The following is a 240,087-nucleotide window of genomic DNA, read 5'->3' on the forward strand; positions in this document are numbered from 1 at the left end:
GCTTATTTTTATTTTTAAAATAGACTTAACTTTCAAAAAGAAAAATGGAGGTTTTAGTTTTTTAAAAACCAACTGTATAAATATACCATTTTTATCTCTATTTTTTTTCATAAGCCTATCTATGAATGATATCAAAATTGAATGAAAGTTTTAGTAAGTAATTATTATTATTTTAGAATTTTAGAAAGTAATTTGAGATAATAATAATGGGCCGAAAGGAATGGAAGCCCAAGAGAGCGGCCCAATGTATTGATTGAAAAATGAAAAGGGGTGAGTTTGGTTTGCATTCCCCCCGATGCGTCGGTTAATTTAATTCAGTTTTTATGCATTCAATTTTAACAATCTTTTGTTTGATGTTTTTTCTCGATTCGGAAAAATCAAAATTCTTTCTGCCACCCTCTACTTTCCATCCACTTCTCCCTCCCAAATTCCTTTCTTTCTTTTCAGAAATTTCAAATTTCTCACTAAACACAGGCGATCCTCTTTCCTTCAATCCTCTTATTTTCTTCAATTTTGATCTTCACTGTTCTTAGGGCTTCTTCCTTCTTGCCTTTGCGTTTCTGGTCCGGGTTTTGAGGAAATGTCGGCTTCGACCGTCTCCATAACGGCGAATCCGGCGACGCGGAGGAGGCCGGTTTTAGCCTCGGAGAAGAAAGGGGCCAGTTTTGAATTGTTGGCCACTGATGGGCTTAACCCTCTTTCTAATACTGCTACTCTTGGGACTGTTGGTGCCGCCGATGACAAACTTGCCGGTGCTAATGGTAGGGATATGAGTCATCATTCCATTAGGGGTGAGGTTGTTCTTGAGCGGTCTTCTAGGGATCCAATTCAGATCAAGAAAGCTGTTGCTAATTCTACCATTTCCCCGCGGCGGAGTAGAAAGGTAATTACGAAGCCGGAGAAGCCTCGATGGGTAACTATTGTTAGCGTTCTTACGAAGAATGGTGTTCTCTTGTTGGTTCTTTTGGGGTTGGCTCAAATGGTTAGAAAACTAGCCCTAAAATCTGGTGAAGGAGAGGTGGGAAATCAGATGGGGTTTTCGGAAGTCGAGGGACGGATTGCGGAAGTTGAAGCACTTTTGAAGACCACTAGTAAGATGCTTCAGGTGCAGGTGGAGGTCGTTGATCGGAAGATTGAGAATGAGGTTGGGGGATTGAGAAGAGAAGTTAACAAGAAGATTGACGAGAAAACTGCTGATCTTGATAGCGGTTTGAAGAAGCTGGAGAACAAGGGGGAAGAATTGGAAAGGTCTTTGAGCGAGTTGAAGACTGGGGATTGGTTGTCCAAGCAAGAATTTGATAAAATTTATGAGGAATTGAAGAAGACTAAAAATGGTGAATTTGATGAGCAGCGATTTGCGAATTTGGATGAAATTAGGGCATCTGCAAGGGAGATGATTGAGAGGGAGATTCAGAAGCATGCTGCTGATGGGCTTGGTAGGGTGGATTATGCTGTTGCTTCTGGTGGGGCAATGGTTGTAAAGCATTCGGATCCATATAGAGGAAGGACAAGTAATTGGTTTTTGAAAAATGTGAGGAATGGTGTTCACAGTGATGCAGATAAGCTGCTAAAACCTAGCTTTGGGGAGCCCGGGCAGTGCTTCGCCTTGAAAGGAAGTAGTGGGTTTGTTCAAATTAGGCTGCGGGCAGCAATTGTTCCAGAAGCTATTACTTTGGAGCATGTTGCTAAGGTGATATTTCTACATCTTAGAATTGTTTTCTGTTCAAAGTTTTTGTTTTAATGTCCAAATACGTGTTTTTATACAGTAAATATTTATATTTGACAATCGACGAAGTATGTATGAGCATCTGTTAGTGGGTGCTACTCGGCGTCTGATTAAAAAAAAAAACACTAATTGGATTGTGTATTTTGTATATTTTTTTCTAATAGATATATTAGCCTGCTCATTCCCTTCCATTTTTGTTCCCTTTTTCTTTACTAAAACAAGTTCTGTCAACAGACCGCATAGTTTAAATGAGGGTCGAATTTAGTCATCAGTTATGTTTTATTCAAGCGTGGGACTTATGAAACATATTTTCTAGGAGGGGGATGAGAGATATATTTTCTTAACGTAGGAGACGTATTTTGTTCAAGTTTGTGAAATTTGTATTCGGTATCTGCGCACTATTGCCTTATGCGACAAGTCAGGTTGCAGTGTTCGTATACTAATCTTTGTGAGATGTATATCGGAAAGGATTGACCTTGGGGGCAGTTGGTTGACTTTTATTGGTCATTTTGGAATTATAGGTAGAGAAGGTCTAAAATTATTTTGATTTGGAGAGGGCTATGCAATTTTAGAATGTCGTACAAAGGTATCTTCTCTTTTTATGTTCAGTACATATGAGTCTGGGACATGCTTTTAGACACCTACCTATTTTAGAAGGGGAGATGGGGGTGAGGATTGAAGATAGGCTATCTTCTTTCTTCTAATTTTATAATACTCTTCAATGGTGTGATGTGTCTAAGAAAAGGAAAACACTACAAATATCCTTGACTAAAACTCCAACGCTGCCGTAGACCTCTAGAGTTTTTCAAGGAGAATTTGAAAACATTATTTGTCTCCTCTGAATGTATAATCCCCAAGTCTTGGCATAATACATTTGTTTAAGAGACTTTCACCCATCCCTCAATTTGTGGCAAAAAAGCAATTGAAACAAATTACTCGGTCAAGTATGTTGATTGCACCAGTAATAGTTTAAAGGCTAAAGATACCTCCCTCCAAATTGCTTGGAGAAGTTACATACCAAGAGAGATTCTTGGCCCCAGTTACTTTTCATTCTTTAATCTTTATACATTTGCCTTATGATTGGTAGACAAGGGTGTGCTTAGGGTTTTCTTTTTTAATGTGATCGGGATTTAGGAGTATTGCTCTTTTCATGGTTTAATATTTTCCACTTGTTGAGCTGCTTTGATAGTGCTCAAGTGTGATTGTAGTTAATATCTGTTAGATTAGTTTTAATCAAGTTGTCTTTGTTTTATTTTTTGTATTTCGATTTTGAGAAGCAGAATAGACTTTCATTCAAAAATTAATTAGCTGAACAAAAGTCAAAACAACCAAGGGGCAAAGGGATAAGGCATCCCTTTTCCTCGAGGATAGTGGGAGTAATTACGAAAGGAAAACAAAAATTGTTGGGCACTCCAATTAGAGGCGGTAAATGATTACAAAAATAGGCTAGAGAAGTATTCATATCTAAGAATACTCTTGAATTTCTTTCCCGTTTTAGCCAAGGAGAACGGCCCTTGATAGATTAATCCGAAGCACTTTAGCTTTTTCTTTGAACCAACATTCAAATGAAGGTTCTGCCGTCCAATTCCCCAATTGCTTCAGTTTACAACCCCTAAAAGCAAACAGCTTGCCGTAATGGTTCAACAAGCTACAAACTCACAATGCAGTAGGCGGTACGAGAGATATTCTCACTTCTGCTGCACATTACACAAACCTGGGAGAAATGCCAGGATTAGGATTCCTTTTCTGAATTTTGCTCACAGAGTTGATACTTCCAAGGGATGCTGTCCGCATAAAGAAATTTATTCAAAATCCTTCTTTCTGTTGAAGGACTACCAAAACCAACTTTACTGAGAAAATACGCTACATATCCAACTTTCAAAGTAAAATTTCATCCACTTAAGCAGGTCTAACTGGTTCCAACAAGTTGGTTTTGTTTCTTTCAAATGATGTACTTTATGGAAACTAATTAAGGATAGAGAAATTCAGTTCATAAGATTCTAGTTCAGTGGAGTTTGCATGGGAGCAAAGATCTTCTAAACCTGGGTTCTTTATTTATCCACTACACATCTTGCATAACCACCCAATCAACGCCTGTGTGTAAACTTGTGGAAGCGGCTAACATTGCATCATCTATCATGGTAAAGCAGACATACCATGAAGATGAATAGAGCCCTTACTCATACCATTGGAGATGGTTGTTCTTACTTAAATACATATGATCATCCTCTTATCTAGCTAATATGGAACTTTGGTTGTATTCTCAACAAAGCTCCCCTTGAACAAAGTACAACCTCGAATCTCCTCTCAAACAGTCATCTCTTCAAATTACATTTGAATATATTACTTTTAACCAAGTTAATTCCTCACCAGAGGATACTGCCGGTTCAAGTGCTCCACCATGAATGCACTATGACTACATTGAATTTGAGGCTTGTTAATTTCTTTGTTTCTCACTGGAGGAATTTATTTTTTTCCATGAGGGTTTTCTATTGACACAGCTAAGTTAGGAGTATGACTTTGATACCACTTATTGGGGACAACAACCCGCCAAACATCTACACAATAGTATAATATTGTCCACTTTGCACATCATGGGTTACGGTACCATGTTAAATTGAGATTGACCCATAAGCTTAAATGATGGGTAAGGTAAATTTAATATCATATAATCGAACAAAATGTTTTACTCCCCTAGGGACTTGCAAGTCAGTATGTATGACTTAAAAATAATCTACTTTTGTTGAAACTTGAAATTAATTGAGTACCAGTCAATAATTTTTTGGTTGAGTTAGCAGGTGAATTGAGTCTAAGTCGCTTCATTGGGTTTGTATTGTGTCCTGTGAATGGAAATGGAATTTTGAAGACACATTACTTTGTTTGGAAATAGGTCACCTTTTGTCCAATGGACCAATACTATTGGTGGTTGATGAATAAGTTAATTGCCAATCTAAATGCCCTTCACCTACTTCCATTATCAAATATATAGATATACTTCATTTTCTTTTTTTTCTTTTTTTTCGTTCTCACTCTTTATTTATTTATTATTACTATTATTTTGGTTTTGTTTTCTTCTCTTTAAATATCAAAACTATAGGCAGAGACTTTATGAAAAGGGTGCTCCCTGGGCTTATTTTTTGTTTTTTTTTTTTCCTCAATGAAAGTTGTTTTCATTAAAATACATAAAGAAATAAAGAAAGCAGGCTAGATACATTTCTGATCCGCAAGAACATTTGAGCTTTTCAAAGCTGTTCCCATTAATTGAATCAAAGTTTAGTTGTTCATAGTAATGGTGGTGAACTCTCAATTTTTGCCCCTGTCCTGCCCCCGACTTATCTATACAAGGAGGTGCATATTGAGAGTATTGACAATAGAAAGAAGAAAATGGTGCAAAAGATTAGGTCAAATGGCTTATGAAGTTAAGTGGGCATTGGGAGGTGACCTGAAACGAAAATTTAAAACATCAATGGTGCAAATGTTGGGCCAGATAGCTGCTCAAGTGGTTAAATAGCGTTTTGTAGTTTGTTGATATTTGGATTGAAGTTTATTTTGCCAGCTTCTTCTTTGCCTGCTTAAATTCGTATTTTGTGTGATGGATGGGTCTGGGATTTTAGTTACATGTATTATTAGTTTCGTACATCATACCACCGTGCAATTTCTTGCTTTTTTCCATCTTGGATATGGTTTGCCTGACCAATTTTTTCACTAATATTCCTTCACAATTGACTTTTCTGGAACAGAGTGTAGCATTTGATAGAACATCCGCGCCGAAGGATTGCAGGGTATCTGGATGGTTTCAAGGGAAAAATCCAAATTCAGCCATCAATGGTGAGAAGATGTTCCCGTTGGCCAAGTTTACATACGACCTCGAGAAGAGCAATGCCCAGACATTCGACGTGGTGGATACAACAGGCTCTGGTCTCGTTGACATGATCCGATTAGATTTCTCATCCAACCATGGAAATCCATCCCACACTTGCATCTATCGCATGAGAGTTCACGGTCACGAACCGTATTCGGTTTCTATGATGGCGATACAGTCATGATGATGGATGGGCTGCAACCAGCTTGTATTGGGCGCCAAGTTTGTACTATCCTTGTAATTGTTACATTCCCTGTTCTTCTTATTCTTTATATAGAACACCCCCATAGCCCTCACACTTAGAGAATGTTTTTGGTTAGTGGGCACAGGTGTTGTTGTTTCCTTTACTTTTAACTTCATCTTCTTTTGTTTTTCCTCTCAAGGCATTTTGTAAACAGATTAAATTTGTGGGGTTATGGATTTTTTTGACTGTGCAGTGCAGGCTTGTTGGTTCTTTAAGTTTCTCAGTGTGTTCTAATTTTTTTCCTCTGTTGGTTCTTTGAATGAGTCTTTGTGAAACTCTCTCTCTCTCTCTCTCTCTCTCTCTCTCGACCATTAATAATTAGACAAAATTAAGTTGTGTTTGCTAACCGTTTTATTTTTTGTTTTGATTTTAAAGATTTGGCATAATTCGTCTCATGCTGTTACAATGATATGCATCACTACCTTTTTCAATTACAAGAGTATATTGTTAGAAGGTATCTTGTGTATTGTTGTTGGAAATGATTATGGTTAAGCTTTTGAAATAACTTTTCTTCTAAGGTATATTGTAGTTATAATTGCTATATCTATGCATATAATTGCTATATCTAGGAAAGACTCCCTGCAAGAGTATCCAATCATTTTTTTTACTTGGAAAATGGTTTAGTACACAAAGTTGATGAGTACATAAATGTTTTATGTTAAATTATACAAAATATCCTTAACTTTTCAAACTTTCAATCATAACTTGTGCCATTGAAACTCTAAAAGTTGTTCCAAAGTATCTTTTAATCTCAAAGTAAAGGATGAAAATCGACCTGAAAGTTAATGTGAAAAATTAGAACACGTTTATAATATTATTTATGAGTATAAGAAGTTCATATTTGTTGTACGGTTTTCTTTTAGTTAACTTATTTGTCCAATCAACTTTTACAATATGTTCTAAAAAATATCACATAGTGCTTGCAACATTAGTTCATGTGAGTGATGTCATAAACAATGTCGGGTATTGATTCTCGTGTCAATTTTCATTATATTCCAAATATGAATTTTTTAAAACTTTTGTTCCTTTAAAGTTTTACAATAATTTTATTTCAAAATGATTACTCATTCTTCCGTTCTTAAAATGAAGGTTAAACAACTTAGTTTGACAAGTAAATAATATTTCTTAAAACAATTTTTTTATTTGTTTGAATCTCTACTAAATCAAAGTAACTAAGAAGCTACCAAATTAGAATTAAAAATAGTGTTTTAAAGTCAAGTGAAGTAGTTAATTAAGAATCTGTTAGTATATACAAAGATTGAGTCAATCATAAAGCTAATATATTCTAGCTTTAGACAAACGCTATACATCAAACAGTTATGCAAACACATTTGTAATCAACTAATTCTTTTCTTTTTTTTTGTGTAAGTTGAAGGCATGCATCATCAACTTTAGGTTACACTTACTGCAAACTTGCCCTAAAAAAGGCATTCTCTTATATCAAAGAATCTCCTTCTTTGGTTTGTTTATGTTTATGTTTCCCATTATATATATATAATATTAAAAACCCATCAAAAGGAACACTTATTATACTGTTTTCAAACATTCTTATAAATAGTTGAGGGCCACATTCTCTCTTTGATGAATAGAATAATACATAAGAAAATGTGTGTGTGTGTGTGAGAGAGAGAGAGTGGTTTCTTCTAAGCAAAGAAGAACAAATAAAGCAAAAAACAACTCTTTTTTCTTTCTTAAGAAAATAATGGCTTCCCTTTATTTATGGATCTCTCAATGCTTTTCTCTTCTCTTTAGCTTGTGAATGAGGCAAACATTAACCCAACATTTTGTTCCCCTCATGGTTTTAGCTTCTTATTTATTATGTAATTTATCCTTCTGTCTTGACCCCATTTTATATATATATATATAGTAGTAATTGTGTTTAGATGACGGAATTGTTGAAAAATCTTTTTAAATATAGCAAAACGTCATCTTCTAGTGAAAAACATCTATAGGCAATGATAGTAAACAATAGTAGATATCTATTATTGTTATATTTATAAATAAGTTGTCTATATATTATTTATGATTTTTTAAAAAAAATAGAAAAAAATTAACTCTATTTACATTCCACAAAAATATTTTATCAAATGAATTTATTTTTTCATTCTTCTTCATATTTTTTTTTCTTTTAAATTAAGAATATTCTTTCCCATTTTTCACTTTAATTTGTTCTAGAATAATTTAAAGAGGAGGATGATGAAACAATGGGTAGATGGGATATATATTTTTTTCCACATCTTTTGAATAAGAATAAAGATTGTATAGGAAAAAAGGGTTTAGTTTTGTTTTATAATTTGGGAGTGAGAAAATAATGGGTTTCCCAACTTTCCACTAAATAAGACAAGAATAAGAACATTTTTTTTATCCCTAAACTTTAGAATTTCAAGGTTCTATGAGATAAATATGTTTTCTTTTCAATCCTTTGTTGGCTTCCATTTTCATTGTTGAGAATGTGTTTCCCAACTAATATATATATAGTTTGATTTGATTTATTTAGTTCTTATAGTACAAAAGTGGTAATGTATTTAATGATGATCGTTATTTATAGTATCATGTTCTTTTTATTTTTTACATTCTATATATTTAAGAAATGTCGTCGAATTGGTATAGTCGTGTATCATTTGACATTTGAATATTGTAGTTGTTTTTTCACTATTTTTTTCCCATTTTTATCTTTTAGATTTTTAAAACAAAGATAAATTTTAAAAATCTATTTATTTTAGAGTTTAGGGTTTATCTTACTATTTAATAAGATGTTTTTAAATACAGTTAAATAAGTTAAATAATTTATAAACCCAACAAGATTTCACATATTAAAAAAGTTCATAAAAATATTCATACCAATAAAATAGATGTGAAAGGATAAACATGAGAAACATGATAATTATTGAAAGTAATAAATAATAAAACAATTTTTTGTGTTGCAAATAGAGAAACTCTCACTCAACAAATCCCTCAATTTCTTCCTTCTTGTTAATATTAATATAAAAGGGTTAACTTGTTTTTTGTCCATATTATGAACTATAATAATAAAAATAAAAATAAGTATATGAAGGTTTATTATTAATAGAAATTAAAATTGTGTTATATTTTGTGATGAAAATATAGATGTCCAATTGGATGCAAAAGAGGAAAAGAATGATAGTGATCCAAAGAGAAAAATACAAAGAAAGTTTATTATGTGTTTGGTGTTTTGAAAAGAGTGATCAATTTCCTTATAAAACTATTCCAAAGATTTAACTTTCTTTCTTTAGTTTAATAGCTGCCATGCACACACACACACACTTTCTATAGTGCTGCTGTGCTGCTGCTGCTGCGGCTGCTACTGCTACATTCATTCATTCTCTTTCTAAATAAATCAAAATAACCAAAAGAAGAGTGTGTGTTTTTGTAAGTACAAATCTTTTAGGCTTTCATCTTTCATAGAACCATAAATCTATTTAAGGAGCATATAATCCTTTTTAAAGTGCAATAATAACGGTAATGTTGTGACGATTTGAACTTCCAACCTCCAAAAGAAAAGAAACAAATAATATCGTTGAGTCATTTAAAATTAATTTTTAAAGTTGATGTCATGTATTGGCATGCTTTTAATACTAAGGAATCATTCCTTTATAGAAATCATCTATTGTTCATCTTTAAATCTAAAAGTTCTCTATTTATATATATTATTTAATCCCAATTAAAAGATAAACTCACTTTATTTTATCATACTTATATTAAATATACTCTTCAAAGTTTATTGAATTAAAGTTAGAAAATGAGAATAAACATTTAAAGAAGTTAAAAAATAATTTTTAATATTCTTTTAATCTTCCACATGTGTTTTGTGTTTTAAATTTAAGTATAATTCAACTAATTAAATTTCTTGGGGTTAAAAATTATATATATAATCGTGGTGTTTTCAACAGTGAGTATGATGAATAGCAATTTTATGAATAATAATTTGAATATATAACAACATTTTTTTAAAAAAATACAAATATAGCAAAGTTTATAATCGAGTTTATGGTTTATTGATAGACCAATATTTACTATATATTTAATTACTTTTGTCTCGTTACTATATTTACAACTATTTCAATTTTAATAAACTTGAGGTCCTTTTCAATGGTTTGTGTTACTCTATTTTACTCATGTTATTTTAGAAAGAATTACGTGAAACTTTTTTTACGGAGAAGTTGATTGGTTTTAAACTTATTTTAAGTTAGCTCACTAAAAAATTGTTCGAGAACATATAGTGTGAAAAAAAATAGTGTGGGTTTGATTTTTCAAGTTTTAGAAAAAAATACAAACTCTTGAATTTGTAAAATACTTCTTCTAAATAACCCTTAAATTAATTTGATAATTAGTTAACTAAAAATGATAGGAAAGGTTGATTTGTAGTAATTTTATGTTAGTTCATTTATTTTATTAGTAATATTTTATTATTATTAATCTTTGTTTCTTATTTCTATTACCTTTCCAAAATCGGAGGAGATTTAAATTTGAAACCTACTAGTTTTCGACATCAATATATGTTAAGCTCCTGTTGATACTTCGAATCATAATTTAAACTAGTTTTGATTGTACTTCTAATCCTGATTTGATATTAATTTTTGTTGACATGTATATTATTTTTTTATTAATATTTGTCACATTTTCACAAGTTAAAAATCGATATGAAAACTGTATCGTAAAAATATTTAAAAAATAAACAACAAAATGTCGTAAATTGATACAATTATTATTAGTTTGAGGTAAATTGATATTAATTAAAGGTATAAGTTTGATATAAAAGATAAAAAAAGATTAAAAGTAGAAGCAATAGAAAAAAATAGACGAAGTGAAAGTACAAAGGGAAAAGAAAGGTGAAAACATGAACAAAATCCCAAAACAGACCACAACAAATAAAGAAAGAAAAAGTCCATGAAAGTATTGGCCAAATTAAAGAATCTGAATTCCTACTTCAACAAAATTATATATAAGGGCGAAAAAAGCAGTCCATTTAGTTGAGATTCACCAAAAACTTTGCAGTTTTCTCATTCATTCTTCTGTGTTAGTCTCATGAAACAGATCAGTTTCTTCTTTTGATGATGATTGTCTGAGCAAAATCATCATTTTGTTGATACCCATTTGAGTTTTCAATCAAAAGAGTTGTTCCTTTGCTATTTTACAATGAGCATTTGAAGAAATTTGATCAATAAAGCCTCTACCAACTACTGCTGGCAATGGAAGAAACTAACTCCCAAGTTCTCAACTTAGCGTTTCTTCAAAGGTGTTTTTGACCGTTTCTCGCTTTATTTTCCCGAGAAAATTCAACCATTTTCCTTCTTTGAACCGCAAATCGATTATCGATTTTAGTTTTAATTTTCCCCCTTTTTCTGTTCATCTATCTATGACTGTGCCCTCTTTTTGTCAATTTCAATGCGTTTTGGATTGGAACAGCAAGTTTCTCGGACTATTCCATTGAACATATAAGAAGACATTTTGTTCATTTCTTCTAGAGTCTCTAACATTCAATTTCAGGTTCTTTTCCAATTTTCTATGCTGGGAAAATGTTTCAAGTTCATTTTGTTTTCATTCTTCATATGTATGTATAATAGACATTGCTTCGACAGTTGACTTTCTCGTGAATATGAATAAGCCCCCACTTGTCAACATTGTCGTGGGTTTCCACTCTTTTCTTTTTAAATTTGATCAAATCTGTTTCTCTTATAACAAATCTTAATTCTGAGTTTTTGCTTCTTTTTGAGCTAATGTTCGTGTTTTCCTTGGATTTCTTGAGTTTTCTGTTTCATTGGATCATTGTTGTTCTGTTCTGTTCATTTTGGATGGCAACCGATTTGATTTTCTTGACATTCTTGACAGCGACATGAATTGTTTGTGATAATGTTACTTCCATTTATATTTACTTCGATTTTCTTTTTCTTTCTTTAGTTGTAGATCCTCGATTTGGGTCAGTGGCATTGATGAGAAATTGCAATATCAGCAATGACTCTCAGAAAACAAAACTCAAGAAAGAAGGTAAATGAATCTTCAATGCTCTTTCTTTCTCTCTCTTCCCAGTTGTTCTTTTTTCTTTTTTCTTTTTTCTTTTTTTTTTTTTCTGAATCCTAAAGTGTTATTTGGTGGTTTGTTCTCTTGAATTTGTTCCCATCTTTTTATCTTACAAAAAAGTGGGACTAACTTTTGCAACTTTTTGAAGTTAATATCATTAAATATCTTCCTTTTTCTCCTCTGCTTTCAGTCCTTCATTAGAAAAATGTTTGCCATGGGAGAAAGAAATGGAAAGAAAGAGTTCAAAGGTTCATTTGTTGAGTCCACTGGTGAGTTACAAAAGGGAAATGCTTTTTGATAAATTATCACCTTATCTTTATTTTTATGGTAAAGAAAGAAATCTCACCGTAGAAAGCAAAGTTCTATTATTCAGATAAGTAAAGAGTCATTGATGATAAGTTTGAAATACCTTTCTAAGCATATCGTGACTTAGCATCTTTGAATTAGAAGAGATTTGAGCATGTTTGTGCTTCCTTATGAAGATTAAAAAATCTAAAACGATAGCGATAGGAAGAGAACCATGTCAACTAGATCTAAATGGAGAATATATTCAATTCCATCTTTAAACTAGTGTGAGAAATGAAGCAAGCTTGGTATATTCTCTCTCTCCCTCTTGATATTGTCTCTTTCCCTCAGCTACTTCAGAATATTTTTCAGTCAGTTGGTTAAAACTATTGAATTTGTCAAGAAATGATTTGGTTTTGGTTTTATTATCAGAAAGAGGCGTTAGTCAACAATTCTGTCATAGGTAGAAACATGATCAATGGATATTTGCTTGGTGTCTAAGTCGCTTTCAATTTTTTTTCCTTTTCAATCTATATGTAGATCCAAATTCTGACCTACAGCTAGACAGTACATTCTTGGGTAGCACAGACTCTCTAATGGCTCCTGGTCAAGAAGTTCAATCCTTCCGGTACTTGGTGGCATGATCACCTTGATCTCTTCTTTTCGTTTTAACCTAATGATGAGCCTCTACTCTTTTATACATTAACATTTCTTTTGCCTAATGGGATTTGATTCAGTGTTTTTGTTGCGACGTGGAATGTTGGAGGAAAATCTCCCCAAACCAACCTCAATTTGAACGATTTTCTTAAGAACGACAACTGTGCTGATATTTACATATTCGGGTATGATTTCTGCCCCCCTCTCCATCTTCACTTCCATTTTTCTAAAACATTTGGTGGTTGTCAAAACATGGAATCCACCTTCTCTCTTTTTCCTTCCAGTTTCTTCTAAATTTGGTGGTTCGTGGTTGTTAGGAATAGAGTTTATTCATCTTGCCGTGCTTTGAGAGTTCTCTTTTCCAATCTAAGCTTCCCTTCAAAATGTATCAGTTCATTTATTGGCATTAGACAACAATGCTTACTTTGCTCACCCTATTTTCAATTTCATATTTTTGAAAAGAAGTTTCTGATGTTCTTTTACTTCCACCGGCACTGTGGATAGTAGTCACTGACCGCTATACCCTTTGAAATTTGTCATTTGGTTCATTGTATTTCCAAGCATACTAGCAGATTGATGTGTTATTTAAACTCCTATTATCAGTTTTCAGGAAATTGTGCCTCTAAATGCTGGAAATGTTCTAGTTATTGAAGACAATGAACCTGCAGCAAGATGGCTTTCCTTAATTAATCAATCATTGAACAACCCAACAAATGGCGGCTCGAGAGGACCGAAATCCAACACCGGTCTTGGAGGTTCGAAATTCTTTCCGAAGCCTTCTCTTAAAAGCATCAGTAAAACTTTCAGGACTGTAAGTAGAAGGAAGCTAAAAAGTTGCAATTGTACTCCCCTGGAACTTGAAAGGAAACGCAATAAGGATTTCTGGTTTCGGTGCCAACCATCGAACGTGAGTCAAAGTGGCATTTCTTCAGAAGAAGATGATGACGAGGAGGATCCGAGCATCTTTGATATTTCAGATATTTCCATTCCTGAAAGCAGTAACGAGACAAAGTACGGTTTGATTGCAAGTAAACAAATGGTTGGCATTTTTGTCACAATTTGGATGAGGCAGGAGCTTGTTCCACATGTTAGCCACTTAAGAATTTCGAGTACGGGCCGTGGGATCATGGGATGCCTTGGGAACAAGGTGATACTTTTATATTTTTAGTTCCCTTGTCTTCATATATGGGATAATTGTGCAAAATATCCATCATATTTCATTTTGAAATCGTGAGGGTCGGTTCTTGTCTTCCAGGGATGCATTTCAGTGAGCATGTTATTTCACCAGACAAGCTTTTGCTTCATCTGCAGCCACTTAGCTTCTGGAGAGAAAGAAGGAGATGAGCTTAGAAGAAATTTGGATGTTATTGAAATCCTTAAGAACACTCAATTTCCAAAAATATGCAGACCACCTTACAGTCGGATGCCGGAGAAAATCCTCGGACACGAGTGAGCATCTTAAATTGTTTGATTTGAAAGAAAAGCATATACATATAAAATAAGACCAACGCAGTTTGGTAATTCATTCAATATGACGTGTATATTCTGGTTACTGAGTTTCTCATTCGTGTTGATGAAATGGCTCAAGACGAATAATATGGTTAGGAGACTTGAATTACCGGATAGCTTTGAGCTTCTCGGAAACTCGAAGACTCATGGAAGAGAATCGCTGGGATGCACTTCTCAGCAAAGATCAGGTAACGGCAATACCTAATCACTGAAGCAGCATTCATTCACATTTTTGCTTTCACTTTTGAAAACTTGTAGTGATGAAATTACTTTTTGCCACAAAATTATTGCTTTGGATAAAAGCTGGTTGAAGTTTGGGATTGTGTTCTTGGATTGATTATATTTCATCCTGATTCTTATTTTTTGCTGGGTGTTGTAGTTGAAGATCGAAAGGGATGCAGGGCGAGTGTTTTCTGGATGGAAAGAGGGAATGATTTACTTTGCACCCACATATAAATACTACTACAATTCAGACACATACGCCGGAGACTTGAAAAAATCAAAAAAGAAGAGAAGAACTCCAGCTTGGTAAGAAGTTTGACATAGAACAGCATACAAACTCTTGTTCTAGTCAACCCACATAACACCTAAATATCACAGATTCAAATACGAGAATGAAAAACGATATGACACGACACAGGCATGGCTACAAGTAATCTTTTTAAAAAAATCAGGACATGGACCTTGCAAGGGTATGCTTATTATAATATATACCGTTTTCAAACAAGGAAATTAAAGACCAATGAGCTTGTGCATTTACATCATTAAAATTCATGATGTGTTTCGCTCTCATAATTGATTATTTTTGTCCCATATGTGTCCACTTAGTACGTAGTATACTTAACAAGTGGATGACGCATGTGAACATCCGATGTTGGTTCTGCTATGATTATGTACAACTAGTAACACATCTATTCCACTAACAAGTATGAGAGTGTCCAAATGTCCAACACGTGTTGCACAGACACGCTAGCCAAACTAGTGGATATGCTTCTTAACGTGACACGTGCTGAACTTCTTGGAACAATGCAGGTGTGACAGAATTTTATGGCATGGTGATGGCATACGACAACTTTTTTACATTCGTGGGGAGTCCCGGTTTTCCGATCACCGCCCCGTTTGTTCAACATTCCTAGTCGATGTCATGGTCATCGAGGGAGGGCTGAAGAAGAAAATGCCTATCTCTGATATGAAGGTTGGGGCTGAAGAATTACTACCAACAAACAGTAGATATTATCCCTAAAGTAGTGGTAAGAAGAGTAGTGTCAATTAGTTCAAAGTTACGGCATCTCCTTTTTCAGCACATGGCATTCTCTTCCTTACTCTGCCTTTCACCCATCAGGTCTTAATATGCTCAGTAGCTTAGTCCAACAATTCATTACCATTCATCACAAGAACGATGACTCGTCGAAGTTTTTCCCGACGCCAATACTAGTAGGATTGTGTAGATGTAACAAAACCTGCAAGTCGAGTTTTATTAGTAGATTTTCAAGTCAAGGAAGGGATGTGGTCATCATCATCAGCAGCCATGGATGCATATTGCTGCTTGCAGATGCATCACATCAGATTGCAGCCAATGGGGAACTTAAAAGAAAAAGTAGAAAAACAGAAAAGAAGTTTGATTTTTCTTTTTTTTTAGTGTAGCTCCTCAGTCAAACTAGAGAGAAGAAAGTGATAAAGTTTTTCAAGTTTTTTTAAGTTGGAAACTTTTGTCTTTTAAGCACTGAGCAGATTGCAGAAGTAACATTTGATTTGATTATTTGATGAAATATATAGTAACAGAAATTCTTTTTTTGTTGGAGAGTAGAATCCAAAGTTTGACAACCAAGAAAAGAAAAGGTTTGTGCCATTTTCATCACGTGCATGGTCACGTGCATGGCAGGTGAACAGATTATTTTTATAATTAACAAAAACTCTCAAGTTTTTTCTACTCTTTTTTTCTTATTGCTTTGGAAATGGGAAGTTCCACAAGTCAAAGTTTACATGTTTACATCACATGCCTCACACTCACTCACCCAATGGATCTGCATTGAAAACCGTGTTTGATCTTTAATGACTAATACAGGCCATTGATATTTTGAAATTTTCAAGATTAATTGCTAATCACTCCCTTCAGAGTTGTTTACTTTGCATATCCCACTCTGGTATTTTGAAAATAACTTAAAAACCCCTCAAGTTTGTTTGGTTGTGTACTAATAGATAGAAAGTGTTTGGAAGGCTGAGTTGAGTGATGAAATATGAAATTAATATGACAATTTGCTAGGTTCTAACCTCGATCAACAATTGACAACTAAACATGAGTGTTGCGTTCGTTGCGCAACTCAACTAAACACCTTAAGGCATGACATAAATGTACAAATGAATGGAATTGAGTTATTTAACACCAATTTACAAAGTTAGTGGGCCAAAGCGAAACACCCTGTCAATGATAATTTCTACACAATTGACACATATGGGTCTTTGTTTGGTGTTGTTTTTGTGAAAGGTAAGTGATAAAAGGGTATGAGTTGAAACTTTTCTTAACATAAGGGCAGGATTTGCAAAATATAGAGAATACAGGAGTGTAACCTGCAAATACCCTATCTTAGAAAAGACCCTACAGATTGTATCTAGGAGTATAGAATATAGGAGCAATCAGAGATTTGAGTAGAATATTGCTCAAAACAGAAACAAATGAGTCAGTTGAAGACAAAAGTTGAAAATTTGTTAAAAACTTATATAAAGAGGCAGTCCAAGTTGTTAGAGTTGAAAGACAAACAAGACATTGATTCTCTCAGAGCTTCACAAAAAAACATGAAACCTTTGATCTCCAAATCATTGTTGGTTCCAATTCTCTACACTTTTCTACTTCTGATCTTTTCTTTCCATCTTCACACTCCTACTCAAGCTGCAAGAATGCTCCTCCCCTTCCCGGGTTCTCATGTTGCTTCTACGTCATTACCGTTACCGTTATCGTTATCGTCGTCGTCGTCATATCAAGTTGATCTTCTTCATCATCTTCCTCCTGCTGCTAGGAAGCTCGGTGAAACCTCATCCTCTACTTCCACAAGCCTTCGCCGAATACCTCGTAGTGGCCCAAATCCCACACAGAACAGGTAATGATTTTGAATCCTAGTTGGTTTTTTGTTTTGTTAATGCTAAAGTTCTAACTCATGGAATTTTCTCCATCTGTCTCTTATTTTGGTTTTGAAAACAGAATGAAGCCTAAGTTGAGAAGCTAAATCTTAAAGGGATCAAAGAAACAGATGTTCAAAGGACTCTCAAAGCCAATCATTATTCTACTTTTGTTTTTTATACTAAGGAAAAAAAATCCATAGCAATAGAAATACATTAGAAAACTGACTGTTACATACATGGCTTGATTAGAACTTCTTGTGTATGTGTAGATTTCCCAATGTTAATAAAACTTCTACAATTTTGATCTGTTTCTTGAAATCAATTCGAACTTTCAAGTTTCATTCAAAACTTATTCCTAATTTGATTCTTTTTATCATTTGACCTCATCAACCCCAACTCAATCCATAAATTTTCAACTAATGAATCTGGTTCAATTACAAATCTAATCCTCACGATATGATATAGTCCCTACACTTTGATAAAATTCTCCTAGGTAGTATACATCATAAGGACTACTTTTTAGAATTTTATCAAACCGTATGAACTAAATTCTAATTTTTTTTTCAAACTAACGGATTTTAATTATCTTGTATTTGTAATGGAAAATGAGAGGTTGTTGAGGGTGAACAAGAAGGTTGATAAGTTATTATCCAGAAGGATGAGAGAAACAAATCAAGTAGGTCCGATTGAGTGACTATTCAACAACAAGAAAGAAAAAAGAATAGGGTTCTAATTGATCCAAAGAGCATTCAATATGAAGAGTATGAAAGGGAAAATGTTAAAAGGAATAGGGAAGAAAGAATGAAAGAAAAGAAAAAAGGAAACAAACATATGAGAGAGATAAATGGAATCCTAAATCTTATGGAGGAGGAATGGCTTAAAATCTAATCCAAATAGTGTGTGGAGGGCCCAAAGCTTAAAGGATTGGGCTAGAGTGTTTGGATCTTATAAAGTTGCCTAACCATTAATAATTCTTAAAGGCATGTCTTTGTCTACCAAGTCTTATATAATCTCATTCATTACGGTTTTGTTCGATAATCATTTCATTTTTAGAAGTTAAGTTTATTTTCTTTTGACTTATGATTACGGTCAAAAAGTGAAAGAATTGCTTAACGAAAGTCTAAAAGAGAAAAAGGAAAAAACATTTTTGAAAAGTTACTTAGGCCCATTTAGTAACATGTTTTAGTTTTCTTCTTATTTACATTTTACCGATGATTTAAAAATTAAAGTCAAATTTTAAAAAATAAAAGAAGTAGATTTTATATATTTGTTTTGGAATTTTGAATTTGGATCAAAATTCAACCATTTTGATAAGAAATGAAGAGGAAATATTCTTAATTTTCAAAAGGGAAAAATAAAAAACGGAATGACTCTGAGATAGGATTTTAGATTTTAAATTTTGGTTTGATTTTGAAAAATATTGTTAAAATGTAGCTAACGAAGAAAAAAATTACATTCATTTTTTTAATTTTATGTTTAGAAATGTTTTTTTTAAAAAAAATTAAGCCCAAGCTAATTTTTTAGGGAAATTTTCAAAAATATTTACATTTGGATAAACTATTTGTTTTTTTATTTTAAAAAAAACTCCAAAAGAAATTGTTTTTCTTATTAGGATTTGTCCAAAAGTTCACGTGTTTAAGGACGTTTACAAAAATAGCAAAAATTTTATTTTTATAATAATAGGGTCCATATCACTACTTTTCTAAATTGCAAAAGTAGCAAATTTAAATACATATAATCTTCTGATAGTCTTTTGATAACCTCTTGATAGTTATCTCATATATTTAATTATTTGTCATATTTACAATTTATGACAATCTGCAATAAAGAAGTGTTATGGGCCGCTTTCTTCTAATTTTTTTTTTTAAATCTAATACAATTTTTCTAATGTTTTTTTAGTTCATTTATGTATTTTACTTTATTTATTTATTTTGAGTTGTTAATAATAATAATAATGACAATAGACTAGGAACAAAAAGTGTAATCTAAGAAACAACAAATTAATTAAAGAATGAATATATATATATGTGGTATTATTCTCTAAATATTGTTTTACTATTTTGTAATGTTTTCTAAATTATTTATTTGTATCATATTAGCATTTCATTTTAGAAATATCACTTGATTTAGAATGTGTTATAAATGTATAAAATAAACATTTAATTTCCATTTAGGCATAAGCTTTCAATTTCATTTTTTTTTCTATTTTAGATCGTTTATTTGGAAAAAGAAAAAAAAAACATTCTTAATCTTTCCTCTTCATGCATAGTGGTGAGTAGGTTACATATCTTTAGTGGTAGGATAGGCATTGGATTTTGAAATCATTATTGGCCTTTATTAAATAACCAATAGAAAATTACCAAAAAAAAAAGCTTTATTTTAAATAAAAATCCTCTTAAAAAATATTTAACCAAAATCTCAAATTGGATCGTAGACATTAATAAAAATTTAAAATTTTGCTAGATTTTTTAAATAGTTTGATTTATTTTTCTATATTTAAAAAACATCTATAAATGTCCTAAAAAAAATGAATACTACTGTAGTTAAAAGCAATATCGATGTTGATGGTAAGCTCAATTCTTTCAAAAAAAAATAAATGATAATTGTACGTTGAGTAAAAACTAATTCTTGAAAAAACTTAAAACGGAAGAAAATGCATGGAGACTCTTAAATGTGGGAACTATTAGAATCATATAAAAATGTACCGTCAAATTAACCAAATTTAATTAGCTAGGTATAGCATAGAATAGCACCAAGTTGACATGAAAGGAAATCAATCAAAATCATACCAATCAATTAATTCTCTATTAAATTGAATCTCATGGAAGATATGTGTATGTATTGATGGCACTCAAATTCCACACATCTTTCGCATTCCCTTCTAGGCTTGGTCTCCAGTCTTACTTCTTTTGGTTTTCATCATTTTTTAAGTTGATGAAATTCTCGTACTAGTATAATGTTGACCACATCATACTCTAATGTCTAAATTAGTACAATAAATAAAGACAAAAAACTATTTATAATATCATTTATTTATAATTTTTATCGAGTTGAGGTGGTGCTAGAATCAAATGATGCCGAGTGGTACGTAGTGCTGGAAAAAATGATAGTTAAGTAGAAGAAAATGTATGGGAGGGGGAGTGATAAGTGCTCACAGATAATGGGGCCATGGGGTCGTCTTCAATGGATCACATCGGCCATGGACAAGTGCTTGACCATTGACCAACTTTTATGGACACTTTCCATCGCCTTCATTAGTGGGACCCTCGCTATAACACGTGGCGCGTTCAGACAATTAGTGCGAAACGATCCACACGTGGGCTGTGGGCCTCCTCCCCTTCTTTTGTCAATGCGGCGGCTGCGGACTCTTTCTCTCCCAATTAAATCCACTTTATTTTTTACTACCAATTACAGAAAAGAGAAAACAAAACCCAATACAAAAAATATTTTAAATTAATCTAATATTTGATTCTTTTACATTTTATTCAAAGTACATATTTGAGTTATATTCATATTAAAGAAAAGAAAAAAAAAGGTTATGTTAAAAGTTGAGTAAAAGTATGATATTATTGAGAGTTGAGAAGGTGAGTTGTAATTTTTTACTATTTATTTGTTAAATAAAAGGGGGTGGGGCCGGGGCAGATAACGTCGGTGGTAGTGGGACGCTTTTAAATTAATTAATTAGTTTAATTTAATTTGATGACATGGGTGTTGTTCTAAAACGGGACGGGGGGACGAAAACGGAAATTGTGAAAAGTAAAAAATCACGTGATGAAACTGTGAAATTGAGTTTTAGCTTTTGTTAAAGTAAGCAAACCACACCCTTCACATGAATTTATTTATTATATTAGTTTCATTCATTCATTCAACCTTCCTAACCCTCCTTTTCCTTACCTCCTCCAACTCTCCACGTGTTGCTTAATTCAATACTACATTTTTAAATTCAATAAAAACAATCCAAATACAACCAAACTTATTACTCAAACATATCAATAGACAATGATGAAAAAAATATCAATATATATTAGTTATAAATATTAAATTTTATTATAATGGAAATATTTTTAATAGTTTTGTTGTTGTTTGATCATATTTCGTTGTCCAAATTCGAACCAAGCAATTGAACTGAATCACTTACCAAAAACTAATCTTCTGTGTAAGTTAGAGTTGATTGCAACAGTAAATTCAATATTAAAAACGTCTAGTATGGATTAAAAATATTTCAAAAGTTGCTTTCATCTAACTATATCAATTAGCTAGAAAAGCCAATGGATTTGTTCTAAGTAACTAATTGGCACCCTTTTGTAGTTGAGAAGAATACAAATTCAAACTCATATCAATTACATTAAGATATAGGGTTGGTATTTAGATCGAATATTTAGTTTTCAAGCGACTAACTAAATATAATCTTGGGTTAGTTTGATTAATGCTCGTTTAATTAATTAGCAAGCAATCCTAATATATTGCTTCAACAAAAGCCGTCAAGTGATCTCCAGATGTTTGATAATATGATATATATTCATTTAAAACAGATTTGAATTAACTACCAAGAAATAATCTAGTTCGAAAATCACATATACATCAAAATAGAGAAATTTTTTAAGATAAGTACTTTGGCATCTCATCCACGTATTGACTGGTGAGGAGAAGTTCGACCTCATAGAACAAGATTATGAACTGCCCTAGACAATAGACTTCTTATTTAAGAAATCGCAACGGCGCAGTGGTGTCGACAAACATATGCACATGTCTAGACTTCAGAGTGTCATGACTTTGTGCGATGTGTGCAACAAAAGCAACTACTACTATACCTACATCGTAGTGCGTATCATCTTGATGCATTGTCGTGTTACAAGACATAGACTTATTTGGCCTCTTTTGTACTCCTTGACTCTAGATTGATGCATCTTGACCTCATTTTCACACATTTTAGCACCAATTTAACATTAACCTACATTTTATCCATGATCCGCTTAAAATCTACAAAATAACAAAAACATAAATGTAAAATCATAAAATGATCCCGTGTTAAAATGAAATTGGATAACACATTTTCGACGTTACGAGTCATTTACAATAATTCCTCCCATTAAACCTCTAAAGATTTTTAAGCTCATAGATGAAGTAAGTTATTTGTTGAGTGAATTGATAGTAATTTAGTTTTGTTTATACAATGATAGATGATTAAAGAATAAATGTTTAGATAACTTTGTGATATAAAGATAAAGTTGTATACAAGTTTGTTATATGGTTTATATTTTCTTCATTTTAATTTTGAAGTTGAGGATACATATTTTTATCTCTTATATATATATTTTTAAATAAAAGAAAATTTTTGACGTTGTAGCATGTGGTTAAAAATTAAAATCCATTCAAGATATTATTTTAATTATATAGAAAATTAAGATTTTTGTTATCGTTTACTACAATTACTCGTTTGAATGTTGTTTCATTTGTCTTCGAAGTTCCAACTCTTACGTATGGTTTATTTCGTAAGTTTACGTACTAAGTGTATAATATATACATTCTCTCCAAATATATATAGTTGGTCTAGTAGTAAATTAGTCTTCAAAAGTCATATATTCTTTTCACTTTATTAAAAAAAATCATTAACAAATCTTTTGAATAAAAAAATTAAGGCTATGAAAGTTTGTATCCAAAATGAATAATATCATAATAACGTGAAGATATATAAAGAGTATGTTGTCCTTAACTCTCTTAAAGTCATAATTTAAAACTAGTTGTGTGTGAAAGAAATCCTAAAAAAAAAAAAAGCCTAAATCACTCTCTATCCAAAGTGTATTTACATATAAATCGACAAGAGTAAAGACAAACTCTCGTTGTCAATTAACGTGAAATGTGCTTGTGTTCTCTATAGTTATTGTTTAGCGAGGTAATAATTAAGAGCAACATATCATTGTAAAAAATGTATATGATACGAAAACTCCAACGATTTGAAATTTAGAAACTCTTTTGGAAAAAAACCTCTAATTCTCACTCACTAAAAACTCCTAAATAGATTTGAATCCAACCCTAAGAATTGGGTTAGATGAAGACCTTAAAGCTTAAGATCAAATAGGGTGATGAAGATCTCACTTGAAGGTTCTTGACATGCCACTCAACCATCAGCAAGCTCTCCACTAAGCTTAAGGGAAACAAAACTTGGAGACCAACTTGATATTATTGAAAAATATTAAAAGTAGATAAAAATTAGGGAAATAATTAGAGGGTTGTAGGGTTGATATGAAGAATGGTTACGAGGTGAAAGTAGAAATTGTGAAGAAAATATTAGTAGAGGGAGTAGGAGTAATTTTATGATAGAAGTCTATTATGATATGTTAGAGTGTAAATTTGTAAATATTTTACGTATATGATAGAACATGATAGACCAAGATGAACTACCATATGTGATAGTCTATCATGATCCATCAAAGATAGATAGATGGTGATATTTTGCTATATTTTGTAAATCTTTTTGTTTATTTTACTAAAGTTTTTTTAAATTACAAGTATACAACAACATTTTAAAAAAATTATAAGAACAAAAATTGTCAAAATTTATAAATGATAGAAGTCTTGTTGATGGACCATGTAGCAAATATTGGTCTATCATTAATAAATCGTAAAAGTTTATCAACGACTGACTTCCCTATTTGTAAATTTGTAATTAAATCAAAATATCTTTATGATAAAGAAAAGAAATTGCAGAATCACCTCTGTCAATGATACCTATGAACTTCAAAGTTAATCAAACTGTCCCTGCTATAAGATTAATCAATGGTACCTGTGAACTTCTAAATTAATCAATCTCTTTTTCTAGTTTTTTAATAGTTGCTTTTAAGTCGTTTAGAAAAAAAGAAGTTGTCGACGTGTGTTTAGTTTAACTCGCATTTGTATGTTTTCGAAGATAAGAAGTTCGGATTCAAATCTCTCACCCGCACATCATTAGTATAATTTAGTTTCTTAGAATAAAATTGGACATATTTGTTTGTATTTAAACGAAATAAAAAAAAAATAGGCACAAATCAATTTTTGATAATAAATAAATCCACGCAAGATTGTATAGCCAAAAACAAAGATTAAATCAAATGTATATTGATATATTCGTTGATATGTTGATATATTCGCCAATGTATATTTCAATCGAATAACTCGATGTCAATATTAAATATGTATAAATAATTCGTAAAATATAAAATGTCATTTATTTTAATATAATTGAATAGGAATACTATTCGAATTAATATCAACAAACAACTTATTTATTGATAAAGATAACTTTTTTTTTTATAAATTTTGTGACTTAGAAATACAATTCTCTCTATTGAGGATTGAAATCGAAATTTGATCGATATCAACATCGATAATTTAATAATTGCACGTGGATAAGTTAAGGATCTATTGAGCAACGGATAGGAAGGGCCAAAGGGATTTGAGCAATTTGATGAAGAATGATAGGGAAGGCTTACCCTACGAAGTACACAATTACCAAAAGTAAAACCAATAGGAAAAGATAAGAATAATTTGTGCAAAAGCAAACCCTAACGCTATTTGTCGAATTGCAAAATTCTCACCAATCTAAAAAATAAAAACGTTATATATTCCCGTCTTTGCCAAAACACATAGATCCATTAAAGAAAAATCATTTAAATATGTTAGTGTTCAAATCTTGTTCGTGATCTCTCGTTTTAGTTAGCTAGAGTACATACTTATTCTTCAAAACGCCTAATCTTTACACGTAAAAGTTTTCAACTTCCATCTCACAAAAATCCTTCTCCACAACCCCTGATCTACGTCAGAGCACAACATTCACATTTAAAATATAGCAAAATATCATAATTTATCTACAATGATCTGCAAAGAAAAACTATTATATATATGTGTGTTTATCTATATCATGATAGACACAACTATTTGACATGTGATGTATGACAAACAGATTGTACTTATATTTTGATGTACTTATATATAATTTTAGAAGTTTTATCATTTTAAATCAATATTTTCTATTATATTCCATCGTGTTTTTCTTGATTATAACATTATTATTAAAATTCACCATTGTTATGCTATGTTGAAAGAAAAAAGGTTACCATTGTTTTCTTAAAGAAGTTATTTGACCATTTAAAACTTTATCCTAATGTGACATTTTGCCTTTTGTATTGAAAATAAAAATTATCATCAACTTTTCCATACATATATTCTCTTATATCTTGAATTGTCACTCTTAATTATTTTCTTCATTCATATTCTTCATTTCTTCATTTCACATCTTTAGCATATTAATAATTCAAATCAATCCAATTACAGATCGATTTACAGTAGTTTTCTTTTCTCATTTTTAACGATTGTTTACTAAATACTTATTCGCTTACGTTGTGATAGCAAAATGTGGTCAGTAATTTATAGTTTGAGAAAAGATATTACCTATAAAATAGCCAAAATAATACACTAGTTGTAGTGCTTACCACATAAACTCTGATACTTAAGTTACTTTTTAGCGCAAGTGTTAGATCAATTAATTTAGTGAAGAATATGATATCATTATCTTGTAATGGAGCTAAACATGATGTCTCTCTCATCTTCAAGATTGAAATTGTAACTTTTTTTTCTTTCGAAGAAATATGATCCTCAAGGGATAGAATTAGACCGCAATTGATGTTTTAGATTAAGAGACCGAGCAAAACAAGCTCCATATGAGAAGCAAGTTGGCCTCAACCTTGCACCTTTTTTTAGGGCTTTCATGAGCCTTTTCTTAACAGGTGCGTTTGATATGATACAACTCTTGTAATTTTACATTTAATGTTTTACTCTATTTCTTTAAGTTTTTTCATACAAATATTCATTTTCGATATCAGTATTTATGGTGCACTTGAAATACTTTTTCAAGAGTTTAATTTTAAAAAAATAATCGTTGAAATAACTTAATTTATTTCCTTAAGCCAATAAAAAAAACGTATTCTTAATTTCTATCGATAAGGTTTATCTCCGAGAATTTTCATTTATTTATTTTTTTAACAAATTGTTTATCATTTAGCAATCTATTAATTTACACACAATCATATCCACACAAAGATTTATTGCCCCTAAAAAACTTTCCCAAAAAGCTAGAAACTTATATAGTAAATTTTTCATACAATACAAAATGTTTCTTTTTTCTTTTTTCCTTTTGTTATTGCTAAAATCTTTTATCCACTTGCCTTTTTTCTTTTTTTAAAAAATATTGCACCTACTTTTTTTCCATCACACATACCTTGATTTTTTTTCATATATTTTTACTTTTACTTTTGCTTTTTATTTTTAAATTTTAAAAAAACAACATAAAGAAATATTAGAAGAAATTTAATTAATTTCCAAATAAATCAATATTACTTATTTATTATATTAACAAGGAAATTAATGAAAACTTAAAAAAGATTAATGATTTATCTTAGTGTGTGGAAGTGGAAAGGAAACCAATGGATGGCTTTAATTAATAATAAATTGGGAAATATGAAGAGTCGTCACCCACGTTTATTAATTATAATATAAAAAGAAAAAAGAAAAACACGCGTCGGAATATGAAAGGAGAGAGCAGGGATTGTAAAAATGAAAAGGAAGCAGAGGAAAAGAACCGGACATGCAAAATTCCAAACGGCAGCCCTCCAAGAGGTTTGACCGCGGTTAGAAGAGTTAACCAAACCAGGGTTAAATACTGGGGATCGTGTTAAGTCTCCTCCTCCCTTGGGATTTTACTGTTTGTCTTTTGCATTTCAGGACCCACCACCCATTTTCTTCTTTCTCTCTCTAACATTCATAGAAAAGAGGATAACAACAAAACTCTCACCACCGTCACTTCCTTTCTCTCTCATTCTTTTTTCTTTTCTCTGTAATTGATGAGTTTCAGCGGAGAAGAACGAGAAGAGTTTGAAATGGATTACGGAAGGTAAAATTTCAATTTCTGGAAATGATATACCCTAATTTTTGTTATGTTTCTGTTGTTTTGATATGTGAATTTGATTAATGGAGCTTGAATTTGCGGAGTATATGCTTATGGTTGTAGTTCGCTCTGTTTTTTTTTTTTTTTTTTTTTTGATTTTTTTTAATTGATTTTGTTTGTGTTTATCATCTTGCTGTAGTTATTGAATCCGTAGTTTGCGGTTGGAGGTTTTTGGTTATCTTTTTCGCTTTTCTGAATTGTTTGTTATCGACTGAGGTATGCGTATTTTCGGCATGTTGTTTAAGAATTACAAGCGTTTCGTTTGGTTATGTATTTTTGCTGACTTTCTTTATAAGTTCCGCCACTTGTTTTCTTCTTTAACGTCTTTGATCTTTACGTTACTTGTTGATTATCGTCGTTTCTTTCCATTTTTTTCGGGGATGAGATTTTGATTGACTCCGAGTTTCTCGATCTAAAGGCTGCTGAGGTCGTCTTCTTTTTGTCACTAAAGCGAAGAGAGTTTCAGTCGGCGTGAATATAAATTCATGTTAGAGTGTTAAGTCTTTATCTCTGTTTTTGGTCATAAAACTTCGTTTAAGTTTTGCTTTAGAGACGGAGAATTTTGCTGGAAATTCTTTGGCGAAGATTATACGCAGATCGAACGTGGCGTTTCTTTCACGCAGAGTTTCAAATCTTAGTGTTAAGGGTATGGATTGGAACCGAATAATTAGGAACGCTTGAATTACTTGCAATATTATTTTCATATTGATTTCTCCTACTTTTTTTTTTGACGTTTAATTTACTTCTTGTAATAATTAAAATTTGAAACATTTTTTTTATATTATCTTTTGATTTTCTTTCTATTATATAATATATAATTTCTGTATCTTTTGCTCTTTATTAAGTGATTAAATGACGATTTCTCCTCTAGTATGGCTGTTTTTCTTTCTTTCCCTGGCTGAAATGTATATATTTTATATGTTTAATTCGCTGGGCTTATAACCGAGTGTTTCTTCTACGCTTTGTTTATTTTATCTGAGGAGTTTGACTTTTTTTTATCTATTTATTTATTATTTTTAAGGGTTGTGTTGGAGCCATAACCATTAATTCTAAGTAATCCTTCTGGTGGTAGCATTTAAGTTTTTAACTAACTATTGAGTTTGTTAATATTTCAACAGGATATCGTGAATGATCAATTTTCTTGGGATGTTTCACCGGAACTTGAAATTCAGTGGCTCCTAAAATAAAATCCTGGAAGTTGTCATTTTTGTTTGAACAGTGGTTGGATAAGAAAGCAATTCTTCAACAAGCAAGTGGTTTCAAGCCGTCGACACTGGGGTTTTAATTATTTGCTTTTGTAAACTAACTGTGGTGCAATTATTCAAATAATGAACACCATGGGAATCTTTGAGGATATTGGCTTTTGCCGAAATCTTGAATATTTTTCGGCTCCTCCTGGGGAACAAGAGACAGCTCAGGAGCATGAAGCTGAAGCTGTTTTGGAGGAAGATTATAGTGATGAAGAGCTGGATGTTGATGAGCTTGAGAGAAGGATGTGGCGTGACCGAATGCTTTTGAGGCGACTCAAAGAACAGAGCAAAGAGAAGGAAGGTGCTGATAGTTCAAAGCAGCGTCAATCCCAGGAGCAGGCCCGAAGGAAGAAGATGTCTCGGGCTCAAGACGGGATCCTGAAGTATATGTTGAAAATGATGGAGGTCTGCAAAGCTCAAGGGTTCGTTTATGGGATTATTCCTGAGAAAGGAAAACCAGTCAGTGGAGCTTCTGATAATCTTCGTGCATGGTGGAAAGAAAAGGTTAGATTCGATAGAAATGGCCCTGCAGCAATTGCCAAATATCAGGCAGACCACGCAATTCCTGGAAACAACAATGACTGCAATTCAGTGGCATCCACTCCTCACACCTTACAAGAGCTTCAAGACACAACCCTTGGATCACTTTTGTCAGCTCTGATGCAGCACTGTGATCCACCTCAGAGGCGTTTTCCATTGGAGAAGGGAGTTTCCCCGCCATGGTGGCCAACCGGAGATGAGGAATGGTGGCCTGAACTAGGACTACCTAAGGACCAGGGTCCACCTCCTTACAAGAAGCCCCATGATTTGAAGAAGGCTTGGAAAGTCAGTGTTCTCACTGCTGTGATTAAGCATATGTCACCTGATATTGCCAAGATTCGCAAGCTTGTTCGCCAGTCCAAGTGTTTGCAAGACAAGATGACTGCAAAGGAGAGTGCTACATGGTTGGCTATTGTAAACCAGGAAGAAGCTTTGGCTAGGAAATTGTATCCCGATAAATGCCCACCTGTGTCGATTTGCGGGAGCGGATCTCTTTTGATCAGCGACACTAGTGATTATGATGTCGAAGGAGTTGAAGATGAGCCAAATGTTGAAGGAGAGGAAAATAAACCCCATGATCTCAACTTCTTTAATATGGGAGCTCCTGGATCTAGGGAGAGACTTATGATGCCACCTGTGGGTCCTCAGATTAAGGAAGAATTCATGGAGAACAATTCTGACTTCAATCAAAAGAGGAAGCAGATGACAGAAGAATCAAATACGATAATGAACCCAAGGATATATACTTGTGAGTATTCTCAATGCCCTTATAACAGTGCTCGTCTTGGGTTTCTTGACAGGAATTCAAGAAACAACCACCAGTTGAATTGCCCATTTAGGAGTGATTCTTCCCATATATTTAGCATGCCAAGCTTTCAAACTAACGAAGACAAATCGTCATCTCCCATTCCTCCATCCTTCAACCATCCTAAGGCACCTGCTCGGCTGATGAACCCGACTCCACCCTTCAGGGTATCAGGACTTGGACTTCCTGAAGATGGCCAGAAAATGATTTCTGACCTCTTGAGTTTCTACGATTCTAACCTTCAACAGGACAAACCTTTGAATTCGGGTAATCTCGACATGCCAGATGATCACAACCAACAGCAACAACTGCCAAAATTCCAGCTCCAAGTCGACGATAATTTGTATTCGCAAGCCGCAATGGTGGGAAATACCATGCCAATTCAGCAGCACGCTGATTTTTCTTCCAACAAACATCCATTTGACGAATACAAGGCAGCATTCGATACTCCATTCGGCATGTATCCCAACGATAACATCTCCGACTTCAGATTCGGTTCTCCATTTAACTTGGCATCAATCGATTATGCAGCAGCAGACACACAATTGCCCAAACAAGATACACCCTTGTGGTACCTTTGACCCCAAAAATACAACTCCTTGGCATTGATCGCTCGCTCGCCCCATCTGATGATATAAAGTAAATATATTTTCAGAGGGAGTAGGAAGACCATCTTCATGGCCGTAAAGAAGGTGAAACTTCTTCCTAAGTATCAAAATGCCTAGTTGTATACTTATATATAAATACACATAAATATATACATATAAATTATAATGATAATGTGTGTGTTGTGTAATTAGGATGATTCTGCAGCTACATACATTAAGATGTTTTTACATAATGGTAGGATATATAATGGGCTACTGAGTGTAGTAGTAGTAGTAGTAGTAAAGTAAAAGTAAAAACAAGGTGAGTCACTAATTGAGGAATCTTAAAGCTCTCAATTATTAGTGTATTTCTGGAAACTTTAAAAAGTTAAAAAATATTAATTACTTGTTGCCTTTGCTTTTTTGGAATGTTTATATTATTGGGATCATTTCTTAAAACTGGTGGATGCCAATTTGCTTTCCTCTGGTCAGCTCTGCTGTATGTAGTCTTTATCATTACTATCTATATATATTACATGACATGTGAGTATGGATGGGGATTTGAGCTTTATGATGTTTTCAAGTTGGTTGGCATATTCATGCATCTCTGATAGGTGTGCTTGTTTATTGGGAAACAGCCAATCCAATCCCCTCTAGGGTGAACAAGGATTTAATTGGGGACATTAAACGTGGGGTTCTTCTTCTTTTGTTTTTTGTTTTTGTTTTTTTTTTAAAAAAAAATTAATTGACTATTGCATGGTGGGGTTTAAACATTTACTAACGAGTGATATAGTTGCTGCAAATGCAGACTTGCACTATCAAAGAGGTTCATTCTCTCACTTCTTGCTTTAATTTAATACAATGCTCTTATGATATGATTGGTATTTTATCTATTGATTTAGGTTGCAAATATTGAAAATGGTTGGTTGGTTTTTTCTACCTCTCATTTACTTTTATATTTATAAGAAAAAACATTTTCATAATAAGAACGTTTTTGTTTATTATCCATTGTATTTGTTTGACATTCATTTTGTAGCCTGAAAATTATGTAAAGATGAGATTTGATTGATCTGCTCTACCTTGCTTTTGAAAAAGAAAAAAATCGAATTATTTCGTTATGTGTCCCTAAATAATTGAAAAATAATATCATCGTAGTGACGGAATATAAAACTATTCTGAATTGTGGTTATAATAATTAATTTGTACGTTGATGTGATATGATGTGCATGCATTTCTGCTACCTATGTTAGGTAGGTCTGTTGAAGTGAGCATAAATATTAAATATTTCATTTAACATGATAGAACTATTTTAAATTACCAAATTTCAGCAAATATTTAGAAAATGTAGCGTATATATTTTTTAAGTATTAAATAATTTTTTTTTGTTTATTTTACTATATTTAAAATAATTATCAAATAGAATAATTATGGCATATGGATATTAAATGGATAAGAAACCAAGATATTTATTAGATTGAAGTATTATGAAAGTTATATAGATTGAATTCTATGGTATAGGTTAGATGTATGATGAACCTATTTTTTATGTATTTAATACCCTCTTAAAGCTGAATTAGGGTTATAGCTTTTACATTAAATTTAATAAATGCTACTACTTGCACTTTTAGAATTGTTTGTATAATTAAAATGTGACAAATTTTAGCCATAAATATTCCTTTTAAGATCTAATTGTGTTAAAATAAAGCTGGCAGATGACAATTGACCAGAAATCTTACACTCATTAAATTATTTTTTAAAAATTTTAATCATAATGTAGGTAAAGTAAGGTATTCCTCTTCTAAATGTTCAAATGATTAAGTTTCATCTTGTGGCCCAATTTCAACACTCTTCTATAACTAAAATTTGGCATTCCTATCCTCTTACTATTAATGTCTCAACCTTTAGTAAATTACTATTCATTTAAGGATGGAAGAAATAAGGAATCCAAAAACCCAAATTAAATATTCTATTGAGCATGAGGATTGAGGAAGAGCAAAAATGAAAGGAGATATATTTAGAAGTGAGGAATTAAAAAGCATTCAATCATTAATCATTATTGGCAATTTTAACCAATCTAGGCTAACAAAATTGCCATCATTATCATGTTTGGTAATCAATTTAGATTAATGTTTATGTTCTCTAATCCTATAGATTTGATGGACATTTTGGATTTAGTTTTAGAAAGTTGTTTTTGGATTCCTTTGTCCACACAGTATTTCTTTTATTTTTATATTACGTGGGCTAAATCGAATCTCATGCAAATTATTTTTTTAAAAAAATTAATGTACAAATCTTTCTTTTTTTTTTAAGGAAAAAATTATATAACCATGCCAATTGAGTTTGGAGTAAATGGAAAACAACATTTTTATATTTTTAGTGTATTTCATATTTTGAGTTTGTTAAATTAATAGATGTATTATATAATATATTAAAATGATAATTTGATCAAGTTGATAAATTAATTAATATCTATTACTTCATGAGCAACTATATAATTAACTTTACGGTAAAGCTGATTATTGGACCATATCAAAGGTGATAGCAGAAGTAGAAGACCTGCGATGAGCCTGATGAAAACGAAGAGCAGAAATTAAATATATATTGGAGAAAATAAAAAGATTTGGAAAACCACCTATTTCAACCTATATATTTAGTGAAATACACTTATTTAAACTATATATATATCTATATATAACCATTATATCCAATGTGGCCAACAAAATCTCAATGCAAATTTACTAATTGTTACCATGTTAGTCACAATCAAAACTCATTTAAAACAGTAAGCAATATAACATAGGTACAAAAGATGATTGAACTCAAAAGAGGATTCACTAGAAGAAAACTACCCTACAATGACAGTTATATATCTCAAAAAATGAATGGAAGAAAAAAAACTATCACGAAATATAAAATTTTGCTTTTTTATTAACTGTGATAGAATGTTAGGGTTAAATTTTTTTTCTTTTTTCCTTTTCTTTTCTTTTTCCTTTTTCTTTCTTTTCCCCATTTCCTTCTTCCTCCCCGTGCCTCCTTCCCCTTCTCCCCAGCCGCAACCGCCGCGCCTCTTCTCCTTCCTCCCGTACGCTGCGACGACTCTACCGTCTCCTTCTCCTTTCCTTCTCTTTTCTCTTTTCCTTCCGCCGTTCCCTTCCGTCTTTCTTTCCGCCGCAGCCCAGCCGCCCCATCCTTCCCCTTCTCTCCGTTCGCGAAGCAAAACCGCCACCGACCGACCTCCATTCCTCTTCTCCTTCCCGTTCGCAGCCCCGCCGCAAACCGTCGCCTCCCTTCCCTTCCATTTTCTTCTTCCGTCCGCAGCCCTGCCGCAAACCGCCGCGTCTCCCCTATTGAAGCCGAGCGCCGCGACCCTTCTCCTCTTCTCTTCAGTTCGCAAAGCAGCCGTACGCGTCCAGATCTGCCGCCGTCCAGATCTGCACCGCAAGACCGCGTCGTTGCCCTTCCGCCGCTGCCCGGTCCAGATTTGCGTCGCCGTGCACAGCCTCACCGCCGCTGAAACCGTTTCCGCGTCTTGTTCTGTTTCCGTCGAAGCCGAGCCACCGTGTGAAGCAGTAACCGCCACGTCCGCCGCTCACAACCGCCGTCCACCGATCCCTTCTCCTCCGTTGTCTGCACTGCCGCGCGACTCTCCGGCCGTCTGTATACGGTCTCTCCGTCGCACGTCGTCTCTTCGCAAAGCTACTACTGCTCGATTTCTTTCGCAAAACACTAAATGAAAAATGCAATTATATCAAAGTTGATGTCCTAAAGAAGAAAAGTAAAAGAGAAAAAGGGATTTGGGGGCGAAACTCCGGGACGGGGACAGAGGGCCTGAGAAAAATGGCGGCAAGGCAGAAAGCGGTGGCGACGCTGCCTAATCTAATTAGAACCCTTAAAAATGATCGCCGGAAGCCTGGTTTCAGCCAGCCTCTTCCGTCGTTGAGACGTGCCTTTTCACTTTACGATCAGATCAATCTCATCGACAATGTCCCTGAAGATCAGCTTCGTTTTCAACGGTACTGCCCTAACTTCTCCTTTTTGTCTTTTGCATCGATTTCTTTCCTCAATTTTATATCTTTGACTCTTTTATGCGGGGATTTAAGGTATACTGAGACGGGGTTCACTGTGAATGGAGTGGATTATGAGGGCAGCTTGCTTTGTGTTGGGAATTTGTTGATGTCTTGGACTCCTAAGAAATTTTCGGAAATTACGTCTGATAGGTTTGCTTTGCATTTCTTGTTCCTAACTTACAATACTCAATTTACTTCCTTTGTTCTTTTTGGTGATTGAAATGTTTTTTTTTTTTTTTTTTGCAGCTTATCTATCTTCCAGATTGTGCGCCCTATTCCAGGTAAAATCTGTTGTTGTGTTCGGAAAATGTGTTGAATTATTGGGCATTGTTGAAGTAGTTTTAATACGAGTGTCTAAAGATACCTAGATTTGACGTTTCTATTGAAATGTGTTTATTACTAAAGGACGTCTGTGATTTTCCTTGGCAATTGGTGCCCAAATGTTATATGGTAAGTTGTATTGTCCTGTCAGATTATTGAGGTGAAGTGCAAGCTGGCCCGCGACTGTGGACGAGTAAGGTTCTTGGACTAGTTTTTCTGTGCTTGAGCATGAGCAAGACTTTAACTTTATCATTCCTTTCCTTCTTTCAATACTGTAACATGTGGGGTAAGATTTTCACGTCTGCCTTAGACGAGGATATCTTGTGAGATAGTGCAGGTTGTGGCCTAATTGTTCCTTTGAAGTATCCCACAATACAACCATGCCTTAGTTTTGCTGTTTAAATAATTAGATTTTTGATAATTTGACTCGTGTACCTAGTTAAAAATGTAGACGGATCTGAAGCTTTTAAACAGGAAGATGATGAGGATTTTTTTTTTCTTCACTCTTTCTCGTTTTTTTCTTCCTTCTCTCTCTTTCGGCTGATAAGCAAGTCTACCCTCCATATACCTTTCTTTGGCACTCCGGACCGGTCTTAATACTCCATCCAGCTAGGTGATAGCTTCTAACCTCTGCCGATATTCACACCTTCCCGATCCCGATACTCTCTCTATTTTGATTATGCTAGAAGAGGGAAGAGGACCAAATGAGATATTTACATCAGCTAGCTAATGTTGTAAGGGACGTGTAATATGTTATAGAGGAGATGGGAGAATGAATCTAGAATTTGTAAATTTGTTATTGAGAAAGGGAGGAATAACATAATTAGAGTGGACTCGTAATATTTATCAATTAAAAGCTTCTTGAATATGTGAAAGATTTGCACTTTTCAGCCATTGAATGAATTACCCAAGACCTAAACTCTTGTTTCTTTATTCTTTCTCTGATTCTGAGATGAGGATGTCAAGTGTACGTTTCTGTTAACAAGGTTTATGGTTTTCTTTCTTAGGCATTCTTCTAGAATCTGACATGAGAGATTACTTCCATTTAAAGTTGAATGCATAAGCTAGCCTGTAAACCAAATATTCTGTTTATTTTCGAGCTCTGCCGTCATCATCTTAGTGCCGTGTATTGTTCATATTTGCTCTTTGCTAGCACATTTTTGTTGATTTCTACTGTCAACTGATTAATTTTCTTAATTTTAATTTTTTTTAAATCTTTCTTATTGTCAGAAATTCTAATACTTGGCTGTGGGAGATATACTGAACCAGTAAATCCTGAATTGAGGCAGTTCATTCGTTCCACTGGCATGAAGTTGGAAGCTGTAGACACGGTACTTTTGGTTTGAAATTATGTTGTTTGTCGAATTTGTCTTGATCCATAAGATAATTACTTTTCATGCATCTGAAAATCAAGATTTTGAGCTATCTTATGGGTCTGTGACTATTGGTGGGAAACAGTATATTCTTTGTTTAGGATAAGAAAATAGGTGGGAAAACATCCACCAACCATAATAGCCTCGTCAAAAGAGATTGTAGTGGGTTACTGTATTGTCTAGTTTGTGATAAGATAAATTAACGTGTCATCAATTCACCAGTAACATCCTCTTTTCCTTACAATCCCTTGATCAGATGGGTATTAAAGACTTTTTAGTGTAGGATATTAAAAACCACATGTTTCTTCATCAATAAAAAGAAAAGAAAAAAAAACCAACCCACATGATGTAGTGGAAATAGGATCTGAATTATAGGTGATATTTGAGAATGATGTTAAGTTCAACTGTTCAAGAACTATCTTTAGAGCCATATGTCAACTTTTGCTTAAGAAAGAAACAAGTGGGTTGTTGTTGAGTAAATTACCAATTACAATGATCAACCGGGGACTTGCTAGTTTAAACAGTGGGCTGTTTGGAATCTCGAATGGTCTCATTTTGTCTAAATTTAACTAGTTTTTGACACGATGGATAATTTGTTACTGTAGATCAAGTAGTTATCTGCACTCTCTCTTTCTCTCAAGGCAAATCATCCATGTCCAGCAATTCTCTTCATATCCTATGTATTTCCGTACACTACAAACCTAATCGATATTTGATATTTGAAAAATGAGGGTACTTCAGATATAGGGCAGAATTATGCACTCTACTTGGGAAGAGGGCTGTCTCTTCTTGTACAACTACTTTTCACTTAACCTTTAACCTCAGACCTTGGGGAGGTTGAGAGTACATGTATAGACCAGTTGACCTATGTTCGAGTTGGCATGTTTATCCTTAACAAAGCTTTGTTATTTGCAGAGAAATGCGGCATCAACTTATAATATCCTAAATGAGGAGGGTAGAATTGTAGCTGCAGCGCTTCTGCCTTATGGAGTTTCTTCATGACCCACCGCCCAGAGCCAGACTCACTCTAAAAATCTTCACTCTAAAAATCTTTCATTATATATGGATGGTGTGTTGGGGGCAAATGTTTGCCTTCCATGTAGTGCATGTGGGTGGTCTTATGCATAAGTCACATCCCTCTTTGAAATGTTGTTGTTACCAAGTTATTGTAGCTTATTTTAATTTGTTTGAAATCTTTGTGGGTTGCTTGGGTGATGAGGCATATAGTCTGCAAGATAGAAGTGTTCGGGCGGTTAAAGATTCTAAGTCTTCATCTTTGGTGTTAGAAGTCTATCATTTGTGTTTAGGGATAGTTTGAGGAGGTCATTTGTTCACGTTTTATTGATAATGGAAATCATTGTTTTGTTCGATGTAACTCGTGATTAGAGTGGAGCTATTCTCAACCGTTTATTATGTAGTTTTTTTTAATGCTAATAGTTCCCTACGTGTTAAGGTTAGTGCTTTTTTGTATCCTAATGAGAATTGAGATATGCCTTTGAAATTTAGAGAGCTGATTGATGTGTTTGCACAAGTTCATCTTACTAGGGTTGTGGTTGGTTGGGAGGATAATGCTAACTTGGCTCCATTTTTCTTTTTGGTATGTTCTTGATTGGTAGTGTTTGAGAGTCATTTACAACATAGGCATCCTATGATCCCTTAGGGTAGGCTCATTTGGTTTGGAGGTAATGATTTCTTAGTTGGTTCTTTGTAATCGTTTATTTATAGACTTGGGATCAAGTTCGATGATGTGTTATATGTAATGGTAGTTTTGAGTCTAGTGATCATTTTTTTTTCTTTTCACAAGACTGTTTGGGGTTGGCATACTGTCGTGGGATTGGTGTTCCCAAAAGCTTTTAGGTTGGGATACAAAGATTACTTGAAATTTGTCAATTTGGCTATATGGAAAGCATTAAGACATGATCTGAAGAGTTGCTTGGTGTGCAATTATTTATCATATTTAACATAAGGGTAATTTGAGAGTCCAGATGTCACTGTAAATCTACCCCAAGTTATTAATCTGTCTATTCGATTTGAGATCTTTCTATTTGTTGTTCTAAATAGACTACGATTTTCATGAGAGGATCCATCATAACTCTTCGCCTTGAGACATTTCTCCTTAAGTTGGGAGAGTTTTATTTGTGTTTTTTGCTTTGGCTTTTTAACTTCATTTGTTATATTTTGTTTGTGTTTTGACCTTATGATGGGATCCTTTTCTCTTTTTAGTATATTACTCTTTCAAAAATATGTATATGGTAAAATGCTTTGAAAGGACCCATTTGATAATCCCTGTTTTATGTTTCCAATTTCCTTATCTCTATGTTTAACAATTACTTTTTGTTTTCGATTTCTTGAAAATAAAAAAAAGAAATGAACTTGTTTCCGATTTATGGTAAAATTATTTTTGTTTTCGATTAAAAGTAGGAGCTTGTTTCATAACTAGGTCATTATCACTCAAGTTATTGTTTTAAATAATTTTGACTCACATCTAACTCAACTATACCCCTCTTCAAAATTAAAAATAAAAAGAAAATACAAAATATTGAAATTTACCTACGAAAAATTGAAAATTAAAATAATATATAAATCTAAATGCTATGAAATTTAACAACTAATAAATTCTTATAAAAACACAACAAAGGAAACCATTTAGGAAATATAGCAAAATATTTAAACGAATTTGGTTGTATTCTTTGTAAATAATTTCAATATTTTATTATTTTTGAAAATATCCATTTTATAACTCTATATTAAACTAATACATAAATAAAGGAAAGTTGACAAAAATATGATTCAGAAAATCATAAACCTAATATTAAAAAATTCCTCCTGAAAACTTCCAAATTGAAATTTAAAATAATAGATAATTCTATATTAAATAAAAAGAAACGAAAGTATATAATAAATAAAAACAAAAGAAATATAGTACAGAAAATGGATTCTTAGAAAAAAGGAAAGAAAGAACGGTTCGGGTGAGGTTGAAACCAATAAGCATAAGCTGAAGAAAAAGAATAATTGGTTGAATCTTAAAATAAAATTTGAAACACAACTGGAAAGTCACTTATCAAAAAGGTTCAATTTTAAAAAAGAAAATGAAAAACAGAAACAGAAAACGGATCCTCGAAGAGGGATGAACACAAGATTGAACCAATTGAAAATTCAAGTAGTTGGATTGTACAATCTCTTAATTTGAGAGTGAATGAATCATTACTCTAGTTATTTATTTAAAGAAAGGGAAAAAAAGGGGAGGATCCATGATGATCAAGTAGTTTGATTCCAAGCATCACCAACTATGAATATCAATTTTATTTTCAGTCATGATTTTATAACTTCATATGAAATAACCAAAAGGCTCTTCACAACCGATAATGCATAAACTATGAATTAAGTATTAACGAAGGAGAAGAAATGGAAAGTTTCTAATGAGAGAGAGAGAGAAAGAAAGAGAACAAAGAGCTTCTATACAATGTGTTAAAACATTGACTTTGTGTATGTCTTACTTGCTGAACTCTTATTCTCCATTGTTTATTCCCTCAAAGGACTCAATTTTTTTAATGAAAATTCGAGAAACAACTAACCCAACAACTGCTCAATTACAAGGTGACGTAAGTTTCTTCACATATTCCCTTCTTATATCATTCAACCTTCTCTTGTCTTCTTTCTAAACTGTTCTCTTCCATAAAATATTCTCTGATTCCTTTCCTTCTTCCCTTTCTGGGCAGTTTCCTCATCGATTTTCCGGTAACAATGATACAGCAAGCTCGAAAACTTTCTGAGGAGTACGAGATATCTGATGTTTTAGGGAGAGGAGGATTCTCAGTAGTCAGAAAAGGTATTAGTAAGTCAAGGAGGGAGAAAAAAGAAGTAGCCATTAAAACACTAAGAAGGATTGGGCCATCAGCTTTCTCAGGATTTCCACCAAATCGTAATGCCCTCAAGAGTGTGTCTTCCATGGTTCCTACAAGAAAGTCTATGATTTCTGATGCCTTGCTGACAAATGAGATTTTGGTGATGAGGAGGATAGTTGAGAATGTCTCACCTCATGAAAATGTGATTGATCTTTACGATGTGTATGAAGATTCGAATGGGGTTCACTTGGTGTTGGAGCTTTGTTCGGGAGGCGAGCTTTTCGATAGGATTGTGGCTCAGACAAGGCACACGGAAGCAAAAGCTGCTGAAGTTGTGAGACAGATTGCAAGTGGTTTGAAGGCTCTTCATGAGGCTAATATCATACATAGGGACTTGAAACCCGAAAACTGTTTATTTCTCAATCAAAGTCAGGATTCTTCCTTGAAAATCATGGACTTTGGATTAAGTTCTGTGGAGGAATTCACTGACCCAGTTGTTGGATTGTTTGGTTCCATTGATTATGTCTCACCAGAAGCTCTTTCCCAAGGAACGATTACCTCCAAAAGTGATATGTGGTCTCTGGGCGTGATCTTATATATCCTTCTCTCTGGGTATGTAATGAAGTTTCCTTTCTTTATTTTGTACAATAATTACCTGCAAGAAAAATACCAAAAAGAAAGATTAAGTTTCATTACTCTGCAGCCTAAAGTGAACTCAAACAAGTTTCTTTTACATATATAGGTACCCACCTTTTATTGCTCAATCCAATCGCCAAAAGCAGCAACTGATAATGGCTGTAAGTGATCTGCAATTATATTGTCAAATCGAATCTACAAACATATACAGGGTATTTGGGGAACTGAGTTGAGTTGTGAAGTCTAGAGTTAATATGTTGGAGTTAGGAAGTTTGTGTTTAGGGTGCAAAAGATAGAGTTCTTCGATAAATGTATAAAATAGAAAAAAAGAGGACGACGGAATTTCTAAATAAACATGTAAGCTTCAATAGTGTTTACTGTCGAAGTTGAGTTGGTTAACAGAAACTTACAAAGTTGGTGGCCAAACAACCCCGTAATGTAGTTCTCTCTCTATGTGACTTTTTGTGTGAATGCAGGGAGACTTTAGTTTCCATGAGAAAACTTGGAAGACCATTTCTTCTTCAGCTAGACAACTGATTTCAAGTCTGCTGACAGTTAACCCTCAGCAGAGACCCAGTGCCCAAGAGGTATGAAATCAAAGGTAACCCTCCCCCCAACACACACACACACACAGCCTTGAAACAATCTACTATCTCATTCAATCCAAACAAACAAAGCCAATGAATCTTCCATCTTTGGTCATTCACCCACTGAAAAATGAAGTCCTTAATGCTTCTCAAAAAGGGAAGTACAAAATCAAACCACTACAGGTTCAAGATAGAGGAAACTTCCCTTACACACATAACATCAATCTTGAGAAAGGGTGCTAAAAGAATTCCCCTAGTGTAGTTTGCTGAAATGCCTTTAAGTCTAACAAATGCTATGAAACAGCTTCTAGAGCATCCATGGGTCATGGGCAACTCAGCTAAACAAGATCAAATGGATGCTGAGATTGTATCACGACTAAAGAGTTTCAATGCCAGACGGAAACTTCGAGCTGCAGCAATCGCTAGTGTATGGAGCAGCACAATTTTATTGAGGACAAAAAAGCTGAAATCCTTATTAGGAACTTATGATCTCACACCCGAGGAAGTTGAAAATCTCAGACTCCATTTCAAGAAAATGTATGTCACCATAGTCAATTTAAATCTCAACCTTACTACAGTAAATGCAATGGCTTACAAATAAAGGATGCTGAAGAGATTATATTGTCACACTAACCTTATAACCTCTTTAGATAACAAATCACGAGAAATGGTTTGGTGAACAAGCTAACTTCCGATATTTGATGTTTAAGAATGTGATTAATTTGCGTACCTTGTAATATGCAGATGTGCAAAAGGCGACAATGCTACTCTTCCTGAATTTGAAGAGGTGCTGAAAGCAATGAATATGTCTTCACTTATCCCTCTTGCACCTCGCATTTTTGACCTCTTTGACAATAATCGGGATGGAACAATTGACATGCGTGAGATACTTTGTGGATTTTCCAGCCTTAGAAATTCACGAGGTGATGATGCTCTTCGCCTATGTTTTCAGGTGAGTATTCAATTACAAAAACACATGAGACCCACAAGGTAGACATACACAACATTCATAGAATAAGTCTGGTTTATTTACTGTTCTTTTGAATTATGTTTAAAAGAAAATCTAAATTCCAGCAAGTCACAGTCATTATTGATAAGGGCACATGTTTGATAGTATGAGACTCCATCTCAAAACCAATTGGTAATGAGAGGAGTAACTCATCTGTCTTATAAGGAGTGTGAGTCCCTCCTTGGTCTTTTCAATGTGGGATTCTCAACATATCAAGAGCATGTTTGGCTAAAAAAGTAGGAGCGGGAAAGAGTGGAAATTCCACTCCTTGTGTAGTCCAAGGAGTTCTTAAATCCACTATGGATCCCACATCAAAGAAATACCAACTTCATGACTTGTTAATTTTTTACAATACGAATTTCATGACTAAACAACTCCCTGGTCTATGCAACTCCACTCCTTTTCGCCTAAGAGTCCTTTCAGCATCACAATCAACTGCTCTAGTTACATTAATCACTGTTGTTCTCCACCCGGAAATAGTAAGAACTTGCATCTTAGGATTAGGAATAGTTACAGTATTGGAAGAATGAGGAGCATCTTATCCAAAGAACGACCAAATTGACGATATTCTCAAAAAAATTATGATAAGATAGTTCCTTATCTTGAAAAATGGTACGAAGCTACTTCATACCTTGCTGAATATATCACGTAGAGCTTGTGAGTCCCTACAGCACCACAGTCAACTGCTCTAGTCACATTAGAGATACGTCAAAACCTGAAAAGAACCTAAAATCGACACTCAATTTACTATGACGACGGAAAAATATTTAAAATAATAATAAATAAAATTAAATGAAAACCACCATCCATCCTTGCCTCCTACACAGTCCCAAGCTTTCAGCACTGAAAATGTTTATTCAAATAATACAATTTCTTAATTCTTACGTATCACATACCCCAGAAGCTTAATAAAGTGTGTTTCAATAAGTAGAAAAAGAAGCTGAGAAATCAATTACATAGTGGCTAGAAAAAAGGGTCCAATTCGAGGTTAAATATGACACAAGATCCATAAGAAGTTATATTATTTCTTTGAAGCTGAAAACCAAAAACTAATAATTAAATAGATAAATATGGCTCAATCACAGTTAAATTATAATACTCCAGTTTTCTTAAGAAATGGCCCCAAAAATTTGTCGAATGAAGTTAGAAAATCTTCTATGGGAACACATATTCTTCTAGAGTTATATTATACTCTATTTACAATTACTTCGCAGCCCCTTACTCAAGTATTCATTTTCAATGCAATTCAATATCTGAATGAGCAAGAACCTCATTCCCAAGAATGTTCTGCACATGGAAAATATTGTTACTGAATAAATTAATCTTCAGACACAAGGAAATTGAAAAGCTTTAACGTTTCTTATATTTGGTTGATAGATGTATGATACAGATCGATCCGGTTGCATCACAAAGGAAGAAGTGGCATCAATGCTTAGCGTAATAATATTGCTCCTTCCTTGATTTTAATTCCATTCTTGGTACCTGGTAGTAAGCCTTTTCAGTTGTTTCTCCTTAAGCATGATGACCTTCTTAATTTTGAGCAGGCTTTACCTGATGATTGCCTTCCAGTGGACATCACAGAACCCGGGAAATTAGATGAAATATTTGATCTGATGGATTCCAACAGTGATGGAAAGGTTACCTTTGATGAGTTCAAAGCTGCCATGCAAAGAGACAGCTCCCTCCAAGATGTTGTCCTGTCTTCACTTCGCCAATAAAGCTTTTTGCATGCACACCATCCACATTTCAGTAACAGATCTGGACTTAATTTCTATATTATGTTGTCCATTGGGGAAAGCATATTATCAGAGACGAGGGGCAGCAGAAGTATTATATGTTCAACTATTTGGATGAAATTCAATCATTTTGACTCTCTTTATGGATATTGGATATACAGAAAAACTCCAGAAACTTGTTTACCTCAATGTAAATTCAAAAACTTAGTTCAGCAAACATTAAAATACCCATATGAGCCAGTGCTTTGGCTCAAGATGACACATTTTACCACTATATTAGGAGGAGAACCCATTCAATCATTTATTTTTCACAGATCATCCAAAACAAATAACAAAAGCTTGCTTAGATTTCCTTTCACATGCTAACCTGCAATCTCACCTCAATTGAGCTGCAAAAGCCACTCATCTTTGTTTTTTTTTTTTGGTTCAGCAATATACAATGCAAGAAGATTTCTGGTTTTTGTTTGATAGTACTTTATGCTAATTGAACTAAGGTCATGTTGGCACAGACTCCTTATCTTTATTGAAGGATAATAAAAATGGTTGCCTCAGTCAGCAACAATGACCTAATCAAGGCAGCAATTTCATCATGGTTATGTTAATGCAAATGGTGGGTATGCCTAATTGATTTCATCTCACACATAGAAAGGTGAGATGATAGAAATGAATGTGCATAAGGTCTAATCTTCATAATTTTTAGACAAATATTAATTTGTTTCCATTTTTAGTCCCTCAATGAACCAAGGGCCTCCAATTCCGAAGTTTTGTTAAAGCTAAGAAACAATTCACTGATTAATTAAATATGAGAAATCCCAAAGGCCAATAGTCAATTACAAGAAAGATTTCCAATTGAGGAGTACACAAGATAAACTGAAATGATAAAAAAGGTGCTATCTTTGCACCAATAAAAAGCAGTAGACGAAACTGTATCCAGAAATGAGAAATCTATCAAAAAATGAGAAAGAATCCTTGAAATTACAACCATTGAGCTTGCACTAGAGAGTAAAATATTTACATGTGTACAGTCCAAGCAAATCAATCATTTAGCACCACCAAAAGGATGACCCACCATAAGAGATGGCAAAATATCAAAGATAAAACTAGATCCTGTCAAAAACCAACCAAACACTTCCAAAAAAGATAACTGGAGATTCCCCATCACACTGACAAATAATACACCAAAAAGGCGTAAGAGATATAATCTACAGTATCGACAACACCAAGACTAAGCTCCCGGAGGAAAAGATAAATCTTCTTAGGATAAAAATCTTTCCAGATAAAGGAGTAGAGGTGTTGGACATGTGGCTCAACCACCCCAACTAAATCCATCTGGAAAAAAGAGGTTTAATAGAGAAGGACAAAGAAGAATTCAAAGTCCAAGACCTAATCAGATATTAGACGCAAGCGGACCAATGATAAAATATAAGACAAAGAAGTACACTCAGTAGTCTCTAAATCATTAAGATTGCGGCAAAAGAGTAACCTTAGTTTCAGCAACCAAGCATTAGCCTCCAAAAAATCAGGTTGAAGCATTATTGCTTTCTTTTTTTAAGACTTATATTAAATGAGAGCTCTCTAACCATAGGCAATCTAAATATTCTGTTTGATTGCTCTCGATTTTTTTCCCTTTCCTTAATTTGTTGACAACTCCATGCAACAAGGGTATTTCTCGTTCATATTAGGACCAATCTCAATCAAGAGATTTTTCCTATAGACCTCTCTTCCCAATCTACCTTTACAACTTATTCTTTCATCTATCCTAATCTTATTGCCGTTGATTTAAAGGTGTGGTTTGTGCACTGTGAGTTGTGTCTTTTGGAAAGGTTTTAACTCCTCTATAGGTCTTCCCCTTCTCTTCTAATTTCATATCATTGATGAAATTGTTTCTTTCACAAAAACAAAAACAAAAGAAAGAAAGAACTATAAACTCAAATACAACTCAGACCAAACATCCTATAGCATCAGTTTCCTTCAACTTCAAAGCACTTGATTTATTCGAGTTTAAAGTTCTTTCTTTCTTTTGTTTCCTCTTAAAAAAAAACCAAACATCCTATTGCAATGAACTAAAATGTTGAAGGCAAGATTTGGAACCCAATTGCTACAGGGATGCCTCACTAATCAGCCTATATTGAAAGAGCAACTCCTTTTATTGTAAAGACTCAAGAAGCCAACTTCCCTTCCAACAATAATAACTACCTGTGTGCTCACTGTCTGTCAATGCATAATCTTAGGGAAAAGAGGTATGAAGAGCTAGCATCCACCCATTGAATCATAATCATCATTTTCTTCCATTGAACTTTTGAACTTCGAAGTAGAAAACCATGAACTCTTTAAGTCAACCTCCCCACATACACCCAAACCTAAATTGGGAATAAAAATTTGGCAATCTTTTTATCTTCTACAGTTGTAAGAAGAGCCATTTCAGTTGGAATCTTCCTTCTACAATAGTTTTTCTTATGGATCTTTTCGATTCCTGAGTACACAACTAAATAATAATAAATCCAAGACCAATTTCCTTCTACTTCTTATTGGATTTTCTTTGACGTCTAGATCATATTTATTATGGGTCAACGATAACAAAGCCTTAATTTCAGAATTATGGATTCAAAATCAAAGGATCTTTGGAGACCAGAACTTTTATTGCCTCGATTGGTTTGAATAGAAATGCTTTTATAGTTTCTTTATAATTATGAATTATTGCTTTATCTTTCTCACACCACTGTCCTTTATTAGCATCAGTTTCCTTTCATTTCTTCAACAAAAAGTTTTGTTTCTTGTTAGAGGAAGTTTTTTTTTTTTTTTTTGAGTGAGAAAAATAAACCAATAGTTCTTGTTAGGGGAGGGGTGAATTAAAATACCTACTAAAAGGCCCAAGATTTTGCATCAAGTTGTAAAATAATAAACTATTCATGAATTTTAAGAATGGATATGTTATCTTGTTCACTACTAACAATTTTCGTGTAAATAAGTCCGACTTTTGAGTTCCAGAGGAAAAATTAACAGAAGAAGGCATCTAAGACTTACACACTATATTGACAATGTTTGGTGAATAGAGGAGTGACAAGATTCTTTGTGGGACAAAATATGAGTTTGCCCATGTCATTCTGTTTGGAAGTCAAGAATATAGGATACTTGGAATATTTAAAAGTCAAGAGCATAGGTTATTTGTAATTTAATAAGTACACCACGCTCAAACATGAAGATATATAAGGTTATACATCTGTATGCTTTTAAACGCCAGGTATAAGCACAAAACCGATAAGATGCCTTTTTTATGGACCAAGTGTTAACACGCCAGTAAATCACCCAGACCCTTTATTACCACTCTACCAGCTAGTAAACTATCTGATCTTTACTAGCCAAGCATTGTGATAGAACACTGATAGAGTGTTTCTATTTTATTGATACCTTCAACAGAATTACAATATAAAAGAAGTAAAAGAACAAGTAAAAAAGAACCCTAACCCTCTGCCCTTCCTCTCTTTCAAGGAATGTTGCAGCCCTATTTCTTCACCAAATTCTTCATGCACTTCTTCCCTCCCAACTTCCTATTTATATCCAACTAACTACCAACAAATCTAATTACCTTTATACCCCTACCCTATATTAATCTAGGTATCTAACACATTGTCATCAGAGCGTGAAGTTTTCCAGAGAAATAGTGATGATTAAAAATTGGACAACTAAGAATGACCAAGAGAATATATATACATACTTATATAGCTTATCAAGTTCCTTCATGCAGTACAATGCATAATCGACTTTCCATAACTGAAGGAAATTGGAAACGCACTTTAGCAATTTATACAACAGAATTAGGGCACTAATAACTCATTATTATAGATGAAGTAATCAGCTGCATTTGAACAACAAAATAAAGACTACAAATCATTACCATCTGTATCTCTAGTCTCCTCAGTGCTTCTCTCATCTGTGCTGCCAATACAACTATCCCTATTAGACAATTTATGCTCCACCAAGGTCTCCTGATTAGTGACCTTCACATCCACCCACCTCTTGTGCTCATCCTTCACCCAATCTTCCATGTTTGCATCAATGGCTTCCGAAAAAACAGGATCTACTGCATCTATTGAGCACCTTGCTTTACAAGTCTCCAGTCTCCTGCTTGTGGCACAGGTGGAAGAATATAAAGATAATTCGTTCTTATATTTTTTTCAAAGCATACAAATCCTTAACCCAATTCTTCTGTAGAAATTGAAATCTGTAGGTTCCAATAAATTAGTTCTAGAGCAGGATGGCGATATATAGTTAGCAAATGTTATAATTTTTCAATACAATACAACCCAAAGAAAAATGATTCTACACCTAGTCCATAATGCTATACAGTATTGCCAATTTGTAAATGGAAGAGCAACAGTGCAGTAAGAGAAATTCAACAAAGATGAATGTAATGTCAGCTGGTCACAAAGTAATGGTGGTCACTTGGCTAGGATTTTAAATCCTAGGTGTTTTTTTGACAACTGAAGTACTAGGAAGATCATTCAGCTGCACCAAAAGATTAGTTGTGGCACATGTAAACTAGCATGAACACTAGAAATGAAGATGACCACGACTGAGATGACACAACAACACATCGAGAGTGGGAGAGGGAGGGAGAGAGAGAGAGCGACAAGATTTATTAGGTAGAAGGAATATCGTGAGCATCAAGGTAGCCTTAGTTCACCTCCTTTTTTTCTTGGGACATCAGAGAAATATTTGACCAGCTAAATTACACTTTACCTCACTTAAGTGACGAATTAGTTATGATAATGGACGACCAATCCTATAAACTTTTGATTGACTAGAAGACGACCATGTGATAAGTTCTCAGCTACAATTTACAATTTTGACGATTAGTCAGTAACATAAGGTCACTTGATGGTCCAAGCTTTTAACTATGGAGTATCATCAGAAATGGGTGCATTGGCTCAAACAAAGTTGGTTAGAATAATAGATTTCCATCTTAACTCCTCGTCTAAATAAAAGTGAAAAGTTTGTAAGTCCTTTAACCAAATGCTTTAGAAATTTAGAAATTGCTGAGTTTCATAAATTGTAGTTTGTTTTGAACTTCTGACGTAAGGAATTCACTACCCCAAATATCTCACAACTCACACCACCGTTTAGAAAGGAGAATCATCAAAATTAAATTGAAACGTAGTCCAAGATACCTCTCCTGGAGCTGCAAGTTATAATGAGCAAATGCAAGGTCATTCATCTTCTGCTTTTCCAGCCAGTTCTTCTTTAAATAGAGATAATTGAACGTGCTACATCTTTTACGACATTGTGTAATGCTGCAAGTCTGACTCAATATCCTAACAGCCAACCGTTGTAAATCTGGGTAATCACTTCCGTACAATGACCACCAAGTAGCTAAAATACAAAACAACAGACATTAATAGTTAGTAGCACGGTGAAATTCAGTACAGCATATTAGGTAGAAAGAAACCTGGGGCCAGTGAATCCCGACCATGTAATGCAACTGGCCGCCCAAAATCTCCAATGGCTTCCTCATAGAAATTTATATTGTTTGTAATCATGACCTGAGATGTTATATCCGGCTCTAAGGCTTCAATACAATCGAGTAAACCCTTTTGAATAACTTTGCTGGATAAGAATGTAGGACTATAGAATATCGACGGGTTTAGGTAGTATGCAGCCACATGAAGAGAGCTCTGAAATTCCTTCTGTAAAACATGGTCAATGGCTTTCAAATATGGCAAGTACACAGATCCCTTCTGGTTGAAAGCGAGCATGACACTGCTCTTTGTTTTTTCAAATGCATCATATATAAATCCAGCAGATGGCTTCTCCTCTGATTCAAGAAATTGCAACACAGAAAGTAATGGTTTTGTTCCCATTGTAATATGATCACACTTCGACCAGAATTGTGGATCTGCAGTGATCTTTGTCACCTCAAGTCCAGCCCCATACTGTGACAAATCTGACTGCATCCAAGCATCACTAGTGAATGTCTGATGAAGATGGTCCTTCAAGGACAAAATATTCTGCAGAGTCAAGAAGATGGAGAAATATCTTGTAGATGCAAGGTGAATAATTTCTCTTCCACCATTTCTCTTCTTTATTTGGTTTAGGACCCAGACATTGTTGTATATGAACTGAACCATCCTTTTCGCTTTCCCAACAACCTCTTTTACTTCTACCATTTTTTCAATTTCCTCAAGGATCAACTCCACACAATGTGCAGCACAAACACTTGAGAAAAAGGTCTTGTATTTTTCCACCAAGAGTATACCAGCAGCTTTAAACAAGGGAGAAGTATCTGTCACAAAATTGACTATATTCTTCGGTCCAACTTCTTGAACAATGGTGTCAAATAAATTTAGAAGGCCCTCAGCTGATTCTGAAATTTCAGATAAATCAACAGATTTAAGGAACATGGTACCCTTGGAACAATAGACAAAAAAGTTTATGACTACAGAACCAGTTCTATCCATCCACCTATCAACCAAGACTGAGCACCCAGTAACCTCCCACGATTTTCTCAACTCTTCAACATATTCTCCAACATCCTGGACACTTCTGTCAAGCAATTTGCCCATCAAAGAATGATAGGTGGGCATCTTATAACCAGGGCCTACAGCAGCAATTGCATCAGCCATTTGTTGGAAATATTGTGAGTTCACAACAGTGATTGGTATACCCGCTTGGTATACAAATTTGGCAACAACCATATCAGCTTGTTCTATGCTTTCTATCTGGGCAGTATTCTGGTTAACGGATTGAGTAACAAAAGATGTTGGAAGATGTTTCTTTTTCCTCTTTGCTTCCTTAGTAACTCCTTCCTGTACCTCCTTTGCCTTTCTCCGCAAAGAGTGTCGACGTGAATTCTGAACCCCGTGTGTCCCATCATTTATTTCTTCCCTACTTGGAAAGCACGATACTGCATTCTTGCTACCATTCTTCTGCCGTTTCAGCTTCTCCAAAACTTTAAAACCTAAAAGTTGTTGAATCTGCACTTTAACTTCTTCTGGAACTTCCTCACATGGAGCTACATTTCCCCTTTCCCCAGCTAGATGTTGCTTTAGTCTGGATATGCCACCCCCAAGCATAACTTTATTACAGTATTTGCATTTGATCTTCTGGCGACCTCCATTGACCATAATTCCATGAGCCCAACCAGGATCAGAAGCTCGTGGAGGTACCATTCCCTGTTTAAGATGTTCGGTTACTCATAACTGTAATGTGACTTACTTCTTATTTAGAGGAAACTCAATGAACTTTAAAACCTTCTTAGTGAAACAAGTTGTGCCTGCTAGTGCAAACAGGCTCCCACACTTGCTTTTCCTTGAATTTCATATCAGTGAGAAGCTCCTCAAACTCCACCTCTGGATGTTTATAACCTGACTTATCCTGATGAATCAAACGCAAGGAATAGTTCTAAATTGAATAACTAAAAGATAAATCTAATCATACTAATGAGCTAGTGTGGTATATTGAATTCTTGAAATCACGTGAATCAACTATGATTGATGTCAATTTTTTTAGATAGAAAACAAAGGAATAAATTCAATCATTAGAAGAAAAAAGGGTGCAAAATGCCAACAGCCTAAGGGCTGGGGGATGAAGAGCCCCCCCACCTGATGAACTACAGAGAGCAGCGCTGTCCAAAATAATCAAATAAAGAGGGATATTTTAAAAAATCAAAAATCAAAAGATTGGTGTAACCAGTGTGGATGATGACCAAGAATTCAGAGAAAGCATCCTACCAGTCTGAAATATCGAAAAAAGAAAAAGCTTTTAGGAGACCATTTTTTCCCAGTTTATTGTATTGAATCTTATCATGACCAGAGTCATATTTGCAGACGTTTACTTTCAAATTGAAGAAGAAAAACCTGAAAATATAGCTGTCATTCTACACCAAACAACAAATTATTTCCATTTAAAAAAATGATGGACAATTAATATATACAAAGTGGAACCGGGAATTGGCATATTCAATTGCAACACTTAGGAACTCAACATGTTTTCTTTGTGAGTTCTTATAACATCTGCCTCCATTACAGCGTAGCTCTGTTATATGACATGATCTGAATGTTTCCAGGGTCCATTGATATATTAGTACTCCTAAACCTACCCCCCCCCCCCCCAAAAAAAAAAACAAAAAAAGAAAAGAAAAAAAAAGGTACTGTCATAGTGTCAGGTCTTGTAGCATTGCAAATGACATAGCACACAAGTACAACTATGATAATATGCAATCAACATGTCTCAACTCTCAACAAAGTCTATTCAGCCCATATTTATAATGCGATAGGAGCAGATTGTTGCATGCTTCAATCAATTAATTTGTAGATTAAATTTATAACTGAAGGTGTCTGCAAACGTACGTTAGAAGCATGGCTCCAATGCGCAAGTTATTTTTAATAAAATGTAGCTTACTTGTCTGACCAGTCTACGTTCAAGATTTGTTGGCCCCTTTGGCCATTATTTCTTATACAAGTTTACGGGCTTGTGTTGGATTATGACTTCACTTCACCTTATGGAATTGCTTCATCCCATTAAGCAATTCGAGTAAGATTTAATCACACAAAGAAATTTAGCTTTTTTAAAGTAAAAATAATAAACCCAAATCGTTACCGAGTGAGCAACTGAGCAAATTTGTGAGTTCGATGCTTTCCCCAGGAGAAACCAAACTCAAAATAACATAAAACATAAGCTTAAAAGTTGAAATTTTACTAACTATATGATCAAGTTTCCCAAAAAAGAACAAATGAAACAAGTGTTCATTGCCTCGCCATACTTCTAAATTACAATTATATTAAGCAAAAGATGGGGAAAAAAAGTTCATAATCAGTAACCAAATGAATGACAAACAAAAATAGAGAAGGAACGTTCATGTGCAGAAGAAATTCAAATAAACTAATGGCTATACAACAAGCAGCACGGTAGCACGATTAAGTTCAAACCAAGTTAAGCAAAGATCAAAAGTACATTCGCAAAAGAAAATTTCCCGAGTGGAAAATCAGTGTTCTTCATTTTCCAGCTACGAAAAAACATCAACTTTCAACAATGTCGGAAAATAAGTAAATGGAAATTCAGCTCACCTACTCACTCCATAGCTAAGGAACTCCGGAATAAAAAGCTAAATCCGAGATATCGGACGAAATGGTGGGAGTGGGAGCGGAATCCGGCCAAGCATTTGAGAACAGAAACAGATCGATGGAGGTGAAGTGAAAGATGAAACAATGAATGTGAATGAGAATAACGTACTTTCCTGCCGAAATATCGAGGCTCGGATATCGCCAATAAATGGGTATGGTGAAAGAATCGTTTCGGATAGCTTTATGGTTTCCGAAATGATGAGACGAGAGATAAGTTTCTCGGGTTGAAGTTGAAGCCGAAGAACACGAGATAAGACTCCGTTTTAACTCTTCACAAACTCACACCTATACTATCCTTTCACCTACCTCTTTTCTTTCTTAGTCTTTTTAAGGTTAAATTACAACTATGCTCTTACCCTCTATTTCATCCATACAAAAATAATTAAACTTTTAACTTATTTACTAATATGGTCAAATCAAAAACAAAATTTATTTTACCCTTGTAAATATTGATAGGTTATTTAGTTTTATATTTTATAAGTAGTTCGCTGAAAAACAGAAGTAAGTGTGTCAATGATCACAACTCAAAGTTACCCCGAGAGATGCCCTTAAGCTAAAAAACATAAACATTGTGTAATATGATATCGGGTTAAGGTTGTCCCGAGATGTCCCTAAAAGCAAAAACTAAAAACTAACACCTAGACACTTTTTAATCATTTTTAAGAATACATCTTAGCCATAAATTGAAGAAGGTGACCAACATGGAAGCTTTTCCATCACTTTTTTGGGGGTTAAACTAATTTTTTAGGGTTAGTCATTTCTCAGTCGATGTATATAAGAAAATTATTGAATTTTTTTCTTTAGCAAGATGTGTTCAACCTCATGGCTTCTTCCTACAATAATAGACTTTGTCAGAGGATTGAAAGATTTTTTCTGTGTTGAACATTGGTCTATTAAATTACAGAGGTTGTTGGTTGACTTGTTTGATAGACGCATCATAGGACTTCATTAAAGCTAACACAAATATAATGTTAGATTAGTTTAAAGTTCCATTTTAAATCCTAGAAGGAAGAATATCGTGGAATTTTCTAAACAAGAGCTCCCTTTCATGGCTTCCTTCGATCGCAGGCAAAATGGCATCATCAAATGACCTTGTAAAGCGTACGACAATCTCCATTTCTTCAAGGTTGTTCTTGTTGATGCTCTCAAGGAACAAAAGTTTGTAAGCAAAAATTATTCTAATATTCAAAGTCTTTTTGCTACGTTGTTTAGCTTCTTTGCCTTTTTTTTAAAAAAGAATGCACTCTTAGAGTGATGGGACACTCAGTCGAGAAATTTCCTTCAAAGAGGTTTTTTAAATTTGGGAAGAATTTTGAGGTCGATCTTGTTTTAAAAAAAAAATTACGAGTTTTCTCGTAAAAAAATAAACGTTTAACTTTTTTTCTTAAAATTTACAATCATTTGTCATTGAACTTATTCAATTGTACCTAATTTTTTCATTTAAAAAAACCCACTCTTTTAAATTAAATTACAAACTTAGTATATAAAACTTGTGAGTTGATTAGATCCTACATCCCAAAATGTCTAACAACCCCTGAAATTTGAGTTTCAAGTCCAATAAATTTTTAGTTTTAGTAGGAATTCAAAAATTAGAACATTACTGTAAATTTTGAATAGATTTTTTTATGGCTAAGTTGGTTCTAAATTACCACATGAACAACGACAATTTTTTTATGTCAAGTTATAAATAACGGTGACATATTTACAACGTCAATACAAGTGCATTAATAACAATATACCGGTGTTATTACACATATTTAACAACACTTTTTTTCAAAGTTATCATTAAATAGCCTATCTTGACAGATGCTTCAAGGACACAAAGTTTGCGTTATTAAATACCATTTTTATAGTAGTGCAATTTGTTTTAACAACAAACTAATAAACGAAGAGAAGCTTTGATACTTATCTATACAAGCAATGTTTAAAGGAATCCGTAGGTTAAGAATCAATGGATAGTAATTGTTGCCTAAGAGGGAGATAGAGACATATAAGATGTTTAATTATGTTGTGTGTTTTACTCACCACGCTTAAGTGCATTTTACATTCTTTATGTGTGAATGTTTCACGTGTGCTTAAGTAACTGATTGCATATTACGATTGTGGATATAATCGTTCGTTATTTTATATGCTCTAGCTCTATTATATCTCGTCAAAAACTTTTATGTAAGACCTTCGAGTCTAAACTACTCATGAAGAATCACATAAAACTTTTCTATCTTAACAAAGTAACCATCTTTTAAAATCCAATGGGCGTTATCGATTATTCGATATTAATTTGAGAATTTGCAGCAGGACCATGAATCCTTACCAATTAAGTACTATTGTAAACTTTATTATGTCAAAACTTGGATGTAAAGTGATCAGCAAATGTCACCTCTCCTGTAGAATGAACTTAAAGAGTGATTGAAATTTCAAGTAGAAATGAATCAAGATTGAGCGGTTGTTATGTGACTGGGAGATAAGACAAGTAAGGCATTTACTTTGGTTATGCTATTTAGACTCACCAATGTCACCTCATTCTTCCATAATGAGCTATTTCATCTGTACTCAAAACTAGTTAGGATGAAAATTCTCCACTCATAACTAGCTCCATCCAATGGACGAGGACAACAATTCAGAATTGAGGGCCACTTCTTCCTATCACATCCATTCCTATCACATCCATTCTCGGTGTGATCCAACATTCACGAAATATGTCTTTTCTACTTTTAACATTATTTTTCTTTCTTCTTTTAGAATAAGTGAGGTAAGAAATCAAACCTCATATCTCAAAGTTGACGGTACAAATTTAAGCTAGTTAAGTTATACTCTTGTTGGCAACTCCAATCTAACTGAATAAAAACAACCCCTACGTTATATACAGGAGATAATAAGCACAAAAGGTTTTATTTTGAATATTTGAAAAACCTTTGAAGTCTAAAAAGTTCAAACCATGGGTAAAAAAAAGACTTGAAAGAACATATGGTGGTTCGACATCTTACCCAATTCCATGTTAATAAGGCCCAAAAGTAATGTAATGCATTGACGACTTACAAGACTTTCTTTTATTCAAATAATTGTAACAAAGGCAAGGTATACTAACACAAACAATTATTCCTGTGTTGATCGTTTCATCGAAATGAAGTAATGTATTGAAAAACTTTGTTTTATGCTTACACGTTATTTATATCAGTCCAGACCAATTTAACGTTTCTAATTAAATTAAAAACCAAAAGTTATCTAAACAAACACATACAAATGACGCTGCTAACTTTTATCATAAAAAATTCAAGGACTAACTTGGAAGACATGGAGCGCACACGTAGTAAAAGAAATTAACCTTTCATGATTTTCTTTTATTTTTTTATAATATTGCAAGTGTCCAAACCAACTTATTGACACTTCCCTAACTTGTAAATGCAACAGTTGACCATCTTAAATTTGGTTGTCAAGTAACCCAAATGTTCATATAAAAACTGAAAAAGTTCCAAAAATTGGCTGTGAATTTAACTCAAAGAACATAGGAAGATGACATATCATAATACCTCTTGTAACACAGTACAAGCACACAATTTTGAAATAACTTTCTAGGGGATGCGAGCAACAAACAAGAAATTAAGCCAGAAATTTAATTGAGAGTATAGTTCTAACCTTTTAAAGAAAGTATTGGTGTATTTGAAACTGACACATGCAGCAGAAGTTCATTCAATGCAAAGGGCTTCAGCTTAACGTGGAGGGCAGAGTGCTTCTTCAATTTCAATCGCCTTTCTGCTCCCTCCCTCCACGTGAATTCCTTGTGTCGTTTAGCAACTAAAAGCCCCTGCACGATATATTGTTTTCCCATTCACTTGGGGACTATAATCTATTCATACACTCCTTGGTTGAAATTGGACACACAAATCTAGCTGAAGAGATTCAGAGTTTTTACCTTTCTCCCCTTTTATGGATACTATTAGGTATGGAAGGGTGCATTTGGTTGGCTATCCAAAAACATAAATGCGAGTGTGAACAAAGGATTTAACAAACAGAGTTTTAGGAATCTGTTTAACAGCAAATTAAAATTTCTAAGAAACACTAGTAAGCATTTAATTTTATGATGCATTGACTTTTTGTAGCACGAGATCCAAAAATTTCCAATTTTTCGAACTTCATAGTTTGCCTTAGACATCCCTTTAGGAGGATGTTTAAAGTGCAAAATTGAGTTAAGAAGTTTAGAATTAGTATTTTGGAGTTAAAAAGTCTGTGTTTGGATGCAAAGATATGAATTTGGAGTTTTAAAATAAATATGCAAAAAGAGAGAGAAGTAAAAGATAAAGTTCATCAATAATATGCAAACTTCGTGAACAAAAATGAAGTTAGAGTCAGTTATTTAAAAAATTGATGAATCAAACGTCCTCATGAAACCTGAAGAGTAAAGCTATGATTTTGGGTAGCTTGTGAGCTATTGACCCGAAAGGAACATTAGATCTTTCCATGATAAGTTACTTCATTTCCCTTTTGATTCAGTTTCTTAGAGGAGGAGAAAGAGAGGTCCGGAGAACCTACCGAAACATGTCCTAATATATTTTATTTTTTAAAAAAAAAGGCCAATAAATGATCCTCTCAAAAACACAATTTCCCTCGTAGGCATAGCAAGAAAAAACTCGAACATCTTCAATTACTCAGAAGTAGTATCATTTATGGATACAAAATTTCCCCATCTTATGTTGTTGGCAATAGCCACCTAGAAAATGACCGCCTAATTAATAAACTGAGAATGATTTTCAACCTTCGTCCACCTGTATGGAAAGCTATATCTATTAACACCTGAAAGCACATTGACTATAAATGAATCTAGCTACTATTGCAATACATGAAGGGGAGAATGTAAAAGTAAAATCCACTAGTCATCTCATGGCAAGGGATAGTGCTCTACAAGCTTAAAATGTCTCGACTTCATATCTATCCAAGAAGCAGCAATTCAAATTTTGATCCATACGAGTAAAAACTATGTGCCTTCGTACATAAAAAATCAAGTGCCACAGTTCATTTAAAGTTTCTGAAGGTGTTGAGTTTACTTGCCAAAACATGTGAATCTTCAAAACATGGCCGTGGATCATGTGAAGTGCAACAGATGTACATCTTCCTACATTAAATCTAACCTTTTTTTGGTTTAGACTGTATAAAATGCCCACTACATACTAAATCATCTGTCACCAACATTTCCAACAAACTTTGCTTCTATTTCTTCCTCCTTGTTTGTACCACTTATTATATCCCTTTGGCTCTTGCTTTATCAAACAAAGATGAAAAGACTCCCACTTGTGGCTCACATTTCTCTACTTTTCGTGATTTTTTTCATCATACTAATGATTGGTAGCAGTCTTGATGCTACTCGCTGGGATCACAGTAAGAAAAAACATCATCTATGTGGTTTATATTGTCAACTTATCTTGCTTTTCTAGTGGCTGGGAATATGCATTCATGTTCCCATAACACATGCATCAACATTTTACTCTGATTTAGACACATCTAAGCCTTTTAAGTGTGTAATGTTTCAGTGAGCTTTAATGCAGAAGATACTCACAGAACAATCAACCATTCAAGGCACCAGCAGGTATTGTTTTTAAGCCCACGTTTCTCCACCTAGTTTTAAACATTATGCATGAAGATAACAAAAGTTCGCCTGTCGGGTAGAAGAATAGGAAAAATCTGAACAGATGCTCCTTGAACAAGACAAACAATACTAACATAATCAGTTTCTTCGTCATGTGTGCCTGTGCAGGAAAAAACTAAAGAAGTACTTGGTATGGAGTTATACCCTACAGGATCCAGCCTCCCAGACTGCTCCCATGCATGCGGACCATGTTTTCCGTGCAAAAGGGTGATGGTGAGCTTCAAATGCTCTGTTGCAGAGTCTTGTCCAACCGTCTACAGATGCATGTGTAAAGGAAAATATTATCGCGTACCCTCCAATTGAGCATAAACTTCAATCTGGAGGAATATGCAGCAAAAAACAAAGCAATTAATGATTTAGTTAGCACTTAGCACTGAGATGACTATGGATATAATGAAGACTGAGACTACAGTTTCCGTTGATTTCATTAGGGTTATTTCCTTGTACTGGGATCATTCTGTCTAAGAGAGTAACTGAGACAACAAATTTTCAAGCACATGAAGTGAGATGTTGGGGTAGTTTAATTGTATGCGATAACATTTCCATTGTTATATTCTACTTGTAATGAAATCTGGTTTATCCTGCTCCCCACCTTCAAGTTGAGAATATGCAATTGAATGTCTCAGAAAAACAAACCAGAATAAGAGAATGAGCCAGTAAAGTTTATGACAGGGGGATATAACAAACATCTATGTGTTCAATTTCACCCCAACAAGCATATCCATTTAGCCAAAAGGTAAAGTTTGAGATTACTTGGCTGGAAATTATCAGGCAGCCAAATAATAACCATGATAATAAATCCTTGAACAAAGAAACGAATGGCAGAGCATCCCATCATAGAGCAAACAACTATAGCAGGATTTCAGAAATTGATGATATTATATGAAGAAGAAGAGAAAATTAGCATAATAATATGAAAATAGCAATGGCAATTCAAACAGATATTACATAACTGCACGGGCCTAAGCCATTCTACACTACATACGTTTCAAAACTATTCAAGACACTTTCTGTGCCAAATTGATTTTACTTTTATACCTCAAGATCACTATTAGGCACGGGAAAACTGGCAATTGACAGTGGATATATTTTGCAAGAACCATATCTGTCATTAGAGCAGATAAGATCGAAATCCATTCGAAAATCCAAACTACACAAACCAAAATGATAATAGACAAACGGAACGATCTTCTAAGCCGATTTATCTAGCCAGATAAGTTGCAGAAAGAGGCAAATCATGTCGACAGATCAACAATTACGGACGTGAACGATTATCTAAACCGATCGAAATAAAAAACGGGTAACACAAACTTTCATTTGGTAAAACGGTGGCCAATATACATCCACCTATAACGATTCGAATTTTAGGGAAACCCCCTTCGATCAGTTAAATAACATATCGCGTCCAGCATCAAATGTCATCAATTAATTCGACAAAAAAATATATGTATAATCAGATAATCCGACACTCAACCCGATTCCAAAAAGTAAAAGAAAAACACACATACGCGCGCACGAATCCAGTAACCTTTCCAAACATCAGCTTTACATCTGAATCCGGACTATCAATTGACACTACTGGAACCATCCCCGCCGTTTCCCCCAGAAGAACAAGGGTTCCCATTCCCATGATGATGATGATGACGATGATTATTATCATCATCCTCCTGATCGCTGCCGTCCTCGTCGAAGGGTTTCTGCTTGTGAAATATACAGCACTTCTTGGAACTCTTTTTCTGCATGAACTCGTTGTCGACGGTACCTTCCTTCCAGGAGACCTTCTTCTTCTTCCGATTGAGACGGAGCACTAGGGTTTCAGGGGGTTGAGAGGAAGAGGAACCGTTGGGTAAGATGACGGTGGTGGTGGTAAGTGAAGGGGAGGAGGAGGTGAATGCTCCGGAAGCGGTCATGGGTGCCCTAGCCATGTTTGATGGAGAAATTTTGATGGAGAAATCTGTTATCGGAATGAGAATTGGAGATAAAAGGAAGAAACTGCGAAGGCCTCTCTTTCTCATTTCCAAGCAGACCGCGGAAATAGTCGGTCCGCTCGTACCTCCATCCTTGCCGCCAAATGCTTTTGTTATTATATTCGGATATTCCATTCCCCTCTCTCTCTCTCTCTTTTCTTTTTTCTTTTCTTAGTAAAATTAAAATTAAAGAATCAAAATCTTTTTTAATATGGAAAACAAATTAATCAAAATAATATTTATAAGCTTAATTTTTAAAAACAAAAATAACAAATAAAATTTTTTTGTTGTGACAATTCTATTTGTTATTTAGAAAATATGATGATTTAAATTTAAAATGTAGGTTTTAATTAATAAAATTTAGAAAATCAATGTATAGATTGATTGTTTTTACCCTCTTAAGTGTGATTAATAGACCATGTGCGGAATTCAAGCTAAGCATAATTAAGCACACGTCTTAAGTTTATAGATTGTGTCAATTGTCATAGGACTAAATGATTGACGGTCATTTAAGGTTAAATTGGGTTTTTGGTGTATTAGTTTTACTTTTCAGCCTATTGAGTTACCAATTTAGGGTTCGTTTGGATTAACTTAACAAAAAATATTTTTAAAGAATTTGTTTTTGTTTAAACTATTTTTCTAAAAAAAATTAAATACAATTAAAAATCTATTTTATGTAACTTTCAAATATTTTAGTTTTTTTTCAAAATAATTTATTTTAAATTAAACACTCGAAAATGTAATCCAAACACCACTACTTTGGTTTTAAATCTATCCTAAATCCTAAAATTCAAAATGTTAGTTATTCTAATGGATTTTAACCTTTCAAATTTACGTCGTAGAGATTTCCAGCATGATAAATGTTAAAACTTTATATTACATGAATATACTTATAGTGTTTTGGGTGAGGACCATCATAAGATTATAATAACCACCTCTTGCTGCACTAAAAATCATTTTTGTATTTGTTAGTTAAGTACATTTAGCACGGTTTCAGATATCCCTATTTGCTACAAATTTTACTATTGCACATTCGTCGTTTTTTATTATTGGCGGCAGTATTTACATTTTATGCTCAAACTAAAATAGTTCACAACTCGAATACATATTGTTATAACTCGAACTAAAATAATATACATTCCAAATACAAACTTTTCTAACCTAATAATTACAATCAAATGCCTCGTAAACTTATACTTTAGTTTGCTTTGTATACTTATAGACTTGTGAAACCTGCACCTAAAAATAGAAGATAAGAAATAAAAGTTTGACTAAGTGTTTGAATTTAGGTGTTTTGAGGTAGTTTTCGCGAGAAGAGGCAAGTTGCTACTTAAGAAAGGTTATGCGAGGAAAGGTTGGTTAGTTTGCGAAGAAGATTTCTTGGAGTAAAAGGTAACTATGCGATAAGGATGTTACGTGAGAAATGTTGAACGAGTAAGGTTCTTCTCGAAATGAAGTTTGACGAGAAGAAGTAAGGAAAGTTCGGAGAAATTTCTTAAGTGTGATTAATAGACCATGTGCGGAATTCAAGCTAAGCATAATTAAGCACACGTCTTAAGTTTACACGTGTACCATTATGAGTAAGAGTTGGCAAGCTAATATGAATTTAAGCATGACTGATATGATTTTGGAGTAGTAGAAATAAAGGACCACAGTCATTTGTTAGGATTATTGTTTTGCCAAGTCAAAGAAGAAAATTCAATAGCTAAAGTGCTGTAATTTTGGTTTTGCAAGAAGGCTACGTGAGGAAGAAGAATAAGAGTCGTTTGTAGTGAAGTTTGTGAGTGTTTTCTCTCAAATAAATTTATGTTAAATGCTCTTTTATAAAGTTTCTATTGCATTTTGAAATAATGATTTTTAGAATGAAAATTTCTAAAGAGATTTATGAGCAAAGATTATTTTATGTTCAAAGCATGTTTTAAATGCCTTAAAGTATTAATTGTAATTATAATTTCATTGATTATGAGTGGTTTTTCAAACCATTAGTTTCTTCCTATCAAGATGCTAACTTTTATGTGTACATAAAGAGTAAAAGTTACCATGAGTGAACGAGACTATGTGGTGATGGAAGCTGGTTTATGCGTTAAAGATAGTGTATAAAGCTTAGCAGCCTGAGCAGCAAGGACGAATATGTATACTCTCAAATGCTGATGATTTCAATAGTCTAAATGTGAATTTACGTGACCTAGCTTAGAGAGCAAGTCAAGATCCTTGGTGAAGGAAAATATGAGACTAATGTGTGTTATGTGAAAGACATGTTATGCGAAATGATATATAGTCTATGATTTCGATATATTATCTTGTTCCATTGAGCTGATTTGCGAAGTGATTTTTGAAAGGTATTACGAAAGGTTTCATAAAACCTCACTAAGTTTATAAACTTACGTTTTAAAAAAATTTATCTTTCAAAACTTAGGTGTTTAGGCCAAGAGGAGAGAAAGTTCGAGTTTACTAGGCGATAAGCTGCCAAGTGTTTTAGCTTAAATCGTAAATATTTTTTTGGTTAAGTGTTGTATTTGTATATTTATGTACTAAACTCGTTGTTAAGGAGTAAAACTTAAAATAGTTTATCTTATTTGTTTTAAGTTTCCCTTGTCGCTGAAGTTCAGATTGTTAAGTTAAGTTGTTTTGGAAATGATGTAAAGTTAAGTTAAGGTCTTGAGTTGAGTAGTTTTGGCGTTTCTCCGCGTCAAGAATGATCAAGTGGCATCGCGTCTTGCAAGACAAACAAGTGGATCTGTAGGGCACGATGTGACACTTATTGTATTTTGTCAAAATTTAGTTTGAAAATGTCTAAAGCAAATTTGGAATGCACTTTTAATTTTGTTTTGTGTTTTTAAATTTAAAGCGGACACAAAAATTTTCAACTAAAAATATTATGCACATATGTTTAACTTTAATATTGTTGGTTTTAATCTTTATTTGCTACCATGTTTATTATTTCTCATTTATTATCTATTTATTTATTTGTTACCGTATTTAGACTAAAAATAGTATGCATCCAAAAATATACTAATATAACGTGTAATTTATTACAACTCACAAACTATAATAACTATATACCACAAATAACTCAACATCTAAAAAAAAGAAACGATTTTAAGATTTTGATTGGTTTTGATTCTTAGTCAAATTATAGAAACAAAAAAAACGCCCTTAAAATCTATTTTTTTAGTTTTAAAAACTTGACTTATTGATTATGTTAAACGGCGGGTTCATCGGCCCAACTTTAGAATACTAAAAAAGAACATCATCAAATCATCATCCTTTTTGTTTTAATTAAACTCATTTCCTATTAAACTATTTCAAACTAAAGTATAAGAGTGACATTACACGTCAAATTTTAGAACAAAAAAAACCAAGTTTTAAAAAAATATATCATTTGAGTCTCCAAAGTTTTATTTAATTTTCTTAAATCAATAGTAAAACGCAAACAAAAAGCATCCTTTCTAGAGGTGAAAAAAGGGTGTTTATAATTTAATTTAAAAACAAAAGAAAAATATCATTTTGGCAACACATGAAGTATTTTTTGTTTTATATTTTCAAAACTTGATTTTTAAAAATAAGTAAAATAGTTTTGTTATTTGTTTCTCAAATTTATTGTAGAGTTGAACTAAGAAATTAAAAGAAAATAGATGTAAGATAAAATTTTCAAATATTTTAGAAAGAAATTGGAGTATTATTGAATAAGTCCATCAAATTTTAAAAACAAAAATCCATTTAGATACTAATTTAAGCATTAAAGTATTAAAGCATGAAGCGTTAGAAATAGAACTTAACGACAAATAAAAGTGTATTAATAAATGAACCGAAGAATTAAACTTGAAAGTTCCAAATCCAACTTTAGAAACCCAATCGTAAGCATTGAGCTTGTGGACGAAAACGAGTCAAGGGCTACTGCCTGTCGTCACCTTTCGCTAATACCCTCCAGATCCACTCGAAATTACTGCCGCCACCGCCGCTGCTGCTCTTAGTGCCGGACTCTACCGACGAACGGCGGTACAGGTAGCCAAACCATGGCGCTCCATTCCAGTTTCACAACGGTTGCATACGCGAATCCAGTTTCTTCATCTAGGCAACGGCAACCATTTCATTTCCCTTACGTTTCCAACAATTCAATCTCGTGGACTCGTCACTGTCGAGCCTTAAGTCTCCCGTATTCCAATGTTTCTCCGTCACTGAAGGCTACGTTGTCTCCCACTGTATGATTCGATCGATCGCATTGTTTTTTCTTTATCCTAATTTGAGTTGTTTGGCGATTGATTTCCCATGTAGTGAACGTCCTTGATGAATTGAAGGAAAACTGCAGTTGCCAATTTCTAGGGAATCGAAGTTCGTTCCGTCCGAACTTTGTTTATAATTGAACACGTTTTAGTTGCCGTATTTACAACGTGCTGGTTTGATCATCGGGAATTTGCTCCTTTTGATCCCGACTACTATTTGGAAAATTGTGTGGTTTGTTTCTTTTGAGGATTGAGCTTGGGTGTGTATGTTGGCAGGTAACGGCGCATGCAACACCAGAGCCTCTCAAAATCATGATATCTGGTGCTCCTGCTTCCGGTAAAGGCACACAATGTGAGCTTATCACTCAGAAAGTGAGCAATTTCATTCATAATCGACCCTACGCAAAGCATCTTTTTTCTCTTACCGATTTGACATTGTGTTAGTTACATAAATCTTATGAGAAGGGAAAAACCTAGATCTGGAGTCTATTGATTACATATATATTTTAAACGCCGTTTACTTGTATGATTTGATTTTCTTATGAGACCTTCACGATTTTCTCCCTACGGGACGTACTCTGGTGGTTTTTGTTTTTTGTTTTTTTGGGCGGGAAAATGATAAATCGTTGAATTTTATCATACAAACGTCTCTCCGTTGTGTGCTTCGAGGGGTACGTTATCTCTTTTTTTAATCACGAAAGATAATATTATCTTTTGAGATTTTTACTTGCTTTCATAGAAGAAGCCTAGTATATTCCAATTTCCAAGTGTAGTAAAAGAAAAGATTTTATGACATGTTAGGATGTAAGAAATTTCTTTCTAATCCAATAAATTATGCACCTTAAAGTACCAAGTTTACAGTTGTCTTCTCATAACACTCAGAGCTGTTTACTTTAAGATACACGTGAACATCATTCAATAACTACCAGCCTTTAAAGTGTATATGCCATTATCTAGGCTTAAAAGTTACTGATTCTAAAGACAGAGAGAAAACAGTTTGGGGTGCGCTACCTCAGACAGAGCTCTCTTGTGTTAGCCTTCCCCTCCGGAGATGGGAGCATTCTTCTATTTTGAAATCTTTCTAAGTATCTTGGTCAGGTTGACTATAATAAGCCTATACAATACCAAAGTCATAAATGAGCTTACAGTTAGCTACTATTGGAAGAACACTTGTGAATATGTCTCGGCGTTTGGAGAGGGAGGATATAAGTTAAGAAAGTATATTCTTGGGGTATTTTCCATTTAAATTTTTTACTATTAAAAAGGATAAAGATCATATGGTTCTTTAATAATTTTTTAGTATCATTGTGTCTGTTTCTTAGTTCTGAAATTAGTAGGCTGATATTATTTCCACTAAAGTCTTACATGTTTCGACTGAACCTATCCCCTTTATCTGCTCACACTCAATTATTGTTATTGCCATTTTCTTAATAACCTACAGTATTTGTTTATGCTTGCTATAAATTTCTCATTTTCTATTGCCCATGGAGAATAGCAGACTGAATCAAGTCATTCTCCTATGTGCAGTATGGTTTGGTGCACATCGCTGCTGGAGATTTACTTAGGGCAGAAGTCAATAGTGGCAGCAAAAATGGGAAGCTGGCGAAAGAGTACATGGAGAAAGGACAATTAGTCCCTAATGATATAGTCGTGCTGGTAGGAAACTCTATATTATTCCTTTGGTATGTGGTAATTTTCATCTGTAACATGTCTGTCGGAATCTTGTAGATGGTAAAGGAACGGCTGTTGCAACCTGATTCTCAAGAGAATGGTTGGCTCTTGGATGGTTATCCTAGGAGTTATTCTCAAGCAATTGCTCTTAAGGAACTTGGCTTTGAGCCTGATCTTTTCATTCTTCTTGAAGTAAGTGATTGAAATTTCATTTGAATTGCCAAGACAGAGAACTGATCAGTTCCAGTTGTTCTTTGTTTATAATTGGGTTTATACGTGGAAAGAAGGAAGAAGGAAAAACTAAATTTAATGTTTGCAGATGAATTTGGATAATTGGATTGCATATGAAGATATGATCTTGATTTGTGTGGGATGATTTTTTTTTTTTAATTTTTTAGAAATTAATTATGATGATGTCTAACCGATTACCAGAGCTTTAAAATAACATCACCTTCTTTGAATTATATGCCAAGGTGATTATAGCTTTTATTATTTTCCAGTCTTAACAAACAAACATCTGATCAGAGCTCAAAGACCAGAACTTTCAAATTACAATAACATCCACTTGTTATTGTAGGTCTCTGAAGAAATTCTTGTCGAGAGAGTTGTTGGAAGAAGATTAGATCCCGTTACTGGTAAGATATATCACTTGAAGTATTCTCCTCCTGACACTGAAGAGGTTGCTGCTAGACTCACACAGCGGTTTGATGACACTGAAGAAAAGGTATTTTCTATAATACTGCGTCTAATTTGGTATGTCATCTTGAATCATTCTCTATGGTAGTGTCTAAATTTCACAAGGTTTCATTTCGATCATTTACGGCAAGTTTATTAATCTTCATATTTCTGTTTGTGCCTGTTTCTGAGAAGTATTGACCGTGTTCCTTGCAATTGGGTTTATTCAGGTGAGGTTAAGGTTGCAAACTCATCACCAGAATGTGGAGGATGTTCTTTCAATGTATCAAGATGTGACAGTTAAGGTATGCAATGGGGGGGATACAGAGTTAAGAAAGAGAGAGAACGTAGCTTTGTATGTAGCCTGCTGTTCGTTCTTTTACTTTTGGGAAGAAGTCTGGTAAATTCATTGATTTTCCTTGAGAATCTGAATAACTGAAGGTCCCATGAATTTGATGAATTTTCACTCATCACAATCTCTTTAGACTATTTCATCAATCTAGACCATTCTCGAAAGCCAATCTATGTTATTGACTTTCGAATTTTAGCCCACACAAATTGATTCAAGTATCTAGTTGACTACTGCAAAGATGGGAGGATAAAGAAGACAAAGCATGCTTTGACCAATTGAGTAGTTCTCGCATAACTTTATTTTGTGACCACTCTCTTCTAAAACCATCACTATCATCAATCACGTTGCTTTTTGCAATGAAAATCCAACGCTAAGATAACTACTCTATAGGCTTCTCTTGTCAACTACCTATACTGATTTTACCGGTCGTGCTAGAGCTAATTTATGGCCCAAGGAGTTTGCATCTTCAGAAACTGTCACCTTGACTTCGCTAATAAGGAGATTTTTAAAAGATAATCTTGCCTTAAGAATACCTCTCAACTCCATGGGAAGGGACACATTTCCAGTAATCAAGTATCTCTTGAGTCTTCTTCAAAGAAATTGCAAATGATGAACACTATTGACTTGTATCTTTTGTTCTGCATCAGTTCATCATAATACTTGTGGCCTTTCTATTATTGGTCTCTGTATTTTGTTACGCCCGTGTATTCTTTCATTTTTTTTTTCTGAATAAAAACTTCTCATAAAAGAAATAATACTTGAGGACTATTTCCCTTCCTTTCAGGTAAATGGAAATGCTTCAAAGACCGATGTATTTGATCAAATAGATAGACTGCTAAGAGGACTTATAGAGCAACGGAAGGCTGCTATAGAATCTCTGGCTGCATAGATAACTCTGCAGCATGGATAGGTGAAGGTCCCTTTTAAGTATTGTGAGATTACATTCTCATAAAATGGAAATTTTGTTATTATTTATTCTTTCTATCGGTGGGTAGGGAAGATAGCCCCTATCTATTATTTTACATTTTTATTATGGCTCTGTACAGAAGCAATAAACGTATGAAAATATCATTATGTAGTTAAGGGGTGGCTTGAGACGAGAAAAGCTTGTCCTACATTTATTTTCTACTTACTCTATTCAGCAATATCAATTGAATGATTGAATGAATTGAAATTCCAAGGAAGAGTGATACATCTTATGGTTTTCTATTTCATTTTCTTATATTATGGTACGCGTAGTGTTTATTTATGTTGTTTGATGATTTTTATGGCGAGCTGCGTTGGATGGAAACTGGAATTATTGTATGATGGAAAAAATGATCACTGAAGCAAATATCATCAGCTGATTAGGTATTTTTTAAAAAAGAAAACCAAATTACAAGAGAATTATACAAATAGCTTGAATTTCTAAGGGACAATGAATCCAAACGGGGACCAAGAATTTAACAAACTCCAAACAATGTGTAAAAACAATCAAAACAGCAACTGAAAAAATAGTATAACCATGAAAGAAGTAATCTTTGAAGAACTTGAAGGAAGATGCATCTCAGGAGGACAAAAGTGTAAGAGCTGAGCTATCTTGAAACCACAAAAGAACATATGTTCTCTTAAAAAATCATTAGCTACACGAGCTGGAAAGCTGCTTCCATGACTTTTGAAACACAACTAAAAGACCAATCTTGAGGAGAATATATCTAAGCCTCATTTGAAAGGACATGCCATTTGACGTAACATCTTCTGATAACAAAACTTCCAGGAATAGTTTACCAAAGTCTCGCTCAAGGATGACTAGTAGAACGACTTCTTCTTGTTAAAAACCCCTGCCCTCTTCTAGCTCTTCATTGCTTACACTAATAGTAAGCACACCCAACGTGGTTTTTTTATAACTCTCTTTCCAAAGTTATCTTCCTTCCAGATAATAAAATTCTCCAAACACTTCCTATCTTTATTGTAAAAATTGCCATCACATCGGGACAACTTAAGATCATCTTTTTGGATTCTTCAATTAACATTAGGTCCATATTATGTGTCTGCAAGACTCTTCTGAGGGCCAATTTCTTGGAGATGGGTCTTTCGAAACACTTGTGCTCCACGACACGATTTTTCGTTTTCAAATAATCTTCACTCTAGCAAAGGATGCTGCTGGAAATTAGCCCAAAATTAGATTGCAATCGGCTACGAATGACTTCAGATGAACTGGAACTTCATAAAGCTAAACTTGAGACAAATGATCCAAAGCTGCTTGTTCAACTGTCGGTTCTTCTTCACACTGAAACAAAGCATTCAAATCAACTTCTATTGGTTCCTTTGATCTCTGCTTTCTTATTTCATTTGATTTCTCAAACTGGTCAAATTCCACACTACTTACACTGAATGGGGAGGCAAAATCAACTTTTCTTTTCTTTTCTTCTGAGATGGATCATTTGGAGTGTGAACTGGAATTCCTCTTTGAAGATTCACCTTGGTGTTGGGGAATGATAAAACAGAGCACTTAAATTTTGGAGGGAGAGATTTCTGGGCCTCTGATCTGTTGCTTTGCTGGGAGCTTGAACCTGTGAACAGATTTCTTCTAAATCATATGGATTAGAGTGAAAATATTTTTGTCCTAAAAGAAGTCTTCTTGGCTATCTCCAATATTTTCCTTCTTCTAACTGTTAATTTGCTTCCGTTGTATAAATTGAGATTATCAGTTCTTAATAATGTAATAGGTTTGATTGAATTAAATTGAAAAAATGATTTGAGAAACGTTCTTACCTTTAGATGTCTTGTCAATCTTAATACTAACTCATTATAGCGTCTCGATAGACTTTAGCATCTCTTTTGGATTAAATTCATGATATGAAGAACAAATCAAATGAGGGGAATAAAACCCCCTACTCTTCTCTATAACTCTCTTGTCCCTCTTGCTATCCGCGAGTTGAGACAAATTTTCTATTTATTATGATGACTAATGTTATGTGTTGAAAATTTTAGGGACTGAAATAAGGCATGCATAATACTTGAGGGACGAAAACATTAGTTTTGACACAATTGAAGGCTTCTAAAAAAAGTTATTTTTTACTTTTTAATGGTAGGTACTTAGTTAACAATTTATGGTTGTAAATTTTTTTTAGAATCCAATTGATGGTATTTCCTGTATCATTCTTAATATTGTCATCCAGTAACTGTTTTCTCATTCTTTTATCAATTCTCAATGAAAAGAAAAAGTTCTTTTTCATTTGGTTTTCGTCATCTGATAGTGAGACTTTGGTGGTTGTGGGCCTTCTTTCTATTATTTTACATAATCGGACTTTTTGGGTTGGGATCCTTCTGAGGGACTCCTGCTGTATGAACTCCCATTTGCTTTGTTCCACTCTTCTATTTAGGGTGCTTTAGTTTTCTCCTTCATATGGAAGATTTGAAATTCCTAAGAAAGTAAAGCTCTTCGCTTGACGAATCTTGCATTGGAGATTGAACACCCCCAGATCTTATCGTCTGATATATATATATATATTGTATTATAGTCCCAATGGTGTGCTTTTTTGCAGATGTCATGAGGTGATCATGAGGAGGATCTGGACCATCTCTTATAAGACTATCAGTTTGCTCACTCTTTTTGGAGTCGATGCTTTAATTTGTTTGGGTTGGCATTGGTGCACAACAAATAGGCTCTGTGTCGCTCTTTGAGTGAGGAGATTCTTAAATACTATCCCTTTTGAGGAGAAGGGTGTTATGACATGTATGTTATTTCGGATTTCATGGGGGTGTGGCTGGATGTGAATAGTAGGATGTTTAGTGGGATTTAGAGATCCTTGGAGTAGATTTGGTTGGCGAAAATTTTTCATTTTGTTTCTCTGATTCCTCCAATCAAGCCCATGTGCTTCTGTCTCTTCTTTTCTTTGCAGGTCTGCAAGAGCTCCTCGTGGAGAAGGAAATGGTTGTAGGGTCTTACACAAGTTTCTAGAATTCTATAACACAACAAAGCAGTCTGCTGTTTGTAAGGACTGAAACATATATCAAATTTGTTGTAAACATGCCTGTAGATATTCACATTGACACCATTGCTGGCAGGGAGGTGGTTGGTGGATAGAATGTTTAAAAGCAATATCTGATACTATTTCTGACACGCAGCATGATCTGTTTCATGTCTTGTCATTATAGTCGGAGTGGTCTCATCGAGGTTACCGTAAATTTCACTTACACTCTAGATTGGTAGAATTGAGGCTAAAAAAATTTCTGGTTTGACACTTCCAACTTCAAAGTTGGAGGATCATGTTCTTGACAGCAATACGTATTACATATATGACATAACAGAAAATTTTGTTTTTTTTTAAATGGGAAGGAAGATGGCTTTAGCAGTCTTCAGAAAAGAAAATTTTCTTATACACACTTCATTTGATGAGCTCTACAAATATATTATCCTTAGTTTTATGCTAAATTCCTTAGAGATCTCCATTCTTCAGAGCCTGCTAATTGGGTACATGCTATTGCTCTTATACTTGATGGGCAAAGCTTCTGATGGCAACCGTAAAAATCGTGAGTACCTTGATCATTACGGCGAAGACTTATATTACATTCTCAATGAAGAACTAAACAAAATCCTTAATGTTTTTATTTGAACTGTTGTTCAGGGACATTGAAGAAGAGTAGGGATCAGCGTCCGATAGCATCTTCACTACCTCTCTCATCGAAGGGCGAAGTGATGGAAGCTTTGTTGTGCAAAGTACAGCAATCTTCAGGACCTTAATCATGTCATTTTGAATGGCTTCAGATGCAACTCTGATGTCTAGAAGCTTGAGGGCATGATCACGGTCATCAAGGTGTGTTGAAATCCAGTAGACTATATCTTTTCCTTCTCCGTATTCATCTTCTATTGGTCTCCTTCCAGTAATCAATTCTAATAGCACCACACCATAACTGTACACATCGCTTTTTTCTGAAACTTTTGGAGTGTATGCTAGCTCTGTAGAAGAAAATTGTTACTGGAATTAGCTCATCTTGTTTTCATGTTCAACTTGAATTCAGATAGTGTTAAACAACAAATATGATAAATTTGTATTTATAGAGCTTTTGATTGCTCCTTAGAAAAAAAGAAAGATGCCAAGTTGATCAGAATGGAATTACTAATATATGACTGTTTGGTTAAAATCTTGCGTTGCAAGAGGAAGATCATTTTAATGTTTATCGGATACGTTTGCATCAAGTAAATCTCATGGTAATAAAAATAGGGAGGTTAACTGGAAAGATATAAAACTCACCAGGAGCAATATAACCATGGGTGCCAGCAAGAGAGCTGTGCTCAGAAGCACTTTGAAACTGATCTGCAACTTTTGCAACCCCAAAATCCGCAATTTTTGGTTCATAATCTCCATCAAGAAGTATATTTGTTGATTTTATATCTCTATGAATTATAGGTGGTGAGCAATCATGGTGCAAGTAAGCAATCCCCCTTGCTGCTCCCAGTGCAATCTTGTACCTCTGATACCAGTTCAACTCAGGCTGTCCACTTTTGATCTGTCTCTGAAGTGCTTCATACAGGTTGCCATTGGTCATGTATTCAAAAACTAGATAACTTGAGCCTTCTCTCATTAAGCAGGCATAGAGCTTCAAGATGTTTCTATGCCTTATCTTCCCCAGAATCTCCATTTCTGCAGCCAAAACCTTCATTGCATCTCCTTTCCAGAGTTGTTTAACAGCCACTGTATAGCCATTTTTCTTGAGATCCAACCGATAAACTTTTCCTGTTCCTCCACTTCCTATCAAATTTTCTTCTTCAAAGCTGCATATTTCATCTGCATCGATTTCCACTTGATGGAATGATGCAATTTTCCATTGTGGAGCTCCTTGTCGGTCCCCTTCCCAACTGGCCTCTGGGTCAGTCTGACTGATCTTCAAGCAATTACAACTTACCAATGCTAGTCCTGCTAATACACAAACCAAGATGGAAACTATGATGCTGAAAAATAGAATTTCATCATTAAGCACCCCTTTATGACTATTCTTTCCAGTACAAGTTACCAGGGTGGTATTTATCCTGTCTCTGTAGTTTTCATCAACACAAAGTTCTTTATTGTCCAGAAATGCTTTGTCTCCACTCATTGCCAGAAGACTGGATGGAACTCTTCCGAACAGCTGATTTCCCGACAAATCAATCGAACTTAGTTTCATCTTCTCCAAAGATTCTGGGATTATACCTGAAAGTTTGTTGCTTGATAGGTTCAGGGAGTTCAAAGAACTGATTAATGAAAATGAAGATGGAATGCTACCACTGAGAGAGTTTTGAGCAAAATTTACGTCCACAAGTCTTTCACAGTTACCGATCTCTAATGGGATTGATCCATTCAATGAATTTACTTCCAGGTGGAACGATGAAAGTTGCCTCAGGAAACCAATTTCAGAAGGTATTTCTCCATTGAACTCGTTATTACTCAAATAGAGCCTCTCTAAATTTGTCAACTTGCCAAGCTCTGATGGAAGGTTACCTGAAAACTTATTGTTTGGCAAAACCAACTGGCTCAAGCTGGTAGATAAACCAATGTTTGGGGATATAATTCCAATGAATTCATTATCACTAAAGTCAATCATTTTTGCATTAGGAAGAGCCCATACACCATCTGGAATGCTGCCAGACATTTGATTATTATTAATTCTGAATCTTTGCAGTGATTTGCACTCAGCTAAAGCAAATGGCAGCTCACCAGAAAATCTATTTTCCAGAGCAAGTAAGAACTCCAACTTCCTATTCTCACACAAGAACTGAGGAAAGCTCCCTGAAAATTGGTTCTCAGATATGTCAATACTGCTGAGCGGAGAAAATCTGCCAAAGTTCACTGGAAAGTCTCCAGAAAAATTGTTCCTATAGATTGAAAATGCAATAAGGTTTTGCATATTTCCAAATCCTTCAGGAAGTTTTCCAGAGAAGTTGTTTTCATACAACTGAAAAACTACCAAATTCCTTAAGTTCCCAACCTCTTCTGGCAACTGGCCATACAAACTATTAGCAGAAATATCAATTTCTTGTAGAAGGGTAAGGTTTGAAATCTCTGGTGGAATTTCTCCAGTCAACTTGTTAACAAACAGCTCAAGCTTATTCAGATTTTGCAACTTGGATATTGAGTTGGAGATTTTACCAGAAAGCTCGTTCCTTGAAAGATCCAATGTCTTTAATGCCTTCAATTCAAAGAGAGACTCTGGTATTTCCCCTCTCAATTGTGCATTTGCCAGATATAGCCAAGTTAAATTCTTCAAATTTCCAATAGATTCTGGTATCTCACCAGCCTCAAACTCATTTTGACCAAGTCCTAGAGAAACCAATCCAGTTAAATTTCCAACCCAAATTGGGAATTGGCCTGAAAAGAAGTTGATTGATAGATCTAGAACCTCCAATTTTCTTAGCTGAGAAAGATCAGGAATCCTCTTAACCATTTCATTATCAGTGAGATTCAATACTCTCAGATTGCTACAGTTGATTAGTTGGTTGGGAAGCTCCCCAGAAATATGATTTGAGGCCAATGAAAGTGTTGTGAGCCATTGCAGAACAGAAATGGATGGAGAAATCTCACCAGAAAGCGACTTGTTTTCCAAGGAAATTTCTACAACTTTTCCGGAAGCCCGATCACAAGTAATCCCAGAGAATCCACAAGGGGATTCAGAATCAATCCAAGAATTAAGAAAACCTGTCGGGTCTTTGAGATTCTCTTTGAAACGAAGCAACGCTTGAGTCTCCGTTGGAAGAGGCATACTTGGAACAAAAAGACTCAAAATGAATAGGAGCATCAACAGGGAACGAAGAGGATAAACAGGGCACTTCTCCATTAGAAATGAGACTAAAATGCCAACTCAAGGAGGTTAGGAATCCTCAGTATATGTATGATCTAATCATGGATAGCTCCATTCTTGGCAGAGGATTGCTTGTTCTACAATCCAAACATCTAAAATCAGAGGAAAGGAAAAACAAATACTCCTCCCAAATCAGTCTGTGTTCAAGAAATAAACCAAAGAATGAAAACCAAAAAACAGCTGTGTAAGAGAGAGGATTATGTTAGGATGTCATTTTTGCCTCACCCAAGTGGATTTTTCTTCATAATTAGTAAATGATATTCATGATTAGTGGAAAAGAAGAAAGAGATTTACTTCAAAGCCACTCATAGCAAAACTATTGCTCATTATGAAAGGAAAGTGGAAAGAACAAAGTTCGTATCATTCCATACATTGACATTATCATTTCAAAATTCAAAAAACAAAATCAAAAAACCTAAACTCAAATTTCAGATTCTTCCAATACTTTTTTATAGTGCCTTTTGATCTGTAAATCTTACCTGGAGAAAGTTGGTTCATCTCTCTATCATTTCCTCAGCCAGAAACTCATTATATGCTCCATGACATCCTCAACTGACCATAAATTCTCACAAGTCTTAGTACCTTTCTTATTTATTTCAACAAACCTTTAACCTGTAGTTCTTTCTAGGAAGAACAGAAAGCTTTTGAAGGGAAAGTGATGGGGGTTTAATTTCTTGAGAAAGGAAGGTGTTTGGTCGTTGAGAAAATTGTAAGAAATTTTTTGAAGATTGTAGAAGAAATGAAAGGAAGTTATAAGTAGAAGTGAAGTTCCTTGGATATGCTACTCACTTTGGTGAAAAGTTACCATTATGAAAAAGAAGAGAAGCACTTGAAAGCCTAGAAGTGAGAGAAAGAAGAGATATGCAAAAACCGGTAAGGAAAACTTAAGCAAACAGAGAGAAAAAGGGTGAGACTGAAAGAGACCAACTTTGGTGACTTGTGAAGTGCCTTTGTATTGGTGAGAGAGAGAAAAAGAAAGAGACTACAAAAAGTAGAGAGTGAGAGAGAGAGAAAATTTATTCAATCAAACTGCCACACCACAACCTGATTAGATGTAAATTCTAATCACCACCCGATACCAGTTGGATATAATCTTACGGTTTCTTTTTCATGTATTCAAACAATATAAATTATAGTGTTAGCTACATTGTGTCGACTTCACCGAATACTTTCTCGGAACGAAGCGGATGAGAGAGAGATTATTTGGTCACAGTTTTGGAGGCTGATGGCTGATGGAGAAAGAGAGAAAGTGAACAAACTTTCTTTGGCTTCACATTTTTGGATAAAAACTTACAAATTCACTCCTCTTTTTGGTTCTTTCACTACAGATGTAGAGTCTTTTGGATGTTATCAAGGGGGAGGGGGAGTGGAAGCATCAAGTTTTGGGATATAACAAAACAGTCAGCTTTTCTCATTTTTCGAAAACCCAAAGTTTCATTTTATTAATTAATTTTTTTACCCTCTCTTTCTTTCTTTCTTTCTTTCAGCCCAATCATTGAAGATACGATTTATTCTTATTCTACCCTTTTTTTTCTTCTTTATTTTATATTTTATTTTTCATAATTTAAATGTGTCAGGCTGGCTGGCAGGATTTCCAGAATTGGATAAAGAAATTTTGATAATTGGCAGGTAAGATTATTTATACTTCTTTGGAATTTTTTTTAAAAAAAAAATTGGAAAAGTTCTTAAAATATTAATTGTGACTTCAAATTTAGGCTTAGATTCTTTGTTTGGCAGTGAATGTTTATTATTCCTGATCATTCTCTATTTTGTTTTTTTATACGTTAATCCATGCATTTATTTTATTCATTTATTTAGAGCATATATTATTTGAATTTAAAGTGACATGTAATGGTAGGTAAGTTGTTGGGTTTCATAACTAATAATTTTAAAAAAAAATGTTAGAATATTATTTTGGTAAATATACTTTCAATTGTCCTTAATATATTTTTTGAATTTATATTAAAATGATGTAGGTAACAATTTTTTCAAAAAAATAACAATAAATTACTTAAAAGACTAAATTTAGGATTTATTTAAAGTATATGGATTAGATTTGAAAATTTTAAAGTATACATGAAAAGAGCTAAAACAAAATGTTTTAATTAAAAAAAAAACCGATAAAACAAAATAAAGTATTTATAAAATTTTGCTATAATCTTTTATTTTTATTTTCAAGAAAAGATACACTCACGAGCTCAAAAGAAAGTCCTTGATGGTTAAAAGAAAAAGGTTGAACGTAAGGCCTAAGATGCACAAATTTGTAATTTTTATCTCCCAAGAAAAGAGCCATACCCCATTGGATTTTAAGCAATCTTTCTTGTCCCAAAGAAAAAAAAAAAAGAAATAAACAGAAATGACAGTCCCACTGCCTCTTTTACCATTTTCTGGAACTCTTACCTTTTTCAATTTCATTAATAAATAAATACAAAACAAAACAATTGATGTTCATGTGATGGGTAGATCTTTTTTTCAAATAAAAAAGATAGATTATTGGGATCTTAATAATTAACCTTCCTTTTTTTTCTTTAGTTCAAAACAAGTTTTGATATGTTGGGATAAGATAGAAGGAAGTTAGGAATTCGTTTGCCTGCGTTTGAGTTATACCTTGGAAGTAAATTTGAAGAAAATAAAATTGCATTTTTAAAGTGTAGTGTTTAAAATTATAGAGAAAGTCTAGGAATTAGAAAAAGGGTGCTTAGAATTCTTGTTAGCGTAACAACATTTGTAAGAGTGAGGAATTAGCAAAGAATATCATATCGATTACCACCTAGTTAAAATTATTTTAAGCACTAAATATTTAGTATTTGGATATTTTTTCGGCCACTGTTTTAGTTGAAAAACAACATGACAATCAATGTTTACATAAGTCTTCATTAAAGGAGTTGACCAAAAGTAAGTGAAATAAAGTTCAAATATATATATATAGGTCAGTCTTAGTATAGAAAATAAATTCACTTTTAAATGTTGTTCATAGAAATCAATGTTTGTATTAAATAATAGATATTGCTTTCTATTCAAATAATTAAAATACATAATCTTAAAGGATATATCATATAATATAAAAGAATAATAAAAAAAAAACATACCTAAAAATGATATTTTAAAATATTGTGATATATCATAGATTAATGGTGATATTTTGCTGTAAATATTTTATCTAATATAATTTTTCATAATTATAAGCATACTTTTAAGTTTTAGTGTCTTATCACGTACACAATTTGATAGTTTATGATTATTTTTACTTCTTAATCTTTTTTCTTTAAAATAGAAAAATTATCAAACTATTTACATTTGAGAGAACAAAATCAATAAGAAATAAAACTCATTATACTTAATTTTTTTTTATTTTTTATGAACAAATATTCTATTTTTGACAATTTTTTCTATCTTTTTCTTTAAACGAAGATATTTAATTAAAATGAAAAAAATAGTAGAAATTAACTATTTTAATTTTTAAAAAGACAAATAAACGAAGAATAATTGGAAGTGGATCTTTGCTAATTTTCTTTGGAGAATCTCTCGACCATGTCCCCCACAAAATTTAATGAAAAATTGTGTGGAACCAAAGAATTAAATGGAGGGTAGGAGATGAGAAGTTGTCCCACCATTAACATCCCTACCTATATGTTTATTCAAATGGACTAAACATGGTTTCTCTTAGTATATATTTTTATATTTCTATCAAAGCTCAAATAAGAACAAATTGGATTACATAAACAAAATCTTAAGAACTTTAAAACCAAATTAAATATAATAAAGTTATTTAAACCTAGACTAACACAAGAAAGAAGAGAAAAAAAATGGTTTGTTTATGAGTAAGCATCCATTAATTAAAGCATCCTTAAAATCAAGGTTTGATCCTCAAATCTCATACTAATTTTTTTTTTTTTTTTTTGCATTATATTTTGTTTGTTCTTTTCTTTTACTTATTACAATTGGTAAAACTCCAACAAACTATTTCACTTTTTACTCCAAAGTAAATGTTAAATGAAAATGAAATTCACTTTTTGTTTGGTTGTACGAGCTCGAGGGTTTCATTCTTACCGAGCATTAGTTTTATAATTTTATCAAACTTCTTCTCTTGTAGACCCCAATAACTCATAATCTTATCGGCCATTTCATTCACTATTCTACTCATTGCCTCAAACACTCCAAGTGACAAAAGTTATGTTTAAAAGTGTAAAAAATGATACGTTAACTTAGTTTTAAGAGACTAAATTCATGTTCAATAGTAGTTTTGAATATGATAAAAGTGATTTTAACAATTTCAAAACCATTTTCAACATGCACTTAACATTTACGAGAGTAACAATTATCCAAATGGAAATTTTATTGGCCAACCTGCACATAGTTTAGACAGTTTATACATACATTTCCAATAACAAAAAGTGAAAAGCTTGAATCTCCCAATTACCTCACACGTTGAACTAATAAAAACTCGCGGATATTTTCTCTTTTGTGGGTTTGGGTTTTTTTTTTTTTTCTTTCGTGGAAGAGGACAACAATTAGAGGAGAGGACAAAATAAATGAGGGGCACATGGGTTCCACAAATGACCCATTACCTATTGTCATTAGGTGAAAGAAAGAGAATGGGCAGCCCATCAACATCCCTTCATTTGCTACAAATACACACTCTCTATTTCAAAATGCACCCATTCTTTTTGGCCAAATTGGACCCCAACTTTTCTTTTCTTTTCTTTTTTATCTTTAAATTTCAATTAACAACTCATACATTTCATCTCTTCTCTCATCATTTACCCCTTTGGCCGACACAAAACAACACACAATTTATGACACTTTATAATATATATATATACTATTGTGTATTTGTAAGCTTGTGATTGAAGTAATATATATAAGAAGGTGATGAAAAGAAACCCACTAAAGAAATAAAAAGGAAAAAAAAGATAAAGTGATTGCGACTCACAAGGAGGAAGAAGTAGAAGATCTACGTGTTCATGAACTTCTTTTTCTCTACAAGAGAAAAGTGATTATAGTTTTTGATGATTGAGACATTGGTTTAATTCTATACCAATAATCATGGTTTTCTTGAGGATTTACCAAAAATATTTCAATTGGTTGAGTTTAAAGTGTTTTTTTTAAAAATAAATATATGATTGAATCTTTAGCTCGAGTTTGAAAAAGAACATAGTGAAGAAAATGAATCAAAGGTGAAAATACTGTAAAGGAAATGGAATGTTTGAGTATGCTTTTGAATAAGAAATCCATCTAATTAGCACAAATTAAGTCCAACATTGGAAAGATAAATAACCTAATACCCTATGTGCATTCACCACAAAATGCTTATCACGTGGAAGAAAAAGTATTTTTTAATTAAACAAGTGGACCAAACAATTGAGGATAGACTAAATCATTCTTATCTTGATTGATAGACTAACTAGCTATCAAATAGTACACTACTTTGTCCATATACTTGAGCACTCTTGCTATATAGCAAGGCTATCTACCTTGTTATATATGAGAACACCCAATACCATGAAAAGAAACACCTCTCCATACAAAATATATTAGTCTTAACAGTCTTAACATCTTGTTTGTTTGAAATTATCTTTGTTGCAACAAAATTTATTTTGTCCCTTGGGAGGATTTAGATTGCTTGAAACAAAAATCAGATGAACTAATATTTTCTTTAGTTGTACACAATTTTAAGAGAAAATGGTTGTATGGTTCATATATGTGTCGGTAATCTGCCATAACAATGTCCTCTGCCTGCATGATCTCCATGACCTAAGGCCCCAGAATGCACATCCTCCACCTAACCAACATCACAGGTAAGGAAGAGTAAGAGATAGGAGGAGACTACCAGTAGTCTTGGATTTCAACAAAATATTAGAAGTGCAGTCATCCTATATCAGAAATGTTCAAGGAAGTCATGATGAGCTCTAAACACAATAAAAGAAGCTCATGTATTTTGTTTTAAAAGGACTCCAATAAAAAGCACTTTAAGCTTGAGTATGTTGAATTTTACTTCAATCACTTTTCTATTCTCTAGTTTGAGGGTGAGATTAAACGACGTGTAATACAAAGGCTTTGAAAGAGTGCTCGAGATGAAGAGAGAAATTTATTATGTGTTATCGTAACAATTTTTCACATTATATAATTTTTTTCGACTTGTGATTTTTCCTTTGGTTAGGAGTTTTTCCACATTAGTTTTCATGTTTTCAAATTATTGTTGTTTTTCTATTTATTCCCCACGATAAAAATGAGGAGTTTTTTTTTTAAAAAAAAAACAAATAGTATCAGGAAACTCAGTAGTTTCCTAAATTTTCTTCGCATTCTTTGTTGTCGCAGCATTGTCTTACCTTCCACATCAAAATAGATTTCTTGAAACAGATAAAAGATATTGTGAATTGTTAACATTTTGCAATTTTACTAGGAAGTAAAATATATATGTCAAGCTTTATAAGTGAAGTAAAATTTGATGTAGAGAAATTTGATGGGCGAATCAACTTCGGTTGTGACAAGTACAAGTCAATGATGTATTAATACACAATCTGGAACAAAGGCCTTGAAAGAAAGATCAGGAGTGGTACTCCTAAATAGTTAAGTGGTGATGGCGATTCAAGAGAATCTGTCGTGATTCCATTGGTTTAAGATGACGAACTTGAGCATTAAAGGTTGTGAGGAAATGGATATGGGAGTTACAAATGCAATCAAGCTAAATTTGTTTAAAAATGTTATTGTGAATGTGCATGAAATTCTAATAGCCAAAGTGCTTTGGAATAAGCTTTAAGTGATGCATCTCTCAAATCGATTTTGTACCTAAAAAAGCCGTTGATGACAGTGGAAGGTAAAATAATTTTATATCATATGAGTATTATGAATATCATCATTTCTGAGCTGGAAGTAATCAAAGTGAGATAGATGATGAAAATGACTAATATATGATCGAAAACCCTAACTTTGAAAACTAAGAACCACATTGACAAACCCCCCAATATCAAATTCTAAAATCTCCACATCAATTTGACAACAATCCAAAAAAAATGACTAAAATTGAACTATCTTTGAACAGAAGACCAAGAGATAAAATTCAAGGTATGAACACTCTACAAACAAGATAATCAAACTAATACTAGCCGTGATTTAAAATCCTTGTTTTCCACATCGAATCTTTCGTTCATAAAGTATGAAAATATTTGAAAACGACTCAAAATAAATAAGAAAGAAAAAAGTAGTGTAATTTTTAAAAAAAGAAAAAGTGATATTCTAGAAGAAATGGAAGAGAGAGGACGTACGGAAAAAAGAAAAAAGGAAAAGGGAGCGGCGCGTGAAGTAGAGTCGGAGAAAGAGGAGGCGCGTGCATGTCAGTTGGCACGTTGATGAATGAAAAAGGTAATAACTAATAATAGAGAGGTTGGCTAAGAACATTAATAATATTGAGGAAGTAGCAATCCAATATCACATGTAGCCTCGTCGCTTTCACAATCCCATTCCCACTCAAATCATCTCTAAAACCCTATCTCTTTTTATTTTCTCACACTCCTCATCACTATATCTTTCAAACAAATAAAATACAATCTAATTCAACCAAAATTAGGTCTTCATCTTTTCCTTTCTTTTCTTCCAAGTTTTATAGCTAAGTTTTATCTTCGTTTCTGGATGTGACCGTGAGATCAAAGTTTAAGATATTGTGGTGGAATTTGATTGTCTCTGCGTTGTTATTTTGTTTAATGATGATGATCTGGATCTTACTAAAATGTCCTTTTCTCATTTATGGGGCAAAATCTTTTACTTTAGATCTCCATGTCATTTATTTTTTCTATGTAAGGCGTTGTTACAATTTTTGGCTCCCTTGCTTGTGCATTGCCCATTGGGTATTGTAGAAGTTTTTGTATTTGCTACTTCTTTTTGCTTGGTTTGTGTCTATTGACGTTGTTTATTGTGCTAAAAAGTTTTAGTGTATAATTTAAACAAAGTTTTTTTAAAAAAAGAAATAAATAAAACAAACAAATTATTTGTCCTTCATTTAAAAAACCAAATTCATTATCTTTAATTTTTCTATCGATTGTAAATATTGTGACAATAAACAAACGAGTTTGTGTAAGAGATATAAATAATCAACTATCAACACAAAGGTAATTTGAGCACAAATTCGGTAAATTAGAAATTCATTGCCTTAATTTTTACTTGAAAGGATGTTGACTTATTATGTTGATATTTTGACGACCCGTTTGAATTGACTTAAAGAAAAAAAATTATTTTTATTTAAACCCTTTTGATAAAAACTATTTAAAATATAATTCAAAAGTTATTTTGAGTAATTGTCACACACTATAATCTTTTTCAAAATGACTTGTTTTTTAAATTACACGCTTGTAAACGTGTTATCCCAAAAACATCATAAATATTCTTTGATCGGCTAATTCTACACATTCAATTAAGATATAAGACAATACTTTGAATTTCGTAAAAACGATTAATCGTACATTTAATTTACATACTTTCGAATTTATGTATAAATTTATAGATTTTAAGAGGCATAGTTAAAGTAGTTTTTTTAATTTTCAATTTTATTCATGTATCATGTGTCCGTCTCCTTAAACTTTATAGAATATATAATATCATTCGTAAAGAAACGTCACAACCAAAGTTTCTCTCTATAGATTTTGAATTGAAAACGAGGGAAAAATACTCTCTGAAAATATCTTTTCAAATCAAACAACAATATTCACATGAAGTCAAAATTGGTAAAGCATGATCGAGTTAAAATTTTAATGAAAAATGGCTCTCTCAATGTTAATGAAATATGACCCAACAGAGGCCCCAGTTCCTTGTATCATTTTCTTTTATCAATCGTCAAAATAGATATCAAGTATGCTACATTGTATTAGCACTTTATTAGTTTGTTTAGACACCCATTTCAAATTATTCTCTTCAACTTTAGTGGTATATGTATCAACATTTTCAAATTATTGTTAGTGGAGACATTTCTTTCAACGTGATATAGATATAGATGTGGTAGGAATGATGCTATATGATACGACTACTCCAAGATAGACTCATACATTCAACTTCTAATCCATATTAGTTTACATCAATACTGTGTTCATCAATAATACACATCTCACCTTGTTGATTATATACAATGAACTATAGTGGATCCACCAAATAAATCAAATGTATACATTCAATTATCCATTTTAACCATAACAAAGTTGCTTATTTTATGTGTTGATCCAACTACTTATTGTTAAATTTAAATTGACAAATTTTCTTTTCTTTTCTGTTTTTTAAAAACAAAAAACATAAAACAAATAGATTACCAAACATGCATTTCAACCTTTATATCGTAACATGGTGAGAATACTTTGATATCCAACATTTTGTTAGTGAGATATTTTAGTAGGTCAAACGAGTCTAATCTTTTTTACTATTTATGTAAATATAAAAGTTAGATGTAATTGCATATAGACTAACAATTTTATATTAATTAATTACACACGTATAACAATGTTTATTGATGATAGACACTATCATCAATAGACTCTTGCTAATGATATTATCTATCACTGGTAGGCTCATAACAACGACATAGTATATATTGATAAACTTTAAAAGTTCAATCTAAACTTTGTCATATTTGAAAATTCTTTTGCATTTGTATTGCATTTCCAAACACACTTTAGACCATATAAATATTTGCAACTATCCCAAAATTTAATTACCCATTATTCAAACTCACTATTTAGATTTGGACATTCATCTAAATATCTTCAGTTTAGCAAAAACTACTCGAACAGTTTCAAGTATTAGTAGATATAGCACGTTGCAAAAAGTTATAGATATAACAAAATTTAGATTTAGTTTGTTGGTATAGGTTTAGAGATTAATTAAATTTTACTATATTCGTAACCTTTTAGAATAATTGTGAATTATTAACCTAAAAAGTGTTCATAATTCCAATTAGCATATTTACTCAAACCATTAAATCTACGGCCCAGCCTATGGGCCGGCTCTGGATTTGTTGCACTTTTTCGGGCTGCATTTAAATTGTAGCCCACTATAGGCCCATGGGTCGACTGTTTGTTGCAAAATACAATGGTAAATATTTAGGGTAAATTGCAAAGCTCAAGTGGTATTTAAATTGAGTCTAAATACAACCTTTAAACTTACATCACTATAAAAATAACAAAACTCAACACGTAAAAATTTAAACACGTAAAAATTTAACGATGTAATTGTGTATTTTAGTAATTTGTACAATCCAATTTTCTGTATTGTTTTTTTTTTTCTAAAAAAATTGAAGGTATATTTTGAACGGTAAAAATAATAAATATATGATAGTTAAGTTAATGTTCAAGATTTAAATATATTTAGCGTTAAATTTATCTATTTGAGATGTGTGAAACGAGTGATTATCCTTTTTAAAAAGTGATTTTTTTTTGTAATACTTCAAATTAGTTTTTTTATTAGTTTATCAAACAGTTTTGTTAGAATAAAACATACTTTAAATTATTAATATCAATTTTTTTTTGAAATAAATGTTATTAGTTCATATAATAGATTACTTATAATTTTTTTAAAATAATTATTTGTTTGTTGAGATTCAGAACATTTCATTAAAAAAATTAATAATTCAATTAAAAAACAAAAGGTAAACTAACTTCACACAATAGAAATCATAAAGTTTTTAGATAATTTTGTTTGAAATGAGTACTTTCTTTTGTTCTTTATTTCATATGCTAAAGGATCAGTTAGGAAGGATTTATCATGCATATCAAGTATTATGCATATGATTGATTTGGTTACAAATGATAATTAATTTCAACTATATAGTAAAGATCGATTAAAAGATAGAATGATGAACCCAAAAGCGGGAGATATGAGAGTGATTTGTACTTATTTACGAGTGATTTTTAGGATAGTGTTTATAAGCTTAATTCTAAAAGATTGAATGATTACTCAAGTTCAAACTTTAAAAGAAGAATAAAAAATTAAAATTACACCCTACAATTTTTTTTAAAATTTATTTGGTTATATTTAAAAAGATAGAAAATGAGTGAATAAAATTGAAATGAAACGATAGACATTTTGGTTTGTTTGTGATTATTGATCTTTCAAAATATAAAATCAAACAAAGAAAGAAAAGAAAAATCCATCTGTTCCTTCATATTTCAAAATTTACAAACGCCTAAGAGATCTCGAACACTCTAGAACAAAATGGCGCCATCCAAATCCAAATCCAAACCCATCTTCATTTTCCCTTTTCATACAAACTTCCTTTCTTGAGATTCCTAATTGCCACAATTCATCTCTTTGTTTCAACTACCAATTCAACTCCTTCAATTGCTTAATCTCTGAGATCTATCTAACCTTCATCAATTCCAACTTTCCCAGTCGTTTTAGTTGGTGAATTTTTGTTCCATGGCTCTGGGACTGGACGGGGAGGAGGAGTCCGACAGGAAAGCCGGAGTTGCGCTCTATTTTCCCGCCAATGACGACGACATTTCCTCCGCCTCCTCTTCTACACCTCCTAAGCTTCCTCCCAGGCTTCTCCGTCGCCTAATGGAATCTAAGGCCGCGCCCTCTACTGCTGAGGACATTGAAGCCAAGCTCCTCAAGGCTGATCTCCGTCGTCAGGTTTCTTTCTCCTGCAATATTGCTTTTATTTAAATTTATTGCTTTTGTTCCGATTGTTGTTCTCTATTCAGTGTGACGTATCGTACTGGATAAAGATGGTTCAATTTTATTTTCTTCAAAGAAAGGTATAGAATATCTTTTTGTCGGCTATCCCCATTTTATAAATTAAGAAAAGCTAAGCGACAATATAGTTCGATTTCTTCTGAAGACAATTTCTTTCGTTTGTTTTCCTCTTCATTTGGAGATTTTCTTTATATTAAAATGATCAATTTATTAACTATTTGGATAGGCCAAGAGGCAAAGACCTGGGTATTTGATGGAGAGAAGAAGAACATATGATATTGTTCGTGCTAGTTTGAAAGGGATGGCTAAGCAGGACCCATCGGCAATTATAGCAAGGTACACTACTGGCACCCTTATACTGCTTCATATTTCTGAAATCTAGTCTAGCCTGATCATTATGACTGATGACTGTAAGTTCAAATTTTCCTCTTTAGGCATTGAGGATGCTAGAACTATCTTAAGCTCGACTGCCTGTTTGTGATTGGGTATTTACCTGGGGTATTGAAAACTTCTACAAGGTCAATCAAGGATCCCAGTTTGATTCTTTATCTCATGCATCTTGCTTAAGATCAAGATAGGTCATAAGAGTGACAATGGAATTCTGTATCTTCTTTGGCTTACTTTAAGCTTCTGCGTTATATTTTAGTCTGTTAAGTTAAGGTAAAGCTAACGAAGAAACTGAGCAGCATTAATAGGTACGGCAAATTTGGGGTAATCATCTACGTCCCATGGGAAATGTTTTATATTTCTCTCGTAATAGAATGGAATATTAAGTGCACATGACCCAAGTAGTATGCTGACTTTCATCCCTTCCAAAGATGATAAAACCTCTCTGTGAACAAAATAATGATAAAATCGCAGTTATGAACAAAGCAATTATGTAGTGGGTGGTTTGGCTAAGGTCTTCTGGCATCAATTGGAAGTACATAGTTACTGAGAAATGGTGGCCATGTTATGAGAAAATCTGGCTCCAGTAAGTAGTTACCTGAGAATTGCAATTATGCTAGTTTTCTGTCTGTGAAGATAAGCAGGATAACATATGGATTAGGTTCATGAAAGAAAACTGAAGGACATCAAATATTGGCACGTTTCTCTTCAAATTGTATGGAGGCTAGGATGTAAAATGTTTGATGGACACCTCACATGTTTTTTCTTCTTTTCATATATCTACGAAATGTTTGAAGGAAGTACTACAAATTCACTTTCCCTTTGTTTTCTGTGGTCAGGTCGTAGGTAAGTTTTCTTAGGTGCAAAATTTAATCTCATTTCTTGGAATATCAATTTGAGGCTTCAAGGGTAACACATAACAGTAGACAAGAATGATTTGGCCTTGGGAGGACTTGGAATAGAAAGAAAAATCTAAAATTTAATCTCTAGTTCCTAACATACAGTTTAATTGTAGCTGTTTCTATGGTTTTTCTGGATACTGATTCAGTTTTAGCTTCACCCAGTATCTACTGTACTGGCTGTTATCTTTTATTTCTTTTGCCTGTGTGATAATATGAATTATGTTAGAATTAATGGGCTTGGCCCAAGAAAAGATTTACCCTAATTTTCTTTCCTTTTTTATCATAAGTTTGTTGCCTATTTATTTTCCCCTTGTATGTTTTGTTCACAAGAAATAATAATAAGAAAGTCAGATCGTGGTTTTTCTCCCGGTAGTCGGGTTTCCACATAACTTGGTGTCTATTTTCTTTTACAGCTTTTAATAAATTATAATGCAATCTGTCCTGTTTTCAGATTCTGGAGGAGTTTTGTACAAACGAGGAAAACTACTTTTGCTTTGGCAAAAGCATTTCAAAAATTAGATATTACAGCAGAATCTGTGAAGTCAATGGAATTTGAGCACCTTGCTTCTAAGATCAATGCAACTTCAACCATAGGAACTGTAAGAGCTTTACTTGTTCGCATAGAAAGTCGATTTACGATCTTGAAAACAACTTCTGGAAACAAATTAAGCATTGAGAAGGTAGATCACCTTCTCAAGCGTGTTGGACTGCATGGCAGAAGCAGCAATCAAGTAAGCAAGACAAGTAGGTCAGAGACTACTGGCTCGAGGAAAGCTGCAAAGGTTGCTTCTAAATTATCTAGATACCCTGCAAAAGTAGTGCTTTTTGCTTACATGATACTGGGACATCCAGAGACAGTTTTTATTGGGAAGAGTGAGGTTGAAAATGCGCTGCTGGATTCTGCATCAAATTTTGTTCAGGAATTCGAGTTGTTGATTAAGATTATATTAGAGGGTCCCTTACGAACCTTTCATGAGGAGCAATCTTCCACACCACCTTCGTTTAGATCCCAGTTGGAGATATTTGACAAAAAATGGTGCTCTTACCTTCATCACTTTGTGGTGTGGAAAGACAAAGATTCTATATTTTTTGAGGAGAATATGAAGGGTGTTGCACAACAGTTGGAGCTTTTTATGGCACAAACTTCTAAGCTGAGACTGGAAGGTGATAATGGTAATAAGGCACATGATGCACAGGTAATTCTCTTTGGCTGTAGTTTCTTAAGCATTATTAGCAGCATATTCCTAGTTGGTTAATGGTTTTTGGACACTCATTGGGTGATGGTAGGTCAACTTAAAGCGGAAGATACCGAGAGAAAAGTTGCAACAACTTGGGAGTTCAGAAAAATCTTCATCTGTTGCAGGGTCAAGCTCCTCGGGGTTGGATACTGAACGCTCTGCAGAGTTCCGACAAGCAGAAAGTTCTAAGTCAGGTCTGCATAGCTTATCAGATGCTTTGTTGGCTTCTTTCTGTCATGATGAATAATCTTTGGTTAAGATAGATGCTTTAGTTCTTCTTCCCTTAGTAAAATGACAATATTCCTTCTGCCAAATATATTGCAGCGCAACATACAAGCTCCAGTGAAATGCTAATCACCGAGAATGAGTTAGTTGCAAATGAGATTGTCCATGATTATCACCATTTCCATACAGTCACCTCCAATGCTCCAACTGAAGCTGAAACCAGTTTTAAGGTTGACACTTCTGAACGTTTTATTCTCCTTCTGATATGTAAATGACAAATAGCGAAGGAAACATGAATTTGTAATTTCTGGAGTTAACTATTTATGCATGCTGACCTACTTAGGCACAATTGAAAAAGACGATGGAAAAAGCATTTTGGGATGGCATCATGGAATCTATGGAAGAAGATGAGCCTGATTTCAGCTGGGTTATCAAGGTCCTGAAAGAGGTCAGAGATGAATTGTGTGAGATGTCTCCGCCATCATGGCGTTCAGAGATTGCTGAGAAAATTGATATAGAAATTCTAGTGCAGGTATATCTAATTTGATTCTTTTTGTCAACAATTGGTGGTCACATGAAATGGTAAATGCTAATGAAAATGAAGTATCGATCTCTTAAGTGATCTGTCCTCTTGTTTCTTTGTTGGTTGAAGATTCTAAGTTCAGGGACTCTAGACGTGGACTATTTCAAACAACTCCTGAACTTTAGTGTAGTCACTCTGCAAAAACTTTCCGCTCCAGCTAAAGAGAACGAGATGAAAGCAAGTTACCAGAAGCTGATGGAAGAGCTAGGAGAGGTCTCCTGTTCTGGAGAGAACTTGAAGCGTTCATTTGCTCTCTTGATGGTCAAAGGTTTACGCTTTGTTCTACATCAGATTCAGGTCCATTTCTGGTCACACACAAATATATATATTTGAAAAATGTATTTCCATATTTTGGTACCACATTCTTATTTTACTTAAAAAGTTAAAAGTCAATTCCAAATTCAAGAACACAAGGGATGATAGAGTAAACCCTTTCGAAGGTGTATGTTTTCCCATCCATTTTCAATATTTAACTTCCAATCGCTATCACCAGTTTGTTATTCATGAGAATCCTCCTGAACAGCTCGCCCAATGTAGCTTTTATTATTTTTACATTTTGTAAGTACCATGGTATCAGTGTCCAAGCTTCCTTAAATATTGATTTTGGGTCCTTCATAGGAGACCAAATAATTGTTATTATCCTCTTCCACGAATTCTCATGATAAAGCCTTCATCATTCTCGCAATTACCTTTGGCTGCTGCACATGGATGCTGATAAATGAAATGTATATTTTCTAATAGTGAACATCGCAATTAGTCCTCAGGTTCCACGTGCCCAGCTTCTTTCTAAGTTTTGAAGCAGGGATTTACTATTTGCACTGTTCTCAACTTCTCAGTCAAATTGAAAATTGTGATATTCTAGGGGCGTCGTCATTGTCAAAAGCAAATGAGCGAGACAACCTAAGGGCCTAAACTTCGCATCTCTAAGTGGACCTGAATCTCTAATGTAATGAAATAAGATATTTTAGTGGGTATGGGGAAGGTGCACCTAGGAGAGCGTTTCTCTTGTGTCTCCCTTTTAAAGCATATTTTATGCCTGCTTCTTAATGCAGTGAGATCACAGATGGTTTTACGTTAGTCGAAACATTTATTGGTTGGTCATGCCTGCATGTTGATTTTAATTGGACTTTTACTTTTTAATGGCAGGATCTAAAAGAAGAAATAGCAAATGCACATTTAAAGATGGTGGAACCGCTCATCAAGGGCCCTGCTGGTTTGGAGTATCTAAGAAGCTCATTTTCTAAGCGATGTGGATCTCCTACTGATGCATCTACCTCTTTACCCCTTACAAGGCAATGGCTTTCATCTGTTTGGCCGGATGTGGAGCTGGAATGGAAAGAATACACTGATTCTGTGGCTGCTGCTATGTCAAGAAATGCAGGAGTTCAGCCAGAGATCCTGCCTTCTACCATACGAACTGGTGGAAGCAATCTGATTCCATCAAAGAACAGCCCGACGTCTGGAACAAGTATCCAAGGTAATACCAGTTTTCACGTAGGTGTTCCATTTATCTTCTTCTTTCCCACTTCAGACATGGTTGAGAGTGATTTTAGAAATAGTGGTTTTAATAGTATTTTTTTTCCTTCTAATAAGTGATCTATCAAAAATAATTTCAATGTACGTATGCATGGGAGAGATTTTAAATGTGTCAGGAGTGACTGTTAATCAAAATCAATTCTAAACATATGCTTTAATTCCAACTTATTAGATTTAACTGAGCTTTTGAAGTATTCAGGCAAAGAACAGCCAGAGTGCAAGGGGGAGAGACTTGATTTATTAATTAGGCTCGGGCTGCTAAAGTTGGTAAATCAAATAACAGGACTCAGTGGTGATACTCTTCCAGAGACTCTTAAGCTTAATCTCGCTAGGCTCCGGATGGTTCAGTCTCGACTACAGAGGATTATCGTCATTTCTACCAGGTTGGTGAAATTTGCAGCTTCTACCTTTAAGTTCTGTTTTGATACTGAATTTTCAATTTTATTTTATTTTACATAGTCAACATCTAAAAAAGAATTTACCTGGTTCCTAATAAATCAAACTAGAACCTTTGATGTTACATGGTTGGGGTCTCTGCAACCTTATAAAAGAAAGTCTAGTTTAAACAAGTTTCAATCTAAATCAAAACTACATTGCATTCCTCTGTCTACAAATTGTAGTTTCAAATTATGATACCTAGCATGTCATAGAATCTAGTTTTTTAGTCCTAATATTGTAAATAATCTATTCAGCTTGTTGGTCATGCGCCAAATTCTTCTCAACGAGAGATTGGTATCCAATCTAAGTGAAGTCGACAATATATTATCCACATGCGCCAAACGTCTCTGCAACCTCCTAGACAATGTAGAAAACGCAGGAATACTGGAGATCGTTGAAGCCCTCGGTAGTGTATTAGTCGATCGCATTTCAGACCCTGAAAAACTCCAAGCAAGAAAGCAGATCATAGCAAACATGTTGATAAAAAGCTTACAAGAAGGCGATGTCATATACACACGGGTTTCACGGAACATTTATCTGGCCATGCGGGGCGTCGTGTTAGGAGGAAGTGGCCAGAAGGGAAGGCAACAGGTGGAGGTGGCTCTTGTGCCTATCGGAGCCGGAGCTCTTACGGAAAGGGTGGTTGAAGCAGCAGAACTTCTAGTTGTGATGGCTGTTGTGTCTGTAAATGTTCATGGAGATTGGTATAGAGAATTGATTAAAAAGTGGTGAGATTCCCTTTTTTTTTTTTTTTTTAATTTGTGAAATAGAAATAGTTTCGTGTCTAAAATATTTGTACATAAGTTTAATACAGATTCCCACAAACAAATGAAAGAGAGCATAGGAATGTTTGTTGTGTGATGGAGGTTTGAGTTTCCTAAGATTTGTATATTTGTTTAGTTTCATAGGCAAAGATTAAATATTTGAAAGTTGTATATTTTATATAATATATATTTTCCAGTTTGGTTTAAAAAATGTGGTTGAGAAATTTGGATGTCCAAATGAGTTACGTTTCGGTATTATACTGGGTCAAATACGTGTGTATGTATGTACCTACATATATATGTATTATAACAAACGAGTAAGTAGAATTAGTAGGAGAAAAAAAAAATCATGAGTGTCAATCAGTAAAAGTTGGGAGTGGGGATTTGAATTCACCCCAACCCCAAGTCCATATAGTTAAGATTTTGTTGCCAATCATTTTCTTTTCTCATATCCAAATTAATTTTTGATGATCTAGCTTAATGAAATGGAAAGAAGTAATATATATGCCTCCACACTCCTTTTTACTAGCAAATTACGATTGGATTAAATAGTTCTCTTTTCACACACAAAAAAGACCACACTTCATATATATTCATAGGCTTCTCAATGAAGGATTGGAGTCTTTCATAAATAGTTAAAGTCTCGAGTTCAATGTCATCACATAGGATATAACCAACATTTTAGACATTATTATTATTTACTTGGGGGTTTAACGAATAGATAGAGACTAAGTATGATAAAGCCAATCTTTCATAAAGCATTTGCCATAAAACAATGTACTAGAAGGTAGCTATTCCACGAAGATGAGGACTGAAGTGAGAGCCTTGATGGGGACGGAAAGTGGCATCCTGGCCCGTCTCGCTACTCTGATTGCAATGATTTTTCTACTTTTCTTTATAGGTAAAAATTTTAACGTGTGGAATGGGAGTTATGGAATTGGCAAAATTCATTCTCAATCTAAAACGTAAAGAATGTCTTCAATTTGATGGTCAATTATTCCACTCCCTCTACCAACGACTTCACAAATACATACTTCACCAATTTCTCCCCATTTTCTTTCTCTCCGGAGAGAGAAACCCCGCCGGAGACCGCCATTTCCGACCAATCATGCTCTTGAAGCCCTTCAACACCGTTGCCGTCGTATTCATGCTCGCTTTCGCATTCTTCATCATCTTTTTCACTGGCTTCCTCGAATTTCCGCTGGCATCCACTTCCATCGTACCGCCCACCGACGATCTGAGCCTCTCCCCACCTGAGTTTGCTTCTGACCCTTTCATTGATTTGATCGCAGCTTTCAAGAAATGGGACTCTCAGGTGGGTTGTGATCGGTTCCGGGAGAAAATTGGCGGCGGTTTGAGTAATGGGTCTTCATCGGTTTCGCTGCAGCAAGTCGGTGGCGACTCTAATTCGGAATGTGGCGGGCTGAAACTGAATCATGTTGCTGTTTTGGTGAAAGGGTGGACTTGGATTCCTGATAATTTAGATAATTTGTATTCGTGTTCTTGTGGATTGAGCTGTCTTTGGACTAAATCTTCTGTTCTTGCTGATAAACCCGACGCCTTGTTATTCGAAACCAGTACGCCTCCACGACAGGTAGATTTTGTTAGCAGCCTTAGTTTTCCATTGTTCTATTCGAATTTTACAATCTGTTTGGATTCCAAAATTTCTAATTATTTTTAGATCATAGTCTAGTTGTGTTTGAAGAGATCTGAATCTCTTTTTCTCACTGGTATATGCATTTGCTCGTTTTTGGATGATGGTTCGTTCTGCCTTGTTCAGTTCTTATGATCTATTTTGATGAAGCCATCGTTAGTTCTAATTGCTTGAACCATGGATAACAATGAGTGGTACTTGATGTTTGGGATTAAATCTCTATAAAGTGCTTGGAGTCATTAGCCTATGCTTTACTGCAGTGCTGATTTCTGCTGTTTTACATCAAATGGTTGGCTTCAAATGAATTTTAAACTGATCATTGTTGGTGTTTTTGTGCTTTGTACTGATAATATAATGAAGAGCTCATAGATAGTATACTCAGTAGAATTTGATCTGATGAATCCTGGCCTGCCTTAAAACTGGTATTTAGTACTAGTGGTCTGTCTTTATTCGGTTCTTCAACCAATGATGATTGCACCGAATTTTTAGTCAATAGTGATAAGAATGTGATCATGTTCATGTTTCAGATTCAATGTGCTGCCATACCATTGTATACTTAGGGAGACTTTTTTGTTTTAGTTATTACGAAATGGAGTTGTCTTCTAAGCATTAGTCCATGCCAAGGAATTTATTGACTTAATCAGTTTTTTGCCTTGTCTGCCACACGGCACAAGAAATACTGTGCAGGTAGAAACTAGAAAATTCTGATGGATTCTCGAGTCAAGTATATAGGTGATTACTAGGTAAAAGTTTCCATAATAATGCTGAAAATTAATTTCGTTTATACGTGGATGCACTCTTAAAGTAGAACTCATTTGTCCTGTTCAAAGTGCGATTTTTTATTCAAAGTTGTTTACTTAAAATTAAAGGGTGGCTACATGAATTCTGCACCTTATTTAGTGATTATTTCTTTCGATCTGTTGCAGTACCTGAATATATAATACAGATGTTACTCTTTGAGGAAAGAAATTGAAATAAGTTCATCAACAGTTGGATAGAACTTTTTTTTACCACGTCATATGACATCATTAACCATGGATCACTAGAACCATCAGGATTCCCAGGTTTTTTTTGAAGTAGTACTAGTTGTTGACAATGCTAATTTATGAGTAACCAAGAATGCACGAACTTGATTTTGAAATCTTAGTCTCTGCTTTGTTCATAATTTAATATGATATATCTTTTCAGCTTCCTCTATTTTGCACGTGATAATATGGTGGGAACTAAATCCTTTGTCATTGTTATGTTGGGGTTGGACCAATTTTATTTACTTTTCTCTTTAATGTTTATTAGAGGCGCAGAGGAGAACCTCTTCGCATATATATGGATCTTGAGGCTGGTCGGAAGCGCTCAGGTTTTGAGGATCTATTTGTTAGTTATCATGCAGAAGATGATGTTCAGGCAACTTATGCAGGAGCACTCTTTCACAACGGTCGAAACTATCACATATCTTCTTCTAAAAACAATGTGAGTTTTTCAGTATTCCATCTGATGTTTGTCTTTGAAACACTACCCGAATTTTCCCGTCTCTTCTGTGCTGTAATGCAGGATTTAATTTGTTGGGGAATGTGACACTAAGGACATTTAACTGTTTTTCTAGGATACACTCGTTTATTGGTCGTCGTCTCGTTGTCTTCCCCAAAGGAACCAGCTTGCTAAGAAGGTTCTAAGTTTGCTACCCCACCATTCATTTGGCAAGTGCTTAAACAACGTAGGTGGACTCGACATGGCTCTTTCAATTTACCCTGAATGTGCAAATGATGCTAGTGCTACCCCAAAATGGTGGGATCACTTGCATTGTGCAATGTCTCACTACAAATTCGTTCTTGCAATCGAAAACACAATGACTGAGAGTTACGTAACTGAGAAGCTATTTTACGCGCTAGACTCTGGTTCCGTTCCAATCTATTTTGGGGCCCCTAATGTCTGGGACTTTGTTCCTCCACATTCTATCATTGATGGGTCTAAATTCAGCTCCTTAGAAGAGTTAGCTTCTTATGTAAAGCGACTTGCAGATGATCCAGTAGCTTATGCTGAGTACCATGCTTGGAGACGATGCCGTGCACTAGGTAACTATAGAAGGACCCGAGCTGTGAGCCTCGACACACTGCCATGTCGGGTGTGTGATGCTGTGAGCAGAAGGGGTGGTAGAAATGGTTGAGCTCATCCAGTTTTGTTTGGTTGCCATTGTTATAGTGTTGTTTATCAATGTGAATTGGAATCTCCATATCTAATTGGCTTTGTTTTTGTTGTCATCAGTAGAAAAAAAGTGGAATGAGTTTGGTGTAGGAGGAAATTTATGTAGGTAGAAAGATCAGAAAATGATGAGAGAAAAATGTTTTTGATTTATGTTATATCTCTTTAGAAAATTTTTATAATTTGTCTGGTGTACTTTTTTCTTATAAATTTTTGTAATTATATATTTTTTTTTATTACTTTGATCCACTTCATTGTTACAACTTAGTCATACAGTCCTACTAGCATTTGGTTAAGGTGAATCCAGTTTTGCTTTATGGTTTAGGTAAAATATACTTTTGAATCCTAAGTCAGTACATTGAACATGTTTACGTGGATGCACTCTTGCTTATGTTATTATTTTATATAAGTTTTTGAATTAATTAATAATGTGTTTCTTGAAACATTTAGGGTGTGTTTTACGTGTTTAATTTATAATATAAGTTATTTTTAGAAAAATCTAAAGTATTTGGAAGCCAGTGTGTTTTAAACCTTTTTAGAAAAATGAGTTTAAATAAAAATAAGTTTCTTGAAAAATATTTTTTTCTTAATTTGATCAAAACTAAAATATTTGGAAGCCACAGAGAAATTTGATTCGTCAGCCATTGAGGTTCGAAATGGACGAAGCTTGAATTTATCATTGTTTGAAGGTAGGAAAGCTGGAATCTTTTAAGAATCTTCTCCATTTCAAGAATATTGTTCGGTGACCCTCTTTCTCTCCACGTTTGAAAGATATGAAGAGATTGATAACGTTTGAATGCTTGCACGATTTTGAAGAAATATGAAATGGTTGTAGAGATTATATGAAGCTTTGATGGTGATAGCGGATAATTTTTTGGGTTTTTGAAAAAAATAAAGATTTTGATAGAGGTTAATTGTGTTAGGAGTTTGATTTAATCATAAGATATTTGTAGTTTATTGAATAATTGTATTTAGGATTCAAGTTAGATAAAGACATTTTAAACATTTAGCAATATTTTTTTTATATTTTTTGATTTTGCTGTTTTATCAATTTAAAAATTTGTAATTTATTCAAAGTAAACTTTGTATTTTGGTGTTAGCCTTTTTATATTTTAGTTTGTTGTACGTAATTATATTTATCAATTTCTAAAATAAAATTAATTTTAACCACTAAAAAAATTTAATTTTATCTTCAAAATTAGTTAAGAGAAGAATTATTTTATTTTAAACTATTTTATCCATCTGTCAAAATTTAAACTTTACTATTATCTTGTTTTTAAATCTAAATTGTTCTTATTAATTAAGTTTATTTATGCATTGATTATTAGAAAAAAAAAAAGAAAAAACCGCCACCCACGTTGCAGGCAAGTTAAAAAAATTATAGTATGGAAATGGTAAAGATAAATTTATTTGGAAAAAAGAGAGAATAAATTTGGGGAAGAGAAACAGTGGATGTCAATGGAATTTAGGAGGAAAGATAAAAATATGATATATTTAAAAGAAAAATAAAATATAATAGTTTATAAACGGGGCTAAAATTTCGTGCAACTAAAAAAGAAAGAATGGTCTTCATCTTCACTCGAAAGCAACCCAGCCGTGAGACACACCCCTTTTGCCCGAGCCGTGAGCCGTATCCCATTTCGTACTGAGCCGCACCTTTCGCCGAGCCGTGATCGCACCCCTACTGTCGAGCCTAGCCGTGAGTCGTGCCCCTACTGATGAGCCGTGAGCCGAGCCTTCCACCCCCGAGTAGAGAGCCCCGCGCCCCTTCTTTCGAGCCGTGAGCCGTATCCCCTTCTTTCGAGCCGTGAGCCACGCCCCTTTCGCCCGTGCCGTTTTTCCTTGCCCTTGCCCAGCCAAGCTGATTTTAATGTTCTTTAAGCCATTTTCGATGTGGTTTTTTTTCATAATTTTTTTGGCTTGAAAATAATTTAATTTTTTGTTCTTGGAATTTAACGATTGGAGGATTTAGATTGTAGAAATTTTCAATCAAAGTTGAATTGCATCCTTACTTCTTCTTAAGTTAATTTGAGAGAATTTTGGATGATTTATTCGTAATTTTATTAAATAAAATTATTGAAATTTTATGTTGTTTATGAATTCTTCCGAAAATAACTTTTAGCTAAAATCTCAAGTAAGATTACAATAATCTACCCTCAAACTTAAATTTAAGAGTTTGCATATATTTTATTGATTATGCATTGACGATAGATAAAGTGCATAATGAGTTGTTGTGGTTGTTAGCTAATTTATGTAACTATTATCTATGTTTTATGGTCCATTATCACAATTTTTACATGTTTTTGAACTATGATGCCGGTTAACTCTGACTATTAAACTATGCATTCAGATGGATAATATCCCTCCTGTGAATCAGTAGGAAATATGTATCCATCACTAATTGAATATGAAAAAACAAATGTTATGCACGACTGAAAATTAATGCAAAAAGTTAATAAGTTTAAACCTACTGATTTTTAATCTTTACAAAGGGTTTGAATAATAATTTCAGAAGCGGGCGGGAGTGGCGTAATTTTGAGGTTTGTGAGGGGAAAAAATATGGAAGGCGACAACTTCTTCTTCTTCGTCTCTACGAAGCCATGAAATTGCTTTTCTCTTTGAATTTACCTCTGAAACTTCACTCTCTCATCATTCCCTCACTCTCTTTCCCCACTTCCTTCCTCAAGTTTCCACCTCCTCACTCTCCCTTCAAATTCCCTACAACCAGATTTCCGTCTCCAAAATCAATGACGACCGCTATCTCTTCCCCTAAACCACTTGTTCAAGTCAAGGACAACATCGAACTCACTGAAACCGAGGAGAAGATTTTCCACAGGCTTCTCGGGACTCTTCGTCACTTCAATCTCCAAACCCAACTTCGTGTTGCTGGCGGTTGGGTTCGCGATAAGGTCCTCTTCTGTCTCTCTTGCTCTGAAACTGTGTTAATTCTTGTTTTGCTTGGGCTGAATTTAGGAACTATTTCGTGGGGTTTTGGAAATTTATTTAATTTCATCTGGGTTTTGGGTTATGTTTTTTTTTTATGGGTTTTTGTTTTTACAGCTTCTCGGCAAAGATTGTTACGATATTGATATCGCTCTGGACAATATGTTGGGTAGCGAGTTTGTTGACAAGGTTAGAGAGTATTTGTTGACAGTTGGGGAAGAAGCGCAAGGAGTCGCTGTTATTCCATGGTATGAAAATCATTTGTATTTGCACAGTTATATGCTAATTAGGAGGTATATTGAGGAGAATGTAGGAGGCATTTTAGTTTAAGGACGATACAGTTTCATTTTAATTTTTCGTGTTTGTTATGCCGAGGCTTTATTTGCGAGTTTTTGGATTCTTTTGAACAGTTCGGAAGCAATTTCTAAATTCTAATTATGTTTTTCCAGTAACCCTGACCAATCAAAACATCTAGAAACAGCAAGGATGCGTATCTTTGATATGTGGATTGATTTCGTAAACTTGAGGTGTGAGGAATACAGTGAGAATAGCCGTATTCCTACTAAGGTATGCAGATGTTTGTTAATATCTGTTCTCATGGAGATAAAAAAATTTCCGCTTTAGGCTGTAAGATATGGTGTATTTTTGGCCATAAGATGACTGGTTGCAAGTGCAGAATCTTTATTGATAATTTATATTTTGGCCACATTCTTGTTAGATGTGCCAGTGCTTACTCAGGCACCTTTCCTTAAATCTTTAATCAATAGTGTAATCTGCAGCACTTGTATAACTAATGTTGGATATTGTCTGAATGTATGCTATATACATGATGGTTAATTTTTTCTTGATTTTACAGCAAAAGTTTGGGACAGCAGAGGAGGATGCATATAGAAGGGATTTAACAATCAATAGGTATATTTTTCTTTATCACATAGCTTGCTCATTTAAAATATTATATTCCTTCAATATTATATACACACACACACACACACAACATATATATATATATATATATATATATATTGTTAATATTAACGTTACTTTTTTTGCTTCCCGAAAGCTTGTTCTACAACATCAACTTGAGCATAGTCGAAGATTTTACGAAAAGAGGTCTGTTTTAATTTACGCTTGTTTGCAATTCAAATTGAGAACTGATTTATTTAACTTCTCTAGAAAAACCATCATTTTGTATCATAAAATAATTATAAGAGATGAAATAGGCTATAATGCATGAGAAGACGGATTGAATTTTACTAAATTCCTTGATAACTGAGGTTCGAAAAGAGTGCTAGTTGTTCATTTTCTGAATTTTTCCACTCCTTGTAAAACCTTGAATTACAGGCATTTCGGATTTGAAGTTTGGGAAAATTGTGACTCCTTTACCAGCTAAAGCTACATTTATGGATGATCCACTTCGAGTCCTTCGAGCCATACGTTTCTGTATGTTTGTATTTATTTCTCTGTCTTACTACTTATGTGAGCCTTGGACCCAATCTTATGTTGTTTTCTTCTTTTATGTTTATGGTTAAGTTAGCATTGGTCTCGAACTCTAATCTCTTTTAAGGGGCATGACCTACTTGTATTTTCCGTTTATTGATACTATTGCTTTTGGAGGCATGTCATAGAACCCAGATATATTGAAATATAAAACATAATGAAGATACAAGATAAACCAAGTGTTTGAGGTACTTGGATCGTTCCAATCTTGAGGACTCTCAAGTCTCTAATTCACCCTCCAAATATTGCTTATCCTTTCCATTCCCATCTCCTTCTATTTACAACCAACTTCCCTAACAGACTACTTAACTAATTACTAACATACCCCTAATATTCCTCTAATACCATTCCTACCAGCGTGGATTACTTAAATATTATCAACATATGGAACTAATATATCTCTTAAACCTTTCCTTTGATTGTTTTTTTTTTTAAATTTTTAATTTGAAACTGTATATATATTAAAACCTGATACTGTTGTAGTTGATAGTGATATTAGATATTAAGTTATTTATTTCAATTATGTAAATCTTTATCATTCATAACTCAAATTATTGGGTTCATTTGGTTTTGGGCTTCTTTTCTCATACAAACAAGCTTAGGATTTTATTTGTTAAATACTAGGTGTATTTTCACACCAACTTGAGCATAGTTCAAAAGAAAGAAAGCTTCATATAAGAAAAAAACATAGTTCAAAAGAAAGAAAGAGAATAGAAAAATACTCTTCTTTATCTTGTTGGTTCCTTTTCCTCCTCTTTCTAGTTTCTACTCTCTTTATACCTCTTCAATGTGGTACACTTTCCAAGCTTCCATTTTCTATTTACCTACACCATTCATCTCGTATTATTGTTCACTGAAAAAGGAGAGCATATGCTTTCTGAACCAATCTCTGTACTTACACTTCTTTATATTTGTTTGCTTTATTATTTCAGGTGCAAGATTTGAATTCACATTGGACGAAGAACTGAAAGAAGCTGCTGCATGTGAAGAAGTAAAGGCTGCTCTTGCTGCAAAGATTAGCAGGGAACGTATTGGAGTTGAGGTGCACTTAATATAGAATATATCATGTTCTAGTTTTCTCATAAACGATTTAATTACAACATATTTTTTTTAATCCAGTAAACCTACTCTGTTTTAGTGGTTTGATACTCTTTCTTGGTTTTTATCCTTTATGTAGATTGATCTCATGATTGCTGGGAACCAACCAGTTAAAGCAATGAGCTACATTTCTGATTTGACTTTATTTTGGACTGTCTTTACTCTTCCCTCTAACATTGAACCTGAGATATCTGAGGTGTGTAATAGGTATGATTAGTTCATCTTGCCTAAAGAGGTGTTTATGTAGTTTGCCAAGTACATGATATCGTGAGTTATGTATGCATAAGGTTCGAAGAAGCTGGAGAATGAACACACTGGGTTCTATCACCTCATAACTGTATACTTGACATTATAATTATTATTCAGAACAAGAAAATTAATACAAGTCAATGCTTCTTATTAAATGCATATATACAGTTCTACAATATATCTTATATCTCATCCATGGAAACTCGGTCTCTCTTTGTCTTTTTCTCTCATGTTTTTAGGTTGCTATTTTTGTTAGGCTTTGCGTTGCTTGTTTGGATGCCACGTGGAACCTCATTCAACATATCAATTGCTTTACCTTTAGTGTAAGTGAAAGAACTATTAAAGTCATGTCCTTGCAGTTTCTTCCTCGATGGATTTATTTTTTATATGCCTAAATTGACCATCGGTATTTATTTGTTTGTTTCTTTATGCTCTTGGTATTGTTTTTATTTTACTTATGGTGTTCTGTAACATTTGATTTTTAGGACGAACAGAAAAGGCTCTCTTTGTATGCTTCTCTCTTCCTTCCATTCAGAAAATTCACATTTAAAGATAAGAAATCCAAAAAGGTATTCATCTAAAGTTATTCTGGTATTTATCATTTCTCTCATGTTGTACTCTATGTTTAGGATATTCTTGGCTGCTTTAAATTTTGAATCTTGTGCCCCTGTAGATTCCTATTGTCAACTATATTTTCCGGGATTCTCTCAAGCGAAAAGCGAGCGATGCTGAAACAGTTAGTTATACTCTGACCTAGTTCGTTTTGTGCAATTATTTATATATTCAAATTTATAGGCTTCCATGGAGTTTTGAATATGCAGTGAATGTTTAACCGATTACATCTTTGCCATATAGGTTGTTAACGTACATCAGGCCTTGGAAAAGTTTTTGTCCTTGATTCCTCTTCTTGTATCTAAAGAGGAAATTCAACCCAATGGAGTTGATTGGGGTGTTGAATGTGCAGATGTTCCTGCTACGTCAAGGATTCGAGTATTGACTGGTACTGTATAAAACTTTATATAAAACAAATTATAGCAATGAACAATTAATGAGTCAACGCAGAAAATAATTGTGGTGTGGAGTTTTGTATCTAGTGGCTTTTCCCCTCCTATTTTGATGGAAGAAACATTTGTCGTAATATATCTTATATGCTCACCTGTTGAAGAACCTTTCACGACTATAACTGGAGAGATGTGAATTTACAAAATTACAACAATAAATTATAGGTAACTTTTTATCAGAGAAATGGAGGAATAGCTGCTTGTGGCTTAGATGAATGGTCAAGGAACCTTTAAGATGATGACCTCAACAAGCTACTAATCCTACCTAAATTATGTGTTGTATATTGGATATTCTATTGATCAAACTTTTGTCCTAATTACAAGTGGCAATCACTTATTCCATTCCTTTGTTTTTGTTGACACATTTTTCTTCTTCGCAGGGCTTCTTTTGCGGGAAATAAAAGACTTCTGGCCTGTAGCTTTATTGATGGCCACCTTGTTATATCCTGCTGATGTAGATTATGCACAAGATCTGTTAAACCGACACTTTGAACTGGAAAAGCGAAAAGAACTGTTTGATGACGTTTACAACGAGATTGTTAAACTAGGTATAAACCCAAAATCTGTGCAGCAAAGCATTATGAAGACATCGTGTTTCCTCATCCAGTCATTTTGACCTCTAACCTGTCTCCTCGGGCATGTCCATTTTCCTGTTGCTTTTCAGGTTTGGAAAATGTGTGGGAGATGAAACCTCTGGTGAATGGGAAGGAGATTATGAACATTTTGCAACTGAAAGCAGGAGGACCACTTGTTAGAGAATGGGTGAGTGAATTTCCAAGTAAAGACCAAGCATTACGATTCCAATATGAATTCAACCCTGATATTAAGGGATCAATCAATATTTCTAATATCTAAATATAGACAAACTGTTATAACAGTTGAGAAAATACTCCTGACATGAAACCAAAGAGACTTTCTCATACTGTTCTTTTACATATTGTGCAGCAACAGAAGATACTTGCATGGCAGCTCGCACACCCCTCAGGAACATCCGAAGAATGCCTCGACTGGATTCGGGAAACACATTCGAAGCGTGTTAAGTTGGATGAATGAGATTGGCTCTAATTCTTCAATCTCTCAACACTTTTTTCTGAGGTTTTGTTTCTAATATAACTTAGGGAGAAGAAGAGTTTAGGTGTTTTGTTAACAACAAAGTATAGGAATGATAACAATGCTGAATTTTGATGAAGTACTTAAAATTCCTTAGGATGAATATGAATGAGGCTGAAGATTGAGAGTAGTGTATATAGCCACATAGGTATTAACTAGAACCTAGAGAGAAATAAGGAATTTTAGCTGGGATTTCATAGCTCATATTTTTTTTGTTTTAATTTATTTTGATAATGAAAACTATATTTAAGTTCTTTTATTTATTTATTTATTTTTTTTGCTTAATGATATTTATAATTTATTCTTCTTAACCTTTGAATTTTGAGCCTGTCTTTGTTCTTTCTTTAATCCCTTCAGTCGTTATTTCATTGCTTTTTTTTCTATTGAAAAACATTTATGAAAGAAAATGCTATATTCTGTCATGTAAATGGTGGTAAAAAGCTCCCTTAAGCACATTACTATTGTTTTTTGTTCCAAAGGTACTGTAATTAACTCGAGGGGGCGAAACAAAACAAATATTAGGTCGATTGAGCTTATGCCCGTATTGGTTCTTTAGACATACTATATACTAAAAAAAAGTACTCCTAAACAGAAGGATCTGCCTTTAGGCTTATTAATTACTATTTTGAATATAAATTAACCTATTTATTTTTTAAATATGGGTCTTTGTTATTAATGGAAACAAACTCGATCAATTCTTTGAAGAAGTTTGCATTAGTCCATTTCATTTTAAACATTTTAAAACTTTAAAGATACTCTTACCTATATCTACACCCTATTATCCCTCTCTTCTATTTCCTCTCTATCTATAATATGACAATTCCCTATTTCATCCTTCTTTTCTTCACTCTTTCTCTTCTAATTAAAAAATGTCTCTTTCAACTCAGGCATATAGATATCATAACATGACTACCATCCCCTTGTTTATCTTATCTTATTACAAAACCTCCCTTTCAACTAAGGTTATTTATTATCTAATCTATCTACCTTAACTGAAGCAGACATTTTATTTAATGTGATAGATAAAAGTCCAACAATTAAGAAAAAGAATATTGTGTGAAGAAAAACTAGGAACAACTTTTTTCGGAGTCTAAATGAAATTTGACCAAAGATTTAAAGTTGCTTGAAAAATGGCCTCTTGCATGTGTCCCTTAGTGTAAATGTAGCATCTTGTCCTCAAATCACACACGAAGACAAGGAGTTGATGAAATCTCGCTTCTCCTTTCTAGCTTCTAACTCCTTTTTCTAGTTCCTTATATGACAATTTTTGTTTGATAATCTCTCGTTCTAGCTTCTAGCTCATTTCTCTAGTTTCTCATTGGTTACTACTATAGTTTTTTCTTTGATAAGCTTTTTCCTTTTGCTTCGAACTCTTGCTTCTCACTTAAAAGAAACAAAAGAATACATGAAAAATAAAATAAAAACAAAACGAAAGAAAAAAATGGTTGGAAAAGAAAAAAATGGTTAAAACGGAGTTTGACAAGAAAACATTTTACTTCTCCATACGCTTAGCTAACTGAATCCCATAAAAAAGAATAGGATATACCTTTGCGGAAAGGGTTGAGAAAGGCCTTAATGTAGAGTTTTGGAAAGTGGAAATCACAACTATTAAGATCTTTAACATGCATTAACAATAAGTATATCATTTTGAACTCAAAATGCATCCACGACAACAATCCAACTTCAAGTATCATTCGTAGGAGCTTTCTTGGCAACAAATAAACTAGATCTTAGCTTAAATTTACCTACATGAAATCTTTAATGTAATAGGAGACCCACAATGGTCGAACTTACGCATAACTAAATTATTCTTGCAATTCCATAATACCTGTGACCACACACATCACTTGGAACTCATAGCCCATTAATACCTTAACCATTTCCATCCAAATTTCTCGAATATGCATTCGGAAAGACATGTTGGAATTTATGTCCTAAAATTCGTAGTTTGTAGTTTAAAATTATATTCTATTCAATAAATTGGTTATCGAGGACTTATTAGTGAAATTAGAATACTATAATTTTGAATCCAATAAACTAAAGTTTCAAGGCTATCTAGTGTAGACTTGAACTTTATGTAAGAACATAAGCGTGGATCAAGTTCGAGTATATAGCCTAAACGATTTATAGTATATGAATAAGATTTGTCACCTTATTTTGGGGACACTATGGATGCGACCCGTTGTAGTTAGTACAAACGATGTAATTCTAAATTATTCATGTAGAGACATGAAAGTGGGGGTATCTTATGTAAAGAGTTTACCTAAGTTTGGAACCATGAAATAGTCACTTTTAAGTTACAACACTATAGACTATACAAAACTAACTATTTCGATTATTGATGACCTAGGTAACTTAATCTTAATCTTGATCTAACTATGAACTTCTGTTCAAAAGGAATTATCCTTAGATCTGCATAGGTGAGAGCATCTCAACAACGCTGGTTCAATAAACCTTCAATTTCAGAAGTAAGACCGGGTGGATAGCTAGGGACATGGGGTGCAAGACGAAATTCACTCTTACTCGCTTTAGGGTGAATAAATAGGCTGTTCTCTTAAAAACTGAATCCAAGTCTTGAACAAGGGACCTCATCCTCTTATTAACCCAAGAGAGATTCAGTTTATAAAGGTTACGTTGGACCTTAAAGCAATTGTCCAATAGTGTGGATCAGTGGGACTTAAGGAGCAAGATGTAATCTCGAGGGTACAACGTTATTTTGACCCAACCGAGGTTACGAACAATCTGTGAATGATTAATTTACTAATCATGGTTATATTAGATCATGGACACAAATATATCTATGGTGAGGAGAGTGCAACCACGATACTTTAGTGGAATGACCCGTTAGTTAACAGATGTTGATTATTTTGGTCTAAAAGAGTTTAGTAAGTTAATCTCGGATCATTGGAACCCATGATCTATATGTCCATTAGGTTTCCCTGCTAGCTCACGTGGAATTAACTTAGAACAATATGTTGGAATAATTCAAATTGTTCGAATTAGGTAAAGAGAGAGAAACTGACGAATATATGTGATATAATTGTCGATTATAAGTTTGAGATAGATACTTTATGTTTAAATGTGATTTAAATATTAAAATATGAATACTGATTCATATTCGAAAGCTCGAAATTGATGAAAATGGTCAAAGTTATAAAAAGTCAACATTGAAAAGTCAAACTTTGACTGATTTTATATTCAACTGTGATTTGAATTTCAGAAAAATGAATGTGGATTCATGCTCGGGAGGTAGAAATTAGTCAAGATGAACAAAATGATAAAAAGTCAAAATATTGACTTTTGACTTGAAAAGGTAAAAGTTTGATTTCGGCTTGAATGGTCAGAATAATCAAATGACCGTATTGCCCTTAGTGAAAAAATTCAACATTTTGTTGAATAATCATACTAACACTTTGTGGGATAAGTGTCTACGAAAGATGTGAACACATAGCTCATTAAAATTGGGAGAGAATGAGCTATTGATCATAGGTAAATGTATTTTTTTAATGCATTTTGCATGTAATTTTTCTATAAAATTGTTTTGAAGATTCATTTTGAGAAACTTATTTTTCGAAATTATTCAAAATTTCACCATTTTTTCCCAACTCTCTTTCTTAACCAAAAGTTGGTTCCCCTTTCAATTTCCATAATTTCTCTCTCAATTTTCTTCACTTATCGGGTCCACCATCAAGTTCTAACTTCAAAAATAGCAAATCAACACCAGTTCATGTTCACGAGGAGATATTGAGGAATTTGGAAGCAAGGAAAGTAAGTTTTCTTTAAACCTAATTTCATTTACTTAGAGTAGTTTTGACATGTTAATTTCTAAATATTTTAGATGTATTTTGATCTTTATTCTGCTGCATATGTCTCATGTTCCGAACAAATTTCTCTAAACTTAAAAAAAAGCAAGTAACAAATCTAACTCAGTTTCTTTTTTTAAATAAAGCATGAGTACAAAAAGGCCAAATATTAGTGATGATATATAACCATTGATAATAATTAAATTTGATTTTAACATAAGAAAAAATTGGTTTGAAAGTTATGTTGGACTGTTTCTATGCAACAAAAAGTTGACCTACTATATTGTTTTTATGTAATTTAGTAAAATACAACTTATTTAATTCCATAGGGTGATCTTTCTCATTCAACCCAATACTATTCTTTTTTTCTTATTGTATTTATACAATAACAATGATGTATTAAATGAAATAGTGTTGAATCAATTAAAAAAGCATCTATGATTGAGTGGACTTTTGTGACCAATCAACCTCTAGGCATCAAATTTGGTAACTAAAACTTTGATTATTATTATTTTTTCAAATTTACAATACAAATCTTGACTATCTTTGAAAGCACTTTAGTTTAAAAAAAGAAGTAAAAGCAATGTTGATTAAAATTAGAGTAAAAGTATAGAGATTGCATTAACTAAGTGTATGAAGTAATTTGAATATTTGAATGTAATAAGAAAAGAAGAAAAGGGGAAGATCACAGGTTTGAGTTGAGAATTAGGATTGAACAAAACAAATGGCTCCAAATCAAAACCCCACAAATTAGGGCAAAATTAAATATCTAAATTTTCATAAACAGTGTTTGGTAGAAAAGAAAATTGAAGTTTCTGACCCAAGAAAATTGACCACTGGTGAAGAAACAAAGATTCAACCACTCTACAATCAAACAACAATCCAATGAATCCATTTCCATTTTCCACTCTTCTCCTTCCACATGTTTCCCATTTTTCTTCCTCTCCATTTTCTTTAAATCTTTCGATTTCCCCTTTCGACAATCCATTATCTTCACGTTTTCATCGGAGTTTCTTACTTTTCCGACCGTTTCCCGTCCATTTCCTTGGTGTTTATGACCGGATTTCGCAAATTTGAAAATTGAAACCACCTTCTGTTCTCTTCATCACGATTGAAAAGAAAAATGAACTTCCATACCCATTTGTTTCCTTGCTTTATTGCTTTTGCTTTTGCAGTGTCTTTCTCGGAGGCTGCTATAACTCTAGGTTCTTCTTTGAGAGCTTCGGATCCCAATCAGGCCTGGAATTCCTCTAATGGAGATTTCTCTTTGAGTTTCACTCCATTGGGTTCTTCTTCTTTTAAAGCCGGCATAGTCTTCACTGGTGGCGTTCCTACTATATGGTCTGCTGGTGGCGGCGCTACAGTGGATGCTTCCAGTGCTCTTCACTTTCAATCTGACGGTAACCTCCGTCTCGTCAGTGGTTCTGGTGCCGTTGTTTGGGAATCTCACACTACTGGCCTTGGCGTTTCCTCCGCTGTGCTCGAGGATACCGGCAACCTCGTTCTTCTAAATAGTAGTTCCCAGCCGGTTTGGTCTTCGTTCGATCATCCGACGGATACGATTGTTCCATCGCAGAATTTTACTTTGGGAATGGTACTGCGATCTGGTCAGTATTCTTTTAAACTACTTGATGTTGGGAATATAACTCTGACTTGGAATGGAGATGAAGGTGATGTTATTTATTGGAATCATGGGTTAAATACATCGATCGGTGGAACTTTGAATTCTCCTAGTTTACGCTTACATTCTATTGGGATGTTGGCTGTTTTTGATACAAGAATACCAGCTGGTTCATTTGTAGCTTATAGCAATGATTATGCTGAAAATGCTGAGACTACTTTTAGGTTTCTAAAGTTAACAAGTGATGGAAATTTAGAGATTCATAGTGTTGTTAGAGGAAGTGGGTCTGAAACAACAGGATGGGAAGCTGTTTCTGATAGATGTCAGATATTTGGGTTTTGTGGGGAACTTAGTATTTGTAGTTATAATGATAGAAGTCCAATTTGTAATTGCCCATCTGCAAATTTTGAACCTTTTGATTCAAATGATTGGAAGAAAGGATGTAAGAGGAAGTTGGATCTCGGAAATTGTAGCAATGGCATTAACATGTTACCATTGGAGAATACAAAGCTTTTACAATATCCATGGAATTTTACAGGCATACAACAGTACTCCATGCAGATATCGGGGTGTCAATCGAATTGTCGACAAAGTGCTGCCTGTGATTCTTCTACTGCACCATCAGATGGGAGTGGGTTTTGTTATTACATACCTTCAGGTTTTATTAGGGGATATCAAAGTCCTGCTTTGCCAAGCACTTCATTCCTCAAGGTCTGTGGGGATGTGGACCTAAACCAACTGGAATCTTCTGATGTTTCGAGGCCAGGTGATAAGGTGAAGGTTTGGGTTTTGGCTGTTGTGGTTTTGGTTACCCTTTTTGCCATGATTGCTTTTGAGGCTGGTTTATGGTGGTGGTGTTGTAGACACACCTCCAATTTTGGAGGGATGTCCAGCCAATATACTCTTCTTGAGTATGCTTCTGGTGCTCCAGTGCAGTTCTCATATAAAGAACTCCATCGTGTGACGAACGGTTTCAAGGACAAGCTTGGAGCTGGTGGATTTGGTGCTGTTTATAAAGGGGTTCTTACTAATAGGACAGTTGTGGCAGTGAAACAACTCGAGGGAATTGAGCAGGGAGAGAAGCAATTTAGGATGGAGGTAGCAACTATAAGTAGCACACACCATTTGAATCTGGTGAGATTGGTTGGTTTTTGCTCAGAAGGACGGCGTAGGCTATTAGTATATGAGCTCATGAAGAATGGCTCTCTTGATGGATTGATATTCAAGGGAGAAGAAGGGCAATCTGGGAAGTTCCTTAGCTGGGAAGATCGTTTCAAAATCGCTGTTGGAACTGCCAAGGGGATCACATATCTTCATGAGGAGTGCCGTGATTGCATCATTCATTGTGATATAAAGCCAGAGAACATACTCTTAGATGAGCATTTAAATGCTAAAGTCTCAGATTTTGGTCTGGCAAAGCTCATTAATATGAAAGATCACAGATATCGAACCTTGACTAGCGTAAGAGGGACGAGGGGATATTTGGCACCTGAATGGCTAGCAAATCTGCCACTGACTTCGAAGTCTGATGTTTTCAGCTATGGTATGGTTCTTTTAGAGATCGTGAGTGGACGAAGGAATTTCGATGTTTCTGCAGAAACAAATCACAAGCGGTTCTCTTTGTGGGCTTACGAAGAGTTCGAAAAAGGAAATCTCATAGAAATTGTTGACAAAAGACTTGTGGATCAAGAGATTGATATGGACCAAGTTAGTAGGGTGGTTCAGGTGAGCTTTTGGTGCATCCAGGAGCAACCGTCTCAGAGGCCAACGATGGGAAAAGTCGTGCAGATGATCGATGGAGTCATCGACATCGAGAGGCCTCCTGCACCAAAAGTAACATCCATGGTTTCCACAAGTGGAACAACAAGCACTTATATCAGCAGCAATTTGAGCAATTTCTCCACCACACCCACAACCGAAACACCGGCCTCATTTTCGTCATCTCATGCTGCACTAGACATGACTCCTGGTGGCAGCAAGATTGAGAAAACAAGTTCATCCCTCCTCCAATCAAGGTACGACTAACTTCTAGTTCATTCCATATTCGAAGCTTCTTACACAGATTTAGGTGCAAATATTTTGCTCAAATCTTACTAGAAAGCTTTATAGTTCCTAGTCACGGTGTTGTAAAAATTAAGTCTTTTCTTCAAGTTATTTTTCCACTTTTAACTGTAAAAATATTTTGTAAATCATTGTTCAGTTTTGTTTTGTTGCTGAGGGTGCAAGCCCAACAAAGTTGTAATAAGTTAGTAACTTCATTATAATTGTATAATTGTTAAAATTTCCATTTTCTATATTATTTATATGATAGATGAAGGTATTTTTCAGGTCCATTTAGATACTATCTTTTCCCATTTGGGAGGTTAAGGTTTACATATTTCTGCCACAATTGTTGTACCAACTTGCATCGTTTGAATCTTCCTCGTCACCCATCTGCTTATTTGAATTGAACAAGTCGTCCAAGTACTCGTAAAACTAACAAGTTTGTTTTCTAAAACGTACATAAATGGACATGAATAAGTTTACATTGACCAGCATCTTTTCGAAACCTTTCCTTCATCACATTGTCGTATAGTTTCGTTTTAGCATTAATAGATTCGTTCCTATTATAATACAATGGATAGATGCATTTTGGAGTTTTGGAACACAACAAATAAATCAACGTCATATTGAATTTTCTTGAATTTGAAAGAAGCCCAATTTTAATCATATCAACTATCATGTGGTTGTAGTATTAATTAACTTTAACTAAACATTGAATTAGTTCAACTCAATCTTTCTCTTGATCAAAAGAAAATTTAAATTTTGATAGCCAACTTAAATTAGGTTTGGAAAGATTCAAACTTCCTCCTTCTACATAAATAGTCATGCTACTTAGATAACTAAGCTTAGTTTTGCAATCTAGTAAGAATTTAGAAGTAGTTTTAGATTGAAAGAAAAAAATGAAATGAAATGAAAGTCATTGTCGATGGTAAAAAGTATGTTACGAGAAAATGAAAGTCGTTGTCAATAGTAAAAAGAATGTTAGGAAGATTATTATTATTATTGGTGTTTTAATGCTTTTAATGGCATAGCTGTTATCGATAACATGTTTATGTAGAATATATGTTTTGATTTGATTTGTTTTTCCAATTTATTCTATATTGTTTAAAATTTTCAATTCATATTTTTTTCTTTTCGATGTTTCAATATTCTCGATTATATACTTTTCACTTAAATGAATGTCACTAATGGCTCATATTAGCTTTAATGACTTACCAAGAGGTTCGGGATTTTTTTTTAAAATTTCTTTATGTTGAGATTTAAATGGTAAAAATCACGTTTAAAGTATAGTGATAATTAAAATCCTATCTTAAACTTTCAATCCTACAAATTGAGTCTTTAAACTTATACAAGTGTAAAAATTGAACATGTAAACTTACATTAACAATTGTATAAGTATCGAGATCCAATTTAAGGCATCTTTGATAACCTTTTTTTTTCTTTATATTTTTTGTTGTTGAAAATTAAAATTTAAAAAAATGTGTTTTTATAACTCATTCAATTAATTAAGGAACTTGTTTACAAAATTAAGGAGGAAAATTGAAAACGAAGAAAATAAACATTTTAAAAAAATACATTTTGTTTTTAAAAAACAAAAAACAGTCACCAAATATATATGAATTTTGTTTTCAACAAACAAAAATTTTAGAAACAGAAAAAACAAAAATAAAAGTTGAAATTGAATCGTTACAAAACAGAACCTAAGAATTTAATTTCTATCACTATTGTAAATTTGAAAGTCCAATTTCTTTCGAGAGGTTTAATTTTTATAATCGAAAATTTAAAAGTGAAATTGCAATTATATGATTTTTTTCATTTTATCTCATTTGGTAAGCAATCAATAAAAGTTTGTTGTATCAAGGAGTGGAGTGTAGAAAAAATTGGTCTTGCTGTTCCCAATTGAAATAATATTCTATAGTTTATTGGAAGATTTTATTCCACCATTAAAATTGGAGAAGTGAAGGCAAAGATGAATTCAAGTCATTTTCTACAATTTATTGAAAGGTTTTATTCCACCGCTAATATAGGTGTAGTGGACACATTGTTTTGTTTCTTTTTCGTTTTGAAAAGTTGTGCTTCCTCTTATTCACCTTTTGCCATTTCTTGTTGACTTAGGCTTTATTTTCTAGTCAACTGAAAATACATTCTTCCAACAAAATATGTTTTAAATAAAATTGTTTCTATTAATTTTAAAGGTAATGGTAATGGATGACTATTTGAGAAATAATAATTAAGGATATAACAACATTTAAAAAAGTTGCAAATATAGCAAAGATAGACTTGTATGATCTATCGGTGATAGACCAATTTTTACAATGATCTATCGATGATAGACCAATTTTTACAACATGAGTGATAGACTATATCATTGATAGATTTGACAAATTTTACTATATTTACAATTTTTTTAAAATGTTGCTATATACTTAATTAGTTTGAATTTAATTACTAAATTTGCAACTATCCTTAATTTTAAATTACAACAAAATTAATAACCATTACCACCAACCTTCGATCATCGTGTTTTGATCTCCATTTCATGTGATTGTTTCATGCTACCACCTACCACCAATTTTCAATAACCATTTTTCAGTGACGCAGTTGGCCACCGATTATTGTCTTTGACAATCGTCGAACAACTCTGACCACCACCACCTCCTTTTTTTGTAATTTAATATTAATAAAATAATTTTAGTTTTACTTAAAAACACTTTTGAAAAAAGTTACCAAACACGTGTCTTTATTTTAAAAACTTTTTAGAAAATATATTTAAATGAAATGCATTTTTTAAAAACGTTTTTTTTCTAAAGTCATTCCAAACCGACCTTAAGACACTTTATATCTATTGGTTTGTTTCATTAATTCATTGAACTCATATCTAGACTCATATCTAAGAGAAGTGAAAACTTCAATTAATTGAAAAAGCAGGACACTCGAAAAAAAAGTCTAATTGTATTAGTGACTAACAAGATAGTGATTCAAATTTCCCTCTTTATTGTACTAAAAAAAAGGGTGAAGGGCACAAGCATTTAAAGTTATGCATCAAGCTCCAAGTTTCCAAACCTAGTGAGGTTTTCCCAAAACATAATTTTAGTTAAATTTAAATTTTGATTCCTATAGTTTAAAAAAAAATTAGAATTTAGTTCCTATAATTTTAAAAACCAAAATTTAGTTTATATGATTTGATAAAACTCCATCAACAATCCCAAACCACAGAGAATAAATTATAAGTTTTAGAACGATGGGTATTAAATTTAAACTTTCTCAAAACAATAGAAATCAAATTTGCAATTTAACCATAAATTTTTCTAAACAATAAATAAATATATATTTCAAATTAGAAATATACATCCCATCGAATCCCATATTGTAACCTATAATGGTGTGACATGTGTAGTAGTGCCTTTTAAGAGAGACCGTTTGTGTTCAATTACTTTTCTTTACTTTCTCTCCTCCCTACTTTTCACTATTGTTTTGTTTATTTGTACTTATTTCATAATGAATCACTTGAGCGTTTCTTACTTTTACTGTCTTAGAAAATTAACACAGAGACAAATATACACATTATTCTACACAGAAAATTTCAAAAAAGAAAAAAGGAGAGAAAAAGGAAGAACTAAAAGGTAGAGAGAACAAAGAGTTGAAAAATAATAATAAATGGTGATGTATGAAGAAAAATGAAGCAAGTTAAAAAAGAATTGGGAGATGATATATACTAAGTAAGCTTCCTCCAGATGTATCCTTTAGACTGTGCTAAGGATTTGACCCTTGGGAATACAAACCCTGCTCTTGGGGGATTTCCTCCAACAAGGGAATTCTCATATATTTCTTTGCATTCTTGTACTACCTGTTCAAAATGTAACACCACCCTTTCACTTTTCCCATATTAAAACTCATTTTTTTACTCCCATATTTTAAGAATTGTATCATTTCTTTTCCCTTTTCACATTATCTTGCATTCATGTTGAGTACGATAATTAACTTTGGATCGACATGTTAGTCGTGTTCATAACATATAAAATATGATCGTAAAAAGTAGTGAAGAATACCTCTTTAGCATCTTTTCTAGGTATGCCTTCCCTAAGTCCAACAAGCTTCTCGACCACCTCGGGCTGCAGCAAGTTGATATACGAGCAATTCAAACCCAAGATACTTTGCAGACGTAACAACCAAGATATATCGAAAACTAAGTAGAAGTTTTACCGGGCAATCTGGTTGGTGCTCAAGGATATTTGTGTATATGAGCGTGAAAGTATCTAAACTCTCGGCAGAAGCAAGTTCCCTTAGATCACTCAGTATCCTTACTCTGCTTTCAACTTTCTGTTACAGAAGGAAGAATCAAGAAAAAGAAGCTTAAGAAGAAAAAAGCATTTATCTTTTTATCTATGTGATAATAAAATGCACAAATGCAGTAGGAACATTTAAATAGAAATGTGCGGATTACTCACAGAGATGCTTATATACTCTCTAAAAAAGTCCATGAGGACCTCCTCATCCAGCCTCATCCGCTCAATAGTTTCTTCCTTTATGTAGTTTTTCTAGAATCAAAATCCACAAGATTGTATTTAGATAATCAAATCGTACAGGAATAAGAAGTCGAGATTAAGTGTTGAGAACTTAGAAGAGTGATTTATTATGCCAGAGTAAAACCTGTGTAAGCAAATGATCTACGTAGACAACGGCAGTTTCCTCCAAGCAAGCCTCAACGAATCTTCTGAATGATCGTTCTTCAATATACCTTCATAATTAAAAATGATATATGAAGATTGTCAAGCTTTGATACCTATAAACAGTGTAATGTGTATCGTAATCACAATTTATATGGTAGAAAGCAAACATTGAAAAACCAACTTGTACATAATTTTATGCTCTACAAATTGATAGTATTATCTGCATCTTTAGGGAAAAAACCAGCAGAACATAATGGTGAATTCATGTATAAAATATCTGTGATGCAATTCTAGAATTCATGCCTTCTTATATATATGATGGATTTCCTGTGGAAACATAATGAGCATTCTGGGGGTTTTTCTATATCGGTTAGCATGACGGAAAGTTTTCTCCAAGAAAGAAAAGGGAAGTTAGACTAAACTCAATCTAAGACTGGTGTATGATGCATGGTAGCTTATTTTCTATAAGAAGTCTCTTTTATAGTCTAAATTTCAACCTTTGGAGTTAAACACAAGTGAGTTTGTGATCATTAATGTACTGCAGAGTCTAAATTTCAATCCTAGATTCTTTTCACGACTCAATATCTTTTCTTTTTTTTTTTTTTGGGGGGGGGGGGGGGGGGGGGTTCGTAATGCTTAGTACAAGAAGACTAAAGTAGAAGAAAATGAGAACTTACATCTTCACATCTGTAAAATAGTCTCCAAACGTTGCGACTAGGTATTCAGTAACAAGCCCTTCGCACCATTCTAACATAGGAATGAGGTAACTTGTGTAAGGGAAGTCATTAATACACATTAAAAATTGCACGTGTCCATTCAAATTGGTTTTAAACATTTAATGGATTAAGAACTAACAGGGAAAAAAAACATTAGACAGAGTACAGAAAGAAACATATATTACTGAAACAAATAGATGAGAAGGGAGAACCATTTTCATTTACATCAGAAACAATATATGGTGTGGAAAGAGATAACCCGTAAGCAATCAAAAATATATTTGTCAATATTTCTGTGGTATATATTTCTTACAACAATTATATGTCAATGCACTACATAAGACACTAAAAATTTCTACAACTCCTAGTCTGTAGAAGGCGAAAATTTCCTTACCGCTTATGCATTCATATGATCTTAAACAATATATTCTTTGAACCGACTACAATGCAAATACTGCGTAACTTAGAGAAAATTATGATGCAGAGAGAAGGAATATTACCCTTCTGATAAAGCTTGACGAGTAACTCTTGCACTCCAGGATCCTCAAAAATTACACTGACGGTAAGATGCACAGCTTCCTAGCATCAATATGAGAAATATAACATACTTGTGCATAAGCAAACATAAATACAATAAACTTGTGGGAGAGGATTAAAATAAAGAGACCACAAAGAACTGTAGGAAAAGTAATTCTCATAGGATCAGGTACCTTGGCAACCTCTAGGAAACCTTTACAAGTATCTTCAAAATTTATCTGTAAAATATGAGAAACAAACCAAACTCAAATAAAATGCTGACGATTATTAGTAAACAAAAGATTTTATTACTAATAGTAGATGCACAAAAAAAGAAAGAGGAAAAAGATGAGATATCGCCAAGTGTCCAAGGAATTACAAGTCGCCTCCACAAGTTTTGCATCAAATCACAATCACAATCACAATAGTATTTAAGAGAGGAAACAGACACCCAGTACAATCGAAAACTTTAACTAGATTCTCACTTTTTCATAATCCAATTGTAAACCAAACTGGAAATAGGAAAACAAGCTAACGAACATTATCCAAATCATGATACTTTCTATTAAATAAAAGATTACAAATTAAGTCCAAAAATAGGTTAGTGGTTGTTAATTAATTAATAGGGAGGTTAAAAAAATCATTAGGAGACTGGATTTTCAACAGAATAAATAACAAATTTTATTTAACACGGAAAACATCTAAAAGAACCACTAACCTACAAGATAATATTGAAAAGTAAACCCAGAAAGAGATCACCATCGCATCACCTGTTCAGCGTAATTCTGAGGGAGAGCTTCAATTGTGCTAGTACTTAATTCCATGGCAAGATCATAGCAACGCAAGTTGTTGTTTATCTGAAGGCATTTTCAATATCAAGTAGTAAGAGCGTGGTCCAGCTTAAGTCTTGAAAATATAATAAATCCTACATAGGAGAAAAAAAACAAACCACTGCACACAAAGGTTCTAAACCAATTTCTGAAGCAGGTTCTTCAAGTCTCTTCCTCTCAGCTGCTTGAAAATCAATCATTACCTTGGGACAAAAAATATAGATATATCAAAAGCATCTCTTTACCATTTAAAAATGGTATAATAGCTTTCTAAAAAAGGGTTATACCAGTAACAGGGAAAAAAGTGCATGACATAATATGATAAAATTTAAACTGCAACAATCAAATAAACATTATACAAAAAGTGGGGAAAAAAAGAGTAATACTAAAGCCAAGAATCTTTCAAAGATATCTACATGTTCATTCATTTACTAGAGAACGTGTCTCCAAAGGTGTGAGAAGAATTCCTCATGTTATTGAAGCAACAATAGGAAAACAGTCTAATTCTGAAGTATCACCGAAGTAAAAGTAGTAGCTAGAGTTCAATCATGAGTGCAAAGTTATGTCTCTCACCTGAATAATTGCCAATGAAATTCTGTAAAGCATCACATCTGTGCTATTATCACGAACAATTTGCACTTGCTCACCTAGGATCCTAAACAAATCAACAGCAGCAGGTGTATACAGCTTGCCATCTTCCGTTTTCTTCGGTGGTTGAACCTTATCAGCCTCCAAGATATTCAAGTACCATTTCTAGGAACCATAAAAAGCAACAATGATAACAGCTGAAAATGATCAATGACTCCAACATCATTGCCGTTAAATTATTATAAATGAATTATTACCCTTGTAGTAGCTTGCATTCTTTCAACATAAGAATTCATCAGAGGATCCATAGCACCACTCTCAGAACATACTTGAGCCAGGGACTCATCAACACCTAGTCCAATTAGATTCTCTTGATACTCTACAACCCAACCTGTCACCTAACTCCAATAGTGAAGGAAGAAGAGTAGAATTTAGAAACTAAGATCTCTTGTAAATTTCTAAACAAGGAACTGGAAAATTTAGCAAATAACTGCACACTTTGATTTCTTTGCAAGGAATCTATAAGTGAAAAGTATGTATGATACAAATACTACCTAGAGTGCTCAATAATAAATATCCGAAAACAGTTTATTCACAATTCCAGAGTCAACCCATCTGGTGCAATATGTTATAAAATATTATAACAAAAGCTAGGGATAAATTCACTCTTTTTCTGTAGGGACAGTGTTTCTAAAGCTCAAAGCGCATTAGCACAATAGCCTTCTGGGCTTAAGCATGAGACCTTTTTCTTCCGTTTTCTTGTGCACTATATATTAAAAAATATATATAAAGTAACTGGGAGTGTCGAAAAAAACCATTGCTCACAAACTCTCTAAATGCAAGCACAAAACCCTAAACCCTTAACAAAAGAAACCCTAAAGCCTAGGGCTTAAGGTCATGAGGCTTCACAGGAAGACACACACTTATTGTGCACCTTCTTCCATGCTAGATTTGAGTCTGGTGCAGATGCGCACACCGCAAGGTGCCTTGTAAAACAATGGACAAGGATCCACATCACCACAAACTCTATGAATTAATCAAGCTATGCATTTCACAGAATCCTCGGCACAAGTTTTTGTTCCACTCAAAATGAAACATCAACGGGAAGTATCTAACTAAGAAGCAAATTACTGTGAGATCCCCTACCAATCCATATAACTGAAGTAAAATTCTACGTTATTGTAGTGTATCCAATCAAAACCAAAAAAGCCACCTTCTCTGCCATTGTCCACACATAGGGCCAGCCACTTTGCAAAGAATCTCAAAAGGCAACATTCATCGCCCCAAAAAAGAACCAAATATATAAAATAAATGACTGTTTAGACAAAACAAATACCTTTAGAATTTCTATATTGGTCAATTCATTTGCCCTGTCACTGAGTAATCTGAGCATCTGAATAAACCTTTCAGTGTATAGATTAACCATGAGTTGGAATATCTCATATCTACAAAAGCATACAATCAGAAATTGGTAACTTAATATTTATAAAAGATAAAATGATAGTTTTATCCAAAGAAACAAGGTGTCTTGTGAGCTTCTAAGAAACTTCAAAGATAATCTTCAAATTATATTTTCCATACAAGCCAAAATGAGGCACAAATACAGGTACTGGGATTCTTTTGTCACTTAATGAACCTATGGTTTCATAAAAATTGATCATGAATGAATGAATAAATCTTGAGGGGAGGAACAATATCAGCAAACCTTGGAGGGAAACAAGGAGCCACATAGTCATAAACATCTCCAAGCTCTTCTCCAATCTGAAACATGAAAAATTGGAATGGCCAGAGGAAGATTAAGAGAATGAATTATTATGAATATGATACTAGAAGAAGCTTACTTATTGCACTACAACAATAAACTCTCAGTTAAATCCTTGAAATGGAACCACTAAATATCAACAGAATGAGAATATATGGATTTAAAATTGGCAACTCTTATAAGGTTGTCAATGGTTAGGAAACCAATTTTCAACAGCTTTTCTGTTTGTTTGTTATTGTGTTATTGTGTTTTTGTGTGTGTGTGTGTGTGTGTGTGTTTTTGCAACAAGAAATAAATTTTGGGCATGCAAGTTACTACATGCTAAGTGGTACGAAAAGAGAACTTTTTATTTATAGTTAATGCTATGTCTATTTCATCTAATTAGTACTTTTCTACTCAATTGGTGAAGTATATTTTGACATAACATCTTGATTTTGTTAGTTAATTTTAACATTTTGAGACAATAAAAACTTGTTTGAGAAAAAGTCTGAGCATTAAATAGTGGCTGAAACTTTTAAGAGATTTCAGACTCTTAAATCACAATTGACTCAAAAGCTTAAGCTAGTGGGTGAAGGCAAATTTAATATTATATCACTCAACACTCCCTCACACTTGTGGATTTGATATATGAAGAAAGCCCAACAAGTGGAATTCAATTGGGGAAGAAATAACATTGTAGGGGCTTGAACATAGAACCTCTCTTGACCACCTATTCTGATACCATCTTAAATCACCAATTGACCCAAAAGTTTAAGCTAGTAGGTGAAGGCCAATTTAATATTGTATCACTCAACAAAGATAAACTAGAAAAATATTTCAATATTAGGGACTAATATATTTAGCCTAAACATTGATGATAGCTTCTAGAAAATCTTGTAACCTTTCCAATTAGTAGAGGCAAAATCTATGATCTTAATGTCCTCATGTATCCACTTATTAGATTCTTTTGCCGTTTCAATGATTCTACTGATTATCAACCTACAGCATCCAAAGCTTATTCAAAATCAAGCCAAAAGGCTATGCTGGTTCAATCTCAAGCTTTCTTGATACAAAGAAACTTGGTAACTAGGCCAACTTCAGGTGCAATGCAACCTGCTTCTCGGATTTGATGGTGCAACAATTATTTCTCATTTTTCTCCATTTAGGGTTTACTCAGACATCTTCTATCATTTTGGATCACAACCAACAGGTACAGAACAAAACATTCATGAAGTTACAACACCGCCAAGTTTAACCCATCAATATCTGGCTTTAATTTTACACCGAGAACATAATTGCTGATCCTCATTCCAAATCAGAGATGCATAATAGTAATAACAAAAAAAGGGGAAAAAACACTAGAAGGATTACAATATATGATGCATACCGTTCGAGCTTCCTCTAAAGCTGCCTTCAGGTCCTCAAAAACATGCTGAAGAATTAATTTTCATGAGATTCATTTACAAGAAGCCAGGAAAGTAAATATAGGGAAGTTGCAAAAAACACTTCTAAAGTATAGTGGTAGTTGCAAGTACACCCTTATATAAGTGTTAAAATTGAGCTCTCAAACTTATATAAGTGTTAAAATTTGACCCTCAAACTTATCATAATGGTAGATATTGGACCCCCAAATGATAAACATTGAACCCTTGAACTTGTACAATTGTTACAATTTCTATAACTAGATCCAATCTTAACACTTGTATAAGTTGGGCTCGATTTTTACAATTGAAAGTTTGATAGTATTATTGCAATTATCACCGGACTTCAGGAGTGGTTTTTGCAATTTTCCTTGCAAATTATATTTCATTTTTCTTTCCCATACAAAATTTGATAGAGAAATACCTCCGTCAAAAGTTTACTAAACCTTCCTTCAACAGTCTTCCTTATTTGCTCATAACATTTGTCTTTGTATGCTTTTCCCTGAGCCTTCAGTTTTTGTTGTGTAAGGTTTCTAGAAGAAGCTGTTGCTGTCGTGGTTTTTCTGGTTTGATCAATTGAAAATTGATTGATTAGCATAAACAACATTAAATCTCAAAAAATGAGTAAAATATGTTAAAATAATTACTTTGTAGTTCTGCGAGGGTTTGCTACTGTCGCCATTGCGCCACCTCCCTCGGCCTCAGCTGCTTCCTCAGCAAGTTGTTGATCGAGAATTTCTTGCATTTCAACGACTCTGAAAAGGTATGATTGACAAATTACACATTAAATCATTTCCATCAATAACATTAGCTATCATGAAAAAACCCATCAAGGGTTTTCCAAAAACTGGTATATGAAGTTCACTGGATTTAAAGAATTAAACAAAACAATTAATTGAGGATTTCTTTACATTTCATCATCTCCAAATCAAATGCCAGCATGAGATCCAAAACATATGTCTGAATGATCGTTCTAACTGAATTAATAAACAAAATTCAACCCAAGATTGGCAAAATGTCAATGTAGACATTACCTTATAGCACGAACCAATGTTTGTGGACTGCAGAATGGAAATTTTACACAGTTAGAAAAAGAGTGTTAAAAGGATCAAAATCATGGACAGCTACTAATGAAGCTTTAACTTTAATAATGAACAAATTCTGTAACTTACGGGTTTTTTAAGGTTATCTCTTGTATTTTGAGTTTATTATGAAATAACCTGATGAGTAGGTTACAGAATTTGTACTTTGAGATAACAAATTCTACTTTGACATAATAAACTCATTTGAGTTTATTTGACAACTCAATGGCCATGTGCATTCAGCTACTAATGATGGTTATCTCTTGTACTTTGAGTTTATTATGAAATAATAAAGAGACACTCTCCTTTTCAAAAACAAAAAAAATGTTTATTGGCAAAAAAGTGTCTCTGATATAGAAATGTAATCAAGCATTTGTTTTGGGTGAAAAACTAAAAGTTCAAGTAATAAGAGACAACAGTACAAAAGAGAACAAAAAGACAAGATTGTGTGCATAAAATTAAATTTAACAATGGCACTGAAATTGTACACACTGTACCTCTCCTTTGAAAGTTTATAAAAGTTGGATACATGTTCCCATAACGTCTTCTCAAATGTTTCCCAGGTTCGGTCTACATCTTCAAAATATTCTCTGTTGTTAATTCCAAAGATTAGAAGCATAGAACACCACGCTATGTAGCAAGAGAAGAAGATTTATAAAATGATATATATATATATATATTAAGAAACTTAAATTCACAAAAATATTAGAAAAAAATGATCTTAAAATATAAATTGAAGCGAAATGAAACATAAAATGTCAACATGGTATCATCCTAATAACTGTAATTGTTTGCCATGCTAATACCACCGGAAGTTTCAAAAGATTGAAGTATTATTCTCTCTGTTGTCTTACCATTGTCCCACCAACCAAAGCTAGTTCCTTTAAGAACTTCTAATGCTACCGGTCTACCAAACAAGTAAGCCACTTAAGTCTATCATTAAGTTCCATTATCATATAATTATTCTAGATATTGTTTCATTAAAACTATGTAATGTACAAAACGAGGAAGGGTCAGACCCTCAAACCAAGCAACAAAGTCACAGATATAAAATTTATAAAGATCAAAAGAAAACAAAAATCAGATATTCAACTTTTTTGGATAGGAACCAATTTCATTAATTAAATGATATGATAAAAAAGAGAAAACCATCCAAAAAGATTGCAAAAAGCTTCTCCTGTTGGATAGCAAAGAATTTAAGTCATAGCTGTTAAAAGGATTTACAACATGTAAGAGTCATAAAAAGAGAGGCTTCTAGGACTCCATGTGGGATTTTTCTTTGCCTTGAAAGATTCAAGAATTCCTTTCCTTCCAAACTAAGAGATATTTGCATGTGATTGCAACTACCTAGAAGTTTTTTTATTGCCTAATGGAAACATGATAGATCTATATACAGAGGAATACATAAACAAAAACAATACAGAACAGAACAGGACAGATACCTTAGTCTTCCAACCTCTTCTTTGTGAGATGCTGCAGCTGCTAAAGCAAACCTCCGTTTCCCATCAAGTGCAGTTAGCCTCTGTGACAAGTGTGCATAAAATAGGAAGAAACTATAAGGGCCAAAATATAAATGCATGATAAGCTACATGAAGATACTGCGTTGTTCAATCTTTTAAAAAGAATGCATAGATTTCCTAAATGACGAGATAACTTTTTCAAACTTAAAAATAACAATAGAGCTACTTCACCTCGTAGGTGTTTATAAGCTCTTTATCATCACTCAAAGAATCACGGGCCTCAGCTGCTTCAACAGATATGGACATCATACCCTCAACATCCTATTGAAGGCTCAAGTATTAGTTCTATAACACTGTATAAGTGCAGCTAACCACCATCAAGAAAACAAATAGATAAATATATACAGTTAAAAAGATCTTGAGCTTATAGAGAGGATTGATTTTAGATTTAGTATTTCATGCAGGATGTGTAAGATTTCGTTACAAAAAAAGTTGATAGTTAGCTTGTTAAATTAATGGTCTGAGTACTTAATGCAATTGCAACCCCAATGGTATAAGTTCAATTTACAAAAAAATTCTCAAGTTATACAACTAGACTTCAATAAACACCTAAAATAGTGAAAATAACAAGAACAAAGATGAAAAGAGAGCCACATAAATCATTCAAGCGTATATTCAATTTTAAATTTGTAGTTACGAAGAAGGCTACTGACCTTCAAGGTTGTCAGTAAGTTATTCCTTGCATTGCTAAGAAGTTTTATCTGATCATGGTTCTCTATTAATGTTTGGCATTCTTGACATAACCTGAATGCACATGGCAATTGAGTTGTCAAAATGCTTGAATAAAATTTGTATTTGAACTCTAATGCATCTATTTTCATACTTCTCGATCGAAATGAAGTTTTCTCGAAGCTGGTCTATTGTCTTCTCAGATAAAGAAAGTGACTCCAGTCCAGCTTGTGCTTGTTCAACCTACATTCATTTTGGGAAAGCAATACCATTTCAGAAACACAAGCTCCCCTATCTTCAACTGTGTCTCAAAATATTTGGTTCAATAGTAAATATGGTAATACACAATGGTGAGACAACATATCTCTTCAAAACTATGGGAAAAAGTTGTCAGTTGTACCTGCTCTGCAACCATTGTACTGAGCTGAGCATCATTCGCCTAACAAACAAAGTAGGATAACAAATGCATACAACGTCAGAATACCAGCAATTGAGCTTCAGTTGTGCAAAACATGTTTTTTTTATAGAATCAGTTGAGAAAAACTGAAAGAACAAAAGGGCATACAAAGAAAACCACCAAAACATACTTTCTATAGAAAGGGATTCAAACTAAGTAAGATCTTGCCTAGAGAACCAAAATCTCCCAAGAGTTCCTACACCTCATTTTCCCTCTCACCCAAATATACCATAACCCAGCCCCCCACCCAACCACAAAAGGCGGCCTCTCGAGGCAAATGGAAGAGGAAGTTCCAAGCATCGCACAATTATCCCTCTCGCCAGCTATTTGAACTAAACATCATAGAGTTTCTGACCAAATGATGGACTCTTGGAGGAGTAAACACAGAAACAAGAAATCTGGGAATTTTTATTAATATTCTGAATTAAAATAATAACAGCCTGTGCTTTATACTATGGACAATAGGTGACTTGGCACCTACACAACCAGTTGACACTAGAATTAAAGCCCAGGAAATACTAACTAAAATTAGAACACATAGTAAATAAAAGACAGCCACTGTAGCAGGAAACACAGCAACCAACTATCAGCTATTAAAATAATCAAATTCCCTCCTCCTAGGGAAAACTCGACCTCGAGTTTTAGGCTGAAATATGCAGTTGGTCGGGTATAAGTATTCAAAGATATCGGCTATGTTGAAGATAGGATCGATATGTCTGTGATCCGGTAAATCAATCTTGTATGCGTTGTCTCCTAATTTCTTTACTATTCGATAAGGTACTATCTTCTTTGGCTGTAATTTACTGTATTTTCCAGCTGGAAGTCTTGTTTTTCAAAGATATATCATGACTAGATCTCCTTCTTTGAATTTTTTGAATCTTCTATGTTTATCGGCTTGTGTCTTGTATTCCTCATTCATTTTTTCTAGTTGATTTGTTACTATCTTTATGCAATTCTGTTATCCTTTCCGTCATGTTTTCGGCTTCCATACTACGATCAACCTTAGAAGGAATGTTAGCAAGATCAACAATTAGTCTAGGTAATTTAGTGTAAACAATTTAAAATGGTGACTTCTCTGTTGATTGATTCTTCATATGATTGTAGGCGAACTCGGCTTGTGCTAAGATGGGATCTCATGCTCATTCACAATGATCCTACACCACAAGCATTCAGGCCCAAGGGAAAAAGCCCAAAGGCACTTACTCAACAAAGCATTGTTTCAAAGCCTTAACTAGCCAATCTCCAACCCTCCCTAGTTTACAGGGTGCCTAAGAACCTCCCAGCTAACCAGATGAGAACCCTTCCTTTCATCCACCCCCTTCTAAAGAAAATCTCTCATGAACTTCTCAAGGCTCTTGCAAACCGAACTAGGAGCCTAAACTAGGGTAAGATAATAAATGGGAATGTCAATAAGCACTGAATTGATCAAAGTTAGTTTACCAAATTTGGAGAAATAACCTTCCTTGCACGAAGCTAACCTCTGGTGGATTTTTTCAGATATGAGATTCCAAAAAAACAAGGACCTTGGGTTACAACTCGATAGGAGACCAAGGTAAGAGGAAGGAAAGGAACCAACCCTGAAACCACTCACATCTGCCCATCTCTTAAGCTTGTCTTGATCACAATTAATACCCAAGATTTGGCACTTGCTCATATTAATTATAAAGTTGGGCATGGCCCACAAAGAACCAAGAAGGAATCCTCATTGCCAGAACAAAACAACATTGTATCAGCTGCAAACTGAAAATGAGACAAGGCGACCTCATCAACCCAAGCCTAAAAGGCTCAATCATGTTTCCTTCCACATCCATTAAAATGAGTTGACTTAAGACATCCATGAAGATTAAGAACAAGAAGGGAAACAAAGCGTCTACTTGCCTTAACCCTCTAGAAACCTGAATCGACCTCTTTAGGGATCCTTTAATGATGATAGAGTATTTTACATTTCTAACACAACCTCATATGTTCATCCACCATTTATACCCAAATCTTTCTTTTGCATCACGCCATCGTCTTATCCAAAAAGTTCCAATTGACATGATCATAAGCCTTTTCACGATCAAGTTTGGATATAACTCCCTCTTTATTTGCTCCATAGTACTCAATGGCTTTGTTGGCAATAAGAGTTTGGTCGAAGTCTGTCTCCCCACTATAAAAAGTCCTTGCCCATCCAAAATTTTCGAGGGCAACACTTTCCTTGAGTGATTTGCAAGGACCTTAGCGAGAATCTTATAGATACTAGTTATGGGACTAATGGGCGTGAACTCCTTCACCCTACTAGCATTCTACTTTTTTGGGACAAGACACACAAATGCTTCCACCATAGAACGATTCAAAAAGCCTCTCTCAAAAAACTTTTTAAAAACTCCACCCAAATCAACCTTAGTTAGATCTCAATTATCTGGGAGAAATCCATGGAAAAACCATCCAAACCCAAGAACTTGTTTCTATTACTCCCAAAAACCACCGTCTTGATTTCATCCAAGTAAAAAGGACCACCAACTCCCCATCCTCCCTAGACGAAATTGGACACCTCAATCAATACCTTACACAAACGGCTGCGCTTGGACAAACAGGTTATAAAGAATATATTTCCTAATCAATAACTATAAGCATCATTATAACTTTGGAAAGTTGAATTAAACCTATTTAGACGATGTTTACAGCAACAAGAAACTGCAGAACTTCATCTATAAAACATAAGTTGCCTTTGCACCAAGAAATTTAATCAAATGCCCCAATTATACAGAAAAACTAGGTTGGACATGATGGATAGGGGGTGTCAACCTAGTTGATATGTCCCGATGTGCCTATTGATTCTTAAGTTTATTGCTCTTTGTATATCCCTCATGTACATCGAGCTTTGTCTCTTTATTATTATTACTTATATATTTAATAAAGAGATCAGTTTCCTTTTTAAAAAAATACAGAAAAACTAGGCAAAAAGGGAGAACATACTTTCTGAAGGTCACATGAACAGGAGTACCAGAATTGTGGTTTGGCGTGCTAACATTAGACTCAATTACTAGAAAAATTAAGTGAAAGCAAAAATTAGCTCAGCTTAAGGAAGCTTAAGTGTAAGAGCACCAACTCCTGAAACTTTTGTAGACTGTATATGTTCCTGGGAACAAATGGTCGAAGTAGGATTTTAAGTCCAAGTGCTATGAACTCTGAAATGCATCAAGTATAAATCTCTAGGTGAGGAATTGAGAATTTTTTAGACTGACTAGGATCACAAGGATGCAGCATTCTGGTATTTCTCGACTAAACCAAATCAAAGACATGTCGTCGTCAACAACTCTTACAACAGAACATAAAACAAAATTAGAATTCCTTGCTCTACGTCCTATCATTAGTACGAATACTACAAAGCTCCAGCACAAAAATTTGGAAAAAAAAAAAGCAAGATAAAATTCAAGGCACATCTCGCAGAGGAACACAGGAATTGAAGAATGTGATGGAAATTCATTAAAAAAAAAAAAAAAAGTACCTGCTGACGAGTAATATAATCAGCTTTGATCGAACTAATTGACTGCAGAAGCTCTGGAAGCGGCAGAAGTTTGGCAACCTCGCGTACGGCAGCTTCCTTTGCTTCGATACCGAGATCCTCGACCATCATCTTGCACTAAACAGAAATCGGAAACACAAAAGAGACTTGAAAATCGAGGAGATAATCAATGTAGTTAAACGAAAACTTGAACTCTGAAAATAGAAGCGATCTCTAGTGTTTGATAAACAGATTCTTCAACTTCGAAATAATCTTTGTTTATCCGAATGGAAATGGATCTGATTAACGAAGCCACTGCCGAAATTTCTTACCAGATTAACGACGAATAGAACCACAACATGAAATGGTAGGCCGAACAACGAACGAAATTCCTTTGAAATGAAATGATTTTCTATAATTTTATTTGTCAAACACCGTGTTAGATTTTTTTTTAAGTACTCCGTAAAAAAATAGATTACGAACTCTCACGAAATAATAAATTAGTAAAATTAATCAAAATATATAAAATTATAAGAAAATATTATCAATAGACTATGAAATCTTGTACTAAACCTAAATGACCTAAATGATATTGATACACAATCTTGTATCATAAGCGATTTTGGTGTACGTTGTTGTACCAAGGTTGTTTATATATTGATACACTATTATTTAGATTTTGGTAAATGACTGTTTACATCTTGGTAAATAATTAGATCTACCTCTTATTTATCTAAGATAGATTGTGATAGTGATCTATTTCTATTTATTTGGAATAAATGATTGATCGTTTAGATTTTGATACATGATCATGTAATGAAAAAAATACGAAAAAAAGAAGATAAGAGATGACGAAAAAGGAATAAATTATGGAAAATGAGATGAAGAAATCGCGAACCAGAAGAGATGGGAATATGAATGGGAAGTATTAATATGAAAAAGATGGGCATAAATTTAATATTCGTTTTGGAAAATTCAAAACAACATGGGCAAGTCTTGAATTTATGAAAAAATAATAGTGACTTCGTGAGATTTTTTTTATCCGAGTTGTAAATATTTTCACGTTTTGATCTATATGTAAATTAACCGTCTTATTTTGGTTGTTTTAAAATATAACAAAATATTAAATTTTTACTAATAAAAAAAACGTCAAATTATTTACGGAAAGTAAAAATATAAACATGTATAATAGTGTGAGACATTGATCACATTCTGGACTACATAAGAATAAAAAAAAACAAGAAATAGGTACTTAAGCGAGATGGGGAGCGAGAAGTTACTCATGAGCAGGAAAAAGGCATATGGTGGGAAATTTGAGTATTACATTGAGCACGAACGAATAACGAAAAAAGTCATCAAAAGACCATCCTTCGTCAAAATTTGAAACATGGGTCAATTTTTTAATTTGAGACTCCAAAAGGTGGCCATCCATACAAAAAACTCTTCTTCAACACCATCTTTTCCATGGCAACGATTCTCTCTATTTTAGATCGTATTGTCTTTTGTTAGTATTCTATTGTTCGATTGCTTCTAACTGTTGAGATGTTAAGAGTCTTACATTTAAAAAATTAAAAAGACTCACACTCATAGTAAGATAGATGGTTCATCTCATGGTCAATTAGTTTAAAGATGAAATTCCATATTATCAAACATAATATCACAACTCATTAAAACTAAACGAGCATTCTATCCAAGATAGATGAACTACTCTTCCATACTATTGCATAAATACAATTTTATGGATCTAATTTATGTAATTAAATTATTCTTGGTGGTGTAATTTTATGGATCTAATTTAGGGTTTAAGAATTCAATTGTGATTTTAACCCTTTGAAAGTTTAAGAACTCAATTGTGATTTTAACACTTTTAAAAGTTTAAGAACCCAATTGTTTAACCGTAAATAGGATGACTTGGTAACTTTTATTCTATTTCATTTTAATATTATTGTTATTTTGCACTCGAGCTAAAATTTAAAATCTAATTCAAGAGATCAATAAGTTAGGTTTTGTTAAAAGTACACATATCTAAATAGAAGAATCATTAAAATACATATAGACCAACATGATATTTTAACCCAAAAAAGAAAAAATTATTATTATCAAAAGTTGTCTTAGTCCTTTATTTATTTTTAGTACAATCGCTAGGTTGTGCCATATTAACTTTAAAGAATATGTTGTTAAGCATCGTAGTAAGAAAACTCGTAAAACAGAAGCACATTAATAAAGATATCACGTGTCTCGTCGTTTCCAAGATAAAACAACCTCTAATTTTGTCGATAGGAACTGTACTTCAGTATACCAACACTCACTAGATACTTAGTTGCTCGAAAAACTTAAAAGCTAAAAACACGAGAGAAAACGAGGTATAAAGTGAGAAGATAGGAATGTGTATTTCATTTTTTATATATATTTGAAATGAGAGGGCACTCCTTCCTCTCATTTCAATATATATATATATATATGGTGGAGAAACGTTTGTAACGGTCATAAAGGTAAAAAGATTAGTTAAAAAAACACCGAATTTAATTATTTCTAATTCTCATTAAGCTCATTTACCGATCCAACAATATGGTTCATGATAAATTTAAGCATTATGAACATAAAATTATCAAACTTCCATGTTTGAAATCCAAAATCTAAGCTTCCAAATTCATGACTCTAAATTTATTACAATAACATTTTAACAACATAAACTCAATCAATACAAATTAACCATGCAAGGAATGACTTCTCTCCATGCTTTTAGCTCTTCAAATACATCAGAGCAGGGCTTTCCAACCACACTAATAGACTAACACGTTGAAGTTCCAATACATTCATAAAGCAACAAGGAATGAGGAAATACCATTGGAGTCACTGTCCTAATTCAACAGGTTCTCCACGATCGAGCGATGCCTTCACAGCATCAAGCACCAGCTGAGTCTTTCGAGTGATAGTTGGCCATTTTTTCTCAGGTTTGGAGCCATTTAATTTGATCTCTTTAACCAAATGAGAAAATTCTCTCACCATGTGAGCCTCTTGAGGAAGATCAGTAGGAACGATATGTTTGCTTGGTAGCGGTTGCCAACCAGTCACGAGGTCATTGAATCCGGATTTCGAACAGGTGGAGAAATAGGCCTCCTTCTCCACGTAAGGTATGATGAAATCATTAAGATGTAATGTCCCATTTGTTCCTATAGCAGTAACATCCATGGTCAAATTTGACAAGAAAGAGCAATGGAAGGTTGCTACTTTTCCATCCTCCCAAAGAAGGGAGCATCCACATGATAAAATCACGCCCAATTCGTTCAAAACAGGATTAGGCAAGGCAATCACTCTTTTAGGCAGTTCGTAGTTGGCGGCAAAAAGGATTGAACGAATACAGTACCATCCGGCATCACCCAAAGCACCAAGACCATCGAGGTCGGGTTTCACGCGAATATCATTAGCTAAGAAGTCGGAATCCGCAGCAAAAGAGAAAACACTGTTTACCTGTGATATTCATAGAAGAAAAAAAAAAGCAGACAATCTTCCAATTAATTAACCATCCAAATCTCGAGGAAAATTTGAACTGATCGACTCAAATAAATACAGCAAAAACACCGAACGAAAAATAACATTTACACAAGAGTTTAATATTCTCCATAGCATTTGCTAAATTTAACATTTTGTTTTTGTATTTTTAACCAAAAACTAGTTCACTCATACCTTTTAACATCTATGCAACATCATCATCAAATTTAAAATAGTAAAGACCAATGCGATCATGACAAGAAATGATAAAGGTTGAAGGAGAACCCCGTTTCATTTCATCTCATTTGACACCATGACCAACAATTTTGATGAGCAACAGGCTTACAAGAGAGATTTCACACTCATGCACAAGCATTTTTGTTAGGTATCCTAAGTACGTAAGATATAATAAAACAACAAATACAACTATACCGCAATACCAATGAAGAAAATACAAAATCAATGGCCTTTCAGAGGCATCTCTCTCCTAAAGTACCACACTGGACAATACCAAAAGGCAAAAAGTATTCCTCCTCCAGGGTGCCCCTCCCTTTATTTAAAATCAAGATACCACTACTAATTACTATTATGCCATTACTAATATTTTCAATATATGCCTAACTAGTACTCTCAAAATTTAAGATGGAAAGACTGCTACATAAACGGTCAAAATATGTACAATCCTTCTTCAAAATAAATGAATGCGAAACAAGGGGAAGGTAGGTGATGTGCCAATTGCCAAACAATATGGAAGAAGTACAACTTCTTTAGATATTAAAGAGGTCTGAGGTTATCCCTCCACTGATTTTACTTCTTAACTCTCTCTACTATTACACGTCATCTATTTGGTACTTGCTCCAACTACCCAAACTCGAACGGTCCCACTTCTCCTTCAGTACAAAACATCAACGTTATCATACCAACTAAATAGTCATGCACATTTGCTCCCTCTTCCTCAGTTCCTCTTACTCTAAGTTTGCTATACTTGACAGCAACTCCTATTAGAAGGACGAAATGCACTGAACTTAAAGAGGATGAAATGGTATTTATGGGAATTTAATGAGCTCAATAATGGGCAAGGACAGCCCAACAAACAAGAATAAGAATCCTTCAACTATGCGATTGTCTTGTAATGACAATACTTTATTGAAACTGAAAAAGAAAGTTTAAATTACAAATTTAATCCCCTTAACTTTATGCTTCGTGTCTATTTGGTCTTTGAACTATTAAAATTACAAATTAAGTCCACAAACTATTAAAAAAACAGGAATCTACTAAATGTAAGATTGTAAGATTGAAAAATGATGGTTCCGCTAGACATGAAGGTCAAATTTATATTTAATATATCAAATAACTTTTGAAATTTTCAAGTCCTTTAAAACTTTAGGGACCATTTTACCAATTGAAAGTTTAAGAACCCATTTGGAAGTTTATCAAAAGAAACAAAAAAATTTACTATTGAAAGTTTTTTTTTATAAAAAATGAAGTATTTTACTTTTGAAAGCTATCATCAAAGAAAACAATTACAAGGTAGAACACAGAGAAGGAGCCCCAAGTTTTTTGCAAAAGAAAAACAATCGGCTAAACATCACATCAAAAGATTCAAGAATTTATAACTATAAATAAACGAATTCACAAATCAATTTCGTCATCAAGATAATCAAATACTCTGTTCTCTTTCCATCCAAAAGCTGCAAAGAATTGTACAGAATATCACAAATTAAACATATGTTCTTCCTCTTGTTTCTCTTCATTGTCTGAAATCATACCTTAACACGATTAAGTTAACAACCTATGTTTTGAATCCCAATTTTCTAAACAAATTATCATATCCATTTTCAAGAAACAGTCAAACAGCAGACCACAGTCAAGTATAACCACATAATAGACGCTCAACTGAATACTCTTCAACGAAGCAATCAAATTATTCAACTCACTTCTCGAATAATTCGAATTTCCATCACAATTGGATTGAGTCAGAGAGTCCGGTAGATAAATTACATCACTCTGAATGAAATTTGAATGACATACCGCTTTGAGCTGGCCAAATTTGTCGGCATCAGAAAGAAATTCCTTCATCTTGGCCGTACGAGGATTGTGCATCCACATGGTACCATCCATGAACTGAACTCCATTGGCCTCACAGGCTTCGAGAATCTTGTCAAACTCAGCTACGTTAAGAGCCACAGGCTTCTCGAGGAGCAAGTGCTTCTTCTTCTCGGCGGCGAGCACGGCCCAGCGCAAGTGAAGACTAGTGGGAAGAGGGACATAGACGGCGTCGATTTCGGGATCATCGAGTACAGCTTCGTAAGAACCATAGATTTTGACATGAGGACTAAAGCCATTATCGGACGCAAACTTTGAGGCCTTTTCCAGTGAACGACTGCCTATTGCGGAGAGAGTGGCGTTGGGAGCAAGAGCAATAGCTCGAGAAACTTTCCGAGCAATGTCGGCGGCGCCGATGATCCCGAAACGGATGATTGTGTCGGCCATGTCCAGAGCTTTGGAGGGTGGTGGAGAGAATGATGATAAAGGAGGGAGGTAATGGGATGATGTATATTTTGAAATTAACTTTATAGGAAAAAGGGTATATAGGAAAAAGTAATTTGGTATGTTCTTTGTTATACGGTTGAATCATAATTTTGTCACCTCCTAATTTATTTCATTTTCGTATTATTGGAAGAGATCCACTCCTTTCTTTTTTTCTTTTTTCCTTTTTCTTTATCTCTTCTCTCATCTCTCTTTCTGTCTCGAAAATTGAGGAAACTAACACATTTTTCGTTTTATATTTTAAAAATAGCATAATTTTAGAAAATTCATAATTTTGTTTTTTGAGGTCAATCTCAGTCGAGATAGACTCGAGATTCTTTCCAAATTTTAAAAATCACTTTGAAGGAAATGTCTGATGGAACACAAGACATGTGCAACGAAAAAAAAATCAATTTTATCCTCATTGCAACTAAACAATTTAGTAATTAACATGCATTGACTATTCTAATTATGTGAAGTTAGGGTTTAATAGAAAACGTACCTTTGAAGCCTTCCGATCCTCGTAGTCTCCTCATTATAGATATATTTTTGTCCATCTGATATAACTATGATCAATAAGTTAATCAGGTTGTTCGTAACCTCTATTGGGTCAAAATACCATTTTACCCTTGAGACTACTGATCCACTATTAAACAATTGGTTTAAGGTATAACTTCTAAACTGAATCTTTCTCGGGCCAATAAGAGGGTGGGGCCCCTTATTCAAGACTTGAATTCAGTCCTTAATGGAACAACCTATCTACTATCTCTAAAGCGAGTAGGAGCGAATTCCACATAGCACCCTATGTCCCTAGCCATCTACCCAATCTTACCCCTAAAATGTGAGGATTATTGGACCAACGTTGTTGAACTACTCTCACCTATGCAGATCTAAGGATAATTATGTTTGAACAGAAGCTCATAGTTAGTTCAGGATTAAGATTAAGTTACTTAGGTCATCAATAATTGAAATAATCAATTTTTTTCAGTCAACGGTGTTAATAATTTAAAAGTGACTATTTCATGGTTTCAGTCTTATGTAAACTCTTTACATAGGATGGCCCCACTTTCATGTTTCCACATGAACGATTCAGGTCGGATCACATCGTTTGTACTAACTACAAAGCGAGCCACATCCGTAGTGTTTTCAAAATAAGGCACCCAACCTTATTCATATATTATAGGCCGTTTATGTTATATACTCGAATTTGATATACGTTTATGTCTCTACATAAAGTTCAAGTCTACATTAGATACCCTCGAAACCTTAGTTTATTGGACTCAAGATTATAGTATTCGATTTTCACTGAAAAGTCCTCAATAGCCACTTTATTAAATATAATATAATTTCAAACTACGAGTTTTATGACATAAATTCTAATAATTTCTCAATCGAGTGCGTCACTGAGATAATGCATATTTTATTAAAAATTTGAAAACAAAGACAAAGAAGTCAAACAACGTAACAAGAGATTTTGGATATAAGAAGAAATTGTGTAATATGTTATTGGGCTAAGGTTGCCCCGAGATGCCCCCAAGCTAAAGAACATAAGCATTATATATGTAATACGATATCGGGCTAAGGTTGTCCTAAGAGGTCCTCGAGTTTTTCTTAATCTATTTTTAGTTTTCTCAGACAATATCGTGGAATTTCTTGAACAAGCTTCTCACTAATTATCACTTTTAGGTGGGTGTCTTGTTTTCCTTAATCCATTAATTACACCCAACCTTCTCATTAATTACATCGTTCCATTTTTCCCTCTATCAACGTTTAATAAATAAGATTTTGTCAATCTCTACACTTCAACTAACATTTTATAGTTTAAAGTTCAATTATATTTTTAGTCCAAGAAGAAAAATATTTGAATTTCTTAAACAAAAGCTCCCCTGCATGGCTTCCAGTCATTGAAAGAGCGACGTTGTTAAACGACTATGTAAAATGTCGGACAATCCTCATTTCTTTAAGGTTGCTCTTGCTGATGCTCTCAAAGAACAAAAGTTTGTAAGCAAAAATTATTCTAATATTCATAGTTACGTTGTTTGGCTTCTTTGTCTTTATTTTAAATTTTAAAAAACGCACTATATAAGTTTTCTAAAAGTGTGCTACTTTTGAAATATAAAACAAAAAATTGTGTTATTTCTCAAAATTTCTCTTTCTTTTATCTCTCTTTAATGTTCTTTTTATTCATGTCTTTTTTAACTAAATTTTTTTGGAGTTTTTTAAAAGTAATAAAATTTTGACAAACTATTTACACTCCATACAAAAAAAAACGACTCACAAAATTTATTATTTTTAATTATTAGTAGTAGAATATGCTTTTTTTTTTCTTTAATTATAAACTAGAATGTCAAGTCAATTTGAGGTTTGAATTTTGGTAATATTTGATTTGTTAAATTCATTTTTTTTTTACTAACTTTTGTTTTATTATTTTTAATTTTTAGTAGTAGAATATGTTTTTTTCAATTATAATATAGTAATAGGTAATGTCAAGTCAATTTGAGTTTTGAAATTTGGTAATATTTGATTTGTTAAATTCCATTATACTTTTACTAACTTTTGTTTTATTATTTTTAATTTTTAATCGTAGAATATGCTTTTTTTTAATTATAAATTGGTAATGTCAAATCAATTTGAGTTTTGAATTTTGGTAGTATTTGATTTGTTAAATTCAATTATTTTTTTTACTAACTTTGGTTTTATTATTTTATATATCAAAGGAAAACATGATCATACTCATAGACAAAGAATCACATCTGTCCTACTTCAACAACTTCGGATCCTCGATCTAGTGATGCCTTCACTGCATCGAGCACCAGTTGAGTTTTTTTACTCATGGTTGGCCATTTTTCCTCAGGTTTGGAGCCATTTTCTTTGATTTGTTTAACCAAATGAGAAAATTCCATCACCATATGGGCCTCCTGAGGAAGATCGGTAGGGATGATGTGAATGTTTGGTAGAGGTTTCGAACTGGCCACGTGTTCAATGAACCCATATTTTGAATTGGTGTAGAAACGTAACTCTTTCTCTGTGTAAGGTATACCAAAGTCAGTTAGATGTAATGTCCCATTTGTTCCTATAACAGTCATATTCTGGGTCATGTATTCTAAGAAAGAGCAGTAGAAAGTTGCTAGTTTTCCATCATCCCAAAAAAGAGAGCATCCACAAGATAAAATCACGCCCGATTCGTTCAGAACAGGATTAGGAAAGGCAATCACTTTTTTTGGTAATTTGAAGTCGGCAGCAAACAGGATTGCACGAATACAATACCATCCAATATCACCCAAAGCACCAAATCCATCAAGGTCAGGTTTTGTGCGAATATCATTCGCTAGGAAGCTAGAATCAACTTCAAAAGTGTAAATACTATGTACCTGCAGCAAAGATTGAACAAAAAACAAACAAATGCATTTATCAATTAATTGCCATATCTAAAAGACAAACCCAGCTTCTAACCACTTGTAGGTTTAAGTACATCAAGGGGGATTTAGAAACACTATTTGTGTCACCAACACTTGAAAAGATTTATTATTTTGCTACTTGTGTTAACCCCAAGTGACACTTACTTATTTGTGTTAGTTTATATTTCTCACCTCCTCAATTCCCCTAATTATTATCTTCTATAATAATTAGATAATAATTATCAACTCATCTCCAAGAGGAACTTCAATCAAGATTTAACATATACATGACGCACAAAATTCCGTTGGGATAAGAAACGTCGGAAAATAGCACAAACCCCGATGCCGTAAAGGGGGCGTCGACAAAGTGACTCTTTTCCGACGTTAGACTCCTGACGTCGAGCAAAGCCAGACCATCCTTGATGCCATATACATAAACGTCGGGGGAAAATGAAATAATTAAATAAGAATTTTATTTTCCCCAATGTCGTCCATATATACGTCGGGAATGGGTCTGCTATGCCCGACGTGGACCTTTATGTCGTTGGGGGAAAGTAAATTATAATTTTATTGTTTACTTTTCCCCAACGTCATGCATACATATGTCAAGAATAGGTCTGATACGCTCGATGTGGCCATTTACAGCGTCAAAGGAAAGTAAACAAATAAATAATAATTTCCTTTTCTCCCGACTTCAATTGCATGGCATCGAGAATATGGATATATATTCCCGGCGATTTACTAATGGCGTCAGGAATATAGGGGTTCTCTCGACGTTTTCGTTGTGCATCGAGAGTTCCCCTATAAAAAACACTCTTTCAGTCTGAAAAATAATACCGAACTGAAAGAGAAAGAGACGAGAGAATTGCGAGACAGAGAGACAACAACCGAGGAAGTCGCTGTCGTTCATCGTCGTCTGCTCTCGCTGCTCTTCATTACGGTAAGTGTTTTAGTTTTGGTTTAGTTAAAGAATTAGTTTTATATTTATATTTGAATTATGTTTTAATATTGAATGTGAATTTGAAGTGTTTTTAGGATTTAAGATTGAATTTGAATGGGGTATTGAATTCGAGTTCAGGCTATACTGTAGCTATGGTAGCCTTTAGTTTAAACTTAGTTTTTTGTTTGTTAGTAGTTTTGTTTGTTGAAAATGTTAGGTAGCTTGTAAAGTTTGAAGTAATTTGTGGTGGATTTATTCTGGTGGCAGTTATGGTAGCTTCTTTAGTTCAAACTTAATTTTTAATTTGTTAATAGTTTTAGGGTTTGAAGTGTTAGCTCCATTCCCAACGCCTTTTCGTTCGCACATCAACAATGCCTCCCCGACGCACTACTATTGACTTCCTTTCCAACGACACTTTGTACGTTTGGAGATCCTTTATCGGCACATTTTGATATATATACTGACACGTTTCTACTTCAGAAGAGCCTCAAAATCTTGTAAAGATATATGTTTTTGTAATTTAATCCAAATATTAGTTCACTTAAACTTTCTAACATGTATCCAATATTAAAGTTATATGATCACCAAAATCGGAATGATAAAAAAACAATGTCTTTTTTCTTGAAGGAAAATCCCAATAGATTAAACCAAAAGAAGATCAAAATTAAAGCTAATTAGTAAAAAGGAAGAGAATATCTATTTAGTTCTTTGACATTTGAAGAGGTATAAGATTCTCCATCTACTTCATTAATAGTGTGGTTGATAGTGATTTTGGCATAGACAAGATCACCTTTTCACTGGCCAAAATCACTTTTGCTAAAAACAAATATTGTATTTCACAATCTAAAAAAAGAGATTTTAGAAAAATAAGAAATAACCCAAAACTCATTTTTGAAGCAGGTGGTTGTGGAAAAGTGATTAATGGATTAACTTATTTTATATAGATTTTTACATACCTAAAATACCATTTTTTAAAATAATTTAATAGTTTTAAAATCAGTCTTCATATCAAATATTTGTTACCAAACATAAATTATAAGAGTTTGTTACCAGACATAAATATGATTGTTTAGAAATCAATTTTACAAAATTAATTACACCTAAATCTTTTTTTTTCTAAAATTCACCACTTCAACTATCAGTCTTATCAAACACATCCTTGCTACTTTCGTAACTCCCCATATTCTATACATCATTTATTCGATAATGGAACAATATTTAGATACATCAGAGATCATATCTACATTTTATAAAGTATATATGTAAAATGCACCATGATAGAAAAAGCTAAGAAATATTTTTAAATAAAAGAGAGAAAAATTATCAATATATGGATGTAGGGGTGAGCATGATAGACTGAAAAACCGAGTGGATTGACCAAACTAAAGTTGGTCAGTTGGAAAACAAGAGGAGTCGATCGGAGTCGGTTTGGAAAAGTTTCAAATTGAGAATTTTCAAAAAGTATTTTTAGTGTTAAATCGATCCAACAAAAATCGACCGACCGACTGACGCTTACTCATTGATGGTCGAGGTCGGTTTGAACATTTTCAAAACCGACTATGGTTAGTTTGATGGAGATTTTTTTTTAAAAAAAAAAACTAACGTCGATCGACAAATGCATAAAAAAAAACTAACATCGGTCATCCCTATGTAGTTGGACAAGTGCATAAACTTAAAAAAAAAATGTGCCGAAGTGCTTTTTTAAAGGGTTTTTTTTTCAAAAATAGAACAAAACGTCAAAATATCTACATTGTATAGAACGATTTTGAAAAAGGAAAAAGCCACAAGCTCATAACATAAAATAACAAAAATACCATGCAATTAATCGGTCACACACGCACGTGAAAAACTTCTAAATTAAATGATCGTGTAATATATTCTAAAAGATCTTTTAGATATTAGTGCATGATGGTTTAGATCTATCACTTATCTATTTGGGATACACGACTGATAATATAGATTTTGGTAAATTAATCGTGTAGTGAAAAAAGAAAAAGAAAAAAAGATGATGAGAGATGACGAAAAATGAAGAAAATCAAAGAAGAGAAAATAAAGAAATCGCGAACAAGAACAAGTGAGAATATAAAGAATGAGAAGTAATAATATGAAGAAGATGCATAGGAATTTAATACCCGTCCCACAAAACTCAAAACCAACAAGCTCAAACCTAGAATTTATGAAAAAATAATTGTGACTTCTTGATATTTTTATTATTATTATACAAAGCATAAATATTTTTAGGAAAATTGCACCATAAAAAATATTTTAAAAAAAACAGTTCATGACACATTTTTTTTCTATATTGCGAATATGACAAATATGATAAGTAATTAATGATATTAGACGACTATCAACTTTTAAATTTACTACTTTTGCAATTAAAAAAATATAGTAACATGAACTCTATTATTATAATTTTTTTATGTTATTTCTACGGATGTCCCATATTTTTTCGCGTTTTGTTCTATATATATATAAAAAAAAACTAACCCTTTTTTTACATAAATTTTATTTATTTTAATTTAAAATCAAGAAAAATGTTCAATCAAACAATTATTTATTAGAAACAAAAGTTACAAGCAATTTTTTTCTATATATTTTCGAATATGTGAGAGAGGCTATGGAGGTGAGACTTCAAATATCTACAGGGCATGATTGAGTATTAAGAAACCTATTATAAAGTTTAAGGGGAAATTTTTTTTTACTCTCTTTAGTTTTCATTTTGTTGTTAACTTTAGAAATGTTATGTTTTTAGTTCTTCTTTGTTTGGTTTTCAGTTTTTTGGATTTGAAAAAGTTACAATTTTAGTTTCTTAGTTCAATTGATTATTTTAAGATATACATTTTTAAGTTTTAACAACTTTTTTTTATATTAAACACTTACTTTTTTTTCTCTAAATATCTATTTATTGTTTTTAAATAATGATAATAAATTTTCACTATTAAATTTAATTTCATAATTGTTTTAGACTAATTAATATACATTAAATTCAAACTCTGAAAATAAATATTTAGAAAAAAAAAGGCGTTTAAAAGTGTATATTAATTTGAAAACTTGGAATTAAATTGAAATTGTGATTGTGAAATGAATTAAAATGACATACCGATTTGAGTTGACCAAACATTTTTGCATCACAAAGAAACTCCTTCATCTTAGCAGTACGAGGACTGTGCATCCACATGGTACCATCCATGAATTGAACTCCATTGACCTTACAAGCTTCAAGAATCATATCTAACTCAACTACACTAAGAGCTACGGGCTTCTCGATGAGCACATGCTTCTTCTTCTCAGCGGCGAGCACGGCCCAACGCAAGTGAAGACTAGTCGGAAGGGGAATATAGACAACGTCGACATCAGGATCATCAAGCACAACTTCATAAGAACCATAGATTTTGACCTCAGAACTCAACCCATTATCGAAAGCAAAATTTGAGGCTTTTTCGATTGAACGACTACCAATTGCGAAGAGAGTGGCGTTGGGAGCAAGAGCAATAGCTCGAGAAATTTTTTTAGCAATCTTTGCTACTCCAATGATTCCAAAACGGACCATTGAGTCGCCCATCTTTGAACCTTAAAGATTTTAGGAAGAAATGTGAAAAAGAACAAACAACTAGATTTTTTTAAATTCAATTTAGTTATTATAGACTCAACATTTGTATAGGATGAGCATCTAAATTATTTCTAGACATCTTAAAATAACAAGACTAGAGATGTCAAGTTTTTCCACGGGAATCACTCCAAAACAATACAGAGATTCCCCACTAGGTGGAGAATGGGGGAGGGAGCGAGAGAAAAAAAACTCTTCGTAAACTAAACAAGAACAAAACAAGGAATGCATTCCTCGTCCCTGCCTCGATACCTCCCCTCATCTAATTAGTATAATAATTTCAGATTATATTATATTTATTATATAAATATTACATTCAAGCTTTATTCTCTATTGACCAAAATAATGAATACGATTTAAATTGAATATTTAAAATTTAGACTATATATGAGATAACTCTTTATGTTTATTTCTTTTCACTAAAATGTTTATTAGGACAAAGTTTGACTAATTTATTTATTTTTAAATTAAAATTATCACATAAAACTGATCCTAATAAATAATTTAGTGATAAAGTTAATCAATTAGGTTATAATTTTACTACATTAGTGAGTTAAATTAATTGTTTTTTAAGAAAAAAATTAATAGAAAAATTCTTAATTGAGAATCTAGTTCCTATACAAAAAATTGAGAGGACTAAGAATGAAATAAGGAGCCAAGGATGGAGATGGGGAATATCATTCCAAACCCGATCCTCGTATAACCTAGGGACATCTTTAGATGCCCATTAGATTAGAATAAGATATCACACTCGTATGAAAAACAAGTGAGCATATTGTCTACTAAACGCATTATATCATCTTAAGACTAAGACACTTTTAAAAAAAAACTATGTAGCAAACGAAACATGTGTTGAATAAAAATATTCTTGAAATGCTTACAAATTATCTATACTATCTATAGTATATACAAAAGGATGGAAGTGGAGAAATTTTTTAGTCTCATTTTACCCTTTTATTATAACTCCTTTTTAGTTTTGCTTCAGTGGCAATTGTCATTCACGTAGATTTGTATTGATATTATAGTGGGCCAAGTTTAGTGCTATCGCTTTAGCTCAAGTAATTTTCATATCATCGACAAAATGGGTTCATAAAAGTGAGCATGAACTATGAAGCACACGAAGAGTTTGTGTCTACTTTTACACCCATGTTTTTCCAATCCAAAACTAAAAAGAAAAACTAACAAATTAAAGGAAACAATCAATAAAAAAATCTAAATCATCTAAAGGATTGAATTAAGAACCAAATGTTTTTTAAGAATATATTTTCTTTTAAACACTTTTTTGAAAATGAGTTTAAATTTAAACAGTTACATGTTTAGTTAGACTTTTTTATAAGTGTTTATATGTGAATTTTGTTTAGTTTGTCATTTATCAAAAATGTTTATACTTAACTCAAATTATATTAAACGACTACTAAATCCTATGACCTAATTTCATTAAAAAAAATGTAAGGTGTCCAATTTTATTCATTTATCTGCTTTAGATAAACACATGAGAGAGTTAACAAAAATTGGAGTAGGAGGGTAATAAAGAAGGGAGGAAAGAGAAAGATGGAATAAAGAGGTATGATGATATTAACGACTTTTTATTTTTAAGTTGAATGGTATTTATGAAAGTTCTTTTTGACCAAGTTAAATGGTATTTATGAAACTTTTTTAAAATTATTTCTTTTTACGTAAAGTTGAAAGGTATCTTAAGAATTTTTAAAATTTATTTTTACATCCGTTAAATGATAGAGATAGTTGCAAATTTAGTAATTAAATTCAAATTAGTTAAGTATATAACACAATTTTAAAAAAATTGCAAATATAGCAAAATTTATCAATATCAATGATATAAGTCTATCACTGATAGATCATTTGTCAATATCAATGATATAAGTCTATGATAGACCATGTTGCAAATATTGGTCTATCACTGATCACTGATATTTCATATGAAGTCTATCCGCGATACAAATCTATCAGTAATAATTTTGCTATATTTACAATTTTCTTAAAATATTATTATATCCTTAATTATTATTACTAAAATAGTCATCTATTGCAATTTCCCTTAATGATCTATAAAACTTTTTAAAAGTCCTTGGGTATTTGATAGGTTTGGTTATATTTGTAAAAGTTTCGATTTTATTGTAAAATTACCTTCACATGAACTAGTTGTTTAGTATTAAAATTGATGCACAATCTCGACCGAAAAAGAGGAAGAAGAAGCAGTTATTTTATCAAATTGTTCACAATTGCTTGCATGGATTCTAACTTCAACGTAAAATGGTGAATGATATTTTCATAAAATATGAGGAAGAGATAATATTTTAACCTAAAGGATCTTAACACACTCCCAAAATTCCAAATTTTGGAAACCTATTTGAATGGTGAGGCGGAAGGAGAGGGAGACTCTTGGGATTGGCTGTGGAGTCGCATTGTGCGCCGTAATTTCACCGGCGTGCGAGTTCGCTAGGGCTATACTCACAAAGTTACGCCGTCGCCCCTGCCCTAACATTTACAACGGTAGCACTGAGAATTGTGGGTCTCAAAAGGAGTGCTCCAGATAAGTGGTGAGCGGGTGAAAGAAGAGGGAAAATAGGCGCCAAGAGGAGCAGCGGAGCCCAGATGTAAGGTTATATCGTGAGGCTGTTAGGGTTCGTGGAGGCGGTTCATGCTCTGCGCGCCAAAGGGTACTATTGGAGGAAGAAAACGAAAGATAGCGTCGGATTTTTTTTTTTCTTTTTAGAAAATTCAAATTTTGATTTTGTACTTTGAGCATTTGTTTAGGGTTTAGTATTTTAAAATATATAAGAAAATGAATGAAAATATTTATAAAATAATAAATTGTGATATTTATTGTATTTTCTAAAATAATTTAAAAATTGTCCTTTTCCATAATTTTCAAATATAATCCATTTTCGTTATATTGTAAAATGAGGAGTTTTTTTTTTTTTTTTCTTTTTAAAGTTAAAATGGGGAGTAAAAATAAAAATGTAGAAATGCAAGCGATAGAAACTAGATAAAATTAGATGAATTATGATAATCATTTTATTATTTTTGAATTAAACTTATAAACCCAATTTCTAAAAAATGCAAAATTTACCAAAATAGTAATAAGAATAAAGAAGAAAAAAAATTAGTAAGCAATCATAAATTTGTAAATATTTAAGTGTGAGAAACAACAAATTTATACTATTCTTTAGAACGATGAAGGATTAAACCTCCCAATTAAAGGATAGAAAGTCATGCTAATTATTACCCAACTAGACTTTACTCGTAAGACAAATTTTTTAACACTAATAAAAAACTAAAAACTAAACCAACAATTATATCAATTCAAACCTCCATTTTCCACTAGTCAAACAAGATTCCCAAAGAGGGGTTAACATAATATCAAAGAAAATTATTAAAATCAAATGGATACTAAAACTTTTCATTAACATCAATTATTTTACTTTTCATCTTCCCTCATCTTTAGGTTAACAAAATTATATGAAAAGCTTTTCTTCTTACTCTATAACTTTGGGGTTAGAATAAAGCTCATTTAGCTGATATTTAGCTGATTTTGAGTTATTTCAAATGACGAAATAAATAAAGTGAAAATAGTTATAAATCATATTTAAGAAAGAAAAAAAAGAAAACCCTTATATCAAAGCTTCTTAACAGCTAAAGAATCCAAATTGTAGCATTTTTTTTCTTCTTTTACAAACAAAACCAAAAGCCTCAATGAAATGTTACATGCAAGGAATGAACAGCAGAAGCAAAGGAAAGAAGTCCAAAAATGGCAAATGTAACGGCCAAAAAAAGAGACCCTGAAAATAAATCAAAATTCTTCCACTGTTGGATCTTTTCCCCTATCTTGATTTGTTATTATTAAGGAATCACTATAATCACAAACTTGTAAGCCTTACATGAATGCTGTTTATGGAAAAACTCATACCTTGTGGGCAGGACCCGTCGCTTCGGACCCCTTCGACAAGCAATAATTTTACACGTATTTTTGACTGTCACTTGGCTGAATCTCTCTGGAGCAAAATATTTTACAATCTACTTGTTGGGTTGATCAGGGGTAATTTACTTGCTAGGATGGCCGCATTTGGTCTCTGCGAAGTGCATGCTGGAGCTCAATAACTTGCAACCTCTGTTCGAGCGGCAACGAGTTAAGCTGTTCGGGAGTTAGATTCAAAACTTGTTGCAGTAGTACAGATTCAACGTTCTGGGGAAGCTGGAGAAGAAACAAGGAACAGGAGTGGTAGTTTATTTCATGTGATTTAGAAGATATCGATCAACTTCATCAGAATGCGGAGATCTTGTCATAGTGATGAATGAAACTTCCAAGACATAAACATATTCAAGTAAAGTAAAAAATTCATGTCCTATAGGATCAAGAATTTGAAGCATCGTAATTTGGCTATGAATGCAATTAAACAGAAAATGTTGATGTTATTGGAATAAAACTAATGCAATTCAGAACTATGTTGCTTTGAACAATTAAAATTTTGGCTGATCTTATGAATGAAAATAGTCACAGTTCATCTCACTATGATAAGTTACGCTTTCAGGACTAAGCATTGAAATTAGAGAAAAAAGTCAGAATAAAGATAATACAGTCTGGAAGGAAATTGGAAATATAAATTTAAACCTTGGATTGATCAAGTTCAATCTGACTTTTAGCGAGACAGACTTCCAGAGTATTTTGTTCAAAAGTGATTTTGAAAATTCTAAAACGTTTAAGACTCCATTTGGTAACAATTACGTCTTTTGTTTCTTTTGTTTTTGTTTTTTGAAAATTAAGTTTATTTCCTCACATTTTCTTACTAACATCATGCATTTTTTGTAGAGTACAAGAGTTGAATATTCCAGAAACAGCTTTTTAGAAATTCTTTTAGTTTTAAAAAATTAGCTTCGTTTTTTAAAACATGGATAAAAAGTAGATAAAAATGCAAAAAAAAAAAATTAGGGGCGAGAGGGTTGTTTGTAGACTTAACTTTGAAAACTAAAAACCAAAAACCAAATTGTTACTAAACGTTACCAACCAAAATAAGTAGTATGTCACTTAAAAGCGCTACAATAAAAAGGCATCTCAAACTCAAGCTCATTCTACATGCCTCAAAAACACACTTGAAAATACTACTCTAACCTTTTATACTTCTTAGTGAGAGTCTAATTTCTCAAAAGATGTTAGTGAGACTCTAATTTCTCAAAAACACACTTGAAAATACTACTCTAACCTTTTATACACAACTCTTCTACATGACATGAGCACTGAAAACTATAAAAAAAATCAAATTCAGAATGAGATAGATAACTACAAAGACCAAAATCAGATAGAAAAATTGAAGTCGCAGCTAAGATTAAATCCTACCAATGCAACAAAATTACCATGAACAAGAAAGTGAGTAAAGATTTTCGGATAATAAATCACGTACCAATGAAGTTGGTTTCTCAGAGAGTTGGGTTCCCGTCACATTGGGATCTGAGGCAATTCCAAGTTGCCCGGATCCATTGGTACCTATTGATGTACTTAGACCTCCGGCTAAGAAAGAGCTGCCTTTTCCATCCTCTAATTTTATTTGCTTTACTGGGCGATTAGTTGTTCCTGAAAAGCCATGAAGCATAGTTCTTTTACCATCAACACCAAGAGGAACTGGAGAAGACTTATCAACATCACTGCCCACTATCTGAGGTGTACTATACGCTGTGGAGGGGCCAGGCTGTTATGAAGAGCAAGTCAGAAACAAGATGACAGAAAATGAAAAGAAAGGAAAAGAAAAAAAGACTTCCGAACCAAGGGGAGCAAGCTCCAAAGACTTTCAAGATATTACTAGATCTTATTAAATTTTTCAAGCTAGTAGCAGGCTCCTTGTTTGAGTATGGTTGTGTTTTCAATTACTCTCTCCAACTCCTTTGACCATCAGTCTATCTTATTTTCAATGAAAAGTTACATATCTTGATATTATTATAAATAAATAACACTCTTGATAGCAATTAGTAGATTTGAAGTAGAGAAACATCTTTATCATCTAGCTGGAGTTGTTTTGGATCTCTTTTCCAGAGTTCTGTCATTTGGGCAGCTGTACTTGTTTTGCCCGTCTGATGGTCGGGTTTTTTATCTTTAGTGGTTCCTTGTGGTTTGACTCTTGTAATTTTTGGCATTTTTACTTCAATGGTTTGGTGGTTTGTCCTTTTGTTTTTACATACACGAATGAAAATTTTGTTTATTCTCAAAAAGGAAAAAAGAACTGATAAAAGTACGCATATAGCCATATAAACAACGCCTCATTTATTGATCATAAAGTGTTCCTCATTAAGTCGACACATACACATGAGAAATAAATTAAGAACATTTCAATTTTCTCCAATAACAGTCAGCAAAACATTAACATAAAAGTTAGTTGCATTATAGTTTCCTCTCCACATTTGTATTGAATCAAGCTTTAGCTTGTCATTCTATCAAAGGTAAACTTCATGGTTGGAAAGCAACTTTTGCTATAGTGGCCTTACCTGCTCTCCAAGTAAAATACAGAGGAGGGGAGAAAGCCCTTCCTATTAAAGATTTGGGAAAAGAAAAAATAGGATTGACATCTATGTTCTAGTTCAAAGACATTTATATATTAAACTATAAAAAAAACATAAAGTAGAACCTGAAAGTCTGCATCTGATAAGGAAGGGTGAGGCAAAAGAGATGGTTTAGCTTCTGGATTAGTAATATGAGTGTTATGGCCAGGAATTAAAGCTCCACCATGCCCCAAATATTGCTGAGGAGGAGGACGCATGTGCTGCTTTAAAGAGGAGGAGGAGGGCGCCTGAACCTGTTGCCTAATAGATATATTTCCCTGCAAACTTATGGAAGGAAGTGACGAGCCTCCAGGTATTCCGGTCAAAGAGCCTTGTAAAGTGTGTGATGGCTGAATTTGAGATTGAAGTGAAGGTCGTTGGGATGCAGAAAACTGATGGGGAGCCAAAGGATTTTGGGGCATGAGAGACGATTGTGTTTCTTTTTTAGGTACAAAACCAGTTTGCATCCTGTTAGGTGCAAGAGGGGGCAGGCCTGGTTGAATTTGAAGAGATGATGGCTGACCCTGCTGACTCTCATGCAAAGGAAGCTGAGGATGAGTAGCAGATTGCTGTAAATTAGGCTTCTGTAACTGCAGCAATCAAAGAAGGAGAATTTGGCATGAGAAAATCTTAACAGCTATAAAACACACACAAATAATTATAATAGTAATGATGATAATAATAGTAACAGTATAAGCAGTGAAGAGAAATACCACTTGTGGAGTGACCATGCCAAGCATTATCTGTGACTGCAAACAAAATTACAGAAAAGAGGAGAAAAAAGAATGTTTAGCTGATATTGCATACAAGAAGAGATATAGTCCATAAAATTGTGAGAAGCAAGAAAGTTATCAAAGAAATAACTAATATGGTACAACTAAAAATATAAATATTGCATGTCTCTTCTTTCCCAAATATTTATTTGAAGCCTTCTCTCTCCCTTTTTCCGTCTAAACAAAGAACTATTTTGATTCTCACAACATAGGTTTCCAATCAAAATTTAACACAAAAATTGGTTCTGATATTAGGACCTAAAGATGCTTTGAGCCATAAAAGCTAGAAAATTAACGATAAAAGAGTAGCTTTGACTTAAACCTGATGAGAAGGTTCCAGGTGTGCATTTCGCATATTACTGTTCTAGTAGCTTTACATTAGAAAAGTTCATAAAATTATGTCTTTGCACAATTCTCATAATTTAAGGGGAAAGAGAGGGTCCTCTAGTTATGAGCATCTGCTAAAAGAAGAGTGTGTGACTGAAATGTTCTACAAATGTGTGTTTCTTATGCAATTAGACTTTTAATTTTTTTAACATATGAACCATGCTAGCAACGAGTGAAATACATCAACATAATTAAGGGACCATTGAAAGGTGACTGAAACATTATAACTGAAGACCACCCTAGCTAATGACAGAGGCAAGAACACTTTCATTAATTCCCATCAAAACCTTCTTTTCTTCCTAACTTAACAAGTGCTTCGGTTAGTCTGTCTCTATAAAAAGAATTAAGAGTTGACACTTCTAGAAATATCATTTTTGTTCATCGAAAATGCCAGAAGTAAAACAATGTTTCTTATCTCAACGATATAATTTGTGATCTACAGGACGTAAGTTGTTCTAATTTTTCTTAGTGAAGCTCGGTTTCTTAAAAAAGATGCAATTCGTAATGAAGTGCAATAAACCTATTGAACTTAAATGCGTGAAAAATAGGAGTGAGTACTTTATATATGTGCATATACACATTCTCAACATCATGCATGAGGAATCGAGGATGAATGGCAAGCTAGATGAAACAATAATTAACATGTATAGTAATGATCTACTTTGGTTCCCTTGACACCTACAAAACCAATTGGGTTCAACCAGCTACCTTCAATCTCATATTTTATTCATGTCATGACTTGCTCTAAATACTTTTTCTTGTTTTTCTCCAGTAACTACTAGACTAAGAGATAATGAAGAAATACATTGCATAACAATGTTTAGAAGGTTGACGCACATAGACAACAAGATCATAAGAGTAACATAAGGCAGAATTTCATCAATATAACTAGTAGTAATTATGAAAATAATATTATACAGAAAAGGAAAGGAAAAAAGAGAAGAAGTAAAACACGCTAGATATGGAGGATCTTCTCTATGCTTAAAGGAGGAAAGGTAAGTAGGTACCTGGAAAAGAGCTTTTGATAGTTGTGGTCTTGCCAGCAATAGCTGTCGAGCCAAATCCTTGTTTTGTGTAGCCATTGCCTAAGTCCAAACAATGTACCAATCAACAGGAGCCATTCAGGAAACTAAGGAGAGAGGAGGGAACAACTCAAAAGGTTACCTTTAGCCCTGACATAACTTCAGTAAGCTGACTCCTAGAAAGTTTAGCCAGATGTAAAGTTAACGGATCGTTGGGCATTGTTGCACTCTGTAAATTATTCTGATTAGAAGCTGCTTGTGCACCACCAAGGGCTCCCGCCATGACAGCAGCAGCAGTGATAGCTATGTGAAGACCAATTGGTTGATGTTGACTGGCTTCCCCATGGGGTGTTGGGCCACCTAATTGTTCATTTAGCAACTTTCATGTTAACACAAAAACCAGAAGGCAAGAAAACATTTAAGATAGAGAAAACTAACCAGCATTTGCAACCAATCCAGGTCCTCCACGACCCTGAAAGAGAGAAGAAGAATTGTTCAAATCAAATCGTAATTAACATGCTATATGTAGTCAAGGTGTATTGGTGGAAGAGCACATAAAAGGAAATTTTTTATTTATTTAAATACTCTGATTTCAAATGCATAGTTTCAGCAAGTTGACAAGTCATTTGATTGCAAATGAGTATGATGATGATTGAAGGAAAAAAAAAAAATGCAGCTGAAGACTGAGTTGAGTATTTTATTTTTGGAATATTTCCTTTGGATTTATGAATTCTAGATGGATTTTTTAATTTCAGTTTTTAACTCAGAGGTATACTTACCAAAAGAACCTTTCCGATAAAAAAATAGAAATAATAAAAGAAAATAGAAATAAGCAATGAAATCCTCTGTAGAACTTTCAGTTTCAGATAAAAAAATTGTATCCTTTTCTTCTCAAAGAACATTGCCAACATTTCAAAAGAATCCTATCATAAAAAAGTTCACAAGTACCAATATATTTGTAAGAAATTAAACTCTCATCGAGCAGAAAAATGAAAGGAATAGAAGGGCAAACAAAAGAGGCTAACAAATACCAATAGCAAGAGGGAGCCCAAAAAGTAACTACAAAAAGGGGTTCCAATCTAATAAAAACAAACCAAGATCATAACTACAGAAGAGTCTATTAATCTTCTCAAATATTTTTGTTCTTGTTAATACTATGTTAGTCAGAGCAATACCAGTCTTTTATATACATGTACATATAATAAAATTCAGATCTAACCTAGGCATTAAGAAGGTTAATATAAAGCAATCGAAAATATATATTTGAATCCATTTTAAACATGAAAAACAAAAATATCAGGGTAAAGACTACAAAACAACCTCCTGCGAACTTGTTTCTTGAACTACTGGTTGAAAATTACAATAAGCAGAGTAATAAAAGAAGCCTCCAAGGTCTGAAAAATTAAATCAATTTAATATTTACAGTACACGCTTTGAAATATGCCAGCATTATAATCTAAGTTTTTGTATGATAAAGTCAATAATATTTAAAAAGTATTTTATTGAAAATAATACCAAAATCCCAATGTAACTAGCTGAATGGACAAAAATAGTCAATGAGCCAGATTGCAAGAGGTTAAATATTTCACCTGTTCTCTATTTCTGTCTGCACCCTTGTCATTCTCAGCAAAATCAACTCGTAATTGTCGACCATTAATTTCATAACCTTGTAAATTACGACGAGCACTCAAAGCTGTTTCTTCATCCTTGTACTCACAAAACCCATAGCCTTTAGGTTTTCCAGTTTCTCTGTCAATAACTAATCTAAAAAACGAAGGAACTGTTAATTTTAACTTTGAAATGTATGGGAAAATGGTAGCTGAAATAATAAATTAATACAATATTTAAATTCCTAAGAGACTCAGATGTTAGGGAAAATGGGTTCTCATAATTGATGTCCTGCACTTAGTTTGTTTTCTTTTTCTTTCGTGTTTTTGGATTGGAAACTCAGAAGATGGTGATTTTCAAGAATAGCTTATTGCAGTTATTTAATTTTAATTTTAATTTTTTTGATAAAGCAACTAACTTCATTGAGAAAACACAAGGGCGTATAAAAATAAAAGTCCACCAAAACACCCCAACTAAAGAAAGGGGCTCCGATTAAGTAAAATATTTCCAAGAGAACATTTACAAAAGAGCTGCAACACTGAAGCCCAAAGGTACACATGAAATCTAGCTAAGCACCAAACCTCACAAGGGTCCCTTTTCCTACCTCTAAAAACCCTATCATTCCTCTCTCCCCAAATATCCCAAAGCACAGAACATGCCCCAGCTTACTGCAGTTAATTAAAAGTTACAGCTTCCAATACTGTGCTCAAATTCCAAAAGTAGTGTGTTAGTTGTAGTTCATTGTTTACAGATTAGATAAAGACCTCTTTTCATGCACACTATACCGTGACCGAACCAAAACGTCTTACATTTATTAAAAAGATGTAATAAGATATAACACTAACACCACGCTACAATTTTAATCAAAATATACACTGGCATTCCACTACAACCCCCAATCAATAAGACCAGAGATAGCCAATTTATGAGCCACGAAATAGAATTAACAAGACTATATGCGTATGACTGACCTATAGAAAACAATTGAGAACAGAATGCTCAGCCCTTGGCTTGGTAATGGGCTGGCAGTAGACAAAACCTAGCAAAAAGAAAGGATTCTATTCTAGCATTGCATAGCCACTCATCTTTCCCCATTAGAGAAAGACATAGTAAACCACCAAAGGTCCAAAACAGAACATAGAAGGAGGCTAAATATACGGCAAGGAAACTACAGAAAGTTCAAGGAGGCTTTAAAAATAATAATTAAGAAAAAGAAATCAATTTTACGGCTTCAAAGCTATCAATCTCATTCTAAATCGTAAATGTCAATCCAATATCAATTTTAGGGTTCATTTCCCAGAAAAAAGAAGAAAAAAAAGAGCCGAGAACACGGACCTGAACGACACTACGGGCCCAACTTCTTGGCAGATTTCTATAAGCTGCTCTTCAGTAGCATCATAAGGTATATTCCCAACTGAAAGCAAAATTGAACAACAGAATAAGGCACAAACACAAAAATTCAATCGTGACCCAGATTAATAAAAGCCAGGAGCAATTGAAAGCAAAATAAGAAGCGACAATACATAAAACAAAAATCCACCATTCTTCAACATAAAAAAACAGCTCCCCATCAAATCAAAACGCAAAATCAGAGAATCAACCGAAGAAGAAATACAGAACATACCGAAAACACAGCGGTGCTGAGTGGAGGCCATGAATCAACAGAAGAAGAAGAAGAAGCTGAAGCAGTGCTTCATCTTCTTCCTCCTCAGCATAGTTATTAAACTAATCCGGCTACCACTGATGCACTGCAGCTAAAAAAAAAAACTGCAGAGAAGCTGTCCGGAAAAGGACCGCAGATCAATAGAGTTGGTAAGTGAGTGATGGTTCGTATTGAAGAACAAAGATTATGGAAGAAAACGAATAAAGAAATTGAAGATTCCGATGAAAACAACGGCGACGGCGAAGAAGAAGAAGAAGAAGAAGAATGAATGAATGAAACGTTCGGAGAAGATCCTATTCCAACCAGATTTAATTTTAGAGGTCGCCCCTCTTTCTGCAACTCTTAATATTGTTTTCCTTTTTTCCTTTTTATTAAAACTCTAATAATAATAATCATTTTTGGGGATTTCTACAATTAGATTATTTAATTTTCCCGTACACTAATTAATAATATAATATATCGGAATTTAAATTTTTTTAAAAAAAAAACCCTTTTAGAGCCAAAAAAAATTAGCTCCTTTGATAAATTTGGTAAGAGTTATAAGTTTGACTATGCCTCATCGTGAGCAATATTTAAGTATGGATGAGTTGCATAAATGGCGTTTTAAGACTAAAGTAATAGAATATATATATAGGGAGAGAGAGAACAAGCATAATATAATTTTATATATAGATCAAAAATTAGTAAACTAATAACAAAAACTCACACCTAGTTCAAGAACCGATAATGACTACCGGTTGCTATACTAATAGTTATCAGTGACAGATAAAAAAATGTAAGGAATGCTACTTGAGCTTGAATTTAACAAGAACTATGTGAGTATTGCCATCAAACTGCATCCACTAATATTAGAGATATTGATTTTATTTTATTTTATTAATATATATATATATACTATATTATATGAAGAGCATAAAGTTAAAAGGACTTATATTAAATCTATTGGATGTAGTTACTATCAATAATAGATTTCAATTTGAGAAATATGCTATCGATTGTACTACTATTAGTGATTACTTTTAATTTGATATATGTGTTGTTAGTTGTTATCATGAATATCTAATAGGTGTTATGATCGATAACTTTCAATTTGAGAAATGTATTATCAATTTTTATTACGGATGACTGACTGTTATCAATAATGAAGATGAGTGCATTGAAAGGTAAGCTTGAAATTCTAAAAAACAGAACCTACAAATTGTTGACTAATCAATATTTACTATATTTGTTAATATTTTTAAGTTGTCCAAGTCTTAAAATGTTAACATTGTTTGATGGCAAATTGCTTCTTTTAGGGCATACTTGACTCATCAACATATGAAATGGATTGGGTTGGTATAACATATTAACTCATTGTTTGACTCACCAACTTTAAATGTTGTTGGTGAAATTAAATATAAATTTATTTAGATCCTAAATTGCCAAAGTTCGAATTTACATACCATACCGGTATTTTTATAAAATTGTTTCTTTATAATTTACTACTTCTTAAAAGGAAGAGGTTAATAACGAACCTAATTCAATGGTAATTGGCATGTATAAAAAAAGGTTTGCAACATTTTTTAGTCCAAATTGTGTAAATTTAGAAGTTAAAATACGAATGTCATTACTAACATCCATATATTTATAAAATATTATGATTCAACTCTAAGATATAAGTAGATAATAAAAAGAAAAGAGGATAAAATTGTATAAAATATATAATTAAGTTGTTTGAACCTCCCTACTACATTAAAGGTAATAATACATTTTTCGTCTCAAGGTTTTGAATATACATTCAATTTAGTATTTGGTTTTAAATGTTAAATTCCCAGACCTTTAATGTTGATACAATTTAATTACGATGATAATTGGATAAATCTTCAAAGTGTATAGATAGATAAATAAATAAACAACCAGCCAACAATTTGAACATCAGATTTGAACTATGAAGTAAATATAAAAGTTGATACATCAAGAACAACTCTGTTTAAATAGCATCAAATCTTTGCTTAGTTGCACCCTTGTTCTGCTATCTCTCCCTGTAATTACTGAAATACTGTTTTTCCACTTTCTCAAATTAATACATATTTTTATCAATAATTTCATTATTATAAAAAAAATTAACTCAAATTTATTTCTTTTCAATTTCTTACCATAAAGTTAAATTCTTAACCAATTAAAAAAAAAAATCAAAAACTAAAAATAAAAAATATCCACATTGTGTAGTTGAAATTAAGCAAATGATCATAATCACTCCAACATTAAGAGTTTGTTTGGATTATCTTTCTAAATATTTGCACTTATAAATACTTACTGAAACACTTAGAAAATCAATATAAACATATATCGACCTAATCTAGATTCACCAATTCTATTTACTTAAAAAACTACACGTTCTATTCACTAATAAACTTGAAATAGAGAGAGGTAAAACAAAATCAATGGAGATAGATAGACCTGTGAATCGAAATCAAACTAGATTTCATAGAACTCGCATCTATAATCAGCGGTAACTAAGATTTGCTTTACATCCAATATTCAGTTATCATGAATATTGGAACTTTAAGATATGCATATAACAAAGGTATAAAAGAAGATGGCACAGCTTTCATGAAATAGTTTCATGAAGAAATGAAATTACCAGATAATCTAACATTTCCTATCAACACCCACAGAATTGCACACAATACTCCAAGAATTGAAAATAAAAAGAATCCTTTATTCATACCCGTTCTCCTCCTTGCACCCGTCTCAGGATTTCGAACGGCAACATTGGTGTTAAGGGTGTTCAGAGTATTTAGTCTCAATCTGCTAAAGCTAGACATCCGCTCAAAAGCGCGGTTGACATTCTCTGAAGCTGATGCGGGAGTGGTCGGTATCGACTCAACGAAGGCCCACAAGTTGGAAGAGAACCAACTTGTAGAACCGCCTCCATCATTTGCACTTTGAATCTCCCTTGTTCCTGCTGCTGTAGAACTTACAGATTCATATCCCACACCTAAACAAGACCAGAAAGTTTCATAATTAGAAACTGCCCTACTGCTTCACATCGATAAAGTGGCACCCGGAATTGGCACCACAATGGCAATTTATGATGAAAGTCAAATATAATTGGATAACAGCTCCTCTTGAATCAGAGAATTCAATAATACACGAGAAGTACTCGTACTAGGTAGCTTGTTGAAGCTGGCTCAAAATTTCACAGAGCGGTTCTTGCCATATGGAGTATAGTATGGCTTATCAAACAAACCCAATTCATCTGGACAAGAGCTCTGTGTAGATGAGCTAATCGAGCCAGCAACTTTGTGAAGTTCAAACAGAAAGAAAGACCTCAGTAAAAATGGACTGATGAATGTCTGATAAAAGACGACAGAGATATTAAGTTTCAACTGAAGTATATACCTAAATTTGATTGAGTAACAAACTGTCCATGTGATTCAGGAATTTGATTGAATGAATGTCCATTTGATTGAATGCTAAAGGCATTTTCTGTCTCATTGTTCTTCCAGAATACATTGTCCGTCTGAATTTGTTGATAGGGATCATATTGCCAATTACCATTCGAATTGTCTGCAACATCAACATCAAGAGCATTCAAATATGGATCTAAAACTGTTTCAGGAGCAATGGGTCCCAAGTCGCGAAGAAACATATTTGCATCATGGAACAGGTCTAACTCGCTCAATCCATCCAACTCTGAAGGTGGTATATTTCCCAAAGGGTTGACATTTGCCACAGGAGTTGGTTCAGAACCAACGAGATCATTGATCTCCAAGAAATCTCCTTCTTCCTCACAATCTTTAGGAGCTGATGAAACCTCGGCTTCAAATGGTTGCAACTGAGAGATACCAGACTGGGTAAAGTCAAAGCTTGCATTCAAATCACTGGGTTGAACACTAAAGTGGCATACTTTATCCAGTTGAGGAAGTATGTGCTCATGAGTGTAATCATCGATCATAGTACTTGCAGTTTCTTCTTTATCATCAACCTATATAAAGAATGGAGATAAATAATAAGCTAACCGATTTGAGCAAATAAAGCACATATGAAAGGAACCATAGACCAAATAACCAATGAAATACAGCATGTATGTCAGCTTAAAGTAGATGTTCTTTCCTGAACCAACAACCGGAATAATACTTTTAAGAGTCCTAAACGTTATTGACAATCAAAATTAGTTTTCATTACAACTTAGAAGTTTAGAAATGCATTTCATGTACCAACGTTCCAAGTTCCTACTGCTATATTATCAATTGAAAAAGAAACGATTTGATCTCAAAGTGATAACCAGTCAATTCACCAAGGGAAATTAACATGGGAATGGGAACAGAATATTGGAGTGCAACATTCAGGGCAACCAACCTGCAAAGCAGAGCCAAGTTGATGATAACCATTGACTAATGGCAACTCTAGAACAGGATCATTTACCATTTGTTTCATAAACTCCTCGATGTCCTCTGATGAAATCTGAATTTGACCATTATCTCTTTCACAAACTACAGGATCAACCTCATCAACTATTTTCACTTGTGGCTCCAGACAACCAGCATCATCAACCCAATCTTCTTCTCTAAATGGTGCTCCATATTGCTCGCCATTTTTTGGCCCAGGTCCACTTTTCTTATAAAGTTTGTAGAGTGCATAGTAATCCTGAAATAGAAAGACTCATAGCTTAATCAAACAAGACCATACAAGAACTATTAAGTAAAAGAAGAGCTTAAACACACAATTACCTTTACATTCTTACACCTCTTAAGCTCATCCTCATCCAAGGTATACTCGTGCATAACCCAGTCAGTACGTTCACCATTAGGAGCACGACCTAGATAGAACACCAGTGTCTTCTTCACTCCAACATTACGTGAATTGCACTGTATTATTCGATCCTTTCCTGTGGCCTTCCAGTAGCCATATCTTGTAGCTCTACTCAATCTTGACGCATTTGGGTACCTATGTTCCCTAGGACTGAAAAAGAACCATTGTCTATCACCAGTTTTTAACTTAGATTGACCTGCATTTATTTTTTCATGATTAGAAAGATCATCAATACTCGTAGATATCCAAAGAATAAAAGAATCATAGAGCAAACAAACATTCACAGAAAGTGGTAAAAGGAACGACCAACTCTCTAACATTCGGGAAAAATATACTATCAAATATCAATTATGCCTTCGCCTAGTACATCGGTAATAGGAATTGAGTGGATAAAAACGACTCGCAAAGAAAATGAAACCGAAAAGGATAACAAGGAATAGCTTCAATTCACCTACGAATGCAAGAAGTTAAATGATAATATCGAACTGTATGATACGATTAAAATTTGACAACAAGCTTAAGCAAACGCAAAATCACAAAGATAGATTCAGAAAGACCCCCAAACCCATTATAAACAGTAAAATAAAATCAATCAACGACAAACTGAATCAAAATCAGACTAGGTCAAGGAAAAGCCGAAAGAAGATCAATCAATCAGATCAATCATGGGAAGGACAACATATTTACCAGGCAATTCGTCGGGTTCCCACTTATAAACATCGGTCTCACGGATGATATCAAGCTTCAATTTGCGTCCACAGATCTTGAACTTCAAGTAATAGAGAATCAACTCCTCATCCGTCGGGTGAAACCGAAACCCTGGTGGCCAATCCCCCTCGTCACACAAACCCCTCGAAGACGACACCGTTGACATCAAAGAACACCACAAATCACAAAATGAAGAAACCAAAGCCCGGAATCCTCGGACAAAACCGACAGCAACAGTGAAGAAATTCGCTCCGAAATCGATGAATCTACAAAACCCCAGTTGAAATTGGACGGAGCTGAGATCCCCGATCACCGGAGACGGTGGAAAGACCGCCCTAGAGAGAGAGAAGGGGAAGTGAAGATTGTTTGGTCAAAACAAGTAACGAGGACGAATGAGGAAGGGATAGTGGTGGCGGGCTACTTATTATTGCAGTAAAACGCCGAAATTTCCTGGAACCAGAGATTTAGGGATTAGTGATAATTTATTTTATTTCTTTTCATTTTTTCGTTTTAGTTAACTGCGTTTATTACCTATCCTTATTTTTGCCCTGAAAAAACGTATTTCCCATTTTTTAAATACAACTAAACAATATTTCGTCTAAACAAGTTTGAGCTATAAATACATTAGAACAAAAAAAACAAAAAATGCAATCATGAACACTTATATTTGTGACATTGATAGAATAATATTTCAAAATAAAAATATTAAATTCTGTAAATTAATAAGATTTAAACCTAATTTTTAAGAAATAATTTCCAAGTAAGAGAGAGTAGTCCTAATTGGCATGTATTTTATTAGTAATATATATATATATATATATATATATATATATATATTAAAGTGTAATTTCAGTTATTATTTTAAAAATGAAAATAAATGTAGAGAATTACTCACAAGCCCCTTAAGGATTCTAAATGTACAGCACTAGAAATGTAATTTCACAAAAAAATAATGAGAAATGGACCACAATAGAATTTTTGTATTTTTCGATATATAAAAAATTGAATAATATTTTATTATTATCATTATTTATTTGGAGCGGCCAAGACCAGTATGCGTGAGTCAACTCCCCACCCCACCTTGGGCTTATTTGGCACGGATCGGTCAGTTGTGAGTTGGAAGGATGTTATTGGCTTCATTTGTTGAATTTAATTGGGTTTCATGTGTTTCTTAGCTCAAACCGTTCAACATAAGAACTTTCAACGGCGGTATCAACAGCCACCAACATAGCAAATCCCCTTTTAAATTTAATAAATATTGCATAACATATATATATTTATATATAGATAATTTGGTTCAGGTTCATTCAATAAATTATAATTTAATTCTTCAGATCAGAATTAGGTAGACAACAACAATGATTATGATACAAAAAATTAATACTAAAAATGCTTAAATTTGGTTAAGTATAAGGATTAAAAGTAGATGTTTAAAAATATGACAGACTAAAATTCAATAAATTATAAACTACCAGATCCAAATTCAATACTCATGTATTAAAGTAAAAGAAAAGAAATTAACATGTTCTTTTTTTCTGTTAATATTTAAGTCTATTTATTGAGTTTAGTCACCTATACTTAATGAAAAAGTAATATGGAAAGAAGGTGACGCCTTTGACTTTCATGTTTATGTGTTAATGTTTTTTAAAAGGGTTGTTTTGAATACCACTTACTGTCTCATGAGCTAAGGAGTTCAAATATGAAAAAAAAAAAAAAAAAATATATATATATATATATATATATATATATATATATATATATAATATAATATAATATAATATAAGGAGGTATTTTTAAAAATAACAAAATAAATTAAAATATTTAAAAGCTATAACAAAACTTAGAATTCACAATTTCTATCAATTTACTGACTATCAAATTTATATGCCAAAAAAATCAATAGAAAATTAATTTTTTAATTTTTGATAGATAACCACTTATTGAGATAAATATCCTTTTTTACCAAATCAATTCAAAATGGTTTCCTTTTTATTTTTATATTATTTTTGTTTTAAAATTTCTCTTTTAAGAGAATGTGGAAAAGACGAAAATAACCCAAAAGCCATAATTCAGAGTATAATATATTAAAAAATCCGGACCCAAAGAAAAAAAGCAATAGAAAAAGAGAAATGGTTTTTTAAAAGCTAATCTATTGAATCTATTATCTTTTAAAATATCAAAAGGTTTTTTTTTCTTTTTTTTTTTTTGTGTGTGAAGAATTTAAATACTCTCTACAAATATTTTGATCTAATTTTACAATAACTCATGAGTAGAAATTTGGAAATTTGACTCTTACAGTTTACTTATATTTTTGTTGTTTAATCTTAAACAATTTTTTTAAATAAAAAATACTTATTTTAATTAATTTTTCTTCTCTTTTGTAACTATACCTACACTAAAATTCTGGAAAGGAAAAAGAAACATTATTTCAAAAAATCTATTTTGTAAAAAATTGACTCGTGTTCCAACAATGTAATGAATTCCTTTAAATAAAGAAACAAAGAAACTACATATATATAAAATAATAATAATGATAATGTTAAGAGGTAAGAATAAACGTTGGAGGCTGGAGGTGTCTTTCACTATTCCATTTCCAAACAAACCGCGTTAATTTGCCCAAAATATCAATATCAACCCGTTGACAAAAATGTTCCTCCATTTCAAGCATATCTTAACATCCCATCAAATACTTACATTGATTTTTCTTTTGAAAGAAGTCTAAACGTCGATGAATCAGGGACTCAAGAGAACTATTAAAAAAATTGACAATCCACTTTTTAGGAAAAAATTACCTCATCCAAAAGACAATCATATCTCAACTCATTTGGAAGTTTGATACTTTAACGCCACATATTTCACACAAAAGTAATAATAATACTAACACATTTCAAACCGATGGACTAAAATTTTAAACCTTCATTCCCTACCTAATTATGTGTGAAAGAATTTCTTATTTTCCCTTAAATTAGCCATGGATTTCCATCCATATGTTATAAAAACAACGCATTAAGTATTTGTTAGATTTTGTACGTTATACTTAATACCTTTTTCCCCTTCTATTCTAGTCTAACAGGCATTGTGTTAAATGATAAATAGATTTAAAGTTCTGTAAAAAAGAAAAAAAATGTTTTGTTGTCTGTTAGCTATATAAAAAAAAATCAGAAGTGAAAAGCTAATTATAAATAAAAGTGGATTCTACAAGCTACCTATTAAAAAGTTTTTAATAAAAACAGAATGGTTCTGAAGCCTAAATAATCAACTAACCCTCAATTTTATCTTTAGATCGATGGTTCCCAGTCAGGATTCAAGCTTAATGAACAAGGACTTACCAGATTCACTGCACATTGTAGTTGTCCATTTCCACTTTTCCGGATGAGATTCTAATGAAAGAGCTTGATCCAGTTTGAGATTCAATATTCTCAGCTGCTTTCTTCCTCTGTCTCAACTAGCCCCATACGCCAGATCTAGGGTCTAAATATTTAGAATAAGTAGGTTTCACAATGTCACATAGCTTGATCCATCCAATCCAATCAAGAAAGTAAACAGAGAATCCAACAGAAATATAAAATTGTGTTCTTTTCGGTAAGGAAGGAGTGATGAATCTTAAGTAATGTTACCATGATTATCCTTGGCATTGGTTAGATTTCTGGACTGCTGCCCGCCTCTTCAATTCTTTCACTTTGGCTATCATCATCAAAGTGATTAAGCAACAACAATAACAGTCCTGCAAGTGCAGGGTTAACATGCATACTTTTCGAACTAGATTTTGGAGCTTTGGAAGCATTAAAGATAGAATAAGACGGGCCTGATACCATTTTGAAGTGCATTCACTCCATGCCTAAAAGACCTTGCAGCCAGAAATGGTCGTATTACATTAAACTAGTCTAATGAACATATAACCAAGAGGCGAGATGCATCATAGAAGGCATTTGATTAAAGATCTCACTCCCTCCTCCCAAAAATGGTATTTCATTTTTTCAAAAAAGATAGCCGTTGTTCTACTCTCCAAGAGAATCTTGGTGTAAGAGTTGAAGATGTTTGGAGACACATCCAAGGTTTTGAGTTCAAACCTCTAAATTGAAACTTTTGCTGCCCCTTGGACTTTGACGCGATGAAAGAATATGTTCCTACGCCGGAGACATGGGACATTTTCCAAGAGACCTTCGTCTCGATTTTAGAATTATTGAGTGAATAAGTATCACCAATAATCTTTGCAAGAACACAAACCTTCTTTAAATCGATGGAATCGAGTTCTGTCTCTTACAATGATTTCTCGGATATAAATCTTCGATATTAGTTTAATAACAACATGACAATCCCCACAAATCCTTAAATTCTTAATCACTTGAATTGGGGTCCCTTCTTCAGTACAAGTCAATCCAAAAGCCACGGCGAGCTTCTCACTGTGATAACACAGTGCATTCTCCTTGTCCTCATCGCCAATATCATGCAACACATTGCTCGTATCAGCTGAATATCCATAGGCTTTGATCCTCAAATTGATCTCATCGAGCTTAGCATAAATCTCACGGCAACTTGAGTGGCTTTGATCACCATTTACAAATTTGTACATCTTACCTTTTATTTCTATGTAACTAAATCCTGGTGTCTTCTTCACATCCCTTCTTCTCATAGCGTCCCTAACTCTCCCGACATCATCCCATCTCTGACGAGCAGCATACACATTCGATAATAAAACAAAATCCCCACAACTAATAAATCCCATCTCTACTAGCTTCCTTGATGCCAGTTCTGCCATTTCTACATCCCCATATGTCCTGCAAGCACCAAGCAATGTTTGCCAGAGTACCATATTAGGGAAAGGCAGTGAACTTACAATGTCATAAGCTTCTTTGAGACGCCCCGCTCGACCTAATAAATCAACCATGGAACCATAATGCTTTATATTTGGTTCCAACCCCCTTTGTGTCATTGAATTGAACAGCTTAAGCCCATCCTCTACAAGCCCTGCATGGTTGCAGGCGCATAGCACAGCTAGATATGATACGGCATCAGGGGACATTCCAGATCGACCCAACTTTTCAAAAAGATCCAATGCTTTGTGGCCATCGCCATGCATTGCAAAGGCCATTATCATTGTATTCCATGTGATCAAACTTTTGTCACACCTCATGTTCTCAAACACCCAATAAGCTTTATCCATAGATCCACATTTAGCATACATGTCAATAACGACATTACAAACCTGCACATTACTATTTAACTTCTCCTCTACAATATATTTATGAACACTTTCCCCTTCTTTCAAAGCACCCAATTGTGAACAGGCCAACAGAGCACCTTGAACAGTCACTGCATTGGGTCTCAAATTTCCATCCACCTTCATTCTCTTGAACGTCATTATAGCATCAGCTGGCCGACTCCCCTGAGCAAACCCAGCAATCAACGCGTTCCACGAAGCAATATCTGGCTGCGGCATTTCATCGAACAGTTTCTGGGCAAGATCGAGATCCCCAATTTTCGCATACGCATCAAGCAATGTAGTCTGCAGGAGAACATCAGCGTTGAAACCAAATCGTAGAAGCTGCGAATGTAATTGGATCGCTTCAGAACGAGCCAAAGCGCGGGCACAAGCTTTGAGCGCGAAAGAGCATGTGAGAGCATCAATTCTGTGAAGCCCATTTGACGCAGCCATTGCCCTGTACCAGAAAACGGCATTCGCGGGATCGGAGCTCAGGGCAGTGCCGCGAATAACGGCGTTCCAATCGTTGGTGGAAGGGTAAGGGATGTAGCGAAAAATATGGAGGGCATAAGAAAGGTCGCCGAATGAGGAAATGGCGCAAAGCTCGAGAAGCTTAGTGCGAGAGGAAGAGAAGTGAAAATCGCCATTGATGATAAGGTTTGCTTGGAGTTGCTTGATTTGGGAGAAGGAAGAACATTTTTGTAACAGAAGATTGAAGTAGGCCATTGCTATTCCATGGAGACTCCCTCGCCTTCAACGAGTTTTCCCTCCAAATTTGTAAATTAATATTTAATACTATCTGGTGTTAGTATTAACCTTTTTCATTCTATTAAATTTGTCTAACCATAATTCCAGGTGTTTTTAATTGGGTAAAAGTAGAATATTCTATAAAACAAATTGGGTAAAAGAGATGGTTTTAAAATATATTCCATAAAAATGATTCTTTTTTTTGTTTAATTATTTTATATGTTTAATGTTGATTAAATTGAAGTGATGGCTAACAAAATGACAAAAGAAAATATTTCTTAATCATTTTATTTGTATTGATTTTTTTTATAATTTCAATCATTATATATTTAATGATTTTTTAAAAAAGAAATTTACAAATTCATATTTACTTAATATTTTACTACATTTTCCAATAAATTGATTCATTTTATTAGAATTGATCATTTAATTAATTTAGAAATAGTGGATTTAAGAGCAAAATACAATTAGTAATCATTGGAGAAACTTTCCAACACAATTTACCAACCCTTCTCTTCTTATTTCATTAAGTTTCGGACTAATTTTGATTATAATATTAACATAATATAGTCAATCACATACCATATTTACGTGGAATATTTAATAAATGCAAATCTTGGTCTACTTTTTTTATTTCATTTTTTTATTTTTTAAAATATATTATTAATAATAAATATGGGTAGTTTGGTCTTTTAGACTTTACATTTGTGTAAAATTGAAGTCCATTAGAACATTTATGAAAAATTTGGCAACATTAGATCAAACTTCTAATAAGGTACCCTATTTAAGCTATAGTAGTTTAAACCCCTTATTCTTACACTCATAATATTTGTAAGATCATTCTTACACTTAAAATCCTAAAAAAGTTAGAGTGTCAAGTCTATTAGGTAACGGTTTAATCTTTATAGTTTATAAATAAATAAATATTGATTCTCGATCAATTTATCCATCTACATAGATAAAAAAATTTCATTAAGTTTTTGTTCAAAAACACTTTGGTCCATAACCTTCCAAAAAGCAAAAATTAAGTCCTTCAAATTTACTCAGAGTGATTACAAATTTGTTATCATTTAATCCATTAACTTTAGTTTTGATGCTTTTAAATCAAGTGTCTAACTTGACGAGACATAAACTAAGAAACCATATCAGTGATTTTTAACTTTAAATTTAATAAAAAGATTATATCAAAGTCCAAATTATTACAAATGATAGAGTTGCTGCTCGTCATAGTTTAAGAACAAAACTATCATCAAAGCATGACTAAATAATTAGTTTCATGAAAGTAGATTTTAACCAAATCGTTCTAAACTCATATTTTTAAATAAAACAGTTGTAAATATAGTAATTAGAATAATATATATATGTATAATTTATTTGTAATCGTTATCTCTAAAAATTACACATCAATATTCTGATATTAGAAACTAAAAATTGAATAATAAAAAACTCAACGTTTATCCATTACTTATAGCGAACCGCCATTTCATTGTTTTCATCCATGGGGTTGTCTTCGTTTCCTATTTTTCCCTCTCCAACGATTCGATTAGCACCAAAATACAATTCCATTGCAATTCTGCTCATCGATTCCTAAACATGAGGTATCTCTCTCGCTTCTTCATTCATTCTTTTCGTTGCTTGTTCTATACAAAATTATGAGGAAGCGGCGGTGAGTTTCTGTATCTGTTTGATTGATTGAAAAGTTTATGGAAATTATTGTGAAGATTTCTCAAACTGGAGTTCGATTGTTGGAGTTTTTTGTTATTGTGATTGTTTCAAACATTTTGATACGTGATAGTACTTGGAAAGTGAGTCGTCTTTAGTTTTTTGCGTGCTGAAGTAGTCAACTAGAAGTAGGATGATCGGCTTCAATATTTCACTTTCTATATATAGTGCTAAACTCACACTTGAGGATTAAGGATTCCTGATCGCTAGTAGAATGTGAAAATGACGGCTGATCTTTTTCCCCTTGCAAACTCCAATGTTGTTAATGTTGTGTTCAAATCAGATTCCTGTACTAGGCGAAGTATCATTCTACCCTATGGATCTGTTGTTGGTCCATTTACTTGGAAACAATGTTTACGAATTGTTGATTCTCTTATTCTGTTGTAGTTTAAGATTGTAGCTCATTTGAATTTGAGAGGTTTTATTGAATATGGACTATGATGGTTATCCATAGCTATTCGATCATAAACGTGGGACAGAATCATCTTTTGTCTTAAAAAAATGATTCTTCTTCGAAGGTTAAATTGCAAAATTTGCTGCTTCTCTATAGTTTGAATGAATGTTTTATCAAATCATGAGGACTAAATTTTGACTCACTGTTGAACAAAAAGGAGAGCTCCTTACCCAATGTCGGGATCCTTGTTGAGGATATTACTTTTGTTGTGAATTCTGTTAACACCTCACTTTCTTGTCATATCTATATAGAGAAGAACAAATCTGCTCATGCTATTGCAACTTTAGAATTCTCTCACTATTGTCCTTTATTTTGAAAAGATGTCTTTTATGCTTGTATTCTCTCTCTCATCTGCAATGAGTGAGTGAGAGAGTGATTGGTTTTAGTTGTTCGTCAATTATCTTATCTAAAAAGAACTACAGGGAACAAATTTTAATTTTCTGATTTGTTTTTTTGTTTATCAAACTTACAGCAGGCACCCTACCTTAAGATGGGCACAAACATCAGATAGGCTATTCATAACAATTGACTTGCCAGATGCTCAGGATGTGAAGCTTAAGTTAGACCCTGAAGGGAAATTTTGCTTTTCTGCCGTTAGTGGAACAGAGAAGATTCCATATGAAGTTGATATTGATCTATATGATAAAGTTGACATAAATGTATATGATGAATTTCATTATCATTTTGCTTTGCACTCTTCATTTTTGTTGTTTTGTTGAATATTAGTGTCTAATTGTTGAAACACAACAATGGCAGGAGAGCAAGGCTAGTATTGGCATGAGAAACATCCTGTATTTGATAGAAAAAGCTGAAAAGAAGTGGTGGAGTAGATTGTTGAAGCAAGAGGGGAAACCTCCTGTGTTTGTGAAAATTGATTGGGACAAATGGATCGATGAAGATGAGGAAAAAGGAGATAATTGTGAGTTGTTTCTTTAAATGAACTTGTTTTGTTTAGATCTTGTTTGTTAACCATTTTGTTTTTTTGTTTTAAAAAATTAAGTATATTTTCAAAATTGGACTTGGTGGTATAAACGGTTGCTTTTATGGAAAAAATCTATATTTCATTCATTATTTAGTAGGGATACAAGCCTATATATAACCATAGAGAAATACACTTAAGAAAATAATATCAAATAATATCTCCAGAATAATATCTCCTAAGAATAATCTAATTATATTAATACTCTCCCTCAAACTCAAGGTTGAAATCACAAACTTGAGTTTACTAAGAACTAAGAAAAGAAACAATATATTTAGAATAGAATAAAAAACCCGAAGAACAGATACACAAAGAACTTCTAGGTTAGAACAAACCCATGAAAAACTTCTGGGATAGAAACATAGATCCTCGTATAGAGATCTATAACAGAACCTAGGAAGAACGAAACAAGAACTTCGAGGGGCAAAATGAAAGAGCAAAACTGAAGCAAAGTAGAATCAAAGCTGGACAAAAACAGGGTCGGAATTGGACAGAAGTGTTTTGTCAGATCATAATGGAACTGAACGAACTAAACTAGAGCAAGTCAGAATCAGATTAAACGAGAAATCTGGGGCGAACAGAACGGAAACTGAACTGAATGGAGCAGACCAGAATAATATCTTCTAAGAATAATCTAATTAATTAATATAAACATCATTTTTCAAAAGTTTTTAGAAGCAAAAGAATTGAAATTCTTAGCTAAATAGCTAGAAAAGAGAGTTACTTTTTTATTTTAAATTTTCAGATTTTGTTTTGATATTTGTATACATTTGTAAAAAGTATATTATAAAATAATCGCCGATTGAAAACTCTAAGGTAGAATGAGTATTTATAGACTTAATTTGCAAAAACTAAAAAAACATTATGAAATGGAGCTATTGTCTGTTGGCAAACTTTTGTTCAAGAGTCTTTCTTACCCTGCCATTCCAACACGCAGCTGGAAATGATATGGACTTTAGCAGCTTGGACTTTTCGGTAAGTTCAATTATTATTCGTTTTAAATTAGAGCTTAAACACTATAAGAAGACTTTCTAATCACCTTCGATCTTTAGAAACTTGGTCTTGATCCTGGTGGAGGCATGGGTGCTGATGCATTTGGAGAGGATGATGGTTAGTTTGAGCTTGAAAATGTTTCTAATATATATTCATGTGCATATTAAATCCGTTTGTGTCTATGCAGAAGATGACAATGACATCGACGATGAGGGTGAAAATAAAGAAGGGGAAAAAGTTGATCAAACACCTCTTGCAGGGCCTATTAATGAGTCTGGTTCTTCAAGCAAAGAACCTGATGCTAAAGCTTAAGCTCAAGCTCATAACGACTTAGTTCAAGGTAAAAGGATTGGATATGGCATAACATAGCTGAGACTTTGGATTGTTCATATTATCTTTGCATTTAGTTTTAATTTTTAAGAAATTTTTCATTCGGAAGAGTATGTTTTAGTTTTAGGATTGTTGCATACTGTACTTTATTACTTGATGATGATGTGTGATATTACTAAGTCTTGTTATTTAGCACTTCGTTTTTCCACCCTGCTTATTTTGTGAACTTGCAATTTCACGGGAAAAAACTTCAATCAAATAAACCCAATTTTAAATTTAGAACAAAATTTCTTAATACAAATTGGATATGCGTCACTATAGTTACTCACTCAGTACATCTATGATTAGATTATATATTCAATATAATCAGTTGGTCATTTTGTCATACCTTTTTATCCCACAACCATTCCTCTTGTGCAAGTTTATAGTCTATAATCAAAGAATTAAATAAATTAACTTCATTTTCTTTTACAATTGAGTCAATGCAGTTAGAAATAAAGCACAAAGCATGAGGCTTGAAATATGTTGGGAAAATGAATAACAAAAAAATGCCTGCTTGACGACCAAGTTAGTTTCTAGGTTGAAATTTCAATTTCAATTTCTATCCCTGCATTTATCCAAGTAATTAAAACACACAGAAGAATCAAATGCAATTTTCAATTCAAAACTCCGTCTCAAATTTGCAACTAATGAACTGTCAAATCCCTACAATCAGTACACTCACAACTAAACAGCTTCTTTTTTTTCTTTTTTTTTGACATGAATAAAGATTGAAAAACGTAATCAAATTCAAATCACAAACTGTTACAAAGTAGAAAAATGACTTACAACTGTCCACCGGTTCGCTGTGCCAATTCGGGTTCTGTATAATCAGTGGTCACTTGTCGGGCAATTTCATATGCACCACTTCTGAGGGTGGCCGCAAGGTGCAAACCATCTCTTTTGTTTTCCCAAAATATACCTATTAAGGGTACCACCATCGCATAATTTCAATCATTCGTATGGTCAAAACTTGTGCCTTGAAAAGGGCATAAGGTTCCAGAGATGTCAAACCGAGAGAGACAAAGTATCGGGAGACAAAATTTTACCTGATCGAGTGAATTCCTCAGCTTACTTTCCATTTCTTCGATCATTCGACCCATGTTACAAAGATGGCCTTCTGCAACTGAGAGCTTCATCTTCATCTACAGTGGTGGTGGAACCAGAATATTATAGCATTTTTTAAAATAAGAAACCATGCTTTCATTGGGATAGATGAAAGGATATAGAAAGAACATAATTGAAAAAAGAAAAGCAAATAAAATAAACCCACACTCGGTTACAGTATTATTATAGTATTATAGATGCGAGGTAGAATGCATAAGCATGGATGAAATAAAAACCCTCGAACTAACATGGTAGAGCAACAGTCGCAGGCATATATTTGTTATCGACTCAGTATAGAGGCAGATGATTAATCAATCTAAACATACAACAGGAAAAGAAAACATGTAATGGTTCAGTACAGGCTTTAATTTTAATTCCATTATGAAAAGAATCCAAGATACTAGATGGCCACTATTATCTTAATGTTCTTGTTCCGTAATTGCCTAAACTACTCATTCGAACAGTCAATCGCACGAATGGAACAAAAGAAGATGACAATGAAGCTTTTAGGCTTTGCAAAAATTTTCTGGAAGGAGTGGCTCCCACCCCGTCTTTTGGTAATTCTTCCTTCGAAATATATTTTCTTTTAAATAATGGAGCCGGAGCCTTTTGCACTATACTAGGAGGGACTCATGCCCATCCCAAGACCTAGGAGAGATCAAGAGTTTTTGGAATTAAGCAACTTGGGACCTCTAAGCCAGTAGGACCAAAAGACTCCAAGCTCTTACCATGGTCATTGAGGACCTCCAAAATCAACTATTTGAATTTTTAAATATAGAGAGAGAGAGACACCCACACACACATCCTTGAGTGTCTGGATTAGCTTGCATGGACCTCAACTAATCTCACGGGACAATCCACTTGCCTCTACAACATTATCAAGCCAACAAAACTCGTAAGAGATTAAATCCTAGGTAGGTAGCCTATCCACTAGGCGTTGAACCCCCCCTCCCTCTAAGTTCTTTATTATACCCATGACTTGTACCAATTGACCACTAGATCAACTCATGATGGTTACTAATACTAATTGAATCTAAATAGTCGAATTATAAAATTCATTCTAAAGTACCTGTCTTCTAATTGAACCAGACAAACTAAAAGTCCCTGCAGCATTGTTATCTGTCGTCAATGATAGCATGACTGTACTTGTTAGACAATAGCTAGCTGTACCCTCATCTTCTAGTCTCACCTGAATTTAGTCAAGAGATGGGCAGAGTACATAAACAATCCAAAATCTAGTAGATGATCTTTTATCAATGGAAAAAAAGATACCTCAATAACATGAATGGCATCCCATGCTCCCTCTTGTAGAAATCCCCTTCGACCATGACCAGTCTTTGAGCCATCTTTATCCTCAGAAAACATCACATGATCAAACGTTCACTTTGATTAATGCTCACAATTCATGCATTGGTTAGTCTTACCTTTCTTTATCAAAAAACAGCCGACAAAACTTTCCTCATCATCTTCCCACATATACACAGATGAAATGCCACCTTCATAATACCTGACCAATCATTTGTTAAAGCAGCTGTCTTAAGAAATACATAATCACACAAGGACATTGATTGTTAAATTGAACAGGGCAGGTTCTATTTTTGGGCTTGGACGGAACTGGGTAGATTCTATGTTTTTCATAGAAATAAATAATCGCCCTAGAAAATGCCTCTTGAATCTAGAAGTGTACACTGGCTGCAGATAGTATCTAAAATGTATGGGAGTATTCTATTGCACAAGGGTCAAAAAGGAAGCAAGCAAAGGACCTCACTGGTCACGATAGATTGTGAATACTTCATTTGCTTCAATTTCAAGTTTCCGCAACTCTATAGATGGCATAGCTCCATCTTCCAATGGTGGATGATATTTGTTCGACCACGGTGATCTATATGGCAAGAAAAGAATACAGCATAAATAAAACATTGACAAAAGATACCATTAGAAACAGAAAATATACTGGCCATTAAGCTACTTTTTAATCAACCAAACCTTACATCATGCCGTCATATTTTTTTATAGGAAAAAAAACCTCAATATTCCTAAACTTAATATGCCGTCCTATTCCTAAACTCAATATTCTTATATTCATTTCTGTTATATATTTGTCAACAGAATCGGTACTGAAAGGCTGTTAGTGTTATGTTTGTTAGCTTATAACCGGTGGTAAACTGTAAAACAGCCATCCTAGACTCGAAGATTTTTTCTTACACTGAAAGCCCTTCACAAATCATGTAATAATTGCTTGCATACAACGGACTCATATATAACGGAAAAAATCGGATTTACATAATGCATAACCACTGGCTATACCTATCTAGTAGATAAGTACGAACACACATGGAATTCTGAAACATGCAAAGAACTTGTAGGAATACATTTCACAGTGCTACTCATTACTGGAACAGTTAACATCTTAGCCTCAAACATTGAGGAAAATATCAAAATATCTATTAACTGAGGAAACCTTGGTAAAACTATTGATATGCATATAACTGAAGCTAGGTGCACAAATCCTGCAAAATGGATCTACGTACATACCTATATGAATCTGCATCTCTGTTGTATTCGCACAAAATGAATTCCTTCCCATTGTCCACATCACATATAACCTGTAAATGTTGTGATTTCTCATTCAGAAAACTAGGGAACTTAAGTTTATTTTAACAAGTTGAAGCACTGCCAATGCGGGGAAGAGGGTTGAAGAAATGTAAGTTTTCATACACCAAAGGCGATTAGGAAAAAAGGTGATCAGCAATCAGCAGAGTAGTAATAAAATAACCCAGGAAAGGGCCATGAGTAACAATAAGTGGGGAACTCCTATTACCTCATTATTTAAACAACCAAAACCTTGTAAATGAAGTCAAAGATAACTCCAAAGAAAATTAAAGAATCACTCTTGATTATTCAACCATGCCACCGCAAAAACATTCATCCTTCAAACCCAAGCTAATTAAAACCAGCAACCATAATTACAAATATAGTAGTTAGGGAAATTTGGGTTGAATCCAAACACGATAAAACCAATCGAACTATTTTTTTTAAAAAAAAAATCAAATTAGAACCCTAAAACCCGAATAAATAGCCAAAAATGTGAGAAAGAACAAAAACAGAAGGCTGATAAAAAGAAATTTGAAAATAACAAAAAAGGAAACAGAAGAAACAGCATCACCTGAAGAGGCTGGTCAACCTGGGAAAGCAGATCGGAAGAATGGTGAGGTAAGAGAGTAAGAAGAGCGGAAAGAGCGGTTTCGGAGTGCTTTGGAGGCATTCTCCTCATCAATCCCATGGCCGCTTCCATATTTTTGAATACAACAACACAAGGAAACACAAATGATGAAATGAGAACAGAAATGGAAGGGATAAATGGAATTGAAAGTGAAAATGAAATGTGGTTTTTCTGCGGAGAGAAGAGGAAGAGGGTCTCGTTTGATTTGATCAGAGCTTCCCTCGCGGGAACCGGAAGATCTTTCTCTCTACTTCGCCCGTTCGGATAAATATATATAATTATATTGTAAATTATTGAGAGATTGTAAGGCAATAAGTAGTTTAATAATTATTGATTGTGTAGTTGTTTTAATTAACAGCGCCGGAGTTGGTTACCCCACTAATTTACTATCACCCTAAATAAATCAAAATAAGTTTATTCTTCAAATTATTTACAAAAATATAGTCTAATTTTAGACCAAATTTAGATGTTATATAATAAACAATGTATATACCTTCGTCCATCCAAAAAATTATTAAAAGTGAGTTTCGAGTTGTGATTCAGACAAAAAAAATCTACCTATTAATTAGTTTTCTTTATACATATTGATATTATATATACGATAAAGTTGTGAAGGCTTGAATATTATCTAAATCTATATTAAATCCATCTCTGTATATACAGTTAGCAATAAGTTGTTGATTTATGTCATTTAGAAAGTTTCTATTGTGTTTGCTTATACATTATTGTGAATAGGTGCTACCTCAAATCATTTAAATACGTTATTTATATTTATTTAGATAAGAGCTTGTAATAAAATTAAACTTTAAAATAAAATATTCTAAAAGAATGGATGAATTCTTTCCATCTCTTTGAAATTCTCTTTTTAATTTTGAAAGTTATCGTAAGCGGAGATTTTCTGCGTAAAACTATTTTTTGATTATTTTTTTGAAAAAAATCAAAGGTTTTTTTAAACTAAAAATTTTAATTAAATAATTAATTTTCATGGTTAATTCTTTTCTTCAGATGGCTAATTCCTCTTGAAATTTTTTTAAACCTCTTTTCTTATGAAATGAAATTTCATGTGGGGTTTCTTAAGAATAATAGTAACAGAAAAAAGAAACAAAATATTTTATAAGAATTCATCACAACACAATTATGTCAATTTTATCATTTTTAACCATTTCCAAAATGTTTTTTTATTTATCAAGGTATTTAATTATTCATACATACAAATTTTTCAACAATCAAAATAATCACAATAATTTTATTAATCTCATAAATCAACACTTCTACTATTTGATAAAATGAGATTTTAGATGTGAAATATAGATAAGACTATATAAAAATCTTTCAAAATGGAAAATTATTCATTTGGATGGGGGATGAGATGTCAATTCGGCAGTAAAAGACAAAATTCAATTTGTTTGATTTTATTTGTGAAGTATAAATATTTTGTCAAATATTTTATTTTTGACAATTTCTCTTATTTTTTTTTATGTATAACACTCAGTAAATTCATAACCAACATGTAGCAAGCATTTCATATTTTTTTTTAAAAATTAAGTTTTTCGATTTTTACCATAATTATATATATTTCTTGAGTACCATAGTTGAATTCAATAAAATTATTAAAGCAAAAACTAATTTTTAAAAGAAAAACCGGCAAACAAAAGAAAATAGAATAATTGGCAAAATATTGTAATAAATTTTGTCTCAATTTTTTATAGTTTTCAAAATATAACTTGATTTTTTAAGCAATTGGTTAAAGAAAAAGTAAACAATGAAAGAAAGAAATTTAGAAATGAATAATGTTTTTAGGCTTAATTTTAGGGAATGAGACCTTGATTTTTAAAGGATCGTGGTGGAAGCACACAATTTTAGTGTATCCAATTTTTACTACTAATAATGATAGAAAATTGACTAAGGTCTTGTCCAATATGAGCTGTGTTTGCCTTCAATCTACTCTTTCCTTCTTCATAAAAAGAAGGGAAAAATATGAGTAAAAAAAACCTCTTCTAAGTTTAATTAAAGATGAAACTGCAACTTGCAAGTAACTTAGAAAGTACTTCTTTCTTGTATTTATTTTCTCAAAATGGACTGACATTATAGTTGTTGTTGTTATTTGAGCCCATTTCCTAATTACACAAAGAGAATTAAGTGAAAGAAAGGTTAGATAACAATAATCTATTGTTCAATCTGGTATCAATATCGACCAGAAGATTGAGGAAAGAATCATTACACTTTTCTTGAATAAGGTTAAAGTAAAATTATAATTAACTTTTGTTTTCTTTCTTGACCACAATTCCACTTTTTTGACCTTACTATGGGCTCTGGGCTCTCTTAATTGGTAAGGCTATTACGTGTTGATATCATGGTGGACGGAGAGTCTCACCACTCAGTGCAGATCCCGAATTTAAACTTTGAAACTAAAAATAAGTATGATAGATGAAAATCAAGCAAACTAACCAAACTGAAGTCAATCAATCCGTTTCGATTTGAAAAAAACTCAATTATTTTTCAAAAAAGACAAATCGACTCCACCAATAATCTCAACTTGAAAAGACAAATCGACTCCACCAATAATCTCAACTTGAAAAGACAAATCGACTCCACCACCAATGATCTCAACTTGAACATTCACTAAACCAACTATAGTTAGTTTAACAATTGTTTAGTTGAAAAATCAACTTTTAACTCCTATGATCATCCCTAATCGGTTATTTTCACCTTTTCTTTTCATTTCAGTTTTATCCCTTTTTGGGATTAATGTGGTTCTACTTATCTAATGAAGCAACTTCGAATTTCCTAAATTGCAGAACTTTTCATCTATAATAATTAGATAAATGAGGTGTTATAATTTTATGAGTAGCCATATTCATATATATATATATATATATATATATATTGACAGTTGCCAATCAATAATTAGTTAAATTATTCCAATATTCATCGTTTCTTCAATTATACTTGACTTTGAAAAGTCAAATTTGCCTTTAGAACTTTGAGATTTGTGAAAAGAATGTCCTTGAAGAGGCTTTTTTTGTTAATATATATGAAAACTGGTACAGTAAAAACAAAAGGTATATGTGACAATATCTATAACCATTCATGTAAATTGATGGACAACCGATGTGTATAGTTTTTTACATAAACAATTTTAAAGATATCAACATTAAACTTATTCTATAGAATTGTAAATCATATCATCTTCTAATTTTTTTTCATCCGGAGAAAGGAAAAAAAGAGAAAATGCTCTTCAAGGATAGTTTTTAAACAAATTTCGATTGGCACGAGTGAATATGGAACTTTTGTAAGTCTAGAAGTATAAAAGAAACCTATCCCAAAGTTCAGAGGTGTTTTTGTATAATTTAACCTAAATTTTAGTTTAGAAACATACCTTCAAGTGGAATAAAGTATCTCCAACTATTTTTCAAAAATAATAAATTATGCGATAGAAAAAGAAAAAGAAAACAAGTTAAACATTTACATAGTTGGGAACATAAAGATAGAACAAACAGCACAGAACCATGAGTAGTCATTGTCAACGTGGTTAATAAAAGTAAAACCATAAAGATGTGAAGAATAATAATTGGAAGGAAAAGGGGACAGAGCAAGTGAGAAAAATGATTTGGTCTAAGTTAATGCACCTGGATTCATGATGTTGGTACATGTTTGATGTTTGGGTCTGCTTGGCCTTTCACCTTTTTCTTTAAACATCTCTTCTTCCCTTCATCACCAGACGCTCATCATTGCTGCTTCTTCTCTTTTAATGTTTGAGTGTTCAAGCTCTTCCAAAACTACAGATACAGTCGTTATTGAAGTTACTCCAACTCATTTTATACTTAACCATCAAATTTGAAACTGTTTCAGAGTTTATGAAAATTAAACTTATAAACACTTCTTTCATCTTAAATTTTCTGTCTTGTTTTCTACTTTTTAACAATATTCATAAAAAACCAAGTTCTTCAAACTAAAAACAAAGAAAGTAAAAGATAGAAATAGTGTTTATAAGTTTCTTTTTATAACCAGGAGTGTCAAGGCCAACTTAACTCAACTAATCTCACGAAACAACCTGTCTAACCCAACAACATTTGATACTCAAAGAAACTCGTAGAAAATTAAATCCAACCTAGCAATTGTGTCATTCGAGAGGGTTGTGGACCATCCAAAGGAAAGAAAGATTTTCTTCCAAAACCTCACGGCAAAGTGACAGTGTAAAAAAAGATTTTAGATGAGTCGGCCAGCTTTGCAGATGACACAACAATGGGAGAGGTGGCCTTATAGGGAAGCCAGGCTTGAAGTTTGTCTGAAGTGTTTATAGCAGCGTGACTATGACTAATTTTTCAAAGGAAAAATTTGATCTTTCTTGGGTAAAAATCATTCCATATGGCACCATGGAAGGGATGTTCGGGGGAGTTCACATCAGAACCCAAATCATAGGCAAGGGATTTTGTGATGATGTAGCCTTTGTTGTCCAGCTTCCCAAATTCATTTATCTTTCAATGCCAAGAGGTGTATGCTATGAAGGATGTTCATGAGGTCAAGCCACTCGTTAATCTCTTCATCCTTCAAATTTCTTCTAAATTTGAGAGACCACCCATGTCTACGGTCTCGAATGCCATGGAAGCCCCCTTTTGTGTGGACAGATTGTAAAATCTGGAATAGAAAACCTTGAGGGTGGAGGGTTTAATCCTTCTCTCACTCCATAAGGAGGTGTTTTTGCCTGTGCCCACGTTAATTTTGACTCATCTTTGATGAGGGTCATGAATTTCAAGGGTTTAAAGTTTATTTTTAAAAACCAAAAACCAAAAATAGTTTTCAAATGAGACTCAAATTGGTCTGAATCCAATAATTGATCCACTAATTATACCTGAAAGAGCAATTAGAAGAAGAAAGGCAAAGAAGATTCAAGAGACTTTCACACTACGCCTTCAAAAGCTAGCAAATTCACAAAAAAGAGACAAATAGCTTTGAATCCAAATTTACAGTCCATGAGTCAGAAGAGAAGTGAAGAATTGAAGAATCATGCATCAACCATGGAATAAAGACTTCGATTAATTTTTAAGAGTCATTAATATTTTTTTGTCAAAAAAATGTTGATGAATTAGTAGAAGAATTTATGTCGTATTTTGGAATATTTCTTTTGAGTAGTGGGTCCTTTTAAAGGTGCTTTTGAGCAGTGGGAAGACAATATTTATTTTGAGATGTGGGAAAATGCATTATTTGCATTTTGTTTTCTTTCATTTTGTGTAGTCTATATAAAGACTCAATCCTTTCATTTGCAAACATCATGAATGATATTAAAAATCTTGTGTTTTATTCAACACCTTGACGTTATCTTATACAAGTCTTGTTTTAGATTTGATGTTAAATCAAGTCAAAGGACTAATCTTTGATCAAGCTAATTAAGGAGTAATTTATTTCATAATCTATGAGTGATCATCATAGATTCTAAGTTTGATCTAAGACTTATTCACCTTTGAAATCATTCGTTAAGTTTCCCTTAGAAGGACTTGTAGCTTTGCATTAATCAAGCCCTGTGGGAGCTTATAATTTGGTATCAAAGCATTTGGTCCTCATCGCCTTGGCCAGCTCTAAGCGTGAAATATCTTTACTTTATTTCATTTTTTTAAATTGTTCTTCTTCTCAATTATTTTCATGTATTACAAGACATACTACAACTTGTCTTCAACTTGTCTTGAAATATTCTTCAAATTTGCTTATTTTATCATTAAAAAAAATCGTTAGCAAAAAGATAAACACACACACAAAAAAAAAAGTTGTCAATCCAAGAAACATTTTGTTAGAATTCTTATCATTTGATATTTTTTAGTTGTGGATCATAAAGATGGAGTTAGAAGAGCTTCTTTGAATACTTGTCTTAGTTTGTGAGAGTTGTTAGTTTGAATTGATTTTCATTGAACTTTTAGTTAGATTGCACCAAAAACTTATATTAACCCTTACATCTTGACCTAGTACCAAAGCTACCCTTTAGCAATAAATATGAGTGTCCCAAGTGAAATAGGTAAGAAGTGTGGCGACGTCTGCTTGAAAATATCATAGGGTGAAAGAGTACCACAAGTACATGACCCATTATGGCTATTCTTCAAATCATCAAGGCATGATGGAAATGATGAATGATACTAAAAACCATATATTTTGTTCAACACATCGGTGTTATCTTATTCAAGTCTCATTTTAGATTTGATGGTTAAATCAATTCATTGGGAGTAGTCTTTGATCAAACTAATTCTTCTGGAGTGAGTTGTCCTAAGATCTACGAGTGACCATCATAGATTTTAGGTTCGATCCAAGAGTTATTTACTTTTTTAAGTGAGCTCTTGGTTGGAATCATTCGAGAAGCTAGCCTTAACAATGGGAGTTTTGCAAGGATCCTAAAAGAACCTCTAAGTTTGCATTAATCAAGCATTGTGGGTGCTTATCATAAATTATAACCAAATTGGTCATAATAATAGGCTTATTTTGTTTTTAGAATTTGACAAAGAATTCAAATCATTCTCTGGGAGATGCGTAACCTAATGGGATAAGAAACAACATAAATTCCAAAAACAAAAATTTAAAGATCAAATCGTTATCAAAAATAAAAGCTAATGCAATCTGTATACCAAGGGCAAGTTAAAGATCACCATTGACAACACTTCTTGCTACATAAATAGTTTGTAAAGTGCTTGAAACCTCTTATTTGAACAATTAGAATTTCCGATAAATTAGAGAAGTACCCTTAATTATTAGTATTCTCAATGTTCGGCAAATCTAATTTTAAAATACTTCACTATCTTATAGAAAGGAATTTAAGATACTCTTAGATTCATCTAATGTGAAAGAAGATACTATGTTATTAGAGCATAAAGATCTTTTTTATCGTGAAATGAATATAGCATGCAACGCAAAACTATGTTACCTTGCGATTGTGAAGATGTATTCAGTCAAATCGTTGATGTTGAGTCAAGTTTGGCACGCCGCTCTTCGTAAGAAGCTGGGATAAGTAAAACTACTTGTAAGATTTATAAGGTAACAACAGATACCAATACATACGTTAACGCATTGCAATAAGAACGGTGGGAAAGGTATGATTATGAAAATAGGAAAAATACAAGGATTTAACGGATGAAATAAAAAAAAATGGTCAACATCACTTTTTGAAAGAGAAACAAGCCTCTACATTGATCTAACGAGTGAGACTAATGCTCAAATTACAAGAGAATGAGTCGAAATTCAACAAGATAAAAGATAATAAAAAGGATCAAACTCAAAAACATCCAAACCAATAGAACAAAACAATAACAAAGAGAGAAAAGAGTAAACCAAAATCAACTCCCCAAAAGCTATACATAACATCTCAAATTAGCAAACTAAAGCCAAAGCAACCGAAAACTTTGTGTAACAATCCGAGAAACTTTAAGTCTTCCAAGAAGGGTATGACAAGGCAATGAATAAATGTCCAAAGGCAGCAGATATCTTGTAAAATCTTTATCAATTTCAATCGGAACAATTCGGCTTCAAATTCTTGGAACAAGAGCACTCGGATTAGAAATAGGAATAAAAACTGTGCAGTGCCTCTTTAGATGAAAAATCAATCGAAGTAGCCCCACCTTGGTAACCGTTTAGTTTTTCAACTTTAGTCTCAAATTTCTCTATAGTTATCTATTTTTTACCTATGATTTTAAGAATCAACCCAAGTTTAGAAAACTATTTTAAACTTGCTTTTGTCATTGAAATTTGGCTCCGAAATCAACTCTTTTACTTAACAAATATGCAAAATCATTGTACGAAACTAAGAGGAAATATACTTAATTTTCAAAACCCAAATGGTTAACTAATAGGACAGTAACTAACATTTGAAGTTTTCAATTAGTATCTTCCTTCAAGCTGGCTAGACTTGCAGTCCCATAAATCATTAGCAAAGACTACTATGGTGTCAATATTTCATCAATTTTCCGCTACAGATGCATAGTTCAATTGGAAAGATCAGCCACAAGATCAAAGGAATTCCAAACACAAGCTAATTTTCTAGAAGATTGCTATGTAAATCTATGAATAATATGTTCCAAAAATTCTAAATCTATCGAAGTAGCCAAGCCACCTTTAGAGTCCTCCTCATTTTCCAAAAACATTAAAGCAACCCTATATTAGGCCCCTGATTACTCTTCAATACAGAAGAAGAGATAAGTCACAAGGAAGATGTACCTTCAGTGAGTGATTTAGAGTCACGGGACCATTTGAAGTATGCCTTGAGTTGCGTTTCCAAGATCATGTGAGATTGTGACCAGAGTGTTTGGAAAAGGGGGCTATATATTTGTAAGGAACTAAGGAGAGGATTTTCATACATTTTGTATCTTTCAGTGAGCTGGAGAGCTTATTAACCCTCTTGAATAGCGGAGAAGTGTTTGTATTGCCTCAGAGCAATTCTTTCCATCTCATATCAATAGATTGTAAGGGAAATACCTTACACCCTGCTGTTGCATCCAGCTGTAACTGAATGGCGTAGGGAGATATTATTCACCTCTAACAGGCAAAGGGATGCAAGCAAAATAACAGGAGGTATAAACCACCCTGAGCCCATTTTTGCTCATCTCAAGACATCTACAATACTTGAGGAGTTCACAGAAACCCATATAAATTTGGCCGATTGATAAATTAACTGTTATTTTGGGAAACCAAAAGCTCCATATTAACTAAAAGCATTATGTAAATCATTGTTTATGGACCAACATGCTCATAATTATTTATTTTGAATGAAATTTGTGTTTTATAAATCGTGGTTTTCAGAATCAATGAAAATTGGACACAAATTCCAAAATTTCAGGGCAAAGAAAAGCATAGAGTTTGCTTTCCTATAAAATGTGGATATGCTAAACAAAATTGTTAACTGGTATGTAAACAAGAGTTATTGGATTTTGGTTTAACTCAAGTGTTTTTCTTTTTATCAACGATACATATAACATTACCCAATAAATAATCCCAATAGAAACAGTATTTTTGTGAAGAACTTACGCTCAGTTGGCCTTGACAACAAGGCAACATGGGAATTTTTCTTCTTTAACTTTCTGTTGTCTGAAGAGCTCCCATCTGGAGGGGAGATAGAAGTGGCCACATTAGTATCGAGAATTCATCGAAAAGGAAATACAAATGAGTAATGGGGAAAGATTAAAATTCAAACCATTTGGCAAACAGCTTAGAAGAGCTTCTTTGAATATTGCAGCTTGGAGCTTGTATGTTCGTATTTCATTCGACAAATGCAACTGAAGTGCTTCTCCAGCATCTAGAAGCAATGCAGGCAGGGAAATCATTTAAATATTGAAGAATAGTATAAAGATAACTGAGGTGAAAAAGACAATATACCCGGGATAGGTCACACAAACTATAATCAATTGCCATAAGTACCTGACGAACACCAAAATTTGACACCTTCAAATTCACAAGAATGAAGAACCAGAGAATTTTCTGAAGCCATAACATATTGAGGCTTCCTTGGCGTTCTTAATGGATCCAGTAGAATGTCTATAACCTACAAAATTGAACAATTCTCTTCATCTATTAGATTAAGATGCATCTATACTCCAGTAACATAACAAATTCAGACCATAGGCCAAGTAAAATTGGGAAACCGTAATATAGTGGCTTTCAATGTTGCCATCTTGAAATCAGTGCAAATTGTGTGATCAATGTATTGCGCAGAAACAATGGCTAGGTAGTTTCCTTGTCAATGGCAGATACATCTTTATAAAATTAAATATGGCTATCAATTCCAAAAACCACTAGCTCCTAATTAAAATCAAATTTACCATTACTCGTTTATCCTCTATGGCTGTTCCAGATAGATATAATAAACTGAAGTGAGAGTATTTAGGCCTATGAAGTATAAGATGGCATATTTTCATGAACAAAAGCATGCAGTTTAACATATTAAAAGCAACTTATTTAAGCAAATATAATAAAGCAAAAAGATGTAAAGACGTATGGCACACACATCAGGATCTTCAAGATCTTGCCCAACCATGAATACAACAGCAACCATGCAGCGAACCTGATGCCAGAGGAAAGCACTGCCTTCAATGTTGAAAGCCCATAATGGATTGCCTTCCGTCCTGGCAAAGTACCAAAAAGATTCAGTCAACAACAAACAAAAATATTTCACAGATGTGCATGAGAGAGAGAGAGAGAGAGAGAGAGAGATTAATTTTTTTTTTTAAAAGAGGATAAACCGAGTCTAGAAGACATCTTAGTTCGGGACAAGATGTTGTAGAATGAAGTTGCAAAAGATACATTTGAAAGAATTCTATCATAAAACACACTCTGTTCTCCTATAAGGGTAGAAAAGTATTTCATATTCTTTTAATTTGTCCGGTCATCTCGTACATTTTAGGAAATGTAACACAGCAAATCAATAACTGCAGGATGCTTAACATGATCATCCTTCTAAAGTTTGAAGCATCTTGCATAATATGAACTCAGTCCACCCCAGCAAATGATACAAACCACAGAGACGGTCCATTTCAACAGTACTATGGACAACTCAAAATGAATATGACCAAAGAAGCACTACTATTGTAGTCAGTAAACTAGTGTCAGCGTGGCAACACCTAGGAGAGAACATAGCTAGTAGACTTGAGAGACCAAAAATGGGGAGAATAAAGTAACATAAGCTTAACAATAGCTAGAGGAAAGCTACTTTGGATGGCCTGAAGCAAATATGCAAAGCAGATTTGCGAATAAAAATATGCAAATGCAAGGCAGGTATCAATTAAGCACGGTACAGAAAGTCCAACTGCAAAGAAGATGAGAAGATCTGATACAAACACCAACCTCACATCACAAGGAGAAATGTCAAACGACATGATGCGTCGCCTATAATTGTGAACATTTGCTGCATCCATTTTGCAGAAGTTTCTGAAGTCATGTTCTCCTACAAACTTCTTACCAGCCCTCTCCATAGCCTGGTGAAAATGCAGATCCAAATTATTTCTGAAACAGCATTACAAGCTTAATACAATATAATTTGCATACCGAGATATTCAAATTTGCTCCCCAGAAAAAATATTTATACTTTCTTCTCAAACAACTAAACCTGTGCTGCATATAGAGGCAACAAAAAATCCAGAATAAACATTAACATTGTTCCACATGAGCATAAATGTTGATTAGATTATCTGTGTGTATCAGGAGCACCATGAAGTACTGATGATTGACTTATCAAGTATAACACTCAAATTTCGGATTAGAACATTCTTGAGTTGTTTGAGCAAATTTACAGTGTGGCCTTTCCAAAACTAATTTTAAGATAATTATGAAACCATAATCCCCCAATGACTGAGTCCCTTGCAAAAATATTAGTCTTTAGCAAAAAGGCAATACCTATGTGTAAACTCAAATTTCAGAAAGTAACCAAAACAAGGTTCTTGGTTTCAAAACCAATGCCCCAAAGTAATATAAAATGGCATCCGCAGATCATGATGCAATACATTGTCAAAGTTAACCATGTATAAACAACTTGAGCAGCATGTAGCACCGGGTGAATCAAACAAAGAAAAAAAGAACACACGAGTAAAGCTGCTTATATGAGGAAGAGGGTGCGAGGAGATACTACTGGTTGCCGCAACTCTAAGAGAGGTGTACCAAAATTTAGATTGTCAAAGCATAGCACTCAGCTATGTTTAGAATTTCATGTAGGCACATCAACTCAGCAGTCAAAGCCAGTTAGATTGATTTTTTAATCTCCAGGATGCCGGTTACATAATCCTAACTTTACATTAAAAAGCTACACATCACATCTCTCACAGAAACAGGCCAAAGGGAAACCACAAGAGCAAGACAAACCTTGCACTGAAGCCAACAGGAACAGAACACCAGCCTAAAACCCGAATGTCATTAGGAAGGACTTTATTAATTACTCTCACGTAATCAATTTCTCCATCTGAGAGTAAATAATAAATGAAAATGAAATTAGGATAACTAAGATGGAAAAGGGATGCACTTTGTCGCTCCTGTTCAAAAAAAATAAAAGATGTAAAAAGTATGCAACATTCTAATCAAAACTTAAAAGATCCTACCCCTATAGAATATGAAATTCAGAAAAAGTAGGCACGAGAAATTATAGATGACATCTTTTTAAAAGGTCAAAATTTTCAATTATATTTTTTTGGAATCACCTATAGGTGCTTATATCATTGAAAATAAATGTTTCTTAACTAAGAAAAATAATGTTTGCAGTTCCATAGATAAAGTTTTACTACCATCTACTTTCCCGATGCAGGAAAGACTTCTGTTATATTTGATGTTTCAAACAAGAATGCCATCGTTACCAAAATTATTGTTCTTTAAGAACTCTTCCATTGATATTATATTTCTGACAAAAATCAGACAATGAAGTCACCGTCATCTAAAATACTAAGATGCAAACGTGTATAAAACAGAGAACAAAAATGAATTTTGCTCTTAATTGCTGCTTGCACATAAACTAATTTGTTACAATAAGATAACTTTAAAAGTTATTCTTGGCGACACAAAGATATATTAGGTGATGTGAACGTTAGCGCTTCTTAAAAAAGAGACAATAATCAAATGAAGCTAATTAGATAACAATAATTTAAATGACGGTTCTAATTTTTGGAAAAAAAAGGTAAACTAAAACGGTTCTTTCATTTGCAGTATTAAAGTACTCAAAATACATCAATGTAAACATAAAACAAAAAATCTGGCGCACTCATGTCATCATTCAGCTCAATAGAATAATTCAACATTCAAGGTATTGACAACAGAGAACAAATTTGGCAATATCAAGTTAGCTAACCATGCTGCTCTTCCCCATTATGACAACTATTTTCACCATTAGGGGGATCCTTAAGGTTTGACCGTAAATAGAGAGCAATTACCTGCAGGAATAATAGTGTGAATGCTAAAAATAGAGAAATTAAATAAAATAATGATTGAATTTTGAAAAGTCAACAAAGTTGCCCAATTAAAATTCTGGTTTTCTGACAACTAGGTGACTAATGACTTAAAGAACCAGAAAAGATTTTGTAATATAAATTTAACTTAATTACCAAACTTGGTCACTGAAATTGTACCCATGACAATTATAACATTGGAACCATAGTAGAAAAAACCCAAATAACTAAAAGAATTATGTTATCGATTGTCATCTCTTTGGTTGTCATATTGAAAAATATTAACTTTTGAACAAGATTTTCATGTGTCTTTCATAAGTTTGTACAAATGAATGATACATACGTATTATTAGATTTCAATTTCCAAACCTCAACCAAACCCCCCAAGGACATGTAAGAGGTGGCAAGAAATGTCACTTTAAATAGCTAATGGAAAATCAAATGCGAACTAATTCATGATGAGGAAATCAACGTATTCAGAAAATAAGCACATTGTTATCATCATACAATGTTATTCTAGCAGTACAATGTTATTCCCTTCAGATTTGAAATATCTTACTTGCCCAACCGATGACACACCCTTGTCCGTTCTCCCACATCTTGAATAACAAGACTCCTTCCTACCACCAACAAGAAGCCTAGCTTTCTCAAGAGCTCTGAAAATTTCAGACTGCAGGAAGATGAGATAACCAATTGACAATAATTTTTTTGGATAAACGATTAACAGTTAAATTTTTTCTCACCTAACATTCCTAACCGCCACCATATCTACCGTTACCCCTCCCTTAAAAAAATTGATGCTAGACGTTAACAGCTACCTAGACCTGGTCTTACGGATGAAGTCATGCTCTTCTATTTCCTAAGCTTTCAACTTCTTTTTAGTATCCAAATGTTCCAATCAGCTTCGCCAAAAGTCTTTTCTAGTGACGATTCTCCCCCTTTTTAGTTCCCCTTTGGCTCCATCTATCTCCTACGCCTCTTGTTTTCTTTTGGGATCACAAGAGAATCACAAAAGAGAGGAAAAGGTGAAGAAAGGGTGGGAGTAAGGAGGGTTTGCAAGGGTGAAGATTGGAGTGGCTAATTACCATTAGTGGTGTGAAACTCAGTTAGGAAAGATCCAAGCCTCTGAAATCTGAGGGGTTTCTGGTAACCACATAGTTCATGCTTAGAAGTTCATGAGATTTATGACTCAAACTCATGCTACTAATCAGAAAAACCAGAATCGTTGTTTATTATGTTTTCTAGCATTCTTTATTAAAATCCAAATCCACAATTAAACACAGCATCAAAATAATCTCAATGTCATTCCTTAACAAGTAGGAATGGAAAAGTATTTGTTGACAAAGAAAACCTTATATGTACTATTGAGAATTGCAAGACAAGTTCTAACAGATGGTGTGATCAAATATCAATTAGAAAGGATTGAAGGTGAAGAAAAAAAATTGATATCGTGATCCTTTAAGTGCATTATTAAATTTTATCACAAAAAAAAGTGTATTATTAAATGTTTAGACACTCCCAGTAAACATTGAGAACCAATATTGTGCGTTCTTGACACTTCCCACCAGTACCACTGTAATTGATATATCATAAATAATTTGTTAAGATGCTCAAGTTGAAATTGTACTTCAACTGTTGGTTCCATTTGTGCCTCTGAAGCAAAACCATAGAACCTGTTCAGCCGATGTAACCAGAACTTCAGGTACTATTTGATACAAAGTTAAGTTTTTGCAGTGTAACAAAAGCGACCAAGACAGAATAGTGTTAATGACAACTGATTGATTTTTCTTGCGTTTCTTTTTTTTCCTTTCTTTTTTTCTTACAAAGTTTCTCCTTACTTCAGAAGAAGGTAGTGGAGGACTGAGATGTACGGAAAATTAGCAGGATAAGGCATTGGCCTTTGTTCCCATTAGAGATTACATACCTCTGCCCGAAGTACATTACTTTTAGAGCAATATATCTCTTTGAACAGTGATCCAAGATCCTGGTGTTATAACCTTCACCCATAAAATAACTCGATTTGAGAGTAGAAACAAGCAAATCATTCCAGTAGATAAGCCACGCAAATGAAAGATGGAGTATGGCTCTTGTGATAATAAACAAGGTCGTTAATATGCATGAGAACTACGGTATATTTCATCTAAACTTTATAAACATTCCAAATGTCTGTTGCTCATAAAATAATTTTGTTAAAAAAATTGCCACTTTTAGACTGAATTGCATCCTATTTCACCATTCACTATGTAGCTGCCAGTTTTTCATCATTGGATTGAGCAACTCAAATTTATATCCATGGTTATTAGGGGCATGAATATTATTTGGTGAGGCAGCCACTTTGTATCGGTCTCTTTGAATATTTTGTCCACTGATAATGCATAATTTGACCATAGTTCAAATTCACAGATCATCTTTTCTTAATCTTTAATTTCATAGTAATCTCATTACTGTATATATATAGCTGTTACACATTACAAGATATAAATATGCATCCTCATTTGTTTATACATGTGAGCTATTACTACTCCCTCGTGCTACCATGGATATCCTCTTACTTCCAATATATTTCCGCAAATAAGGAGAAATAAAGAAATGGACTCTATTTGTTCATAAAGTAATGACTAGCCTGTTGTTTTTTCTACTGATTTCTTCTTAGTAGTGCCAGATTCCTTGCTTTTCTCAATCGAACGACTCCTGTCGCCAAAGTTCATCCTCCTCTGCACGAATTCATGTTTAGTTAGCCCTGACGAAAGCTTACCGTAACGGTGGTTAGCTAGGCTAGCATGAAAACCAAACAGCTCTGATTTCGTTCTAATATAGCAGACAAAACCTCAGAACAACAGCAACTTGCAAGTCGAGAGGATAGCTTCGAATTTTTCTCCTCCAATTCCTGTACGATTAGTGGATTGAGATCAAACAACTGTCGTGGCTCTCCGGATACTTCGCCACTTTGTCAATAATCAAATGGAAGTTGAAATGAGGGTAGACGGTCAAACCTTCACTCTGTCTTGGAGAAGACGAAGCTGGGATTGAAGACTGGCAATTTGGTTTCCATCGAAGGGTTGAAACTCGTTAGCTTCTACGGTCTTCCTTGTCGCTCCGGTAGTTTCTGTGAGATCAATGAAAAGTTCCGCTCCGTCCATCAACCTTTACACGTAAAGAAACACCTCCAATGTTCAGACGGCCACTACAGAGAAGTAATAAGGCCCAAATTTTCAGACGAAATTCGGAATTCAACACGAATAAAATTAGAACCGAAAACAAGAAGAGAAACGATGAGTGTACACAAATGAAAGCTTCTAAGAAGGGAGAAACACGTCGTTACTGCAGTGGGAAAATGTCGAAAATCGTATTCCACCAGATTAAACTGTGAAAGAAACCTTAGAAACCCTAGCAAAGACGGAGGTTTAGAGGTTGAGGACGAAAGGAAAGAGATGAACTGAAGTTCTTGAAGAGGAAGCCAAGACAGATGGCGGGAACTTATTTATAGAGTATGCACGTACGATCTACGCTATGCGTACCGGACCGTGTTTCGTTTCTGTTGTGGCCTTGTGGGCCTTTTCAAGACCCACGCTTTGAACCTATCCAGATTGGATTTTGGGCCTGAATATCCACGCCCATTTGGGCTATCTCTTTCTCTCTCCCTTTCTTTTTTCTAACGACAATCTTTCAAGGTGATTTTAAAATTATCAAAATCAATTTAAATTTTCACTCTATCTTGCTCAATTGAATGGTTTTGACAGGATTCCACTCGTTTTTGTATGTTTTCACATTTTTAAAATCACTCGAAAACACATTTTTAATCATTTTTTAGATTGTAGTTCCAAATTTACTTACTCTCGTGCAATTTCTTGTATTTTATACATTTTTGTGCACTTTTGTCTTTAATCTAGTATATTGTATAGGGTGTGCATGCAACATGCCCCCTCCCCTCACAGTCACCTGCATTTACACAAAATCTTGATCCCGGTGGAAAAATACCCCAAGTCTAACATGAATTTAAAACTCTCGTACATGTAACTTTTACTCCATCCTCAAATTTCATAACTCCTTTACTATTTTACCGGCTAATTAAAACATCAAAATACATTAAGACAATTGAATACCACAAAGTATTCAAATTTTTGTCAAAGTGAGCTTAACTCATTGATAATCGATATGACCTTACATCATAGTTATGAGAGATTTAAATTCTCCAACTCTAATTGTACCAAAAAATTGATCTCTTTTTTGCAATGTAAGTTATCCATTCTTCCTAATAAATTTATGAATGACATCACATCAATGCTAGATACTATTATCTGAGTGAGTTTAGACATCAACATATACATTAAAAAGACTATTTATTTATTTATTTATCTCAAATCCATTCTATTTTATTTTCGAATGCTTTTTTCATCGTTTCTCATACAAGAAACACCAACTATATCATGTGATAAATAATAAAAGATTAACTATAATGGTAGTTTTGGACATTTTGACGTATGACTTGAGAATTACCTTTTATTGTTTAAGTACTTTTTTATAAGGTCTATTACCCGAACAAATCCCCGAGTAGACGTATCGAACAAATAAAGTTCCCACAACTGACAACCGTACATCAAAACACAGGGCGCGAAATGGATCAAAGCGAGAGCGAAATTCGAGAAGTTGAAGAAACAAATTCCAAATCGGAGTTGCAACCTCTTCTTGAGACACACAATCCAAGTTCGAACTCCAAATCTGTGAAGACCAAGGTTCCGGAGATTGAGATCCATCTTTTTCGTCAGGGAAAAGGTCCGATCGATGTGTTTAAATCAAGCCTTGGTGGTTGGGATCAAGATCAGCTTGAGGTCCGAGATATTCTGGACAAATACGGATTCAAGTCCGTATTCGCCTTCAAACCTGACTCTGGTCGTGGCGTCCCCATTCGATTCAACCCTAGAAATGGCAGGTCTATACTGACTTACAGAGATGGAGCCGAAATTTTCATTGACGGAGAGCCTAAGGTAAAGGTTCACAACTCTATTCGGTTCGATTTGAAAATTTCATTTATCTGGGGTTTTGTTAAATGAGGATGGAAAAAAGTATATACAGAGATATGCGTGTTGCCTTACCGTCCGATTTTTTTATTTTTATTTTTGCTGCTGTCAGCTGTGGGTGTTATTCTGCTGTTTGTTTAATCATGTGTATTATAAATATACACTTGAATTTTCTTTGATTGGAATTGAGGTTTAGGAATTGAAGGTTTTATGTTTAAGAATCATAAGATACCATGTAACATGCTTTTATGAATTTTATAATTGATGGTATGTGGGTGTAAGTTTGGGCGATCGCTCTCTAAGCCTATCCTTCATCTGGCCTTTTACTCAAAGTTGGCTTGAAATGAACAATAAGAATGGATTGATTATTGGAAATTTATTTCTCAAAAATGGCAAATGAAACAATGCGAGGAGAGTTCCTAGATTCGTGGAGGTATAGCTTATTGGTTATTGCACAAGGTTGAGTATGGACTTCACTTTAATGTTTGGGATGCTAGTTAGGTTCCTAATAGCATGAACTCCTCGAAAGCTATTCTCCAATGTTTTTCACTTCAATATTTGGTATCTTCCACTTATTCAATCCTAGTATATTTTACCATTCACCTACTTAGGAGGAGATTTTTCACAATTCACTTTCTAGAACAGCCTTATTCAATTTGGAGAATCTCGACCTTCCTTGTATTAACTTCCTTGCATTCTCTTTTTCCACTAAGATTTGGTACCTTAATATCGTTAAGGAGGTGAAATCGTTTTCTTTTCTGGCCCAATTATCCTTGGGGAAGTTCCACACCGTTGATGGCTTTAAGGGGCTGGCCACTTTTGTGCCTGTGTTGTTGTGGTGCGTTATTTGCAGAAGGCAGTGGAGTATGTGAACTGTATTATTGTCAGGAGTATGTTAAATAGTAGCTCATTTGTGGAGAATTTCTTCCGAACACTCCGCTGTGGTGTTCGCTCCCGCGCTCTGTTGGAGTTGTCATGGTATGATGGAGAAAATTGTCTTACATTTGCTGTTTTAGGACAAATATCATCTTCTTGATTTTTTGCTATTCTCAGGAACATTTGGCTGTTAACCTAGAGGATATTTTAGCGTATCCAAGGACCTTAGAAATCTTTTTATGTTGTAGCTAACTTTTAATGATTCGTTGGACCCATGAGTAAGTTTAGAATGACTTTCTATCAGCAGTTTTGAAAAGGAAAATAAATTAGTTGGCTTCTTCTAGTAGTTAAAATAATGTCTAGAATTTTGGGAGTACTTTTGATCGTGTAGCCAAAACATTACATTCAATTATATATATAATCATTTGTACATTTGACTATGAGTTTTATTTTTAATTTATAACCGTGGGTGTTTGGGCACCTATGTTTGAAAGTTGATCCCCAATACTTTTCTGATTTCTCTTGCAATCGTCAAATACAAACAGCCTCGAAATGATCCACAATTCATCAAAATTTTCTTGGAATACCTCTGTGTTCTTGCACACCCAGTATCTCTGCCGGGTTGACCTAGTGGTCCATAAGAACTATATAAATAAAAAATGGCTTAGAGGAAATAGGTACAAGCTATGGTGGCCACCTACTTGAGATTCAATATCCTACATGTTACCTTGGTTACCACATATAGTGGGATTTGACAATTTTCTTGTTAGATTGGTCTAATTGCATGTTAGAAATCCTAACATTCAATAACTATCTCATATTTTTCATGTTAAGCTGACATGACAACTAGTTAGCAGTGCAACTTTTGGAATTGGTAGAGTACTTCAATTCTGTGTGTATCCTATGTTTTAAGTGTTTAACACATGGCCTCGTGGGCATCCGGCTATTTGTCTTGTGACTCTTGCCTCTAGGCTAACCTCGTGATAGCACAAGCTCAGCTTTATTTAATTTATTATGAGAATCTTATTCTTTTCTACATGATAAGACGTGTCTCTTTGGCAATGATCAAGAAGTCCAATTGCGAGGTTACATGTCAAGATCCCAGTTTTTAATGACTTCAATATTCTTGAATTGCCCCAATATTTTTTTCCATACATGTCCCCACCCTCAATCTTTTCTTGACTGCTATCTGTATGTATTACATGTCTATATTATTTATCGACAAAAAGATTGTATTTCATGGACGAGATGAAACTACAAGAAATAAGAGCACCCTACAACAAGAGTTGGATGAATACTTTCAAAATTAAGTGAGTCAAAGGAGACTCCAACGTATTTTATACTCTCATTTCCTTTTGCCATCATTTGATTTATTTGGGCAGAATCGAACACGCAGGTTTTTGCTGAAGATACAGTAGTTTTGGGGACATGACTCTGTTCGACTTTTTCCTCTTGGCTATATCTTAGTCCTGTTCCATGCTCCTTTGTTAATTATTAATTGACTTTTAACAGCTCAAGGCAACTGCATTAACACGGAGCAAAAATCTAGTTATTTTTGTTCTTTGCCTTTTGATGGCTCCTCTTCTTCATCAGTTTGCTAATTTCCATTCATTTCAATTCCAATTAACATGGTAAGTTTATTAGCAAACTGATGGAGATATGCACCAATTTTGTTTGAAGCTGTTTATATTCATTCTTTTACATCAGATTCAACTAAATGGCTAACTTCATATGTTCATCTCTTTACTTCAGGATTCCCTGATCAAACCAGTAACCAGGATCATTTTTGGCGTGGCAATTATAACCATTTTGATAACGTTTCTCTCTCGAGACTCACAAGGGTGGATGAAGAAACTTAATATCACTGGGAACTTCCCTCCTTGGATTCTAGCTTGTGTCGTTATCGTTTTTACTCGCTCAAGGAAGAGAACTAAGGACTTACTTAAAAAGTACGGTTGGTAATTGTCTAGTGCTTCATCAACTTTTGTTCCTTCAAAAAAGAAAAGAAAAAAAGTCAATCCTCCAATAGAAAGTGGAAATTGATTCTAGGTTCTCAATTTCGAACTTCCAAAAATAGGAGACAGAATACTGTACCGTATTGCTAGCAAAAGCGAACCATTCTCGGTCCATCGGTACCATAAATTCCCCATCTTAATTTGTTCTCCGATATGTGTAGATAAGCAGCCTCTGTTTGCTGGACTGAAATTTGTTTGAGTTTGAGCCATAGTTTTAACTTTTTAGGTTGGGTGAAAGCTTTCATCACTTTGAGTTGCATTCTTCGGATTTGCTCACGAAGTAAATTTAGATTCTGTTTTATGTTTGGTTTATAAATTCACTACTGTGTTGTATTAATTTGATCAAAACCCTATCAACATTATGCTCTTGTTTAGATTCTGTTTAAAAAGGCTGCTTAATATTTAATTGTAAATTAAGTGTGAGTTAAGTTTATAATGCCTTTGGTAATTTGACAGTGTGTGTTTGGTAAAGTTTAGAAGATACCTTATTTAAAATAAACTTAAATATAAAGTGAAGATTAAAAAAAATTTAAGTAATTACAAAAGATCATGATTTTAAAATTACACAAATGATATAATTTTTAATAAAATTTGTGAACAAGGTTTTTGAATACCATATGAGATGAAAGCTAAAATACATGGAACTTGAGAAAATGTTATTGGTATGTTAATATATGTAAAATAAAATAAATATTTGAAACATTTTTAATCACGATCTTGTCAATATTATTGAAAGCTATATGTTAACAGATCCATATCATTAAAAAAAACCATCAAAACAATTTGCTAAGAATCTAATCCAAATCTCCATTTTATTATTTTTTAAAGAAAAATAACTAAAATTTCAACTACTCACGAGGTTTCGAAATTATCTTTGTAAATTGACTGACATAGTAGATACAATCTCTAATATTTACTTCTTTGATATTACTCTCAAATACAAATTAAGACTTAGAACTTTGTGATATTCGATATTCATAAAGTTGTAGTTACAAGCCTATTTGAGACTCAATTCTTTAATCTTTCAGAAGATATAATCTCAAGATTAATAAAAACTTACACGTCTGGAAAGTTTTCAGAAGTTTGAATATTCATTTATTTGGAGCTTCAATTATTTATTCAACAAAATATCTCCAAACCAAATGTAAATAACAGAGAATTTCCATGAGCTTTAGGTGGACTTAAACCAATTTGCTTGATGGACTTAGGGTTAGGCTCGTTTGCTTGTTGGATTTGTTTGGGTTGATTATCTTTTTTGGCTCAATTTTTCATATACATAGTCTCACTTAGGTCGGGTATAATAGAACTTAATTATCCAAACTCAATTAATTTATAATTATCACAATGTTTAGTATAAGTACGTGACAGAATTTAATTGGTCGAAATTGCTTGGTCAACATTAGTATTTGTTCTTATTTAGAAAGATGCAACCATGGTAAAAAGAAAAAAGACAAGTACATGAAGTTAGTTTTTAAAAACCAAAAACGAAAAGGGAAATTATTGTCCAAGAAGGTCTTAACGAGAAAAACGAGATGCAATGTAAATTTAATATCACAACTCCAATAAAAATCAAATAACTTGATGAGATGTTAAATAACAGAGCAGCCAAATGCACATGCCCAAACCCAATATAGTTTTGTTTGTTTGTTTGTTTTTCCCATTAAGGTGCGTAAATCCAAAGAAACGAAAAGGAAAAGCGAGGAACAACCATACCAAGTGGGCATGTCCCTTCTTGTCCCTCCTCACTTCCATCGTCTTAAATAATCTGTGCTCTTTTTGTCCTTCTACAATTTCCACTCACCACTCACCACTCACCACTCACCACTCACCACTCACCACCCACCACTCTCTCAGTATCAATGGCGAGCTCAGCGGTAATTGGATGGAGGATTCTCTTCCTTCTATTGGGCTGCACATTGGTTACAGCTCTAGTTTACACAGTCGCCACTGATGGCTCTCCTTTCCGCCAACAAATTCTCTCACCGTACTCTGTCTTCTTCACTTTATTTCTTATCATTTCCACCAATAAGATTTTTAGGACTTACATGTTTAAACAAATTTGTAGGTTAAGTTTGTGTTAATAGTTAAATAATTTTTTTGGTTGTGACTATTTATTGTTTTGATATGTTTTAAGGAGATATTTTGATTTAAAAACTTTGTAAGAATTTTTAATTCAGAATCTATTTTTGGTATTTTTAAAATTTTGGGAAGTTTGAGATATTTTTGACACAAAAGACAAGTGTAGGGGTATTCTATATATAATTTAACATATATACACACATTAATAATAAGTTTGGGTTGGGTTCATCTTTTTTTCGAATCATCGGGTTCTTTGAATGCCACTAGATTGGAGTAATATAGTGGTAAAATGTTCAAATTTAGCCTCTCAAAATGGGTAGATTTTATCTAGCACTTTCAATATTTTTTGAACCTATTCTCTTGGTAAACTTTTGAAAAAACAAGTTCATGTGTATTAGTCTTTCATCTAGAAATTTAAAAATGTGGAAAATGTATTCACATTGTATCTTTTCTTGAATGAAAATTATTGTTATTATTGTTTTAGTAGTTTTTATGAAAATTAACTTCATGCTAACTGTCAACAGAAATTATGATTTATGATTTATTCTTCTTTTTTTTTTGTGATTTTGCTATCAAAAAATAAAAAATATGTTCTATTCAAATTATGGATATTCTATATTTTCTTAATTAGTATTTCCTTTCCAGTCTCTTTCATTTGTTTGTTCTGTTGGTGTTTGTTCAATCTGTCATTAAGTTAATTATTCAATATATTCTGATTAATTATTCAACACTAACAATGAGTCAGTTAATATTTTTAGATAGCAGAAAGCCTGAGAGTACATGGACTAAAATGTCACGATCTTAAAATATAGCAACAGCAATATTTTTAACTTTTTTATCTAAAAAAATCCAATATGTTTTGTGTTTGGTCATTGAATTTGTGAACAACACAAATTGGGTTTTCATCATGGTACCAACTCGCTCCATCTGACCCTACAACATTTGGGTGTCAAGAAAACATGTAGAAAATTAATTTCTAGGTATCTCTTAGTTAGTTATTGAGACCATGTCTCCCTTTTTACCACTAGGTCAACCCATGATGGTTGTCGATATGAAATAGTTAAGTGGTATACATATGTATATACATACACGTTTTTTGACCTGAGATTCAAATTGTCACTTGATCTCTGTTGAGGTTAAGAAAAAGACCAACTTAAAATATTCAGAAAGTATAAAACTAAAACTGAATAAGTATGTACTAAAGTGAAGATTCTAAGGAGGATCTGATTTACATTGAAACTTAATTTTATTTTTCTTAATAAATCTTGCAATAGTAATATGACAAAAGGAAGATCTGATTCATGTAGTTCTCAATTTTCATAAAGAAGATGGAAAATAATTGATTGTTTGTTATGTAATTATTCTACTTTGCTTTTAGCCTTGTATTACTCAGGATGTTTCTTTGTTTGTTGAAATGTTAAGTTGCGTCCTGGTTGTCTTATTATAATCTGGATAGGATGAAGGTGTTGAGGGATCATGAACTTAGTTGAGAGGTTCAAGTGCACTTCCTGATCTCTAGGTTTAAGCTATCGTTATTTTACAATAGTAAACCTTGAGCATTAGTTTCATTTCATTATATTAGTAAAGAGACTCGTTTTCTTTTTGAGAAAAAAATTTATTACTATAAAATTCTTGTGTTCAAATTGTGGAGGACCCGTGTGAGTAATTATTCACTGGGGAAATTTGTGTTATTTGGTGTACTTTCCTTTAATGTCATTACAATTGTGGTGTGTTGTTGGACTTATTATCCTTATTCTTATTTTTTTCTTCTTTTATGACTTGTTCATTTAGGTTTGTAATTATATGTTTCAGGTTAATGGTGGTAACCGTAATCGACCTCTATATCAGCATCGTAGCTCTTGCAGTATGTAAAAGTTTCATTTTCTTATAATAATTTCCATTTAATGAAATTTTGACTTTGCATACATTTAGTTGTATCTCTAGCTTAACCTCTTTATGCTGTGAATGGAGGCTGTATATTGCTAGACCATTTGGGTACACTTGATTTTATGTGAAGTTTACTGTTAGGAATGCCAACAAAATTCCACCTAGGTTATGGAAAGAAGTGATATCATGGATATATGAGTGATAAGAATTATTTCCATTGGTACGAGACGTTTTGGATAGTATCAAAAGCAAAGTCATGAGGGTTAGTTCAAAGTGGACAATATCATACCATTGTAAAAATTTGTAGAAGTCCATTGTCCTTATCATTTACAAGTTCACGCGCTACATATTGACGATCACTGCTATTTTCATACATTTATCTTTCATCCTTCCCACAACAATTATGAATCAAAGCTACCCCAACTCCACCATGTTCTTCCATCTCACTTATTGCTTCTCTTTCCACATTTCAGTATGGAATTGTAATTTGATCGGCCAATTAGATGGGAAACCGATCATACAAGTCTTAATTTGATTTAATCCGAAATATAAATGATTTATGCTTTACAAAGTTTTTCACTCTGATTTAAGAACATATGCATATTCTAGGCTTTTGCTTATTGTTTAAGATCTTGATGTAAATTTTATAGAAAACTCACGAAGATTGATGCATCTTATTGTTGCATGCTAGAAGGATAAGCATCTAGCTATCTACTATAGAATCATCTACATAATAGATGATTTCTTTTATAATTTCTCAGACATGGATTTCCTACAAGGAAGCAAACTGGATTACTTCAACAATTTGGATTGTTTTTCTTGTGTGTTTCAGCGGGTAATTACTTCTCATCCTTGTCTAGCTCGCCTTCCATTTTAATGTGAATAATTCTAGTGAACTCCTCTGAATTGAATATGATATTTCTTGTTGGGGTTTGGTTGATATATCTCACACTTCCTATTTCGCATATTTATATTTAATTTATTGAAATATGTTTACTTATTTGATGTTCATGTTTTGACGATCCCATGTTGAACAGTGAACAGTGGAGAGACCTCACAATTGTTGTAAGATATATAGAGTACTCATTTCATTGTCAATTGACTTTGAGATGGAACTTTATGTTTGTCAAACATGTTATCATAGTTTATGAACAGTGAATCCAAAGAGACACTATCTTGAGGGGATTCCATATTGAAAAAGTAGAAAAACTTCACAATATTTATAAGATAAATGAGTTACTCAATTCATTGTCAATTAATTTTAGGATAAAATCTGATGTTTATCTATTCCCAGAAATCTATTCCTGCTATAATTTATTTCTTCGTTCATATGCGTGTATCTGTTTTGTTGTGAAAATTGGAAAAATAATACTAAATATATTGGCGATGAATAACTTTGATGAATCTTCAAAGTTTTTGGAGGAATTTTGATTTCCAAACTCCAAGACGAATAAGTAGCGATGTTGCAGGGGTCAAGTTCCTATGGTTGTTTGTCAAGTTCAGTTTTTGGGTTGTATTTTCCTTTTTCCTTGTTTGTTTTTTTTCTACTGTGACCGTTTACTCATTTCATTAATTCAATGAGATATTGAGCATTAGACTTATTTCGTTAATGCAATGAGTAGTCTTGTTTCCGTTTTTTAAAAAATAAGTAGCGATGATTTTTTGACTGGTAGTGATTATGGGTTGAATCCTTTGATTTTTACTACTCTTGTTGTTAGATCTAATCAACTTTTCTTCCGGACAGCATTACTACAAGTGCCTACATTCTTTGGCAGTTGTGGCAACTATCATCTCAGGAATCCTTTGACGATATCATGTACCATGTTCTGATCAGGAATCCAAACAAGTATGTATGCTGTAAAACTAATAAAGTCTGTATTGTAAGTCTTAGGTCTCTTAGATAGTTAGTTCCATGAGAAAGTGTAAGAACTTTGTCTTACTGCTGACAACAATTTCACAAGATGACAAACACAAACCAACCAATGATTTTGAGAGTGCTAGGAACCTTCTCCCCTAAGAACCACCCTTGAATACCAAATACAATGCATGAAAATAAACATATCATACAGCCTACTAACATAGTCCCAATTAAGGCACAAGGAATTTGTTATCTAACACTGTATAGACTCTCTAACCATAGTGGCGTCGTTTTGTATTTAAAAAATATTCTCTCTAATAAAATTGTTCTCTCTACTCGGTAGCTAACATCCTGTTAGTGACCACATATATGTGTGTCGATTTTCTCTATTCTTTTACGTTTTTGTATTCGTTACTTGATTGATTTCGTAACGCGTAAAACAAACTAACCACGACTTAACTCTGGCAGTGCACTGATTACCACTAACGTATTAAAGGAAAACATGATTGAGAATTCAGTAGAAGGATCGATGTAATTATATTATTTGTCCAATGACTTGTAGTTTTGTGAAACTTCGTTACTCCTTATCACATTCTTAAAAATAATTTGGTTTTTGGCGTACAGGGTTGGCATGGAGCAGCACAGGAAGCAGTCCAATGTTATGATTGCAAAAATAGTTTTCATTGTTTTGAGTTGTTTGATGGCGGTAAATTTGGTCTATTTTTTTAGTGCCGCACCTTTCCGCATCGAGTTTTTTACACCGTAATTTTTCCTTTCTATTCTTTCTTGATTTTATTTCAGTTGTGTGTTGATATCTTCTCAGAATTCCTTGAGTGAAATGTGAAATACATGTGCCACAAATATTATTAAGCTAACGTAGAACTCACCATGAATATTATTAAGATACTAAGGGCATAAATAGAGGAAGTGAAGTGTGAAAGGAGATGAAGGGAAATATATATTTCTCTGATTTCTATCACTATCTTAAAAAATTTCTAGCCTGAACTGTATGGTTAGTTTTTGGAGTGTTTTCAATTTTCCTTCAGAGTTTTAGTCTTTAATGATAGAATTTTGGTTCTGACCTTGTTTCCTCTTATGTACTTTTGAGCATTAGTTTGTGCCCTTCTTTTGTACAGGCCTTGTATATCTCGGGGTACTAAGGTACTATAGGTGAAAAACAAATTAAACATTTGAGAATAACTCTTATTCTGTAGTGGCTTAATCTTAGGTACGATCCAAGGTGATTTTAAATTTTAAATTTTTTTTTATTGTTGTCAAAATCACTCGAAAAAAAGTTTGAGTAATTTTAAATCACTTTTAACTGTATAGAGTTGGCCTAGTGGTGAAAACAAGTCACACTTTCACTAAATGGCTAAAAAGAGGTCAACCGTACAATCCAAGGTAGCCACCTATCTAGAAGTTAATTTTTTTGCGTTTTTTTGACACCCAATTGTTTTAGGTTCATACGGGTTTTTGAAATTAAACATTGACTTGATTTAGAGTGATTAAAGGTGCGTTAGACTCGATGGAGTTGATTTGATAATTGTTGAATAGTTTGTCCTAGCATGAATACCACCACTTCTATAATTGAAAACTAGATTCTTATGGTACAATAACAGTAATATTTTTTTGCCATGCAATCCCTGCTGATGTTAATTTGGCTTTGCATGAACTATTTACATTTTTTTCTTGTTGATGACAGAATATCATCATTGGCTAATATTATGCTTTATTAGAGATTAACGAGTTTAATTATAATCCATTTGCAGTAGTTGGATGGTGACAACACTGATTGATTTCTATATAGATGCCACAGTTTTGTCAGTAAGTTTTATATTCCTCATCATTTACACTTATAGCTTTTAGATGGTTTATGGTTAAACTGAAATGCCATCTTCTTGTTAGAAGGCACAGACTCAATAATGCCTCATTTTGGGACTTCTGAAATTAGGCTTAACCTTCAAAAGACAATTTTACATCTTTACTAAATATTGTCTAATAATATATAATTAAATTTAAATATTTTCTAATAATATATAATTAAATTTACTTTTACTATGTTGTTTTCTATTAAATGAATCTCTATTACATTGATAATTTATTAGAGTACAAATTTATATATAACCAAAGAAAAATACAGGTAAGGAAATAATATCATAATAATATCACCTAAAAATAATCTAATTATGTTAATATACTTACTAGCTTAAGTTTTTGGGTCACCTAGTGATTTAAGATGGTATTGCAACCGGGTGATTCGAGATGTCCTGTGAGTTGTGTTTAAGCCCTTGCCATATTATTTACTCCCTAATTAATATTCATTTTCCACTTGTTAAATCTTCTTCCTATTTCCATCCAGGAAAGTTTTGAATAATATATAGTTAAATTTACATTTGCCCACTAACTTAAACTTTTGAGTAAGTGATTTAGGATATAGTTGTTTTGTTTTATGAGTTCATTAGTCATCTGAAAGCTGAACATCTTTATTTGTCTTTTCATATAAAACCAGACCTGGATGTTCTATAAAGAAGAGTCATGGCTTTCTGCTTTCTTTTGGATAGTTCTATTGCTGAGTTTTGGGAGGTAATCTGTCATTTTTGTTGAAAAAGTCGCATACCTTTCTTTTGTTTAGAGCTTTTCATTTGCAAGGAAACAATGATGTACTTTTTTTTACTTACTGATTATCAGTTTTTAAGTTCGTTTTCCAGCCTAAGCTTCTCATAAAGTAAGTTCAAACCAAAAATCTCTTATGTTAGCATATATATATACTTACATTTTCACATAATGAATAGTATAAAATTTTATTGAATCCAATCAACTGCTTTATTGAGAAAAGAAATGAAAGAATACAAGGGTGAACATGTAAAAGAAAATCCAAGCCCACAAAACACCCTAGATAAAGGGATTCTAACAAAGTAAAATATTGTCTAGGGAATATATTTACAAAAAGTCTTCGAAACGGAAGCCTAGAGAAACGTGAAACCTCACGGTGATCAAACCTCACTAGGGTCTCTCTCCACTCCACAAAACAAAGATTCCACAATACCGTGCACACCCTCCAAGCCAAAGAAAACAACCTTTCTCTTTGAAAGAGGTGGATGGAGAACAGAGGAGGAACTCTCCAATCATCAAACGAACATCCCTCTAACGAGCAAACGCAAAATTGAACTTCTAAAAGAAGTCATTCCACAGAAAAATTTAACTGCAAAAGAATTATTTCTTGTGACTATAACACCACCATAGAAGCTGTAAACTATACACATACCTCCAAAAGAACTCAAAGGGAGAGCTTATCATCCAAGGTTTTCTGATTCCTTTCCAACTTAGTTCATATGTTTTTCATAGACTGAATTTTGATTTTTTTGGATAAAGATGGCTAGCCAATTATTTCCCTGTTCATATAGACTTTGGAGAAGGTGTGGTCTTTCATGGAAAAATGAAAAAAGAACAAAAGTGACCCACAGCAAAGAAATGTTTAATCACTCTTAATTTAAAAGATGAATTTTTTTTTGTTGAATTAGTACTTTAATGTTTAATCACTCTTAATTTTTACCTGCTCTTCTTTTTCTTTTAAATATCATGTAACAGCAAAGAAATGTGATTTTATTGCAGTAATTTATGAATTTCTAGCTAGGTCATTTGGTTTCTTGTTTTTGGTTTTTAAAAATTATGTTTCTTTCTTGCAATGATTTTCATCTTTCTAAAAAAAAAAAAGTTGAAGTCTTAACCAAAATTTTAAAACTAAACAAGGTTTTAAAAACTTAGATTGATGGTTAAAAACATTGATAGAAAATAGATAACAAACAAGAAATTTAGAGGTGAAAGAGATGTTTGTAGGTTTGATTTTAAAAAACTAAAGCCAATTGGTTACCAAACATGGTCAAAATATAAGATTCTGTTAACTTAAAAGGTGAATATATGGGATTTTTATTTGGCAAATTGTAAAAACAACCCATGAAGTACAATGGTTGGTAATGATTGCACCTTTAAGATGTTCGGAGAGTTGATCAGAATTACTAGAACAGTAGAAAAATAGTTGGATGAAAACTGTCGAAACAGAATGAGAATTATATTACAAACCGCAGCCAAAACACTCGATCCAAACACGAATTTAAATTAATTACATGCCACCAAACACCAAATTGTAAAACATTAAGCTCAAACTTTTCAAAGGGTAAATTTTAAACCCTTAAACATTAAAATTAAATCAGTTTAACTCAATTTCTCCCAGTTCCTCATACGTTGTGAAGTGATTTTTGTAACTGTCCTGCTTTGGAAATATTTGCCTTCCTGCTCGTGGAGTATAACTCTACAAATATATATCTAATACTGCATCATCCTCTCTGATCTATATATGTCAGTATATCTACATGTCCCTTCATTGTTAAGGAACTATTCAAGCTCAAATCCGGAGATCCTCCACGCCTTATTTTATTGAAACCATCCCACAGGCAAGTCTCTTCTCTTCTTGTTATATGGCATGGCATGAAAAAAATAGATTATAAAAGCTTTTTTATTTGTAAATTTTGAACCAAATGATAATCTAGCAAAGCTGAGATAACTCTGAGATCACCATCCATCACAAATTGACATCTTGTGTTAAATTCATCACTTTTGGTGGTGATATAGCTGATACATGTGAGACATATAGCTGATACATGCCTCTTTGATTATAGTAAGTATATTTTGAATATACTTAATTATAGTTAGTATTTTTAAAAGTATAATTACTATAATTAAAACATTGCTGTGGAAATAAGTGGAAGGTATTATTTTCTTGAAAGCTGCTCTATTCTTTGTTCAAGTTTTAGCTTCTTTTTTTTTTTAATTATTATTATTACTTATAGCTCTTTCTATTTAATATTATGTCCATGCCTCTTTGCTTGCATTTCAAAGATAGTTAATTAGTTGAATGTACGTGGTTAGTTCTCTAATTACCCTGCAAGACAGTTTTACATATTGTAATTTATGGCAGGTCAAAAGAAGGCTATGAACAAATTATTCAATGAGGTCACTACAATTTGATGGTTTCCTAAAAATCGTCGAAGTGTATATCTAATAATTTGATTGTTTATGAGTACCATATTCTCAAATAATGTCTTCGTCCATATGGGAAGGGACAAAGAAGTTTGAGTGTTTTAGTTCGTTTTGGTTCATGTCGTTTTTATCATAAAGAAAACTTTAGCATATATTATGTAATTTTAATGTCTAAAAGAAACGTAATATTATTCCGTACATAAAATATGTTAAATTTGGTTTATTTAATTTGTTTACTAATTTGATTAACGATGTGTTTGGATTACATTTTCAAGTGTTAATTTATAAAATAAGTTATTTTAAATAAAATTAAAGTGTTTAGAAGTCACTCAAATTAAATTTTTAAGTGTATTTTTAACCATTCGTAGAAAAAATAGTTTAAACAAAAATAAGTTTCTTGAAAAATGATCTAAACGGACTCTAAATTTGCTTTTGTTTTAAAATTTCGTATACTTTATCCTCTCGAATCTCATTTCATCTCTATCGTTACGTTTTGATACTTCTTTATATATATATATATATTTTGCCTCACTGATATTAAAATGACAATTTTGAAATATACTTATGGTAGTCTATATAAATTATTTACTATACTATGCTACTATATTCTTTTTTTGATTTCAACTTCATCGTATTATACAATTAAATTGTTACATTATCAATTCTTCCTACCAATTTCTTAATAATAATTAGAGAAAATTTCTCATTTATATATCCTTGACGTCTTAAAATTTTAATAAAAGAAATGTTTTAGTTCAAAAACGTTAAAATACAAATTTAAAGAAAATTACATAAGATGACAAAAAAAATTAAAAAAACATTTCATAACACTTTTTTGTTGCATATTGCAAATTTGACAAATATAACGGTAATCAGGTAGTAATCAGACAGTAATTTTTAAATTTGCTATTTTTATAATTTTAAAAATATAAGTGACATAGACTCTATTATCATATCTTTCTTTTGCTATTTTTGTAAACTCTCCTAAATTTAATTTGTAATCATTTGATTATAACTAAAATAGTGGCTAAATAAAAAATATATCACATAATAATATTATTAATAATAAAGCAACTTATTCTATTTAATTAGTATAACAGTAGTAAATGATTAATTTTACATTCAACTAAATCGATTATTTAGTTTTGTTTGATAACGTGTCACTAATTTTTATTACATCTAGATGTTTACATTACAAAGTAAAGTGATTAGTTTTATTTGATATTTATAATTAACGTACATAAATGTTGATGGCATCTATGTAATCCAAAAATGTTTTTAAAGTATTATGACATTTTAATGAATCATATATATATATATAAATGGAATCATGTAAGAGAACTTTTGTCTCGTATCTTTTATATATATACCTTTCCATTTTATTCTTCGTAGATAGGTCACAACTCTTAAAAGAGAGGTGTTTGTTGAGTTTAACATGTACAAGATGTGACTTTTCGAAATAGAAATGATTTATAAATGTGTGTAATGATTACTTATTAAATTATTATATTATTTTACTCGTGACAATACGGTTACGAACTAAATTGATGCATGATTGAAAAATAAAAATATATGAAAGAAAAAGTAAGATTAAAGGAAATAACAAAATATTAAAACTATTTATAAAATATTACAAACTTTTTTATCTCATTTAATTATTTTTTACTCTATTTTATAAGTTTTTTTTTATCCATAAAATTGTTACATGGGAGTATTTATTTTTTTATTATGAAACTATTTATAAAATATAATAAAATATTCAAATCATTTTATAAATAATTTTAATATTATGCTATTTTCGTCGAGTAGTTGAATTATAATTTAAGATAAGAAATAACTTGGCACATTCATTATCTATTTTAATTTGAGTTCATTTAGGCATTATTTAAAAGTTCCAATTAAAATAACCCACGTGTTGCTTACGAGTTTTGTTAAAGGTGCATTTATATCCAAAGAAATGAAGAGGAAAAAGAAGGAACAACCGAACAAAGACCACGTGGACACGTATCTTCTTCTCGTTTTCACCAACTTCCATCCTCTTCGTCTTCAACCTGCGTTTCTTCTCCTTCTACAATTTCCACTCTCTCCCTATCACTGCCTTTCCAATGGCGACCTCAGCCGTGATTGGGTGGAGGATTCTGTTCCTTCTATTGGCCTGCACAATGGTTTCAACTCTAGCTTACACACTCGTCACTGATGGCTCTCCTTTCCGCAAAGAACTTCTCTCTCGGTGCTCTCTCTTCTCCACTTAAAAGCTTTTTTCACTTTATTTCTTATCATTCCCAATCCCTCTTCGTATTTCTGCTTGCCTGTCTCCCCTCCCTCTGTATTCATGCACTATCTAGTTGCTTAAGTTGTTCTGTTCATGTACTAGTGATCAGTCGTGTATATTTCAGTCTCACATCGAATTGAAGTAATATAATGGTTGAATAAGAAACTATCCCGATTATAAAGTGTGTTAAAGTGCTGTAAATCCATAGATCTAATGTTATTGGGAATGTTTGGCAGGTGTCCTGAATTATAAATTGATTAATATCTTTAGACGGCACTAAGCGTTAAAGTTTTCAGAAAGTATAAAACTAAAATTGATTATGCACTAAAAAGAAGATTTGGGCCTTCCCTCTGTTACTTGTATTGAAGCTTAATTTTATTTTCTGTACTAAATCTTGTAGCAATAGTATGCTAGAAGGAGGGTCAAATTACTCTCGAAAGATCAAAACCGCAATTGTTCATGGGATAATTATGTTGGAATTCAATCACAGTCGACTACCACTGAGAGAATCATTTGCATAAGCAGTATTAGCTGTTACTATAAAGTGCTCATCCGTGCAGTATTTAATTTCCCTTATCAATCACAGTAATCCTGTGTCTTTTTCTGGCTGAATCATATTTGGGGTGCTGATGATTTACATGAATTATTATACTATTTAGTATTTATGTAGATGGGTTTTTTTTTCTTCTTGTTTTCTCTTATTGGACCATATTATGTGTCTCAGGCTTGTTTCAAATTGCCAAGTTTTGTACTCACAGAATATAAAGTCAAGCTCTGATTTTATAGTTCACATAAAAAAACTATTAAGTGTTTGTCGTATCACTGGCTAGCTAATTGATACAACATTCTCATGCTCTCTTTGTGGAGCGTATGTAGGCAAGTTAATCACAAGGAAAACTTGTTTAATTTAGTGTATTTTCCTTGAATGTCGTTACTTGCGACGTTGAGCAATTAACTTTTCTCTAATTAATATTCCTACAAATCTGGACCTTCTCATTCAAGTTTGTACTTTCATTTTTCAGGTTAATGGTGGCAGTATTAGTTGATTTCTATTTAAATGTCACAGTTATTGCGGTATGGAAATATTTAAACTTTCATTTTGTTTTCTGTTTTACGAAAAATTGGACTTGCTGAATGCTGTACATCTTATTGTTTCTATAGCTTAACCTCTTAAGTCGTGAGAATGGGCCTGCTAGACCATTTGGATAAGGGCAAAAGCCCTGTTTATTTCAATTCATTGTATTTTGATGTGAAGTTTCAACTTTTGATAAGAAACCTTCCATAAATTTAAGCCGCAGAACCAATTTAGTTTCAATCCAAGGGAAGTGATTGAAATGGACACCTTGAGGATCAAAGATCTAAGATAAGAAAAATAGTTCCTTACCTAAAGTAAGATTAAAATACTCCAGAGTGATGGGTCAAACCAACTTGAATATTGTAAGAATGTAATTTATGGAAACAGAAAGTTGGAGAAAAAAGGGTGTCATTCTCACGGCAGAAGAAAGAAGTTGTATCCAAATCAAGTCTAATGAATGTACAAAATGAAAAATCCCGACATTCGAAGAACCCGTATGAAACTCTATAAGTGTTAGGCTTTTGGGTGTTAGGCTTTTGAGCTTATATGTAACTCTTGATGAAACTCTAAGCTAAACACTATGTAAACTAAATATCAAGGACCACATGTTAACCATATAAAAGTTAGAACTCCTTATTCTATCATGGCCTAGAGGGGTAGATACAAAGAACTCAACCATTAATAACTTGTTGAGCCAATCTCCATTTTCATGAAAAGAATACAATTATACAACACTAGGACTTCCTATGTGATTGCTCAACGTAGTGCTATTTTCACCAAGCATGCCTATGTTCTGGTGGGAACAAGTGCACTCATCCTGGTGAGATCACGCCTAAAATGATTCTCAGTTTTGTGGTGCATGCAAGACATCATTACATCGCGCATGCTCTTCTTGATCCAATCTTGTTTGGTAAGACGAAATTTGACAAAGTAAAGAGTGATCGACCGAAACAACGGCCAACAAAGACTGCAATTACATAAATAACAGCTCCTCCTCTTCCCATCTCTTCCTTGAGGCTTTAAGTCAGAACTGTATGGCAGATGGAAAGAAAGACAACCTCACCTTATCCTAGATGGTATCAGTGAGAGCCCACTTTAGTATCCCCCGTTGCCTTTCGTTTTTTGATAGGATCTTCAATGAGTGGGAAAAGGCAACCTTACTAATGCTTGTTCAGGGTGCATGACTCGTATCAAGTTTTCTTGTGGACATATATTGTAATGAACTTGATCTCTGTTGTTTTTCTTACCGCTCTTCCTTAGTAGCCATTATCTTTCATTTGTCCTTTTTTCTAATCATTCTTCCTGCGTCAATTGGTAACCCTAAGTCCCCTCTTCCTTTTCTAACCAGTACGCAAACATAACTTAATTCGGCAATAATCTTGATCATCAAGGATGGAAAATGAACATGCAAGTCTTAATTAAAAATAATCTCAGAGATCAATTCATGATGCTTTATAGAGTTCTTCACTGCAATTTAAGACCCTATTCTAGGTTTTGGCTTACTTTTTTTTTTTTTTTTTTTTTTTAGAATTCGATTTAGATTTTGACAGGGAAAACTCAGATGGAATTGTTAGATCAATTATGATTTCTATCCAATCCACTCTGCTTGTCATTATTGCAAGCTCAAAGGATTAGCATCTAGCCATCTACTTCATAATCATTTACAGACAAAAGAAACATTGTTACAATGTGTTCAAGCATTCGTAGTAACTTCTGTCTCTCAGACTTATTTTTATTTTTTAATTTATCAGGCATGGGTTTGCTACAAGGAATCAAACTGGATTGCTGCAGCGATTTGGATAGTTTTTCTTGTATGTCTTGGCAGGTAATTATTTTGTATCCTCGTCAAGCTCACATTCCAGTCTAAAGCTTGTTTGATCATCGGGTATAATTGTGTGAATAATATCGATGAGTTCTTTTGAATCAAACTTTCGTGTTGGAGTTTGGTAGACATATTTTGACGCTTGATAATGCTATTTTTATTATTTTCATTAACGAGTGGGAAAAATCTCCAATGTTTGTTAATCTCATTTTCTAAAGTAGTTTAATTGGTTGCAATATTTTTATTTATTTGATGTTCTTGCCCTTTTCAACTATACTTTCAGAATCTAATCACATTTTCCTTCAAAGCTGATTCTTGAATAACTTTATCCTTAAATGTCGGAACTTTGATTTCCAAACTCTTACATGTTACTAAGATCAAATTTGTTTCATGCATGGGCTACTTTATTTCAATTAGAAGTTGCAGTATTTTTTTATTGGTAATACTTGCAGGTTGAATCTTCATTTTATTTTTAGATCTGATTTAACTCTTCTTACCCTATCATTTTCCTCAGCATCGCTACTTGTGCCTACATCCTTTGGCAGTTGTGGCAACTATCGTCTCAGGAATCCTTTGAAGATATTATGTACAGTGTTCTTATCAGGGATACAAACAAGTATGTATGCAGTAACTCTAGTCTAGTATAGTGTGTACTGTGAGTTTTAGGTCTCTTAAATAGTTGATTGATTAATTCCATTAGAGTTTCCGTCATACTTTATATTTGGAATTCTTTTCATGTATTTCCTGACTATTCTATTGCACAGTTATAGTCCACTTTTTTTTCTCATAATATTAAGTAATTAAATGGAATACTAGAATTTTTATCTATATATTTTTAATTTTAAAATTCTCTCAGTTAATAGATAAATTCAGCATCTCTGATATGTTTTGATGATAGTTTATGTGGGGCTTGACTTGCTGCTACTTTCGTAACATGGGAAGGGTTTGCCTTCTTGTAGATCACTTTCCTGTTTTCCTTCTCGTCAGTGATATATAATAAAATTTGCCTTCAACCACTAGCTTAAGCTTTTTGGTCAATTGGTGATTTAAGATGGTATTAGAGCCAGTGGTCCAGGGAGTTCCCTATGTTCAAGCCCCTGCAATATTATATTTCCTCCCCAATTAATATTCATTTCCACTTGTTGAATCTTTCACATATTTCAAGCCCACAAGGGAGGGGGAGTGTTAATGATATATAATTAAATTTACTCTTTCACCCATCTTAAGCTTTTTGGTCGAATTGGTGATTTAAAACTTTTTATGATTCTCTTAGGTTTGGCTCTGTCTCTCTCATACACACACAGAACAGGTACAATATGATTATATCTTAGACTTGAAGCATTACCAATAGTTGTATGCGATGCTATGGTTATTCTTTCTAGTAGATTTTGAGAAACTCCATTATTCTGCATCTTATTCTTTAGCATGATTTGCTTGTTCGCTTATGTATATAGGAATGGCGTGCAGCAACCCAGGAAGCACTCCAATATTATGATTGCAAGAATAGTTTTTGGTGCTATGAGTTGTTTGATGGTGGTAACTTTGGCCTATCTTTTCAGCGATGGTTCACCTTTTAACAAGGACCTTTATACACCGTAATTTATGTTTTTATTTCTTCCTTAATTTGATTGTCCTTTTAAGTGCTAATGCTTTGGAGTTATTATATTCTCATATTAGGGGAGGAGAAAAGAAAAACACAATGGTGTTGGTATCTTAACCTTGGAAAAGAATGTTTCCAAGGTTTAGATATCAACAGCACTGTGTCTTTTTTACTATTCATTTCCTTGCACAATGATTGCCTAATTGCAAAAGAAAATAAAAAAAGAAGAAGAAGAAAAGTGTGAAGTGCAATTACCACAAGTTGATTAATCGGAACAAGCTGTATATGCCTTTTCCTTGACATATTAGATGCTATGAAGGTTCAGTGGTTTAGTCCAGCATGTGAATCTCTCTGCCAGTTCCTTGTCTTTCACGTTGTCCTTTTACTGGTAACCGTTCCTTTACCACGAAATTTCCCATCTCATCAGTAGCTATCCAAAGAAATAGCTCTGTAGCCACATTAGCCACTCTTGGGCTGATCTAATGTAAATTGTATGATCAGGCAGTACTTGTCAAAATATGTGTGAGTCAGCTTGCCTACCTATGATGATAAAAAAAAAGAAATAAATACTCGGAATGAGAGAACAATCCTTGAAATTGTTTTTGAATGAGCAAACTCATACACAGCCACAGATAATTATCTTGGATAACCTTTTCCTTATTGGAGACTCTGGCCTTTGTTGTTAAAAGCTCAAATTCTTTACTCATATGAAGGATCTTGGGAGTAGCCAGTGATATCTGTGCCGGTCTTTTGTAGCAATGCTCTTGGTTATGCTTATTCATTTTGAGAGTGACGAGTGAGGTACATGAGGTGAATCACTAAGATCTTTTGAGATGAGCTTTGTGTATTGTGACGGAATCTAAGATCTTTCAACTTTTTTAGTACTTTTTTAAGAAGTTTAAGGATGGGCTCTTCTATAATTTGTCTAGCATGAATAGAAACTCCCTGGATTTTCTAAGAGAGAATCTTACGCTCTTTTCATCATCATCATTATTACTATTATTTTAAGAAGCAGAAAACAAGATTTCATTCTTAGTACTAAACAAAGTTCTTAAATATAAATTTGAATTTTATGTCCATCAAAAGGAATATTTATTGAATCTTACATGCTAAGATTTCTAAATATTAAAATAAAAGGCTCAAGTTAGTCTTAAATTTTAAATTTCAATTTTGTGTCTATTAGATTCCTTACATATTTATCAACTAAATTTGTTATTTAACCATATATAGTATTATGCATTAATTATTCATTGTTTATGCGACCTGCTGAATTTTTCTTTGAACAGATTCTGAATAGGTCATTACACTTTTTCTTGTTTTGATTGAATATACTTTTTGACCAACATTCTGCCGTATTTATCTTCTTATAGAGTTTAATTAACTGTTGGTACATTTTCAGCTGGTTGGTGGCAACGCTGATTGATTTCTATATAAACGGCACAGCTATCTCAGTATGTCTTAAATTCCTCATCATTTACCCTTGTTGCTTCGGTGCACGCACTCAATTAGCCAGTGAACCTAGATTTTTAATGAGACCATCAAATTAGACATTAACGAAACTTGTACACAAGGGTAAGGGCAATATATATGAATATCAAAATAAGGTACTGTTATCCACAAATAAAGCTGAAGACGAAGCTATTGTAGGTAAACCTTTTCTTGAGAGATTTTCTGTCCGAAGAGTTCATTAGTGAATGTAATAGCAAGATTATGTCTCTAAGGAGTCAAAGGCATAATTTACACCAAGATTAAGAGAATAAAAATACCATTGTCAGGATAGATATCTGTGGCTTTTCTATATCACTGAAGAATCTATTGTTTCTTTCCAACTAAAAAAAAAAAATCTTGGTTCTAGTGTTACGTTCTGTCCATCTCAAGGCCTTTAGGTTTTCGTCTGCCTCGTTAGTTTAGAGATCCATTTTTGGTTGAAATGGTGTCTTTTGTTCTTCGAGTGTTCTTTTTAGTTCGTGATACTAAAGGATTTTTTCCATTTTGTTTCAAGTGTTACTAAACTTATTGTAGGTTGTAGAGGTTGTATTTCCTATTTCTTCTGTTTCTCATTTTCATTGTAATTTGAGCATCAGCCACTTTTCATTTTATGAACTTAAAGTCTCGTTTCCTTTTCCAAAAGAAAAAATCTAATGAATTAAAGTAAAGTTAAACCGTATGAACTTTTCCCTTTCCGAAAGAAGGAAAAGAAACGATGGTTTACTGTTAGGCTGTTAACAAATCCCCTAGCTTGAACTGTTGAAATTTAAACCTAACATCTAGAAGAAACTTTACTTCTTTGCTCTTTTGTTTATAACTTGTAAGTGGGTAAATACTTAAAATTAGAGTAGCTTCTTGCTTGTTGTTTTCGTGGCTTCATCTGTCATCCAGAAGCCGAATAACTTTATCTGTTTTTTCCATATGAAATTAGGTCTGGATGTTCTATAAAGAAGAATCTTGGCTTACTGCTTTCATTTGGATAGTTCTATTCATAATCTTTGGAAGGTAATCTGTCATTTTTGTTGGATAAGTCATATATCTGTCTGTGTTGCATTTGGAATCAGCCATCGGTGAACAAAATAATGATATATTCTCTCCACTGATAATCATTTTTTAAGATCATTCATCAACTTTCTTCTCTTAAAATAAGTTCAAACAAAAATTCTCTAGTTCAAAGTACACCATATATGTACTCCATACGCGCATCCTTGCGTTCTTACGTTCGTTAAAATTAAGATGCTCAAGAAGACATCTATACTTTGAAGGATGTAAAGAAAACGTGTTTCTAATCCATTGAATTTTGATGAAGGGACAGAGGTTATATAATGTTTTAATAGCTGTATTTCTCTGTTCAGGGTTTAGGGTTAAACCTCTATCAATGAATTTTACAAAAATCATTCCAACTAGTAATAACTAGCAAGATATTATGTTACGAATAAAGACAATGGGAAAAGAGTGCACCATGAATATCCCAACAATTTATTCTCTCTCAAATGCTATATAAAATAATGTGACGTTCTCAGTATGGTGATGCACCATGCGTTCCAAAGCTAAGTTCCATTTTACTTTAGTTGTCATTTCATTTTAGTCCATTTACTTTTAAATGACTATCTAGTCATGTGCTTTCAGTAGAGTTTAAAATTTGGCCCTATTAGTCAGCTTTTTTGGAAAATATTTATATAAATTTTGGATGTATATGTTCTCTTGCAACACAATCCTCTAGCTGAAATGATTATTCTAAATCATTTATTTTTATGCGGAGTATGGCTCCGCAAATATCTCCAAGTACTGACAGTGTTATCTTCCTAATATTTCAGCGCCTCTTCATGTTCTTTCATTGTTAAGGAGCTGTTCAAGCTCAACTCCGACGATCCAGCATACCTTGTTTTATTTAAAAATTCTAACAGGCAAGTTCACTGTCCCCAATTCTTAGATAGCAGAAGATGAAAAAACAGAATTGATATAGAATTCAATATACTAATGTCCTGTATGGTAACTATTTGATTTTCTTAAAAATTAAGCTTATGAACACTTCTTTCATCCCTAAATTTTTCTTGTTTTGTTATTCACTTCCTACCAATGTTTTCAAAAACCAAACCAAGATTGAAAACTAAAAGTTTTTTAAAAGCTTGATTTTGTTTTTGGAACTTGACTTCTACGAAAAATGAAAATCATGGTCAGGAAATTGGGGGATAACAAGCATAAAAACAAAAACAAAATTGTTATCAAACGGTATGTATCTAAGCTATTGTACTTCGATTTCTCTTGTTTTTGTGATTGCCAATTTGGAAAACTCTCACCTGCACTGACTTGATATTTACTGTTTATAACATTTTGAACACAAAAGGAAATTTCATTACTTCTTTGTATCGTATTGGGTTGAATTTGAAAGTTTTATTAATTGTTTTTTTGTTATTTAATTCTTTTGTTTTAAGAAGACATTTTTATTAGTAAACCGTTATGAAAGTTTTGATTACCATTTTACTTAAAAACTATTTATATACAAATATTGACCATTTTGACCCCGTTTAACAAATGATGATAATGGTTGCCCTACATTAATTGATCGTGTCTCTCTAACTTCATATCAGAGGTAGTTGATGAGTTGGATATTCAACACTATTGGCTCTCTACATAGCCTTCTGGCTTAATAGAGGTAAAAACTTAATATGGCTTCTTCTTGCATATTGTTATCCATTTATGTTAGGTCAGAAAGAAGGTATGAAAGAACATCGTCCTCATAAGCTGCAAAGGAAGTTAGAGGAATTTACCTTGTTCTGGTATGTATCGAAACGTTACATTGAAAGCCGATTCATTGGGATGTCATGTTTTTTATTAATTGAGAATAGTTTAAATCTTGGAGTTTCTTCATGATATTTGCTTGGTGAACTTGTACAAAACTCCATAGCAGAAAGTCTATCAAAAGATAGATGTAGACACAAAATAACCTTAGAAGCCTTTTGTAATATATCTATGGTTTGTATCTCAAGCAGTGATTGGATTTCCTTATATTTATATATTATTTTATAATATTTATTGTCTATTAGTTATGTATTTGTTGTTTAGATTTCCAATACCTTTCTTTATCGATGTGTAGTTTTTCTCCTATACAGGAAAACTACCTACTTTTTTTTTTTATAGGAGTAAGAAGAAATACGATAATATGATTCTTATTTTCTAAATTTTAAGTCGGTATGGTCACAAAGAGCATACCTATGTGTTAACAACTAAAAGTGTCTTTGGTTCCAATTCCCTACTTCTACTGTACCACTTCTACTGTACCCAAATTAATAACAGCAATGATAAGTTGGTACCGAAGTATTAGTGTTTGAGTCTTACCATACCATTCTCTCTAATTAATATTAATTTTTACTTGTTTGGCATCTTTCAGATTTGTAACTCACAAACAAACAAGGGGACTGCTAGAATACCGATATCATATTAAGTTTATCTTCATCTATGAACTTAAACTTTTTATTTTATAGAAAAAAAAAGCAAGCAGAAGTTTGTACCTCAAACCTCATGAATGTTTCACGGCTAGATCCATTGATGAGTGATTGCATTTCTGTTTCTTTGTTAGAATTTTTCCTAGTGTAATTTAGTCTATAAAATTTGTGTAGTGCAACTCTGTTCCTAAATTTGATTATGTATTTTTAGTACATAATATTCAAAAATTAAGATACTATTTTTGTTTACCACATTTCCCTTGGTTATTAACCACTTTTCCGGAGGTTTATCTATTGTGATTTCTGTTTATGAATAATAAATTTAAAATATATATCTATACAAATATTCTCATACCCTTTTGTCAAATTTTGTGTTGACAAAAAGTTATGGAAAGAGACATGAATCTAACTAATAGAGAGAGAAAATAAAAGGAGAGACTAACGACCAAACGTGCAACGGTAGCCGATGATATCAAGTAGAGTGACGATCGATAACAAGTAGATTGCTAGGGGACGAAGGTAGGAAACTAAAGGGGTATTTTAAAAATGTTGGTTTGTTTTTAAAATTAAGCTTAATAAATTACCCTTCAATGGTTTTAAGTTACTTAAATATTATGGTGTTTAATTACAACTCCTTTTTGTAATTGGTTTACAACTGAAATAATATATTTTTATTTTATTGAAAGTGAGATAATTTTTGGTTTGGATTTGGTTCGATTAACAATCAATATTTATTTAAAGTATTAGAGAATAATAAGATGACAATAACTAGATAACAGTTGCTATTAAAAGAACAACCAATATCAAATAAGAATAAAACAAACATTAGATAGAAAATAGTATAATATAACAATCAATAACAAATATCAATCTAATAACAATAAAACAACAATCACATCCATAAATAATAAAATAATAAAAGATAACAATTTAAAATTAAATTAACGATAATAAAATAGCAATCAGTAATATTAACAATTAATATATCACAATCAATTAAAAGTCAATATCAAATAAAAAAAACACATAACAATAAACTTTCGATTGGAAGGTAGTGAATCATAAGTGTACACTTTTTAGTTTTGCAAAATTTGATATCGTTGGAGTATGGAACTAATATTTTAAAAAGTATTATTGTGACTCGTGTGAAAGTGGAATTTGATTTAAGAGAGAGAAAAGAATAAAAATGTTTAATTAAAAAAAGAAAAAGAATAAAGAGATTCACCTTTTTATTTGACTTGGCCACAAAAGATATTTAAAAAGTATTATTGAATTAAATAAAATGACACGTGCAAACAAAGAATAATAAGAAAACGAAAAGCGCACGACAATTTGATAAAAGATACGGCCTAGGATGCCATGTCATCCGTCCTCGAAACGCACCGTTTTGGAATCTCCCCGCTTTTCTCCACATATAAATAAATCAGTTTCGCTTTCGTTTCGCTTCTCTCTCCCTTCGCTCTTGGAGGAACTGAAGAAGAAAAGGAAGAAAAGAAGGAAAAAAAACCCAAAAAAAAAAAAGAAGAAGAAAAATCCTTCAATTTTCCATTTTTAGACAGTTTAGAAACCCTAGTGTTCTTCCATCCTCTTCGATCGCAATCGCTTACTCCTTTATATATCTATTCAATTGTATTTCCCTCGATATTTTGTTTTTTTTTGTTTTTCTCTCTCTCTCTCTCTCTCTCTCTCACGAGACGGCATGGCGGCTACAGTTCCGGCTCCGGCGACGGCCGCTACAGTTCAAACGGCGGTGATTCCTCCTCCGACGGTCGCTGTGGCCACTGGAGGCGGGTTTTTGAGTTCTTCATTGTATGTAGGCGATCTGGACCAGAGCGTGAACGAGGGACAGCTTTTGGAACTGTTCGGCCAAGTGGCTCAGGTTGTATCCATTAGGGTTTGCAGGGATCAGACACGCAGACAATCGCTTGGATATGCTTATGTTAATTTTAGCAGCCATCAGGATGGTTCGTTTTTTTCTTTTTTCTTTTTTTGTTCTTCTATTCTATGTTTATTTTGTAATTTCTGGATGATACGCTTGAGTTTTGATTTTTGTGGATTCATATTTTTATAATGATCAAACTCTGTGAGTTTTGATTTCAATTTGATAGTGGCGAAAAATATTATGAGAAATTTTATATTAAAAAATGCTTTTAAAGACCATCCCATCACCAAAATTGATAATTGTTTTATATCTAATTCAAGATCAATCTAAAATTTTGAAACAGAGATTTTTTATTATTGAATTTCTCTATTTTAATTTGTTTTTATTCGTGGTTCTATGTAAACGGTAAATGCATGTTAGCTTATTTAGTTTATGATTATATTTCTTTAATCCTTTGTTATATATTTCATGCATTCATGCTGCTGTGAACTTTGTAGTTTGTTATACATTAGTTGGATTTTTTAGAAAATAGTTTTCTGGGACAAATTTATATATTTAAACTATTGTTGCCTCGTTTCATAAATTGTCAGCTGTCAATGCCATGGAGCATTTGAATTTCACGCCTGTTAATGGGAAGCCTATCAGGATTATGATATCTAATCGAGATCCTAGCATTCGAAAAAGTGGATATGCAAATGTTTTTATCAAAAATCTGGACTTATCAATTGATAACAAGGCGTTACGTGATACATTTGCTGCTTTTGGTACTGTCCTTTCTTGTAAAGTTGCTGTAGATAGCAATGGACAGTCAAAAGGTTACGGATTTGTGCAATTTGAAAGTGAGGAATCAGCTGAAATTTCCATAGAAAAGTTGAATGGCATGCTGCTCAATGATAAGCAAGTTTATGTTGGGCATTTTATTCGACACCAAGAAAGGATTCGAGCAAATGGATCACAGTTTACTAATGTTTATGTGAAAAACTTACCAGAAACTACCACAGATGATGATCTAAAAAATCTTTTTGCTCCACATGGTACCATTACTAGTGCAATTGTCATGACTGATTCAAATGGGAAGTCCAAATGTTTTGGTTTTGTGAACTTCCAGAACACAGACTCTGCTGCTGCTGCAGTTGAAAAGTTGGACGGTACCGTCCTTGGAGATGACAAGACTTTGTACGTAGGTAGGGCTCAAAGGAAAGCAGAAAGGGAGGCTGAGTTGAAAGCAAAATTTGAACAGGAAAGAAAGAGTAGATTTGAAAAATTACAAGGTGCTAATTTGTATATAAAAAATCTTGATGACCATATTGATGATGAGAAACTTAAAGAGTTATTCTCTGAGTATGGAACAATCACATCATGCAAGGTTCATTTTCTTTTGGCAATCTCCATTTGTCTTCTTATATATACCATTAAAAGCCTACAGGTTAATTTTGCATTTGTTGATTTCAATGCTTGGTTGATTTATTGTCAGGTTATGCTTGACCAACATGGACTGAGCAAAGGATCTGGTTTTGTTGCCTTTTCCTCACCAGATGAAGCAACCAAAGCCGTAATTTATTTCTAATTTTTCTTTGAAATCCATAACCAAATATGATATGAAAATTTATACTAATAGTTTTGTTTCTTATGTATTTTTTAGTTAAATGAAATGAATGGAAAGATGAAAGGAAGGAAGCCTCTCTATGTGGCTGTTGCCCAGCGCAAGGAAGAACGAAAGGCTCGATTGCAGGTGTGATATTTCTTCTTGGGAATTGCCCAAAGTATTCAAGTTCTATTTTCCTGTATTGAATTTTGTGAAAAAACATTCATTACACGTCTTGATGTTATTATAATTTTGTAAATTGCTATAACAGGTTTATTAGGAAATGATCGTGTGAATTTTGATAGCTTAATAGCATACATTTGTCCTTGCGTGCAGGCACAATTTGCTCAGATCCGAGCAGCTGGTGGAATATCATCTTTGCCTTCTGGAATTCCAGGATTTCATCCGGGGGCAGCACGAGTTTCACCTCAGCAAATGTATTATGGTCAGGGAAACCCTGGGCTAGCGCCCCCGCAGCCTGCTGGATATGGTTTCCAGCCTCAACTCATGAGTGGGATGCGACCTGGTATGGGCCCGAACTTCCTCATGCCATACCAATTTCAAAGGCAAGGACAGCCCGGGCCACGCTTAGGGGTGAGGCGAGGTGGAAATTCACAACCTTTACCCCAGCAGCAGGTAACATTGTTAAGATCTTCATTTCAGTTTGATTTTTCATGACCTTGAACTACCCAAAGATAACTAAAGTCCTTCAAGCTTGCATCGTAGAAGCTTTTGTAAAAATTTGTATACTCATTTCCTGAAGTTGGCTGATCCAAATACCTTCTTTTCTTGTGATATCATTTCTTGAACCCAGTTACCACTCCGTGGCTACGGACAAAGCTTTAGATACATGAACAATGCACGAAATGGATTAGAGACGCCTGTCCTGCCCCAAGGTCTTGTTAGTCCGATGATGCCTCTAGCTTTTGACGGTTCTGGAGTGTCTAGCCCTCCCAATGACATCCAGCGATCAAGGGCCGTACCTACCTCAACACTTGCTTCTGCGTTAGCTTCCGCTTCACTAGAAAACCAACGTGTGGTATGGCACCATGCTTCTTTACATGAAACCATATTTCTTACATGAAACATGCCATTTAACTGTACTTTCTGGCTGCTGCATTATATTGACACAGATGCTGGGCGAGCAGTTGTATCCACTTGTGGAACGTCTCGAGCCAAGTCATGCTGCAAAGGTTACTGGAATGTTGCTGGAGATGGACCAACCGGAGGTACTTCATCTAATCGAGTCACCCGATGACTTGAAGAGTAAGGTGGCTGAGGCAATGGAAGTCCTTCGCAAAGCTTCGTCGGAACCCGAGCTTTCTGATCAGCTTGGTGCATTGACCCTGACCAAATGAACAAAGACTGAAAAAGAAAGCACGGGTTCCCTGACATTCAATTTTCCTTACAACATTCTTTATTCTGCATGCTGAACATATTTTTATGGTTGGGTTTTATATTTTTTTCTTTTTCCCTTTTTAATTTCTTTCCTATCTATATTAGGTATTTTTTAAAAAAAAAATCCGGCGGCATTTTTTTATTTAATTATAGTTTTGGATATTTTAGAATTTTGGTACTGAGGATTTGTTTGGTTTTGTTAGATCTATGATGACACATTTGTTATCTAACCTACAGTTTTCTTTGATATTTAACACTGATTTCGTGTTCTTGTTTTTGCTCTTATTTGTAGTTATTTCATATTATTATTGCTCATGAGTCATTATTCAAGGTTTTCTTTACATTGTTATTTTTCATGTTTCAAATCTTTGTAGTCTAATACATTGTGAGTTTGAAATGATTTCCAAATGTGTGCTTTAAACCTCTTATTTTCACTATTAAAAGTTGGTATCATTTAGTGAAGAATGTACCAATTCATTTGTTAATCATTGTCATTTGCAATTATCTACAACATTAAAACTTCTTGTTTTATTCTTCCAAACTGACAAATTCTACCAAAACAATAGTTGCTATATGCAGAGTCTTGAATCATGAACAATACCAAACTCAAATTTTTTTTTTTAATCACAAATGGTATTATTTTGCTTTGTCATTGTCATTTGAAATCAGGGTGGATATCATCTTCAACAATTTCTTCATTTATCATCATCTTCAAGACATCCATTCCCTCTTCTCTCGCCATATTTTCTTCGTTTCTGCCTCCACAATTTTCTTCTTCAGTTATGTATTCACTCCACTTTGATGAAGCTCCTCTTACCTTACCTAATATGCAACTTTTCGTCCTTAAATTTTCATCATCTTTACTCCACTTTGATGCTTCAATTTCTGATGGCAACTCCCAGTTTTGAATCTCATCCTCAACTTTATGGCCGTTTTTGCCCATCTTCTTGTCCTGGAAAGGCGCACTCAAGTATTTGGCCGTCGAGAGAGTTTGCTCATCATCGCCTTTACTCAATTTTGATGCGTGAATTGCTGACGGCGACTCCCAGTTTCGGATCTCATCTGCAATTTTATTGACGTTTTTTATCTTTTTTTTTTCTTGAAGTGCAAGAAGTTATATGAACATCAATTTTTACCTTGGGAGCTCAAATTATTGGCTATATGTTTTCTCTTAGAGAAAAGTGGTCTGTAAAGTCCATCGCCTTCTCCTTCTTCCGACCAGCTTGAACAGCTCCTTGAACCAGATTTCCAGGTTTTAATGTCTGGAAGCTCCGTCACGATCTTTAAATCACTTTCTGATACAGGAGGAAAATCATCATCTAACAAAGATTTTTCTTCCAAGTTGATTAAAACTAATTGCAAATATGTGTTTAAAAAATTAGTGACCTAATTCTACTTCGTTTTCTCTTCCACTATGGCTCCGATCTTCCACCGGATCGAGATAGTCACTCCAATCGCTACGGCTCTTTCTCCTCCCACTGCAAACAAGCTTATCGTCATCAACAATCCCTCCATCAATTAGCTCGTCCACGTTCGCCTGTTCATTCGCATATTTCCGTGACATATTGAAGCTTTGTACGAATTTACGGACGTCTTTAGCCATTGGAGCTCGAGCAAACACCTTCTGCACCGATTGCTTCTGGTTACACACTGCACAGATCCACTTGTTCCCGCTCTTCCGCTGCTGCTTCACCTAAATCGAAACCATCGCCATTACAGAAGGTAGGGAGAGACGTTGAAGAACTAAGAAACAGTGAGAGAGAGTTGGGTACCTGCATGGTGGAACATTGAAAGCACTGGACGGCGATGAAGATCGTCGCCATTTCCTGCTATGCTTTTGACTCAACTTTTTCTGTATTTGTGTTTCAATTTGGAGCCATCGTTCTCTGTTCCGATCGAAAACCTTGGCGCCATTTTTTGGGACTTGGGCCATACGTGTCTCTACCGAAGCCCATTTTGTTACATGGGTTTCTTCGTCTTCGGCCCACATTCATCTATGGTAACCTAACTTCCAAATTTCAAATCCTCCATAAATTCTTTGACGGTTATGATATTTCTCTCTCTATATAATATAATAATAATAACAAAAATGATAGAAAATATTCACACAATATAACAAATTTTTAAAAAATGTTCCGCAATACAAGTTAGAGGTGGAGATTTAAATTTGAAATTTTTTATCTCGAAAAGTTGTACTCAACTCAAAATTAATAGACATCTAATTATCGATAAAATGTGAGTTTTTTTTTATTTGTAAATATTATTTTAATATTTTTGTTATTTCTAATAATTTTAACGCACAAATTTAACTTTTTAGTGAAAGAGTTTAATTTTGTTTTTATAAATTTTTGAAATGATTTCTATCCATGTATTTTTTTAGAAAATTAAATCTTTAATCTCAAGTTTGACCATACAAATGTTGTATAATTAAGTTAGATTCATTAAGGATGATATGGTAATTTAAAAAATTCTATTTCTCAACTATTATTTGGTAAAAGAATACATGTTTATAATTTTGAATGATGGGTGAAACCATACTCCAAAATAGTTTTTGCCTCTAAAATTTATCATGCAAATAAATCTATCTTTTTTATCTGTTATCAAACAAAATAAACTTTGAAGTATAAAAAGTTTGGATAAGTTTTTGCTATAATCATAAATAATTTTAACTTATTTTTGCTATATCTAAAAATATTTACAAATATAATCCAAAAAATCATAAAGGAAATTATATTTATATAGTTTTTAGGTGTTGTATTTGGAATATGTAAATAGAATTTGGTTGGGTATAAATGTAGAGGGCGGAGTATGGTAAGAAGAGAGCATATCGAATTCATAGTCATTTGGCCGGTCGTCCCAACCTACCATCGTCCATGGCACTTCACTCTCACATTGAGAGAGTGCTCTGGACCCATGACCAAATTTCGGCTCGAGTCTCTGACCTTGCCTCCCAAATCTCCATCGCCTTCGACGGAGCCTCTTCCCCCCCAGTCTTTGTCGGCGTCGCCACCGGAGCCTTCATTTTCCTCGCCGACTTGGTCCGCCGCATCAACATTCCAATCGCTGTTGACTTCGTTCGTGTCGAATCTTACGGTTTCGGTACTCAGTCTAATGGTGCTCCTACAATCTCATCGGACTTGAAGGTCGATGTTAAGAACAAGCATGTAATTCTGGTATTTCCCTATTACTCGCTCCGTCTATGTTAAAGCCATTGGATTATTGTGCTTGTGTTTTTTTTTTTTTTTCTTGTTCCTGTACCCTTTTCCGATGAAAAATTTAAAGAATTTTGTTTTTGGCTCTTAACGTGCTGTTCGGTTTTGTGCCTAATGGCTCCAGTTTACGTCGTCGCCTTGGACTCTCTCTTTTTAGGATTTTCTTTATTTCATGCCTTTATACTGAATCACTGAAGTATGTCTGTGGTAGAGGTAGATTCTGTTGTAATGTGCGTGTTCTTTTTTGGGAAATTTGGCATGTCAGATCCTTACTTTTAGGGTGGGAACATAAGGAAGAAATAATTTAAAGACTGGGGAGAATCAATATCAGATAGTTTATGGAATTGGATTTTGAATTTGTTCAAATTTTGGCATATATTCGAAAAGAGCACTTTCATATCCAGGAAATAAATCCGACAGTGTTAATCTGACAAAAAATTACGCGAGACTAAGTTCATGGTCCTGATAAATATTTATTTGTTAACAACTATGTGAGGCTGGCTGACATGCATACCCTTTTCTCTATGATTAGAATATTATTAATGAATTTCAGTTGATAATAGTACTTGTTCCTCATTGTTTTTCCTTCAGTTGAAGATAACTTTGGGAGTATTAAAAGATAAACTGTCGTCCTCAACTAAAGATTAATGAGATCAAGATATTTATTTGAAGAAGAGAAACTACGAACTTGTTCCCTGTTTTCCATTTTTGAGTTCTGAATTTTAGGTTTTTATTTTCTTTTTAATTCTTTTCGATCGGAGATCTATTTGTCTTTTTGTTGACTGTGGGTGTAATTCTAGCCTACCCTTTTGTTCAACTTTTTAGCTGTTAACATATCCCAAAAAACAAAATAAAAAGTAAGAAGGTAGATTATAGATTCTCTTCGTCCGTGGGAGGATTGATCATTTGGAATATTGTGACATTGGTGATGTGATGCATCATCATTCAATCTCTTCATAAATGACTCATTGTATTTTTCTATGTTGTACTTTTTACTATCTGTCTCTTAAATCTTAATCATGTCAGATCTGTGAAATGTTGGTTGAGTCTATGGATCATAATGTGAAATGGAAATGGCAATGGCATGAGTTAATCTGCATATCACTGCTAAGTAAAATCTCCTTGAAGAGCAGTTCTCTGTTCCATGGTTTTGATGGGTTTAGTTTTCTTCTTTTGTCTCGTCATCAGCATTTCATAGATTGATTTTCGTTTGTATTTGACATGGGCTCTTAGTGGACATTTCTGCTGTAACTATTGTAAAACATGCTCAGCTTCTACTTAACTTTTATAATAAATCTCCTGTTAGGTCGAGGATATTGTAGATACTGGGAATACTTTATCATGTCTCATTGCTCACATGGAGGTAAAAGGAGCATCATCTGTATCAGTATGCACTTTTCTTGATAAACCAACAAGACGACAAGTTAATTTTCCGTTAGTAGGCGAAGGAAAGTTCTACTCCGGATTCCAAGTAAGCTAAAATCGAATCTCCCTCTTAAAACAAGAACACAACACACACTGAAATGTCTTAGCCATCTATGGATTATTAAACTAGGAACATTATCTGACATTTCTTTGTATTGAAAAATTTCATAAAGATTTTCCAAGTAGTAGATAAATGAAGGTACCCCACAATGACCAATCACACATTCCTCTTCGGCTGGCATTAGTTGATTCATAGCTAAAAAGGTGTTTTTGTTTTCTCTATGATTTGTTTTGAGCAGTGTCCAGATTATTTTGTGGTCGGGTATGGAATGGACTTTGCGGAGCTGTACAGAAATTTACCATATGTTGGCATTTTGAAACCTGAATGTTACAAGTGATTAAATATAGCATCTCAGTACGGGAGGCATTATATTTACTATTTAGGTTTATATTTACTATTTAGGTTTGAATACTACTTCCATCCTCTACTTTTGGTTTGGTCATATACTTTCAAAAGGTTCATTTTGCTCTTATTACTGTTAACTTTGATTCATTTTAGTCCTTGTAGTTTCAAAAAGTGACCGTTTCAGTCCTTTTATTTTCATTTTTACTTTATTTTTTAGGATCAAAATAGTTTCTTTTTTATAAGTTTAAAGGTCAAAATAAATAGTGGTTGAAGGTACAAGAACAAAAATGAACTAAAGTTGAAAGAATAAGAATCAAAATGAATATTTTAAAAGTAAGGGACCGAAATGGATCAAACTTGAAACGGATCAAACTTAAAGAGTAGAAAACTAAAGTAGTATTTAAATCTAGAAATTATTTGCCTATCTTTTTTTGAGTATTGACTATAAACCCTCCACTTATTGCAATGTAATGGAAAAGGAAAGGGCATCATGCAATCTTGTGATCTATGGATTTGTGGATTTTGAAAAAAAATTGAACAGGTCACTGGCCTATGGGACACAATTTTGTGGTTTTCAGCTCAATTTTCACACTTTTGTGTTTTTGTGAAGTAGTAGTGACCGCCAACAAGTTCACACCAAAAATTGTTTTTGGCATGACATCTTTCCCAATGCAACCTTCAACCTTTTTTTTCCATCTTTCTTTCCTTCTCTTCTTTTATCTGCAAACCTTCAACCTTTGTTTTTGTTTTGTTTTTTTTCTGTCTATTCTTCTCTTTTTTCTGGCATGACATTAAACCTCTCGTGAAAAAGCCAACCTATAGGTAGAAGTGAAATTAGTTGGTCGGAGTTGGTTTTTCGACCAAACCGTCATTGAACCAATTATGGTCGGTTTAGTAGATGTTCAAATCCATCTTGACCATGAAAGAGCACAAACATACAATAGTTCAGTTGATTAGTCGATTTAAGCCTTTGAAATATTTTTTAAATGTTGTTAGTTTGGATTTTTTTCTAAACTCTTCATCTATGACCAAATGATTTTAGATCGGTTGACTTTAGTTGAACAACTTAGTTTTTCAATCTATCTTGCTCACCATTGGGTATTCATTGTTCTTTTTCGTCGATGATGTTCTTGACTTCTTCTCCGATCAACTTCAGTAGAATCGAGGTTGATAAAATGGAAGAAAGCTGGAGGGAGAGAGAGTGGTAACAAGAGAGGAGGGAGAGAGAGTGGTAACAAGAGATGTAAAAAGAGCAAGACTAAGATGGATATAGAGCGAGTGAGAGGCTGAGCGAGAGAGAGTGCACGACTAAGATGCTTTTTTCGCATGCATATGATCAAGCGAGGATGAGACTTAGGTGCTTTTCTGGAATTTCATCATTGTTTAATTAATTTAATAAAAATTAATTGACTAAATTTAAGATTTAATGAGGTACTAATAAGGTTCTCTTTAAAATCTAAGATTTTGGTACTATACGAAAGGAAAGTATTTTAAATTCTGTAATGATTTCAAATTATGTTTTTACTTAAAATATTTTCTACCCCATGCTCGGATTTCACAAAATTTAAAAGTTAATTAATGGCTTCTTCATCATTTCTTAATTTTCAATTAACACATTGTAGATAAATATTTATGTTAATAATAAAAAAATCCCCTTCAATGTAACATTGATGGACATCTTTTCATTAATCAAATTTAACATTTTATAAATATATTTTAATATGTTTGGTAAATATTTTGAATCATTCAACTATAGTACGTTAAAACACTTTGATGGAGCTATTCGTCATAAAAATTATGCAATAAAACAAAACCTTGCTCTAGAGTTGCTCGTCATCTTCAAAATAAAAGAGTAAGAACTGCATCGTAATCAAATAGAAAACCAACACTCTAATAGATACTTATATTTTCGATTTTTTGTGATATGAAATGAGAAAGGGTAGTGGAGGATTGGTAACAGTTCAACGGTTAGTAACACGTTTCAAAATTAATTTTAGCAAAAGTAACAAGTCTATCATTATTTTATTCAACCATGCTACATCTCGCGTGTCCTAGAAATATTGACAAAGACACATTTGTCTATCTTCTCATAGGCAAATTTGCCTACCTTCTCGCCCTCTTTAAAATATGGTATCTCATCACTCAAATATAATATTTAAAAGAGTTTCCGAACTCAACTTTAGATAAAATAATTATATTTGTGCTTTAAACAAAATTTTCATCGACTTATTTGATAATGTTTTTAATTTAAAATAATGGGTGGAATTTGTGTCCTCAGCTCTGTTAATAAAAAAAATGGAAAAACTTGTTTATATTTATAGAAATATTTTGAAATATAGCAAAATAAATTTAAATAATATAAACTAAATCAAAATTTATTTGAGGTAAAATTTGCTATATTTAATATTAACCTATTTATAATTTGGAAATTTGAAATGAAATGTTACAAATTGAGTTCGACTTGGGGGCAGGGCTAACTTCCGAACTCCGAACGGCACCGCCATGGGAAGCAGAAGAAAAGCTATTCTCGAGTTCTCTCACTGCGCAAACATCCTTCTATCTCCAACGAAACGCTCTATTTTCCCCAACTCCACACTCTCCACAAACGCATTTTTAGCTTCTCAATTTTGTTCTTCTACCTTTTCCAGATCCTCCACCGATGGCACTCCCGTGGAAAATGAGCAGCCGCGGCAATCGAACAGAGATTCGACGCTTCTTGAAAAGTTCAGGCTCAGAAAACTCAAAGGCTTGTCGAAAATCTCGCAAGATTCACCGAGTTCTAACGGAGGTGAGAAGGCGATGACAGGTTTCAGGGACTTAGGGCTTTGCAATGAATTGGGCGAGGCTGTAGAAAAAATGGGAGTTTTGGCTCCTTCCGAGTTGGATTGTGCAGGGATTCCAGCTGTTTTGGAAGGAAAGAATGTGGTGTTTGGATATCTTGATGAACCCGAAAGGGCTTTGGCTTACTTGCTGCCTCTCATACAGGTTCTTTTTTTTTGTTCATTTGAATACATTCAATCCTTTGGCACTTTCTTTAGCAGAACCAATGATGGCTTTGAGTTCATAGTATCAATCAGAAGTGTACTTGGTGTAGATATCCGAATATTTCTGGACTAGAATTACCTTTAAGTTGATTTTTGTAGGAGTTTTGATCGTGACTGTTAAACGGTAGAAATGAGAACACGTCGAAACCCTAGAACAGGGAGAAAAAAATCAGTTTCTTTTATTATTTTCACACACCATGAAAATTACAAGCCCTAACAAAAGAAAAAGAAAAAACGAAATAAACTTAAGGTAAAGTAAAATACTAAAATACTCTCGGGACTATGAACTATCAACAAAGTTTTGAAATGATTTGTGGACTTAGGCTCATAAGCAAAGAACAATGTTTGTCCCACATTGGAGAATTTTGATGCCAAGAGGGTATAAATACCAAGACATGCTATGTGCGAGATTAAAATCTGTTGGTGGTGATCGGATAACCTTGTCGATACATGTACCACTCTACTACCAACCACTCTTGCGCGAGAATGAAATAATTTTATTATAACCGATGATTTTCTTCCTCTTTATTATCATCTTCTTCATTCTAGATATGGGCATTCAAAACCAGATCTCTCTTTGTTCTATTATGTTATGAGCTTGTTCTTCATCTCAATTCTATTCCTTATTCCGAGAGTGCACCTCGGAATAGGGGAGTTGTGTTAACCTTAGCGAGCAACCAACATCTCAATTGGTACCACAGTCATGCTTACTGATGTTGAACAGAAATACCAATGTCCTTTCTGATATGTCCAAACTTGAACCACTTGATGGAGCAAACTACCGCCACTAGTCTCAGAAATTGTTGATTTTTTTCGAGCAGCCGGAGGTTGATTATGTGCTTACCATAGAGTCATCGTCTGATACTGAAAATGCAGCAACTGTTTCTAAACCAGAATCATCTAAGGGACCTCCTACTGCTTTTGATCAATTGAAGCCGACCCCTACAAATCGATCCTGATAAATATGAGAAGGACAATAGGATAGTTCGCGACCACTTGCTAAATCACATGGCAGATGAGATGTTCGATTTGTTTGTGACCCAAAAATCCGCCTAGGTAATCTGGAGTATGTTGGAATCATGGTATAGTGGAGATATGCCAACCGTAAGAAATATTTTGTTGGAAAATGGCTTCAATTTCAGATGACAGATGACAAACTTGTGGTGGAACAAATTCATGAGTATGAAAATTTTATGTCAAATGTATTATTCGGAGGAATGACGGTTGCTAAGTTTTGGATTATCTGATAATATGTGGGGGGAAGCAATGCTTTCTGCATGTTTTATTCTCAACAAGGTATCTCAAAGAAATCTAGATAAAACTTCTTATGAACTCTAGAAAGGCTATGCACCTAATCTCACTTACTTGAGGGTTTAGGGATGCTTGGCTAAGGTACCATATCCTGTATTCAAGAAACCTATGGTAGGATCTAAAACCTTTGATTTTGTGTTTATTGGCTATGCTCAAAACAGTGCTGTATATAGATTCATGTGCTGGAATGAAATATTCATATATGATCATAGGGATGCAGAACTTTCTAAACACATTTTTCCTTTGAAAAGGGAAATTAAATATCTGTCTGTTTCTATTCCTTTTTCGTCTGATAGCATGCATGAAATTGGAAATAACATAGCTTGTAGAATTTTTTTTGAAATTGTTAATACTTCTGGTGTAATGCTTGAAATAGAACCTGGAAGGAGTAAAAGACAGAGATTAAGTAGATACACACCTAATAAGGATCACTGGATTGTTCTTCATTGTTTGTTGAGATATCTTAAAGGCACGATAAACTACTGTTTGTACTATAACAAATTTTCCGTTGTATTAGATGGTTAATGTGATGCAAACTGGGTTACAGATAATGACGAGATCTACTCTACTGGTGGTTGTATGTTTTTACTCGGAGGTGGAGCAATATCATGAAAGTCTGCAAAACAAACTTGCATAGCTAAATCCACTATAGAACATGAATTTATTGCTCTAGAATTGGTAGGACAAGAGGCTGAGTGGATTAAAAGCCTACTAGAAGATACATTTGTGGGGGACATCTGTACCGGTCTCTATACACTATGATTCACAGGTTGCCATATGTATTGCCAAGAATAGTGTTTATAATGGCAAAAGAAGACATATACGTCTTAGACATGGAGCTGTGAAACAATTGTTAAAGGAAAGAACTATTTCCTTAGAATATGTTAGGTCTAAGAACTTGGCTGATCCTTTAACCAAAGGACTAACTAGAAAAATAGTTCTAGACTCCTATGTGAACATGGGGCTGAAACCTTACAGCGATTCATAGCACTTGATTTGGGTGGTCTATTGCAATAGACTTGATGGTCCATAACCCCTTTTCTGATTGGTCTATTGCGATAGACTTAATGGTTCATGGCCCATTGTGTGGGTAGTCCTTAGATGGACTTGATGTATGATAATAAAACCTTTTGAATGTTCCATAATCTTTAATGGATGGTGATGAATTCTTCGTAGCTCATTTTGAGTGGTTTGTTTGAACAAACTTGATGAAGTATACAACGTGATAGTGAATGTGTGGTCTTCTTTTATGAAAAAGTTTGAAAATCTCTTTCTAGAGCTTTCACGATGACCCGAGGTTTATGTGCATGGCCATAATAGGCACAAATCTATATTGCAAAATCAAGAAAAGACTTAGGATTAAAACGTGTTGTGGGGGTCTCATCCAGTGTTATTGAAAGTGCAAGAGGTAACTCACTCTCTCTAACAAGGTTGTTGCCTTGCTTCACTACGCATCAATTCAAATTAGTAGAAATTGTTGCTGATGTCCTATCTTAGCTCATAACATAATTTTCAAAACTTGTTTTCATCTGTCTATTTGTTATCTTTGCCGTAACAGCCATTTGTGGGGGATTGTTGGAAATGACTTGTGGGCTTGAACAATGTTTTGTCCCGCATTGGAGAATTTTGAAATGGCAAGAGGGTATACAATACCAAGGCATGCAAGGTGTGAGACTAAAATGTGTTGGTGGTGATAACACTTTCACCACATGCACACCGCTGTCACCCTCCGTCCGGTCGAGTAACCACGCTTGCGCGAAAAGGAAATAATTTGATGGTATACTTTGTAATTATTATTTCTACCCATTGGAAAACCCTAGTCAGCGGTTTTTCTTTTCTTCCTCTTTATCTATCTTCTTCTTCATTCCAGATTGGCATTCAAAACCAGATCTCTCTTTGTTGGGCTCTAATTAGACACAAAATTTGTAGTTTGAGGACCTTTTACATACTTGTGAAATTTTTTTCTTTTTTAGTACAAATGATTGTGGGGACGAAGGATCAAGTCTTCCACCTCTAGAATGGAAGCTCAAGTTTAGTACTGCTAAGCTAACCTCACTTTTGAAAGTAGGACTAAAGCTTGTGCAGTTGAATTATGTGTGATTGAACATTAATTTGACTAATGAGACTCCATGTATGGAATATTAAAATGAAACATGGTAGAAAATTAGAAATTACATTGGGAAGTTTGAACTTTTTGTTCTTTTAGCCATGGGTGGGGAATCGTAATTCTTAACTATATAATGCTTTAAGCACTTGACTTATTCTCAGATTGGTAGGAAGTTTGAAGTTAACCTAATGCCGTGTTAAATTTACATTAAACCCTTTTGCTTTTAGGTTAATAAGCTAGAATAAACATCTTTTAGTATGCTCGTTATTTTCATTCCCTGTTCTTGAATTGTAAAATTTTTATCGTGGCTTTGCAGTCTCCTCCCACACCTCTTAATTGATCTACTCTTGGAGTAATTTGAATTTTGATTTTCCATCTAAATTTGAAGAATGTACAATACTGAAAGTCTAAAATGCTGTCTTCTCTGTCAATTTATTTTTTCGCTTTTGTGTGTCTATCAGAATCTAAAAAGGGATGAAAAAAGGTATGGAACAAGGTCCAAGCATCCTCGAGCGTTTGTTATGTGCCCAACTGCGCAGCTATCTGAAGAGGTATTATCACTTTCTCAGACCTTCATGAATAAGATGTTAAGATCAACTACAATTTAGCTGACATAGGATACCCTGCAGTTGTTTTGTATGGCCAAATACTTCAGCAATTACAGGCAGCTCAAAACTCCAAGGGATAATGGTTGTGGTGAATTAGAGCTTCAGAAAAGTGCATCCGATGTCTCAATCGGTTTGTTAATTGGCACCCCTGATGAAATCTCCGAACTCATTGAGGATGGTAGTGTGGTTCTTGACGAAATCAATTACTTGGTGTGTGGTGAAATATTCATACGGCATCCTCTTTAAATATATTTTTATTTACCTTTTTTCTTTGACGGTAATTGATAATTTGGTGTGATATAATACAATTTTTAATTGTTTTTATTATTATTTTTTTAAAAAAATCTGTTCCTTGCTCTGGTCTGGCTGAGATGGAATATCTTTTAGCTTTCCTTCCAATTATAGCCTCATCAACTCAAGAACTGTTGGATGGATTGTCCCTTGTTATTTTTAAATCTTTACTATGTTTATAAGACAAGAAATTATTTGTGTATCTGAGTTCTTAATCTTACGAAACCGTCAATATTGGCATTTTATATAATGTTTTTATAATTTTCCTTGTTAAAACAGGTATTTGATGAGTTGGATTCAATGTTCGATCTTGGTTTTGGCCCCAACATTAAAAAGATTTTAACTTCAGTAAGGAACTGCAATAAAAAGTGTCAATCCATTGTGGTTACTTCGACATTGATAAAGGTTATTTGGTCTACTCTCTCTTATTTGACATAGAACTTTTGTGCGTTTAGGTTCTTAACTTTTTCTTGAGTTAACAAATTGTGTTGTAAATTGTAGATGATGCATGAACAACGTTCATCCCTTGTCAAGTCTCTTAGGTGTGGTGATGCGGGAGAGATTGCTGCTATGGTTCTAGAAATTGAGGAAGAAGAGGCATTCCATCTTATGGAATCTCCAGATGCTCTGAAATCTAAACTTGCTGATGTGGTCGAGTCACTTCGTCCATCTACACAGGAAACTTAAAATTTGATAAATACTTGTTTTGGACGATTGCAAATAACTTTTTAACGTCATCATATCTACGTTTACAATCATCAGCCGGTTCTTTCTTAAGATTATGTCAAATGAACAGCTGTTTTCATGGGTTGGTGATACAATTATCATTTTCATTTCAAGTCTGCATACAATCCAGGGGGTTGAAAGATACAAATCTGCATACAGTGATAAGCTCTTGGAGATGACAGGAAAACAAATGAAAAAGATAAATTTCAAGCTGCATAACTTATCCTTGGCTTTTTGCCTTGTGATTTTGAATAGATCTCTTCACTTCCAGGTTAGTAAAGGACGCGGAGTTTTGGCAGGGGTTACAGCATTTCCATTGGGGTCGTATAATATGACTCCTGAGAAGTCCGGTAGCTGGCATTTCCCACCCATGAGAATGTTCTTGTGCCACATAGAAGCTTGTTGCTCTCTACTGAAGAACATCTCATCATTGCCATTCTCCGGCTCGGTGGTATTCACTCGTTGCGTAGTCACAACTGTTGCTTCTTGGTTCAACTCTATGACAGGATCCTCAAACTCATATCCATAATCCAAGCAAGCATTCCAACGGCGACGCCATTTTCGGGCATGGGAAGCACACATGAACAATGCAAAAGCACAGAGGAGAAGGCTCACACCAGCCATGCCAACCTGGGCTGTGCCTTGTGAAGAATGTATGATTTGCAGTTGCCTTGCCATCTTGGGGTAATTTCTAAGCTTCTTTTTTCTGAAACAATTAGAAAGTTTGTTTTTGTCTGAAGACTTGTTATGAAGGGATCACTAATTTATACAAGTTTTGAAGTGGAGCTGTTGGTTTTTGAGGTTTTGTTGACCTGATTTGTGGTTTTGGTGATCATTTTCCACTCACAAGATTGTGATTTAAGTTTGCAATCTTTGAGAATGAGAACTAACTTTGGATTATTTTATAAACTCAACTTTTACAAATTTATTAATAGTTGACTGTTATTAAATATTGTTTTGATTGTATATATATTTGATTTTTATCATTGTTTCCATGTGTTCATAAATTTTCTTTTGCAATTTCAGTATCATATTTAAAAAAATTCTAAAGCAATTTTTTACATTATCCATTACAATTTAAATATTGGTCGAACCTTTTAGGTATCCAACATAATTTGCTACTATAGTTTGTTGTTTTTTCCTATTTAAAATAATGTTTTAATAATAATTTCAAGATCTTTGGAAAAAAATATTGTAATCTTAAAAGGATTTGATTTTTTTTAGTCTAATAATTGTTAGAGATCGAGAATTAAACCTTCCACTTCTAGAGTATGGATTAGGTTCATTTGATTTGTTTATTGTTATTTTCTTTAGGATAGTTTCCATCTCTATCTAGAAGTACATTTGAATTTATAAACTTAAAACTTTTCCCATCATCGGGTTTCAAGATCTCTTCTTCTTGTTTAAACACTACTTTTATCTTTATTCAAATCTTCTCTTCATCCATAAAGGCTATGGTTTTTCGTTGAAGACAATCATTGGAGAGATGCCCAATTTGTCCACATCTAAAACACTTGTTTAAATTGGATCATTGATAGGAATTCTCCACCGGCTTCTTAGAGGTAGTTTATGACTTTTTCTCATTTTAATCAAGGCTCTTCTTCTTCTCTTGATCTCTCAAAGATTGAGGATGAGAAGTCTTCTTTGAATTAGCCTCCATCAATTCTGCATAGGTAATGACTTTCGATAAGGTTAGAAATAATGGTTTGAGTTTGACCTTATCCTTGATGGAAAATCGTAGACCACCAACAAAACGGACAATCAAATGTTATTCATTGTCCACTAGATTTGTACGAGCTTCCAATTAGTGGAATTCTTCAATATAATTAGTTCTCGGAGAGAAAATGGAGATTGCTTTCGCCTCCTATTCTTGGTTGTCGTCCATTTGCTCTATCGGTCCGCGGTTAGTCATTTAGTCCCAAAATCTTTTGGGCACTCCAATACCAATTTATTATATTTAAAATCACCTAAAAGTACTCTTATGCTCTATTTAAAACCTTACGATTTTGCTAAATTTAAATTCATAACTATTTCAAATGAATTTGGTTGTTTGTTATCTATAAGGGAGAATAATTTTAAAATCTAAATTGATTTGAGATTCTAC

At 33.4% G+C, this 240,087-nt stretch overlaps 32 protein-coding genes and 1 long non-coding RNA gene across 75 annotated transcripts; 20 read left to right on the plus strand and 13 right to left on the minus strand.

Moving 5' to 3' along the window:
- The first annotated feature begins 326 nt into the window (after nt 1–326).
- On the plus strand, nt 327–6,069 carry LOC101214156 (SUN domain-containing protein 1). Its single transcript, XM_004140878.3, has 2 exons — nt 327–1,690; nt 5,467–6,069. Exons 1-2 carry the CDS (start codon nt 581–583, stop codon nt 5,770–5,772), a joined length of 1,416 nt encoding a protein of 471 aa, XP_004140926.1. The 5' UTR covers nt 327–580; the 3' UTR covers nt 5,773–6,069.
- A 4,661-nt stretch (nt 6,070–10,730) lies between these two features.
- LOC101210673 (type I inositol polyphosphate 5-phosphatase 10) lies at nt 10,731–16,116 on the plus strand. Of its 5 annotated transcripts, none has more exons than XM_031886550.1 (11): nt 10,731–11,340; nt 11,752–11,838; nt 12,062–12,140; nt 12,697–12,784; nt 12,894–12,998; nt 13,417–13,960; nt 14,069–14,262; nt 14,402–14,510; nt 14,702–14,850; nt 15,355–15,572; nt 15,665–16,116. In XM_031886550.1, exons 2-10 carry the CDS (start codon nt 11,806–11,808, stop codon nt 15,563–15,565), a joined length of 1,512 nt encoding a protein of 503 aa, XP_031742410.1. In that variant the 5' UTR covers nt 10,731–11,340; nt 11,752–11,805; the 3' UTR covers nt 15,566–15,572; nt 15,665–16,116. The 5 variants fall into 5 exon arrangements, with proteins under 5 accessions (XP_031742410.1, XP_004140997.2, XP_031742412.1 ...); XM_004140949.3 differs by having other exon boundaries at nt 10,732–11,089; XM_031886552.1 differs by lacking the exon at nt 12,062–12,140 and having other exon boundaries at nt 10,732–11,340.
- A 130-nt stretch (nt 16,117–16,246) lies between these two features.
- Nucleotides 16,247–17,757, plus strand: LOC105435754. Its single transcript, XM_011658288.2, has 2 exons — nt 16,247–17,417; nt 17,519–17,757. Exons 1-2 carry the CDS (start codon nt 16,996–16,998, stop codon nt 17,541–17,543), a joined length of 447 nt encoding a protein of 148 aa, XP_011656590.1. The 5' UTR covers nt 16,247–16,995; the 3' UTR covers nt 17,544–17,757.
- Nucleotides 17,758–27,201: 9,444 nt separating this feature from the next.
- Nucleotides 27,202–31,035, plus strand: LOC101214396 (ETHYLENE INSENSITIVE 3-like 1 protein). Of its 3 annotated transcripts, XM_031887213.1 has the most exons (3): nt 27,202–27,364; nt 27,558–27,634; nt 28,537–31,035. In XM_031887213.1, the coding sequence occupies exon 3, from the start codon at nt 28,747–28,749 to the stop codon at nt 30,592–30,594; it is 1,848 nt and encodes a 615-aa protein (XP_031743073.1). In that variant the 5' UTR covers nt 27,202–27,364; nt 27,558–27,634; nt 28,537–28,746; the 3' UTR covers nt 30,595–31,035. The 3 variants fall into 3 exon arrangements, with proteins under 3 accessions (XP_031743073.1, XP_004140927.1, XP_031743072.1); XM_004140879.3 differs by lacking the exon at nt 27,558–27,634 and having other exon boundaries at nt 27,203–27,364; XM_031887212.1 differs by lacking the exons at nt 27,202–27,364; nt 27,558–27,634 and adding an exon at nt 27,963–28,064.
- Nucleotides 31,036–33,596: 2,561 nt separating this feature from the next.
- On the plus strand, nt 33,597–37,818 carry LOC116404567 (NADH dehydrogenase [ubiquinone] 1 alpha subcomplex assembly factor 3-like). The gene is made up of 5 exons (XM_031887430.1): nt 33,597–34,613; nt 34,701–34,817; nt 34,914–34,948; nt 36,219–36,319; nt 37,277–37,818. The coding sequence occupies exons 1-5, from the start codon at nt 34,438–34,440 to the stop codon at nt 37,361–37,363; spliced, it is 516 nt and encodes a 171-aa protein (XP_031743290.1). The 5' UTR covers nt 33,597–34,437; the 3' UTR covers nt 37,364–37,818.
- A 2,257-nt stretch (nt 37,819–40,075) lies between these two features.
- Nucleotides 40,076–44,540, plus strand: LOC116404655 (calcium and calcium/calmodulin-dependent serine/threonine-protein kinase-like). Its single transcript, XM_031887877.1, has 7 exons — nt 40,076–40,818; nt 40,949–41,003; nt 41,319–41,429; nt 41,734–41,966; nt 42,174–42,381; nt 43,816–43,875; nt 43,983–44,540. Exons 1-7 carry the CDS (start codon nt 40,106–40,108, stop codon nt 44,154–44,156), a joined length of 1,554 nt encoding a protein of 517 aa, XP_031743737.1. The 5' UTR covers nt 40,076–40,105; the 3' UTR covers nt 44,157–44,540.
- Nucleotides 40,093–53,582, minus strand: LOC101215032. Of its 13 annotated transcripts, none has more exons than XR_004217647.1 (11): nt 53,237–53,580; nt 49,621–51,545; nt 49,343–49,544; nt 48,070–48,296; nt 44,081–44,158; nt 43,921–44,000; nt 43,070–43,153; nt 42,160–42,369; nt 40,957–41,012; nt 40,697–40,861; nt 40,093–40,614 (listed from the first exon to the last, which is right to left on the minus strand). XR_004217647.1 is itself a non-coding variant. In XM_031887876.1 (5 exons), exons 2-5 carry the CDS (start codon nt 51,338–51,340, stop codon nt 44,142–44,144), a joined length of 2,166 nt encoding a protein of 721 aa, XP_031743736.1. In that variant the 5' UTR covers nt 51,341–51,545; nt 53,237–53,580; the 3' UTR covers nt 43,475–44,141. The 13 variants fall into 13 exon arrangements, 1 of the variants encoding a protein (XP_031743736.1); XR_004217646.1 differs by having other exon boundaries at nt 43,070–43,164; XR_004217638.1 differs by lacking the exons at nt 43,921–44,000; nt 44,081–44,158 and having other exon boundaries at nt 40,093–40,316; nt 40,398–40,614; nt 43,070–43,164.
- A 4,322-nt stretch (nt 53,583–57,904) lies between these two features.
- LOC101210916 (protein phosphatase 1 regulatory subunit INH3) lies at nt 57,905–61,009 on the minus strand. Of its 4 annotated transcripts, none has more exons than XM_031887713.1 (3): nt 60,440–61,009; nt 59,076–59,248; nt 57,905–58,053 (listed from the first exon to the last, which is right to left on the minus strand). In XM_031887713.1, exon 1 carries the CDS (start codon nt 60,944–60,946, stop codon nt 60,497–60,499), a length of 450 nt encoding a protein of 149 aa, XP_031743573.1. In that variant the 5' UTR covers nt 60,947–61,009; the 3' UTR covers nt 57,905–58,053; nt 59,076–59,248; nt 60,440–60,496. The 4 variants fall into 4 exon arrangements, with proteins under 4 accessions (XP_031743573.1, XP_031743572.1, XP_031743571.1 ...); XM_031887712.1 differs by having other exon boundaries at nt 58,842–59,248; XM_031887711.1 differs by lacking the exon at nt 57,905–58,053 and adding an exon at nt 58,665–58,980.
- LOC101215276 (protein EPIDERMAL PATTERNING FACTOR 2) lies at nt 58,474–59,522 on the plus strand. The gene is made up of 3 exons (XM_004140883.3): nt 58,474–58,663; nt 58,816–58,871; nt 59,040–59,522. The coding sequence occupies exons 1-3, from the start codon at nt 58,561–58,563 to the stop codon at nt 59,232–59,234; spliced, it is 354 nt and encodes a 117-aa protein (XP_004140931.1). The 5' UTR covers nt 58,474–58,560; the 3' UTR covers nt 59,235–59,522.
- Nucleotides 61,010–64,702: 3,693 nt separating the features above from the next.
- On the plus strand, nt 64,703–69,011 carry LOC101215517 (adenylate kinase 2, chloroplastic). 3 transcript variants are annotated; one of them, XM_004140884.3, is made up of 7 exons: nt 64,703–65,100; nt 65,398–65,493; nt 66,649–66,777; nt 66,850–66,984; nt 67,370–67,516; nt 67,698–67,772; nt 68,604–69,011. In XM_004140884.3, the coding sequence occupies exons 1-7, from the start codon at nt 64,915–64,917 to the stop codon at nt 68,706–68,708; spliced, it is 873 nt and encodes a 290-aa protein (XP_004140932.1). In that variant the 5' UTR covers nt 64,703–64,914; the 3' UTR covers nt 68,709–69,011. The 3 variants fall into 3 exon arrangements, with proteins under 3 accessions (XP_004140932.1, XP_031743813.1, XP_031743812.1); XM_031887953.1 differs by having other exon boundaries at nt 65,088–65,230; XM_031887952.1 differs by lacking the exons at nt 64,703–65,100; nt 65,398–65,493 and adding an exon at nt 65,526–66,352.
- Nucleotides 69,012–70,975: 1,964 nt separating this feature from the next.
- Nucleotides 70,976–72,133, plus strand: LOC116404679. Its single transcript, XR_004217681.1, has 2 exons — nt 70,976–71,537; nt 71,704–72,133. It is a non-coding gene; the product is annotated as an uncharacterized LOC116404679 (long non-coding RNA).
- LOC101215749 (receptor protein-tyrosine kinase CEPR2) lies at nt 72,100–76,995 on the minus strand. Of its 2 annotated transcripts, none has more exons than XM_004140885.3 (3): nt 76,117–76,995; nt 73,057–75,714; nt 72,100–72,761 (listed from the first exon to the last, which is right to left on the minus strand). In XM_004140885.3, exons 2-3 carry the CDS (start codon nt 75,611–75,613, stop codon nt 72,388–72,390), a joined length of 2,931 nt encoding a protein of 976 aa, XP_004140933.1. In that variant the 5' UTR covers nt 75,614–75,714; nt 76,117–76,995; the 3' UTR covers nt 72,100–72,387. The 2 variants fall into 2 exon arrangements, with proteins under 2 accessions (XP_004140933.1, XP_011656604.1); XM_011658302.2 differs by having other exon boundaries at nt 73,057–75,729.
- Nucleotides 76,996–86,751: 9,756 nt separating this feature from the next.
- On the plus strand, nt 86,752–93,554 carry LOC101211164. Its single transcript, XM_011658303.2, has 10 exons — nt 86,752–87,247; nt 87,537–87,646; nt 89,051–89,795; nt 89,887–90,031; nt 90,162–90,292; nt 90,406–90,594; nt 90,715–90,942; nt 91,792–92,122; nt 92,381–92,564; nt 92,874–93,554. The coding sequence occupies exons 1-10, from the start codon at nt 87,032–87,034 to the stop codon at nt 93,349–93,351; spliced, it is 2,757 nt and encodes a 918-aa protein (XP_011656605.1). The 5' UTR covers nt 86,752–87,031; the 3' UTR covers nt 93,352–93,554.
- A 676-nt stretch (nt 93,555–94,230) lies between these two features.
- Nucleotides 94,231–97,467, plus strand: LOC101216230 (alpha-(1,4)-fucosyltransferase). Its single transcript, XM_004140887.3, has 3 exons — nt 94,231–94,977; nt 96,331–96,504; nt 96,638–97,467. Exons 1-3 carry the CDS (start codon nt 94,306–94,308, stop codon nt 97,196–97,198), a joined length of 1,407 nt encoding a protein of 468 aa, XP_004140935.3. The 5' UTR covers nt 94,231–94,305; the 3' UTR covers nt 97,199–97,467.
- A 2,263-nt stretch (nt 97,468–99,730) lies between these two features.
- Nucleotides 99,731–105,454, plus strand: LOC101216479 (tRNA nucleotidyltransferase cca2). The gene is made up of 15 exons (XM_004140888.3): nt 99,731–100,142; nt 100,294–100,424; nt 100,626–100,743; nt 101,033–101,088; nt 101,237–101,286; nt 101,518–101,616; nt 102,606–102,715; nt 102,851–102,978; nt 103,277–103,343; nt 103,506–103,589; nt 103,694–103,756; nt 103,876–104,020; nt 104,462–104,629; nt 104,746–104,843; nt 105,027–105,454. The coding sequence occupies exons 1-15, from the start codon at nt 99,834–99,836 to the stop codon at nt 105,132–105,134; spliced, it is 1,734 nt and encodes a 577-aa protein (XP_004140936.3). The 5' UTR covers nt 99,731–99,833; the 3' UTR covers nt 105,135–105,454.
- Nucleotides 105,455–109,761: 4,307 nt separating this feature from the next.
- On the plus strand, nt 109,762–112,948 carry LOC101211415 (G-type lectin S-receptor-like serine/threonine-protein kinase At1g34300). The gene has a single exon (XM_004140952.3). The coding sequence runs from the start codon at nt 110,118–110,120 to the stop codon at nt 112,638–112,640; it is 2,523 nt and encodes an 840-aa protein (XP_004141000.1). The 5' UTR covers nt 109,762–110,117; the 3' UTR covers nt 112,641–112,948.
- Nucleotides 112,949–116,149: 3,201 nt separating this feature from the next.
- Nucleotides 116,150–130,822, minus strand: LOC101216723 (exocyst complex component SEC6). The gene is made up of 26 exons (XM_004140889.3): nt 130,688–130,822; nt 130,359–130,493; nt 126,812–126,850; nt 126,566–126,654; nt 126,396–126,486; nt 125,914–126,003; nt 125,665–125,744; nt 124,720–124,812; nt 124,175–124,201; nt 123,788–123,895; nt 123,565–123,703; nt 123,107–123,151; nt 121,684–121,739; nt 121,315–121,423; nt 120,236–120,376; nt 119,964–120,143; nt 119,510–119,593; nt 119,331–119,417; nt 118,755–118,799; nt 118,545–118,623; nt 118,006–118,075; nt 117,309–117,396; nt 117,107–117,196; nt 116,862–116,978; nt 116,708–116,770; nt 116,150–116,505 (listed from the first exon to the last, which is right to left on the minus strand). Exons 2-26 carry the CDS (start codon nt 130,485–130,487, stop codon nt 116,374–116,376), a joined length of 2,271 nt encoding a protein of 756 aa, XP_004140937.1. The 5' UTR covers nt 130,488–130,493; nt 130,688–130,822; the 3' UTR covers nt 116,150–116,373.
- A 2,054-nt stretch (nt 130,823–132,876) lies between these two features.
- On the minus strand, nt 132,877–136,413 carry LOC101216954 (uncharacterized oxidoreductase At4g09670). Its single transcript, XM_004140890.3, has 2 exons — nt 135,879–136,413; nt 132,877–133,826 (listed from the first exon to the last, which is right to left on the minus strand). The coding sequence occupies exons 1-2, from the start codon at nt 136,338–136,340 to the stop codon at nt 133,209–133,211; spliced, it is 1,080 nt and encodes a 359-aa protein (XP_004140938.1). The 5' UTR covers nt 136,341–136,413; the 3' UTR covers nt 132,877–133,208.
- A 2,621-nt stretch (nt 136,414–139,034) lies between these two features.
- Nucleotides 139,035–144,593, minus strand: LOC101217196 (uncharacterized oxidoreductase At4g09670). Its single transcript, XM_004140891.3, has 2 exons — nt 143,818–144,593; nt 139,035–139,747 (listed from the first exon to the last, which is right to left on the minus strand). The coding sequence occupies exons 1-2, from the start codon at nt 144,277–144,279 to the stop codon at nt 139,124–139,126; spliced, it is 1,086 nt and encodes a 361-aa protein (XP_004140939.1). The 5' UTR covers nt 144,280–144,593; the 3' UTR covers nt 139,035–139,123.
- Nucleotides 144,594–147,930: 3,337 nt separating this feature from the next.
- On the minus strand, nt 147,931–156,662 carry LOC101211663 (cleavage stimulating factor 64). The gene is made up of 10 exons (XM_004140953.3): nt 156,285–156,662; nt 155,996–156,074; nt 154,642–154,816; nt 153,491–153,524; nt 153,195–153,412; nt 153,038–153,115; nt 151,584–151,619; nt 150,957–151,460; nt 149,742–150,026; nt 147,931–148,537 (listed from the first exon to the last, which is right to left on the minus strand). Exons 1-10 carry the CDS (start codon nt 156,313–156,315, stop codon nt 148,394–148,396), a joined length of 1,584 nt encoding a protein of 527 aa, XP_004141001.1. The 5' UTR covers nt 156,316–156,662; the 3' UTR covers nt 147,931–148,393.
- Nucleotides 156,663–158,759: 2,097 nt separating this feature from the next.
- On the minus strand, nt 158,760–165,291 carry LOC101217428 (NAC domain-containing protein 17). 2 transcript variants are annotated; one of them, XM_031887312.1, is made up of 6 exons: nt 165,158–165,291; nt 161,808–162,278; nt 161,039–161,316; nt 160,734–160,955; nt 159,708–160,293; nt 158,760–159,303 (listed from the first exon to the last, which is right to left on the minus strand). In XM_031887312.1, exons 2-6 carry the CDS (start codon nt 161,992–161,994, stop codon nt 158,927–158,929), a joined length of 1,650 nt encoding a protein of 549 aa, XP_031743172.1. In that variant the 5' UTR covers nt 161,995–162,278; nt 165,158–165,291; the 3' UTR covers nt 158,760–158,926. The 2 variants fall into 2 exon arrangements, with proteins under 2 accessions (XP_031743172.1, XP_004140940.1); XM_004140892.3 differs by having other exon boundaries at nt 160,668–160,955.
- Nucleotides 164,990–167,816, minus strand: LOC101217655 (pentatricopeptide repeat-containing protein At1g34160). The gene is made up of 2 exons (XM_031887311.1): nt 165,446–167,816; nt 164,990–165,299 (listed from the first exon to the last, which is right to left on the minus strand). Exon 1 carries the CDS (start codon nt 167,755–167,757, stop codon nt 166,027–166,029), a length of 1,731 nt encoding a protein of 576 aa, XP_031743171.1. The 5' UTR covers nt 167,758–167,816; the 3' UTR covers nt 164,990–165,299; nt 165,446–166,026.
- A 1,408-nt stretch (nt 167,817–169,224) lies between these two features.
- Nucleotides 169,225–172,464, plus strand: LOC101218135 (co-chaperone protein p23-1). Of its 2 annotated transcripts, none has more exons than XM_004140895.3 (6): nt 169,225–169,376; nt 170,427–170,613; nt 170,711–170,873; nt 171,871–171,908; nt 171,986–172,043; nt 172,114–172,464. In XM_004140895.3, the coding sequence occupies exons 1-6, from the start codon at nt 169,372–169,374 to the stop codon at nt 172,236–172,238; spliced, it is 576 nt and encodes a 191-aa protein (XP_004140943.1). In that variant the 5' UTR covers nt 169,225–169,371; the 3' UTR covers nt 172,239–172,464. The 2 variants fall into 2 exon arrangements, with proteins under 2 accessions (XP_004140943.1, XP_031743832.1); XM_031887972.1 differs by having other exon boundaries at nt 169,251–169,376; nt 170,430–170,613.
- Nucleotides 172,465–172,895: 431 nt separating this feature from the next.
- Nucleotides 172,896–176,929, minus strand: LOC101217898 (probable F-actin-capping protein subunit beta). Its single transcript, XM_004140894.3, has 8 exons — nt 176,569–176,929; nt 175,938–176,008; nt 175,171–175,284; nt 174,827–174,909; nt 174,675–174,748; nt 174,472–174,591; nt 173,345–173,440; nt 172,896–173,217 (listed from the first exon to the last, which is right to left on the minus strand). The coding sequence occupies exons 1-8, from the start codon at nt 176,695–176,697 to the stop codon at nt 173,134–173,136; spliced, it is 771 nt and encodes a 256-aa protein (XP_004140942.1). The 5' UTR covers nt 176,698–176,929; the 3' UTR covers nt 172,896–173,133.
- A 3,021-nt stretch (nt 176,930–179,950) lies between these two features.
- Nucleotides 179,951–192,978, minus strand: LOC101211896 (tRNA pseudouridine(38/39) synthase). 7 transcript variants are annotated; one of them, XR_004217459.1, is made up of 19 exons: nt 192,798–192,978; nt 192,509–192,699; nt 192,343–192,402; nt 192,139–192,229; nt 191,440–191,512; nt 191,143–191,188; nt 190,075–190,185; nt 189,419–189,500; nt 188,446–188,542; nt 187,636–187,696; nt 187,435–187,565; nt 186,599–186,716; nt 186,013–186,136; nt 185,789–185,890; nt 185,623–185,697; nt 184,956–185,103; nt 184,816–184,858; nt 183,530–183,604; nt 179,951–180,404 (listed from the first exon to the last, which is right to left on the minus strand). XR_004217459.1 is itself a non-coding variant. In XM_011658306.2 (17 exons), the coding sequence occupies exons 2-16, from the start codon at nt 192,653–192,655 to the stop codon at nt 183,555–183,557; spliced, it is 1,368 nt and encodes a 455-aa protein (XP_011656608.1). In that variant the 5' UTR covers nt 192,656–192,659; nt 192,798–192,977; the 3' UTR covers nt 179,951–180,404; nt 183,530–183,554. The 7 variants fall into 7 exon arrangements, 5 of the variants coding, with proteins under 5 accessions (XP_011656608.1, XP_031743182.1, XP_011656607.1 ...); XR_004217458.1 differs by having other exon boundaries at nt 184,816–185,103; XM_011658306.2 differs by lacking the exons at nt 184,816–184,858; nt 184,956–185,103 and having other exon boundaries at nt 192,509–192,659; nt 192,798–192,977.
- A 1,055-nt stretch (nt 192,979–194,033) lies between these two features.
- Nucleotides 194,034–197,857, plus strand: LOC101218374. Its single transcript, XM_004140896.3, has 2 exons — nt 194,034–194,500; nt 197,162–197,857. The coding sequence occupies exons 1-2, from the start codon at nt 194,132–194,134 to the stop codon at nt 197,369–197,371; spliced, it is 579 nt and encodes a 192-aa protein (XP_004140944.1). The 5' UTR covers nt 194,034–194,131; the 3' UTR covers nt 197,372–197,857.
- A 1,237-nt stretch (nt 197,858–199,094) lies between these two features.
- Nucleotides 199,095–208,508, plus strand: LOC101218608. The gene is made up of 9 exons (XM_004140897.3): nt 199,095–199,408; nt 201,316–201,367; nt 202,152–202,225; nt 203,135–203,236; nt 203,873–204,010; nt 205,018–205,072; nt 205,758–205,831; nt 207,610–207,699; nt 208,224–208,508. The coding sequence occupies exons 1-9, from the start codon at nt 199,284–199,286 to the stop codon at nt 208,255–208,257; spliced, it is 744 nt and encodes a 247-aa protein (XP_004140945.2). The 5' UTR covers nt 199,095–199,283; the 3' UTR covers nt 208,258–208,508.
- A 1,729-nt stretch (nt 208,509–210,237) lies between these two features.
- Nucleotides 210,238–220,244, plus strand: LOC101218847 (hypothetical protein). 10 transcript variants are annotated; one of them, XM_031886923.1, is made up of 12 exons: nt 210,238–210,515; nt 211,580–211,631; nt 213,384–213,457; nt 213,969–214,070; nt 214,728–214,763; nt 214,909–215,049; nt 216,454–216,505; nt 217,474–217,547; nt 218,360–218,449; nt 218,724–218,774; nt 219,250–219,322; nt 219,934–220,244. In XM_031886923.1, the coding sequence occupies exons 1-11, from the start codon at nt 210,391–210,393 to the stop codon at nt 219,284–219,286; spliced, it is 834 nt and encodes a 277-aa protein (XP_031742783.1). In that variant the 5' UTR covers nt 210,238–210,390; the 3' UTR covers nt 219,287–219,322; nt 219,934–220,244. The 10 variants fall into 10 exon arrangements, 8 of the variants coding, with proteins under 8 accessions (XP_031742783.1, XP_011656612.1, XP_031742782.1 ...); XR_004217316.1 differs by lacking the exon at nt 218,724–218,774 and having other exon boundaries at nt 219,134–219,322; XR_004217315.1 differs by lacking the exon at nt 218,724–218,774 and having other exon boundaries at nt 219,255–219,322.
- Nucleotides 220,245–221,434: 1,190 nt separating this feature from the next.
- LOC101219081 (polyadenylate-binding protein 3) lies at nt 221,435–225,134 on the plus strand. The gene is made up of 7 exons (XM_004140899.3): nt 221,435–221,952; nt 222,461–223,236; nt 223,345–223,422; nt 223,513–223,602; nt 223,792–224,091; nt 224,270–224,494; nt 224,589–225,134. The coding sequence occupies exons 1-7, from the start codon at nt 221,688–221,690 to the stop codon at nt 224,811–224,813; spliced, it is 1,959 nt and encodes a 652-aa protein (XP_004140947.2). The 5' UTR covers nt 221,435–221,687; the 3' UTR covers nt 224,814–225,134.
- Nucleotides 225,135–225,306: 172 nt separating this feature from the next.
- LOC101212383 (MRN complex-interacting protein) lies at nt 225,307–226,740 on the minus strand. Its single transcript, XM_004140956.3, has 4 exons — nt 226,626–226,740; nt 226,240–226,546; nt 225,990–226,148; nt 225,307–225,915 (listed from the first exon to the last, which is right to left on the minus strand). The coding sequence occupies exons 1-4, from the start codon at nt 226,674–226,676 to the stop codon at nt 225,509–225,511; spliced, it is 924 nt and encodes a 307-aa protein (XP_004141004.1). The 5' UTR covers nt 226,677–226,740; the 3' UTR covers nt 225,307–225,508.
- Nucleotides 226,741–227,640: 900 nt separating this feature from the next.
- Nucleotides 227,641–230,094, plus strand: LOC101219321 (hypoxanthine-guanine phosphoribosyltransferase). Of its 2 annotated transcripts, none has more exons than XM_031886649.1 (3): nt 227,641–228,026; nt 229,372–229,536; nt 229,664–229,772. In XM_031886649.1, the coding sequence occupies exons 1-3, from the start codon at nt 227,727–227,729 to the stop codon at nt 229,685–229,687; spliced, it is 489 nt and encodes a 162-aa protein (XP_031742509.1). In that variant the 5' UTR covers nt 227,641–227,726; the 3' UTR covers nt 229,688–229,772. The 2 variants fall into 2 exon arrangements, with proteins under 2 accessions (XP_031742509.1, XP_004140948.1); XM_004140900.3 differs by lacking the exon at nt 229,664–229,772 and adding an exon at nt 229,790–230,094 and having other exon boundaries at nt 227,642–228,026.
- A 2,234-nt stretch (nt 230,095–232,328) lies between these two features.
- On the plus strand, nt 232,329–238,090 carry LOC101212630 (DEAD-box ATP-dependent RNA helicase 39). Its single transcript, XM_004140957.3, has 5 exons — nt 232,329–232,881; nt 236,820–236,909; nt 236,988–237,176; nt 237,537–237,662; nt 237,759–238,090. The coding sequence occupies exons 1-5, from the start codon at nt 232,399–232,401 to the stop codon at nt 237,942–237,944; spliced, it is 1,074 nt and encodes a 357-aa protein (XP_004141005.1). The 5' UTR covers nt 232,329–232,398; the 3' UTR covers nt 237,945–238,090.
- On the minus strand, nt 238,002–238,938 carry LOC105435757. The gene has a single exon (XM_011658313.2). The coding sequence runs from the start codon at nt 238,659–238,661 to the stop codon at nt 238,245–238,247; it is 417 nt and encodes a 138-aa protein (XP_011656615.1). The 5' UTR covers nt 238,662–238,938; the 3' UTR covers nt 238,002–238,244.
- Nucleotides 238,939–240,087: the final 1,149 nt, after the last annotated feature.

This window comes from Cucumis sativus, chromosome 6 (genome assembly GCF_000004075.3).
Source record: "Cucumis sativus cultivar 9930 chromosome 6, Cucumber_9930_V3, whole genome shotgun sequence".
NCBI classification, from domain to species: Eukaryota; Viridiplantae; Streptophyta; class Magnoliopsida; order Cucurbitales; family Cucurbitaceae; genus Cucumis; species Cucumis sativus.

Bases quoted from the DNA above. Each gene is read 5' to 3' on its own strand.
- LOC101217428 (XM_004140892.3), bottom strand. From the start codon at position 161,994: ATGTCAACGGTGTCGTCTTCGAGGGGTTTGTGTGACGAGGGGGATTGG. The intron at 161,317-161,807 runs GTAAATATGTTG...AAATAAATGCAG, and splicing joins GGAACCCGACGAATTGCCTG to GTCAATCTAAGTTAAAAACT. The intron at 160,956-161,038 runs GTAATTGTGTGT...TTTCTATTTCAG, and splicing joins AGAGGTGTAAGAATGTAAAG to GATTACTATGCACTCTACAA.
- LOC101215032 (XM_031887876.1), bottom strand. From the start codon at position 51,340: ATGGTACCTCCACGAGCTTCTGATCCTGGTTGGGCTCATGGAATTATG. The intron at 49,545-49,620 runs GTTTCTTTCTAC...TTTGTATTTTAG, and splicing joins TCGGGATTCACTGGCCCCAG to CTACTTGGTGGTCATTGTAC. The intron at 48,297-49,342 runs GTATCTTGGACT...TGCCACAAGCAG, and splicing joins AACTTGCAGCTCCAGGAGAG to GAGACTGGAGACTTGTAAAG.
- LOC116404655 (XM_031887877.1), top strand. From the start codon at position 40,106: ATGATACAGCAAGCTCGAAAACTTTCTGAGGAGTACGAGATATCTGAT. The intron at 41,004-41,318 runs GTAAGTGATCTG...GTGTGAATGCAG, and splicing joins AGCAGCAACTGATAATGGCT to GGAGACTTTAGTTTCCATGA. The intron at 43,876-43,982 runs GTAATAATATTG...AATTTTGAGCAG, and splicing joins AAGTGGCATCAATGCTTAGC to GCTTTACCTGATGATTGCCT.
- LOC101211663 (XM_004140953.3), bottom strand. From the start codon at position 156,315: ATGGCCTCCACTCAGCACCGCTGTGTTTTCG. The intron at 151,461-151,583 runs GTATTTCTCTTC...TGATTGCTGCAG, and splicing joins GCATGGTCACTCCACAAGTG to TTACAGAAGCCTAATTTACA. The intron at 150,027-150,956 runs GTTCTACTTTAT...TCTTCATAACAG, and splicing joins TATCAGATGCAGACTTTCAG to CCTGGCCCCTCCACAGCGTA.
- LOC101212630 (XM_004140957.3), top strand. From the start codon at position 232,399: ATGGGAAGCAGAAGAAAAGCTATTCTCGAGTTCTCTCACTGCGCAAAC. The intron at 236,910-236,987 runs GTATTATCACTT...GATACCCTGCAG, and splicing joins CTGCGCAGCTATCTGAAGAG to TTGTTTTGTATGGCCAAATA. The intron at 237,177-237,536 runs GTGTGTGGTGAA...TTGTTAAAACAG, and splicing joins TTGACGAAATCAATTACTTG to GTATTTGATGAGTTGGATTC.
- LOC101217196 (XM_004140891.3), bottom strand. From the start codon at position 144,279: ATGGGCGACTCAATGGTCCGTTTTGGAATCATTGGAGTAGCAAAGATT. The intron at 139,748-143,817 runs GTATGTCATTTT...TCTTTGCTGCAG, and splicing joins TGTTTGGTCAACTCAAATCG to GTACATAGTATTTACACTTT.
- LOC101218847 (XM_031886923.1), top strand. From the start codon at position 210,391: ATGGCGACCTCAGCCGTGATTGGGTGGAGGATTCTGTTCCTTCTATTG. The intron at 213,458-213,968 runs GTAATTATTTTG...CATTTTCCTCAG, and splicing joins TTTCTTGTATGTCTTGGCAG to CATCGCTACTTGTGCCTACA. The intron at 214,764-214,908 runs GTACAATATGAT...TTATGTATATAG, and splicing joins CTCATACACACACAGAACAG to GAATGGCGTGCAGCAACCCA.
- LOC101216723 (XM_004140889.3), bottom strand. From the start codon at position 130,487: ATGATGGTCGAGGATCTCGGTATCGAAGCAAAGGAAGCTGCCGTACGC. The intron at 124,813-125,664 runs GTATCTGTCCTG...AATTAACAACAG, and splicing joins GAAGAGGTTGGAAGACTAAG to AGAATATTTTGAAGATGTAG. The intron at 121,740-123,106 runs GTATGCATCATA...TTCATGTTTCAG, and splicing joins CTTTAGAGGAAGCTCGAACG to ATTGGAGAAGAGCTTGGAGA.
- LOC101210673 (XM_031886550.1), top strand. From the start codon at position 11,806: ATGACTCTCAGAAAACAAAACTCAAGAAAGAAG. The intron at 13,961-14,068 runs GTGATACTTTTA...CTTGTCTTCCAG, and splicing joins TGGGATGCCTTGGGAACAAG to GGATGCATTTCAGTGAGCAT. The intron at 14,263-14,401 runs GTGAGCATCTTA...AAATGGCTCAAG, and splicing joins GAGAAAATCCTCGGACACGA to ACGAATAATATGGTTAGGAG.
- LOC105435757 (XM_011658313.2), bottom strand. From the start codon at position 238,661: ATGGCAAGGCAACTGCAAATCATACATTCTTCACAAGGCACAGCCCAG.
- LOC101218374 (XM_004140896.3), top strand. From the start codon at position 194,132: ATGGATCAAAGCGAGAGCGAAATTCGAGAAGTTGAAGAAACAAATTCC. The intron at 194,501-197,161 runs GTAAAGGTTCAC...TCTTTACTTCAG, and splicing joins TCATTGACGGAGAGCCTAAG to GATTCCCTGATCAAACCAGT.
- LOC101218135 (XM_004140895.3), top strand. The intron at 170,874-171,870 runs GTGAGTTGTTTC...TCCAACACGCAG, and splicing joins TGAGGAAAAAGGAGATAATT to CTGGAAATGATATGGACTTT. The intron at 171,909-171,985 runs GTAAGTTCAATT...TTCGATCTTTAG, and splicing joins TTAGCAGCTTGGACTTTTCG to AAACTTGGTCTTGATCCTGG.
- LOC101211164 (XM_011658303.2), top strand. From the start codon at position 87,032: ATGGCTCTGGGACTGGACGGGGAGGAGGAGTCCGACAGGAAAGCCGGA. The intron at 90,595-90,714 runs GTATATCTAATT...TGTTGGTTGAAG, and splicing joins ATATAGAAATTCTAGTGCAG to ATTCTAAGTTCAGGGACTCT. The intron at 92,123-92,380 runs GTAATACCAGTT...TGAAGTATTCAG, and splicing joins GTCTGGAACAAGTATCCAAG to GCAAAGAACAGCCAGAGTGC.
- LOC101214396 (XM_031887213.1), top strand. From the start codon at position 28,747: ATGAACACCATGGGAATCTTTGAGGATATTGGCTTTTGCCGAAATCTT.
- LOC116404567 (XM_031887430.1), top strand. From the start codon at position 34,438: ATGGCGGCAAGGCAGAAAGCGGTGGCGACGCTGCCTAATCTAATTAGA. The intron at 34,949-36,218 runs GTAAAATCTGTT...TCTTATTGTCAG, and splicing joins GATTGTGCGCCCTATTCCAG to AAATTCTAATACTTGGCTGT. The intron at 36,320-37,276 runs GTACTTTTGGTT...TGTTATTTGCAG, and splicing joins AGTTGGAAGCTGTAGACACG to AGAAATGCGGCATCAACTTA.
- LOC101219081 (XM_004140899.3), top strand. From the start codon at position 221,688: ATGGCGGCTACAGTTCCGGCTCCGGCGACGGCCGCTACAGTTCAAACG. The intron at 224,092-224,269 runs GTAACATTGTTA...TCTTGAACCCAG, and splicing joins AACCTTTACCCCAGCAGCAG to TTACCACTCCGTGGCTACGG. The intron at 224,495-224,588 runs GTATGGCACCAT...ATATTGACACAG, and splicing joins CACTAGAAAACCAACGTGTG to ATGCTGGGCGAGCAGTTGTA.
- LOC101216954 (XM_004140890.3), bottom strand. From the start codon at position 136,340: ATGGCCGACACAATCATCCGTTTCGGGATCATCGGCGCCGCCGACATT. The intron at 133,827-135,878 runs GTATGTCATTCA...TGAATATCACAG, and splicing joins AATTTGGCCAGCTCAAAGCG to GTAAACAGTGTTTTCTCTTT.
- LOC101210916 (XM_031887713.1), bottom strand. From the start codon at position 60,946: ATGAGAAAGAGAGGCCTTCGCAGTTTCTTCCTTTTATCTCCAATTCTC.
- LOC101211896 (XM_011658306.2), bottom strand. From the start codon at position 192,655: ATGGACGGAGCGGAACTTTTCATTGATCTCACAGAAACTACCGGAGCG. The intron at 187,697-188,445 runs GTTTGTCTTGCT...TATGCAGCACAG, and splicing joins CCTGTTGGCTTCAGTGCAAG to GTTTAGTTGTTTGAGAAGAA. The intron at 187,566-187,635 runs GTATGCAAATTA...CATTTTCACCAG, and splicing joins GAGCAAATTTGAATATCTCG to GCTATGGAGAGGGCTGGTAA.
- LOC101219321 (XM_004140900.3), top strand. From the start codon at position 227,727: ATGGCACTTCACTCTCACATTGAGAGAGTGCTCTGGACCCATGACCAA. The intron at 228,027-229,371 runs GTATTTCCCTAT...ATCTCCTGTTAG, and splicing joins AGAACAAGCATGTAATTCTG to GTCGAGGATATTGTAGATAC. The intron at 229,537-229,789 runs GTAAGCTAAAAT...TGTTTTGAGCAG, and splicing joins AGTTCTACTCCGGATTCCAA to TGTCCAGATTATTTTGTGGT.
- LOC101216479 (XM_004140888.3), top strand. From the start codon at position 99,834: ATGAAATTGCTTTTCTCTTTGAATTTACCTCTGAAACTTCACTCTCTC. The intron at 100,744-101,032 runs GTATGCAGATGT...TTGATTTTACAG, and splicing joins ATAGCCGTATTCCTACTAAG to CAAAAGTTTGGGACAGCAGA. The intron at 102,979-103,276 runs GTATGATTAGTT...TATTTTTGTTAG, and splicing joins ATATCTGAGGTGTGTAATAG to GCTTTGCGTTGCTTGTTTGG.
- LOC101215749 (XM_004140885.3), bottom strand. From the start codon at position 75,613: ATGGAGAAGTGCCCTGTTTATCCTCTTCGTTCCCTGTTGATGCTCCTA. The intron at 72,762-73,056 runs GTGAGTTTTATA...TTTCTTCTACAG, and splicing joins CCATGGTTATATTGCTCCTG to AGCTAGCATACACTCCAAAA.
- LOC105435754 (XM_011658288.2), top strand. From the start codon at position 16,996: ATGAGTCAGTTGAAGACAAAAGTTGAAAATTTGTTAAAAACTTATATA. The intron at 17,418-17,518 runs GTAATGATTTTG...TTTTGAAAACAG, and splicing joins CCAAATCCCACACAGAACAG to AATGAAGCCTAAGTTGAGAA.
- LOC101214156 (XM_004140878.3), top strand. From the start codon at position 581: ATGTCGGCTTCGACCGTCTCCATAACGGCGAATCCGGCGACGCGGAGG. The intron at 1,691-5,466 runs GTGATATTTCTA...TTTCTGGAACAG, and splicing joins CTTTGGAGCATGTTGCTAAG to AGTGTAGCATTTGATAGAAC.
- LOC101217898 (XM_004140894.3), bottom strand. From the start codon at position 176,697: ATGGAAGCGGCCATGGGATTGATGAGGAGAATGCCTCCAAAGCACTCC. The intron at 174,910-175,170 runs GTGAGGTCCTTT...ATGATTGGTCAG, and splicing joins TTCACAATCTATCGTGACCA to GTATTATGAAGGTGGCATTT. The intron at 173,441-174,471 runs GTACTTTAGAAT...CCACCACTGTAG, and splicing joins CTGGTTCAATTAGAAGACAG to ATGAAGATGAAGCTCTCAGT.
- LOC101215276 (XM_004140883.3), top strand. From the start codon at position 58,561: ATGAAAAGACTCCCACTTGTGGCTCACATTTCTCTACTTTTCGTGATT. The intron at 58,664-58,815 runs GTAAGAAAAAAC...GTAATGTTTCAG, and splicing joins TGCTACTCGCTGGGATCACA to TGAGCTTTAATGCAGAAGAT. The intron at 58,872-59,039 runs GTATTGTTTTTA...GTGCCTGTGCAG, and splicing joins ACCATTCAAGGCACCAGCAG to GAAAAAACTAAAGAAGTACT.
- LOC101218608 (XM_004140897.3), top strand. From the start codon at position 199,284: ATGGCGAGCTCAGCGGTAATTGGATGGAGGATTCTCTTCCTTCTATTG. The intron at 201,368-202,151 runs GTATGTAAAAGT...ATAATTTCTCAG, and splicing joins TCAGCATCGTAGCTCTTGCA to ACATGGATTTCCTACAAGGA. The intron at 203,237-203,872 runs GTATGTATGCTG...TTTGGCGTACAG, and splicing joins CTGATCAGGAATCCAAACAA to GGTTGGCATGGAGCAGCACA.
- LOC101212383 (XM_004140956.3), bottom strand. From the start codon at position 226,676: ATGGCGACGATCTTCATCGCCGTCCAGTGCTTTCAATGTTCCACCATG. The intron at 226,547-226,625 runs GTACCCAACTCT...GTTTCGATTTAG, and splicing joins TTCAATGTTCCACCATGCAG to GTGAAGCAGCAGCGGAAGAG. The intron at 225,916-225,989 runs GTAAAAATTGAT...ATAAAATTGCAG, and splicing joins CAATAATTTGAGCTCCCAAG to ATGAGATCCGAAACTGGGAG.
- LOC101217655 (XM_031887311.1), bottom strand. From the start codon at position 167,757: ATGGCCTACTTCAATCTTCTGTTACAAAAATGTTCTTCCTTCTCCCAA.
- LOC101211415 (XM_004140952.3), top strand. From the start codon at position 110,118: ATGAACTTCCATACCCATTTGTTTCCTTGCTTTATTGCTTTTGCTTTT.
- LOC101216230 (XM_004140887.3), top strand. From the start codon at position 94,306: ATGGGAGTTATGGAATTGGCAAAATTCATTCTCAATCTAAAACGTAAA. The intron at 94,978-96,330 runs GTAGATTTTGTT...AATGTTTATTAG, and splicing joins CCAGTACGCCTCCACGACAG to AGGCGCAGAGGAGAACCTCT. The intron at 96,505-96,637 runs GTGAGTTTTTCA...CTGTTTTTCTAG, and splicing joins TATCTTCTTCTAAAAACAAT to GATACACTCGTTTATTGGTC.
- LOC101215517 (XM_004140884.3), top strand. From the start codon at position 64,915: ATGGCGCTCCATTCCAGTTTCACAACGGTTGCATACGCGAATCCAGTT. The intron at 66,778-66,849 runs GTAGGAAACTCT...GGAATCTTGTAG, and splicing joins CTAATGATATAGTCGTGCTG to ATGGTAAAGGAACGGCTGTT. The intron at 66,985-67,369 runs GTAAGTGATTGA...TTGTTATTGTAG, and splicing joins ATCTTTTCATTCTTCTTGAA to GTCTCTGAAGAAATTCTTGT.